Source organism: Neolamprologus multifasciatus, chromosome 18 (genome assembly GCF_963576455.1).
Source record: "Neolamprologus multifasciatus chromosome 18, fNeoMul1.2, whole genome shotgun sequence".
Classification (NCBI taxonomy): Eukaryota; Metazoa; Chordata; class Actinopteri; order Cichliformes; family Cichlidae; genus Neolamprologus; species Neolamprologus multifasciatus.
The window spans coordinates 12,056,700-12,345,057 of NC_140456.1; the positions used below are offsets into that span (position 1 = coordinate 12,056,700).

The following is a 288,358-nucleotide window of genomic DNA, read 5'->3' on the forward strand; positions in this document are numbered from 1 at the left end:
TCGGTAGGCGGGGATCAGCTGACCGAGGCCTCTGCTCCGGCCGCTCTGCACACATTGCACCCAATCCCTACGGCACCTCCTGCGGGTGGTGGGCCTGCAGGACGAAGGGCCCATGTCCCTTTTTCGGGCTGTGCCCGGCCAGGCCCCATGGAGTAAGGCCCAGCCACCAGACGCTCGCCCTTGGGCACCCTCCTCAGGCTTGGCTCCATGGTCTAGGGCCCTGGTAACCTTATCTGCCCAGGCAAAGAGCCCCAGTACAACATATCCCCTGGAATCCCTGGGACACACAATTCCCTGCACCAAAAAGGTAGCAATTCGCATTGCCCCTGGACAGGGGAACATTAACAACAATTATCAGCAACAATCAAAATTATGCAGTTTATGTTTAATTTATGTTTTTCCATGTGAAATTGTTATTAAAAGATAGTCAGTGGAAGTTATCTTTCTTACTATCTGTTTTTGTTATGTTTTGTTATGTTTGTATCCTGTTTTAACAGGTTTGCATTGGTATTAAAGGTTTTTTAATTTTCTGTTTTATTGTATTGTGATTATTCCTAGTTTTTACTTATATAGCTATATAGGGCTTTGCGACTTTGAAAAATTGTCTGTACAGTGTAAAATATATAGATAATTTTACTTGTCCCTCCCAAGTGGAATTATTTTCTGATTTGTGTATTACTAGTACCCCATTTATCCATGTTCCTGTCACACACTATGCTGAAAATACTCATGAAAGGTCCCAAAGGTTGCTTTTGAGTGACATTCAGAATATTTAAAGAAGCAAGACTAAGAGTCTACCGTTCTTCTATAGCAAGTCAAGCTGTACAACTTTAACAATACTAACAAGCTGCTGTTTAGCAATATTTATTGTGATACCATGTCCACATCTACTAATTGCTGTAGCTCTAAACATAAATTAGAAGTCTACACACTGAACAGAAACATTTTAATGACAGTATCCAATAGCTGTTTAGGCATTTTGGTCAAAACGTTATGTTAGCCCCAAATAAAAAGTCAATGAACAACCAGAGTCATTAGGACTTCTCTAAACAGCATGAATATTTGCCTAATTAAGACTAAAAACCAAAGGCTACAGAGACGGTTTTAAAAAACAAAAATGGTTGTTGAGTTGAGGAATTGTTTGGAAACCCACCAGCCAAAACCTCAGTTTAACGCCTCTGGACAATCACTAAAACCCAATGTCAATTGAGTACAGGCATTCTATGTTCAAACTGCAGTATGCGAAAAATAAAAGACACATTTAACAATATGAACATCGGACACACTTGATTTTTTTTTTTTTTTTACATTTCAGGCTGCATTTGCTGTTATTGTTAATACTTTCTCTTTGTCCAATAAGATATTCCCACTGGTCACTAAGCACTTATTCCAGACCAGCCACACTATTAAAATTAAATAAAACCTCAAAAGAAACTAATTTCCATTTGCTTTAACTGAGAGTGGAGACTGTACTCTATGCATTGTCTACAGGTTCACCATCGGCATGGATATAGTTCTTTTCATCTTTGATATTAATTTAAATTCCATTGTCTGTTTCAATTGCAAATTTTTTCAGGTCCATCATTTCCACTCTCCTCATTAATGCTCAAAAAGCAAAAAGAAGAATATGTAAGGAACTGGTTAAATAACCCATTAAGAAAAAAAATAATTACTTAATGCACAGAACACAGTTTGTAAGGCTGCTGTTGAACTGCATAGGTAATGCATGCTTTTGTTTGAAGTGAATCAAAGTCAAAATTAAAGAACGCTTTCAAATATTGGGAAATAAACTCACTTGTCAAGAGTGATGACTACTGTGGTATGCTAGGTATTCAAGCACTGTGCTTTTGGGTTCAGACATAGATGGAGCCCCGCACACCTTCCTAATATTCATACCATCTCCTCCCAGCCACTAACAGCCACTAACAGCTCATTACTACATTTTACAATTCTTCATAACTATTAAGCAAAATATACTGAGATTAGCAGCATTTTTAGTTCTGCAATAAGTGACCTGGTGTAAGGTTAAAGGGATAGTTCAGCATTTTAAAACTGTAAATCTTAATAGTAGTCCTGCCAGTTATTTGAGTAACTGGAGTGGATTCTGCTCCTTGTCAGTTATAGAGAAGCACAAACCAATCCTGTAACCAAGGCAGTCCACTACACATTTCTCTTGATGACTGCTCAGTAATGATTTAATATTATGCCCACGGACTGCAAGAGCAAACATCCACTGTGCATTAAATGAGGGATTTCAATTTGAAACACAAGGCTGTTTGTGTTAACATCGTGATTCAGTTAACCAGAACGCATCAAGTTTCGGAGTTCATCTCTCCTACGCTGATGTAGTCCAAGATCCATGTGTGAGACTTTCTTTCCAAGCTCCTTAGACGACTTTCTTGTTGTCAGTCCAGGCGGTGTGCAGGTCAGTCTGGTGGGCTGGGGCTATCCTAGCTACCATAGGGTGTCCGGCGAGGTATACACCCTGGACAGGTTGACAATCTGATGAAAGACTAACATAGAGAGACAAAAAACTATTCACTCTCACATTCACACCTATGGGCAATTTAGAAGCACCAGTTAACCTAACCCCACTAACTGCATGTCTTTAGACTGTGGGAGGAGGCCAGAGTACCCAGAGAGAATGGGGAGAACATGCAAACTCCACACAGAAAGGCCCCGGCCAGATGGTGGATTTGAACTCAGGCAACAGTGCTACATATATATATATCAAAAGATATAAACAAAGACCCATAACTATATTAGGAAGATGGCCACAATCAACCAAGTGCTTAGTGAATACTTCAGGCAGCAGAAACCTGAGAAAGAATTTAAAGCAAGAAGAGGAACCACCATGGAAGGACAGGCCCCCACAAGGCAAGTGCCATTGGCAGATAGAAGAAGTTGGTGACATAAAGAAATCCTATCAACGGCTGGACATAGCTGGGCTGAAAGTCAGCACCGAGACACTAATCATACTGTAAATTCTTTGTGTAAGAAGGCTCCAGTCAAGTGGTAATTCAGCATTGGCTTCCTTCTTTCTTTCTTTTATTTTGCTGAGTTGCCAAATGCGTTGCCACTTGTAGTAAAAGTGAATGTTTATATTACATAAAATGTCAGAATCCTCAACAAAACTGGAATTTTGTTTAATTATAGGCATGACAAATTAAAATTCCTGAACTATTTTAAAACAGCACCTGCTCAGAAATACTCTGCTCTACATGCTCTTACTTTGGTGTACTGACATATGATGGATTTTGCCAAAACCAAACATGGCCTGGAGCAGAGAGACCTGGGTGTCCAGGTGGAGTGGCATAGGAAAACAGATGAGCAGGAAAGGTTGAATAAATAGCCCGAGAGCATGGCAGACAAGAACAGTTGCTCTGGAGCTAGTAGACAGGAGAGAGACCTCAAGAGGTCACCAACTGAGGTGAATCCCCTCTGTAAGCTGGGCAGGGCAGGATTCTAGCTGAACTGACTCTTGAGCAGAAGCTGAAAGAGACCAAGGCCAGCCATGGGCCTGGAAGCATTAGAGGCCAGGGAACTGCAGTGGCAGCAGGGCCTCCAAAGCACTAGGGAACAGTGACCCTGGTACGGTGGCCCTGAGAGGCCAAAAGCGCTGCAAAAAGAAAAACACTTGCAAAAACAAAAAGCGCTGCAAAAAGAAAAACACTTGCAAAAACAAAAAGCGCTGCAAAAAGAAAAACACTTGCAAAAACAAAAAGCGCTGCAAAAAGAAAAACACTTGCAAAAACAAAAAGCGCTGCAAAAAGAAAAACACTTGCAAAAACAAAAACACTTGCAAAAACAAAAAGCGCTGCAAAAAGAAAAACACTTGCAAAAACAAAAAGCGCTGCAAAAAGAAAAACACTTGCAAAAAGAAAAGCGCTGCAAAAAGAAAAGCGCTGCAAAAGCACACACAACACAACGGAAATAGGAAAAAACACAACGGAAATGTTTCTGGGGAGACAATAACCGGACGGACCAGTTGACCAAAACATGCTAACAAGTGCACTGGGACTGGGAGACACTTCAACGAAGTGGAAGCAGAGCGGCCAAAGAGTAAACTTCCAAAAGTAAGTTCTGAATATTATGTCACTTATTTATGTGCAAATGTTTAATAACGAGGAACATTAAAACATTACTGTTGGCCACATGCCGGCAAAGTTATGTGACATTAGCGATGTTTGTACTTTCAGCGTTTACTTTGTTTTAAAGTCTTTACTTTATACTCCGTTAGATAGTCGACCTTAATCTTACAGAGAATGTGATGATTTTGTGGATAATTAAAGTCAGTCATATATCCACAAACACAACAGGCTGAAAGTCAGTGATGCTGCTTGGTTTGCAGTCCTGAATATCACGGCACAAGCAGGATTCACTGCACTGTTAATGTTAATTATGTTATATTGCTGCCTCTGTTCGGTGGTGTTGAGCCAAACGGACTTTAACGTGTGTTTGAACAGCTGACGGTTCACTCATTGTAGCGACTTCCACAGTCGCTAGAGCCCGGGAATGGAGCCCGCCTATTTGCCTGACACGCTGTCAACTTTAGCAATAATGCGAGAGGTGGAATTGTTTGCTTGTTTATTAAAGTGTTTACAGAGTAATGTCATCTCGAGATTTGGACTCTTACAACGTCACAGGCTCTAATGTAACAAGACGAAACATGTTGTGCAGCGGTCAACAAAAACTACGGCTACCCAGCCCTCCTCTCTGTCAAAATCAAAACCAGTGAATGACAGACTGACAACGCCCTCTTAATGTCGCCGCTAGCACCCACGTGACTCCCATTACACGTGGGTGCAACCAAACAAATGAAACCAAACAAATGAAAACCCAGTGATCATCAAAAAATTCAATACATTTAATTATGGTTCCTACACTCATTAAGCTGAAAGAAAGATGCTTTAATCACAGCAGTCACACATGTGTCCACTGTACCAGCTGGGAACTCTTCTTGTTCAGCACTCGTAATAACACTAAATCCTCCTGTTTGTAGCAGTGTGTACACCTGAGACTGTCACCTGTCTGTCTGTCCTGCACTCTGTCTCTGTTTCTTTCTCTCTGATTGTGGAATAAAAGTATGAACATGTATTTATAAGTTACACTTGTGTTTGAATCCTGCAGCTTATCACACATTTGATTTCCATGTGTGACGACTGCAAGTGTCCAGAGTGAGGACAGACTGAGGGACCCACTGCTGCACATCATCTGTGAGGCTTTGCACCCCCAATGATCCACCAGGAGAAACTCAGCAGTGTGTGAGGAAGAGGAGGAGGAAGAGCCAGCAGCAGCTGACAGATGGAGAGAATAGACAGACTGTTCCCTGTTTGTGAAGGACTGCTAGGAAAGTTTAACATAACTAACTGTCTGTCCTGAATCAGTCTTATTAGGTAATGTTCAAATAATGTTATCATCCAGTGTTTTCAGTGTGGGAGAAAGTACTCAGGGCCTTCAAGTTACACACTATGAAAGGCAGCAACAAGTTTAATATTCAGAAACCTAAAGTATGTATCAGCAGCTGAATGGAGCTAAAAATAATTGTTTGTTTCAGTTCTATGAAGCTTTGAGTATTTTGGATCAGTAGCACTGCTGTGTTTGTTGCATCATATCGCTGTAATTGTTTATATGCTTTATATATTCTGAGGTAAGTTGATCTATAGTGTTACATCATATTCTATAAGGATGTTATGTGTTTGTAGACTTTCTGCCCAGTTTGACCCATTTAGCAGAAGTCAGCCTTTTTAAGGCTCTGATATCTAGAGGCTAGACCGTCCCATTTCAGACCCTGAATTGGGAAACAGTCCCTGAATTGCTGTATCCCATTTCAGGGTCTGCAGCCTTAAAGTACGCAGCCTCAACCGTCCTCAAGGGCCGCGTACTCAAAGACCGCTAAGGCCGGAAGTGTGAGGCTTGTGAAATGGGACGGTCTAGCCTCCGTCGCGCTGCCCAGGTTGCCTAGCAACCATGATAGCGGGAAACGTGTGGTTGACAGAAATGAAGGAGAACATATTTTGTTCGTTTGTTTGTTTCTACACGAGCTTTGTGTGATTTAATAAGTATCTGAGGCTGAGACCACAGGACTGTAAAACATGATTGTTGGGCTTCATATCTGTACTGAACAGTCATATAAGATTAGCTAGTAAATAACAATTAGCTAATGTTGTTCATGAGACTAAAGTCAGTGTAAATATGAGATGGCCAATATTATAGTTATTATATTAATCATTATCAGTTATTACAGCAGTGAGTTTGAACTCTCAAATCAAATCACTTCTATTGTCACATCACATGTGCAGGTACACTGGTACAGCACATGTGAGTGAACTCTGTGTCAAACACTGAGCTTCAGTAAAGATTCAAGTTGCATTTATTTATATTTCCTATCACCTTAAATCTTCCCTTAAAGACACTCAAGTATCTGTGACAGTGTATATATAGATGTATTATATATAAGAGACGAATATTGTTCTTTTAATATGTTGGCATTATTACTAAATTTGGCTCAATGCTTACATATATGTGTGGAAGAAGCAAATGTACGAGCTGTGATAACTGTTTCTGATAGAATGAAGAGTAGACTGATATATTGAATATTCCTTTATTGGGTGAGAAAATCAGACCATGTCATAACTGCTTTAAGTCATACAGAATAGATATCAGAGCCTTAAAAAGGCTGACTTCTGCTAAATGGGTCAAACTGGGCAGAAAGTCTACAAACGGAGTATAAAGTAAAGACTTTAAAACAAAGTAAACGCTGAAAGTACAAACATCGCTAATGTCACATAACTTTGCCGGCATGTGGCCAACAGTAATGTTTTAATGTTCCTCGTTATTAAACATTTGCACATAAATAAGTGACATAATATTCAGAACTTACTTTTGGAAGTTTACTCTTTGGCCGCTCTGCTTCCACTTCGTTGAAGTGTCTCCCAGTCCCAGTGCACTTGTTAGCATGTTTTGGTCAACTGGTCCGTCCGGTTATTGTCTCCCCAGAAACATTTCCGTTGTGTTTTTTCCTATTTCCGTTGTGTTGTGTGTGCTTTTGCAGCGCTTTTCTTTTTGCAGCGCTTTTCTTTTTGCAAGTGTTTTTCTTTTTGCAGCGCTTTTTGTTTTTGCAAGTGTTTTTCTTTTTGCAGCGCTTTTTGTTTTTGCAAGTGTTTTTCTTTTTGCAGCGCTTTTTGTTTTTGCAAGTGTTTTTCTTTTTGCAGCGCTTTTTGTTTTTGCAGCGCTTTTTGTTTTTGCAAGTGTTTTTCTTTTTGCAGCGCTTTTTGTTTTTGCAGCGCTTTATGTTTTTGCAAGTGTTTTTCTTTTTGCAGCGCTTTTTGTTTTTGCAAGTGTTTTTCTTTTTGCAGCGCTTTTTCTTTTTGCAAGTGTTTTTCTTTTTGCAAGTGTTTTTCTTTTTGCAAGTGTTTTTCTTTTTGCAGCGCTTTTTGTTTTTGCAAGTGTTTTTCTTTTTGCAGCGCTTTTTGTTTTTGCAGCGCTTTTTGTTTTTGCAAGTGTTTTTCTTTTTGCAGCGCTTTTTGTTTTTGCAAGTGTTTTTCTTTTTGCAGCGCTTTGTTTTTGCAAGTGTTTTTCTTTTTGCAGCGCTTTTTGTTTTTGCAAGTGTTTTTCTTTTTGCAGCGCTTTTTGTTTTTGCAAGTGTTTTTCTTTTTGCAGCGCTTTTGGCCTCTCAGGGCCACCGTACCCTGGCATGCTGGGCAGCTGCGGATACAATGAACATAAATAGCTAAGAGAGGGGCCACATAGACTGTCAAAAATCTGGTTAAAAGTTATAGTTGTTTCATTCTATTAATATAACACAGGGGAAAAGACCCAAATGCATGACCATGAAGCATAATTAATAATGAGAAAGCAAGTTTTCAGTGTCTAAAACAAAAAAGCAAGAAATATTTAGCTCAATGAGCTACTTAAAACAAAACAGAATTCCAGTGTGAGTAGACACAACTCATACATTCAGGGCTGAACTGTTGTGTATGAGACAGACGGTCACAAAGGATGATACATAGCTAAAGCACCAGATATGCTTAAGAAGCTCAAAATAAAGCAAAGGGAGGACAGGGAAGCTAACACTGAGAGAAAACAATAAATGATAGACAATGACAAAGAGATACAGGAGGCACTGCAAAAATGTGAATAATTACTAATCGCTTAGAAATACAAGAAAACATGTCAGATAAATTAAAACAGGGAACAAATCTCAAACATAGACAGGAAAGCTAGACTAAGAAATTATCTAATTGAAATATAAAATGATCAAGTTTATGCGACGAGTCCATCAAATGCTCTGACATCTCAAAATTAAGTCTTTTAACTGCCAAACGGGGGGAGGGGGTGGACTAGGGAGGGTAATCTTTAGAGACAGGGTTGTAATTTTTCTAAGTGAGTCATCAAAGATAGCCATTTAATCCCACATCTGTCCCAGACAGGAACAGAGAACTCTTTTGATCAGGAAATGAGGCCAGCACTGGGCCTCCAGAAAAATACCCAAATTCCATTTGGGGGATTGAAGTCAATTCAAGGGATGAAAAGATCAACAAACCATCTATTTGTTACATGCAACGTGCATGTCATCTAATTAAGTAAAATGTACACAAATTAGACTACTGCTGTTTCGCGGCTCTTCTTACCCCCATATTTTAGATCAAATGAATGACCTGTCAGCTTGCTCTTAAAGGCTGTGGATACGAGGGATTCATTAGAGAGCAAAATATGTTATTTATTCTTCTATAACAGCCTATACATGCTGTAAAGGATGTAAATACATGTGTAATAATACACACCGTTGGATGTTTATGTTTTAAGCATTATTGTAAATATGCTTTATATCTTTCACTGTTATGCAATCACCACTCTCTTACACATAGACATATTACAGCTTCAACTGCTGCCCTCTATTATTGAACAGAAAGAGGAAAAATATTGCAGGTGGTTGGCATTTAATATTTAAGAGGTTTTGCTGGATTCAAGCACCTGACTTGCATGCTGAAGAAAAACTGAGGATTTCTCTGCAGACCTGGCCTGCAGACCCTGTGGCCTCCACACTGCCCTCCATCCCACAACACCCCCTACCCACTCTCCCATACACCCACCGCTACTCTCAAGCCATCCCTGTCTTGGACACAAAGCCCGGTCTGCACCCAAACACTTCGCCTTCATGCCTTATTCATTTTCCATAACATGAACATCGCAAGTAAGTTTCTGTCTGTCAGCCTCTCTCTGGATTCTTGGATTAATGTAAATCCCAGCAAACAAAGAAGATTCAGTAGTGGATGATAAAGAATAGCTGCTATTTGCATCGGAATGTGAATTTATTAGATCGGTCTATATCCTGGAGATGGCTGCCTATTTTCAGTGATGTGGTGTTTTGTTGTTTTTGGGGAAAATGATGCTTCCTCCGGATGAGGGGTGGAGATAGAAGTGTCCTTGTTCATCTGGGGAAATGTTTATCATGATTCCCACACATTTCTTTCTCTTCTGACAAATCAGCTGCAACACTTTTTACACCAACATTTGAAGTAGATATCCCAAGCGACCCCCTTTGGGACTTCCAATTCTGAAGACTCGTGTTTGTGTCCTCTCCGAGGCTCTCAGCAGGGAAGGATGCAATGTTCTATGTTTAAAATGAAAAGAGGTGTCATGAGGTGTCACTAAATGCAGCGGGACTGTTTGATTGCTTCACTCGGCTATGAGGGGCTGTTCTCGTGTCTGTTTGGTGCCTATCACTTGCTGCTGGTTTGCCTCATCATAAATAATGCAGTCTTCATCCTGCCCACCCAACAAACACCTAAATGAAGGCAGCCTGCATTGCAGATTCTCAGAATGGGAAAGGTTACTTCAAGGAGTACAGCAAAGCCGAACGAGAAAACAACAGGAAATGTTTGACGAGGACGCCTCTGTTTGAGGGCGCTGTTTACAAATATGTGTATTCTTGTTGGAATGATATGTGTGTGCTGGTGTCAGCGTACTTGTCTGCATATGTATCTATCTTGTGTGGGTGGAATAAATAAAAGTACCAACATATAAGGGGTAGTATAGAGAGAGAACAGAGAACACTATGGGCAAATTCATAAGCCTGCAAAATACAGTAGCTCTATTTCCCAAAATATCGTGTTTTGGGGGAAGATGAGATTGGCAGAAAAAAAATATGTGATGACAGTTATCTCCAACATAAAAGTATGCTCACGCAATGCTCCAGAAAACTTGTGGCTGAGACATTCCAACAATTGGAAATCTGCTCCCCCTCTACTTTTAATCACCTGAGTTTCTGATGAAATACTGAGCTGGAGGCATGTCAGTATCTGTTAATACTGGGAGCAAGACAAACCAGTTGTTGTCATTCTCCACTATATGTGTGAATGGGGATGAATGCATTAACAGATAATCTTATAAGCCTGGTCTAACCTCAGACTAACCTGGATTTGGTCTGAAAACTAACTTTTTCCAGAGTCCATCCCTGAGATTACAGACGCCACGCTGGGCAATTTGTGACTATTATATAAGGTGCAGTCGATAATGATTCTTTTTTATAACAACTATTTAGAAATAATAATATCTTGCCGTGTTTGGTGGCAAGAGACAAGCAAGTTAATAGTCTCTGAAACAGCAGTAAGCCAATTTCTGCACTATTCTAATTCGAAAGTGAAATGTGTGTAGTTTGGAGGAGCTAGTGGGAGCAGGTTTGTTATTCCTTCTGCTGGCTGGAGTTTTTGAAGATGTGATCTCTGCTCTCCTGATAGTAAAGAAGCTTATGCAACTGAGTTCAGTTTACGAGCAGCTAGAGTCAATAAAAAGTAGATTACGCATGGATTGGTGACTACTTAGTTCAGCATTTGCATATCGCATTTGCACACAGAAATCAAGACAGTGGACTCCTTTTTTTTCTCTTTTCTTTTTTTTAAACATTCCCATAATCTGGGAATCAATATTCTGAAACCACACATAGACATCAGAAGCAGTTTTTATGTGAAAATATGTTACCCTCAATCAAAAATAGATTAGGTAGAGATCACTGACTACCTTGTTGACTGCCAATGGTCCATGTTGAAAATAATGAACCGCTGAAAACATGACAGACGCAAATAGCGTGATATATGGGAGTAATAGACTGTGCAGGCTTAATTGATAGTCAGGTGGTAAATAAGGCAGAACACAAGAAAACTCCTATCAATTAATAGCGTTTGCAAGAAAACATGCCCATGACAATGCTTGTAAAACAGAGGGAAGCATTTGACTGTGAACAAGGATTAATGAATGACTGATCAGAAATTTAATTAATGACTGTTAAAACAGTGGTCTGTCCTAAAGTGTTTTAACATGTGCCTAGCATCAGCTGGTTAAACACGGTTTTGTCTCCAGAGTACCTCGACAAGCTATATTCAGAACTCTTGTTCTTTGTAATACAATCCAGTTTATAGATAATTGATTCTGGGTATATAGTCCAACTAAGTCAGCCTTCTGGGAAGTATGTTAGTGGTCACCCAATTACTGAAAAGCTTCTAGACATCCATGCCGAGCCAAGAAACAGCATCCCACCCTGAATCTAATGATTTTCTTTTTTTATTCTGCCTGAAAAAGTCAGGGGATTTAATAAACTTTACAATGTATAAGTGACACAGCAGTTTCTCTGGAATCTGGCATCATTAAACCCCACCAAATGTCATGCTGGCAAAGATAAAGCCAAACAGCAATTACGACCCAGCAAATAGGGTTACCAAAAATCTATTTAAAGTCTGTTTTAGAATCTGAAATTGTGAGTCACTGTGCTGTGGAATAGACTGTTAGCATTATGATCCACCAGAACTCTTGGAAGAAAACCTCAGTTTTCCTCTGCGCCACATAAAAAGTCAAAACCTTGTCAAGACACAGCAAAAGAACTTCAGGGAATACGGGACTTTTTGGCATGCCATACCTAATAAATGTCAAGAGGCTCACATGGGTTTGTAGACATGTGAATCCGATCTTAGAGCTATCAGAATCAATGCTTTTGTTTAAAAAAAAAAACAAAAGAAAAAAAACATGAAAGGCTCCTTCAGTCTATTACCAAGTCGAATGTTCTTTTTCACCTCCAAACCTTGAAGTGTTTTTATTTTCAAGCTTGTCCACTCACTTTCAGGCTTGTTTTGTGAAACCTCAAGCACTTTGATTCTATCATTATGAATACAATTTTTTTCAAGGTCATCTTTTCATGAAAATTTGAATAAGCCCATGGCGAGTATGAGCTACCTGCCGCGCATAAAGCCACAATTGAACACTCAATAGCATCATCTCATCTGTCTACTGAAGTAAAAGGGCAGGAAACAATCTGAACGTGTCAATTGGCCTATCGTTCAGATGGGAATCGTTCACAGTTATCACCTCATTAGAGGTTTTAAATTTTAGCCGTCGTCCTAAAAGAAAGCCTTTACCTCCTCTCAACTATTAACGAGCGCGCTTGATGAACTGATTTGTTGTTACGGTTAAAATTGACTTATGCCATCCATCATGTTGTAAAATGTAGAACAGCTCCCAGAGAGTTTGGCTTTTTGCCAGCAGCTCCCAAACCAAGCGATGCTGGGTTCCAGCTGCTTATGAGCCCTGGTTTTGGGGCCAGATCATAGCTGGCAAACAGTTTAGGTGTACTACCCAGTACCCACTCAACACAATATCTAGTCTAAAAATATTTATTTATAGTGATGTTTACAATGATGAGCCATCCCTATATGTAATGTAAGGTCCTTCCTGCGTTTTACACAAGACTATAGGAAACTACTGGGTTTATTCATAATGTGGTTTAAGCTCTGAGAAAGATTTCCACTACTAGTGTAAGCCTGACAATCAGTGAGTATCTCTGCTTCTTTTCACTTGCTTAGTCTGACATCGACTTTAGGTTTCTGTTTTTCAGGCATAGAGAACAATCCATAGTGGGGAACAAGAGACGGCAAGAGACGATGCTCACTCAAGCATATCCATGAATTGTTCAGGCAATAATTAGCATGATTTACCATGCAAGTCTTGCTGAGAAATTCCGATAAATTAAACTTTAATACAAAAAACTTTCAAATCATAAATCTAATGAGATTTGAAACTGCTGGCATTAAAGGAGAAGCGCCTTCATTAATTTTGTCCTCAACAACAACAACAATAACTCGACTGGCTAGGCTGCGAGTCCTTTACAAGGTGCGAGGCTCCACGAGGCCACCAGATTCAAACCCAGGACCTTAATGCTGTGAGGCAACAGCACTAATTAGTGTACCAATACTCTACCCAATTCCTGCTCAGTGGTGGGTCTGCTCTAATGAAAGGTGCAGACAGCAAATAGATTTATTTGTTGTTGGCAGTTCTGTTGTGTTGACACTTTTTTTTTTGTGCACTGGTAAATAAAAGAAATAAAGATTTTAAGATAGTGATGTAATCCACTAACTTTCATCTGTAACATCTCGCCAAAGAAGTAAATAAGGATGTTTACAAACTTAAGTGTCTCAAATGAGCAATACTCTTGCCTGAACACACATGTACTCAAACAAACAAACAAACAAACACATGCACACAAGGACACACTGCAAGTGCTTGAACTAATTCCAAAGAGTGTTTCCTGCTTCTCCCAGCTCCTTCCTTACCCTGATCACTTCCTGTTCTAAACTGCACCGCAGTGGCTTTGGCATACTCTCCAGAAAAGTGTCACATATTCCTTCTACACAGACACTTTTAAGTGTGGTAACAACCCACTCAAATTCACAACTATGTCTTGCCGGGTGAAAAGCTATACTGTCACATGCCAACACAGGGTTGCTCAGCTCATCACTTCAGAGGTGACGTTTCACTTCAATTGTGAGTAAGCTTCTAGTGATGCAATCAGCACGTGTAAACAGTTATAAGAACCTTTTCACCTAAATTCTGCAATAGCTGAGTGATGTTTGTCAGAGCATGTGAATTTTACTTTAATTATAGCCGGCAGGCCTCTGAGATCTTTATGTAAATCGCCAATACCTGAAAAAAACAGCTTTTGGGTTAACTTTCACAGGGACTTGGGAAGTTATCTAATATTTATACCCCCTCTAATTGCATGCCATAATTACAACCTTGGCCTTAAGAAAGGTTTCTGAATAAATTGAATTAATTTGGCAGCCATAAGTTGTGCCTGCATGCTGATTCACTTTGCCCCACCTCTAGAGAGAAATAAGATTAAATACACCAATAATACATTTAAATAGGATAGAAATGTGTCATGAGGAAAAAAGAAAGAAATCTTAAGCTAGGCAGAACAAAGAAAATGTTTGGAATTTGGAAAAGGTGCAGCTCACCAAAAACATCTTATCTATCTCATCTCTGCAGGTCCAAATGTTTCCTTATCATCTCTGCATGTCAGCCTCTCCTTCTTTTCCTCTTCCTCTTGACTGCTCACACACACTCTAAGTACGAGGCTGCTGATCCTGCTGTCCCACTGTGGTCTTCCAACATGCAGTGGGGTCACAGATGATTAAAGCAGTGGCAGGTGGACTCCACTTTGAAACTATCAATAGACCCCCGGGAACTGAATCAAACAGCAAGCGCTCCATCTCTGTCAGCCTAGGTTCTTGGTGGCACCAAGGGAAAGGGTGTGCAGAGGGTGAGAGGGCAGACTCCACCTCTGTATCCTCGTCAAACACTGTAGCACTCTGCTGAAAAACTGTGGAGCTGCTATGGTGGAATTCTAACTCTCTGATGTGATTTCAAGGAGGCTTTGTCTATTCACTGAGCTGACCCTGGAGCCTTTGACCAGGAAGGGCTGAAACTGGGGTTTGGAAGAGTAGCAGTCTGCATGTTTTTATATAGATCAACTTGAATAGCAGTCTGCCTAGATTAAAGATGCCAGTACTTCACCGACATTGTGCAATCAGAAATTACAACTATATCAAATTCACATGGTCAGTCTATCTACCTACCTACCTAAGTACCTATCTATCTATCTATGTATGTCTCAAATCAAAATGAAGCGGGGCAGTCATGTGACAGGGTGGTATAGTAGTATTTCCAGGAGGAATGATTTAATGGAAATGTCAAGAGCAGCAGTAGCTGGAAGCAAAGGCTGAACCCTCTGATACAGCGTGAGACACTTTACTCACTGGGGTTGAGAGACTTGTTGTCATGCAGCTCCAGTCCTAACCAAAATCTGCCTTTATCAGAACAGAAATGGCATTGTCACTTTTTAATGGGATTACAGGTCTTTCATTGCATATTAATTTGCAAGAAATCAATATGGGCTTAGGTGCTATTTGGGGGCATTTAAAACACATAACTGCTTAGCTTACATTCTACAAAACCAGGGACAAGCAGGGAAATGAAGGGTAGGAATAAGACTTCTATTCAGATTTCTGGGGGAAAAAAGAGGCGGGAGGAAAGGGAACAAAGAAGGAATGAAGGTCAAGTAGATGCCTTGAAAATACAAGAAAAAAATTGTAAATTAGATGGATGAATGGATGGTGAATATAAGAAGGGAAGAAAGGAAGGTCATCTGCATCCATAGATATGAGAAGGAAAGGACAGAAAACGCCAACAGACAATACTGGAAAGCCCTCGGATTTCAAAAACGCAATAATTATTACCTATTATTGCAAACAACTTCAACGCAGAGCTTTGAAACGTCACATATTTGAAAAATATTTTGCTCTTATTGAAAATCCACTTATACAGCCGGTCAGTTTGCCTAAAGGGCGCAAGAGCCGCCCAGAGTACTCAAGATTTATGCGAGTCGCAAAAACGGTGAAAATGTTTAATCGGAGAAAAGATTATCAGAGAAATATGAATATTTGCATTTCTTATTAAACTTACAACAGAAAAAAGACCGTTTTTCACTTCGTGCCTCTGAATCTGCATAGTAATTTTGCAGTTGGTAGAAATATGAACTAAGAATAAGCGCGAGACTTATTGATTCGGATTGCTTTAGAAGTTTTTAAACGGTTCCAGCGTCGATGTGAGATGCGGACTGCTCAATTACTGTGGTGACCTTCAGCTGGGCGCGGTTGTTCTTATCGTGCAATCGCCACCAGTTGGCATTACAACACAATTAAAATGCGTATTCAAAGCGACCTGTCACCGTGGTTGTTTGCCGTGCTGCTTGGCACCCTGGAGTGGAGCGGGTGACATCTGTGACTCCGCGCCAAGGGAGCCCGCCAGACGCACCTAACTGTAGTTATTCTTTTAGCTCTGCCCGCAAAATTCAACGAATTACAGCACGAACTCCGACCGGAGGAGTTTTTTTTTTTTTTCACTTATCTGTTTTACAAGCGCAGTTATTTCCCCACATTGTAACATGTACAGGTAAGATCTTTTTTCCCCTTTATTTATTTTCTGATCGCATTAAAACCCGAGGCGGTGTTGTTGTTGTAGCAATCAATGTGTCAGACAATCGGGCGATTATTGGTGAATAACCTATATTATATTTTTAGGGGGGGGTGGGAGGGGGTCCTTCACTTATTTCTTCCGAGCTTGTGTTGTCAAAACTCCGCAGGCTGTATTCTAATTGTGCTGTACTTTAAATTTTCGCCCCGAAGACTCGCAGCTGTCAAGTTTTTGGGGGTTTTACTCTTCACGTGCAGCCCTTCCTTTTCATGGGTCGTGCGATGTGATAATGAAACCGCAGTGAGTTTTGCTGATGGTGAGATCTGTGCGGCAATGGGGTTAGATTCAGAACTGTTATACATTAAATCTAGGTGGACATCATTATTGTGTGTGTGCGTGTGTGTGTGTCTGTGTGTGTTTGTATGTGTGCGCAGTGCAGCTGTGGTTTCGAAATATCATTAGCGCATTTACAGTTACAGCTGGCTTCAAATGAGTTGGAAGCTTATGTAGAAACCGATGTTGTCCGTTGCAAGAGATCATGGAGCAACTTTATGAATATTATTCAACTTCAAGACTACAGCAAGTTTGTCTACTTTGGAATAATTTAATGTAGATTAAAAATAATCAAATGCTCAAATATTCTAGCATTTTTGAAAAGCGCATGTTTTACTGTGCCTGCTCTGATTACATTTAATTTGCGCGTAAAGGGGAACTGGCTGTAATATTCTGGAAAAACAACGACTGAAGTTGAGATTTACCAACCAGTCAGTGTTATCTTTAGGACCCGGCGGAGCGCTCATATGTAACTGGACATAGTAGCTCCATTTGAGGAAGATTGCTTATCTCTTTCCTCCTCCGAGCACAACTCGGCTGGGCTGAGAAATCAGTCTAACCTATCCAAACGACCCGAGAGTTGTTCTTCATCGGGATGTATTTTAATACCCGTTGATGGACTTCATCGAATTTGGGACAACTGAGAATTACCTTAAAGGCTTCTGAAGTATTCTCGTGCGCCATTCGGATGAACGCTGCGCCAACCAGCGCTGCGTAAATCAAGGAGCCGCTTGTGTGGACATCCGTGAAGGCACAGTGGCGTTTGTAAAAGGGGGAAGAAAAGCTCTGGCGATCGGGTCCCCGTGTTCATTATTCGGATGCAAAAGTTTAAAGAAAGTTGGGAGCAAGAGAGAACATCGTAGTCTCCAGGTCAGTTCCCGCTTTCTGCGCACACATCATTTTTGTTGATCTATCTGGTGCAAAAAATAGAAGGAAATTAGAAACAAAAGAGCCAGTCAGAGACCAATAAACGTCTTTCTGCAACTACCGGTGGCCTCAAAATAACTTGTTGAATGAGCAGATTGTCCCAGGAGCGTATTTAAATATAAGTGTTATGTTTTGAGCATTCAGATGAGTTTGTACGTTTTCGTTATTTGTATACTGTTGCTTCTGTGACCGGGATCGTCGTTACTAAATGGGCCGCCGTAATAGGGTAATTGCAGTAGGCTGTTTGTGGGAACGGTAGCGTTTGTTAGGTGAGAAGTGGGTAACATGACCACGAGTTTTACATGAGATATATAAAAACCGTTGTGCATGTCCATAGTGTTTAATTGGCGTCCTTCTTCAAAGAGTTTAAATGTATTCAGAAGGTTTTCTTCGTTTAACAAGAAACTGAAATGTGTAGTCTGCACCTAAACCCAAACCCTTTCTTCAAGTCCGCCCCCAAAATTCTCGTTTAATAGTGGAAACAATGTCAGTTTAACCTGTTGCGCAGCAAGTCAGCAAAGTGAAATCTAGGTGTGCCATGTCTCTGCGCAAAACTGGATTCAGAACATAAAAGAGAACACAGCTTCTTTAAAATATGTAATTTTTTCAAGTTCTATCAGATATTTGCATGTTCCATTTTGAAATCATTTAAAGACCAGAAAAATACTTTTTTTTTTAATTTAAAAAGACTTTTGCTCGAGGCTCCACCTTTGAACATTACATGTGCTGAACAATAATTCCAAAAATTTGTTTTGATGCTGTGCGTTTTTGCATGTTAGTCGTCCCAGAGAAGAACTCTGAATAATACATGACAGCATGATTTCATATGTGATTGTAGTGAAGGCTGTCTGGCCGTGTCTGGGGGCCATCACACTGTAACTACATCAACCACATCCTAGAGTGAGTCCTTAAATAACAAGTGACCTAACGTGGCTCCAGTTGGAGAGGTTAAAGGTGCAGCCCTGGGGCAATAATTGTATGTTTTATGTCAAGTGTTCATATTGGGAGAAGCTAAGAGACACAGTTGCAAACAGAGAGAGAGACAGAAAGAGATGGTTGAAGGGAAATAACAATTGAATGAAGGATCAAGACGGAGAGGAATGACAGTCAGAAGATAAATGTGTTACAGTACAGACATGCTCCTGCTTGCCAGTCGATCCCACTGTGACTCATATTGGGGGGTTTGTTCTTGGCTGTAAGAAATTTGGAAGCATTAACCCGTTTATTGTTGCACTCATCAGCCAGAAACAAAGCATTAGTCTGCTCAAACTGGCTATGGATCATAAGCTATTGGTTGGAATTCAACAAAATCAATGAACACAATAGGAGGTATTGTATGTGTGCACATCCAAAAGCCTGACTGATGCCCAGTACAAAAAAAAAAAAAAAAAAAAAAAAAAAAAAAGGCAAGACGGTAAAATAGCAATTGTCAGTGGAAAAACCACAAAGCGCAAATCAGACTGTTATGTTAGGGTCTTTTTTTTATTTTAAAATCAATACGAGTGTTATTTTGCAATCATTGATGTCAGTTGGTGCAGAGTATTGGAGTAGATCTGAGGTCCTGCCTTTCAGCACCATGGACAGCTCTCTTTCACGTTGGTTATAAAATGAGAGCTAAGAGGGGATCAAAAAGCCACACTCAGAGACAGAGAGAAAAGCCACACTTAAGCGGGATTACTATAAAATGAATGGAATACATCCGTTATGGTTTTTAAGAGTCTGGCTGGGAGTTTGTAACCAATATAAGCCACGGGGCACGACTGCCTGCTGACTTTTAAAACACTCTGCTATGCTTGAGCTGCCCAGGGGATGGAATGCAAGTGGACACAAGGGGGTGTTTCAGAGGCTTCAAAAACAAGTGAAGGAAAAGAGATGAAGAGAGAGGACAAGGGAGAGAGAGAGAGTGTGAGAGAGAAGGAGTGTGTGTGTGTGTGTGTGGGGGGGGGGGGTGGTCATCCAAAGTTCTGAGCTCTTTCTCCCGGCATATGGAGGGCTACTCAAATATTAATAACTTCTAATATAGAATCTGACTCATATTTTTCTCAGTGAAATTATGACATTCACAGGTTTCTCCTTGCACTTTGAGTAGCACAGAATATGAGGTAGACATGTCATGACAGAAGAAACAAGTGTTCTTCTGCATTTAATTTTTTCAGTGTAATCATTTTGATGCAAAATATACAGTGCTGCCAATTATTGCAATGTGTTCCCATGTGCAGCCAAAGCAGCTCTGGTCCATCGGGGCATTGACATTTCTATGGTGTCAGGCTAGAGTACATTTTCAGCTGGTATTATGGTCCTCTATGGAGCTGCCTTGTTTTGGTACCTCCCATGGATGCTTAATCAGTTTGGGATCTGTGGAGACTGGAGGTCAACACACAGAACGCGTTTTCTTGAGAAATGTCCCAAGTGTTAAACAGGTTTTCATGTCAGTGGTTTTAATGTTGTAGCTGTATAACCCAATATGCAAACACTACAGCAGGGAGGCATATTATTAATGCAGTACAAATTGCTTGGTCATGTTTAATTGAAAAGCAGTTGAATTTACTTCATAAATTGTGTGGGAACGCTTACTCGGCGCACTAATTTTCTCTTTTAAAGGAGTAAAGATTTTTAAAAAATTGCAATTCCTTTTTCCTACCTTAGCACCAATGAGCATACCTGTCTATGTCGATTTACTGAGCTACCCGATACCTGCCTTTCATCTGGATATAATTTCATTGCTCTAGATGTCTGTGAATTAAATCCCGTATCCCATGGTCAGGCCTATTTGTTGTCCCTTATTAGCTTTGAATGTTCCTAGAGATAAGTGACCTACACCACCCTGCTGCTGCTACCTAATTTGACTGTCTTATGAAAGCCAACCTCAGCATTATGAAAGGGGGTGTGGGACTTTGCAGTATCACGGTGTGTGTGTTGGTTCGCATGTCAATCGTAAGTGCTCCATCCCATGACGCACCTCCGATCACATGCTGACATTTATATTTATGAAATCTTATACACACATCCTGCGAAAGAAATGACTTAATCAACAATTACACTTCCAGGCATGTTTTAAAGACACTTTGCCGACTGATACGAGTGCATTTAAGGAAAAAGAATTCTACCTTTTTGCCTTTATTTCCTCTACTTTCTTTCTTTTTTAAACAACCATTCATCCATACCTTCTGTCATGGCCCACTTTGAAGGGTCTGAAAAGCAGCTCAGTAATTTCTCCGGCTCAGATGAATAACTTTCATTACATTTGGAATGTATTCAAGCCCATAGTCATTTTGTAAAAGGGGCATTAGGTTAGAAAAAGGAATGCAGTATTTCTAAGGAAGTCTGAAATGTGGTCTTAACTCCTTCAAATTGGCACCATTTTCAGTCCAAGACAAGAGGACCAAATTAAAATATTGAATTCTAATACCTCCACATGCTAGCAGGCATTACGTAGTAAGTGTTCGTGAACAGAGACATCGCTCATTAAAATGAGTTTCTCTTGATAAATATTGTTAAATTGCTTAATTAATTAATTTGATTTAATAACCTCTCAAATATGGTAATACTTTGTGTTGACACACCAAATTATCTCACTTTTCTGAACATAAAACTCCCTCCACACTCTTCAAACCCCAGGTTACCTAAATAAATAAATAAATTTCAGCTGTAACTGTCAGTCACGGGGGGGTGGCTGTAGCCTGAAGGGTAGAGAGGAAAGCTGCTGACCGTAAAGTTACGGGTTCAACTTCATGTACTGTATCAGCTGGAGGAATCAGAGCAGAGAAATTCAATGAGTAATGGTTCTGCCTCAACAAGTACTGCTGAACTCCCCTTGCACAATGCGTTTAACCTGCACTTAAGAGGATAACCATGTGTGTTTCTTAACATTGTGACCTGTGTGGGCAAAGGTTAGATTGAAATGTATTTCTTCTGTACAGCTATTCACAGCAACAAATACTTTTCACCAAGGCAAAAGCTCTGGCAAATTGACAGTCAACAGTAGCTTAACTCTTATTTAAAGTAATACTCAGTTGGAGGTGCTAGTGTATATGCTTGCTTCATTTAGTCCCTGCTACTGCACACACGTTTTACCTGAGTCACTGAGATGGTGCAGGTCTCCGCTGACTGCTGCCAGGCACCATTACCTGATGAGTCGGGCCATCTGACTGATGGCTTGCGATTGCTTCGAGAAATGTACAATCCCTCAAATAGACTATTTCTGTCTTCCAATTTTACTTTAATATTTCCCAAATGTCTCTTAAGGCGCTGAGACAAATGCAACTCCACATTTGGCTACAAAGGAGCAAGAATCAGAAAAGGCAATAACTTAAATGTAGTGACTTGACACATGGAAATAAGTCTTTTTGCACAATGTATGAAAATCACATGGAGATTAGACTCTACAGAAGAAGCTCAATTTGAATTGTACACAGTGATTTTGAAAAGGTTATTATTGAGGGACCCATAAAAGCAGCAAAGCCATACATTACACTTGTGCACTTATTGCACATACGTGTGTCTTTGTGTCTGGGTTTGTGCATGTGTTGGAGTGGGTAGTAAGATGTAAGACTTCTACACCTAGCTCCCTGCAAGCCATGTTAAAACTCATTTAATACTTTAATGTCGCATTTCAAATGTTTTGTGAATGCATCCAATCTTTTTAATTCATTAAGCTATCCTTTTCTTCTGTCCTTTAGGATGCTGCTGGTGCCAAAAAGTATACTTGGGGATCAAGCTCAGACATCTGCTGATTTATGAGGAGTGTCACTCCTCTGCACATCACATCTGACCGTTAGTTCACCCTTTTATCAACTACTAACACTAGTGAAGACACCCCCTTGTTGACGCGCCTCATCAGCCTGGCAGAAGCGGTGGCAATCAAAGACAAAATAACTGAATGGGGGCTAATAGTTGCCTGAAGCTCCTCACACAAAACTAGCAAGATGCTGCCACAATTCCTAAATGCTCTATTGCCCCGTTCAAAGCTGCTGTTAAGTTAGAGTGCTATCGTCATTTCTGTGACTAAGCAAAAGACAAAAAAGAAAAAGAAAAGAAAAGAAGAATCCTACAGAAACCATACTGAATGAGATCAGCGATGTTCTTGCCCGTGTTGTTCGCTCTGCAAGTTTTGTGCACCAGTGTGGGCCACGCTATGCAACATTACCCTGCGGTCTGGGGACACTATGACGTGTGCAAGTCCCAGATCTACACAGAGGAAGGCCTGGCATGGGACTACATGGCCTGTCAGCCCGAAGCCACTGACATGACAGAGTACCTGCGAGTGACCCTCGACCCTCCCAATATCACGTGTGGAGATCCGCCAGAAACATACTGCGCTTTGGTGAGTCGTAACCTCGGTTGTCCCCTGATGGAGACAAATGAGGCTGTAGGCAGGATCGCACAGCATACTGGGTCAGGGATAGAGAGCGGCGCATGCAAGGCAATGAGCTGCCGCTGCAGCGGAGATTAATGTACATGTAGACCTGTGCATTAGGACAACAGCAGCAACACACACACACACACACACATGCTGTTGTGCAAATCTTGGAGATGAATTTGGAGAGACTGGTAAACGTAAAAACAGACAGATGCACAAAACAACATCTGGAAACAGTTACATGCACAAACAATCTGTAAATATGTCCTTGCACAACTGATGCACAGGCATACACAAATCTGTATGTGTACATTAGATGCACACAAATTTGGAGACATTTTTTTTCCATATTCTGTTGAAATTCTCTTGCAAATGTATTTTTTATTTAAGTTTTTGATGTCCTTCCAACTGTTGTCCTTTAGCGGTCATACAAAGGAAAGTTTTAGGATCGCTCTAATAAATATGTTTTAATATCAAATTATACTGGGGCAAAAATATAGTGAAAATGGATTTATTACTAAGTCTAAACAGACAAAGTACATGCAAATACATAAACAAACATCTATCTTTATAGCTGACTGAAGACTGACTGCATCTGTACAGATAACTGCAGACACACACACACAGGCACTGGCAGGGTAACTGCACTGGTGCTGGCACTGTTATTAAACAAAGAACAGTCACTGCAGCGTTCAGCCCCCTTATCAACCTTCATCAACAGTTCAACCCCAGGTTGCATTTGTTTAGAATCACATTCAAAGTAAGCTCTAAGAGCCCATAGGCTTTAAAGTGCTTCATTAGACGTTATGTTCATGCCTGCCAAGAGCTCGTGCGAGTAAATATTTACCAATTAAAATGGGCATCTTTAAAAGGAGGGCTTTTCTTCTCACAGCTCCAGATGGCATTGAGACATTTAATGCCACTGTAGGATGAAAAAGGAGCTAGTCTCCAGTCGGGTGTGACGTTCTGGTAAGCTTTTTTTGTTTTTTCTATCAAAACACAAACTGAAACCTTTATCAGACCAGTAGATTATCCTGAATGTTCAACATTTACATAACACGGGGCGCATAAAGAACAGAACAGAGACAAACAGAGTCAACGTGGTTGGAATATTTTGTATGTTTGTTTGATTTTTCTTGTCAATACAGAATTTGTTCATAGAAAAGACGTCTTATATTTCTTTGCGATGTCATTTTTTATGCATACTAAGCTTATGTATAATTTAGACACACTTGTGTTTTATATTTCTTTTGTTGTAATCTATTTTTCTTTTTATTATTTATTTATTTATTGATTTTTATTAAAATTTTAATAGCACATAAGTCTCTATCTATTTTGATGTTGGCAAAATACAGAACTAACAAAATATATTGTGGATCAGTTTTCTCCACAGACAAAGAAAAAACAATTTTAAGTAAAATAGTTTCAGTTCAATTTCATTCAGTTGCATTTATATATGGACAAATCGCCACAGCAGTTGCCTCGAGGCACTTTATATTGTAAGGCAAAGAGCCGACAACAATACAAAGACAACAGAGAAAACCCAGACAAACATATGATCCCCTATGAGCAAGCACCTTGGTGACAGTGGCAAGGAAAAACTCCCTTTTAACAGGAAGAAACCTCCGGTTGGGGGTGAAGGAGAAGAAGGCAGGACAAAGACATGCTGTGGAAAAGAGCCAGAGATTTTTTGAACAAGCATTCATAGTTCGCATATGATACCATAAAGATTTTGGTGGAATTTACATGTTTCACAGGACTTTTATAATATTTGGTTCTGACTTTGCTACAGAATTTCAGTTCTCCCTTGAGATGCTTTACATAATTTTTTCTATGCGGAACTCTTTATTTACAACAGATTACACTGCTAAACAAATGACATCAGCAACACTTGCTGTTTTGCTTAGGAAGTCCCTAAGAAAACATAATGTCATGTTGAAAATAATCAACCTTCGTGGATTTTCCTTCGCTGGATGATTGCATGTGCGTAAAGACACAAGTAGACTGTGTTCAGCCACCAAATGAAATAAATTAAAACGATTAGCTGAGGACAAACCATACTGATCTGTTGTGAGACTTTTCTGCCTCATTGGTAGGATAGAACAGTCCCATTAGTGTAAGTTCCAGCTGTATGGTAACTCTCAACTATTCTTGCTTCTGACTAGAATGCCTTTCACCTCTGACATGAATTTGGGGTCATGATTATCTAGATCATCAAGAACCCAGACTCCTTCTGGAAACACTTAAATGCCTGTTGTGTGTTTGATCTGTTTACATTCTCAGCTGGCACACATGCAGACTGACACCAGTGACCTTATCCACCAGTGCATCCTGAGACTTTGTTGAAGATGAGAGGAGCATGCAAATCAGCTCTTTCAGCCAATCACTAAGTTGCCTGTCGTTGTGAGCCGGATCTAATCAGTTTTTCCCACGAGTTGGTTTTCCTCATAGCGGATGGTCAAAGAATCCTCAATGTCTTGGCCCCCATCCCTTTCTCCATGTGTTTATGATTCCCATTTCCTATTTCGATTGCTGCTCAAAGAAGGTTTTATGCATATGAAAGGTTCATTAATCATTCAATTGTGTTGTGGTTTTGCTAAAATGACAAAGATACAACCTTTTGAATTAGAGACTCGATATTCAATAATGAGACTCCAGGATATACAGGGTGTAGGAGATGTGTTCTGCATCAAGGAGTTAGCCTTGTTTATATTTTTAGCTGCAGACCTTCAGGGGTTCTTCAGAATGTGTTGGTATTAAGCCTGTTCTCCTACGGTGTGCTATGGCGCTGTCACTCAGTAGCACTCAACACTGGTATTTTTTACTGTACAGGTTGTGTGAAAGGAAGGAAACAATAAAATTGTGATATTCTGTATTAATACAAATGATCCAATTAAATGTATTTAAAAAGTTGCTGGCCAAATGATAATTATACTATTGTACCACTTGGGCATTAATGAAAATTAGCTGTTAAAACAGAGAAACTAAATAAGTGTTTTTAATTACACAGCTTTTTTCTGTCTCTAAAGGCCATATTAGGCTGGCTTGTGGGGATCTGATAGTAATTCACTAAAGTAGCAAACCATTGGATCAAATGCAGCGAGAAATGAGGTTTAATGTTCAAGCATTTCATAGATAGACTTAATTTTTTGTAGTTCAAGTGCATGAGCATGGATATGTTTACTCCACAAAGCATAAATTAGCATTAGGAAGATGGATCTGGATATACTGGATAAATAAATTCTCTTTTGCTGAATAGACCACCCTGTCAAGCATTTCCCTCTGAAGCTGCCATAGTGTAGTAGTGTCTGGATTGTACCTTTCTGATTAGAGAACCCAGTGGTTTGGTGATTTGAAACATGGCAGAAGATGAGAGATACTCTGTGCTTCCACAACATCTAGGGATCTGGCAGTTAATCTAAACGAATGAATGTGAGCTCTGAGTTAGGTGTCATCTGCCCACATGCTCTACGCTATCTTGAGCCATGCTGGTTCAACCACATCAAGTTGGCAATTGTGTAAACATTTCTGAGAGTGATTCAGTAATCATGCTTATGCCAGCTACTCTGGGTCTAACTGGGTATATTCTTGTAATTCCTCTGAACTTTATTCAGCTCTCTCAGAATGGATGAAAGAAGTTGTGGCTGCCAGTTTGCCACACAGCCCCCTTTGGAGGCTTAGTAAGGAGAGACGAGACGAGAGCTCCGAGTAAGCTGCTTGGAGACTGCCACATTATTGACAGTCAATGCAGTAGACTTATCTTTGCTGGCAATGACAGCAGTCATTGTGAAATTTCAGTCTGTGTCTTACATGCACACAGAATTGGCGTAATAGACTTTAAAAAGACAACTAGATTATGGGGGAGAAAAGGGGACGTAACCTTTGATACGTACATTGGATGTGAGGCCAATGACAGATAGGGTGAATCTGCAAAATGGCTTTTTTTCTCATGGCATGTACGGGCCAGTTCTGTGGTTGCATGAATCAGTGAAGACCTATTCTATGAGAAAGTCAAACTACGTCTCACTCTGTGACTTTGGTAAATATTCCCCCTGATCTTGCCAGCTTCCAGTTATTTTCAATAGATCATGGTGTGCATTTATTAGATTAAACATCTTGCTTGTCAAGTTCAAGTTTTAAAATACAAAATACTCAGCTGTTAACAAAGCATATATCATGTGTGTTTTTAGGCCTGAGTTGGTGAAATATCTGGTTGTGCAGAGCTTGTAATTAGGGCTAAAACTTGGTAAAGTAAAAAGCATTAGGTCTTCAATGTCAAGTCTGCACTGATGTTTGGATTAATCTGTAACAAAAAGACCTGAAGCACACATCAGTGCAAGTCCAGTGATCCTTATTTTCAGCATCTTTCGTACTTTTGTTAGAGCAGCTTTCCAGCTACCTTCTTCATCAACACTTCACACTGTCAGGTCCCTACAACCTACTAAAACAGGGAAGGCTTGACCAGGTGATGAAGAACAGCGGTGTGGGTCAGCCTCCTATTCCACCACACCCTGAACCCACTGCTCCACCCCTCCCCTTCAGCTGAGCCACAAACCACACCCCACCACATAACCACGCTCACACTGTACCATCAACCTAGTACCAACTGCAAGGCAGAAAAGATTAGATTATATAAAATATGAGAATACATTGTAATTGGTAGCAAAATTTTAAAAGAGAATTAAAATCTGCGCTTATAGAGGCAAAAATTGACCTTACACTGCATAGCATTATTTACAACTGTATAGCTGCTGCAAATTAGTTACATAAAAATAATTTTTTTAAAGGATCGGGACAACTGATTTATCCCCATTTAAAAGAAAAGCAATAATCCAACAATTCCAACTAGTTCAAACATTTATGCTTATGGTTTTGACCAAAATCACTTTTTTACACTACTCCCGGTTATTCCTATTACAGTGAATAAAGAAGCAGCATTATTCATTTAATTATTTTGTATAGTTTGTGATCAGCTGTAATCTCTCACTAGTCCAATTTCCTGAGATAAAATGAGGGCCAGCAATAAGTGATGAACATGTCTGTGCAGAACCAGGTTAAGTAGTGGTATCAGGAGTTATGTGTCTATCTCCAGTTGTGGAACTAACCAAGCAGTTCAGAGGTCAAGCCAGAAACTGTCACTGGACCTCTCTGATCTCTATACCCCTCCTCCTCGGTGGGGAATTCACTCATCCATGTATTTGTTTGGAGACAGGGAACAGTTGGAGCATTTAACTTGCCGTCACCCCGATGCCCTTGACTCTGTTCTGAACTGGCCCTGCCCAGCACATCATCACCGCACCACTGCGTACCAAGACACCGAGATGACATGCAACATGTCCCCTGACTCCGAGAGAGGAGGAGAGTCATCATTTATTCTTTCACTCGCCTGCCACTTCTTTTGTCTCCTGGCTTTTTAATTTCCTTCTCTCTTGTTTTCTGTCAGCTGATGATGCATAATATCCATGTCTTGTTTGAACATGTGGAGGTTGGATGCTCCATATGAGGTGAGCACTTGACAGATAGAGATATGTCGGCATTATTGCCCCAGGATCTGTGACAGGTTAAATCTTAGAGGGTTGTAAATACAAAGACGGATGAATTATGCATGGAGATATAAAAGAAAATGATGGGCATTGTGGCTTAAATAGGCAGCGTATTCCTGGCTTAATATTCAAAGCATGTTTTCACTCTGATTTAGAGCACATACAGTATTATTGCTGTATATCGTAATTGCTTTATTCTGTTGTCGAGTACACAAAAGCCAGTTTTGACATTTTAATGTGTATATGAAAATACTGCTTCCTGAGCAAAAATGTTACTAATTGTGTTGCTATAATCTCAAAATACACCCCCATGATATTTGCTATCCATATAAAAGTGCATGCCTATTAAGATTATCTATTATCTATTACGAAACGGGAAAGCTTACCATTCTGATTCAGTGAAACAGATGGTTCAGTTCTTATTGTGGATTTGTGAGTTTTACACTCCACTACTTTCACCAGCATGTGATGGAACCAAGCTGGTTGGCACGGCAGATTGTCAGACCGTGATGTTTCTTGACATTATGTTTGCCAACTGCTTTTGAAATCAAGTAAAAATGTGACATACATTTCCACTTAACACGGCTGGGGTTAAGCACATGTAAGTCAGGAAATGCAGGGAGCTCTTTCAGCTGAATTACCAAAATGTATTTAAACTTCTATTGTTATAACATTGGCCAGCTGTTTCACAGACTTTTCTTTTTATATATGTCTGCAAATCCTAAGCCTTACATTTTTGCTACATATGTCAGCATAGACAGGTGAAAACAGGTGTTACCCTTTTTTGTGTTTTTTTTTATAATTTATCTGGATACCTCTTGATCCATTATCAAAGTGTATTTACTTTGCTGACTCGGAGGCTCTGTAATTGCTATTCATCAAATTGCTTTCTTGCCAAAGTAAGGTAAATATTATTTGTGACCCCAATTCTTTCATTGGAGCATGTTTAATTTGGATAGCTGGGGTTTTCATTTTCCACAGAGAAAGTTATTAAACCTATACTGGAAACATTTAGCAAATACAATAATTCAATGAAAAACACTCCCTTCCACAAACTGTATGTAAGAGAGATTATCGTGAGCTAAATACATCTCAGTACCTCATCATTCTCTGTGTCAACGTCAAAACATTTCATTATGAGTAGTGACACAAAGTTCCACGATTCTGTCAACGATAACCAAACATTATCCATAATTTAAATCTGCCCGATCCCCCCTTCAGAGTTGGTTCATGGAGAAGGTATGTATGCTTTCTAGTGCATTTGTATTGCTTTCATTTACTTTGAGAAAAAGGACAAAGTCAAAAGACAGAGACAAATCTGGCAAGTAAGGTGGGATGGTTAAGGGAGGGTTGTGTTGGCATGACAAAAATGTGGGAAAATTCTCAGAATAAAACCCTGTAAACAAGCATGCTTCTGGTCACATACCTGACATCATGTGCTGCCTTTGGGTTTGGAAGCTGCGTGCTTGTAGTCTGAGACCCGCCTTGCATCCATTGTGATGATTTTCAGCACAAAGTCATTTGATGTTTTCCATGCACTTTGAACTTCATGGTACAATGACAGATGCACAAGTACAGATGAACTCATCTGTATACCAAAGTATTCTAGACTCAAATGTGAGGCCATCTGTGTCATGCAGTAGGACAATGACGGCAAGCACATGAACAAAAAAAGAAAAGAATCAAGTGTTGCAATAGCCCAGTCAATGTCAGTAGTTCAGCCTGAATGAAATGCTGTGGCAGGACCTCAACAGAGCTGGACATTAATGATTTCTCACAAACCTCAATGAACTGAAGCCACATTGTCAAGAAGAACGGGCCAAAATTCATTCACAACAATGTGAGTCTTATAAAGTTATATAGAAAATGATTTCTTTGAGTTGTTGCTGCTAAAAGCAGAAAGCTACTGAGACATGGGTGTACTTAGTTTTTCACACAAATGCACAGTCCTGTGCAAAGTTTCTTTTTCACAAGACTGTAGTAGGAATATGTATCTCAAAATGATTCAAAGGAAATCCACTTACATCATCTATGACACATCTTTTTTCCCATAGTTTAGCCACATACAGTTAATTCGCTACACATGCAAATGCTAGCACGTCTCAAACTCAAGGCCTGTGGGCCAAATGTTGCCCACCAAGTCATTTTATGTGGCCCACGAGAGCTTGTGCACGATTGTCTTAAAATAAGTTTCGTGTACGCTGCCTAAAAGTGCACATTGGCCGTAAAGCGGCATGTATGAAACCACAATGCATTTCGGTTGTTTGAAACTCAGTGAGCCCTGGTACCAGGGACAAGAAGGAGAACAGCTAGTTTAACATGATGTACCGCCAGATCTGTTATTTAAATATAGTAATGTGGTAATGTGTGGTATCGACAGAAAGGTCAGAATCTCAGCTAAAAGTTTATAAAACCATTTCAATGACCACCAAAAAGCTAAAACAGCAAACAATTAAAGAGCAGGTAAACAGATTCCGCCAAAAGATGTAAACAGAAAGCCTGGATCCCACATACAGGACATTCCCATCGGGCGTGAAAAGCCAACATTTGACAGCTTCTCAAACTCCAGATTTGGTCACTCTCCAACCGAAATTCACTGAACCAGCTGCAAAAGAAGACCAGTAAACTACACTTCATATTTGAAAAACATTGTAATGAATCTCCACTTACTTTAGCTGTCTTGCTTCCACCACAATCAAATCACACTTCCTTCACAGCTTTACCTCAGTGTTCTTCAAGACTAGTTTCCCACCAAAAATCTTTATTTTCTGTCTTTTTTGCTTGCTTATTACGCGCCGGTCTGCCATTGTGCACAGTGTTGTCAACCGCTGGTTTTTTTCCCCAAAAAATGCCATCTGACAAGAAAGCCTACAGCACCAAAGACATTTCAGCTTTCACAATTTATGCAAAATGCTGAACTATATCTCTAATAAAACCTCTGTGACTTTGTTTCTGTTTTTCGCTTTCTACTATAGAAAAAAAACAACAAGTTAAAAAAACAACAACAACCACAAAAAATGGACAATCTGGGCAATGAGCTACCAGAACTACTTCTGTAATTTTATACATTTATTTCTTACAATTTAAGTCCAAAGAGTCATGCTGACCGATTTCTTTCTTTGTCACAGCAGCTTTTTCCTTAACAGGTAGAAAAAGTAAAATATGTGACTTTACACAGAAAGGGGAGTGTCATGTGTCCGGGCCTCCTAAGATCAAAGTGGGCTGTGTGTGGCCTGTAACTGTGCTAGCACATTCGTGGCACTCTACTGGCAAAGATATAATACAAACATGAGTAAATGAGCACTTAAGAAATAATTTGTCATTTCACTGGGCATGGTGCCTGTCACTACCAGTGAGACAGCTTAACTCTTCAAGAGAAGTTATAATTCAGAGCTGTTAATGAAGTGCTTTACCAGTGAAGATATTGTTGCAGTGACTTCCATGTGAGCATGTTTTGCTTTGCACACCTTGCCTCCTGTAGCTTTTCAGTAAAGACATAAAGGTGACTGGACACTGTCTGCTGCAATTTCAAAAATAAAAAGATATTCTTTCACTATTAAACTGCATTCTTTGTGCTTTCTCAGCCTTCAGTGCTTGTATATCTATTCAGCATCCTTCATGCTTGACAAGCTGAACTAAATTCTTATTAAGATATAGTAATTGAATTACTCAAAACCTTTTTGGCAGCACGGCTTTCTATTGGTGCCCCCTGAAAAAACTCCACTTGGTTCATCCATCTGTGAAAGTTTTTTTTTTCTAAGATGTGAAGTGCATGTGTGTGTGAAGGACTTCCAATCCCTCAAGACATTGCCTATAATTTTGCCTAGAATAAAGGGTTTCAAGCAATCAAGAAGTTCTCTCACAGGGGAGGAATGCTTTCAAAGCAGTAAACACAGAAGTCTTTGTTGGTGAGACGTTTAACAGGTTACCAGTTATTAGTGTTAAAAACACAGCAAATCTTTTAATTCAATAAAATGCAAAGTAATGTAAAGTATTAAAGTGTTCAATTTTTTTTTTTTATTCAAATGTTTTTGGAAAATAATGTTAGTGCTCTTTTGCCAATTTCCAGAAAAAAAATAGTTGAATTTCCAGAAAGGCATTCTTGTCAAATGTCTACTGTGCTGGATATGGAGGATTTAGGTTGATCAGAATGATCAATGATTATTGAGCTGATTAATAGATGAGAGTCAGTGTTAATTCATACAAGGAAATTAATCAGAGAGATTGAGCACATGCACTGAAACAAGCACAGTCTATCTACAGCACTGTGAAAAAGTGTTTCCCCCTTACCGATTGCTTTGCTTTGTTTTGTTTTTTGCATATTTGTCAAAAATCTTTTCGATCATCAAACAAATTTTAATATTAGAAAATTATTCATGAATGCTTCCATTTTCTATCACTTATCTGGGTTCGGGTCACAAGCTTGAGCAGAGATGCCCAGAATATCAGTCTATAGATATATAGAGATATATAGCTTGTATATAAAGATGTATAATTTTTTTTTAATTAAATCAGTGCCCGGATACGAGAAATGGTCCCTGGAGGAAGAGATTAAAAGTTTAACTTAGGTTTGTATAATGTGATTTTTTTTTTTTTTTTGTGGCTGGCAAGAATGTCCAAGAATTACAGTGGGGCAAAAAAGTATTTAGTCAGCCACCGATTGTGCAAGTTCCCCCACTTAAAATGATGACAGAGGTCAGTAATTTGCACCAGAGGTACACTTCAACTGTGAGAGACAGAATGTGAAAAAAATATCCATGAATTCACATGGTAGGATTTGTAAAGAATTTATTCGTAAATCAGGGTGGAAAATAAGTATTTGGTCACCTCAAACAAGGAAAATCCCTGGCTCTCACAGACCTGTAACGTCTTCTGTAAGAAGCTTTTCTGTCCCCCACTCGTTACCTGTATGAATGGCACCTGTTTGACCTCATCATCTGTATAAAAGACACCTGTCCACAGCCTCAACCAGTCAGACTCCAAACTCCGCCATGGCCAAGACCAAAGAGCTTTCGAAGGACACCAGGAAAAGAATTGTAGACCTGCACCAGACTGGGAAGAGTGAATCTACAATAGGCAAGCAGCTTGGTGTGAAAAAATCAACTGTGGGAGCAATCATCAGAAAATGGAAGACATACAAGACCACTGATAATCTCCCTCGATCTGGGGCTCCACGCAAGATCTCATCCCGTGGGGTCAAAATGATCATGAGAACGGTGAGCAAAGATCCCAGAACCACACGGGGGGACCTGGTGAATGACCTGCAGAGAGCTGGGACCAAAGTAACAAAGGTCACCATCAGTAACACACTACAACGGCAGGGAATCAAATCCCGCAGTGCCAGACATGTTCCGCTGCTGAAGCCAGTGCATGTCCAGGCCCGTCTGAAGTTTGCCAGAGAGCACATGGATGATACAGCAGAGGATTGGGAGAATGTCATGTGGTCAGATGAAACCAAAGTAGAACTTTTTGGTATAAACTCAACTCGTCGTGTTTGGAGGAAGAAGAATACTGAGTTGCATCCCAAGAACACCATACCTACTGTGAAGCATGGGGGTGGAAACATCATGCTATGGGGCTGTTTTTCTGCCAAGGGGACAGGACGACTGATCCGTGTTAAGGACAGAATGAATGGGGCCAAGTATCGTGAGATTTTGAGCCAAAACCTCCTTCCATCAGTGAGAACTTTGAAGATGAAACGAGGCTGGGTCTTCCAACATGACAATGATCCAAAACACACCGCCCGGGCAACAAAGGAGTGGCTCCGTAAGAAGCATTTGAAAGTCCTGGAGTGGCCTAGCCAGTCTCCAGACCTCAACCCCATAGAAAATCTGTGGCGGGAGTTGAAAGTCCGTGTTGCTCGGCGACAGCCCCAAAACATCACTGCTCTTGAGAAGATCTGCATGGAGGAATGGGCCAAAATACCAGCTACTGTGTGTGCAAACCTGGTAAAGACCTATAGTAAACGTTTGACCTCTGTTATTGCCAACAAAGGTTATGTTACAAAGTATTGAGTTGTATTTTTGTTATTGACCAAATACTTATTTTCCACCCTGATTTACGAATAAATTCTTTACAAATCCTACCATGTGAATTCATGGATTTTTTTTTTTCACATTCTGTCTCTCACAGTTGAAGTGTACCTCTGGTGCAAATTACTGACCTCTGTCATCATTTTAAGTGGGGGAACTTGCACAATCGGTGGCTGACTAAATACTTTTTTGCCCCACTGTACATGAGGTCGCATCTGGATATTGGCACCACCTTCATTTGAAGCTAAATGTTCAAAAAGTTGAGTTATAGACTATAGCTTCTACATTTTACTGCTTTACTGTTACAGTATCAGAAGATGAAAATATACATCTTCCTTAAGAAGTTATCCTATTTGCTATTTTTTATATTTAATGAAGCAAGTTAACTTTCCATCTTCAAGTCTTTAAGCTAAGCAGGCAAACGGCATATCAATTGTAGCTTCAAATTATCCACAAATATGACCAAAACAATTCTGCAGTTCTGTTAAGGTGATAATATTTATATTGCATCAGACTTGCCATATGTTGCCTTTAAAATCTCAAACAAGTCCAAATGAGAAAAATGAAATTTGAAAAGGTCAGCCCTTACTGAGCATTGTTTTATGTTTTTGTATTTTTTTTTAAAGAATCATGCACTGAGTAAAAGGGGTCAGACTTGAAAGACAGAAATGGTTAGGAGATGACAGGCAACTGTTGCAACCCACCTCCCCTTAGGAAACCCAGCCATCATGTTGTCAGGCCATATTGATCGCTGAGAAAGAGTGAAAGACACTGTGCTGTAAAGAGAGGGAGGAAGTGAGAGAGGAGAGGTAGAGATGTAAAGTACAGAGGGGAAGAGTGTTCATTTCCAAAAGTGGCTGGTGCGATTTTATCATGCTCAGTGAAATGGTGACATTTCAGTAATGCTTTATTCCTTACTTTGGCATTTCAAATTAATAAAAGCCTCTAATAACTATGCAGACTGAAAAGATGGAGGTTGAGTTGACACACTATGAGCTAACACACTGATGAACAATGCAGCAATTTCACTCTCACACTCCCCCATTCTTGCTTTCACTCTTTCAATTTCATCCCAGTTTCTACCAATTTCTTAGAGATGGCCCCTGCATCCCATTGTGAACAGCTAAGGACTGAGTAGGTGTCTGTTGATTTTCTTCTCATTTAGAGTGCACCTAGAACCAGTGATCGATTTCTATCTGATTCCAAGCTGCTTATATGAAACAAATGAGTCAAATCAATAAAATATTGATTTCACAGCAGCTTATCAATGTATACTTAGCCTGTCAGCATTCTGAGGCAAGAATTGGATTACACTTTAATTCTAATTTAGTTTCAAAATACTTGCAAACTGTAGGGCCAAATAGGACTGAAAGTGAGTGCACTGATGCAAACAGTTACCATTTTGTGGGTTTTATGTGGCAAATGCTAAACAGGACACAAGCCTCTTTACTCAGCAGAAGCAAGTTTACCTGGACTACAGAGTGAAAAATATATCAATTCCAGTGGAATAATTTGTTTATGAGGTCAAATTACTTGGTTTAATAAGTTTGACTTTGGTGAACATGAACTTACTGGGCTGAAAACATTTGAACATGACATTTAATGGCAAGAGGTAGATAAGGAGGCGTTACAGATTATACTCTATAGCTGGTATTAGTTCAGAATTATGCCTGAAACAATGGTTTATATGATCTCTTTAGGACTGTTTGGAGTCATTTACTTGCACTTTTGGATTAACTGATTAGATTTAGATCTAATATCAAGGTCACTGTGACCTTATCCTTTAGTTTGTGGACCACCATTCTGAACCCTGATATGATTGCTCATGTCTGGACAGGTAAATGTTGACTTCACTGACACAGGCATGCAAGTAAGACTTTGTATCATGTAAAAGCAAAATGGCATTTAGCCAAAATGAAAAAAATAATAATTCATGCAAATAAAAGTTTGCTAGAAGGTGTAAATAAATCACTTCCAATGTCCAAATGTAAACACAACCTTCTGTTTTGCATTGCTATGGAAACTTGAGCTGGGCTTCTATTATAAGCAAGTTCCATACTTAATATTTGTGCATAAGACATAAACACAAGATGTGCAAGATATCTGTGACTAAACTGGCAAACAAAGAGTATATGTGCTAAAAAGTATAATGTCAATATATGCAGTCACATAAGACAAAGGCTCAAAATGTAATTCTGTGGTTTTTCATGTCCTGCTGGGTTCTTACTATGGGTACAGAAAACAACTCTTCCAAAAATACTGTCAAAGTATTTGGACATTGATTTTTTTGTAATTGTGCCTCTGTACAACACCACGGTGCGTTTTAAATTGAATAGTCAAAACGAGGTTGGACTAATCTAGTGACTTTTAGCTTTAATTCAACTGATTTAAAAATATTGCACTAATTATGTAAGAAATGCAGGCAATTTTGTAAATAGTTCTCCATTTTTAGACGCTTAAAAATAACTGGACTTTCAAGCAGGTGTATGGCAAGTGAGGGCTGTTTTCTTCTTTCTTTCATGACAAATTAAGCAGATGAAAAATCTGGAGCTGATTCTTTCTCATGAACTTACATTTGGTAGCTGCCTATGGGAAATCTCAATATGCGGACCAAAGAGTTGCTGGTGCATTTGAAAGAGGTCCAATATTAAAATGAAGAAAAAAATAAATCTATCGGAGAGATGACAAAAACTTGCTAATAGTGGTTAGAGTAGCAATCTGGTTCATCGTTAAAGAAAGTGAATCTACAAGCCTGCTCAACAACACCAACAAGCCTGAAAGATCACAGAAGACATCTCGAGTGGATGATCACAGAGTTTTTCCCTTGATTAAGAGAAACCACATCTCAGTGTCTAGCCAAGTCAAAAATAGTCCTGAGGAGGCAGATGTATCATTGATGACATCTACAACAAACAGACACCTTCAGCAATAGAAATACAGACAGTTTAGAAAAGGTGTTAACCACTGCTTAAACTCTATAAATTTGCTATACCCTTTACAAAAAAGCCTTGTGTAGTAGAGTTAGTGGAACGAACTGATCAGCCGTCTTGTGATAAAACATACTTCCTCTTTATTGTGCGAGGGTGTAACCATCTTTGCATCTAGCCATGAACAGAAATTGCATTTTGTACAAATCCTCTCTTCCACATTTGTGTGATTTTTCTGACTGAGCCGTCGCAGCCGCAGATTTCTGCACCAGCTTTTCAGCATCCTTATATTTATCACCACAATATGTTTATGTGAGAAAATAAAAAATATTTCCTTCCTTGTTACTAAAGCTGATTCTGGAGTATGATTTCACTAACTCAGAGGGTATAGCATCTATGGCAGTTTGTCTTGAAGCAACAATTGTAAACAATATCTCAACTTTTATCTCAAAATGATTGATAGTATTTTTTTAATGTGCCCAAATACTCCTTTGTACTTGTACAAGAATGATGGCGAAAGTATGGATAAGGAAAGGAACAGCTCATAGTCTGAAGAATATTATCTATCAAACATAGTGGAGACAGTGTTAGATCATGGATCTGTATGGCTGCCAGTGAAACTACTACTATTTATTTATTATGTGAGTGCTAATATAAATAGGAGAATGATTTTTGAAGAGTACAGTGCTATACAGTCTGTTCAGATTCAGCCAGATGGAGTAGAACTGATCACTGATTACTTCACAGTGCAAGTGGATAATGACCCAGAATAAACTGCCAAAGAAAAATAAGTTTTTCAAGGCAAAGAAATTGGATGGTTTGATCTTAACCCAGCAGAGTCTGTTTTTAGTGCTGAACACAAAACTGAAGATAGGCACTCATAAACAAGCGGAAACTGAAGATGGTTGCAGTAAAAGCCCGGAGAAGCATCTCAAGGGAAGAAACCCAATATTCGGCGATGTCCATGATGTCCGCTATTTAAAATTATGTTAGTCTGTCCAACCTGTCCAATTTACTTTTGCATGCTTGCTTACTTTATACAGAATCAAAACCTTTTAAATTTGAGTGGTGTTTTTTTACACAGAAATATCTGATTGCATTAAGTGTTCTGTCTGACAGGTCTTGACAAGAGAAATATAAATTGTGCCATATAAGTAGGCAAAGAGATAGAAATCTACCAAAGAGAATTAAACATCTTCTATTAATAATCACTGAAACATCCACTCTTTATAGCATTGCTAAAGCTTTTTATTGAATTCTGACACAAGAGAGGATATATCCCACACAAAGCAGATACCTACAACCAAGCACACACAGCAATACACATGGGTGTATAAACATACACATCCACATATCCACATATCAGTCACACAAATACACAAGTACAAAACACTTTAATTCACTTCTCCATACATAAATGCACAATTTCATACACAGAATCAAGTGCTCACCTCCACCATCCCCCATGATAATAAGGCAGTGTTAAATATACCCCACTGGAACTCTGCCACATGGGATAGATAATGAGGCCAGGTGTTAATTAATGTGGAGTGCGTTTCTCCTAGTCTGTTGACACCCTGTGAATCCCAATCAAGACTGGGGCACTGGATCGTGGTGCGCTTGATTTGCCAAGCAGTGTACTTTAAAAGGCCAGACTGGCTGTGCTGCAACCCTCAAAGGGACTCCTTTGGCAAGAGCTGTGTTCCAAAGGGCGGAGTGTTTGGCATGTGGCAAATTGAAACACGAGCGCCGGGAGAAGTTTGTGTTTTCGTTTTGATCAAACGTCTGCACCAATAGCAAATTACAACACCCTCTGATATGTTGTTTGCATAACTATCTCATGCATAAGATTTTATCTGCAGTATGCGGTGTCATGCATGACACTCAGAGGAACATACTGGTGTATTTGCACAGTTTTCTCAAATAACCATTGAGTATATGTCTTATTTATTACCTTTGACGGGTATAAAAACTCTTGCTATTACATTTGTCATGGGGCCAATTTTTTTGTCATGAGTTTAAGGACTGGCTAATCTTAATTTCCTGTTTTATTTTGAAAATATTTCATATCTTGTGTTTTTGGTGTCTTTTGTTCTTATCTTTGTTTTCCTGCCTTTTGTAATGTCTGCCCTAATTGTTTTCACTTGTGTGACATTGTCAGTCTCCCCTGAGAATGCATATATAGCCTAAGATCTATATAGAAGGCCTTTATATAGCCTCTTTCTCAGATTTTATGTTTTCCATGTTCAGTTTTGTATATCAGTCTGTTTTTCCAACCTTGTGTCCTTGAGGGTTTTTTCCCCTACGTTATTTTTTTTTTCTTCTTTAGATTTAATATTTTTCTGCCATCTTTATGTAGCATCTTGAGTTCCTACCTTTTTGTAACTGGTAAATAGTAAATGGACTGGTTCTTATATAGTGCTGTGCTACTCTACCCGAGCACTCAAAGTGCTTTATACAACTTGCTTCATTCACCCATTTACACCCATTCATACAGGCATTCTTTCTTTGCTTTCTATGCAGTCAAGGGTTAAAGTGAGATTCAGAAGGTGGGGGGACCCTAATATCTGTGCAGTGGCTCAGCACAGGTGAAAAAAAAAAATCACAATAATTTCTGTTGTGAGCTTCAGTAGATTTTCTTAGTCTGCAGGATATAATCAGCTGATCTGCTGCTGATTGTGGATTTACACATCTGAATCAAGCAAGATGTACACAGTTTGAGAAGTTATCATGCCTGATGTCCATCCCTTTCACTGACACTATACTGTTTATACTCACAGTATAAAGTTGGAATTCAGTCAATTAATTTGAATTAATCAGCTTAATGCAAAATGATCTCTGCTACACTTGATGTAAACCTAAATCTGACCACGAGCACCACAGCCACTGTGAATTCTACTGCAAGCTAACCTGCTTATCCTGCACAAAACTATCCAGTATGTTCATGCAACATTTGAATAACACAGACATAGTATACTTAGTTTGTTTTGCAGGAGGTTTCACAATATGAAAATACATAATTTATCAAAACACATCTGTGACCAATATGTGATTAAAATTATGACATCAGATATAAGCTTTAAATTTGCAGTTTATCGAGTGTTACTGAGCAGTCCTTACCTTTAAATCTAACCTTTTTTCTTCCTCTCCTGTCCTGTCTGTCTTCCTACAGCTTCCTTAAATTACCTGACAAAAATCCTCCTCCCTTCACGTTTCCGTATCTTCTGTAGCGCTAGCCAGATGAAATGTAAGGAGTAGAAAGTAAAAAGTTGCTAGAAAAATAAATACTCAAGTAAAGTACAGATACCTGAAAATTCTATGTAAGTACTTTAATAAAGTATTTGTACTTCATTACTTCACACCTCTGAGGTTAAGTAATGGTTATATTAACTTTTTTTTTTTATCTCCTCTGTAAAGCTCCTGCAATTTATAATAAGTATAATTTTACTGTTAAAAATATTTAGTTTAAACTATCCTATTGTCTTGTGTATTAAATGTACATGTTCTATATATAATTTAACTTATGTGTCATCAGGTCAGTAACACCCATATCGCACCGACCTCAGAAATGATATGGTAGCCCGCCCACACACACACACACACACACATACACACACAGGTCAGATGTCCTTCATTCCTCTGAAGGTCAGAAGAATGAAAAGTCTGGCTCTGTTGTGAACCACTGCTGGCCCTGACTGCAGGTCATTAAAGCTCTATTGAGTTTCTGCCAAAGCTCTGACTCTACCAATATCTCACCATGGCTCATCTCAGCTGTCTTTTCTGTCCAATTTATACCAAGCTCTGAAAAGATCAACACCCAGCCTCTGTGCTCACTATACACATGTGCATTCCTGGATATCATCCTTTTGGCCTGTCGCCTGTGCATCATTACAAATGTATCATCCTCACTTAAAGCCAGGAACAGTATGAGTTCAGTTCAAAAAAGAGTTTTCCTGAGAGTTGACAATTTATTGTCGGGTCTCATGGGCATCTTCTGATTTTGTCGAGTGGTGCTTCAGCTCAAATTATTGCCATTTTGGTTTTCTTGGATCAACTACCTGAACACTGAATCGCAGCCGAGTTACATCTTCAAACTGTCATTTGTCAGGGTTTCTCCTCCTCTGGTGCACCCCATGAATGAGGATGGGCATCCAATCGTGTGATAAAGGGGGTTTGGGCCAGCGACAGGTCTGCAGGTGTCATGCGGCAAGTCAGGAGGTGCAAGGCCGAGCAGGATGATGGGCTGATTAATCCAGCAACACCTCAGGTCCAATGGGAGAGATTTTGCTGCCACAGAGGTGCTGAGTCAAATAAGTTACTGAAGTCTCAGCACAAACTAGCGAGGCACACACAGGTCACAGATTAATATTACCATAGGGTTCATATTGCACTTTTACTTCAATTTGTACATATAAACAAATACTGAAGCATCTTAAAAATTGTAGTTGCAGATTTCATGAATAAGAATGGAAACCACAGAATTATACTACAACAATCTCCAAAGTACCAAGAAGTCATGTTGTTGTGTATTTCAGGAAGCCCACAGGTTAGTCAGATTTACCAGGGAAGAAAAAGTGTGGGTGAGTGGGAAATTATCATAATATTATCATATATATTATCAAAATAATTATCAACCTCTATTACAATTATTCAAAATCTTGCTAATTTAAACTTTTCCATTTTAAGTCCACTGCTATTTTCTATAAACCTCCAAATAATGCGGTTTAGATAATCTAGATAAACTCTTGTTTTTTCCCTTACCCCCTCAGATTTTATCATGCAAATAGTGTTTCTGATTGTCACATTTACTTTGGCCGCCCAGACTGCAAGAAAAAAATGCTTGCTGCATTTTTATGCTTATTTTTGTTGCATTAAATCTGATAAAATTGCATTTTTGTTTTTTAACATAAAAGTTTACTGAATCATTGTCATCAAGTTGTCAGTTTTAGCTAGAACTGAAAATGGGGTTTCTCTCCTTTTTTATATAAATTTGTTCTCTACTCCATTTGTATAAGCATGCATGCAGAGTATCATTGTAGATATGTATTATTTTGTATACGTACAGTGGGGCAAAAAAGTATTTAGTCAGCCACCGATTGTGCAAGTTCCCCCACTTAAAATGATGACAGAGGTCAGTAATTTGCACCAGAGGTACACTTCAACTGTGAGAGACAGAATGTGAAAAAAAAATCCATGAATTCACATGGTAGGATTTGTAAAGAATTTATTCGTAAATCAGGGTGGAAAATAAGTATTTGGTCAATAACAAAAATACAACTCAATACTTTGTAACATAACCCTTGTTGGCAATAACAGAGGTCAAACGTTTACTATAGGTCTTTACCAGGTTTGCACACACAGTAGCTGGTATTTTGGCCCATTCCTCCATGCAGATCTTCTCAAGAGCAGTGATGTTTTGGGGCTGTCGCCGAGCAACACGGACTTTCAACTCCCGCCACAGATTTTCTATGGGGTTGAGGTCTGGAGACTGGCTAGGCCACTCCAGGACTTTCAAATGCTTCTTACAGAGCCACTCCTTTGTTGCCCGGGCGGTGTGTTTTGGATCATTGTCATGTTGGAAGACCCAGCCTCGTTTCATCTTCAAAGTTCTCACTGATGGAAGGAGGTTTTGGCTCAAAATCTCACGATACTTGGCCCCATTCATTCTGTCCTTAACACAGATCAGTCGTCCTGTCCCCTTGGCAGAAAAACAGCCCCATAGCATGATGTTTCCACCCCCATGCTTCACAGTAGGTATGGTGTTCTTGGGATGCAACTCAGTATTCTTCTTCCTCCAAACACGACGAGCTGAGTTTATACCAAAAAGTTCTACTTTGGTTTCATCTGACCACATGACATTCTCCCAATCCTCTGCTGTATCATCCATGTGCTCTCTGGCAAACTTCAGACGGGCCTGGACATGCACTGGCTTCAGCAGCGGAACACGTCTGGCACTGCGGGATTTGATTCCCTGCCGTTGTAGTGTGTTACTGATGGTGACCTTTGTTACTTTGGTCCCAGCTCTCTGCAGGTCATTCACCAGGTCCCCCCGTGTGGTTCTGGGATCTTTGCTCACCGTTCTCATGATCATTTTGACCCCACGGGATGAGATCTTGCGTGGAGCCCCAGATCGAGGGAGATTATCAGTGGTCTTGTATGTCTTCCATTTTCTGATGATTGCTCCCACAGTTGATTTTTTCACACCAAGCTGCTTGCCTATTGTAGATTCACTCTTCCCAGTCTGGTGCAGGTCTACAATTCTTTTCCTGGTGTCCTTCGAAAGCTCTTTGGTCTTGGCCATGGCGGAGTTTGGAGTCTGACTGGTTGAGGCTGTGGACAGGTGTCTTTTATACAGATGATGAGGTCAAACAGGTGCCATTCATACAGGTAACGAGTGGGGGACAGAAAAGCTTCTTACAGAAGACGTTACAGGTCTGTGAGAGCCAGGGATTTTCCTTGTTTGAGGTGACCAAATACTTATTTTCCACCCTGATTTACGAATAAATTCTTTACAAATCCTACCATGTGAATTCATGGATTTTTTTTTCACATTCTGTCTCTCACAGTTGAAGTGTACCTCTGGTGCAAATTACTGACCTCTGTCATCATTTTAAGTGGGGGAACTTGCACAATCGGTGGCTGACTAAATACTTTTTTGCCCCACTGTAGGTGCTAATGTGGGTTAACACTCCATATGAAAACCCAAAGAAGTTGTTTGATTTAGTCTGACTCTTAGTAATAACTTGAAAAATATGACTTTATAAATGTCATCATTATATCTTCCTTTTGTTTTTCTTAGTCATGGTAAACTTAAGTGCACAAATTGCATCTCTCTTCATATCCTCTGAGCCTCTTTTTGCACCTAAAATTGATCACATTTATCACAGGGTAGTGTGTAAATTTAAATGAGACATCACCATGAAAAAAGTGAAGCCTAATTTATTTAATACACATTTACTATGCAAAGTGATGTCTCCAAGCGATAGACAGACAAAGTAAACCAGCCAAAACATGTTAATGTTCAAATCACAAGTCTGAAATAATAAGTACGCCTTAAAGAAGATGACTGGAGTGCAAAACTATGCTGAGTTCAATATGTAATCTGTGCTTCAGGTCCAGAAATCTGTCAGCTAAACTGATTGGTTGGATTGCCTCTATCCGTTCTTCAGCAGTGGCTGTCACTGGCCACAGAATTTATCTTCCGAGCCACATCCTCTGTCAAACGGCACCTCAACAGGAGGTTGCACTTTGTCTATCTCACAGGCCATATGTCACTCATTTAAGCATCTGCCTCACACATTATGTGTGTGTGCATGTGTGTGTAAAATGTGGGTCTCCCTCATAAATGGCTGTACAGTATAGGCTCCAGAGATTAGGACATCATTTGCTGTTCAGGCCTCCTTTCACTCTTTCACTAAGGCAGTGCCCCCGGACGGATCATATAGCATCAATAGAAACTGTGCTCCGTTACACAGCAGCCATGAGGGTAACAGAGATGTCAGCAATGCCAGTGAATGATGACCCATTAGACGCTCTTGCAGTGTTGTATGTTCTGTAATGTCAGTGGGTGTGAGACACATAGGAAGGTCATCAATCTATAACATGAACCTATATGTACAATGCAAGATAAAAATTTAATGAGAAATTATAGTGATAGTATGGATTTGTACATCTGCATGAAGAAGACAATTTTCACATGACTCTAAGCAGTTTCTGTAAAACGCAAAGTACACTACCCCATGAGACAATGGTTTATAGAAACACTCTTAGCAGTGATACGTTGAAGTAATTATTTTCTGTATGAGTTTTTCGGTCTCTTACATCATTGTGGAGTTATTTTACAACATGTCTTTAGTTCATTGTGATTTGTGGACTTTGTTTAAGGACAGCTTTTTTTATTCTCTACCACCACATTTCAATCAAGTTGAGGTCTGGACTTTGACTTTGTCATTGCAACATTTTGATTCTTTTCTTTTTCTTTCTTCAACCATCAGCTGAATGCTCTAGACGAGCAAACTATCAAAACCTCTGTCTGCAGAAAGTTTCTTGGACTTCATGCAGTTAAAATCAGTCCTGACTCGCAGTCTTCATTATGGTCAATTACATCTGCAAAAATTTAAAAGGATCTTTTCACTTCGTCATTATGAGCTATTGATATATTCTTTTTACTGTTTTTTCCATCTACAAAACTGTCAGGTTTTCAGAAAGTACTGCAGAGTGGTTGATAGGTCTGAGTATTTTCAAAAGCCACAGAAAATTAAGCTAGCTAATTTAGGGCTTTTTAAAACGGATAATTAAACAGTTACAAGCTGTCACTGTCTTTTTGTAACAATCAGTCAGTTACAATCATCTGACTGTGAAACCACTGGCATCACTGTGTGTCTGCAATCATCCTGTGTGCAGAGACCTCTTTTATAGAAGTGCTCCCACTTATTGATAATTAATTTATTAGCTGCACTGTTTAGGAGAACCTGACTGCTATTTTTTAAATACTTATTTATCCAGGTAAAAAATCTCATTCAGATACAAATCTCATTTTTAAGAGAGACCTGGCAACTTAATTCCTGAAAGTAAGAATGTTTTTCACAAGTCTGCATAGAGTCCTTGGAAAACTTTGCTTTTCACGTGACCATAAGGACCGTGCAAACATGTTGGCTACTATAATTCTTCTAATTTGACAATTAGTTTTGTCTAAATGCTTTCTGTCTGTTAAATGTGAAATAAATCTTCTTGTCTACTAAAATAAGGTGATATTTTAAAAAAACATGCTGCTTTAGCAAAAATGTGTTTTTAGTATTTCAAACATGCAGTGGAATCGATTTTGTAGTCGAATCATATCATCACCATGAAACATTTTGGTTAGAAGTGGTGCCATTATTACTTCAATTATATTTTTGTGGCACCAGTTAATTTGTTTGGCCACATTTTTCATTTGATCAATATCTCATTTTAGTCCAAAACTCAGGTTTTTTCCCCAAAATCCTCTGCTGACTACTTGCCCCTATGATCACAGGTAAAGGATCAAGTTGAGAGGGTTTATTGTTTTTTAATAGCTTCCCCTCCGGCATAGTGCTGTAGCCTTGGTCTTGAATGACCACAGAAGGTATTGATCTTCATAAGGCACTGTTTTTGTTGTTAAATAACCACCACAGGAAATCCGATGGAAGGTCCTGACCTTTGTCTAAGTCTTTCATTTCACCTAAACTGGGCTATATGAAAGCAGTGAAGTATGGTGGGGTTTACTGGTAGAAACTAAACACTGTACATGTCACTTCACGTTCAACTGGAAAAGAGACTTTAGATTATTGTTTGTTATTAATGATGGACAGGGCTTTTGTGAAAGGTTTGTCCCCAGCCAGCTCCCAAATATGAATGGGCTGTTTGGTTAGAGTGATCACTTCCCCGAAGGCCTGAAAGTTGAGGCAGGCACTAAGAAAATGATTATGGATCAAATTTATGACTGCTTTCCACTGGTCTCCCAACACTTCTACTAGTGTGATGAAGCAAATTTCTCTCTTTTTAAAGCTGTTTACTCTGTTTCTCACTGTTCTGCTGGGAAATTGTTTTTCTCATTAGCTACCGACGCCGTGGTCGGAGTTCTTCATATCGACTGTGAATAAGGCTGCCATTTCGGAAGATGCAAAAACAGCCACCCCACTGCTCCCCGAACCAAACCATGACAACAAATAAATCAAATATAGGTGAAAATTCATGGTCTTGAATGACAACAGGCAAATCACTCTCTTACAATATATTTCTCTCCCTCCCTCTCTCTCTACGTAACATTAAGGTTTGAGCTCTGAGCAGACCTCCAAGGCTGTTCAAGCACAAGTAGGGAATATAAGGAGCCTTAGCACACATCACTGGTAAACAGTTGACTCAAGTACAATTTATTGTCCCTGTGGCAGAACTCAGGCAGCCACCAACCTGCCTATTACTGCGCAACTCTCTCCTTCAAATCTCTCTTTCTCTGTGTTTCTACAGCCCAGCCTTTCAAGCTTTTGTGTTAGCTTTGTATGTGTGTGGGTGTGCATGGGCGTGAGAGGAGAATACTTTTAGCAGCTGAAGTCTTGCTTTAAAAAAGGTTACATTCACTTTCCCTCCCACTCTCTCTTATTCTTACAATCTGTGGTGGCAGCATAACCCTTATTACCCTCCTAATTGGATCATGCAATGCTCCTTTGAGTCAGCTGAGCAGGCCTAGTGACCCACAATCTTTCAGTCTTGTCATCAAACAGTTATCACTTTTAGCTGACGAGTAAGGAACTGATAACATATCATAGTCTCACAGGAAATAATGTGGTCTCTGGAGAGCTATATCTAAAGCAGGGAAGTCATCCATACATTTCGTGTGAAGAAGATAAAGCATCACTTTTTTTTTTCCTCTTTGGGGAGGAGATATTTGACGCACTTACTCAAAAACAAAAAGCAGCTACTGGTCTTTTCAAATGAAATATAATAGCGTCTGCTTATCAGTATTCCTGGCAGTGATCTTCAGAGAAAGTGGCAGTCTGGGTTGAATGCACTACAATATTGGAGAGATAAGTGACTAATGTTGCAGATAGCACTTTTCTCACCTTTAGATAATTTTGCGTGTAGAGTGTTGGATGATTGCTGATTATCGAACCGCTTTACAGTTGATCTGAATCTCTTCAGCACTTAACCTCATTGTTCCTACAGCAGAGGTGAGAGGAATGTCAATTGGAGTGTGTCTTCTGCTCTCTGGGCCTGTTTCAGCTCTCTCTGTTGCTCTCTTTGCCATCCACACACACACACACACACATACAAATACATACACACACACAAACAAACACATTCAGAGCTCTCTATCCCTTTCACTCACAAACAAACACACAGACATCAAGAGCTCCTCTTTTCCTCTCACAAACATGCTCACTCAAACATCCAGACTCACTATGGTACAGAGCAGACACAGGCCTATGAAAAATGCATGTCCCTTTGCGTGTTTCATAAGAAACACTCATCAGGATTCCATTCCCATCTCACCTGAAATACAACACAGGAATATCAATTACGAAAGCAATTTGGGTGGCAGTTTAGGCAGGGAATTCGTGCAGCTAGAATATGGCATCCACAGTGTCATCTTAGTGAGAGGGTCACTGTCTCCTGGAGCAGATTATAAAATACACATTGGCCCTGAATGTGATAGAATGTTACCGAGTACAGCAGTGGGATCATGGGCCAACAAGGCTATGTAAAAGTAAATAACTTTTCAAGTTAAAGTACCTCAACCTGTGGGATATTTTTGGATGAGAATATTGCTCAATGTTGCCTTATAGCTGTTTTGTAAGTTGTGACATTTCTACTGAATACTTTATGAAAAACTAAATATTTACCTACCGTTTTGACAAGTCACTTGCCAAGCTTTCTTTTCTAAAACCACAAAGGGCAGCTTTTAAACTGTCAAGTACATAGTAGAAAATAATTTCTGTGCAAAGGTAAACTGGCATGTTAAAATCTTTCAGCATTCGCTTCATTTCTAATGTTTTACTGCTGCTTTGATCAGTTCTGATCAAATCCATGTGCTGTAGTATTGCCTGCCTGACTGTTTAGCTGAGGGAGTTGCTCTTGATAAATTGTACAGGTGTTAAAAGGGAAGCAGTGTATAAAGAAGTGCAGTTTCAACATACCTTGCACACTCTGAACGCTTGTCAGCGAATTGTGAAATCTTAATTCACTCTCACAAATAAGTCATGCAGTTTTAACTTTCTTTTGGTAAATTTGATGTTGCATTTCATTTCGTGTTTTTATGCTACAGTTGTCTTGTGCTTTTCACTAAAATTGTTACAGATACTGAAGTTTTCTTGTACTGGTTAAAGAGCTCACGTCATCGCTCAATGGGCATTTTTAAAGTAATACATTTTTAAGGATATACTTTTAAATACTGGATTGCATCACATACAGAATGGGGCAAAAACAAACATGTTAATCGATACTTATATATATCTTTTTTTGTTTTTTTTATAGGAGAATCCTTATATGTGCAACAATGAATGTGATGCTGCCACTGAGGAGCTGGCTCATCCTCCAGAGTTGATGTTTGACATTGAGGGTCGCAACCCGACAACTTTTTGGCAATCAACGTCATGGAAGAAATACCCAAAGCCTCTGCAGGTCAACATCACGCTGTCATGGAACAAGACAATTGAGCTGACTGATGACATTGTACTCACATTCGAGTCAGGCCGACCAGAACAGATGGTCCTGGAAAAATCACTCGACTACGGCCGGACCTGGACCCCTTACCAGTTTTACGCCACCGACTGCCTGGACGCTTTCACCATGGAGCCCAAGACAGCGAATGACCTCACCCAGCAGACCTTGCTGGACATCATTTGTACCGAGGACTACTCTAGAGGGTACGTGTGGAAGAATGACAAGACAGTACGTTTTGAGATAAAGGACCGCTTTGCATTGTTTGCTGGGCCTCGACTACACAACATGGCCTCACTATATGGCCAGTTGGATACCACCAAGAACCTGAGAGACTTCTTCACAATCACTGATCTAAGGATTAGGCTGCTGAAGCCAGCCACTGGAGCCACCATGGTAGATGAGAACAACCTATCTAGATACTTCTACGCAATCTCTGACATCAAAGTGCAGGGCAGGTAAGCTCTTTTACATATGTTAATGTTCAGTAGTAACAGTTTCCTCAGAAAGTATTCAGATTCTTATCATTTTGCACCGCTGTTTTTTTCCACGTTGAGCAGATTTTTACCTGCTTTATTAAGATGGACTTACAAAGATGAGCATTTTGGGGGTCAATATTTTACACCCAGTCTAAACAACTTAGCCACGATGAAGAAGTAGTAGTCTTTGGACTCTTTGATTTGTGGCTGATTTCATTCCCGTGTCACATCTGAGCATTTTCCCTGTCCTTGCTATTGAGGTTCACCACCATGTTTCACTGTAAAGGTATTTGCCTCTAGGCTGTTCAACAGACATAGTATTCAACAGCAGGGTTCAGAACAGTCTCTGTCTCATCAGGACATAGAATCTTTTCCTTTATATTTTACTTTAAATTCTGTTTGTCAACTCAGATGTGAGCTTTCATGTGTTTCTTGGTTCATTATATTTAGCATTTCTAGTATAAAGGTTTGACTGATGAACAACGGCAGAGTTGGTTGACAACCAACTCCATAAAAAGGTCTGGTCATTCCAAACCTCCCTTATTTCAGAATCACTGAGATGACAGATTTATGGAAACTGAAAATTTAGAAATGATTTTACACTGCTGATCCACACCGTGTCAGTTTTAACAAAAAGCTCTGCAGAGAGTTTCTTGGACCTTGTGTCAGTTAAAATCAGTCCTGACTGGCAGCGTCCATTATTGTCAATTACATCTGCAAAAATTTAAAATCATCTTTTCACGTCATCATGAGCTATTGATTTTTTTAAACTACGTAAATTTCCATCTACAAAACTGTCAGGTTTTCAGAAAGTACTGCAGAGTGGTTGATAGGTCTGAATATTTTTGAAAGCCACAGAAAAGATAGCTAATTTAGAGCTTTTTAAAATGGATAAGTAAACAGTTACAAGCAAATAAAAGTTGTTTCCCCCCCTAAATCATTCTGGTTGAACAAAAACTTACTTACTCAAAACTTAGCATGTACTTATCATATACATACATGCATACACACACACACACACTTCTTCCTTAATAGGTTGTTGTAGTTGCATATTTTTGTTTATGTTCAGTGCTACTGAATGAATGACAAATGATTTTGACTTGTAGCTCTAACAATATTACTGGCTTGTATTGTTGTTAATGTTCACTGTTTGTTACAATCAGTCAGTTACAATCACCTGACTGTGAAACCACTGGCATCACTGAGTGTCTGCAATCATCCTGTGTGCAGAAACCACTTGAAAATTTTTTTTGCCTGGAGACAGTACTTTACATTTTGTCCCCCACTGTCCAGATATGAAGTGAGATGAATGATTGAAAGCCTGGATTCATGTTGATAAGCAGGCTTCCTAATGAAAGAAATTGGTACAAAGATACACTGTTAGAAAAAACATAACAGTAATATTCTGGCAGCTGGGCGTCAAAATAATACCGTAAAATAACAGAAAATAACTCATAAAAATATGTTTTTTTCCAGTAATGAAAATACAATTTGTTGCCCTAATTTTACATGGGATTTTGCCTTTTTCAAGTGCTTTTAAACATTAAATTAGGAACAATTTAAGGTGATTAAACAATGAAATTACCTATAAACAAGGTCAATGAATGCGGCAATATGAATAATAATACTTAAATGTACAGAAATATACAGTTAACAGTTTGTTTAAATAATAATGGATTGCATTCATATCGCGCTTTTTGAGACCCTCAAAGAGCTTTACAATTCCACTTTATAATTCCCCTCTGGCCATCACCAGTAGGTGGTAGGTGAAGTGTCTTGCCCAAGGACACAACAACGGAGAGTGTCCGAGCTGGGGCTCGAACCGGCAACCTTCTGATTACAAGGTGAACTGCCAACTCTTGAGCCACGATCGCCGTAAATAGCAATAATAACAATAATTATTTGATGTAAAAAAAAAGTTTATTAGAATCATTTTATATATTTTTCCATAGCATTACATTTGAATTTAACAGTTTCATCTTTCAAATAACAGACAAATATTTGTGAAATCATGATACATTTGTGAATGTATTTTAACAATCTAAATATGCATATGTGCAGACAAATACATTAGAAAAACAATAAAATTATGTTTTATTACATTACAGTGATTTTACGTTAATTTATGTAGCAAGTAAAAGCCACCGAGTAACCGCTAAGGGCCTCTACACTACTCATGCAAACTTTCAGGCCCAAAGCTCTTACAGGGACGAGCCCAGAATAAACAGGACAAGAGGGTCAATATCAGTCAGATACGTTAAAATTTATTTAATTTTAAAAGAAAACACAAAGGGTTTGCAAAAGGTCTAAAACATCAAAATGGGAAAGGTCACTAACGACCACAATATAGTTTTATTGGTGCAACCTGCCAGCAATGCAACTATCACCTGAGGGCTTGCTCTACCCCAGTAGTCCCAGATGCTCGTTGCTTTAAAAGAAACAAATCCCGCCCAAATAAATACGAGCCCAACAGAAAACTTAACAGGCAATACAATATAAATGAGATTGTAGTGCATAAATATACTTTTTTTAAAATGTCAAATGTATTAAGTTAACATACCTCCAGCAGACAACTTTGTTTGCTGCACACCTAGCTTGTCTTCTAAAATCACTACTAGAAACATAAAATACAATAAACATCAAATACATTTCGACGAATTTAAAAAAGCACTGAAAGAAAAACAGCCTGTACCTCAAAAGGTTTAAAACAACCGTTTGTGTAGAAGACAATTAAAACTTCGCCGGCTCGTCACCTATTCACACAACCATTGTTCACAGCAGCTCATCAGTACAAATGAAAGGACGAGCACCTGCTGCTACTTCCTCTTTTATACCCTCCCTTGGGTCCCCTGGGTCCTAAAGCCTTCCCCATTGCATTTACATTTGAAATGTGAAATCACAGTCTACTGATGTAAATTTAATGATATTCTAGAAGAACAGTACAAAACTGTAAAATACACAGTAAAATACTTTTATATTAGGATCTGTTTTTTACAGTGTAATTCAGAAAGATAGGACGCTGAGTACCACTCTTATAGTCCCTTTTAAACTTTCACAAGTGTTTAGATTGCAAAGGTTAAGTTCAATGCAGCCTTTTTATTTAATTTGACCAGAATTTTGGGAGAAGGAGCAGACTGAGCTGATACTAAATTTCTTAATTATTTATCAAAAAAATAACTTGACGGATGAATGGCTGGAGGATTAAGAAACAATCATTGAGCCAAGCTGTAGATCAAGAGTTCAGTTAAGTGTTTGCTTTGAAAATCTTCTGGCCATGCAGTCAATAGCCAGTCAAGACCATTACTGTCAGAAAAATAAATGCATAAATTGGTGTTATAGCTATATTTAGTGCACACCTTGCTATCTGTCAGGTTGTACCTACAAAATATCCCAAGATGAGAAGAGCATAAACTCAATAATATTTGCTGTAACTTAGATGAAGTCATGACAGGGAGGAGCTGGGGAAGAGTTGGGTTGCAAAGCACCTTGCAGATGTGGAGCAATTGTAGAACACAATGTAACCATAAATATGGTGAGATCCATAAAAGGCTATCAGCTAATAGCCTTTTATCAGCTGTTCTCTGATGGCAATGAGAGCTACTGATATTTTTATCAGTAGAATTGTTTTCTGATTATGAACATCCATTATTTTTAGGTAATTGTCCAAAAGATCTGTTTAATTAATTTTGCCATTCTGTCCACTGGCACCTAAAAAGGCATTTGGTGCTGAGCTCTTTTTCAAGCCTATAACCATATTTGACATATTTTAATTTCAATACTCTTCAACAAGAGTCAATCCCTCTTTTTCCTATATTTTATATTTAAACAACCATGATTAGTTTAGTAAAATCAAGGGAACTTATGGTGCGCGTTTAATTTACATACCGTGTGATATTACAGAGAATAATAACGGGGTTTTTTTCAGTGAGTCATCAGAATGCCTCTGTGAGGAAAGGGAATGGAAACACTGTCATTTCATGATGCATGGAAATCACCCACATGATGATCATAAAGCCTCCACAGCTGCTCTCCAAATGGGACCTGTGCTGCTTTCTGCAGTGAGTTTATAGGAGGGTAACTAGGTTGGTAATGACCCATCAGATGGGCCCTAGGTGAATTAAAACAGTTAGTCCCTAATTAGAATTCAGTCAACTTCAATGGCAGATTAGAACCATTAGCACATTGGCTAATTGGTAGGAGACTAATCTTGTAATTAAGAGCATTTGCAGCTGATTAAATGGTAATCATCAGGGACACATCAGTGAAACGTGAATACATTTACAATTACCAGGCTGTTGTTCCATATTTAGCCTTGCCCTCTTTAATAACGAGTAGATTTATGTTGTGTCAATGAGGTTTCCTATTTGAGCGAGCAACACTTTTTGTTTCAGAAGTAACAGTTTCACAGGTCTCTAATATTCTTATTATTACACTGCACAAAAGATTAAAGGAACATTTTGAATACACATCTGATCTCACTTGGAAGAAAAACATGCTGGATATCTATACTAATATGGACTGTGTAATGTGTTAGAAAAGAAAGGATGCTACATCGTTTGATGGAATTGAAAACTATCAAACTACAGATGTTTGAATTAACAAACACCAAAACCTCACAGTAAAAAAATGGTTCTGCAGGCTTGTTCTTTTTTGGAAATTTCATTTTAGTTGCTCAAAATGTTACTCAGTAGTTTGTAAGGCCTCCACATGCTTGTATGTAAGCCTGACAATGTTGGGAAATGCTCCTAATGAGACGATGAATGCATCCTGTCAGGATCTCCTCCCAGATCTGGATCAGGGCATCAATTGAGCTTCTGGACAGTCTGAGGTGCAACCTGCCTATGTCAGTAGTATCAAATCCTTCATTCTCCAGGAACTGCCTGCATACTCTGACTACAATTACCACTCCCGGTCATGGTTATGAGCCAGAAGGAACCCATGACCCACTGCACCAACACTGAGTCTGACAGTAGGTCGCAGGATTTCATCTCAGTACCTAGATTGCAGTTCGGGCGCTGTTGCCGAGTCTGTAGAGGTCTGTGCATCCCTTCCCTTGCCGGTTGAGGTGGTGAGCACAAGGCCCACTAGCCCACCAATCGCCTCAAGACACCCTCATGATGTCTGTTTCTGATTGTTTGGTCAGATACATTCACACCAGTGGCCTGCTGGAGGCCATATTATGATGCTCTTGCACTCGGAGCTCTCCAAGAATAGTTACCTGTCTCCTGGAATCTCCTCCATGCTCTTGAGACTGTGCTGGGAGACGCAGCAAAACGTCTGCCAACAGCATCATGATCATGTGCCATCATGAATTTGGAATACCTGTGCAACCTCTGTAAGGTCAGGTGTCACCTCATGCTACCTGTAGTGACACTGAGCCAATACAAATGCAAGGAAAATTAAAAATATGAGGCAGGCATAAGACAGATATACAATACATTCACCGTGATCTTTGTGGAGTACATGATACTAGTACCAGTGAGACACCTTTTTAGCTTCAAAACATCTTTAACTTTTCATGACTTTCATTAAACAAGCTGCTGGAAATATTCCTCAGAGACTTTGGTCCTGAATTGTGGACACAAGGCAAGATAGATCCATGCTTTTATGTTTTTTACTCCAACGTCTGACCATAGCAACTGAAAATAAATATGAAGCTCTTCAGGCAACATTTTTCCATTCTTTGTGCAAATTGTAGTCTCAGATTACTGTTCTTATTTGGCAGGAGTGGCCTTCGCTGTGGTCTTCTACTGCTGTAACCCAACGGCTTCAAGACTGTGTTATGAGTTCAGAGATGCTCTTCCTCATACTTTGGCTGTAATGTGTGTATATTTGAGTTACTGTTTCTTGTGAACTTGAACAGTTTGGTTATTTTCCTCTGACCTCAGGCATCAAAAAAGTATTTTCATCCAGAGAACTGTCTCTCACTGGATAATGGACCATTCTCTGTTAACCCTTGATATGGTTGTGTGGGAAAAACCAAGTAGACCATCACTTTCTGAAATATTTGCACCAGCCCATTTGGAACAATACCCATGCCACATTCAAAGTCACTCCTATCACAGTTTTTTCTATTCTGATACCAAGTGTGAACTTCAGCAGGTCATCTTGATGTGTCTACATCCTAGATGACAAACAGGCGTACCTAACAAAGTGGCCAATGAATGTAGATATTTTGAGGTAAACATAGTCTTTCAATATTCATTCTTTTTTGTGTAAACATGAATTGATGAGTTTTAAATTGCAGTGATTGCTCCACAGCACAGAATAGCATCTCCCACAGATATCTTATTCTGCCATTCATTAGAAAGAGTAGCAAAAGGTTGAATGTGAGGAAAATAAGCTATTTTTCCCAATTTTCCACCTTGCCCCTGGGCATCAAATTCAATTTTTGACCAAAAGTTTGCACTGAGAAAGAAAAGAAAATAAACATACGATTTTTGTCCAGAGGTGGATCAGTAACTCACATGAAAGAGGGTGATGGAGGCAGGTGGGGAGAGACTGATTAGAGTTCCCACCAGCCTCAGCAGCCTTCTGGCTACAACCAAATGTGAAAGCCTTATCACAGAATGGCCATCCTGTCCAAGAATTCCCAGAATACTCCACAAACACTGATAAACTTTAACTGACGTATACACACAGTCTCTCTCTACCACGCACGCACACACACACACACACACACACCAGAATATTTAGTCTCAAGTTACATCCTGAAGTGTTTGTAAATGTGATGTTATTGCTCTGAACATAAATATTAAATTATTTTTTCACGGTGATCTATAAGTTAGGATTTGGATGTACATATTTTGCAGTGACACACTGTCTTTCAATATCCTTTTATTGTAAACACAAATTGTTGGTGTGGATTTATCCAAAAAATGTCATTTTCAAAACTCACAAACATAACATAGTAATGATAATTTTCCCTTTTTTTGTTTATTGCATGTTATGATAATTTGGGGCTTTTTACGATTTTTTTTTTTCGATAAAATATAGAGTGCGTATGTAACCCCTGAATCACTTTAAATGGTTTAGAACAGCCAAATGTACAGACCAGTGGCTAGATTCGACATGATTACAATAGGAACTGAGGTGGATGCGAAATGAAATGGCTGGAGACAGGAAATGAGTGACAAAAGGTTTTTTATTTTTTTACAGAAATGAAAATAAAATGAGACACAAATTCCACAATAACAGCAGTAATAGAAATAATAAGCCGGCATAACAAAAACAAAACAAACAAACAAACCCCAAAACAGTCGTATTGACCTCAGTATTTCAGTTTGTCTTTTTTGGTCATTAGTCTTTGTCATTGTAGTTGTTAGTCTAGTTCCTTTTTTGTTGTGGTTTTGTGGTTTGAGTGTTACCACTTTGATGCCTCTCTTGAGAGAGAAGAATGAGTTCTTCAACAACAGTTCAGTTCAGTCTGGACACAAGCTCACTGTCTCCATCCGGAGAGAATCCAGTTGAATTCATCCAAAGAAGTTCAGAATCAGAATCAGAAAGAGGTTTTATTGCCAAATGTTGAGCAGATTTACAACATTAGGAAACTGCTGCGTTACTTTGTGCGAGACATATGATAAGACAAACACTTAAATAAAAATAAAAAGTCCTAAGCAGATTGATATATACATCAATGCAGGTGATCCGATCAGGGTCAGCTGTGATTTGAGCTGCACGCCCCAGTGTCCTGAAGGTGTACAGGTCCTGCAGAGATGGGAGTCTGCAGCCAATCACCTTCTCAGCAGAGCAAACATAAGCTTGTTGTATCCATTCCAAAACCAGTTTTGATATGTGTTTGGAATCATTGTTCTGTTGGAACACCCAACTGTGTCCAAGTTTCAGCCATTTGCCTGTTGGTCTCTATGTGGACAGCTTCAAATTTCAGGCAAGCTTGATGCTGTCGATTTTGGAGATGGGCTCCTTTATTTGATCAGCAGCCTCTCCGTCCATGGTAATGTAAAACTCATTTTACTGTGTACAGTGATCCAGCAGTTTTCAGTTCATGGCAGTCTTGAACCTTGGTGGATCCTGTGTTGTTCCTAAACATCCTAATTAGTTTCTTCTAATCTAACAGTCACAGTTTGTTACACATCCAATTAACTTGCATTAGTTGTTAGAGCTGATGGTTGTGGAATCAGCATCGGTTTAGAAATGTCTTCCCAACTTGTCCTCCCAGTGCACTAGACAAGTGTCTCAACAACTCAGCACGCAACTAGAATGCCCCCCACCCCGCATTTAACAAACCATGTAAATCAATAATTATCCTTCTAAGATATCAATAAGTTACTTTCCCACTGTTTTCAGTATCGGTCAGTTCAATTATTGCTGTTAAGCAAATCCTTTTTATGCTGTCAAAGAGATCATTTGTAGTCAATCATGATTACTAACAAGAAGTTTATAGACATTCAAATATCATGTTTTGCCTAAACCGCTACACATCACATCTCTATCACTAAAATCTTATGATTTTTCACTGAATGTGCATTCATCCATACAGCTGTAGTAGCTATCACAAATAAACTGACAATGTGCTTTAAAAAAGAAAACGGCAGCTTTTACCTAAATGGTTCATTTATAAAAGGCATGCAGATGGCATACCTTAGCAGATTCACATTACAAAAGTGAGGAACCTTGAGTTTACCTCTTAGGGCAGCCAAGAAAATGAGTAGATTTCTCCTTTAATAATCTATGAGTTGTTTATAAAATGCCTCAACAGTGCTTTGATTCAAAATGTACCAATACTGTCACAAATCATCCCCTGTAATGATTTATTGTGACAGAAAGGAGATGGGTAAAAGGGAAAAGAATTGAAATGGAGTTCTCCTTTTCACCTTTTCTGAATAGAGAGTCAGAGAGTGCGGCACTGCTAGCTGTGCTATTGATTTCTAATGTTATTCCACATCAACAGAAAACAAAAACCTTGAACCATGCAAGCGGGCCCACCTTTCTCGTCTCCCTCTCCATCTTTCCTCACTTATTGATCAGATGTCTGCTTGTTAATTAAGACATGACCGCTACCGGCAGGTTGCGCGGTCACCGCTGCACATCTGCAGGGCTGCAGTGGGGCCTGGGAATGAGAGGCATCTAATCTATAAGTGCTAATGTGCTATTTCTCGTATTCTCCATGTCACTCTCTAGCTTTTTTCAGCTTTTCTCCTTTATTTCTTTCTTTGAGCGTCACTGTTTCGTTCTCTTTCATTTCCCATTTTACACAGAACGGTCTCAAAGTAACATTAAAATTAGCAACTGTCAACAACATGGCTACGGTTGCCTCATGATGGATACTGTGTAAGATCACTTCAGGATCACAGATTGCCAAACACAAGGTTCTTTTTAGGTGAGACAGAACGTAGAGAAAATCTGTGGTTTTTGCTCTGTTGTATGAACAAAATCACCTTAGTAGATAAAGCACCTTTAGATGCGTTTAGATGAACACTGTCCTGTGTATGAAAGGATTTAAACACCCCCTGTTATCTTGCAAGTGCAATTTTGTAAATAAAACATTGATTTGTCTTCCGCCAGCTATTCATTTATTGGTTTGTGTCAATTTATGTTAGTCTTTTCCTGTCACGGTCCAATGTTGGGAAGGCAGTGAGGACATCCCAAATGCACAGCAAAGCAAGTCAGGAAAAGTTGATTATGGGTTAATTGGGGGAAAAAAGGATCAAGCAAACAACACAGGAGGGTGTGAACAGAATAAAGACTGTAAGTAAGGCGAGAAATCTCAGAAGGCAATAAAGTAAACAGGACAAAACGAGGCTGGAATGCTTGATTGAACATCCAAAGACAACCTGGGAAGAGTACATTTGGAGAGACAGAGAATCTTGAATATATTGTACACTATGCCAGAGTGATGAATGCAAATAGGCAGGCTAATGCTATACTGGGAGCAAGGTGATGTGGGTGTGGCAGACATGAGACTAGGTGGAAGGGGTGAGGAAAAGCAGCACTGTCACATATCTAGTATTAAACCTTGATATCTTAGCCATGAAAGACTATAGCACTTTCTAAGTTGACTGTTGGTTGGGAATTGTACAATCATTATACTTGTGTTTAGTGTAGTTAGTGTAGCTGTGTTTAGTGTTAGCAAAGATGCAGATTTTCTTCTCTTGTGTGAGTATTTGTCTGAAATGTTCATTTAATCAAAGTAAAAGGTCTGAGGTCCATTTTACAGCCTTCTTACTGACAGAGACATTTCATGACACAACAAAGAAAAAAGCATTAAAAGAAGACGTTGTGCTTTTTCTTTGATTGATGTCAGTTGTGAATCTTTAGAATGACCATAGACTGTCTGAATATAGATCAACCAAGAGATATTGCTGAAATGCCACAATCATTTTCCAAGACATCGCAGTTGCTTGGTCATATGTTTTGTTAATGGTTGAATGTGATTGCTTTCAGAATGCACCTGTATTTTCATTTTATTTTCAATGCTGTGGTTTGACTGGTAGGTCTCACTGGGATGTATTTCCATTATGAATAGGTTTGATTAATTTGTAACAACTGGCCATTATGACATGTTGATAAAAATGAATATTTTACTTTGCCATCTGTAGTAGAGTAATGCTGTAGCTCCATCGGTTGGTTTAGTTAGATATGAAACCAACTGGCAGCTACTGCAAAAGCATGAATAGATTACAGTTGTTGTGGGTGAATACAAGATTGCAGATGGCATGCCTTGGCTAGGATTATGGGCTGTACTTGCGTAACTTTTGTGTAATAAGCCAGTTTTAAACTTAGAATAGACATGATATGCTAGTTTTTCTATCAACAGATCTAGTGCAGATCAGTGTAAAACACACACGCTTTGTAACACATAAGAGTTGTGTTGACATAACTGCAGGCTTTCAGAAATTAAAAAGAGATCCTTTATCCCCCACTGACTTTTTATGCTGACAAATTTTAAACCAAACCAAATTTTCAAAGACCAAAAATTATTTTATCCTGAACAGCTCCTCTGAGGTAGACATGGGAGTTATTCAAAGGCAATTTGAATAAAAAGAATAATAGGTTTAGATAAGGTATGAAACATTTTACTGTTATTTTACACTCCCAAATGTTCCCCTCAAGCCACAGAAAAACTTTACATCTCCCTCCCCTTGTGGGAATCCTGAGTGCATAAAAGTACTGTATCCCACATTTCGACTGTATCTTGCACTTAAAAGAAGACTAAATTTGTAGCTCTTCCCCAGTGCCATCACATGATGGGTACCACACCCCATTGAACCGCATAAAGAAGATCTAAACCCAGAGGATATCTATCAGTTTGTGTCTCAAAGAGCTGCACACAGGAATTGGGGGGAAAGCAGAGTAATGACATTATGCCACGTTATCTCCTGTATAATGTGCCTACACATTTCCCTCCCTCATTTAAACTAGAACTGACATTTGAATATCATTCTATGCAAAAGATAGCCTTTTTACTGTCTCTGCAGATCTTTCTTTCAAGTTTCTTAGTTTATATCAGTGTTTGTAGCACTATAGATTTTCTCCTTAAGCCTTCGTTTAATCCATCTCCTATATTCTACAATTGAAGCCTGTGCTGCTGACAAATGGCAGTAGTTTGACTTTGATTGGAGAATGTTTTGCAAGTCCATAACATCACCGTGTATCTGATTTGGGAAATGCTTAGCAGTTTTGCTCTGCAGTGTGGTATTTTGTGCTGATAATATTGTAGAGCTGCTAGTTGTGTTCTAGGATGTCACCCTTAACAGGACTGAGAACTGACTGATTTTAAAACTACTGCACAGAAAACCCATGCTCTGTGAATCAGCTTAGTCACTGGGTTCTTACCATGGCTTGTTCAATTTTATAATTTTTCGTCCTGAAGAATTTTTACATGGAAATTTTCCAGAAACCAAAATCACCTTCTTTGCATAATTTCTCTTTCCCTCCCTTGTAGGAGGTTGCCCTCAGAGTGTGTCAGACCTTGCTGCCATGGCCCAAGATTTAACTGTGCACTAATTGCATTTAAATGATACCCAACCTACAGGTATACACAGTACATAAAAATCTAAGTATAGCGGGTTAACGAGCTTGAGTGACCATTTATCATTATCAAGCTATAGAAAACATAAAAAGTCCTTATTAGTTGTTGTGTACAGTTACAGTACAGTGTATCTGAAAGAAATACTGATAGAGTTGTTACTTTTTAGGTTATTAATAAAGGGTGATTAATAAAAGGATTTTTGCTATTTGTTTTTTTTTAAAAAACAAAGTGAAAAGCTGGAAGGAGATATATTGTTCAAAGCACTGTGTCTCACTGTGACTTAAACACAGCTTTGTGTTTTGCAGTTTTTTCTTGTTAGTTTTTTTGTTACAGAATCTCTATTGCTGACACTGTAAATGCGAGCTTGCTCTTCACATAGCCACAGAAGCCAGCACAAACTGCAAACATGCTTGCACACAAAACAAGCACACCGACTTACTGGCTCTTATCCAGTCTTTTACATACAGTACACACATACACACACTCCCAATCCTCTAAGCCCATGCCCTGTGAACCATGACAGCTGTAGCCAGCTTGATTGACAGAGTTTGAAAGTCAGGTTCAAGTGCAGGTTCACACGACCCCAGCATTACTCTGCTTCCAATGTAAGGTTCTTCCCAGCTCTGCCAACGCCTGCTCACTTATCTTCCACCAGATGTCTGTCACATGCTGCGATGTTTTCTGCCAGTCATCTCCTAGTCTCCAGTGTTTAATTAGTGCTCATTAAGGCCTAGGTTTTCTTTGTAAATAATATATGGTAGATAGAGAAAGTAAATCAACAAAAGCAGTCTCCGGAGAGGCATCAGTCATTTTTCCAGTAAAATCATCACAAATTTTCTCTTGCTACATTTATTGTATGATATTGTACAATAAGGCTATACCAGAAGTGCTACAGACAAGGTTGCTTTGGCTTCTTGAGTGCTAATGCTATATGGGCATATAAAGGTTTATGTGGGTGTTTCCACTCTTAACGAATGCAGTGGCAAATTGTTTTCTCTCCTCTTCCTATGCTGTCAGATATACTGTAGAGCATGCAGCCAAACTCTGATTTTCATATTAATATAGCTTTCCCTTTCTGCTTCCTTCACTACTTCCTCCTTGTCTCAGCTGCTTAGATCACATCACGAATGATACAGCTCTCCACCATGAGGAGTGAGGTTGGATTAGGGGGATAGACATTACCATACTGTATTCCTACATCAAAGCACAACCTCAATAATAGGCCCTGTCATGTAAACAAATCACAGGCTTTCAGGGGCAGTGGCCCAAGCCATGCAAATTCAAATTTCATTTCGCTTCAGCAGAAAATTGGAGCAGGGGGAATTAACTTGTGATCCACTCCTAATATTTCTCCAGCGTTTTGCAGAGCCTTGGCGGTGCTACTCTATATTTCAATGGGGAACACAAACAATTTGCTTGATATGTATTGCATAAAACCCACGAAGAATGACAAAATTGGCCACAGCGTAGAGCGACAAAAACAAGCCTAATCGGACTCTTCAATTTCACAGTGACACAGCCTGCTGTAATGAGGTGACACTGCGACTCACTGGCCTTTTTGTGAAAAACTTCAATGCCATCTGAAATGTGAAGGAATTCAATGTAAAGAAACCCTGGCAAGCTCCCTGTGTTAGCTGGATTTGCTCTGTTCGTGCTGTAGAAAGACTTGTGTTTTCTTTTCATTGCATTTTGATGTTATGCCAGTTTATGAAAGGTAAAGGTGAGGCCTTCAAGCTTAAGAACACTGTACCAACTTTCAAGCATGGTGGTGGCAGCGTCATGTCTGGGGCTGTTTTGCTGTCTGTGATATTTATACATTGCAGAACATAGTACAATGAAGAGGACTGCCTCCAAATTCTTCAATTTGTCCTCAAATCAACAGCTAGCTGGTAACTAGGGCCAAAATTGTGTATTTTAACATGACGTTGATCCCAAACACAAATTAAACCTGGTTTTGGAATGGATTAAGCAGGCTAACTTTAAGTTTCTGGAAAGGCCCCAAACTCAAATTAGTTTTTTGGAAAACCTGGTCTGTGCCAGGAAACCAACCAATTTAAATGAACTCTACTCTGCCAAGAATTATGGTCAAATATCGGAATTATGCCACACACCTGTTAATGGCTACCACACGCACCTGGTCAAGGTGCAATTTATTAACCAAGTATATACACACACACACACATTTTTTTTTCAATAATAAATCAATACATAATAAATCAAATAATAAATCAATTCAAACGTGTGCACCCAATTGCTGTTTGAAGAAATGAAAGACATATGCCGTACAAACATTACACCCAGGAAAAACCAAACTTCAAAAAAATTACCATACTATTCATAGCCATTATGACTTCATGGCCACTTGTAATATCATTAAACCTTGACACTCACTGATATATATTTCCCCAATAACTGGTTTTAAGGTTATTCCAGAAATGTAAATATTGTCTTAGTCTAGACAATAATAATAGTCTAGTCTATTGTCTAAGCCCCACGCCCCCGGTACTGGGGGCAAAAAGGAGGAGATCACGTTTAATCGGTTATAACACGGGTTGAGAAATATAAGTCCCGACGTGTGGTATCCACAGAAACCTTTGAATCTCAGTTAAAATTGCTTACAAACAATTTCTACAACCACCAAACACAGCGAAAACAAGCCATGATTAAACGAGCAGTTACGTAAATGCGCACAAATCCGCAAAACAAACAAAACCAAACAAGAAATTCTCCAAACTTCATGTAACCGGCTAAAGACAGGCTGGTTATCTTCCAGAGCTATTACTGACTCCGAAAACCAAGTTTCACCACGCTCTGACCAGAATTCACTGAATGAGTCACAAAAGAAGACCACAAAAACACACAGCGGCGCAAATGCGCTGAGACAGAAATTGGCTTACCATCCTGATTTCCGTTATTTTCGCCGGTAGCCAGTAGCCACATGATTATCAGCAGTTACGACATCTAACTAGCTGCATCAGAGCCGTTTCGTCAACAACCTCCATTTTAGACCCACCTACAGACACGTGACTGGACAGACGCCACATGTAGTAAATTTGGGCCCACGTGGGATTTGGCCTTGCAACTTCTGATTGGTTGAAGTAACGTGAACATGACATCGTTATTGTGATCCTATTGGCTCAAACGAATAAAAAGAGGTGTCAATCATGCAAATTGACCAAAAGTTACAGCCCTCAGATTTTAAAGAGCAAGAGGCCAATTAAACTCTCCATGCGCATGGCAGAAAAGGCCCATTGCCATGTAAATGTGTGGTTAATTCCTCAAAAATATATTTGTAAAAAAAGCATTTTTAGGCCCGTTAATAAAATTAATTAATTTCTGCTCTTTAATACCTAAAAAATTCAACTGGCCTAGTGTCCAATGTGTACCAAAAATTGACATCTTTGTACATCTGGATATTCATGTATTGACAGTGTTGTAAATTTTTCACTATTTCACTGTAGAAACAAATCAAAATAAATCTTTGCACAGATGATGTTTATATGTTGGTTACTTAATTTCTGGAATGAAATGTGAACTGAAGCATATTTTTTAAATGGTTATATGCTGAAAAATAAATAAAAGAAATTAGGCGAGGTTAAAATCTACTTATTTTTTCTGTGTTCCAGTCTCAGTAACTTTTACACAGTAATATCTGCTGCAATCTTTACACCTCTGATGAAATTTCACAAGTGTTAGCTTTATTTTGATACCAAGATTGTAAGCACAGAGTTTGTAATTGCAGAGAAATAATCAATTAATTTTGGGCATTTCATTTTTGAGCACAAAGCTCAGAAACCCCTTTGGGGCTAAAGAGGTTAGATATTGTTTCAGGGGAAATAATTCTTTTTAAAATAAAACAAGGACTTTGGTGATTTTTTTCTTATTTTGGAGCCCTGTAACGTACTTGCACTGCAGTGTTCCTTCAAACAGCCACCATCTCTCTGTTAGGTGGTGGCCTTTTTTCTGTCTTTCCCAGCAACACATTGACATTCTAAAACTCTCACCAAGGCCAAAGTTTCCCTCAACAGCCTTGATCTCTCCATATCTGTCAAAGCTATCACTGGTCAGGATATGTGAGGCTTTGTACAGTGTCTTGTAGAGAAAAAGTGTCAGGAAACCTCAGTATGTATTTATACAGCATGGAGGCGCATTACGGACTCTGACCATGGGTGACTTGTGTGAGGAAACAGGTGAGATATGGAGCTGAGGGAGACTGGTTTGCTCAGTCTTATCAGTCAAAGTGTCGGCCATGGGTTAAATCTCGAATGAAAAAGGGAGAAAGGCTATCCATTCTAAGATACTGTGTGTCCATTTTAGAAAAAAAAAAATCTGAAAGTAGTACCAACATAAACATTTTCAGCTTTTTTAGACAATTTTCTTGCAGTGATGCTCTTTGACAACATAGGAATAATAATGAATAATAATAATAATAATAATTTAATAGTATTAATCTGTTGTATTTTTTAAGTGTAAGTTATATGGAGGTGTTCTTATTTTGCCTGTTTTCATAGCAGTGGACAACGCTCTAGCAGTTTATATCCTAACTATGTAGAAGTGTTAGTTTGCATGCAACCACAGTAAATTATATCATTTCAAGAATCCAAGTTGAACCAGCTACAACAAGGCACATCGCACATTAACACATTAACATGAAATAATATTTATAGCAGCAACAAATTAATTGAAGTGGTAAAAGAAAAAAAAGGGCTTCCAGCTTCCTCCTACAGTCCTGCTATTAAGTTAATTAGTGATTCAAAATTGGCTATAGGTGTGAATGTGACTGTAAATGGTCTGTCCCTTTGTGTTAGCACTGTGATGGAATGGGATCTATGGAGGGTATATCCTGTCTCTTGCCCTGTGACAGCCGTGATAGACTCATTAGATAAAGAACTAAGATGGATCGATGGACCTAAGATAAAAAAGTAAGATGTGAAATAAGTTAGAAACAGAGAGTTTGTAGCATTTAAGCTTTATGTAGTTTTTTGGTAGACATGGATTTGGTGATTTATTAATCTGCTAACAGTAAAATATTACTGGAACAAGTTGATATATATATATAAACTTGTTCCAGTAATATTTTACTGTTAGCAGCATTAAAGAAGATGTTGGTTATATATAACCAACATCTTTCTTTAATGTCAGTGGTCTGCACACATGTTCCTGCACACCAGCACACTTGATTGACTGGACCTATGTTCAGGCTAAAGTTAGCAGAGCTATCCTGGGAATTATAAAAGGTAAAGGCCAGACTCAGTGCACCAGCAGACCTTTTCAACATAGAAAATTAGTAGGAAAAGTATATATGTTACTAATAATATTGATTCTGTCCTAATAAAGTGCTTCAGAAAACATAAATTGCAGACAGGTTTCTCTTTCATCTTAACTGTATCTTGAAAGTGCCGTTAAACCAATGCAGAAAATGTAATCTCACAAAATGATTTTTTTAAGTCTGTTTCCATTGCACTTTGTCACTTCTTGCTTTTATTTGTTCACTAAGACATCAACTTTGCCTTTCACACAAACCTGAAAGATTTTTTGTATAAAGTGAATATAAAAAGAGCTAGATCAAGATGCACTTAGAGAGCCCGCAGTAACCAATGAGACCTTGAAACCATGACAGCTAAATTGAATTTTTCACCCATCAATTATATCATTCATACCGGTCCTTTAGCTTATATAGCTTGTCAAAAGGAAAAAAGAAGTATATATTTTTTCAGGTTCAGACCAGTGCAGAAGCAAAACATTATGTTCCTCGAGTGCCCACTTGAGGCTGGCTTCACAAGCCAACTGTGGTCACCTTGACCTCTTTAAAAAGTGGATATCTAGTCTTAGATCTAAAGTGACAATAATTTAAGGAACTAACTCAAGGAATTCAATCACTTGACCATGATTGTATTGCATTTTAAAGGGAATTATCTAATATGATTCTTTAAGGTAACGTTACTAACAGACTGTCCAAGAAGTCAATTTTGGGGGTGGAATTACATTTTTTTATTCATGTTAATAAGCACAAATTAGTAGGTACCTAGTATGATGCCTCTTTTCTCAACTAAGATTTGTTGTTATTAAAATGTTTGAAATGTTTTCTTAAATGAAATTGTAATAATAATATCATTTTATCAAAATAGTTTATTACAGTGGTTTATTAGTCAGTGCTGCTTCACAATAAAACAGGGTATACGTTTATATAACTGTGGAAAACAGCAGTAATTACAGGCATTTGTCTGAAGTAAAACTACACTCTAGTAGATAAATTAATGGTTTTTTTTCCATTTGGAAAATCAAATTTGACAGTTAGCAACAAAAATGTAATAAAGGGAAATGAAAAAAGAAAGAAAAACTATAATAAAAACAAAAAGAAAGTTTCTCTAACCTGCCAGTTCAGGCTCTCTATTTAACTTAAGTTCTGTACTTCTCTCTTGTCTTGAATCAGTGATGCTGGAAGCTGTCACAGGGAAGAAAAGCTGTGTTAGACATAGTGAGCCTGTCAACACAGTGCCAAGCAGCTAGGAGAAGCCAAGGTTAGGCAGCAGCCAGAGGAGAAGAAAAGGCACTTCTGCTGTCTACTCGAGAGTATCAACAGAAAATAAACCAAAAATCCATCTTGCTTAATAATTTGCTAATTGCATGAGCAGGCAGCAAATTTAGTTGGAATCAAGATCCGTATGTCTCTTTATTTTCCACATGTAGCAAAAATTAGCAGTATTATAATGTCTTCTTTTTTGCTTTGTTTTGTTTTGTTTTGTTTTGCTTTGTTGACAGCAGTAGGAGGATGAAACATCTATTCCACCCTGTTAAGTCTGCAGTGTTGCTCCTTTTAAATTACCACATTTTAAAATGTTTTCTTTCTTTGCACAGCAGCAGTCAGCTGTTTTGGCATTTGAAATAGAGTTCATTGTTACTTTGTTGCATAATTGACTGACAGGAAGATTTTAATATTTTAGTGCTAGCTACCTGTTTTTGTCATTTGTATTTATTGAAATGCTCATGTTGTAATAATCCCCTCATTGCAGACAAAACACGCCTATATCAGTACTGAACCAGCAATTATAAAATGTGTTTTTATAGTGTTTTGAGCTCAATAGGTTGGAATTACAGGGGACCGCTTTCCTCTTGTGGCCAAAACCATTTATAAAAAAATAAAATTCTCTGATTTCAATATGACAATGCCAGTGGCAAAAGTGTCACATCCCCAAGCTCCCCCGAGTCCACATCCTCTACTCTATCAGCCTGCTAGCTGCACCGGTTGGGCCTGATGATCCAGATTTTGCTGGTTTTTAATTAAGTGGAAGGTCAAATCTCATCGCTCTTGACTTCAGGGAGCTGATGCTGTCTGCATGGCAGAAGAGCTACACCCAGTCATTAATTTTATGAAGCGGGGACTTTAATTGATTAAAAAGTTAAGGACTATAGGGAATGCGTGGTAAGAGGCACTAGTATTTCATTGCTGTGATTGTCGTCCAATATTCATCGCAATTTATAATGGTTGCTAATGAGGAAAGATGATTTGTGTGCATGCATTTAGACATAGATAGATAGATAGATAGATAGATAGATTTTTTTCTTTTTCTATTCAATTCAGTTTTATCTATACACAGCCAAATCACAACAGTCAGTCACCTCGAGGCACTTGTAAATTGTAAGGTAAAGCCCCTGCAATAATACAAAAAGCCCCTGCAATAATACAAAGATGATCCCCTTTGAGCAAGCACTTTGGAGACAGTGGAAAGGCAAAACTCCCCTTTAACAGGAAGAATCCTCCAGCAGAAGCAGTCACAAGGATGTGACGACATCAATGTCACGATGTCACACAAGTCACGACGGTTTGGGGGAGAAGGAAGGGAGACAGGACAAAGACATGTGGAAGAGAACCAGAGATGAATAAAAACTACTAAAGTTGTGTATAAACGCAACATGAGTGAAAAGGTATGAGAGAAGGAGAAACACTCACGCATCATGGAAAGCCCCAGTAGCCCAAGTAATGTAGCATAACTAGGGTTGGATTCAGGGTCAGTTTATCCAATTGTCATTGTACATATTGTAAGTAAAAAAGGAAAGTCTAAATCCTAGTCTTAAAATAGTTCTGATATTATTGTGCTGATGGTTATTTAATGTCCTGTTTTTATCTAAATTCTACTATTATTTTATGTAAAGTACACTTTTGAACTTCTTTTGTTGGTATTGATTGAAGTAGGCCATGGCAGAAATAGTTTGAGAACCGCTCCTTTAAAGCTTATTCACTGACTCTCTAATGCTGTTTAACAGCAATACCAGACGGGGTCTAGTTTCCTTTGTTTCCCGCAGTTATCTATCATTAAAGTGAGATGTCACAGTAAGGCCAGAAAGTCAATTAGAACAGATGTATTTCAGATTGCTGCTGCTATTTCTTTGTCTCATGTTCAGCGGTGATTATAGGAAACAGATACCCAGATCCTGACTCTCAAATGAGAGAAATCTTCCCTCGGAAGCACATTGTAAAAACAAACATGGGCATGATGTGAAACCATGAGCTGACCAAACCTCTGGGGAGGTCTCCCGTGTCAGATTCACTCAATGGCCTGCATCCCAGCTGTTTCTGTATCAGTGCCCTCCTCCTTACAAGATCTGAGGTCACTAGCTGTAACCTTTTACCCTCATGGGACTGAAATCAAATAAAGGGAATTATATTTGGAACACTTAGTATATGAAACTGTATTATCTCATTTGGCGACAAAAACAGCTTGTTCTGCCTTGGGTAGAGCTCTTTCCTTGGAGTTAACACAAATGAAAAAAAGGTTATATTCTAAGTGCACGTAGTTTACTGTCTGCTCATTCAGGTTGTTTAGAAACACTCAGAGGAGACTCAAATTGCAAACAGCTTGTTCTTTTTCAGCAAGCATAGGCGCATGCTTCTTCCATGTGGTCAGAAGGGAGGTGGATTTGGAGTGCCTGAAAGCTATCCGCCCTTTTCTCTTCTCCTGTCAGGAAAATCTGTCAGCTCTGCCACAGTTCGGTCTAATAAACCAGCTTTGCCAACTGGTAGGGTTTCCTGCCTGAAAGCTCCCTTGCTAAATAACTTTGAAGAGAAAGAAAAAAGGAGTATTCTCTGGCTGCCCAGCTTCTCTTTATTGTATCATATCTCTATCAGATCCCTGCTTTGTGCGCAATTAGCGAATCTTACAGAGTGCCTTTCATTTAGAGCAAGAGTGGCAAAAGTGACCTTATTCGCATTGCTGTTCTCTCCGCAGGGGCAGTAACAAATGAGGCCTTGTTTTTTTTTAAAGGAGAGCATAATGAAGCTTTGTGGAGGAAAAATCCAAGTCAGATAACCCACCAGGATTTTAATTTACCACTGTCAAAAACTTTGAAAGCTGCAAAAAAAAAACATACCGAGGGCAGGGTATGCATATTCCCTCCAGAAGGTATTGATTCAATGGATGCAGTATGATGCCTATTCATGTCTCTGTCTTTTGTTGTTATTCTTGTGTCTCAGGTGCAAGTGTAACCTGCATGCCAACAGCTGTGTGTTTGACAAGGGGAAGCTGGGCTGTGAGTGTGAACACAACACCACAGGGCCAGACTGCAGCCGCTGTAAGAAGCACTACCATGGAAGAGCCTGGAGTGTGGGGTCCTACCTCCCTATACCCAAAGGAACTGCAAATATATGTAAGTACAGAAGCGCTTGTAATGCTATGTGGACAAGCACTGGCCATGCAGCTAATTTGCAAGTGGCTGGCAGCACATTGTTTCCACTCTTGCTGCTTGTTACCAATAAAGGGAGCCACAATGAAACATCTTTTTTCATTCTCTTTGAGATTATTCTGCCTCTTTATGATTTCAGCTCTTTGCCACTGCGCTGCATCTTTGCCAGATGCTGTTTGTAGCCTAGTTTTTTGACTATGTTTTCTAATGCATTGTAGATTTAACAAACTGCATACTGAGGACTTGCATGTCACTTCATATTTGACAATGATCAGAAGTATAACTTGTATTTTTGACATTTGAGGTGAAACTCATTAAAAGACCCATGTTTACATTGTGACAAGCTGACTGGTGAATAGCTGGGTATTCCAAGAGTGCACAGCCTTTCAACATAGTTTACTCAAATCATTTGTCAAGAGACAACATATTAGTTATAAACACAAAAACATTAAAATATGAATTTTTTTTTCATAAATAAAAAGGGTGAGCTTTCATTTATTCAATATTCATTTCATGTAAAGTCAAATAATTCAAGCTTTTTTGTGTTTTCACAAAAAAACAATCAAAACTCAATTGTCTCAATTTACTAGAATAAATGATGTACAGCTTTCAAAAAGTATGTCTATTTAAACATTCAGTAGATTACCAAGAATTGCTTGGTAAAGTGTGGTGTGGTTTGGAGCAGATCAGCTTTTGGTTTGAGGTGTTAATGAAGGCCAGGTTGCTTTAGAAGCGGTCTTTGGCTCATCTATATTTCTGAGTCATTTGTTTCTTATCTGTCTTGACAATACCTGGTTCAAGTCTGGCAAGTTGGCTGGTTAGTCAAGCACAGTAATCTGAAGGTCAGTAAACCATTTGGTAGTAGCTTTGGTGGTGTGGGTAGATGTTTGGTACTGCTGGGAAAGGAAATCAGCTTCAAGCTTGCCAGCAGATGGAATCATGAAGCTCACTAAAATATTCTATTAGATTGCTGCTTTGTAATTAAAACACATTTCCAGTGACATGGCACAGCAAATCACTTCAGAGTGTGGAAACATCACACTGGACTTCAAACAACTTGGATTTTGTGTCCCTCCACTCTTCATCCAGACTCTTTAATTTTAGGTGAAATTTACTTTCACCTAAAAAGACAAGTTTAGACCTTTTTCTCCTTATCTCAGGAATTGTCTCTGCTCAGAAGTGGTTTGATATTGGAAATACAATGAGCCCCTTTCCATCTGTCCATAGACCAGCCTCAGTCCACTACTTGTGAAACTCCTACATGTTCTTGACAATCCTCAAGGCTGTAGTCATCCCTGTGCACCTTTTCCTACAACACTTTTCCATTCTGATCAATCTTTCATTAATATGCCTTAATACAGCCCTCTGCAAACAGTAATTGTAATTTACTCAAACTCAAAATTAGGGATGGGTATCGAAAACCGGTTCTTGTTGAGAACCGGTTCCCACTGTTTCAATTCCTTGGAATCGTTTGCCATTTTTGCAAACGATTCCCTTATCGATTCCAGTCGCCCCGAATGACGTCACCACGTTGCGGAGCGTCATTTACCTGGCAGGAAACATGGCGGCTCAAACGCTAAAAAGTTTGGTTATACTTTACGGGAACGGATGACAACAGCACAACTTGCAATACTTGCAAAGTAGATATTTCATTTAAGGGAGGAAACACTACGAATATGCAAAAGCATTTGCTCACAAAACGTGCGATAACCTTAAATAAATGTCGTGTTTTTAATTCCGCTCCGGACTCGTGAATCTCAACCCAGCAGCAGCGGTAACGTTTGCACGTCCTCTCCCGTTAATACGGCAGGTAAATAATCAACTAACAGTGCATATTATGTTAGCGCGATCTGCCTCATTACAAAACCTGCCATTACTGTGCATTTAGGTGACCATGATGAGACAGACAGAGTCTGGCTCAGATGCTGGCAGTTCTCGCTGCAGTCTACCGGTAGCGTCTCCTTTCAGGCCAGGATAGACGAATGTCACCGAGCAGTGACTAAGTTTGTGGTAAAAGGCTTGCACCCATTTGCCACAGCAGATGCCCCCGATTTTCGGTAAGTGAATGTGTTTAATTGTAGGCAGGGACATTATTGGATATTCTTGTGTAATTGCTACAGAAGAATATTTATTTTATTATTTTACATTCACAATTTTTTTTTCCTGGGGACCCTGTGACACCCCATTGAAGAGCCGTAGGTTGGATCTGTTAAGATCTCACTGTTGGGTTTGTAAGGCCATGTTACTCCTAAATTTCTATCTTGTTCAAAGAGAAGATATAAAACAAAGATCTAAGCTAATCGACCTTAGTGTTCTCCTTTTTTTAAAAAAAAATAATCAATAAGAGAATCGATAAAGAATCGAATCGTTAAACAGAATCGAAAATGGAATCGGAATCGTGAAAATCTTATCAATACCCATCCCTACTCAAAATGAAACATTCTAATAATTTGAAATAGTGGATTTCTGAATGTCATAAACTGTAACCCATAATAATTCAAATTGAAACAAAAATTAAGCCAGAAATATTTCACTTTATGTGGAACATATATTGAATGTGTATATAAAATATGAAAATTTACCCTTTTGAATGAAATTTTCATGGTATTTGATTTCTTGATAATACTAGATGCACTAGTATTTGTTCTCGCTAATGATTTTTTTCAGATCCTATAATTTTCTTATTTGGATATTGTATTAAATTGCTACTTATAAATAATTTTAAAGTATTTCCAAGTAGTTAGCATAGAAAAAATATAGAAAAATACAGGGGAAAAAAACCCTGTTCACATTCATGTTTTGTCAGACAATAGCCAGATGGGCCACTCAGTCCAAACATGTGACATATGGATGTATGTGTATGTAAAGGATTCATCTGTGTCACATTTAAACATACTGAGTAAGTCTCCATTTTTCAGTGTGAAGGGTTAATGTTGGGAAGGGGAAAGCTCCTGAGCAGGTCACAGACAGCTTTCTCCTGTCTGACAAACGTAAGGCGTACTATAGCGAGCTTTAACAGAGAACTGTAATCTCTCTGTGTCTAATATTGCTGCAGCCAGCAAGTCAAGGCACTGACACCAAAGGACACCTTGTCCATATCTCTGCATCTGACGGAATAGAAGTATTTCGTGCCCTGGGATGCGAACGCAATGGGATCACTGACACAAATTCACTGTAACCTGTTAGTCTTAGGGTCTTTGCATCACTGGTAAGCTATTTTCTGTATTTCATTCATTTAGTATTCACTATTAAATAAGTGTCAATAGTCCTCCTACAGTAGTAACACTTTAACATTGAATTTATTATTGCTACCTCAACTCCATGACAAGTGTGAATTTGGTATCTCTGAGGCAGAAGGTGCTCTTTTGCATTATCCCCATTATAATCTTGGACTGGAGTTGAGTCACATTTATCAAATCCCATGCCTGAGGCAGGGGGCTCATTGCTTCAATAAATCTAATACAGCCACGCAGGGATATGGTGGTAGACGGCCAGGCAAGGCCAGATGGTGGAAGATCTAGCCCTCTGGTCCCCCATTCGCTCTGATTCAGCCTCCAGTCAGAAACACTCTCATAGCAGCCGTCTGCTGGGATTGACAGCAAGTTCTTCAGATGTTCAGTTTGATTGTCTCACTTGAATTCTCAGACATCGTGTTATGATTAGATTTGTACAGAGATATGGTATTGCTATCGATCCGCTGTGTTGGTAAATTTGTGCAGTAACACTAGTTTTCTTGCTCTTCTAAGGGAAATTTCTCATTGATGGATAGGATGATTATTCGTTCATTTGAATTTTTTTATCAGTCTCCTGTTTGCATGTATGCACACTAAGCTGTGTGCACGCACACGCGTGACATACACGCTTACGCACCACACTCGATTGTGTGTGGGAGTCTGTTTGTGGGAACATTTGTGAACTCTAAGGAGATATTGCTGGATTTACCCCTACACCTCCTCTGTGTTATGAATCTCCTGCTCACTGTCAGATTGACAGGGTGTTATTAAAAAATCCAACACTTGGCCGCATCTGCACTGAACTGATGAAACCAAGGTCTACCCATATCAAAAGCAATATTAGCAGTTGTTTGGAAGTGGCATAAAATGCAATAATGTTGCACATGGTAGTGACGTAACAATATTGGTCCCCCAGGTGTTGAACGAACACACTTTTGTCTTGAATGATTTTTATTTCTAAGCTTGGGTCCAATAATATGCCTTTACCTATTATGTGAAGCTCATTTTTCCCACGAGGATATTAAACATACAGCCCTTATATTACCACAAATATGTGGAACATGCGAAATTTAATTACGATTTAATAGCTTTCATCTGTCATCAAGTCTTCCTCTTTAATCTCGGAAGTCATTTATCTCACCGCTAGGAACAGGGCAGGGTCTATTACATATTCAAAACCACTGTACATGCAGATATATGGACATACGTGACCCTTCATCTAATAAATTTTAGCCCAAAATGGTGCACTGAGTTGCTAGGGGCCATAGCTGTCAGCAGCAGAAAGACTGAGAGTGATTCAAATCCATGATTCTCTGAAGTAAATAGCTCTGTGTGTGTGTGTGTGTAGGTGGTGGTGGTGGGGGAAAAGGGGTGTTGTCTGTAAGTTGCCTTCAGAGCAGAAGAGGAATCACTTCAAGAATTATGTTGACAGTTCACTTTGCAAAGAGCGTCAACTCATCTTGTGTTCCAAAGCAGGTTCAGAGGTTAAGGCAGGTTGGGTCTGAGAGTTTGATCAGAGTGTTGAATGTGCTTTGGCTTCAAAGGGCAATATTGTTTGCCCTCCATTTCTCACATAAAGCTATGAGTGAGAAATTGCAGCCTAAATGTGCTTTTTGCAAATTGGAGCTCAGAATCTCTGATTTTCCGGGTTTTTTTCAACAGTTGTTGTAACAGGTAATTTAGTGATGAATAGGCTGCAAACAATATTAAAACCCCCAGTGAAACATAATCACGTGACGCAAAGTGATAAAGCTTGTAAAAGGTATCCAAAATTGCACTAATCCTGGAGTCACATTTGCTTGGTGATAAATATCACACAAAGAGGGTGAATCCACAGCCAGATTGAAACACACATGGATTGTCAGGTTGTCATTGTTTGCAAATGTGTGTTTTGTTTTAAGACAGTTGAAGGTAATTTTTTGTTGTTCTTCTTCCCCAGTGTGTTTAATGAGCTTTTATCTCTCTTTTTTACATATTACAAAGTTCCACGAACCTGACAATGAGAGACAATTACAGCAACTAGCATTTGTAGATGACGTTTGATGTGGTGATTCATTTGTTCAAAGATGATATTGAAAAACGGTGAACATAAGCCAAAAGCAGATGAGAGAGAAAAACTCTGTTTATTGAAAACATGAATGAAACTGCTGATCACAAGACTTTTTCAATAGAGTTTTGATTCGGTTGACATTTTGTTGCCGGAAGGCCTGTTATTATCATCAGAAGAAGGCGGAGTGGTCAGGTTCTCTTTAGAGCAATACAGTAGCTGCTGCTAATCAGCGAATGCACTGGAGATCAATGTGATAAGTGCTGGTGTTTTGGTTTTTTTTGTTTTTTCAAAGTAAACAGCACCATCAACAATATTTTCTCTCACGAGTAAAAAGAAATGAGTCGATGCGTTAATGATACATTATTTCCTTGCTCTTTCCGCAGGTATTCCCAGTAATCACGGACCAGTGCGTAAGTTGATCAGGCTTTTTTATTGGCATGCTGACTAATATTTTCCTCCCTCAGTCATGGCTAACTCTTGTTTGACTGATGATGTTGTGTGAGAAATTGTGCTGTACGTTGCCATTACCATTGATCAGCATGTTTTCCACAGTGGGAAAAAAAATCCATCCTACCAGGGCACTCATGTAGAATTGAATCCTAATACCCTACATCTATAGAGGGGGTGAAACGATGCATGGCGTGAGGTTGAGTTTCTCCAGTGTAGTTCTAATAATGATCACTGACATAAAAGTAAGAGTGTTTGAAAACTTTAGAGTTTATCCTACTAATAAAAATTTTACATTTTAAATTATAATATTATAATATTATAATATATATTAAATTATAATATTTTTAACATTCCTCTAATTTATTTCAAACCTTTCCACTTCACATTCCAGCAGTTTTTCATATTTCATGCTGCCGGTTTTCATAGTTTGAAATTATTGTGTTTTTGCCATATTAAATGAAAAACAATGTGCATTAATTCCCATATGGCACTAAATCAGTTACACTTCTTTGAATTAAACTATGAAATTTCTGGGTTTTAATTATACCATAAGCCAGTCTGAATAATCTTTGAGGTTTAAAACAAATTCAGATCTTAAGATTTGCCATATTCATTACTTTAAGCTTTGCATAAATTGGATTGGTGGTTAGAAATATTATGTATATTTGGTAGCTATTATGTGAAAACTTGCAAAATAATGGCAACAACTGATACATCTTGGTACTGGCGAGTTTATAAAATACGGTGGAAGCCCTGTCTGGCCAGTGTATCAGAATGATTTTTTCTTTCCAAACTAGAATATTTGTTCTAAGCGCACAGACCGATATTTGCCCTAAAGAAAGGAAAACCTTTTTTTTTTATGAAGGTGTGGTTCCAGCCATGCTTCCCTCTGCATGTTGATGCCTGAAGGTGTCTCCACATACTGGATAACAAAAGCAGCTACCATGCATACACATTGCTATCTTTGTACTGTGGAAAATTCATTTAAGCTGCATGCACACTATTCTACATTAAGCCATTTACTACTTCAAATGTATGGCAGGAATCTTCTGGAAATTTGGACATATCTTTGGCCTGATAAAGGTCATTATTGTAAAAACCAGCAACTATGCATGCTGTCCCTGTGCTTTAACTAAATAACAACATGACTTATTTGACAGCCAGTGTAATACATAACCTTTCCCATTTTTACACAGATCGGGCAAATGCTTCATCTCTTGGTGTTGCAAATCGTAATCAAGGTAGGCTTATTGGCTTTGTAACTTCAGCATGACATTACCCATAGATAAAAAATTATCGACTGGTTATTGATTGACCGTTTGGAAAAAAAAACAAAAGTGTAATGTAGAATATGCAAATTCTTGTGTGCAGTAGGTTGTCTTCCCAAAGCCCTAATGCTTTCATCCTGCATGCAAACAAACACACGCTGGTCCTTACAAGGCAGACCTTTTGTTGTGAGAACACTGCAGGGAATGGACCACATGCCTCATGATCACCGAGTCCACAGCCTTCTAACCCCTATGATGATGCCCTTTTTTTAATTACCCAGTACGTTCTCTAGGGGTGCACCCTTTCTGCCACGTTCTGAAAGAAAAAAAATGAGGAAGAAGAAAAAACAGGGAGAAAAAAGAGGAGAAGGAGAAGGAAGGAGAGAATAGGCTCCAGGGGGGGTTTATGTAGATTGATCTCCAGCTATCTCCAGATAATCCTCAGGCCCAGATTTTCTGTGTAGTGTGTGTTAAGTCACATCTGCACCACTGCTCTCACAACCAGGAGAGAAAAAAATTAAAAGAAGACTTTGAGGATTTCTACAATTAAGACGGGGGGGTCCCTCTTTTTTTTCTTTTTCTGGATTTGCAAAACTGTGGATGAGATTAAACAATAATCCAATCCTTCTGCCGCCAAAAAATAATTAAATGAAATTGGCCATTAAAGAACAACTCCATCAAGAATTTTCTAAATCAAACGTGACATCTTTAAATGGATTATTTTACTCCACCAGTAGTTTGAAGCAGACAATGTTTTGAGTAATCATTTAGAAAATGATCTGTTAATTTTCTGTTGATTTGTGATATATAAAACTAAAACCTTAACCTGAACAGCCGCTGTTTTAATTGCTCTTAAGTGTAAATAGCATTTACAACAAACCAGTCTGGACTATAATAATGGGTATATAGTTGACCTAATATGCACTTCTGTTGTTTGCCAAGACCCAATAAAAACCAAAACACACAAAAAAAAATCAACTAACAAACTACATTAGCAGAGGTTTCTCCCGTGTTTCCCGTGTGCTAAGCTAAACTGGTAGCATGTTAGCTGTATTGAAGTATAGCATATCAACATAAAAGTGATAGCCTTGTCCTCATCATACTGTCGGCCCAGAAGTAACTAAGCACATATACTAAAATTTTCTTAAATGCAACTTTCAGATCTTGCAGTTTTGAGTTGACAAGCTGTAACAACTGCAACATTCGAGTAAAAGGAAAATCATGCACTTTCTGTCTTCAGATCCTCACCACCTTCAAGTGCTACTATACAACTGACAGTTTATATTGAACTTCAGAGCGCTGAATCACTGACTAATGATGAAGCCTTCATGCTAATACGATAACTGGGGATATGGCTGAATGAAAGTTTCAGCTTTCACTGACATCATGGCAAAAGATATTGACTGAGTGTAATTGAAACAACAGTATTCTGTCTCCAGGCAGATAATAAGATCCTGTATCTGACAACTGTCTCCAGGTAAAGTCAATTACCTGTACGGATCCATAGTTATAGAGACATTTTAAAAATATTAAATGCAGAACTGTGAATGAATATGTTTTAAACTTTAATTAAATACAGGGGCATTTTGTATCTGCAGGGTCGTCTGTTTAAAAAATTGGATCTTAAACTTTATGACTCACTTTCAGTTATCATGAGCAAACCTCATTCATGCAATATTCGATTGGCTGATACGGACAGATGTATGTAACAAGATTGGATGTTCAATAGAATAAACCTCCACTACATGACATATCTAGATCTTTCATTAAAAGAGTGACACTAGCTACAGTATGATCCAGCTTATCGATTTGTGCCTTTTAACTTATCGTGCTGTGATTTTCTGTATCTCAGACACTTCAGCTGCGGAGTATGTGAGGACATCAAGAGTTCACAGAGATGAGAGGATAAAAGAACTGTCTGAGTGTGCTTTCGGACAAACAGACTACAATCTCCTTTTATAAAACAGAAAAGAAGGATGACTAAGTCCAAAGTGTCACAACCACAATAGATTCAATGTATCCACAATAGTCTAATCCAGTTGTGGTGCAATGCAAGACAGATTTACATTTAATTGCTTTAAATTGTGTCACAATTGCAATTCCACAAACAGCAATGGGAAACATAATTCAGGTGTTTGTCCTTCCTGTCACTTCTGTGCTGTTGCTTTGGTAAATGTTCTCCATGTTGCTTCGTGCAGCACCAAAACCCCAGAGTGACTCTGTCATAACAGTTATACTGCTAAAATGTCACACATCTGACAGAGGTGTGAGGTGCACATATGTCTCCCGCAGAGTACGCCGGTCCTTGGGTAGGACTGGAATTGCTGTGTCTTCACTTGCTGCACAAGCCCAAGAGTGAGTGATGTCAGACAGGGTAAATTTGTAGACCCACTGCATTAAAACAAAAGGGGGGGATTTTTAATGTCCTCTGGAGGGAGCTTTACAAAGGCTGAAAAATAGCCCTTTAATGTTTTCATTAATTCCTCCGAGCCAGACTGAAGACTACAAATTTTAAGCTAAGAGCTGGTGTGGCATACAGTGAGGAATCTCTTCAGGGACGCTCCCCACAGTGTCCCGCGGTGTCCTTTCAGATTCCATTATTCTTACATGGGAAAGGCTCATCTTTGTAAATTGAAGATAGAAGGAGGACCGGCTCTGCCGAATTTCACACATTATTACTGTGCTGCCAGCATCCGCTCCATTGCCTATTGACTAAGAGATGCATTTGTGCCACTGGATGGGTTTGAAGCAGGAGGACAGTTTAACTTTCACTGCCAGTGCACTTATTTAATGTGTCACTTAAAAAAGTAAACTACATAACAATCTAGCTCAGGAAATTTAAACTACACATAATAACGAATTTTTCATTCACACCTTCCAATTCAAAAGACACTTTTCTCTCATGGAAGACGGTGTGATACCTAGTGTTAGTAAACCACATCTAATAGCAGGTCTTGAATAAATATGTATATTCATGTCAGGAATTATTTTAGATTATAGGATCTTGCTGCTTCAGATTGCAGGCCTGGAGAGACTGGGTGCATTTGTTGTCTTTATAGAGTATTTCCTGATATAATTTGACAACTATTATCACCACAGGGGAGAACTGAGTAACAGATTTACTCTGATGTTTTCCCAATAGTTTTAAAAATATATACGAAGACTTCATGATAAAAGCTGACCCAGTATTAGTCACTTCGGCGATAGCAGAAGTGCTGAGAAAATAAATAGGATTTATTCTTAAAAATAAAAAGGTAAGTAATTTAACAAACGTTCCACACCCCAGTTTTAAACCTAGGAAGCACTCTGGGTTGAGGGCTGGGGTGGATGTAAGCCAATCTGTTCTTTCTCTGTTGTCCATTCTGCACACTGTTATGTGAAATGTATTGCATCCAGGTAGTTTACTTTGTGGATGTTGTATTCTACCATGCATGGTTTGCTGTCCTTTGTTACTATAATACAACCAACTGAGAAAGTTTTCATTTCACTTTAGATAACAAAAAAAAATAATAATTTATAGCGTAAAGCATCTTTTGTCACGACAGCACAACAAAGACAGAACAGTCTTAAGCCTCTGCATAAGCAAACTAATTGGTTTTACAGATGCTTTTAGAGAGGTAATGGTCCTGAGGGTCTGCTGGAGGATACACAGATTATCCTTCGGCCACAGGCAACAATGTTAATGTGTTGACTAAACTACTGAGACTGTTTTCCAAAACACACTGAGCAGGTGTTTGCATTAGCTGTTAGAAATTTTTTATTTTTTATGTTTTTTTAACTGACTAGAAATCACTGATTGGGGAATTGCCAGAGGGCCATTAATGTTTGCGTCCACTCTGGATCCATAATTCATGAGTCCATTCCCGCCACACCTGGTTAAAATATCTCCCCAGTCATATTTGTCCCTTCTTTGAGAGCAACAACTACAACATTGTTCCCACGTGGTGGTCCAGTCAGTCAGTTTCACACAACAGAAAGACACGATTAATGCATTGACATTTGATTGACAACCTATTTAGTAATGAAAAGGTTGTAATCTGAAAGTCCCACAACATTCAAGCCATGTACAGAGACTGGATTTGCCACAGGCCCATTTTATTTTTAATTAGTTTAGTTTGTTTATTGCATTTACATATATCTACATGTAAATTATATTCCTGTCTCATGTGTTACTTAGCTTGTGTGTCATGCTTTGTTTTGCCCTGCCCTTGTCTCTATTTCAGTCAGTTTGATTGCTTTTCCCAACCCTGTTTTTTTTACTAACAGGGTTGTTGTAAAACTAACAGTTAGTTTTACTAACTTTTTATGTTTTTTAGTCAGCTGTTGCATGTGTGAGTTATTTTGTGTTACCTGCCCATTTTCACTTGCTTATTTCTTTCTCTTACTGTTTTATTTGGTGGGGTGGGTTGTTTCTTTGCTTTTTATTTTATGGGCTTATTGATATTACATGTCTTAACCCTCCAGCATCTTTTTGTCATTCATCTCTAGTAAATTTCATTAAATTTCACCTTTGTTTGCCTTCAGTGTTGGGAAGGTTACTTTTTAAATGTATTCCATTACAGATTACAAAATACATGCCCCAAAATGTATTCTGTAACGTATTCCGTTACGTTACTCAATGAGAGTAACGTATTCTGAATACTTTGGATTACTTAATATATCATCATGCTGTTTACAACTACATGAATGTACAATTGCTGTGATTTATTACTGTTACTGAAGGTCCGCGGCTCCGAACCGTAGTAAAGGGACCTCTGGCTAATACGGTGGGTTCTGTGTCGGCTCGTAGCCGAAAACTAGCTTTACTTTGTTGTCTGGGTCAACTTTGCTAGCGAGAGACAGAGAGAGGCGTTGAAAGGCTGCTCCAACGGAACTTATTGTTTTTGGAGGAAAACACGAACACGGTGTACAGTCGAGTCTTAATAGCTTACTTACAACTGGGCTCGTCAGGCACTCTTCTTGGCTGCAGTGGTTATTATTATATTTACATGCTTCCAGCTCCCGTTTTTGCTCGATGACAGCTCGTACTTTTCCTTTTTCTCCCTCCCTCGCTCACAGACACATAACGTGTATGGCAGTCCATTCTCCCTGCAGCACGGACTACACTGCCTATGATGCTACATTCTTTAGAGCTATACCGGTAGCATTCTGCCTATTAGCTTAGCACAACAACAACAAAAAGGCCTCTCTCACCCAGGAAACACGCAGAGAGAGAGCGTCACCCTGTAACCATGGCAACCGTAACACTGCCACCTGGAACAACAGAACGTAGCTGTCAAACAAAACCCAAACCCGGCCTGACCCGCCACAATATGAAACAGGGAAGTACCGCCGTGTAATCCATTTATTTCAACAAAGTAACTGTATTCTAAATACCACCTTTTTAAACGGTAACTGTAACGGAATATAGTTACTCATATTTTGTATTTTAAATATGTAACGGTGGTACATGTATTCCGCTACTCTCCAACACTGTTTGCCTTACACGCCCTTCTGCATTTGGGTCTTTTTTAGAGCTCTCCTTTCCAGACTCATTCTTTTAAACAGCTACACAAAGAAAAAAACTTTTGCATACAGTAACAAACTTGCAAGGCCCGCTGCTATTAAAATAAAGGGTTTGACTACCATATTTGCTCGTTTAGTGCCACTGTTATTGACGCTTTAAATAAAAGCACAGAAAGGCCATTAAACATAACAAGGCTAACACAAAACGAGTCTGGAGACTGTTCAAAGAAGATGTAGACATGTCAGGAAAAGCAGATCTACCAGAAGCATCATTTCCAACACTTCATCGCAAAGTTATTGAAAATCCTATATTAAAGATAAAACCCTGTGTCCACAGCTGGAATTTCCATTTAAAGTGCATAACAGCAGTGGTGTCTATGTGCAGTGGGTGGGAATATTATTAAGTTAAATGCAATACCAATGCCTTCTTAATCGGTTTTGGCATGAGCAATGATTATTTGTTGAGTTTATTCTGATGCATGAGCCACATTACTGAAAACCAAAAATGTGATTACTATTTATGCAAGGAGAGATATCCAATTACACTGAAATCTCTTGGCAAATATTACCTCTTCCAGGATTTCACCTCTGCAAGCAGAGAGGCTTCCTGGAATAATTGAGTTGTGAGTTTTTGTCTGGAAATGTGGATATTAACTTATGTAGTCCTAATCAGTCTACATCAAAACAAAGAAATGTTTGTTAGCCGGTAAAACTCCAGCCACTGATATTACATCCTTCTTCTGACAGTGTTGTATTGCTTGCTGTAAGGTTAACTACAGAGAAGAAAATAACAGCTACTGGTGAAATACCTGGAAATGCTCATTTGCATATGAAAGGTTGTGGTGATGTGATGGAGCCAGGTATCCATCCCGTGTCTTCTCCTCTTTCTGTTCTCTTCACCTCAGCACAGAGGGGCTGTTTCACAATACTCTGGCATCCTTTGATTCTCAAATAATTAAATTCACCTCATCAGAGCCATGGTTTGCTTGCTCTTTTGTTTTGCCAGAATTATTTGCTATAAAGTCCCTTTGGCGCTACTAAAAATATCCATGAATCCATACAATGTCTGTGTTCCTTTGTTAAGTATTTTCAGAGGCTGTTGGCAGCATTATATTCTTTTAATATGTACCCTTGCTGTCGGTGTCCTCTTCCTTTTTTTTGCACACTTTCTGAAGTCCTTGGCTTTACCCTCTCTAATGTGTGTCAGCTGTGCTCTAAGGACACAGAGCAGTACAGACAGGACAGGAAGAGGCAGCTTGTGCCCTGTGAACCTGCCTGTTGATGTTCTCTGCCGCCCTATCACTGAGTGATCTATTAATCACGCTTTCCTGTCTCCCCTGCCCTTTCTGCTTTGTCTGTGCAGCTCGGGTGTGTGACAACGCGATGCTGCGCTGTCAGAACGGCGGCACGTGCCACCACCATCAACGCTGCCATTGCTCCCCCGGCTTCACGGGCATCCTGTGCGAGAGAGCTCGCTGCCAGGGTCCAGGAGACTGCGATGACCAATTGTCTGGACAGGCCTCGCTCCATCATCGCCCCACAGGCCGCCACCACACTCTTACCCTTGTAGTGTTCCCGCTATTATTCGTTTCCCTTTGCTGAGGGACCTGAACCAAATCCTCAACCAAAACACGAAATGCTGAGAACGAACACTCAACCTTAAGGACATGAAGAACAAAGAATGTGTGGACAATGTGCTCAGCAGACAATATAAGCAACTCTTTTTTTGTATATCCAAGGCCACAGTGGTGGATGGCAGTGTTATTAGTGCAAATGGCTGTGCACTGATGTGTTATACTGAATGATAGAAGGATTTATGAAAGGTCTGGTGAAATCACTGCTGTCTTATAACTTCCCAGAGGAAACGGTCGGAGCCTTTGCTTTGTGATCTTGTCATTGGCTTATACTTCAATAAAGGCAGACTGGATACTCCACTCAGATAAAGATACCCACATCCTGAGAGCAAACTGTATAAAACTAGACACATGATTTCTAAGTATCATCTGAAGTTAAAAAAAAAAAAGTATATATATACATATATAATAGTGTGGACGGGACTAAAATCATGTTGCCTCACTGCCTCCTTCCTTACTTGCTACCATCTTCTCTCCTTTCCTCTTTTCCTTTACTCTGGCCTTTTCCCCTCACTTTCTCCTTCATGTGCTTTGGTGACCCTGGTGATTTTACTTTGCGGAAAGGCATCTGTTGTTTTGCCAAAAGCTGCCCATGCGTTTTCAATTCCCTAAAAGTACCAATCTAGTATGTTTTTTTGGTTTTTTTAAGAGGCTTTGTAGTCATGCTTGAACTCACCTGTATGGGGGGAAAAGGTGTAACATACTGTAACTGTATTTAATTTTGTATAAAACAGATATTTTCATGACTACGCAAAAAAAAAAAAAGATGTATTACTTGTTTTCTATTGCTGGCGACCTGTCATATAGTAGATGTGGACTATGAGTGCGTAAGGAGTTTTGGTTGTATTATTTCTTTGCTTGTGTGGCACATGGTTCTCTTCATGGTTTGAGAACTGCTGTCAAAACTATGTTTACATTCCCACTTACACAATACACTTCCACCAAAGCGAAAAAGCGAAACATGTCTTTGTGTTGTTGTTGAACAATGGTAACCTTATTAGTCAGTAACATTTGAAACAACATATGTAGAGTTACGGGTTTATTGTTTCTAGATAGGTGCAAACCAATGACAATAGATGAATGTCATTATAAAGGATTTTAAACTCAACAGCAGTTGCTGATAATAATATCAGTTAACGCGGAACTCCCTGGTTCTTTGTCCATGGCTGGTTATTTTACTGTGCTGTGACACGCTCTTGTTGTGCTCATGAAACATGGGAGAATGAAAAGAAACTCAAGACAAAATCCCATCAATTTTATGTAAATTTAACAAGAAGATTCAAAGAAAAGGAGATTGCTCCGCTGTCACAGAGGTTGTTCAGCTCAAGTCTGTAATCAGATCTAATCCTTGAATCAAATGGGAAGAGGGGACGTTTTTCTGAGCTAGTGCGACTGAAAGCCTACATCCTGCTGTGGCAGCCACCACAAAGCTACACGTTGAGGAAATGAGCTTTAATTCATGCAGGGTCAATGAATAGAAATTAAGATGCATCCCACTGGGTGACATATTGAGCACTGAGACCAATTTCATTTGAGAGATTAATTGTACTCCCAAAGGTTGTCATGAAACATCTAATTGTGCTAGAGTCTATTATAAGTGCCTCTCATTAAATTACTATCTATGACAAGAGTTGCACATGCCTTTTTTGACAGACTCTTGCTTATAAAGCGTCCTTTGAGAACCAACACAGGGTATTTGAAAAAGGCTAATTCGCTATAGGTAATCACTAGAAAGGTATGGATGTATTTTATTTAGCAAGGTTTAAAGTTTTGGAAGAGAAAAAACAAAATCTTTTGCTTAGAATTTCTGACGCAGAAAACACTAACAGACTTATCAGTTATTCAGAAAATGAGTCAGCAGCAACAGGTTTGGTCTACAGCCGACTGTATTAAAAAGGTTAAATCTATGTTTTCTAGTTGAGGTGTGATGAGCTATTCTGTTTACTTACAAAAAGAATACAGTGGAAGGCCAGATGTCCCAGTTTTCAACTAGGACTTGAATGCAGCTTACATTTGTGGATCTGTGTGAAAATCTGTCTCAAAACCCTACGTGGGCCTGCGACTCAGTGCCAAGCCCACTGAGATCAGCTGATCTCAGTGCCAAGCCACAGCAGCAGCAGCACAGAAGGGTATCAGCTGACCCATAAGGTGTCATCCCGATGGATCAGCAAAGAAAGAACAATCTCCAGGATCCTAGAGACTGTGATGACCAACTGTCTGCATAGGCGTCAGTCCATCATCACCCCACAGGCCACCACCACATTCTTACGACTCCTTGTTTTGATCTCAATATTATATTATTTGTTTACCTTTGCTCAGAAATTTGACCCAAATCCTCAACCAAAACGTGAAATGCTGAGAATTAACACAAAACCTTAAAGACATGAAGTACAAAAACACATGTGGACAATGTCCTCAGCAGACAATATAAGCAAGTGTTTTTGCTGGCAGTGTTATTAATGCAAACAGCTGAGCGCTCTTGCTCTCAACACGTATTATTTCCAGGTACAGTTAGATCTATATTGTGCATGACATGTAGCTTTAATGCAAGGGGTTTTACAAAACCCCTTGCTGTGATTTGGGAATCACAGCCATTTTCATACTTTCCCCATTTCAAAATTAATTGATAACTAACAGCTGGCTAACAACTGACTGACAATCATTTTCATGACCAGCTGAGGCCTGTTGATGAACGAAGCAGACATAATATCTGAAGCTCATTAAAAGGGTTGAATTTTACGTTAGGCATTGCTCTTTCAATTACGAGGCCCAGGGCCCAGTCCTTCCATATGCATATGGAAGGACTGGGCTCCAACAGTGCTATGCTGCCAAACTACTGCAGATGGAAATCACAGAAGGGAAATTACTTTTTTACTATAGTTGTCCCATCCTCTGTATATTAATAATGACGATAGCCAATGTGACATCACCCACTGGTTAATGGAGACGAGTCATGAAGCACTGAGCTGAGCATTTTTATCTTGACAACACAAGTCAAGGAAACAAGGGGATGATAATTCATGATGTGAGCATCATGTTGTGTTCAACCAGATTTAAAACTAACAAATTAGACCACGGTCGTAATGATATCCAAAAGCTACGTCTAACTTTGAAATACAGTCATCTGACTGAGAGGTTCTAACTGAACATTACGCTAAGGATAGCAAGCTAACTATTTACCAGCAACAGCAATAATTGAGCTGCTTTTAAAGCCAAGGGAAATTTCATATTTTGAAAGTCTCTACTCAGAGTAGTGCATATACTGTGGAGTATTTGTCTAATGTCTGTAGGTGCCAGATTTCTGCCACAAATTTTGTCCGACTTGTAGTTTATAGACTACTTGCAGTTCTGTGATGGATTCATGAAGGTTCACACACTACCAAATATCCAGCTCTGAGTTTATCACAGTTTTCACTAAAGGGGCTGTAATAATAATAAAAAAGAAACATACAGGGGGACAGACAAAAAATGTAAAAGCTACGTTTTCTATCTTGTTTATTCAGGTATCCTATGTAGCAAGCAAGTGCGTAAGCTAAGCTGCTCAGCTATAATTAGGCCTGTGATTTATTATACTTGTTTTATCTTAAAAAACAACAGCTTTTTTATTTGAATGTCTGAAATCATTAGCAGGTGATGCAGACTTTTCCCTGGGACATACAGCTTTAGCTTCAATTATTTCACATTATATTGCAGGCATCAGATTAATGGATACTTTCATCCTTTTTTTTTTTAAATGACCTGATCTAAAGCAGAAAGAAGTGAACCAGAAACAACACTAGCTAATAAAATCTATTTGGTAAAAGGTGCTATTATTATTAGCTAGAAATGACTATCCATTTTTCATCTGGAATGACTAATACATTTAATGGTAAAGTTGGCTCCATTGTTATATTCACCATGTGAGAACAGAAGGCTTCATATGTGTCTCTGCAGTAAGGGGATTGTGCTCAGCTCTTTAGGATGTGTGAGTAAATTGGCAAATAACTACACTGTTATCCTAAATACAGCAGCAACTTCATCTGTCCAGCATAATATCACCTTCAGTGATTTAATACTTTGCTTCAAGGTTCCTGTCTCCGAACTGGCTTTGGAGAATGTGAAGTGGTCCACTTGAGGCTGTGGTTATAGCCTCAAGTGGACCAGTCATCAGTTTAGGAAAAGAAGTTTTTAGAGCAGTGTGTGTGTGTAGAAAAGAAAATTACCTTTATGACATGTTAGTGCAATAAAACCAGTGCTTTATGACCCTTTCTCTTAGCTTTGGGCTGTATTTAGCTATTGCCACTAAAATATTTAAGGTTAAATCCAAGTCTCTTGCCCTTAAATACTGATGAATGACTGGATAGGGAGCATTGCTCCAACTCAAAAGCTGCTCCAACACTCTTGAGATTCACAAGGAAACAGTCTGCTTAGCACTGACATATTTTAAAGGTAATATCAATATGTTTTTCTCACTACCTTATCTGTCTTTGGAGAGAACAAAAATAAAGGTGGAAGGTAGATATTTTTATTCAAGAATTTTTACTAACTTATTGGTGGCAACAGTGGAAGTTGAATAACTGGGATGATTTTGTAAAGTATGATGATTTTTCAGTCACCAGAATTTAGACCACAGAGAGAAAGAGAGGTTTTTTCCTTCACTAGCTCTGTTCCCTACTGTTTTATGTCACAGCAACGCCTTGTCCTTTTTACTTTCACATCTAAGACTCAGGAGGGGGTATTAGGAGGACATTTTTAGACATGTGCAGGCCTTGTGTTCTGCCACTGTCAGCACTGGTGGCACCAACAGAAGGTTACATAACGTAAGACAAGGGGTATTCAATATCGAGGAAAGAAGCAGCTCAGCAACATGACTGGAGCACTGAGCAAACCAATATCCATATTCAGCTCTAAAATACCCAGCAATAGAACTGGTGCTGTTCCACCAGAAATCTCCACTTTTCTGTCAATCAGCATTAGAGATCGTATTAATGATCTGCATTTTGTTATCCATAAACCTATCAAATTTGTCTAAATATTTGAATATTGATAAACTCCATTCTGTTTGCAACATGAACTCGTCCTTGACCCTGTCGCTTAGCAAGCTTCAACTGCTGGTTCAGCTGTCGCTGTAACAAAAGAAAGGATGAGAGGATGACACCATATGGAGAGTTGCACTTTCCATAAAGATTGTCTTGTTCATGCGGCACTAAAGCAACTTTATCCATTGTGGTGAAAGTTGTTTCATTTATTCACTTACTAACTTATCGTTTCATTTATTGAGTTACACTTACTGACTTACTTACAATTGCGTTGTTCATAGTTTTATTTGTTTGTTTTGCAAATGCTAGCTCCCATTTGAAAAGAAAAAAGTTAAACGCGACTCTTCTTTAGACACATCAAATTAAAGGCATTTTTTGTACATTAAGTACAGTAATATTAAGTGTCAAATAGTGTCAGGTTTAACCATCAGTTAGTGAGCCTAGTAAATAAGGGACACCACATCTCTCATAACTGTCTTAAAATAATTCCTTCTGTAGTTCAGTAGACTAAAATTTTCCTTTTGGACTGTCTAGAGGAGCCAGTGTGCGGACAGTCTTGATCCTTTCAAGTAAATCTTTTCATTACAACAGTCCTGTTTAAAATGATTTTACTTCAAAATTGGGTGTGTCTAAATGCTACCATGAGGAATAAGACCTTGTAATAAAAATAATAATAATAAAAAGACGATGTAGGTGCAGAAAACCTCTGCAAGGAGATATCTGCTGTTTTAACACAGCTACTGTATTCACATATTAGCAGAGCACAAGTCAGGTGTTTTGAATAAAAAAATAAGAGCATTTATTAAACAGATAAATGGCAGTAATGTTGTTTTGGTGCCAGAATTGAGCAGCGTAATTTAGCACTTTTAGATATTTACTTTGCGATCCAGCATAAAGAGGTTTAACACCTTATGTGATAGCCTGAAAGAAGCATACTTGCAAACCTGCATCACCTGTGCGCTTATGTGTACACTGACTCACCAGCATCTATAGGACTTTCCACCCCCTCCATCCTGATCAATGTTTATCGACTTCATTTATGTGACACCACATCAGGAATGGCACTTATGGAGAGGTTAGAGCAGCATGCCATATGTGGCTTTATCAAACTGCTATTCACATTCCTGACATTGCAAGGACAGCAGGTGGGTCGTTTGCTGGCTTGGCAAAGAGAGCCAGAGTACGCTGGAATCAATAGACAGAACAAAGAGGAAGTTAAGCTGCCCCTGCTGAAGAATTCTTGAAATACCCATTTACTCTGTTCTTAAATATGGAAGTCCTTTTACTCTTTAACTATTTTGTGGAAGATGGGATTGATATTATTGTTCAAAATGTTTTGATATCAGTTACCGGTTTCATCTGAACCTGTCCTTGTGTTGTTGGACACTTGTGCTATAATAGTTGTCTAACTGAGGGGAAATAATTACAAAATATTTCTTATTTGCTTGAAAAGCATAGATAGATTTAAGCAGAGCAGTGTCATGTTGTAGAGATTAAAAGAAACCTTACAGAAAATTTTGCTTAAATCAAGCTGAAGTCCCCCTCACTTCGATACAATCTTTGCTACAGATTGCAATCTTTTTCAGTGTCAAACACGATCACAGCACTTCTACTGTTTTCTTCAGAGCCAGATCCAGCACTTCTGGCCTTCGGTGCCACACCTAAATTGCAAATCAGCCCCGTCTGGGATTGGCACCACAAGCACCCCAACACCCTGTCGAAGAAATTATTTATGTATCACACCAACACTGTCCATAAATAAAAGATACCTTTCACAGTCTGTTCCAGAGTTCCTGGAGCTTGGAAGAAATGGTTTATCCTCGTTTTTTCGCATGCTGGTAAGAATGTGTTTTTTTGTGTTGAACCCCTAGGTTGCATTACAAACACATCTGATGGGAAAAATAAAAATAACGCACCTGGAGAATGTGTGAAGATTGCCACCTGTTATTAAGTACAGTCTACACTGTGATATATAAACTGAGCTGCAGTTATAGGCTACATGTATATTAAGAAAATCTGAGTTGTTTTCTGGGTATAGGAAAAATATTTTTCCAAATGAGAGATTCAAATGATTGAAACTTAAAATTGAAGTTGCATTGATCCTTTTGGTCCTAAATTGCAGCTGTAGAAGGCCGACTACCAAGTCAGTCAGTCTCTGACTTCTCCAGTCCAAGTAACCTTGGGTAAGTTACTGTTCCTTGAGTACCCCCGATGCATCCGTTGGAGTATTAGAATATAGTGAATATTAGAACGTGCTTAGACACATATAAAACTGATGATTGTGGGACCGGGTGAATGAGACTTCTACGAGAACACACTTTGAGTGCTCAACTGAGTAGAAAGAGGCTATTTAAGTACCAGTCAGTTTACCATTGTGGACATACCTACATACTAAATACCTGAGAGATCCATCCAGCCCTTCAGCAGATCCATCGACTGTTCCCTGAAACCTGATTTCAGTGGAAAGGTGGCTGTCAAGAACCCGATCTTAAGAACAGAAACAGGGAGAAAAAAGGCTGAGGTGCTCCAAATTACACAAGAAATATACTTGTGAAGTGATGAATATATATTATGAGTTTATGCTATGAAGAAAGAAATAAAGCTGAAAATAATATAACTTTGTTTTTTTTTTCATGCACGAGTGTCTGCATTTGGGTCCACTTCCTGCCTGCCCCAGCCATACATGACACAAAAAAGACATGCAAGGTAACTTAATTACCTTTTTACTTTCATTTTCAACTATTTTTCCCAATTGTAAATTAGATTTAACAAAATAAGTACGTTACGATTAAGTTAAGCTCATTACACATCATCATTTTTTCATTACAGATCCCAAAGGTAAAATATATTTTTATAACCAACTAATAAGCAAAGGGCACAACAGCACAATTCCTCAATACATCTAAATCATTTAATTGCTGTAGAAAAAGAGCCCTAGAGAAAAATTAAAAATGAACATTGGATAGAGTGTGCTATTAGTTATGCTAAAATAAGGAGATATAAATAACAGAGCGCTCACTGTGAAATATTTGAACCGATCACTGCCTGTATTTTAAAACTGACCACACAGCTGGCTACAATAAAACAAAACATATATTTTAATAAATTACTGTAGAAAGGTTAAAGTTTATCACCTTTTCCACATCTGCCTGCAGCTTCCCCTGCCTGCCTCTCAGCACCATTCGCACCGCTCTGCCTCATTTTTGCAGCTTTTACATTCTCAGCTCTGCTTTTCAGGCTTGAAACCATCTGATTCTTCTGCTCTGCTCCAGATTTAAATCTTTATTTACTCGGATTAGTTCCCCTAGTTCTCCATGTGTCCACAATCCGCTACGCCACAGCTCAATATTCCATCCATAACCTTCAGTGAGCTAGGTGCTATGTGGATGATAATGGATGGCTAATGTGGGTGATTGCTAATAAACAGCTAACATTACCTTGTGCACAGACCAAGTTAACATTTTATTTAGTTAATACTTGATATTGCTGAAACAGGAGCTTTACTAAACTTTGAAATTCCTCCTAAAGTGATATGAAACTACTTAACTACTAATTACGATATTCATTTGCAACAGCATATTAATTCAATTTTAATGTTTAGTATGGATTCATGTGAGTATTGATTTTTTTTACAACTCTATTTCATTGTATATGTGCATGTTTCAATAAATCAGTGCACCTATTTTCATTTTTCTAGCAACATGTAAAAAAGTGAGCTGTGACTCAAGACTGCTACATATCACTTTTTTCACACGGTTGCATAATGTGAATACACTGACTGCTATAATGTTTTGCTTTTGGCAGGAATTACAGTCGGGCAAAAAAGTATTTAGTCAGCCACCGATTGTGCAAGTTCCCCCACTTAAAATGATGACAGAGGTCAGTAATTTGCACCAGAGGTACACTTCAACTGTGAGAGACAGAATGTGAAAAAAAAATCCATGAATTCACATGGTAGGATTTGTAAAGAATTTATTCGTAAATCAGGGTGGAAAATAAGTATTTGGTCAATAACAAAAATACAACTCAATACTTTGTAACATAACCTTTGTTGGCAATAACAGAGGTCAAACGTTTACTATAGGTCTTTACCAGGTTTGCACACACAGTAGCTGGTATTTTGGCCCATTCCTCCATGCAGATCTTCTCAAGAGCAGTGATGTTTTGGGGCTGTCGCCGAGCAACACGGACTTTCAACTCCCGCCACAGATTTTCTATGGGGTTGAGGTCTGGAGACTGGCTAGGCCACTCCAGGACTTTCAAATGCTTCTTACTGAGCCACTCCTTTGTTGCCCGGGCGGTGTGTTTTGGATCATTGTCATGTTGGAAGACCCATCCTCGTTTCATCTTCAAAGTTCTCAGTGATGGAAGGAGGTTTTGGCTCAAAATCTCACAATACTTGGCCCCATTCATTCTGTCCTTAACACGGATCAGTCGTCCTGTCCCCTTGGCAGAAAAACAGCCCCATAGCATGATGTTTCCACCCCCATGCTTCACAGTAGGTATGGTGTTCTTGGGATGCAACTCAGTATTCTTCTTCCTCCAAACACGACGAGTTGAGTTTATACCAAAAAGTTCTACTTTGGTTTCATCTGACCACATGACATTCTCCCAATCCTCTGCTGTATCATCCATGTGCTCTCTAGCAAACTTCAGACGGGCCTGGACATGCACTGGCTTCAGCAGCGGAACACGTCTGGCACTGCGGGATTTGATTCCCTGCCGTTGTAGTGTGTTACTGATGGTGACCTTTGTTACTTTGGTCCCAGCTCTCTGCAGGTCATTCACCAGGTCCCCCCGTGTGGTTCTGGGATCTTTGCTCACCGTTCTCATGATCATTTTGACCCCACGGGATGAGATCTTGCGTGGAGCCCCAGATCGAGGGAGATTATCAGTGGTCTTGTATGTCTTCCATTTTCTGATGATTGCTCCCACAGTTGATTTTTTCACACCAAGCTGCTTGCCTATTGTAGATTCACTCTTCCCAGTCTGGTGCAGGTCTACAATTCTTTTCCTGGTGTCCTTCGAAAGCTCTTTGGTCTTGGCCATGGCGGAGTTTGGAGTCTGACTGGTTGAGGCTGTGGACAGGTGTCTTTTATACAGATGATGAGGTCAAACAGGTGCCATTCATACAGGTAACGAGTGGGGGACAGAAAAGCTTCTTACAGAAGACGTTACAGGTCTGTGAGAGCCAGGGATTTTCCTTGTTTGAGGTGACCAAATACTTATTTTCCACCCTGATTTACGAATAAATTCTTTACAAATCCTACCATGTGAATTCATGGATTTTTTTTTCACATTCTGTCTCTCACAGTTGAAGTGTACCTCTGGTGCAAATTACTGACCTCTGTCATCATTTTAAGTGGGGGAACTTGCACAATCGGTGGCTGACTAAATACTTTTTTGCCCCACTGTAGCTACCTTCTTTATCATTTCCCTCCAATTAAAGCATATTTGGATCTTATTAATCTGTTCTTTACACCTGTAATTCATGTTCTGCAGCAGACATTTTTCACAGTCATAATCTTGACATGAAATAGTAGCATCCTCTTTTGTCACATCAACCATCTGCATTTCCTCCTTCACTAGATCCATGAATCTCTCTGTGGTCTTTCCCTTGCCCTCCTCCCTGGCAGCTCCTTCTCCAACATACTTTGTCTAATGTATTCACTATCCTTCCTTTGCACATGTCCAAGCCGTAACAGCCTCACCTCTCTAACTTTGTGTCTTTTACCCCCTCTGATATACTCATTTTTAAACTTCCATCCTGGTCAATCTCAATTAAAATCATGAGATCTTCAACTCTGCCACTTCCACGTCAGCACCATGTCTTTTTGTCCGTGCCATCATCTCCAAACCATACATTATAGTGGATCTCACTACCATCTTGTAAATCTTCCCTTTCACTCTTGCTTGGTGTCCTTCTGTAACAAATCACCCCTGACACTCCTCTCCACCCACTTCACCCTGCCTGCACTCTATTTTTCCTCTCTCTCGTGCAGTGTCCTTTGCTTTAGATAGCTGACCCAAGTTATTTAAACTCATCTACCTGCACTATCTCTACTCCTTAGACGTTCACAATTCAAACACATGTATTCTGCTGTGCTTCTACACACCTCCACTTCTCTCCAGAGCATACCATCATCTCTCCAGGCTCTCTTCCACCAGCTCGCTACTCTCACTACAGATCACAATATTATCTGCAAACATCACAGCCCACGGAGACTCCTGCCTTTCCTCATCTGTCAGCCTCATACATCACCATTGCCACACTTACATACTTCTCTGATCCAGCCACAAGGGGGTCACATGCCGGTCTACATCTAGTGCCGGTCCAAGCCTGGATAAACAGGGAGGATTGTAAAAAGCCAGAATACTTTTTCCTCTGTTTCTGTCTACTGCCCTCTCACAGACTTAACGTTATTTTATTAAGCATTTATTCGTGATTTATTACAAAGCGGTATTGACTTTGGCAGTTAGTGAATCAAAGGATTGCTATTACATGTATTAAAAGAAAGCAGGAGGTAGTGGCACAAATAATGGGGTCAAACAAGCAGAAGAATATAAACAGAGAATGACAAAAACAGAGTGGCAAAGACCGAAGTAACATGAAGATAGACAGCTTAGATGCAAACAAGGGGGACAAAAAAAACAAAAAAGGGAATCAAGTGGGAAGAAATAATAGCGGGAAGACCGAAACCTTCATCACAAAAGGCTGCCATGAAACAATGGTTCCCTGATGGAGGAGGCAGCTGTAAACATGAACACCCCCATTTGGCAGACCTGAAGGAAAGGGTTGGAGGAGAAGAGGTAGACATGAAGGGGGGTGGAGGGGTGAGCAGGTGGGGTTAGAGACAGACAGACCCTGCCAAAGCAAGCCCCCATGACAAGCACCACCACCTCGTTAAACCTGTCCCCGGGAGTCACAGGCAGATGCTCTGCTTTTCCTATGATAATGACCGACCTGCTAAGCAGCTACCAGCGTCACGCTCCTGTGAACAACTATTGACCTCAAAGCTGTCACTCGCTTTCACGCCACTGCTGCGTCCAACTCGCCACACTCAGAAGGGGCTTGTTGCATCATTCGTTTTAATGCAGGCCTGGACATTATAATACTGCCTGTTATCAAACATTGTATTAAATCTCTTCCTGCCGATGCGGTCCTCAGAGGTTTTGTGCACTGCATGTGGACATCAGATACAGCGGCTACAGATTCGTGATCGTCAATTATGTCTTAAGAGCTTTGAAAACATGCTCCCCAGCCTGTGCAAATTGACATTAAGGATATGAAAGCGTTACCCATTAATACACATTTATTCACCATTTTACATTTAGAAGACCCACCGCTGTCAAGCATCAAAGCGCAGTCAGCACATGGAGCCCATGAGTCAAGAGGAAGTAACTGGGGTGAGGGAGACACGGAGAGAGAGACAGACAGAGAGCAGCGGTTCTCTGAGGATTAGCTCATTTAGACTGCTTTGATCTGTGAGATCTTAATTGCTGGGTAGCACTGATAGAGTCCTCATGGAGACTTAGCAACACCATACAGGCGAGCAGGGAGGAGGGTGGCTGTGTTCTTACCTTCTCTTCTTCTCTTGTTTTACTGATTAACTCGTCTCAGTCGACAGACCATTCAGCAATGGTGGCCTATGGCATACTTAGCAATCACTGCGTGTGACTACAGCAAAAAGAATTAATGAGCATTTTCGACTTTGTCACAGATACTCACTAAGTCTTCTGTACAATTTCTTCTTTCCTCGATACCTTTCCTCATAATGACATTTTTGAAGCGTTAAAGTCAACCGCTCATACTTCTTCTACTCTCTTGTAGGCACAGAATTGATCATTTCCCTAGGGTTTTCGAATAGGTCATGTGACTCAGGGCCTTTCTCTTAGTGGGCCAAGTAACTGTAAGGACTTCCAAAAAACAAAAGCACTGTGGTCAAATTGAGTTATTTTTCTTAAGTTATTCATCTAGCATATAAATTAATGAATTAAGCAAAACTACCATTCATGTTTGCTCATGTTTCTAAATGAACAATCAATACAGTTTTTTGTTTTTTCTTATGAGGGCAGCTTCCCCATAAAATCCCAGTTAGAGCACTAAAAAGAAGAATAACACATTATTTTCAGATTTTAATCAGAATGTTTTGCATGTATGAGGTGGAGCTGCCATCAGATCATATATGTCATGTTATAACAATTCAATTCATCCGCCCATTTTCTTCCGCTTTTTCCAATTCAGGGTTGTGGGAGGTTGCTGGAGCCTGTTCCAGCTGCTATGGGGTGAAGGGCGGGGCACACCCTGGACAGGGCTAACACAGGGAGAGATTCACTCTCACATTTATATCTACAGCCAGTTTAGAACTGGCAGTTAACTGAACCCATTGCATGTCTTTGGACCGAAGCCAGAGTACACAGAGTGAACTCACACAAGCTCTACATATAAAGGCCAGCTGTACGACCCCAGCCGGCAGATTTAAACCCTTCTTGCTATGACGCAACAGCGCTAACCACTGTGCCATCATGCTGCACCCCTACCCATCCATTTCCGTTCACTTATCCAATTCAGGGTCAGGTTTGGGTTTTCTCATAAGATCTGATAACTTTTTCAAGCATTCCCTTTTCTCTTGTGAGACATTTTATATGCACCTTGCCTCAGTGAAGAAAAACATTTGCTGCAGTTTTAGTTTGTAAGAGGTTTCATGGTCAGAAGTCATCAGTTGAATGTAAATCATACTGTTAAACTCTCTCAGAGAGCCGAGCCCCTTTGAGGGGAAGTGAGAGCTCACTGTATTTGCAGTTTCAGCTTTTGCTAAACTCCCTTTTAGCCCCATATAGAGATCCAGAGGGACTGACAGGTGAAGACTGGGGTTAAGAAGATCATCCCAACAGATGAAGATGATGCAGGGCCTCCTTTGCTTTCTCTTTCTGCCTTTGTCCCTCTCTCATATCCATACACGCTATCGTGTTTCTACCTGTTCTTTATCTCACCATACTCCATGCAGGCTTGTACATCTATTTCTCTCTCTCTCTCTCTCTCTCTCTGACTGGTGTCCAACTTCTCTGTTGTCGCCTTTCATCTCCTTGGCTAAGACAAGAACAGAGAGATTAAGGAGAGGAAGAGTATTAGGGGAGCCATTTTTTCTGCCTCTTTTGTGATGGGAGGGTTACTGTTAGCTGAGCAGAACCCTCCCTCTGCTGGGTTTGGTCATTAGAGTGGCTGCAGAGCAGTGGGGGGAAAGAAAGCCTGAGGGAGTGTTTACATTACACAAATACTGATACTGTGAGGCTCCAGTGTGTAAATCAATCCATTGTTATATTTGATAGAGAATTTCATCTATGGTAATATATGATCAGACTGTATAAAACAGCAGGAAATGCACATTCAGTAATTAAGAGAACTAGCTTACTACATCACGGCATTAAAATACACAGAAACCAGTAAAATTAACACACCTATAGATAAAAGAGCAGCATCTCACTAGATGCAGTGTCATCAGGATCACAAGGGATTAACTGGAGCATTTGCTTAATCTGTTTGCTTAAAATACATAAATTTAGCTAATTGTAGCAAATTCTGACTTTTGAAGTCAGTGAATACAAGGTGGAAACAATAATGTGAACCATGTCATCTCTGTACCAGCAGTCCCTCGAGACTCCCTGATGTGCCCATCTGCACATCAATAAAGACCTTTCTGTTGATGTTGTGAAACTGTTTCTTTTAGATGGCATTTTGATGCAGTTGTTACCATCTCTGACTAACATGACACATAAGAGCTGCGAAGTATAGTAGTGTGTAGTGTCTACAGCTTAGTTCAGCAGTGAAATGCTATTATAGGCACCCCTGTTTTTGGTAATTCTAACAAAGACTTTCTTATTTTATTTATTTATTATTTATTTAGGTTTTGGTTTGCTATCATTATTTACTCAGTAGGACATTTTTCTGTAATGCTGACCTATCAGTCCCACAGTCCTATGACTGTTTTCTCTATAATAATTATATAATAATTAATCTATAATCCACCTCCTAGGCAATTATTCTAATGCCCACTTTGGGGTGCCTGCAGAAGCCCATCAATCCTGGCAGACTCCCATGTTTAATAACTTTAGCAAGACAAAATGCTAAAAAGACTTCGAAATGCAGGGTCAAAAACACTGTGTGACATCATACTGGCTATATCTATTTTTTTACACATACTATATGGTTACGACAAATACATGCATGTGACAAGTGTACAAAAAAATCCTTGCATTTGCAGATACTGGAAATCCTGCAGTCACATTCTTTTACTTTAATTGAGCCATTGCGCTCAAGTTATAACTAATTTAGGACATAGGATCAACAAATATAATTTCCAAGAGAGGAAATATGTTGCAAATTTTAGCCTGTACAATGCAAATTTGCTGAAAGTGGCACTATCTTGTGCCAAATTTCAGTGTGGCAAAGAAAAAAAAATACTGTTCTACATCTACATGTTCCTACATCATAACGGTTTTCAGTCGTCTTCCCTGTTCTGTTTGTTTGGACATTATTTGAGCACTGCCTGTTCTCCACTGCGCCTCCAAAAACCATATCAGACACAGCTGTGATTTGTGATGCAACCTCGCAGAGCCTTTGTTCCTGCAATGTAACATTTGTCCGAAGAGGGAATAATAGCCTATCCCATTTTAAAAGTGCAATTCAAAGAGCGTGCTTTTATTAAATATTTATGTCAAACACATGGTTAGTGGGGTATTAATGTTTGAAGGAAAACAGCATCGCTTAACGCCCTTGTGCTACCTTGCTCTACAGTGAACAGCAGTTACATCACCCTTGAATCATTCATACTGAAACCAAAAAAAAAAAAAAAAGAGAGAGAGAGTTGAGGTAAACACAAAATCCGTGGAATGCAAAAGGGCTCTCTGGTTTCCACAGTAAATGATCAAAAGATCAAGGAGCTCAAGTATAGACCTATCCACGCCACACATGTGCTTTTAAAATTTATTTGGCTTTGTAATTCCTTTTAAGCATACACTTTTTCTCTTTGATGTCTAAAAATGTATGAGAACTGGGCATTATATTTGCTCTAGTGTCATTAAATGGGAACACTGTGAAACCACCTTTCTCACTGTGACAAGTTGCCATATTCATTTGTAGTCTTGTAGGCCAGAAATAACCACGGCTGGAATAGGTTGATATTTTGGGAAATGCTTATAGAGTTTCTTGGTGAGTGTAACAGAGGACTGATAACTCTTGTGTCTTTCCACTAAATATGAACCTGCAGCCACAAGGAGGTTAGCTTAGCTTAGCATAAAGACTGGCTTCAGTAACCCAACTTGCTATGGAGATTTCCATACCCACCTACCAGCCCCTCTTAAGTTCTCTAACATCACTCGTCATCACTATGGGTTTGCCAGACAACCCACAGAGACATAAAAAAGTCCCCACTGACAAGAAAGTCCAACACATATACAAGTAAAACTGCACATTGAATGTTTTACAGTTTTGCTTTATTACAAATTGAACAAATGAATTCTAACCTCTCAATAAGTGAGCCTTTATGCCAATGACTGTTCCAAACTTTATATTAAACAGACTAAATTCAGACTGGTATTAACCTTCTCATCTAATTTTGCCAAGGGAGCAAATAAGTACATTTCTCAAAATGTCAAACTATAGCTTTTCAGGCTAAACACATTTTTAATGATTTTCATCAACTCAATGTTTATTGAAGGCTGCACTTAAAGTTGAGGTGATTATTTAAATAAAACAGTATTTAAAAGGACAGGAATCTAATTTGGGAGATGTAGCTTTATCAGTGGCGTCCTATGGCCACATAATCAGCTGTTTCTCTGCAGATGTGCATCACTTCAGTGTCCACAGGTCCACTGACAAATCAGTCCATCATGGTTCCATCCTTTTTTTTCCATGTTCCACCCCTTTTTAAAATTAGGGTCAAATTCAAAGTTTGGCAGTTACAGTTTTATCAAAGGTTTGTGTCCACGCAGTTAGGAATGCAAAAAACAAGATTAAAGGAAACTGAATGCAAATGTCGACAAAGCCAGGAGGGCTATAGTGTTCCAGGAAGAGTCAAAAACATCAACACTTTCACTTTAATTTGGTACCTGAGCAGGGCACTATCAGCAGGATCTGTGGTCCAGCTAGATGATTGAGCCTTGCTGACCTCGAAACATGACAACAACGAAAGGCAAGACTCATACCAGATGAAGGAGTAATCAATAATAAGAGAAGTTGAGTGGGAGAGGACGGGAAGGGGGAGGGTTATCTAGGCACAGCACATGTACTTCCCACTGGGCCGCGGGGGCAGACAGGACTGCGTAGGGGTAAGATATGGCATGACGCTCCTGGAATCTGTGATTTGACATTTCTGTGTGAGAGTCTGTCAGAGGACAGGAGAAGGTTTTTAAGGGCACTGCCACCTCCTCTTGTGTCCAAGTCTCTGGATTTTTATCAAAGAGAGATATGACTGTGGGCCCAGACAGTGGCAGAGCAGCATGGCGTTCACTGGAGGGTTTCAGCCTGAATGGGTGCTGAATACACGTTCCAACAAGCGAAGTCAGTCCTCTTCCTCCACATAAGTAGAGGGAAACCATCCCACCTAAGAAGAGAAAAGTAGCATCTAGATCAGCATTTCAAACTCAACCAGACCTCTGCTGATCTTGTGAAGAATTCTTCTCCTGTCACAATGTACAGACTGTCATATGTAGTTTTGATCAGGATGGGTCAATAATTCTGACAATTTGGAGGCGAGTACAAGAGATAATTCATTGTTAACTCTAGGATGAGTGGTAACTGTGACACTGTGCCTGCATGGCAGGGTTGGAGAAGTGTGTTCACAAGCAGTGCCATACTCAGATGTGAGCAAATTTAGTGGCGAGTCGTTGTGCATCGAATTGCGTAACAACTGATACTTTGGCTAAACAAACCTGGTAAAAAAAAAAAAAAAAAATTAACTGACGGACGTTTTGTTGTGCCAATGTGACATGTCCCATTAAAACTAAGGAGCTTTTTTCCATTTAACTATGGATGAAGTGGTTCACCCTTCATGACATGCTCACTCACAAGCTCCCCGCCAAACACAGACATTTACTCATTCACCCTTTTAAATTTCATTTTTAATACAAAATATTTGTGAAATATTTATTTGTTGTCCCACTTTGAAACGAGCAAAAAATCCTGCCAGCTGCAAAGAGCAAGTTTGTCAAAGACATACCCTGCCACCGACTACTCCCTTCCACCACCCATTGGGCATCTTGGTGTAGATAGTGATAACGTCTCCCTGTTGCAGAGAAAGCTCCCGTGTGTCTCTGGAGCAGAAGTCGTAGCGTGCAATTGCATAACCCACCACTCTAGGAGAAAAGACTGAAACAGAGAGAGATCTTATATTACTTTTGGACCCATTTACAAAATTTCACCTTATCTTAGACACTGTGAAAACATCTGCTGACACTGATCCAGCAAGAAATATCACACTTACAGATCAGAGTTACACTCCATACAAAAATGTAAGCTGAATTTAATATTTAAAGACAAAGTTTACAGATGTACTGCTGTTTTCAGGGTGAGATTAAACTTTCATGCTCACTTACTGTAAGAAAACTAACAAGGATCAAGAGAGAACTTGAGCCAAACTAAATTCAGTTTATCTAGCTTTCTTATACATGGCTATAAAATTATTATGGTTCATTGATTTTTTCTTTTTTTTAGTACAAAACATATTCCTCACAGGTATTAATCGTAGTAAACTGACTATGTCATTTTGTGAGAATGATAAGGCAGCGATTCTAAAAAGCCTTGACTCATGGGTTTGATTCATGTAAAAGCAAAACCGCAGAGACAGAAATGAGATAATGCTTAAGGTTTACGGGTGAGAGAGGAGAAATGTATCCGACAGCTCAGCTTGGTGTGTCCAAGCACGCAGCCGGGATGAGAGAACTTGGGTTATCATGGTCATGTGATCATCTTATTAAAAGTTAAAGGTGAATTCAAGCGATGCATCCAGCACTTATCAGGTTATCCAAGTTTGTTCCTACGCATGCAGGTCAGGGCTCATATCACACGTGAACACGGCTGTGCATAGGTTTGTTTACCTTATCTGTGAAAACACAGATGACACGACTGTGCAGATATGCTGGACGAAAGGAATACATCTATCCTCTCATGCACACAGACATCCAAAGTTAACCCACATCACAACAACTCAGGTGCTCACTTCCACACACACGCATGCTTAAAGGAAGCACAGAGAGAGATCATTTAATTCTTAAATATTCTTAATAAACTATAATTTTTGCATTCGTGTCTTGCTGGAAACACGAAAATGTGAAAAACCTCCAGTTATTCTGACTCGGGAGCCCTTACTCATTATTTCAAGAGTAATCACCACTGTTGGCCTTAAAGTCACAACTTTTAATGGATACTAAAGCTCAATTAACTGTTTTATTGTGTAACATATTTGTCACAGTTCATTAAGTGAAACCATACAAACAAAAGTGCATGTCATCTTTTTAATTAGCTGAATTGATAGTGTTATTGTTGGATGTAGTAAAATGTAAATGCCAGCAATGGTGGCTTTGCAGCTCTTTGCCAGTGGTTTGCTGACATTTCTGCAGTTATCTTGACCAAATGGGAGATATCATAGCCGGCAGAAATTCATAACATCTGTGATATTTAATTTCCAGAAGACTGATGTGAGGGTTTTTCCCCAAAGGGGTGACTTATACACTCTGTGTAATTACCAAGGGAAAAAAAATGCATTATTTAAAAGAGACAAGAAAACAAGACAGGTCATCTTTAGAAACGTGGAAATGTGGACATACAGCGGGGGGAATTCAGAGAGAGTAGAAAAGCTGTACCTGTACCTGACCAGAAAGGCGAGGAGGAGGGAGGAACAAAGCTGCAGCCGCCAGGAGAAACTACAGAGAAACGAAGCGAGTGATGGGAGGGGGTTCAGGCCGTAGTGGGAGCAAAGAGAGAACATAAGCAAAGTAAACACAAGTTTGACAGAAAGAGAGCGTGTTTGTGTGAGGGTAAAGGAGAGAGAAAGAGTAAAAGTTGTCAAAGTCAAAGTACAAGCAAAAAAGCAAATAAGGTTGGGGATACGCAGTGAGAGAGGAGGGCAAAACAGTGAAACCATCAGACAAATTGTTACTGCCCCGGGCACATGCACAAAATCTTACACAGCACAAACCGCAGTACGGTGGGTTAAGTGAGTGAGCCTATAATACGTTTTGATGCCTGAAAGTCAGTATAGATATGACTTTTTTTTTTAAAACACTTATATGTTGCTTTTTATGCCTCAGTACCAATTCAGCAAAATGTCAGTGGTAGGCAATGGACCAATATTTAAGACAATTGTATGCTTTTGACATAGCAGAAACAAGTCTGAGAAAGTATTATTCCTAATTCAGGATAAAAATGTGGAGACAGGAGCACTACAGTGTGGCAGTCCAATGCAGAACTGCCAAAACCACCACAGCCATATAAAGACGTTACAAGATATTTCACAAAATGCTGTATGAAGTCCTTTATTTGGTTACCACTTCTTCTCTAATTGTCGTCCAATCCTAAAAGAGAAAAACTTCAACAAAAATAATCAGAATATATAATTTAGTTTGCTTTAGCATACTAATATAGCAGGATAAAATGAATGATAATACGTTTTTCACCAAAGGACCTAACCCAGTGAAAATGAAAAATTGATGGGAGACACTTAATTTGGAGATGGTATGAGCAGGACTGCTGGTCTGAATACTAAAGACTATTTGGGTATACAGATGGATCTACTTGTTGTAGGAATTTCTGTAAAGAATCCCTTTGCCTATTAACGTCCATCATTTTTGGTTTACTATGCTGAATGATAAGTCTCGGGTGTAAACTTTTGGCTACATAGTGTGGCTTTCTTCAACTTTGTGCTGGTTACACTGCATAAAAATCAGCAATAGCAAAATTTTCAGCTTCAGACTAAAAAAGCAGTGGCAGCTTGTGTGTAAGTATACGTCTGAGCAGAAGCACGGTGCTGTGACAAGCCAGCGTCTGGGAATCCACACTGCAAAGCTAAGAGCTCCTGCTCCCATATGAAATCTCACCTGAGCCAGCAGACCCTCATGCTCAGAAAACAACTCCTGTCAGCACATCAGTATGGTTTCATGCCTTCTCTTTGTACCGTACAGGCGGAGACCAACATACGTCAAGTGTCTGACCAGAGTTTGCACAACTATTAACATACTAACATAGCATGAGTATTTATACTTTACATGAAAATATTTTTGATTCTTTTGCACAAGAACATATGTGCATGGAACGTGCACAGGGTGAAATAAAAGTTTCTATTATTTAAAATGTGCTATTTATATCAATGTGGGCCAGAGAAATGACCACAAAGCTACAACAACTGAATACTAGAAACCTTGTGAAAATGTATTGCAGGGCTGATGTATTAGATGTTTTCAGGTGAATGCACAAGTTGAGTATCTTAAAATTCTTTCAATAATTCTGTCATAAATATTTTCAGGACATTATATATCAATTTTAATGATATTGATATAAGATAACAGACTCCGGCGTCCCAGTAAAAGTTAGACTTAACTACAAAATGATCATCCTGACAGACAACACAAGATCATTGCATTGCTAATTAGTTCCCAACTCAAGCTTTCACACACACACACAGGGAAATGCACTCAGTCAGACTTAATTAAAAATTCTAGCTGGGGTTTTTTCAAGCAAATTACTCCAGAGTTTTGATGGCTTTACAGTAGTTCTGCATCTTGTGATTGTTTACTCAGCCTTGCATTCTATTTTCTTTGCTATGAGGTGTCTGTTTTGAGATTGTTGTTGTTTTGGCATGACATCTGTCTTTCCACAGAGGCTGTTTACCAGACAGAGAATACGGTGCCCACTCTAAGTCTGTCTATGGGGGTGGACGACTTAAGGCAATAATAATCTATCCCAGAATGCAATGAGGCAGCAGCAGGTCTGTCAAGAGTTTTTCAGAGACAGCGGTGCAGTGAATGGCAGCAATGCACAAACATGCCTCTTGCAGAGCTGCTTTGAAGCTTGATGCGCTAGGAGACCGATGCTGACAAAGGAGTGAGAGGGACAAGGATGTAGCAGAATTTTACATCCGAAAAGACACAAAGGGCTAACTTTGACTTTGTTCCTGTGTTCAGTTGCTTGCCTCTGCCACTCTTGCGGCAGCTATGGTTGTTTACACATACACCTTTCTTTAACTTAAGACAGTTTACCTCCAGCTGCTTCCTGCTCTTTTACATCAGATCATATTTGCAAACTTTTCCCACTTTTGCGGAAACAGTCACGGTCTCTCGGTTGGACCAGGGGTATCCCCCAGGTGTGTGTCAGCAGGCGGCTGTCACAGGTTTTTTTTTTTTCACGGCAAGCCCAAGTAAAATGTCATGTCCTGTCAGGAAAATTGTGAAGCCATCTCAGAGCTGAGCAGAGTGCGGAGTGTGACGTTTGGAGTAGCAGGCTCCTGGTGCTTGCCTCGGGCACTGGGCTCTAACTGGGACCTCGCTTTCCCAAGCCTAGTGAGCTGCAGAGGCTCTTTTATATTTCTCTCACTCGCTGTCTCCGACTCTCTTTTGTGTTTTCCTCTCCTATCTCTCTGACTCCACATCCCTTTGTACTCTTTGCATCTATTAAGACGCAGTAAGATGTATAGGATGAAAACATACACAGATTAACTTGACACACAAATGCACACAGAATAAATAACAATTAGAATAGAAGTAGATCACATATAGGTGGTCTGTTTTATCAGATCTCAGGTGGCCATGAATGTCACAAAATCAATGGATTTTAATGTTTTTTTCCAAATTAGTCATCTATAGCTGTGAGTCATTTACAATGAGGGTAAAATAAACATAACAAGAACAGCTATTAATAGCCAGCGTAAATCATCATCATTATCCAGATTACGTATCCGAATGCATGTTAATACAACGTATCATCTTTTGCACTGCATTCTCTGTCTCGCCTGTTCTCGCCTTCTGCTGCTGTTATTCTCCGTCTCCGGGCTTCCTCCAAATGTCTATCCACATTTTCTACTTCTATTTTCTACTTTCTACTTCTAGTGTATGCTTCCTTCTTCACTGAAGACAAACTGAACAAATAATTAGAACAGAATCAATTAATGAAGTCATGTTTTTTATATTCTTCATTTAAAACCTAGATTATACACCACCGCTGATACAGACAAGGACAGCTGGAGACCCAACTGCTGACTACTTCTTTGAAGTCCGCCACCTGGGGCACATGTGTAGTTGTTGTACTATAATGTAAATTCTCTACGGAGTAGTCTGTGCAGTCACAAAAAGCAGGCAGGCACACCGACGGTCACATGGACCCTCGTGCTCACTGTCTGATGACGAAATTTACGTCAATGGGACCCAAGCGGACCCTAACAGGCTTACTGAACATGTAATCGAAAAAGTTCATGCTGGTTTTTATAGAAAGGTGTCAGAATACAAAGTGCAATGCAGTTTGTTGTGTGCAATGCAGCATCTTGGTGCTACATACGACAACACACCTTGAGGGGTCTAGTGAAGTCGATACGTCAATGGGTCAGGGCTGTTTTGGCAGCAAAAGGTGGACCAATACAATATTAGGCAGGTGGTCATAATGGCATGCCTGATCGGTGTACTAATGTACACCGATCAGGCATGCCATTATGTAATCTTTAAAAAATACAATATCGCCTTCCACTGTTATGCGACGACATACAGATCTATTTTGAACTTACTGACGACCTTGCTGTGTCCCTGCACTACTTTCAAGAATGCATGCGGGAGGTCAAAGAATGGTTCCTGAGTAATTCTCTTGTTTTGAATGATAAGAAGACTGAGATTGTGGTGTTCAACAGTAAAATCTCTCGTGCCCAACTCTGTGCTGCCCTGGGTTCCTTTGCTAGCTCTTCCTGTGACTATGTCAGTAACTTGGGTGTACTGCTGGATAGCTCGCTCAAACTCAATAAGCAAGTGTCTGCTGTAGTGAGATCTAGCTTCCACCAACTGCGCCTTATCTCTAAGGCTAGGCATTATGTTCCACATGAGGACCTGGAGAAGCTTATTCACGCTTTTGTGACCTCCAGGTTGGATTATTGTAACTCTTTGTACTACGGTCTTCCCTCTTCTCTTCTTCTTAGACTGCAAACACTCCAAAATGCAGCAGCCCGCCTCTTGACTGGTACCAGGAAATTTTGCCATATTACTCCTGTTCTAGCTAGCTTGCATTGGCTGCCCATAAAGTACCGTATTCAATTTAAAATATTACTCCTTACATTCAAAACTATTAATAAATTAGCACCAAGTTATCTTAGTGAACTTCTCAAACCACATACTCCTGCTAGAACACTCAGATCTGCCACTCAACTACTTCTGACCCAACCCAGATCTCGGCTGGAGTCCCGGGGTGACCGTGTGTTTGCTCTGGCTGCCCCGGTACTGTGGAATACCCTTCCTCTCGACCTCCGCGCATCTGATTCCATTGCACTGTTCAAATCACGACTAAAAACCCACTTATTCAATCTTGCCTTTCCCTCTAGTTAATATTTCTTTTATGATTTTATATTATGCACTTTTATGCTCATTTAAATTCTTGTTTGCTCTGTACCTGTTGCTTTCCTATGTATCAGTGACAACTACCTGCTGGCATACTTAGCACTTGCTTTGGTCCTATTTCTATTATCCTCCTCCTATTCTCTATCTTACTTGTTAAGCACCTAGGCATACCCTTTGTTTTTAAGTGTGCTTTATAAATAAAGTTTATTATTATTATTACTATTAAATACACCGATCAGGCAGTTAAATCTTAAATGACATGAGAAGACTTAAATGACATGAGAAGACTTAGACACTTAAGTGTCTGATAATGAAACAACTGCTTTGTCAACATGTTTTTATTTATATATAAAGCAAGAGTGTATAGTACACTGACTTGACTGTAATGTAAGAAACTGTGTAGTAGGTGAGAAACTGATTCCAGCAAATGGTTTTGGGGTTTAGAGTGTTTTATTGTGTCTATGAGATGGCATGGGAAATATAGACCACTGACTATATCCATCATAAAGACAGGTCTAAACTTCCCAGGGAAAAAAAAAAATACTACTCGCCTTGCTTTATCTGACCTTGTCTGTTGTAGCAAAAGTCTGACCCTCTGGTCCTCCAAACAGGTCAAAACAAACGCTCAGAATATCTTTCAGCTACAACTGGATAAAGCTCTGATCTGAACTTGGAGCTTTTCAGCCTGTCATACAGATACCATCAGGAAAGGAACCTGAATGTTTGCAAAGCAGACTTACCACTCCCGACCTTGGTAATGGCCGTGGGCACGTTTCCATTGGGCTGTTCCCTGTAGGGGTGCTGTAGAGTGGTGTCGAGACTGCTGAAACCCTCCTTTAGAGAGTGCTGTTGGTAGTATTCCACTAAGTCCTGTGTCAACCACACAAGAAAACAAAATGTACCCTAAGCACCGCTAAGCCATAAAAATACAGACTGTATAGTGCACAAGTCTATAGAAGTGAATGCAAGGACAAGTTGAAAAGTTAGCTGCTCATTATTCTTGACAGTACAAGCAATGCAAATACAGACAGTATTACAGAGAAAGTGTCCATGGGGCAGCATACCACAATGTATTTTTTTTTACATCAATGTCAAGTGCAAGCACTGAATACATTTGAATATCAGCTGCTGCGATATAAAGCCACAGCTTTAAAGCATGTCCCTGTGGCTTTCTAAGTGGGTACAAACATGTCAAAATAAACCAGTGGAAGTTATATAATTTTAATTTTAAAAAGTACATTTTTACTTGTATGGAAATTGCATTTTTCTCAAGAGAGGTCTGCAAAAATAGTGGAAAGTCAAAATGATTATGCTTATTAATGCTATAGCAGATTGTAGGCTGCAAAAATCCATAGAAAGATAAAGCCATTACCAGCACAGTTTTGAACACCCGACTCTCGGCGATGTAAAAGCCTCCATCCTTGGTCAGAATCTTAATGTGCTTGACTTTATCATTGAACCTGTAGAGGATGAATAAGACATGGGTTGTTAATCAAGTAGACATGCTTCTGCATCAGTCCAGTCTCTATGATGAACTGTCACTGAGGTCTGTCTGTGCTGAGAGTTGGTTACTATGCTGAGCCAATTTCTATCTCTTACCAAAGCACCGTATAGTCAAAATTATGCTAGAATTAGACTGATCCTTTTATTATAATTCAAAAAAAATGTAGAAAAACTAAAAAATGAAGCCAGGGGCTTTGTTCGGTGTTCAGTGCTGCCAAAAATATGTTGCCTACCCCAGCTTTAAATACATTAGCTGACACAGTGTCACAACTGTGCTCAGGGTTAGACAACAGTAATTATTTTACTCATAAATTATACTCTATAACAGTTTCTAATCAGCCAGTCACAAACAGACAGAATAACAAGAGTGTCAGCTTTTGACAGCCACCATAATACCAAAGTACAGCGTGCCCTCTTTTTACTAAGGAATGTGAATTCTGCAATAGAGTTGCCTAATTACTGCTGCTGATTGTATGGACTTGGTGTGTTTGCCACACTGAAAGTTAGTACAATTGCATTACAACTAACTGTAAATATAGCAGCTGCAATTGAGTGATATTGTGGATTAAACAACTAAATCATCACTCAGTGCTGTGCAAAAGTCTTGAGCCATCTCTCATTTCTTTATATTTTTCAACAGTTGTCCAAGGTTCATTCATTCATTCATTCATTTATTCATTCATTTTCAGTGCAGTCTTTGAACCTGACCGCTTTCAGAGGAAAGCTTTTTGCTTTTATATTTTTTACTATGTCATATAACATTGAATCTTAGTCGAAGAGCAGCTGTTAAGAAGTGTTTCCTAATTAAAGGAAACAGGCTGAAGTATGGCAAATTACACAGGAACTGGACTGAAAAAAATCATTGGCCAGGTCTTATGGACTGATGAATCAAAACTTTACATTTTTGCTGCATAGTTATCATACAGTATGTACTGAAAAGAGTACGACAGAGGACAAATGCTACAGTCATGGCTTGGAGTTGCACTTAAGAATGATGAGTGATGAAATTATAAATGTAGAACTATTGTCAGATTTTGATTCGGTGTGTAATACCATCTGGAAAGTATCTGATTGATAAACTTCTAGCATGACAATAACCCCGAACACACTGTCAATGCAGCAAAAGAAGACCTGGATAGAAAAAACAAACAATTGAATGTGATCTGCCATGGATTGGGCTCCCCGGGGCTAGGACCTCAACATTAATGTGATGTAAAAAGAAGAAGAAGAGCTTTAAATGTCCTTCAAGAGGCATGGACAACTATTCCTGGAGACTACTTAAAGAATATACAAGAAAGCCTGCGTATGATAGTTCAGGCTTTGTTGAAGAATAAGTGTGGTCTCTAGCTTGTTAAAATTGGACAAACCTTTTGTTTTGCCTTGTAGACTGTATTCCCATGTATGTTTGCAAACGTTTCAATAAAACACTGCATCTATTTGAGATTATAATACTGTATATAGTTATATGTTTTAATGTAGGAGTGTTTGAGGCACCTTGAGGCGACTTTTGTTGTGATTTGGCGCTATATAAATAAAATTGAATTGAATTGAAATTGAATTGAATTGAAGTGGTAGTGAAAATAAGTTGGGAGTTTGAGCCATTTCCTGTACTGTGCTGTATCTAACATGTCCTTGATATATGAAGACAGACTGAAAATCTCTCAGTGCAGTGTATAACCAATGAAAAGAATATTTTCAAGTTGCATGTACGACTGTATGGATGTACTGAATGTATGACTTTACTGTAAGAAACATGTTGCTGATTTGCAGTCATAGGGTGCCTAACACACAGAGACAGATAACCCCTGTTTGGTGAAGACAAGATGTTTCCTTCCCTCGTAAAGGCTCCCAAGGTGTTACACACATGCAAACAGCATTCAGCACACACACAAACTGACCGCTTGCAGTGTTTGACACCAGACAGTTCCAGTTGATTAGTAGCAGCTCTGTGTAAAGCTCCATTATCTCAAATGGCCATCCTGATAATGATCTTAAGCATTGAGACAGGCAATTAGGATTGGAGTGTTCAGAAACCGGCCCTGTACATCAAAGCTTTGAATGAGGAACGGTATGAGTCCACCAAACCAAATGGGCTGGAATGGTGTGTCACAGTCTGAATAGTCTTAACATCCAAACACTATTTCAGAGTGCACCCTCACTTGTTATAATCTCTTGGAGCCATCATGGCAGGTCAGAGGGACTCGATAGTCCTTTCTTTTTTAACAGAGTGAACAAGCTTTGATGTGCCCTGAAACGTATTCACTAGTTAAATGGACAGGGCTGTATTTGAAAAGAGGAGTACGCAGGCACTCAGCTTGTAGATAAAGCAGTCATTTGTTGAGGCCTTAAGGGAAGTATGTTTTATCTACAACTCAAGTGTGTTTCTAGCCATCTTTTGAAATACACAGACTGATAACTGAAGAGCATCAAACAGTCTGATGCAACGCTATCAAGTTTTCGTTGAATATACGTCTGAGACAGATGGTGAAATAGACTATACGATTCCCCCTCTTTCCCATGCTATATTCAGTTGAATAACTGTCATACAATAACAAAAATGAACTTCTACAAACTTTAGGCATGATGTGCAAATGCCGGACAAGGTCTCCTTCACCAAAAAATGTTTTTTACTAAAACTAGAAAAGGAACATTGTTAATCTAACTCTATATTGTCACAATTACAGGCTTTAGAGAATCAGAGTACAAATACAAAATGCAGCTTTTCAATGATGATTTCATTCATTAAGGAGAAAAAGCCATACAAACCTACCTGGTTAAAAATGCAAAAAAGTAATTGCTCCCCTTGTTAAATAATGAAATAACTGTGATTAACCTGTTTTTTTGGAAATCTGAGTTCAATTTCATTAGCCACACCCAGGCCTGGTTACTCCCACACCTGCTGATTCACTTAAATAGAACCTGTCTGACAAAGTGAAGTAGGCTAACAGAGCTAAAAAAAAAAAAAAAAAAAAAGCAACACATCATGCCACAAACCTGAATAAACATCTGAGACACAAAGTCACTGGAAAAGAGTTACAAAGCTATTTCTAAGCTTATAATGAGAGCCATTATTCGACAAATGGAGAAAACCTGGAAAAATTGTGAACATTCCCAGGAGTGGCAGGCCTACCAAAATTAGTCCAAGAGCACATGGATGACTCATCGAGAAGGTCAGAAATAACAGCGTCTCAATAACTGCAAGCCTCGCTTGGCTCAGTTAAAGTAAGTTTTTGTGATTCAACAATAAGGAAAACGCTGGGGAAAATGACATTCATTGGAGAGATTCAAGGTAAAACCACTCCACCACGAACCAATATAAACATTAAGGTTCGACTCAAATTTGCTGAAAAACATCTTGATGAGCTACAAGACTTTTGGGAAAATATTCTATGGACTGATGAGACAAAAGTTTAACTTTGGAAAGTTTGGGTCCCATTACATGTGGTGTAACACTAATACAGCATTTATTAAAAACAATGTTATACCAATAGTCAAACATGGTGGTTATGTGATGGTCTATGGCTGCTTTGCTGCTTTAGGACTGACACAACTTGCTTTAATTACTTAAACCATGAATTCCGCTCTCTAACACAAAATCCTGAATGATAATGTCCGGCCATCAGTTTGTGCCTTGAAGCTCTGGCGCACTTGGGTTATGCAGCAGGACAATGATTCAAAACACACCAGCAAGTTGACCTTTGAATGGCAAAAAAAAAAAAAAGAATTGAGGTTTTGGAGTGGCCAGACTTAAATCAGATTGAAAGGCTTTGTTTTGATGTTAAACAGGCCGTTCATGTTCAAAAACTCTGCAGTGTGACTGAATTAAAACAAATGTGCAGAGAAGAGTGGGCCAAAATTCCTCCACAGTGATGTGAAAGACTCATTGCCAGATATCGCAAACACTTGATTCCAGATTGTGCCACCCTCGGCAAATTTAGTGGATAATTACTTTTTCACATACGGGCAGATAGATTTGGATGGCTTTATTCCGTTACAACATGAAATCATCATTTTGAAAGCTTTATTTGGTATTTACTCATTTATCTATCTCTAGTACTATATTTCTAAGTACTGCAAGTACTGTATTTCTAATTAATCTAATTAAGAGACCAGTAAGCTCTAACTGTCACGGTTCTGGGTCAGTTTGACCCAGTATTTTGAGTTATGTTTTGGTTTATTTTTGAATGATGGATTGTTCTTTATGTTTCTCTGGTGCTTTGTTGGGTTTTATGATGAATCTGCGTTTCAAGTTACTTTGGTGTGTTTGATTGTTTTCTTATTCTCTTAGTGCTTGTGATGATGATGATGATGATGATTATGATGATGTTCTATGTTCCAGCTTATTCTGGTTTATTTTTAGTTCTGCCCGTGTTAAGTCTGTGTTTCTTAGTCTGTGTCTTTGTGTCTTATTTCCTGTTTTATTGTGAAAGTCTATGTTTTATGTTAGTGTGTGCAGCTTTGCTCCCCCTGTCTCGTTAGTCCAATTTCTCCCAGCTGTGTCTCCCTCCTGTTGCCCATTCCCTGATTACCACCCTGTGTATATTAGCCCTGTGTTTTCCTGTGCTCAGTGTCGCGTCTTACCCTCAGAATTATGCCTGTGTGTTCAGTTCTCAGTGTCATTGTTCAGTTCATGTTTTTGTTTATCACCAGCAATAAAGCTAAGGTTCTCAGTTTCAATTCAGTCTCAGAGTCTCGCATTTGGATCCTCCTCTCCATCCGCCTGCACACAGAGCCCTGGCACTAACTTGACATAATTTTATTATATAACTTATAATTATATAACTAGAGAAGGGCCAAGTTTAATTAATTGTTGTCCTTATAGAAAAGTTGTAAAATAAACCACAACAATGGCAAATGCAGTTTAGCGTAACCTTGAATAATAACCGTTGCGTGAAATAAACTTAACTGATGAAATTTAACCCACAAACGCACCAAAGTGCAAAATTAAGTAACTGTGTAAAACCATAACAAGATGCATCCCTGGATCCATTTCAGCGAGAGACAGCGTTATAGAAAAATCCCCCAGGATGAAACTCCTCAGATTTTAACCAACAAAGCAACAACAGGATTTAATGAATTCAGTTTTATTTCTTCACGCCTGTAGAGCAAACGGCGGAACTTTTTGCTGGGTGAAGGATTTTTTTTTCACTGTGAAAATGAATTTTTAATTTGTTGGATGCTTGTGTCAAGAATAGTGAAATTTTTTCGTTGATAAGATGGTCTCTTAGGAAATTAGCTACCTCAGCAGTCAGCACTGATGCATTTACATACTAGGAGGGCTGGGAACAGTATGTTTTCTCCCAACTATTTTGTCAACATTTAGAAGCTTGTTAGAAAAGCAGACACTTCAAAAATTGGACCAAATAGGTTTATATTGCTAGAACAAACCCTAAGAAATGTTTCTTTTCTCATTTTAGACCTTTAGAAGCGACACTGCTTTTCCAAACATTTGCATTTCAGTATAAACTGTGACACATTAGACCAGACATGATTTTTTTTTTTTGTCAATCTTCAGTTACTAGATGTTGTTGATTGTATAGTCACTACAACTTCTTATTTTGCAGTGACGACTGGAACACAGCATGATCTCCTTCTGCTGCAGCCCATCCACTTCAACATTTGATGAATTGTTTGTTTTCTGAGTTATTTGCATGTGGGCATTTTGTTTGCTTGAATTATTCCCACCATCCGTCTCTCACAAGAAGGTGTTTTTGCCCACAAGACTGGTGCTGACTGCATGTGTTGTGTTTATTTCATTTTTATTTATTTATTTTTTGGTAAAAGAGTGGAAAATGTTGGAGAAAATAAATAGAAAGCAAGATGTCACTTACTTTATGCTGATTGCATATTCAGTGCACTCTTTACTCCTGTGCCGAATCAGATACGTGCTGTTTTCCCGGTCCAAGAGGGCGACCTCAGCTTGGCATCTTTCCATAGGCCCTGCAAACCTCAACATCCATAAACAGCTACTGTAATTACACTGATCCACTCACAATGCATTGTCATAGACAATGTATAGCCAACATTATCTATAATCTGGAGTAAGAATGAACTGTGGCCATCCTTAGACATTTATTTTTGCCACTTACCAGAGCTGGGCAGAATAATCGACAGGTTTTGGAACCTGGCATAGAAAAATAATTGTGGTTATTTTGAGTTTTGATTGAGTCAGATCAGAGGGTAGAGGTCATTTATGTGATATTCAAGGTATATCTAATAGCTAAAATCCATCTTCTACAGTGAGAAAACTGCAAAAAAAAGACCTACTTTCTTCTGCCAAAACATCAATACACTGAATGCATTGTAATGATAATAAATTTGTCTTATTGATTACAATAAACATGCACACTTACACACGGGCAAGGCCTCACAGCATCGCTTGGAAAGAAGCCAATCTTGCTTGTAGCCAGATTTTTGCCCTGCAAAGGCAACCGCTTGTTAATCGCATTATATTTGTCTGGGAGCAACTGCACCTCTCTCTCCTTCTCTTCCTTTTCTCTTCCCCTCCCACTCTTGCCTCAATAAATCCTCAGCAATTAGCACACAACAAGCACTGCATCTAATTTGTAGCCCGAGTTAATTATGGTTCAAACTCTGCCGGCAGTTAGATTTGTACTGCATCAAAACAAGAGCCTCGTTTAACACTAAATAATGGATCTTATTCTGGTCTTTGAATATCCAAACAGCGTGAGCTCTTGGGTTGGTGCTAAAGACTCACAATTGCATTTTAGCTAACCCGCCTGAAGCAACAGACTTTATGTGAAATCATTAATTCCTCCAGCAAACATGGAGTAACAGACTTTTCTTCTCCAGTTAAATAAACCAATTTGGTCAAACAAATTACTTGTTTTTTTTTTTTACATAGACTTGTCTCTACTTGGATTGTTCAGTTTATTGTATAACCTTGTTTCTCTATTATGTACATTGTCTGGCAGACAGTAATAAGAATATGCATCAGCATTAAGCTGAAGATAATCTGAGTTTCCAGTTCCAAGTTAGAGGTCAATTTGAAGTCCATTGAGCCAATCTGAGAAGACGTTGAGTGGTGAAGGCATGTGGAGCTCTTCATTCGCCTTCCTGCCCCATTTATGCTTTCCTACTCACTCCTCCTTATTAGAGTGTAAAATGCTTTTTGGGACCGTGCAAGCCCCGAAAGTAACTAGATTGGAAAGCAAATCTTTACCCATCTCTATGATTCATTCTGGGTAATAACATTTCATCAAAGGTTTTTTGAGAGCCCTTCTCTATTTGTTATGCTTTCGATAAGCGTATGATAAAGATTAAACTTATTACTCTGTTGGCATAAACAGGCAGGAGCCAAGGGATCAAATGAAATTACAGTGATTGATTGTATTGTTCTGCCAGTGGGATGGGGGATAATTGCCTTCTGGGTAACAGGGGATATGAATTCTCAATGTTTTGTAATTCCATCCTCTGGCGCCACTGGGGACACTGGAGATTAAAGATACCCTGTGGAGTTTTCATTGTAAGCAAACATGACTTTGTTAGGATTCAGGGTTTCTTTCCAAAATGTAGTGTGTGACCGTAAAACCTCACAAACTTACTGAAAACAAAACCTTCTATTCCTTCTTTTATTATAGGTATCACAGACATCTTCTTCAAATGTAAAAAGTAACAGAGGCAAAAATAAACATTTTGAGGCTATATAGTTAAGAATAACAAGAAGAAGAAGAAGAAGAAGAAGAGAATAAAAGGCAATACTCTTTAAACTGATCGACATAGTGTTGAAATGAATGAGCGTGGTTGAAAGTGAAATTGTTTTAAAATAAAAGATGATGTGAAATCAACTGATCCTTGCTGCATGCAGAATGCCAGTCAACCAGAATGGCCCAGAGGTCAAAGTTCATCCCATGGAAAACTAGGCCCACATCATTATTCAAAACAACCACCTTTAGCTGCAGTAACTCAAAATAATCATTTCTGTGTGACTGATCAGTTTCTCACATTGTTGTGAAAGAATTTTGGTCCATTCTTCTTTACAGTGTAGATTTTGTTCAAGCATTCATTTCATCTGCACTTCCTTATGTAGCAGGCTTGTCAGAGAAAAACTTTCTCCAAGTGTGACAATATGGTGCGTTTTTATGACCGAGCAACAGCCTCAGACATGAACTGGTTCATCCCAAGGACAGAACGCCCAAACACAGGGTAAAAAACAGTTTATGAGCTGAGTGCAGTGAGGAGTGTTTGGACGTCTACATAGCAGAAACCAAACAGGGACTGCACAAATGCATGGCACAACATAAGAAAGCCACCTTAACAGGACAAACTTCAGCTAGGGTGGCCGTAATTCAGGTGGAAGAGAGGTGACCTCAGAGTAAAGATGGACAAAGATGGACAAAGATGGCAGATGGGTTGAAAGAACAGTAAAAAAGGCCATCTACATCCACTGTGAATGATCAGCATTGAACACAGGTGATGGCTTACGACACCAACTATCAGCCACCTGCAACCCAGTTCTCAGATCCCTTCCCAAGTACGTCAACCCCTATTCACACTATGCCTAAGTGTTACATCCCCTAGGAGGATGTCTCTTCTCACTACTAACTCTTTGTTTTGTCCAGGCTCCACCTCCTCTGTCCTGATTGGATGCTGCGCAGAGTCCGGCTGATTGGTAATCAGCAGAGCACTATTTAAGGCCTGTGGAGCTGTGCTTCTGGGCCTCTGGCCATTTTGGTTGCCATACTTGAGCAGGCTTGCATGCCTTTGTAGCTGGTATGAGCATTGTTGTTGTCATGTCCAGACTGTTTGTAGGGGAGAGCTGCCTTTTGCTTTGACACCCTGTTTTTTCCTGTTTATGTGCTGTTAGGTAGGTTATGGTTATAGGTTGTATATTTTGTTTCTTTGGAGTTAGGTAAGTTTCTTTTCTTTCTACATCAGGGATGTTTTGTTTGTTATGTTGGCCTTGGCTCTCCCTGACGTTACACCTCAGTCTGGACTCAAATCCCATCTCCAATGTTAAATAAACCTGCTAAAATTACCATCTTGGCTCCTCCTTCTCTATCCCCCTTTATGTTCGTCCCTCCAACCCCCTAGACTAGCCAGGGGACGTAACATAAATTGGGGGCTCATCCGGGAGATCACCCTGTTTAATCCATTTTTTTTGGATGGTGAAGGTTTGGAGCTGTTTGTTTCCACTGGTTTACTTGGCAGAGGTAGTTAGTATGGCAACTGGTGTTTTCAATTTGAGTGCATTTTTGAGTAGTCCTTCTTGGGAGGAGCTGAACGTGTGTAGGAAACATGATTTGTTTGCTGTAGCAGCACACTTTCAGTTAAATGTATCAAGGCAATTGGTGAAAGAGGACTTGAAAATTGCTGTTTCAAACAAACTTGTGGAAGAAGGCCTGCTACCTGCTTCTAAACCACCTCGTTTACCAGTTTCTCTTGACAGGGCCCCTAACGAAGGAGTGAAGCCTGCTGTGTTAAAGGAGGAAGGACAAGACCCTGCTGCTGTGGAGCAACAAACGGTGGAAAAGTTAAGCACTAATGGCTCACCTTCTTTTGCTACTCCATCTTCTCCTCGTTCAAGACAAGAAGTGTTACTCAAGGTACGTTTGGCTAAGTTACAATTGGAGGCTCAGGATAAAGCCCAAGCTCGTCAGGCAGAGCTGGATCTTCGCAGGTTGGAGTTGGAAGCAGAGACAGAAAAGGTGTTAAAGCTGAAAAGGTTGGAGCTGGAGTTGCAGACTGAAAGGGAGGTCAGACTGCATCAGTTGGAGTTACAGGCACAGACTTCAAGAAGCACTACTACTCAACCTAGTTCTGCAAATTCATCTGTTGTTGAAACAACCTCCTCCCATGTAAACCCAGGTGGTTTTAATGTGAGTAAAAACATTGTGTTGGTACCTCCATTTCGTGAATCAGTTGATACATATTTCAATGTGTTTGAACGTGTTGCTGCCTCATTGCACTGGCCGAGAGAAGTTTGGCCATTGCTTCTCCAGTGCAAATTGGTAGGCAAAGCACAAGAAGTCTGTTCTGCTTTGTCTTTGGAAGAAAGTTTTAAATATGATGTAGTGAAGTCTGCTATCCTTGCTGCTTATGAACTGGTTCCCGAAGCATATAGGCAACGCTTTCGCAATCACAAAAGAACAGCAAATCAGACTTTTGTAGAGTTTGCTCGTGAAAAAGCTACTCTTTTTGATAGATGGATAACAGCAAGTAAAGTTCCTGACTACAACTCCTTACGTGAACTGATACTGCTGGAAGAGTTCAAAAATGGCCTGCCAGAACGCATTGTTGTACACCTTAATGAACAGAAGGTTTCCACTTTGAAAGAAGCAGCTGTGATAGCTGATGAATTTGTGTTGACTCATAAAACTGTTTTTGTGCAGAAACGTGAAGTTGCCACCAGAGAACCTCCCCCACGAAAGGATCCTTCAAGCCCACGACAGACTTTTGCTTCAAGGACTGAAAGGGAATGTTTCTATTGTCATAAACTTGGCCATGTTGTTGTTGAATGTCCTGCTTTGAAACGCAAGAACCAGTCACCAAAAGGAGTGGGTTTAATTAAAACCATTCATGCTGAGAGAGGGGACCAAAGTGAAGGAGTTGATCCCTGCTTCAAACCCTTCCTCTTAGATGGCACTGTGTCATTGACTGGGAAGCCTGAGGATGAAAAACCCATTCGAATACTCAGAGATACGGGAGGGTCACGATCTGTGATTTTATCTGATGTGTTACCCTTGAGTGACCTTTCCTCTTGTCATGGTAGCATTCTGATTCAAGGAGTTGAAATGGGCTATGTTGAAGCTCCTTTGCATTATGTACACATCAAGTCAAAGTTGGTTAATGGCATTTTCTCTGTGGCAGTACGCCCCTCACTTCCCATAAAAGGGGTGCAGTTCATTTTGGGAAATGATATTGCTGGTGGAAAAGTGCAATCTGTTCCCGAAGTAACAAACGATACAAAAAGGCTTCTTATTTCTTGGAAGATGGGGTCTTGATGCGCAAGTGGACTGCACACCCAATTTTAACAGTGGCCGTAGAGGGAAGCTGTTCTGATGACTGTGACTGGAGCACTACTTACCAGATTGTTGTGCCTCTTGAGTATCGTCACTACGTAGTCTCCCTTGCACATGAGCACCCCCTGTCTGGTCATTTGGGAGTTACAAAAACGTACAATAAGATACTCAACCATTTCTTTTGGCCAGGATTGAAGGCTGATGTAGTTGAGTTTTGCCGCACTTGTAAAACATGTCAGATTGCAGGAAAGCCAAACCAGACAGTTCCTATAGCTCCTCTTCATCCTATACCAGTACTCGGTGAACCTTTTGAACGTGTCATTGTGGACTGTGTTGGTCCATTGCCCAAGACGAAGAATGGTAATCAGTTTTTACTGACTGCAATGTGTACTTCGACTCGTTTTCCTGAAGCTGTCCCACTCAGAAGAATAACTGCACCTTTGGTGATTAAAGTTTTGACAAAGTTCTTTACTACTTTTGGTCTACCAAAAGTAGTCCAGACAGACCAAGGAACTAACTTTCTGTCTAAACTTTTCAAGCAGGTCATGCAGACGCTTGGGATTAAGCATGTTGTGTCAAGTGCGTACCACCCTGAGTCTCAAGGAGCTTCAGAGCGCTGGCATCAGACACTCAAGGCAACGTTGCAGAAATACTGCTTGGATACTGGAAAAGAGTGGGATGAGGGAGTACCCCTGATGGTGTTTGCTATGCGTGAAGCTAAGCAAGAATCCCTTGGGTTTAGCCCAAATGAACTAGTATTTGGTCACTCTGTTCGGGGACCTTTGAAGTTGTTGAAAGAACAGTTCTTGTCAACAGACCATGTTGTGAAAACTAATGTTCTGGATTATGTTTCACAGTTCAGGGAGCGCCTCCATAAGGCCAGGTTGGCAGCTGCAGAAGCCCTCTCCTCTGCTCAGGGGAAGATGAAGAGTTGGTATGATAAGAAAGCCGTTCCTCGATCTTTCAATCCAGGTGACAAGGTTTTGGTTCTTCTACCAACTGCTAGCTCTGCATTGTCTGCCCGCTTCTGTGGACCATACCAGGTGGATAAGAAAGTAAATGACACTGACTATGTGATTAAAACCCCAGACAGGAAGCGTAAAACGCGCCTGTGCCATCTCAATATGCTCAAACCTTTTCATTCTAGAGCTGATCCTCTCTGTGGTCCTGCAGATAAGTCTGTGGCATCTCCATCAGAGCAAATCTCATCTCCAGAAACTCTCTTGTTGAACTCTTCTTCAGGATTGAGGTCGAGTTCAGATGAGGACGGGCTCAAACTTTGTGATGCCAGCTACCAGAACGCCAGAATGCTTAATTCTGAGGTACTGTCCCAGTTGTCTATATATCTGTCTCACTTGACCCGTGAGCAACAGTTGGACATTGAAAGGCTCATCAACATTCATTTAAAACTCTTTGGGGACATGCCTTCCCGTACTACTGTAATAGAGCACGACATTGATGTTGGGAATGCAGTGCCTATTAAGCAGCATGCTTACCGTGTGAATATGGCAAAAAGGGAAATGATGAACAAAGAAGTAGACTACCTTCTGAAGCATGGATTGGCTATCCCAAGTTATAGTCCATGGAGCTCTCCGTGCCTGGTTACGCCAAAATCAGATGGAACACCTCGCTTTTGCACAGATTTCCGCAAGGTAAATGCAGTAACAGTACCTGATTCCTTCCCACAGCCCCGTATTGAGGACTGTATTGACAGCGTCGGATCTGCTGCTTATGTGAGTAAGCTTGACCTTCTTAAAGGTTATTGGCAAGTACCTTTGACAGAAAGAGCATCAGAAATCTCAGCTTTCGTAACACCTGATCACTTTTTACAATATACAGTCATGGCATTTGGAATGAGAAATGCTCCTGCTACCTTTCAGAGGTTAAAGTCAACTGTATTATCTGGTGTAGCAAACTGTAATGTTTATCTTGATGATGTGGTCATCTATTCTTCCAACTGGTCAGAGCATGTCGATACTTTAGCCACTGTGTTCAAGCGTTTAGCTGATGCTTCCTTGACCCTCAACTTGGCTAAATGCGAGTTTGGTAAGGCTACAGTGACCTACCTTGGAAAGGAAGTTGGGCAAGGCAAGGTTCGCCCTATCAGTGCAAAGGTTAATGCCATCCTCAACTTTCCTGTGCCAACAACACGCCGTGAGCTGCGCAGATTTCTAGGGATGGTTGGTTACTACAGGTGTTTCTGTAGGAATTTTTCTGAAGTCGTAACACCACTGACAAACCTGTGTAGCCCGAAGATACCATTCATTTGGAGTCCTGAGTGTCAACATGCTTTTGAATGTGCAAAAGGTCTTCTGTCGAGTTCACCTGTTCTTGTTGCTCCAGACTTTTCTAAACCTTTCAAGCTTGAAGTGGATGCCAGTGAGGCGGGGGCTGGAGCTGTTCTTCTTCAAGATGATGGACAAGGAGTGAGTCATCCTGTCTGCTTCTTTGGCAAGAAGTTCGATACTCATCAAAGACGGTACTCGACAATTGAAAAGGAGACTCTGGCCATGCTTCTGGCTCTTCAACATTTCGATGTGTATGTGGGATCTACTTCCCAACCTGTAGAGGTCTTCACTGATCACAATCCTCTCGTGTTCCTCTCTCGTATGTATAACAACAATCAACGATTGATGAGGTGGGCCTTAATTTCACAAAACTACAACATAGAAATAAAGCATAAGAGAGGATGTGAAAATATTGTGGCAGATGCCCTCTCAAGAATGTGATGGTGTAAGGTTGACAAACTTATACGTTTGTTTTTCTGGGTGGGGGTGTTACATCCCCTAGGAGGATGTCTCTTCTCACTACTAACTCTTTGTTTTGTCCAGGCTCCACCTCCTCTGTCCTGATTGGATGCTGCGCAGAGTCCGGCTGATTGGTAATCAGCAGAGCACTATTTAAGGCCTGTGGAGCTGTGCTTCTGGGCCTCTGGCCATTTTGGTTGCCATACTTGAGCAGGCTTGCATGCCTTTGTAGCTGGTATGAGCATTGTTGTTGTCATGTCCAGACTGTTTGTAGGGGAGAGCTGCCTTTTGCTTTGACACCCTGTTTTTTCCTGTTTATGTGCTGTTAGGTAGGTTATGGTTATAGGTTGTATATTTTGTTTCTTTGGAGTTAGGTAAGTTTCTTTTCTTTCTACATCAGGGATGTTTTGTTTGTTATGTTGGCCTTGGCTCTCCCTGACGTTACACCTCAGTCTGGACTCAAATCCCATCTCCAATGTTAAATAAACCTGCTAAAATTACCATCTTGGCTCCTCCTTCTCTATCCCCCTTTATGTTCGTCCCTCCAACCCCCTAGACTAGCCAGGGGACGTAACACTAAGGCAGTGGTTCCCAAACTTTTTTCGCTGGGCCCCCCTTTGTTTTACAGAAAAATGTTCGCGCCCCCCCTTGCGCGCGCGCACACGCACGCACTAACACATCCTCCAACCACACACACACATATTTTGCTCAATTGCGGTTTATTTCACACCTCAAACATTTAGTAAACAATTAAGCAAATACAAGTAATCTGCACTAAATTACAGGTAGTAAGAAAATAAACTACTAACTCTTTTACACTACGTCCACACTTTTGAAAACGCAGCTGTTTCGTCCACACGTAAACGGCGTTTGGAATCACCGAAAACAGATTTTTTTAAAACTCATTTTTTGCGTGTATGTGTGGACGAGGAATACAGATTTGTACAGTTCGTCAGGCAACGTCAAAGGTATGTGCCTTTTTTCACGTCACGCCGTGCGCACGTTATTGTTTACATGAGAGGAATTGCAGAATGGCAGATAGTCAGATTAACAGTATTTTGTCTCTATCTTCAGGTTTTACATGCTTACATATAAACAAGCAGTTACTGTCCCTCCATTTACAAAGTCAGAGGCGTCACGGCGTAATTATTTTACATGTAGTTGTTTTTTTCCTGTGTAATTATATTCAACATTTTTTTTAAAAATGCCTCTCTGTGCAAAATGGGTTTAAAGACATAAACAGCTGTGGGATACTGTTTGTCCGTGATTTGAACCGGGGAACAAATCGTGGCAGGATCCGCCTGATATTATTTGTATCCCACTGTAACTTTACTGTGTAAAGAGCAAACATCTCCAAAATTTCAGGAGTAGTAAGTCATTACAAGAAGTGTTGGTGAACTAAAAATCAAGAATGTGGGATCCTGTTTGTCCGTGATTTGCTCCCGACGCAGGGAAAACCAATTTTGCAGGGGAGACCTACCTCGGCACTTGTGCAGGTGAAGCCAAAGGAAGATATGCTTCACCATATTTTCTAGTCTTTGGCTTAGAATAAAGTTGGCATATTCAGCGATGCTTCATCTCCTGCTTTGCGTTTGTCTAGGCGCCCCGTGCTAGCAGTGTCCAAGCGTTGTTTTGTTTTTTCCCTTTTCATGCCGGGCCCCCCCTGCAATGGCTCTGCGCCCCCCCTAGGGGGCGGGCCCCACACTTTGGAAAGGTCTGGCCTAAGGTGACCTCAATAGCTCATGTGATGTTGGAGTGGGACAATGTCTTACAGTGGTTTCACCTGTCAGCCCCGGTGACAGGAATGACTCATGCATTTTTTCACACCTTGGCTCACAGAACACACCTCAGAACCTCAGAACAACCTCCAACTCCCACTAGGGGTTTTTAACCTGGGACTCTCCATCAGTTGTTTTGAGGAAACCTCTTGGATAAGAGGCAAAAAGCCCCTAAAGAAGTCCAGTTTCTTTCTTTTCAATTTCTGAAGGCTGCCAATACCAGGATGCCAATGAATCTACGCAGTCCTGATAGATGATAAACTTCCGTATAAGAATTTCTTGAAACATCCATTCACACCACTTGAAAACTTGTACAGTGGTATTACAATAAGGTTGATTACAATAAGGCGGGTCTTGATAAACCTGGAAACTGCTTGTGTAGCCACTTCTCCCTGCTTTCATAGAGTGCTTTAAAAAATTCTGTGTCGGTGCACGTGTGGAAACCAGCTTCATATTTACACCACTGGAAAAAATGATACAAACATAACAGGAATACACAAATGTGTTTTATCAGATAATTCCTGTGATTATCCTCTTCCAACATGCAGGGTTACCATGGTAGCAAACAATGCAGTGCCATCAGGTCTGTGGCATGACATTCTGGTCGCTGCTCTATCAGCTTACATGAAGTCTCATGGCATTCATGTCCTCACCCTCCACTATGTGCTCTGTCACAACAGAGAGAAACATGAAGCACAGGAAATCAGGCTAACTGCCTACTTCCAGCTGCGCTGTTGGCAAAGGCTGCAGTACGATTGGACCTGTACCAGAGGAGAAGGATGAGGCTTTAGCACCAAAATAAAGCAGAGTGAGAAAAAGCTAAGGAGGCTGCCGGAAGACCCCAGATAAATCGCCATCCCTTCAAAATAGAAAAGGTCAAATGCTCTCAACCGCTGGCTGACCTCGTGAGATGGTTGTTAATGTGCCGGTCCCCGAGGTTGCACACCACCATTAGAACGTCCTCCAGAGCCTGAGCTGTATGCTGTTTTATTGTTTCGCCGTGGCAGTCAATTAATCAAGTGGAGCCACTAATTGGTTAGATCATCTGATGTAGCCTCTAATTCAATCTAAAGAGTGAAAGAACAGCCAAATACCCCGTTTGTAATGTAACAGGGGTCCAGTGAAGCTCATACAAATCTTCAGCTGATATTTTTAATTGGAGCTGACCTCATCATACTGTCACATTTGCGGCTCACCTGACAGGACACCCGATGTGATGAACAACAACAATGCAATAAGTGATTTATAGCAAAACGGCGGCCAAAGAGAGATAAATTGTTGGAGTCACCACATTAATCTCTATTTTTGAAAGCTTTTCTGTCACCTAACGGAGTCATCCAGTATTAAAGGAAGATGTAACATACAGCACAGATTCAAAGTCATGACAGTGCAAAGACATTGCGTGCACCACACCAAACCCTAGTCAGCCATAACATGTTACTTTTTCATAGAGTCACAGATGTTGAGATAAAACAAGTTTGAGCTGAGTGACACGCACCTGCCACCAAGAGCTGTGCAAGTCGGCAAACATCAGTTCAATGATATCCCCCACGTGAATACTCAGTGGAGGCCCACACTGAGAAGAGGGGATGCCACTGTAGTCTCTGATCACAACCATCCTGGGCAAACCTAGCAGACAGGGAGCGTAAAGACATTAACACTCAAAATTAGAAACATTTATGTGTGACTTTTTTGAGCAACATAGAGAACTAATACATTGTGATCATTCATTTTATTTAAGGGATATAAATAGTGCAGCTACATGACCAAGAAATTTCATGAAAAAGGTGCTTTTGGTTGATTGCTCAACAAGCAGACCTGGGCTATGCAGTGATAGATATGAGAAAATACACCTTCTTTTGGGAAATTCAAGTGAACCACCCATTCCATCATTTTATCCACTTTCACCACTACTTACATGCCCAAAATAAATTTCCTGTATTCTTCTTACCCCGAAGGTTTAAGCACATTCTCTAACCTGATGTGTAACAGGTGCATAACTGCACAATTGATGACAGTGGATTCTGTCAATTTCGATAACAGCCTAAACCATCATACTGTCACTATTCTCAAAAGCAACAATTTGCCATTGCAGGAAATTCATCTCTTTGATTCCTGAATGGCTCAGTACCAATCATTCCACGGCATGGCAGACAAATACAGCCATGAGCACGGGGCTAAGGCTAAGACTAAATACCCCTGCCAACTTAAAAGACACAGCCACTTACTCTCTCCTGACTCACACATCTAGACTTCTCAGATGCATCTCCCTTCCAGCCACAACTGCCTTGCAAACCAGCCTGGGGAAACTATTAGCTGGCTGTGACCTCAGATGAATGGAATATCTCACATTCATGTTTTTAATAAGAACAATAAGCACAGATGTCTTTCTCATAAAGGCCCTTATGGAAATTGATTTATCACAAAGGCACAGCTCAGCAGTTGAGGCTGAGGCATATAGACCGCTGGAAGTGTTTTTCTGCCGACATTTCTCCTGCCATGGTTCTCGTAATGATTCCACCCACACCAATTCATCTCGGTGCTGTCTAGAGTTTAAGCATCACGGCATGAAGTGAGAAAGAGGTTTCTGTGGTCTGGTTAAGGATTTCTTCTGCATTCTATTATTCATTGGTTATTCTTAAGTATATTTGTCAAGAGGAAACTGTTGCTGTTCATTACCTCCCTTTAAACACTGCATGCATGTGAGCAAAAGAGATTTGAGTATTTGTGCAGAAGTGCATTTCTAAGGAAGAATCTTGAGGATTTTATGTGGCCAAAAAAAGAAGCATTTCAGTTGAGTAATATGTGATCAAAAACGAATCACAGCATTGAAGGGTTAGCTTTAAACCACCCTCTATCTGTTACAAAACTCACTCTGGCCTGTGACTAACCATCTCCTTTTCATCCTGTCTGCATTTCTGTTTTGCTACAGAAGTGAGATGAAAGAAGCTTAAGAGGTACCATGTAAAGCCCTTAGCAGGTTCACAAAAGTGGTCAAGCCATACTGACCTGGGTCCGCTGGTGTTGTGTTGTCCTGTGAATGGAAAGAGAAAGCGAGATGCAAGAGAGAGAAAACAGCATGAAACCAAGAAAGGAAGAAAGAAATATGGAGGAAGGAAAAGATTGATAAATATAGAGGTAGAGGTTTCTTACTCCCCGTGTAGGATCAGCCTGACCTGCACAGTGAGTCACATTCTTAATACATAATTCTGTGAGTGTTCTATTTTTAAGGTGGTTAGTTAAACAATATGAAAAGTTAAAGACGGAAATCAAGAGTAAATTGTTAAGGTTTCATCTTTTTAGTATAATAACCAAATAAAAACTTTAAAACACATAAATATTGTATTATTTTATCCTTGTTATGACTACAATAGATTGTCTGCAAATTATGTGAACACAATGTCTTTATTCTGCAATTGCAGTTGAAAAAGGAGAATGAAACTTGGCCATTAAAGGATATTTTGGAGGATTTTCTGCATAAACAGTTGGCTGTTACGTGCCACAGATTTAGCTATGGACTCCTATACTTTTTAATTGAGGCTCTGTTTCAAAGTTGACACATAAAGACTGCCATCTAAATAGTCAATAAAGACTAAACTGGCGAGATACACCAGCTGCTGTGATTGGACAGCTGTTACATGCTAGTGCTCTGCCTTGTATTTCATTCAAATTATAGGCGCTACACTCTGTACAAGTCTTTCAATTAAGGAGAGTCTTTAAATCAGTGTAATGTTGCAGCAAGACGAGGAACAATAAAATTACCACTTAAGCAAAGTTTTCAAAAGGGAGTTGACATTTGTACACCAACATCTTTTTTATCAACTTAACAAGTGCAAACTGTTCACTAGTATGACCAACTCACTGGAATATCAATGGTTTACATGGGCACAAAATCCTTTGTCACTTATATCTGTCCATAGATGAGAGTGCTTTTGTGTTCATCTGTCTCCATAATTATGTTAGCTTAAGTGTCTAAGTCACAGAAGAGAAACAGACCGGGTCTTACCTTGGGTCTCAACTTGACAGGCTCTGCAGTGAGGTGAAGAACAGCTATAGTGAGAGGAATACAATATGAGTGTGTGGTGGCTTTCTGACATGCAACCTCAACTGTCAACCTCTGCTAGCCCTCATCATGCCTCTGAATGCATAAAGACCACAGCACTTCTGTTAAGAAGGCTTGTCAAAGGCCTCAGCTAGCTTTAGCCAGCCTGTGCATTCAAGGAGAGTAAAGAACTCAAACTACAGCACCAGAATGGTGACACAGGCCCAAAACTAGACATAGGAATAAGATTCATCAAGTACTAAATGAAGCAAACAATTATATATGTAATATATATAATTATATGTAATATAAATATTTGTAATTTGCTACTTTGTTTGCTACTAATACAGAATTTAGATTTTCCTTCAGGGAGAAATAATACTATATGTACCTTTTCAGAGGAGTAACAGTGTGTGAAAAACTAAGTACATCGAATTAATCGGTAGCCTTTAGAGCTACCTTTAGCAGCAACAACTTTAAATGACTGTTTTATCTCACATCATTGTGGAGGATTTTTGGCTCCCTGTTGTTCACAGCATTATTTCAGTTCACTGAGATTGTGCATTTCAGTCAGGTTGAGGTCTGCACTTTGACTGGGCCAACTTCATTTCTTATTCAGCCATTCTATTGGAAATCTGCTCATGTTCTGGGGATCATTGTCCTCTTGGATGACCCAGTTTTGGTCATTTCATCATTTTCATCAGCATTATGGCCAAACATCTCCATCTTGTCTGTCCAAAGGATACCGCTCCAGAAGTCACAAACCTAAGCCATGCTGCCATGTTCTTTTTAGAGAAAAGGTGCTTTTTCTTGTCAACTCTCCCAAAGGAGCCATACTCATTTAGTCTTTTCCAATCGTAAAAAGGTGATGTGTCTCTGAGATGTGTCTCTTGGGGTTCTGTTTTGGGTTGGGTTTGTTTTTTCAAAATTTCTCTAGTGTATTAAACGGTCTGATCTTGACCTTGAATTTGCCACTCCTGAGAAGATTGTGGCATTGTGTTAAGACAAAGATGATGAGTTAATTAAATTCCTTTGATTAGCAGCAACTGGCTTCTACTTTCTCTCTTAATTCTTATAGCAGCAGTTTAGGTGTACTTAGATTTTTCACATGGCTGTATACTCTGTTGTGGACGTAATATATATATATATATATATATATATATATATATATATATATATATAAATAATCACAACTAATTTCATAGCAGAAATTTTCTATACAGTTGCAAATCTGCTACGAGTGTTTTATACCAGAAAAAGAACTCAAAAGAGTGACCAAACTATTAAAAGGACTTTATCTAAGGAGCATAAATGTGCTCAGTAGACTTCATGGATATTTGCCTTTTAGATCTTTATATTTTGTGTGTTTTTAATCAAAACTGTGGCATGATGGTGATGCTCAAACAAGGGTCACCCAAATTGTGGGATTGAGCAAAACAACTGGTTTGAGAGGTTTTTGTCTCACCTGTTCTCCCACAGACTCCCAGTCGACCCAGACACTCTTTATGAGCCCCCAGGCCACATTTTAGACAGAGATAACCCTGGTTAAAGATGCCCCTGGAGACAACACAGAATATATTTCATGTACAACAGCACCCTTATAAGAAACACACTGACATTTAGAATTTGCTCTGAACACCCTCAAGATAAGAGGAATGGTACAGGATGTACCATTCAGCTTTAAAACTGATGATTTCTGTCAAACACTGAGATTCAGTTCAGTATCATGCTCTTGATAAAATAATACTACTAACAATTAAACTAAGCTCGTTTCAAAATAACCTTCTTTTCCCCAGACGTGTCTGAGAAAAAGTGACTGAAAGCCAAAATATATAATGGGTCATTGTGTTCCTTCATGCATTCAATGGAAAAAAGATTTGAAAGTTATCTTAAGAGAGCTATCAGTGAAATAACACATGATGGTTTGCTATCTTTGAGCTATTCATGTAGTTTGAGTTCATGGCAACCCTGTTTCAGGTACACGAGTGTTCGAACTTCATCCCAAAAACATAATCATCTTAAAAAAACAAAACAAAAAGAGCTCCCTGACAATAAATCTTACCTAAGCAAAAGATGACAGAAGCTGCAAGAAGTGATCCTTTCAAACGTGTGCATCTTAAAATGGTGGGAGTTGTGGGTGGCCTTCTCTGGTCGGATATTTGATCTAAGACAAAGAAAAATGAGCAGAACGTTGCTTAAACACTAAAATGAACTAGCAGCTCTGCATGGTTGTGCTTAACCAGAGCACGTTAATGCTAACAAGCATGCACGTGAATATGGTTACGATCACAATGCTACCATATGCTTTGCGGCTTTCATGTTTACCACAACCTCTATTGTAAGCTGTTTCACACATGAGTGTTCTGAAAATGCCGTAACAATTAAGTTAGAGCTTGTCCAAAGTTGTCCTATCTCACATGTAGCACACAGTAGAAGCTAGCGCATGTCAGCCACATTATTACTGAAATATTCTGTTTTTTTAGCCAAGTACTGGCCAGTACTTGAATGCTGTGACCACAACATTGCCTGCACTACTGTGAAATTGAACACCTGACATACTTTGTTTGAAGAAGTCGACAGGTTAAACCACCTAAAATGGTTCCCATGCACCTTTCCATTTTCAGGTAGGCTTAAAAAAAATCCAGAGCTGCATTGAATATGCACAAACAGCTTTAGTTTAACGTGTGAGGATGCTAATATTTGCTAATTGTCTCTAAACACAAACTACAGCCCTAGAATCATGCTGCTCATATGGCTAAAAACATGTAAGGACTACGTTTGTATGAGTGGGCGTCTCAGTAGTGGGAACAATTTTCTTCCCGTTTACTCAAATACAATTCATTCTTAATAATTTCTTCATCAACTAAAACAGAGCAACTTTGTTGGGGAAGAACAATCTTTAGTTTAATCCTTCAGCTGATTGAAATAAAAGCAATTTTACCTACAGTGCATGCATCCGAATAAATGAAGAGGACTTGAATGAGGCCAGGCAAATCTAATTTTGATCTGCATGTGTTTTACCATGAGAGGTGGAAACATGAATAGCAGGAATAGGCAGCCTTTCTGGAACGTGAATAAACACACAAAACATTTTTGTATTAAACACGCCATCCAGAAGCCACTTAAACTGAGTGCTCCCATAAGTGACTCCTTCATCAAAAGCCCACATCCGCTTAGGTAGGTACAATTTTCACTTTTTGAATTGGCCCCTTCTGGTGTCATTACTCAATGCACAGAGGCACAAGTCGCTGTTTTCAGGTGCAAACCCTGCCCGTGTAGCAAAACAGTTTTAAACCTGGGGTGAAAATGGATACAGCCTTTTCTTTTAAGTTTTGGAAATTACACATTCAGTTTTTTGTGCCAGGGGCTTAATGGTAATGGAAGTGTAGAAATTTATACGTCACTGCATAAAGTTTAAGTTCAAGGAAAGACAGAGAAGTACTAAAACTGCACATTGTGTACTGTACAATTTGCATTGCTGGTACAGTAAACATATCAAGAATACTTTCACTGAGAAGTGTATTTAGAAAGGCCACAGCATACAGTTGGGTTTCAGATATATATACAACCCCAACAAAAAAACATTTGTTCAGTCAGAGTGTGATGTCAAAACAAGACAGCATTCTTCCAAATCAACATAAAATAGGATGCGGATGGGATATCTGCCCGCAAAAGCTTCCTACTGTTACAAAATAATATGAAAGATATATCTCCATAAAGCACTGATTTGAAAAACCATCGAGGCAGAGTGACTTCTTTGTAGTTCGGCAGCTCTCTGGAACAGTTTATGTTAACGTGCAGCAGTATATGTGTGTGTGAGTGTGTTATCTTACTGTTGTCAGCAGTGTGTGCTTGGTAACAGCTAAGACCTGATCAAACAGTGCACATGAAAGAGTCAACACCTCTTTTGGCCTTGGAATAACACACATGCAAACAAAGACAAATAAACACCGTACACACCCACACCCACGCATAAGACCAGTGTGATTACGTGTCTGCAGCACGGCTAACAAACTGTCACCGCTGTGGTGTTCATGTCTCTGTATACTTACATGGCCATTTCAAACTGATCCAGCCACTTCTTCTTCAGCTCTCTGGTCTTAAAAAAGAGTTCAAAGCCCGTGTGCCCCTGCTGGTGTGTCACATAGAAACCGTAGCACCACTGTGGGGTTCAAGAAGAAGGAAATAATCAAATTCACTGGTGTGTTTTGTTTTGTTTTTTCTTTCTGATGCATTTTGGGTACAGAAGTATTTATGTGTGGGGCTAAATGGCTAAATGTATACAGGAATAATTACCTCACAGAATCAACACTTTCGTGGCGAGGGACACAGTAGTTTGGTTGGTGAAAATCTTTCTTCACAGCAAGAACAAACTTTTCATCTATGTCATAAATCCCCAATACCATAACAGGTTGTTGCAATGTAGTTATCCGTTTAACTGTAAACAGTGCATCGTGCTCTGTAATTGGGATGGATGCATTGTCTGAAATACCAGAGAACGACTACTGAGCTACTGGATGTTAAAACAGCTGAATAAAAACGTTTAGGGAAAATAAAATACACCCAAGTAAACTCTGAGTAACTCCATCCGATGCTGTTGTTTTACTGGTTATCATATATTCCAGTTTGTATTTAAGTTAGGAATGCAGACGCCCACACGGTCTTTTGTCAAGCTGAAAATATTGTTACACATTCGATAATAATAAAATAGCGCTGCATTTTGGGAAAACATGTTTATAGGCCTTTTTTTCTTTTTTATGAAAAAAAACAGGACACTTTTTACATTATTAAATATGAAACTCAAGTCGAGAGACAGTCACCTTAGCTTCAGTTAGTCTACACTCATTTTTTAATTTAGACTATAATTAAATTCAATTTACTTATATGCCATCTGCTGCAACTATAGCTCTGACTATACATTCATACAGTACTTTAGAAACCAATGCAGGCATAGTGACACCGTCTGCACATTGACAGACCTCGGGGGTCCAAACCTGCCCAATAAAGTCCTTGGGGCCCCTCTGGTGAGACCAGTGACACTTGAGTTGTAAGTTACACAAACCCATACAAATTGGCAATGAAAAACTAAAGACTCATATTGCTGATAAGCTGCAGTGCGAGCTCAATCGATTCAGCTCCCAGTAGTTGCTTCTGAGTGAGGACGATGTGCAGGTCAGACTTTGAGAACTACCCCTTATCTCGCTTTAAAACTAAAAAGATGTCATTCATCAGCTTGTGAAGCTGTTTCACTCAAAAACTACAAATACGTTGGAAATGTGTTGAGGATACTGTGTGCTCACAGTCGTTGGTGATTTCCCTGATCCATTTCTGCACCTACAGAAAATGTCTCTTTTCTTTTTTCTATTTTGCCTCTGCAATCAAAGACAACTAAGTTTGCACTGTTACAGCTATAGCTACATTTATCTATGATTGTACTGTGTGTGTGGTTATGTGTGTGCCAGTGCAAGTACAAGTGGAATTTTTTTGTTTTCATGAAAAAGCAAAGTCACTTGAGCCAATTGCCCCCCCCCCCCCGTCAAAGTTGCCTGTCCAGTTCATGTGGTCTGTTGCCAAGCTTGCACATGCAAGGAAACCTCCTGCTGTGAAGTGACAGTGCTAACCACTGCAACCAGAAGTGCTACAGACACAGTGCTTCTAGTGTATGTGATGAGTCAATCGGAATTAACTTCATATCTACCGTACAGACATAAGAGTGGTGCCTGTACTGCAGTATAGGGGAAATAAACCCATTCACCAAAATGCCAAATTCTTCCTTTATTGTTCCATCAGACACGAGCCATGTCTAAAGAAAATAAGCACATTAAGAAATGGGTGCTATTTCCTCATCACCAGCATTTAGGCCTTGTATCTGATCAAGACAACTAAGGGCTTACTGAATCATGGTAATCTCAAAATATCTAAAATACAGTCTGGGTTTAATTTTATTTAGCATCATTTTGAACCACCCTGTAATTTGTAATCTTGCCAATCACACATTTCTTTTAGTTCAAACAATGACATGACAAGACAGACAAAAAGAGGAAGACCACAGAGAAAGGTTTAGAGAAGCAGTGACAAGAGGACAAGCAGATTGTTGGTGTGACAGAAGAGAAGAAGATGATGAAGGTGGAGAAGAAAAAGACAAAGAATGACAAGGCAAAAAGAAATGCAGACACCACCCTTCTAACATGAAGCCATAACGCTTTTATCAGTCTCCACTGACGTCTTTGTGCCAAGATGGCTGCCATCAGCATCACAGATCAGTGCATCAAGAGAGCAGCAGCAATAATATTTTAACACGCGCTTTGCACAGAGAGTACTGAATGACTTAAGCTGTGTTAACATTGAGACAGAGCGTTCTAATCCGTCTTAGAGAAACCAGAAAGCTTCGGAAAGTCCTAAATTTCAGAACATAACTTCTAGGCCAGAAACCAGCCAGCTCTACCAAATCTTGACCACATCTTCTGAATTTTAAACTGACAACTGTTTGCTTGTTGTCTTCAGAAGCATATTCAATTAACCATCTATCCTCAAATGCATTTTTTTTCAACCACTAGCTACTAAATAGCTCCACAGCAGCACTTTCAGTTTAAGTGCCTTGCCCATGGGTCCATTAAGGGACTTTTTAAATCATTTCCCAAACCTCTTGGCTTTTTCAAGTCTAATCTGCTTCAGCTGATTGTGTCATATTTAATAACAGGAAAAGTGGTTGGGCTTTACCTGTCTGTGACAGGCTGGCTCTGAGAAGTCCTGAGAGTTTCTGAGTGTTAAATCATTGATAACCGTGAGGGTGCTCGGTGGTCACAGCGCTCAATGAAATCTACCAAAAAATGGGCTGTAGCTTTAAATGGCCTCGGAGGATTGCGCACATCCTTCACCTGATATTAATATCGCTGTCTTGTGTGTTCATGGGGGTAGGTACAGAGTATCTCTTTCTCTGAATATTAGTTTTTGGGTGCAAGTCTTGCGACAAAGAAATTCTTACGCATGTGTCTGTGTCATTTTGTGCAGCATTAAATAAAGGTCGTATGTGATTGATGGAGCTTTAGGTTGAAAGCAGGATAAAAATGAAGGGTAGAAATGTATCCGACCGTGTTAAGAATCATTAAGGGGTTTATGTCACTGCATGTTTCAGATGAGATTTTTAATTCAGAAATATTGAATAATCCTATCTAAAATATACCAATCACTGTCAAACAGAAAATAGACAATAGAGTAAATGTGGATGATAATAGAGTCTCTTTGAGAAAAACCACAGAGCCATTTCATTCTGGCAAGCTGTCACTTTCACATTAGCAATCAGCAGCAGAGTGAGAAGACACCATCTGTGGGCATACATCAACAAGACATCAACAAGTCCACTCCACTACAATACGGCCTGCAAATGTTCCCACAAGCCGAAAGATAGCGTAGTGTGTAAACTGTATGCACCTTACGGGCTTCTACATCCGTGTTTGCCAAAAAACAAATAAACGCTACAGCCAAACTGAATGACAACATTCCTTAGTGTATTCACAGATAAAGATCCATTTCACAATAAAAGATGACGTAGAAAAATACTAATATAGTACACCGTGTCTGACCTTTTTACCCTCTCTGTCAGGCGTGGGGTTGTTTGTGATCTTGAAGTAGTTGAGGTCGAGTATGTCTTTCATCTCATAGTTGTCTCCTCTTCGCTTGCAAACAATGACTGCCACATCAAATAAAAAGATGTGCCTATGAAATAAGAAGACAGAGTGTTACATTGCTTCCTTATTAACATGAGTATATATGTCACGTACAGTTGTTGCAAAGTAGGTTTGCTTTTATTGTTGTTACTTTCTTGCCTTAGAGGTTAAGAAAGCTGACACCAGTTTTTGGCTTAACTCTGAAGGTAAATATATCAGATACCAAAGTTTTAGTCTGAGGTTTTCTTGGATGCCTGAAAGTGTTTGTATCCCACAACTTTTGTAAGTCGTTGCCAACAAAACAAGAACCCTATGACCCCAAGTCAGTAAACTCAATATTGCTGATTCTTTCTTTCTTTTTTATTTACAAAAATGAAACCAACTTATTTTCACTCCAAATTCCACATTTTTCCCAAAATTTGAAAACCATTACATTAAAATTAATTTAACATGCATTTGTTTCCTGTCTGCAATCCTAATTTTCCTTCCCAAACAATGAACTTGGAGGTACAACAACCTGTCCTGTTTCTTCTTGTCAACACTGGAGACTATGCGCACCTCTCCATCTCCCTTTGGCCGGCCGTAGGAGACTAGCGGCGTATTCTGCAAACAAAACACGAAGGAGGTAAAAACGCTAGACTGTACACTTTGGAGATCAAGCAACTCTTAAAATGTCAAGGCTCATCTTTCTCAAGGCTTGAAAAACATACAAGGATCATATCTGATTAAGTCAACATTTTGATGCAGAACTGGGACCTACCAACTGGATTCCAAGCGAAAGTTGAATTTAAAGAGTTAAAAAGAAGAGAAAAATAAATGAAGATATTTTGAGAAAGCAAAAGGTTTTAATCACACCTAACAGCTACTTCAGGAATGCAATATATATTCATAAAAGTACCTAAAAGTATACTAATATGAATCAAATCCCCATAAAATATTAACTTCTGCAAATAAATGTTCACATAATATTCACAATAAGACATCAGGTAAGTTTTTGGACATTCAACTGATTAGTATCAGTTGATTCCTGCCACCTGATTCACTGATTAAAGTTCATTCATGTGCAATCAGGTCAAGACAAGAATGAGGGTCTTTGTAATCTGACAAGCTCTCTTGTCTCTGCTGCTGGGTTTCACGACTCTCTGTAACCTTCCTGTTTTTTCTTTGACCAGCTTCTCTCGACTACTGAAACCTTCAGAAATGTAAAAACATAATTTACATTTTAATGTCAGCGGTAATGCTGAACAATAATACAAATATCTTTCAGTGGATGCAGCTAAATTGCATTAATTATCCATAATTATGCAGATTACTTTTAGATCATTCTTATCTAAAATGTTTTATTATCCCATCAGACATTTATTATGATTCTGTTTTTAATCACAGTTGAAACATCTACAAAAAAAAAAAAGAAAAATTCTTCACATCTTCACACCTAAGAAGAATGACTGAAATATTTAGTAAGCTATTACCCAATACATTTTCTGTGGATAGTCATCACTGCAGCTCTAAATGGTATTATCTTTCTCTAAATCTCTGATATCGTTTTAGGCGGGATTTTTAAGACCTCAAAGATACATAAAATACACTTTTTACCTCTATTATTAGCCGTTAAGTACATATTATAGTGGCATCTTTTATCATTGTGCATGTTTGAGCTGAATTCTGTTTCATGGTGGATTCCCTTAGACTACATTAAATTTAGACAAAGACTGGACTTTTTAAACACTTGTGAAAACTGAATGTCTTCTAAAAGAAAAAACGTGCTGCAGTGATATTTTACACTCTTACGTGGTCAATCCTAACAGCTGCTGCTAATTGTTGAAAAAATCTTTATTTTACCAGGTTTTCAATAGACCTCTGGTACTGGTCGATCTCCCTTAGAGTCTCATTATCTCTCTTCACCTCGTTGACGTACTGAGCCAGGTCCTGACAATACAGATCCCACACAGACACAAAAACACACATATTATGTTTTGTAAGTTCAGTCTGAAGGAATTTAAACATGTGAAACAAATCGTGTTGTAAAGATAGTATGATGTCTTTTGTGCTACATTTTGGGGAAATCGTCCATTTAAAATATGTGCATGTTTCAGTGCTGAGAATTAGATGGGGGGACAAAGTGAATGACAATATTCTCCACACCTTTACTTTAAATGGATAAGTGCGTGTTTGTATTGTAGTTTCTTTTTCTTGTTTGTTTCTTCAGTCAGAAAAGCCATCATGTCACGTTGTGTGTGTGCGTGTGTTTGAGTTTGCTTCCTATTTTTATTTAATAGGTATTGATAGCTGAATGGCACAGACCGTTTGGAATAATCTGCTGAATCAGCCTGCTTTTGCTAACAGTCTAAAAATCACTATGATTACGTACCATTTACCATAAGCACTGCACTTACTTTCATGGCATCAAGAGCGATCTTCAGGTTGCTCTTGTCAGCAGCATCCTGAGTGTGTTTGACTAGCTCCTGTTAGAGAGGAAAAGAAAATAAGTGGCAGACTACATCCACTAACAGAACTACAATTGCATAGGCAAGCACATTTAGCATCACTACATGGATTGATTTTATATTAAGGATCACTTTTAACTTGTATGAAAGACAAGATCCATCCTATACCAAATGGGTCCCTTCATATTCAGAGGACAGCTGTTAAAACATCAGGATAGCATCAGGTAATTAGATAATTATACTCTGAAATCAAAATTAAATGAATGAAGAAAGAAAGGGAGGGTTTTTTTTCTGCTTTGTTTAATTTTCAAAGTATATGAAAAAAAAAAGCTTCTCGGCAAAGGCTGGTGATGGGATTTATCAAAGTATAAATATAATTTGAAGCAAATGAAGTAGTTTAATTCTCCTCCATGATCTTTCAGAATGAACAATTAGAAATACAATACTGTGCAAATGTCTTGAGTCGTTCCTCATTACTTTATGTTTTACATGGAAAGTGGGATGGTGCAGTGATTCGCTGAAATGTGCAAATATTCATGGAAAGCATACAAAGCAAAACAGTTCTAATGAACATGAAATTTTATATTTGGTAAGATCAACTTTATTTTTCAACACAGCCTAAAATCTTGTAGGTAAGCTTCAGCTGCTGCTGCCTTTTGTTCCATTGTATATGAAGTTGAGTCCACACTGCTTCACTAATGTTGAGGTTTGGACTGTGAGGAAGCCTATAACTGACAATGTTTGTATGTTTTCGAATCCAGGTATGCTTTTACTGCACTGGTAGTGTGTTTGGGATCATTTTTATGCTGTTGCTAATCAGATGCTTTTCAAATGGTATTGCATAGGAGAACAAATTCTGAAAGTACGTTTCTCTGTTTATACTTTCATCAGTTTGACAAGACCCCAACACCATCCATCGTCTTTGCTTATCCAGTTCAGGGTCTTGACAGAGCCTCCACCATGTTTTAAAGATGGCTGTAAACACTCACTGTTGCTGTCCCAGCGTCCTCCTTAGTGGAGATTTGAACCAAAAATTTAAATTTTGGATTCGGGACTCAATAAGACCTGCTGCCACTTATTGTCAGTGCCAGTTTCAGTATGGCGCATAATTGATCTCAGTTTTTTTGTGCGGTTTCACATCCTCAAAAATCCTTCCGTGACAGCCACTCTTCCACCGAGACCATTTTTGACGAGGCTTCAGTGAGCAGCAGATGGATGAACTGAAGAGTCAGTGGCATCTCTCAGGTGTCGTGTCAGGTCTTTGTTGACTGTCAGATACTTTTCAACTACTAAAAATACTTTTTATGCCTAAACTTTGGCATTTTGGGGAAATTCAACTAGAAAAACGGGAAGAAATTATGAGACTAAGGCGTTTGGAAAGAAAAGCGTCTAGACTTCCAAGAAGCTTCTTCAGTTCTAAGGTCAAATTTTGGAGAGTCCCAGATTTAAGCCCTGTGGGAGTGTTCCCCCAAGAGGGACAATGGACCTCCTAGTGATCCTCTAACCTAATCACACGAACCAAGGTGTGAAAACGGGTGTAGGTCACAATCGCCAAGGTTTCGGGTGAACTCATTGTGAAACCTAGCCCCACGCTATCATTTGATTTCCTGAGGTCAGAAGGCCCAGGATGTGAGTGGGTGTTAAGGTGTCTGGGATCCTACACAGACAAGAAATCGCGTGCTTCTGCAACAAGCTGCAAGTAACAAAGTGCCTAAATACACTGTTTAAAATAGGTTCTTTGCTAAGTTGCCTGTTATGTGTAGACACAACATTGACTCATATCATGAGTTGGCCAAGAAAAATAAATAAATACATTTTTAAAATGGCCGGGTACAAGGACTGAATGGAAAATGAGTGAAAAAGCAGCCAATGTCCGAAGATAAATGAGGAAGGAAAATATAAAGACTTGAGGAGTGGCTCAAGACTTTTGCACACTATATAAATATCAGTAATGTAAAGGTAAAGATAATTAATTCCATAATATATTCATAAAATCCATTATATAGGTAAATTTGACAGTGTACATCCATCCATCCATTCATTCGCTTCCACTTATCCTTTTTCAGGGTCGCGGTGGAGGCGGGGAGGATGGGGGGAGCCCATCCCAGCTGTCTTAGGGCGAGAGGCAGGGTACACCCTGGACAGGTCACAAGTCTGTCACAGGTCGCAAGTCTAGCACATAGACACAGACACTTCTTCGCACTCACTCATAAAACAGTTTTAAATTTTAAAGTTCTTCTGTTCTTCAAGCTTGAAGTATAAAGATGAATACACACATGGTTTTTCTTTTCCTAGATGCAATAAACAAAACTCATATGAATACACTGCACTGCTGACATTCAAATACTATTGAATGTCAGCAGTTAAAGTGCAGGAAGAAAAAGGGATGTCACACACACACACACACACACAGAAACATCTATTTCTTTAATCACATGGAAGTTACTGTTGTGAGCGCAACCTGCACAGGGGAATCAATCTGTTGATGAAACCTGTCCACAATCTCCCATGGAAGACATTGGGTTCATTACCATCAAAACAACTGTTAAGCAATAACGAAAACATGAAACAATTCTAGACCACAGTGAATTGTTTCCACAGCAAATATGACGGCGTAGTTGAACAGAAAACGTGTTTGCTAGCATTGTGCTTCATTTTCTGCTGACGTTTTATTTTTAATTCTAGACAGATGCTGCTAGTTAAAAATACATGCTGCCGATACTCTGTTTGCTGTGTGTGTTCGATGTTCGTGGCAGAAAAACTGCGTTAGCAAGATTTAATCATTATTACAGCATTATGTATATTATATGTGCTTAATATTAAAAGTGGTAGAATGACTTTTGGTGTGACTAGCTCTGTGGTAACGTTACACAATAAGAGATTAACTATTGTTCAAACTGGTGTGTCTGCGCCGTGTATGGCACAATGCTCTTTCCTAACTGTGCTGTAACCTCTTTCACTTAATTTCCACCTCGCCACTTCTTTTCCCCTTTCATTCTTTTTTGTCCCTCCATCACACAGTTTCTCCTCAGGGGTGTCTGAGAACTCCCAGGATCAACACCATTCACCATGGAGGGCTTTACCTTCCACAACAATTTTTTTTAAAAGCTCTCTAGGCAAAGCCCTCATCTATCCTGCCAGCTGTAGTCTGACCTCTGATTCATACTGAGCTGGGGAGATGGTGTCATACAGTAAATCAGTATGCAGTGAAATCTGTGGGAATCTAACAAGCTTGAAGTCTGGAATCCAGTATGTGAATGAATACTTTATGTACAACTGTCCTGCAAAATGTGTAACAAATCTACATAAATTCTGAGAATGATTTAAAACAATCTTGGTTCGGTTAATTTTGGAGGAAAAAGGAGAATATATCAAAATGCACTAACATAATGAACTAAATAATAACCTAGACTTTTTTTGAGTGTGGATCTTCTGGGATATCAAAGGGAGAGAACAATGAATCAAATTTGTGGAGGATGTCGCCCTCAAGTGGTCACTGACATGCTACAAGGTAGTTGGAGCAACTAAAATAAAGTTGATAAAAGCCCTTTTCACTCTGAAGTGATTAAAACTTGCACCAAATGTAAAAAATATTTTTAGTATTAATTAAACATCAAACTTTTTATGGATTTTTCTAGGGCACACGTAGAAAAACCAAACAACATCTGGAAATTCTGGATGTTCATTCCTCCCATGGCAACAAGTAACAGTGCACCCCAGCAAGAAGCTGGGTTGCAACTGACAATTATTTTTATGACCAGTTGATGAATGCTTTAGTATTTAAAATATCTGCAAATGATGATAAAATTCTTTCAATAGCAGTATGTGTTCCGGTGTTTTTTTTTAGTGGGTTACCCATCTTTCAGTTTTTTTTAGCCAAATTAAAAATGTTTCCTTTATTATCCCAGAAGATTAAGGGGGGGAAAAAATCCCACCTATGAACCCGGAACAACCCAATTTTTTTCAATTTGACATTTTTGCTTTCTTTTCTGGGATCAAATCAACTAATCTTTCGCTACACATAAACATAAATTATTCCACTGAAATTGCTCAGTATAAATGTAGATATATATAAAGTGATAAGTGAGTCATAGATATTAAAATAATACCAAATAATTGTTAACCCAAAGTAAAAATAACAAAGCCACAAAGACTTTTCTGTCACATGTTATTTTTATGCTACTGCGTGAGTCAAACATCTCTACCTGCAAAAGGAGATGATACTTTAGGACTCTCTGCATTGGGACAACCAGCAGGTCCCTCAGTGTAAACTTCCCATTGTTGGCCCTTTTGGAGCACTCCTGGAACAAAAATGTAGTAACTGAACAGAACGACCTAGAATGCATCAAATACATTCACTTTAAGTGTCCTGCTGATGTAACTGACTGGCAGTAAGAATGACAACACATATATATATATATATATATATATATATATATATATATATATATATATATATATATATATATATATATATATATATATATATATATATATATATATATATATATATATATATATATATATATATATATATATATATATATTAAATTCTAGTATCATTGTTGTTAAGTCTGAAGCAAAGGAAGCGCATAATGCATTATCTAAAGATGTGTAAGTGTAGTGAAAACAGTATACACTAGAGGTCACTGAAAGCTTGATCTGTATATCGGTGGTCATTGCATGTTATAGACAGGCCCGCTTCTTCTAACGTCTCACCTCCAGCTTCAGACGAACATCCTCCTTCTCTTTGCAAATGAGGTCTAAAACGGCGATAGCAATTTCCACTCGACTGCAGTATATTCCATAAATGAGCAATCTATAAAAATTCAATGGAAATGAGGTCATGATGAGTGGTGACTAGCAGGAAGGGACATTGGGTGTGCACGGAGGGCCACACATGTTGTTAAGGATCATTTCTCAAACAGCTGTATATACATATATATATTTAGTTTTAATCTGAACCTTTCTGAAACACACCTGTACAAAGTTTAAGGACTTAAAATGTGTGGGCTTAAAGAATGATTTTTTTTACACAACACTGACAGCTTTATTATATATTTTGCAGATAGCAATCAATGAAAATTAAATTACTACAAAAGTCAGCACTTCTGTAGTTGCATACTTCCACAAGCGAAAGTTCAACTCAAATAACTCTGAGACTTTTCTTTTCTGTTACATGCAACATGTTCATAATTCCTCAGATACCTCTCTTTGTAGCTGATAAAAATCTGGTAGAGGTTTAAGGCATTTTTGTTTAAGATGGAATCCTGCACTTCAGCCATCAGGCTCTTGTGAAGTCTAACCAAGTCCTGCATCAGAGAAAGAAGCCGTCAGTATCTGAACAGAAAAGTGTATCTTTCAATTGTGTGTGGCAAGAGTGAGAACTAGCGCGACTTACTGGAATGTTTACAAAAACTTTGTCTATTTCAGCAGTAGAGAAGAATTTCTTCAGTGGGTTCAGGAAATACTGGAGACAGAAGCATTGAAAACCTAAATGAAACTGAATTCAGCTCCTCTTCTTAGGCCATTTTACTTATTTACTGTGCAGCTGGAAACTACAAACAGTGTGAAAGTGAATTTGTAAATAATTTATAACTCATACTGAAACCATTTACACACGTCACGTAGGATGTTTGACAGCAAACAAATTAGGGAATTGGCAACTGGGGATTTCCCCAAAATTCCCCATAAAAACCCCAATATTGTGCTCCGTGTGTTGTATAAAATTATAACAATTACAGCATTTACTGTCACTGAGATTAGATTTAGCATTATGATGCAGTAAATCCATCATTTGTTAGTTCAAAAGAGGAAAAACAAGAGTTCAGTACCTTCTCAATTGACTCGAGGGTTTCCGTGTATTTCTCCTCTGTCTGTTTAATCTCTGTAAGGCAGCAGTTTCGGATATCAACCTCTGCTTGCTTCTAGAAAGACAGATATCTTAGAAACTGTTGCTTGAATGTTTAAAAGGAAAAAAAAAAAGCCTTTATTTCTATCTGCAGACAGGAAAAGCAATGTTTTAACAGCCACCAAACAGAGAGTAAGGTGCAGCAGGTGGCAAGTGAATAGATGAACAGAACAGAATTAGGCCCCTTCAAACCAAAATTTACTAAAATACTTTTAAAACTATCAAGAAATCGGAAGAAAATGCCTTTGATATGCTTTAAATTTTAGGATTAGTTAGGAGGTTTTTTCAATTTGCAAGTATAACCCATATAAAATGTTTCAATAGTTAGATTTATTATATTCTTTATTCTAAGTAGTAGGATTTAAATAACAGACTAGTAAGGTATCTCACCTTATTTTATAATGTAAATTAGTCATTCATGTGTGTGTACATGTTTAGACATCTTTGTGAGGACAGAAAATTGTCATGCTACTATACTTGTGGGGCCCCACAGTCACTTATGGGGACAAAATGCCCATCCTCAAGAGTTCGAAGGCATTTTTGAGGCTCAAAATGTGGTTTCAGTGTCAGGGTTACAATTAGGTTGTGGTTAGTACTTATGGTTAGCAGGTTAGTACTAACCTAGTTTTTCACAGGACTTACAATCCCATGAAATTTTTCTACATGACTCTATAGAGATTAGGGGCTGCAGAGGGGCGTAAGACTTCTATAACATATATGTCTCTTAACTCAGTATATATTAGTATATGACTGGAACATTTTTTTACACTGTGGAAGTGTAAGTTATTTAAATTATGAGTCTTGCTCAGTAAAGATGTTGTAATGCTGAGTTTTAGAGGATTATCCTGCACCGGGTAAGAAGCTGCACTAAACTTTTAGTAATTAGGATCTTGTTTCCAACAACACTCACCAACTATTCGACATGCGAGTTAAAGGTATTCAGTGTTTTGTGTGGTGTTTGATAGGTGTGTGTGTGAGCGCTGACTAATTGTGGTACCAGTGGGGGAAGCTGCTCCGTTCTCATGAGGTCTTCATAGATCTCGCCACCAGCATAATCGTCTTCTAGGCCATAGACCGCTGCATACAAGTCGTCTTCGTCCTCAGGAACATTCTCACTATGACATACACAAAAAAAAATAAACACCACTGAAATCTGCTGATTATCAGTTAATTTTTGCATTCGCAAGAGATGCAAGAAGTAACCTTTGTTACACCGGTTGAGTAACTCAGCATTAAATAACAATCACTGCGTTTAACATTCAGGAATTATGTATTTCCAAAAGGAATGATTCACAGAAATGAAAATTGAGGAGATTATTAAAAGCCTTATTTGCCACAAGCATAATGCAAAAATTGCTCTATACACCTGTGATTACTCTTCTCTGTCGATCAATCACATTGTCAATAGCACCCATCCAGATCCCTGATGTGGGTGTGCAAGCACTCAGCAAAAACATGTAGAATTACTCATTCATTTCCTCTGACAGTAACATCGAAACGGAGCCAAGCCAGTTAACAAAACATGTGGGTGTCCAGACCCCAGGAGAGCATGGATGATGAGCAGAGCTGGTTCTGCTACTGAGTGAAATAATCACGTTCTATCAACACTAGTAATGGGCCCACAGAGAGAAGCTTCATACATACTCAATCATGTCTTCTAGATTGTTGTAAATGTCCTCGTTTTGTAGGCTCTCGTCCGTTGGAAATGGCCTGGAAGTGACAGTAAAGTAGTATAAGCTTCAGTATTTAACAGAATAAATGCTCTAGTCGGGGGGAAAAAAAGCACTGCTGAGTAACTTAGGACAAGAAAATAACTTTAGATAAATCAGCATGTATTTAGATATCAAGAGCAGTCTAATGGGTTTTTGTATAATAGAAAAAGATGGAAAACCAAGCGTACTTTGTTCAAAAGATGAAGACTTGCAATTGTTTAAAATATATTTTACACTAAAAAATGATTAATGATCACTTGTTAGAACTGCTGAACTGATTGTTGAGATCAACAGTATCTATTCTTAACTACTTTGCAGCCTGTGCTTCATTTCTGTTTTTGACATATTGATTTTGTATACTTACTCAACAATTATATCTTGTATTTTAATTTAATACCACTGCTGTTTGCACAGTCAAGTATAAATAGAAACATTTTTAATCATTAACTAAAACAGCTGTTAAAGATGGAAATTAGACATAGCTATAAATGTGCCTGCAGTGTGGGTAAGGTGAGAAGGAGGAGGAGATAAGATATAAGTGAAAGGAAAGTTCACATGGTTGGATGACCTTTTTTTCCTAGAAATAACACTTAATTTACTGAAAACTTGATGACTTACTTGAATCCTGCTTGCTGAGCAACTGTCATGTGAGAAAGCTTGGACAGAGTGTCCATAACCTGGAGAAACAAAATGTGAAATTACATGTGTTGGTTTGGTATACAGAGACAGAAAGAGAGGACTGACTGAAGAGAGAGAGAGATACATGTTTAATAATGCAAATATATGACACTTATTGTGATTCCCGGTTTCAGAATTAAATCGGATTCACTGAGTTAAGCTTTCAATTTAAGCTTTAATTATCATATGAAAGTCAGATTTAAAGCTCTGATAGATTTCCTGCTTAATAACAATACCAGCTTGCACGGTTAACAAGCCAAATCTAAACAAATATGGGTGCTTCACATCGTTCAAAACCAATTAATTACTTTTATCCAAATGCTCCAGCGTGGAAACAAGATGTATCAAGGTCTAATCGCAAGCAACACTGCGTACTTCAACCAAGACAGAGGAGCTGTCACAAAAACATACAATTAAATAACTAGCCTTCTTTTACTAAATTATGTATGGATGTGTTCCCATAGCAACATAAAGGGGCAAAATGTAGCTTTTAAGAAAACACTTGAGCCCATGCATTTCTTATATAACAAATATTAAGGACCCGTCCGGGTGAAGGAAGACTCACACACTAAGCTGAATGCACAACTTGAGGAGTTTGTCCCAAAGAAAAAAAATTGCCACTGTTTGGAAACATTTTTTGGCTTTAGTAAAGAAAACAAACAAAAGGAAGACAACAAAAAATGGTTTCTGCAATCGAAGGTAATACCACCATTTATTTATTTATTTATGAACAAAGCAGGACAGCAATACCACAAAGGTAATACCACTAACCTGTTACAACACTTGGAGCACAATTTTAATAGCTGATTATATTTATAGTACAAACCTAGTGAACTAAGAGTTTAGGTTATGTCGCCCTGGAGCTTACTCAGTCAATGTCTTGGGTGTGTCATTAATCACAATCTTTAATGAAGGAGCATTTTTGATGAGTTTTCCACTTGCAATTAATAAGCATACAAATCTATCCCATCCCTAAAATCTATCTTTTGACATGAACGCAGCAAAGACCAACGCACAAACAAAAAGAAAGAGGCCACATGGAATTGCACAACAGATCATGTTATGACCATGTGAACAAACCTCACTTGACCACAAGTAAAAGTTGACTCTAAAACCACCAGTAAATAGCTGTAAGCCAAACTCACTGACCACTTTTAATGATGTAATGGTGTGAAGCACTGAGCATCATTTAAACGCCACATCTGTCCATCGCTTTGTGTTTCTTGAACACAACAGTGAGTTGTCTGCACTCAAATAGCCTACAGTTACCAGCTCTCAGTGCAATAGGGCATCTTTGGGAACTGCGGTGGAACAGAAAATTCACATTATGGATGTACAGCTGACAAATGTGCAGCAACTCTGTGACGCTATCACGCCAAGGCTTTCCAAAATTTATGACGAATATTGAACATGTCATCAAGAATTAAGGCAGTTCCTAAGATAAAGTGAGACCCCACCACGTACTAGCAAGGCAGTCGTTAACGTATACGTGACAGTTGCAACAGTTTCCTTTACCAAAATAAAAGTTAGCTTCATTCAATTAGATTTTTTTATTTCAAGTCACACAATTATGTCGGGAAACTTCATAAAAGGTCCATGTTAGTCAATATTAAGAAAGAAAACCCAGAGTGAAAAAGCACTTGGTGAGAAGAGGTGGAAAAAGCTGCCTTGTGATAGGAATCAGTAAAATGATCAACTATTAGCCTCTTCTGTATGGCTGAAAGGAGAACAAACCCGCAAAAGTTAAGACTACTACCTAGTTAAACACCACATGATAGTAGCAAAATGTGTCAGCGCATGACACATGACAGATACACATGACACAGACGCAGCTGTTCCGAGCTGTCAGATTCACTGTTTCTTTGATTTTTATTTCTTTCTCAATTCCATCTTCTGTGGTTGTTAAATTACACATCAACTTATCTCACATCATAAAGTGAGAATTTTTTGTAACAGTTTACTCTCTAATAGCAGTCTCTGTGTACAGAAGCATTGCGCAAACTACTAGTTATTCTTTACCTATATTTTAAAATTTTGTGCTTTCCACTATAACTGTATTTATTTACTTACTTTATGTGTTTTAATGTGTATCGTAATAAAATTCAAATTACGAATGCAAAGAGGGAAAGGCAGACAGTGACTGGGAGATGAATTCTCTGGAAGGAACGTGAAACTCACACCATGTGTCACACTTTGTAATGTTCCATAAAATAGTCAAATGTGTGTCAAATTAGTACAAATGTTGTTACACTGACACCTCAAACAGTGCGCATCTGTAAGGGTGTATGCAGAATTGCATTAAATCACTTTTGAGTTATGTGTTAACTACAGAAATACATGATCACCCTGCACATGACAAGGACATAAATACAGGTAATTCGCAGCTGTTCATCCTTAACATAAAAATGTAAACTCCTAATAATATTAATGCATGTGCAACATTGTTATCAGAAAAGTATTTGTCATATTATTTCTTTCCACTGCGGTACTTGATCATTATGAGATAATTAATTTCTTAAACTTGCTGTAGTTAGTGTCAATATATAGTCTTTCCAAAGCTTACAGTGCTGTCAGAAGTCTCTACAGGTGAAACATTGCAATGTAATGTAATGCAATGTCCCAATTACGACAGAAAAGTAAAATAAATACCAGTTAACTCATTTACATCATAGTTTCTCTCTATGATAAATTATCCAGCGACAAAGCTGCAAAGTTCGCAAAGTTACTTTTTTGGATTTGCAGCTAAGATAGTTATTTGGGTTAGATATAACACCCTTTGAATCTTGAGTTTATCTCCCCTTCCTGTGTGAATAAGTCCTGTGGCTTTGGCTAAACCCAGGTGTGCTTATGACTTGAAAAGAGGCCCGTTTGTAAACTGTACCCAGCTTTAAAAGTGCAACATTGTGATGTTTGCAGCACTGTAAATGTTTTTTTGTTTGTTTGTTTGTTTGTTTCCCCTGCATCACTGTTTGCACTTAAAAAAATTAGATGCCATAGTGCAGCATAATGTTCCACAATGCAAACAAGTATATTGATCTCTGTGAAATTTCTGCGAAAATCTAAGACTACTGATGTAAATGTAACCCTGCTCCTGCACACTTTGTCCACATCACAGCTGGTTTACTTCTAGTGATAGTGATAGCTACTGAATACAAGATTGAAAATCTAAAGAAACATATTAAAGCCAAACTGTTTTTAGATGGATTCAGTGTAACTTGCACAAGAAAGGAGAAAGATCTCTTGCAAATACATGAAATGATCAATCTAACACTGGTTTAAATCACATTCATTTAGTGAAGTGTAAATCCTTCTAGGCTGTCTTTTTTTAAAAAAACAAGTTGTTCTCACACCTGACATGTCTGAAAGTCATTTGGCTGAAGCTACATGTGAGTTGAGAAGCAAAGCCACAAGCTAAGCTGAAGACCAACCGCCTTGGTTAGTGTGGCCTATTTACGATGTCTATCGTAAATCCCCGGAGCACTGTGAAAAAGACAGAGAGCTGTAACATCGGATAAGAAATCAAATGTTCATGTTTGCCACTCTGCAGGTGCAATGCAGTCACTTCTCTGTGAAACTTGTTCTAATTTTAGCAAGTACAAATAAATTCATCACACATTCTGCCCTGTGTTGTTTTTGAGTCCCCGAAATAAAATAGACGGTCCATTAAACGTCTGTAAATGCTCTCTTGTTTATGCAACTACACAAAGCAAAAAGATTGAAACTTCATAAAGGAGAAGCAACTTAGCAGTGGGGTGATTATTTGCCTCCTTACACTGGGTTTCAATCCATTTCAGGATCCGTTTAAAAACTGTATTTCTTGTTTTTAAGACTTTCGATGGATTAGCACCACCTTCTATTATAGATTTTTTGAAAATCCACATACCAGAGATCTATGAGCCAAATGCTCTTGATATCTTCCTAGATCCAGGCGTGAAAGCAGAAGTAACAGAGCCTTTTCAGCAGGGCCCTCTAATCTTTGGAACAACAGCTCCAAAGTGCAGCTGACAATGATCATTTTTCATTATTATTAACACAGAAATAACGGCACTAAATATAAAGGTGAAACTTTACATGGTGTGATGATACTAATGGACCATACAGTGATAATCTCTACATGACAGATTTTCAGCTTGGTTAAAGGAATAGATTGACATTTCAGGAAATACATATATTCAAAATAATCAAGGTTGGGCAAGAAGATTAATACCACTGTCTAGTTTGAATGCTGAATATTAGCTTGACCCAGAAATAGGGACAGGCAGTGTGACAGTGTAGCTCTATCCGAAGGAAAAGCGTGTTAAAAGACATGTTAATTTAATCGTTTTGGCAATATATATATGAAATTCATATTTCTTTTGTTTTGTGAAATTCTGTGCTGAGACAGACACCGAAGTTTAAAATGATAATTTTCCTGGTAGCTGATATTTTATTCTACTTCTTTCTTTTATTTTCCAAGTTATTTGTTCAATATTTAATAGAAGAGAAACAAATACATTTTTTTTGTATATTTGCAGATTATTCTGTGCAGAATTAACGTGTTAATTCATTAATTACTAATGGTCACTTTAACGGTCAATTTGTAAATATATTCTGTTTTTTTAAATAATAATCAAGCTGTTCACGTCTATCACACTGCACAAAATATACATTTTTTTTTTATTAGCTTCTCAAAACAAAATTAAAATCCATCAACTTTCTGAGAAAGCTCTGATATTTATTTAGCCACCCCAAGGATGATTCTACGAAGATACAGCCAGAAAGACAATGTAGTGTCGTTAACACAAATTATAATCAGGAACACATTATTGTTGAGAGTTTTTTGAGGCTTTTGGTAATTGTCAGACTTTATGGGTTATGCAAATGTAACGTTTCAGAAGGGGCTACTTCACACTCTTTGTTTAGTTTTTACCAACCTTAATGTGAGCTTTGCTGAGTTAAGCGTCAAAGCACACATTTAAAACGGTATTTTTGCATTCTTCAGTGTGTGATGGTACCAACTGATCACACACTGATAATCTGTGCATGAAGGTTGCATTTGGCAAGTTAAGGTAAGAAGACCGACAGTGCTCTTATTTCTAAACGCTAAATATTAGCTTAGCGCAGAACAGTGAAGCAGATCGCTTGATGTAACGTCCACCTACCTACACTTAATTAATTATGTGATTATATTTATTTAGGTAAATTAATAAATGTTTTTTTTTTTTAATTAAATTATGGACAGATATGGACATTTAAGTTTAAAACAACAATTCCCCGACAACAATTCCAGTTATCCATATGCTATCAGCATATTTCTTTCATATCAAAAACCTGAATGGTTTAAATAGTTTTCTGTTTTTCACATTTTTATCATACAATTTTCAAAAAATTTGCAATTGCAAAATTGATGTTTTGCAACAGATAAACACTGAAAACTGATATCGCTGAATATGATCCTGTTCGCCGATATGCCGATACCACTCAACAACACTGACACTGGCTAGAAATGAGACTGTTACACTTTAATTTCATTTCTACAAAGATTTGAATGTAAAATATATCTGTCAAAAAGCTCAAATAATAATGTATAGAATGCATACTAATGTATAGATACAGCAGTTCTGGGGTAGGCAGGTAAGGAATACACCATGCATAAATACGTAACATGATAATTATTTATATGGGTAGGGAATTTTACTGACGTCTTTCGATGTTTTTAGCTTAAGCCAAACTAACAGGTTGCTAATAATATTTTATGTGCTGACATGTGTTATCAATTTTCTTATTCTCAGGAAGAAAGCGTGAAGTTATTTCCCAAAAAGAAAAACTGCATGAACTTCGTACAAAAGTAATGTTGTTTTGTGAAAATATTAATAGTAGTTTATACTGAAGGAAGAAATAAACACACTTCTTGCCCCTCTGCTTTATCTCTCTAGCCTTCAGCCTTCTACGTGCCAAGTGTCAAGTTTGGCTCCCTGCAGTGAAGCCTGTAGTAACTCAGCTGAGAAATGTAGGTTACAGAGCTCTCATTAGATATTCAGTGGACTAATACTCAGTCCACAGGCAGAGCTGGCACAACTCGACCCCAAGTGGATTACACTGGTTGAGATTTGAGATGTTCCTTTTTTGGAGTTTTCTGTAAAAAAAAAAAAAAAAAGAAAAAAAAAGAAGAGATTGAGCATTTCTTCTTTAGACATACAGCCCTTCATGGAGCCAATCCAACCCAACTGCTTAACCTACAGTCACCCGTATTTCTAACTACCAATAAAAAAAAGCAATGATCTGGTGCAATCTTTATCCTCCAGAGGCTTGTTTGTTTGATGGACAACCCTTGAACATGGCTGAGATTATGCAGCCCGGCTTGGATGTAGTGTACATATTTGCAAGCCCTACCTCCCCTGTGGGATTATCAGCAGCCAGATTAACTAGAAGCTTCTTTAGAGCACAACACACTGAACTGAAAGAAAAGAGAGCTTGTATAAGAAACTACACACACAGCTTGGTATGCACTCTCATAGTTCACGTATGACCACTTCCATTCTACAGAGGGAGGTGAATTCACTATTGCAATCATATATAGTATGCCTAAGTTATGATGTATATAAGATATATGGTATTACTTTACCAAACTAAACTCATGAGATACCGTATACATTATTTAGACACGATAAGCATTCAGGCAAAACAACTAAATGTAAAAAAAATGTAAAAAGAGACAAACAAGCCTATTTAAGCTTCAATAGATTGGCGAACTGGCCCAGGTCTGCCCTGCCTCTTGCTCCATGTCATGTCAAATAGGCTCCGGCCTTTCTGGAACAGTGAAATGGATAATGAGTTAAGAAAACGCATGGATGGATAGCCCAATCTTATGTACTTCAGAGGTAAAAAAAAATCTCAGATAGAATACATTCAGCATAGATTAATACATATGCTCCAATAGTTTTATTTAAAAATATATATATATAATTTTCTTCAAGCCTCTCAGTGCTTAGACAACTCATAATGCCCCCAGGTAAAATGGTGTACTTAAATAAGGAAATGTTGGAATAAGGCTCCTCAGAGTAAGTGTGCTTTCCGTGGCCAAGTTAAATTAGGCTCCTGTGCTTTAAGCGACAGTCCGCTGAGTGGCTGCACAGAGCGCACTACAAACCCACTGACCTGGTAACGCTGTGTACACACACTGAAAACAGGTCCCACAATAACACAGCAATAAAAAGAAGTCAGCCAATCCCTTCAAAAAGCTCCATGAAAATGTAAAACCAGGCAGTGGGTAGGCAAACAGTGAACGCTTTCAGACTCACACACAGAGAAGAAGCACACGTACACTATGCTTCCATCATACCTCAGACTTGTATTTTAAAGAGTTGGCAGAATTTATAGATCAATTAGGACAGAAAACAGAGCAGGTGTGGCATCACTTACACCAAAAGACAGCTACGAAGACAATAATGCAGTGAAACATCACAAGCATATGCACTTAGGCTTGTTTTGAAAACGTTATCATCTGTTCAAGCTGTTTTGTAAAACACTGGAAAAATTATTTTGTTAATTAATTGTTCTTTGACTCATTCTTTAAAAAAAAAAAAAAAAAGAGGTCCGTTACAGAAAATTCTCTTTTTAGACTTTTTACATAATGATTTTCTTTTTTTAGATGGATAACGTCTGGACAAAATCTATCAAAATCTATCATAACACCTACTCTGAACTATTACTTATGTCTAATATCTGAGCAATGGAGAAAAACTGTAAACTCGTTAACTGGGACAGACAATCTGCACAGTTATTGTTACCAGTTCAAATGTAATAGTGCTGTGACATGTAATGTATTCACTCAAACTGATTTACAGACTTTTATAAATGATTCTAATAACTGTATGAAAGGAGAGAAGAATGTTATGATACATGAAATTACTGGACTGCTTCATAGTGCAATATTAGAAAATTATCATGACAGAAATGGGTGCTACCTTTCCAAAGTCTCGGACATCGAAGAGATCAAAGGCTTCAAATAAGTCACTCTTCTTCATCCCAAACACATCACAGCAAGAGGCCAGAAATGTCCGAATGTTTTTCAAGCACAGGAACTGCAAAGGGCAGAAACAGACTGTTATATAACATAAAAAGTTGTATGTAGATAGATTAAATTTTACATTGTTTACATTTTTTGTAACTAGTTTCTGTTTAAATACATATGTGCAAACATAAAAAGTTGTTTTTAAGGTTATCTCAACCCGAACTCAGTACAAATTACAGGTTTCAAGAGGGTTTTATCTCCACAAGATTTTTAACACTCATCATATCGAAAAACTAACACCAAAGTACAATAATCTGACTTTTTTTTTTAAATAAACAATTTTACTTGGAATTATTTTGAAGAAACAGATCTTATGTTCCGAAACTGCTGACAGCACTGTTTGCGGTTTTTCCTAGAACAACAGTCGTGCTGTTTCTAAAAATACCTGTCGCTGTTGAATTAATTACGTGGGATCTCATTTAATCTAGAGCTAGCAGACAAAAATTAAGTCAAATAAAAACTAAACTAACATGAGTAGATACCACAGTAACATTAAAAGTGTACTTTCCGTTGTTTGGAAAATAAAAACAAACTCTTTAACCTCCTTTGTAATGTAAATCAACTTTAATTGACAGCATAATTTAAAGCACCAAGAATTTAAAGTCCCTTTTCTAAACATAAAAGTAAACTACAGCCCCTACAAACTGAAAATGAAAAATGAAAGTTTTATACTGTGAAATGAAACCACCAACTATGTCCTCTGTTGGTGTCACTTCCTATTAGGATCTTTGTGTTAGTGGGAAGACGGCAGCCAACAGAAACATTGGACATAAAGTTCTGGTTTAGAGTTCAAGATACTGGTCTTTGTCTAGTTTGAGCCACTTCAGTTAAAAAGAAAACGTATACAGCACTGTTAGATCACCTCAGTTCATTTTTCCTGTCAAACACATTGCTGAGAAATGGCTGATTTAGAAACTGAATATGTAATAATTTAAGCAGTAGGTAAGAAAATTCTTGAGAACAGATAGGCTTCTTTTTATCACATCAGCTCATCATGGAGACGCCTGTAATCACCCCGCCGCCCCCAGGGGCCCTGTTTGTCTACGGAGGAAGTGCAAGAACATGATGGCTTTGCACCACCAACAGCCTCATACTTTTGAACACAGTCACAGCCCTGGTGCACATTCTTGTATTCACATTTAGAGTAACACCCAGAATCTCTGGCTGCACGATAATAAAAAAATACTTTTTTAAACACCTTTTAAGTTTATTATTTTTTATTTTCAGTTAATAGTGGTCTGTTTGTGATTTGTTTAGCTAAGTTTACTTCCTGTTATATATATATATATACTAGACTACTTTAAAAAGCTTTTACTTTGTATTACTTTGGAAGCAAATAAGAGAGGGAGTGGGCATTTGCGTATCCAATGCGTATTTGTTCATATTTGTTTATGACTGACATAGTCAAAATGGTTATGTGAATTGTTATTTGAATTTGTACCAAAACTCAGCATACAACACGGGTCTTGGGTAACCTTTCATCAGTGTACACTTTAGTCGTGTTCACCAGTGCCCTTGTTTCTTTTTTCGAAGATAGCCCATCAGTAGATGACAATGAAAGAGCCATTTAAAATATGGAGCCCACTGACACACATGCCTTTTGCAACCATTGCCAAGTGGCCTACAGCTACAGGCTATGTCAATCCATTGTTTGGCCTGTTATGCCCTGGGTTTGCTTTAACTCTCTTTTAAAAAATATTAAAGAAAAGCACATAGGCACTGGTGAAACAGATAGTGCAAAGCATAGCACATGTGCATAGTACAGTTTGTGAGACAGAGCCCAATCACTCATGCAGATCTATCACTACAAAAAACATATCATCATGATGATCATATCATGGTGACAGCTCATTTCAACCAAACTGTATATAATTTGCTTTTAGTGCCTATTTTATGTCAGCTAACAAATATAAAATGTATTTATGTTCTTTTGTGTGTGTGTGTGTGTGTGTGTGTGTGTGTGTGTGTATCACGTCACTGTCTTTTTATGGTGTATTATTAACGGTTTCTTTGACTTTAATCGTTCATTACTCTTTCAACTAGATGCAGAAAGATCTAATCACCTGCCTGAGTATGCTGCTGAACAGGAAGTGCTGCTGTTACAGTAACGTAGAAGCACAGAAAATGTATAAATATATTGGTAACCACGGCAGGCTTTAATTATGTTTGTAGGCACACCTGCAAATACATATATTACACCAAGGAAGGTGCTTTTAATTTAAAACATTAAATTGTTATGTTTTGTTTTATTTTATTTAACTGGCCAAGACAGTAATGCAAGAGATTTAAATAAAAAATTAGCTTAAAATTATTACACATGTCATATGCCATCAAACCAAATGGCAAGCCACTGCACAAAATGTAGTTTCCCAACTAATGGGTGGATCAAAGGCAGGATTTTATCAGATGCCTCCAGAGCCTTCAGCTCCTGAAGGGTTACTGCATGAGCAAGGAGAAGTCTATTTGGACGATTTCTTAGGATTTCACAAACCAGACAAGTTTCACACAAGCTAAAGAACTTTATCCAGAAAAAAAGACAAAGATCAAGACACCAGAACAGGACACAGAAAGTGAAACATCATCTTCACAATAAAAGAAAAGGGTGAAGATATCTGTCAGAGGCCACTCCACGGCTTTAGTGAAACTTATCTGTTGGACCCAAAACCAAATAAGACAGGACACAAATAAAACAGTGTGTAACAGATGGAAATAATCTAAAGCTTGCCTTAAACTGCAAATCTTTAGAATTTGCGGTTTTATTTTGAAAATATGGAATAACTTAAAGGGAAAATCTCACCTATGTCTGCATTAAACCTTCAATAAAACTGGAACAGGCTTCTGTACCCTAATTACTGTAGCTCCTTGCAGGCAGAACAACAAAATATAAAAGCCCTAATATAGCTTCCACCATTTCTCTTCCATGTATTTAGTAACCTTATTTAGAATTGCTATAGCCTGATCTTCTTAAGAAGGAGCTGCAAATATGTCTTTGTCCACTTTCACACATTTTTGATTAGGCGTCCTCTTCCACCAGCGGAACTACTTTGGTTTTTTACCAGTGGTTATTGGGCTAATAAACTTAACCCCGACTTTCCTGGACACCACTATAGGTTTAGCTTATGGCTTGCTAGTGAACGCATGAATTTGATTTCACAATATTTTTTACAAGTAATTCGTAAAGTAGCGCATAAAATGATGGATGTACCTGTGACATTTGTGGCCTGAGATTGATCTCCTTTAGGTTGATAGTGTGGGGTCTTAGGTTGTTGAGTAGCTGGCACAGCAGCACCCCGTCCCGCAGGGTTTGCGCCAGGTCGAACACCTGCGCCGTGTCCGCAGTTACCCGGTGGTTCGCAGGCAGCACGTTGCAGCTGATCAGCCACATCGCACATTGCCTCCAATACTCCATTTTGGCGAAGAGCGGAATAAACCGCAGGCCAATGCTAAATTTAAAAACTTTGTCCGCTTATGAAGTCTGTGCACGGCATGGGGAAGAAGCTGCGTCCTGAGCCATCCGCATGTCTCTTCAAACTCCAGCATCGCCTCTGGAGGACAGACGAGCCGCTACAACTTATGAAAGCTGCACAGATGGGGGTGGCTGTTCTGAAACCCCCTGTGTTTGAGTGAACTTCCTCTTCCTTATTTTGTAATCTTTCCGTTCCTAAGTCTCTTGTTTTGCTTGTTTGTTTGTTTTCTTAGTCATGTCCCCTTATTTATGAAACGAGTCATGTGCAGAATTTAACGAAAAAAGCTGTGGAAAATCAGGTCTTTGTAAGGCGTCTGTGCTTTTAACACATGGACAATTGTTTAATCATACGTCTGAAGCTGTGCAGAAATGTTCTCATGTTCGCCACATCTCTGTGAAAGAACACTGATTCACCTTTTTTTTAACTGTAATTTCTCTACTAAAGTTGCAGGCAACGGATAAAAAATATTCATATTTACTCATAGAGTTGCTGGTTTCTTTGTATTTGAGGCACTGTCAGTGATCATTCGCATGTTTCAATTAGAGCAAGGGGCAAATCACTTGAAACAGGTTTAGTTCTTCTGCCACCATAAACACCACTTAAAAAGTCAGACGACCGCAGTCAGTGCCCTATACTGGCCAGACGGCTATGCACTGATATAGGGAACAATATAAAAAGACGTGGCTTCCATTATGCATCAAAAGTATTGGTAGGAAATTCGTCAGAACTCAATAAGCATGCGTGCAGTTATCAAAGATCGCGATTTTTATGCCGCGATAACGCCAGAGCATTTTACCGCAACCTATAGGGGGCGCCAGAAACGTACAAACTTTCTTCAAAATCCTTGTGGATTACAGCCTACTCGACATAATTGTCATTTTATGACAGTTGTGTTATTTGTGAGCCCGGGCTTTGTGGACACATATACCTTGGCCTTATAGGTGAAAATAAAAAGTCCCAATCAGCCACATGCACTGAAGTTCCCCTACCCAGAAGACTTGGAAATTTAAGGCTACCATGATGGATTGAATCTAATTTACATTCTGTAGAAATGTGAATATGGATAAACTGAGCAACATACACTCAACAGTCGTTTCTTCGAGGTCTCCTCACAACAGGCATCTCTGTGAACTGTATAAATGAATAAATACGTTTGTGCTAGTAGTATCATCGTTAGACTGAACTTGGATCATTCCAGTCTTTGTTCTGTGCTCTAAAGAATCAGATGGTGTAACGGTGTTATTCTTGCTGTTTGCAATTGGTCTTGACCTTAATAACTTTTTTATTTTGTTCAATAGAAAAACATTTAAATGAAATTATTAAACATTTGCAATTTCTTTTCAGTGTTTTGCAAATTCTGCGTTTTGCTGATGTTCAATAAATGAGATGTTCACTTGAATTAAATATAAACTAATTTTAAGTATTATTGTGTTCTTATTTTTATTATCATCATCAATGTTGTTATTATTATTATTATTATTATTATTTATTATTATTATTATTATTATTATTATTATTATTATTATTATTATTATTATTATTACTGTTGCCAAGGAAAAGAAGCGTTGATATGAAATATAACTTGTTCTCATTCAATAGCTTGTATTGTATTCCTGGCTTTTTTTTTTAAAGATAATCTCACTTTGTGTGCTGTAGAAGAGATTCTGCCTGTTTCTTGTACTGTAATCAGTCAATATGACCCATCCCAGTGGTCTCAGCAACTACAGGACAAAGGTTTTTGCGCATATCGTCTTGTTCATATTATTATTATTATTATTATTATTATTATTATTATTATTATTATTATTATTATTATTATTATTATTATTATTATTATTATCGTTGTTGATGCCGATGGTTAATCTCTGCGTACCAAACTTCCGGTAGAAAAAAAACATGCGAGCACGAAACCGGAAATGTAACTAGAAAAAAAAGAAAAAAAGAAAAAGCTGAACCGTCAAAACATAAACAGAGCAGGCAATCCTATGTGAACGCAGCTAGCTCGCAATATAGTCTGCCTTTTCAAAAAAGCTTTATGCACGCATTCCTCATGTCGTGTGTTTTTCGTCATAGAGTTCCTAGTCAAGGCACTTAGCTCATTTGCTGAGTAGCGAGGTGGAGCAAATAAATCTGCAATAAAGATTAAGACTAAACTAAGAAGTACGCCTCGTCGGGCCTTCGACTACAGGTAACGCTAGCTGTGCTAGTTAGCGAGTATAAGCAATGCTAGCCGCTTGTTTGCATTTTGACCAGTAGCTGGTTAGTTGTGCAGCACAACTTAGAAAACTGTGTTTTAGTTTCGACATTTGTTAGCCTCGAGTTTGCTAGGTAGCATTAGCTTATGGTAATAACTGTCAGGCAGTCAAGCAGTTCTTTTATACAGGACAATACATAGTTAAATATCACAAAGCAAAACAGGCCCGTGATTCGGCTAACAAACGACTTAGTTTGTTTATATCTTTACATGCAGCGGTGTATAGCTTGTAAAATTAGCCAGACCGTTAGTTTGGAAGCTACGGGGCTAACAGGTAACTTGTACCCTATTGCAAATAGTGTCAAGTCGCTATTTGGCAAGAGCTTATCAAATGAAAGCCGTGGCGTCGCCTCGTTTATAGCACACAAACTGTCCAGTCTGATTTTGAGTAGTTGTCAGTGCACCATTAATTTTGTTTTTGTGTCCAACACGAGGTTGTACCTCGGGTCGACGCAGGACTTCACAGATACAATGGCTGAGGCTGACGGCAAATCCACGGTGCTTAACGGTAAAACAAGTCAGTTTATATACTAATGACAGCAGTGCATGGTGTCATACTCCGCAGCAGTCATCAGATATAATGTTTGGCTTCAATAGGTGGCTCTGAAGAAAAGGAGCCTGGAGAAGACCAACACAAAGAGGGGGATGCCTCTGGAAGCAAAGAGGGGCAAACACAGTCTTCCTCTCAAGATGGTAACTCTTATAGTTTTAGTATGGTGGAAAAATTTCATAATGAGTTTTTCCTACTATATATGACTAACCATCTACATATTTGTCTTTTTTTATGTATTTTATGAATCTCCCTATGTGACAGTGTTGCTTTAACCTTATATTGGGCTTTTCTATTTCCATAGCTCCCAAAGAAACAGCTGAAGCATCTGGAGACAAATCTATGCCAGATGTAGAAGGAGAGACAGGCACAACCAGGGAGGGAGAAGAGGATGAAGATACAGACAGCATGGACGGCAGCGGCCTCTACTCTTTAACTGAGGATGGTGAAAGGGAGAGCGAGGGAGGAAGGCGAGAGAAGGCCAAAGAAAAAGATGGTGGGAAAAGGGCAGCTAGAAAGAGAAACAGACCTGGCGGCGGCACTAACCACTCCTCAAGTTCAGATGATGATGACGACGATGATGATGATGATGAAGAAGAACAGAAAGATGATGACGACGACGACGATGATGATGAAGCTATGGAGGCATGGCTCGGGGCAGAGCTCCGTGACATGCGTGGTCCTGTGTGGCGGGCGGTACCCTCGCTGCGCTCCAGAGAGATCGGCAGGGACTCACACCAGTTTGTGAGGCGCGTGTGTGGGGCTCGTGGCCTCGTGCAAAGGCTGGAGCTCCAAGGCCGATTAGAGAGGCATACAGGTTGTGTCAACACATTGCACTTCAATCCATCAGGCACACGCCTGGCATCAGGCAGCGATGACCTGCGTGTGGTGATCTGGGACTGGGCCATCCGTCGTGCTGAACTGGAGTTTGACAGTGGACACAAGAGCAATGTCTTTCAGGTAAAACACAAAAATAGGACTACAGTAGAGGTTCATTATTAGTTAGTCCTTTAGTTATTTTTCCAAATAAATGTTAGTAATATAGTAATGTGTTAGAGTATTCTATACAGCAGAAGGAACAAGCTGCGGGTTTTTTAATGTTATAAAAACTTCAGTTTCCTTCAAGAGTTAATAAGATAATGTTTAAATTATTGAGTAGTTGTTTAATATTCTCTTCTTCTCTTATTTGATTGTTTCATCTGTTGAGACAAAATAAGTAGCTTTCTGGGACTTTTTCTTATAAGAAGCTATAATCATTATACCACAGAAACAGTGTTAAAGAAGTAGAATGTGGAAACAAAACTACATTAGAGACAAGCAGTAAATTTCTATTTGATGATTTATTTATTGTTTTTATTATTTTATAATAATCCGTTATTTAAAAAAAAAAAAACTTACAAGACAGATTAAAGTGACCAGGTGACCAAGTTAAATTGTGGTTATAAAATGCATGATTGGGCTACCCCTGGCTTTAATTTAGGCAAAGTTCCTGCCTCACAGTGGGGACTCCACCTTGGCCATGTGTGCTCGTGATGGTCAGATCAGAGTGGCTGAGCTTTCTGCCACACAGCGCTGCAAGAACACGAAACGGGTCGCACAGCATAAAGGCGCTGCACACAAGGTCTGTGAGAGGAAATCTTTGTCCAGTGGTGTTTAAGACTCTTAGAGACAGCTGAATTGGTATCATATCAATTTTTTGTTTTGTATTTTTTAGCTGGCCCTTGAGCCAGATTCACCTTGCTCCTTTCTGTCAGCTGGAGAGGATGCTGTTGTATTTGGTATTGACTTGCGTCTAGACCGCCCTGCCAAGTAAGAGTCAAGATTTTTTATTATCATTATGTATTCACATAACTGAATTCTGTGCAATGGCTCTCAGCTAAGTGATATTAAGTTCCACATTCAGCTAGTTTTGTCACAGTGAGTGTAGAGTGAGACTTGCTGTGGATTGACAAAACTGTCTTGCGCACCATGTGAGCAAAACACATAAACAGATAAAACATTTTTAGGTTGATCAGTGGTAATACTGGTGTTCTTTTGTGTCTCCTTGTATCTTTGTGGTAGTAAACTGGTGGTTGTAAAGGAGGGTGATAAAAAAGTGGGGCTGTACACCATCTTTGTGAACCCAGCAAAGACACACCACTTTGCTGTTGGCGGTAGAGATCAGTATGTGAGGTATGAACCAGGGAATAGTAAAAATGCTTTTTTCCCCACTCTAAAGAATCCATTATCATTGTGGTATGATACAATTTTGTCACTTAAATGTTATTCTTTGACTCTTTTTCTCTTCTCACAGTATTTTGCTTTCACTTTCTTTAGGATCTATGACCAGAGGAAGATTAATGAAAATGATAACAATGGTGTACTGAAAAAGTTTTGTCCCTCACATCTGGTATCCAGTGAGTCTAAAACCAACATAACCTGCCTTGTGTACAGTCACGATGGCACAGGTAAAATAAGTTTTCTCATTCTTTTCTTATTCTATTATGAACATTTTTAGAAATATTTCTTAAAAATAAGGACACAGACCCTTGATAATTCCTCGATCTAGTCTTTTTTTCTTTCCTTTTTTTTTTTTAAGTTCAAACCTCTTCCCTTCTTGTGTGATGTGATGCAACCACTGAGCAATCTCAGTGACATTGAAATAGAACTAGGAGTTAGCTCACTGACTAAAATTCTAGGATTTTTCTTCTTCTGAAATGTGTATCTTTTGTAGAAAACCAATAAGGTCAGATAAAGTGCCAATTACACCAATTTATCAACTTTTGGCTTGGCATATATAAATGATGTGTGTATAGTCAAAAGTTATGAAAGTCATGACTAGCTTCTGCCTTTATTGCATTAAAGGAAATTAAGCAAATGGCTGTTTGACATTTTCTGTATGTCCAGAGCTCCTGGCTAGTTACAATGATGAAGACATCTACTTGTTTGACTCCGACCACAGTGATGGGGCAGACTATCTCAGGAGATATAAGGGTCACCGCAATAATGCCACAGGTACTACTTTTTAAAATTATTTTAAATAAGCTGTATAAGGTATAGACAACTCTACAAAATAAAGCTGTCAGCAGGTCATTTTGAGTTTCTGGCATTGATATAATACCATCCTCTCTTTTCATTACCTCTTGCTCACAGTGAAGGGGGTAAATTTCTATGGGCCATGCAGTGAGTTTGTGGTCAGTGGCAGCGACTGTGGGCACATCTATCTATGGGACAAATACTCTGCTCGTATTGTCCAGTTTATGGAGGGAGACCGAGGAGGAGTGGTGAGTCAGAGTGGGAAAGTACCACAGATTCTTTTTGAATGAGACAACTTTGTAAGACCCTTTAGATGTTGAAGGGTTCACTCCAATAACTTGTTTTTAGTAGCAATTTGCAGCATCAGACTTATGTATTTATACTTTTAAGTTTTCATTTTTTTATATAAATTAGAACATCAATGTGTTATCTGCTGTACGTTTGACCTTTGAAAACCACAGGTGAACTGTTTGGAGCCACATCCACATCTGCCAGGTATGGCTACCAGTGGGCTGGATCATGACATCAAACTGTGGGCCCCCACAGCTGAAACCCCCACAGGACTCAAGGGTCTCAAAGAGGTATTGTGTCCTGTTTTATTGCGTGAATTCAGACAAATGAATGTTTTACAATGATGTAATTGCGATATTGCAGATACTCACACAGATTTTTAATGAATCCAGTTTAAGATTCTATCTAAACTACTGAAAGTGAAAACGGAAGTAAATGTGCACCAACACATTTGCCTGTTTGACTGTAAAACCTAATGTGTACAGACCTAATTTCATCTGTACAGTTGCTAGCATTAGAGGACCAACGTTGAAACATGGAAGCCTCACACCCAGAATGAAACAGATATGTTATAACTGTTTTATTTATTTATTTATTTATTAGTCACTGTGATAATTGAAAATTTTCATCATACAGTACCTTTAGACCTTCCTTCCGGGAAATCTGACTGCATTGTTAGGCCGCTGGGTTTTTTTGTTTTTGTTTGGTCTGGAAGAGGCGTTACACCAATTCTTTAGAAAGAGATCAGCAAATGACATTTAGTTGGTTCACAAATGGTAATGAAGGATTTAACCTACTGTAATGGGTAGATGAATGTTGGCTAAACAACCAGTAACAAAACAGCTACTCTTGGTCTTAAATTAATTTCAGTGGTAATATAATTGTATTAAATCTTACTTTATAACATATACTCTCTTTGCATCAAGGACATGGACATGTTAGCTAATATTACACGCTCTCTGTCCTCCATATTCACACTCGTTTTGTTTTGTTCGAAAAGGTAATGAAGAAAAACAAACGGGAGCGTGACGAGGACAGTGTGCGCCACGGCGATCAGTACGACACCCAGCTGTTGTGGTTCCTGATGAGACACATGAGAAACAGAAGACCTGCAAGGGTGAGATCTCAACAAGTCCAAAATTACTTTCTTTTTTGGGGGGTGGGGGTTGGACAGGGATTGACAGGGAAGAGTTAATATTTTTGAAAAAAAGTTATGAAAAGTGTCTTTAGGGAAGCAATTTTCTAATGCATCTATGTAATGTCTCTGCAAAAATAATTTATGTTGGACGAAAATCTGAAAAAGTACCAATCCAATATGTTGAAAATGTTTCAGTTTTCTGAAAAGAACAGATGGGATGTTTGCATGTGACTCATTTAACTTGCTCATTGTCACTTTTCTCTGGCTCAAATCCAGGCCCGCCGTGAGGGTGCAGATGCAGACACAGATGATTCTTGGAGTTCTCCAGATTCCTCAGATGAAGAGGACGGAGGTCCAGATCACGTCCAGTGCATGTCATCATGAGCCACATACATACATAAACACACACACACACATAAACACACACACATACATAAACACACTTTATTGCCCTTGAATTGATGCACATAGGCAAGCACTATTGACACACTGGCACATTCAAACACTGACGAGCCACAGACTTTTTTAACACACAAACACAGATAAACACACATTTACTTAAACATACTGTTGAAGCAGAGTGATAGTGACAGAGATGCTTAGCGCCAGGTTTCTCAGCAGTTACGAGTGTGCATATGGCAACTACAGACACACTTCCAGAATCCCTTTCTAGTTTTGTTTTTTTGAGACTTTTTCAAAGAGGTGAGGTTAGTAACTGCTTTTACACCCCTATGAACCATTTGGAGGTCCTTGGCTGTCCATACATCAATTAAATGCTCTGTCTAGGCCCAGAATGATGTACTGTGTGTATATGGCAACATGTACCTCCAGCTTTAGGCAACCTGTAGTAAGCTATACATCACCAGCACACAATCCCCTTTCTCTTAGTAACACACCTCTTGCTTTTGACCTTTCTGTGTTGAGGAGGGGTTTATACACTCAAGCCATCCCCTAAATGTGACTTCCTTTAAGATTTGAACTTTGAGGGAGAGCCCAGTGGCCCCCGCTCCCAGTATCATACTGATTCTTAGGCTGTTAGCTCAAACAGCTGATTGCATCTATCACTTGTTTGCTCCCAGAGAAGTACTAACTCTCTACGTGCTGCATTATCCTACATGCTGCCCTCAGCCACTCCCTCCTCTCCTCCTTCCATCATCTGCCCCCATCACTACTGAGTGCACTTTGAATCAGGGATGCTTTAGTTTGAGACACAGACAAAATGTGCACTGAGTGTGTGATAGGAAAATCCAGTTTAGGTTTTTTTTTTATGTTTGTTTTGTTTTTTTTCTGAGACGGGGGTGTTTTGCACTTAAGTGTTTCATGACTTGAGAAGAGGTGGTTTCCTTTGTTTTGACCAGCCTTTCCTCACCTCTTTCTTCCTCTTCCTCCCTCAGTCTCTATTTAGTTCGCCTCTCAGTGATCACAGAAATTGAGAGGTAGAAGGTGTTCAGCATATGTGTAGGATTACGGACTGATTTGGGGCTCTGTTGGGGAATTTGTCATTTTAAAGAGCCAGAAACTACCTGGATTAATTGCAGTTGAAACACTGCCTAAGAGCCAATAGAGATGGGAGTGATAAAGGGCTGCAGATGTTTATGTGGTTCCTTAAAGAAATTTGGACATTAACTTTCATTTTCTTGCCATGAATCTTGAACAAGGGAGAAATGGCTAGCCTGGTTCAGTCCACATAGCAGCACATTTGAATCTCTCCACTTATCACATTTTATGTTGTTTGTTTAAGCTGTATGACAATCTTAATTGTCACTGAGGTTGGTGGAGAGTAACCAGAAAGGAAGTTTTCTAGGCTTTGAGATTTGGCTTAAAGAATTGACATACAGTGTTATAACTTAGTGCTTATTAGTTGGTTTGGTTATCTCTGGACAGACCCAGCCTAGCCACATCCCTGGGTTGCATCCCCTTTGTATAAAACTATGCTAAGTACCTGATGGTGTTAGCTTCACATTTAGTATATTTAATAAGCCTGACCAATGTATCATCTAGCTTATGGCAAGAACAACAACAAAAGAAAAGGTTTAAAAATGAATTCCACCTGAGCCAGGTCGGGTGTTAGCAGCCAGCACATCACTCCTGTCTCTGTGCTGTGTTGACAGCAGCTCAAAGATGAGGATGGGGGGAGGAGCAGAGTCAATATGCTTGCCAGTCATTTGTTGTGTGAGAGCGATAAAAGTCCAGCTTTTCTCATTTTCTATGAGAACTGTAGTTAGTTGAATTTATATGTATATATATAAATATATATTAAAACTGTAAAAAAAACAAACAAACAAAAAAAAAAACGACTTTAGCAAATGCTGTTCGACTTCAGAAAAAAATGTCAGAACATTTGATTGGTAATGATCCAGAGGTTTATATTCTATATGAGGACAAAATACTTTTAAAATCCAGAGAAAAACATGTCTTGACATGACCATTTTGTTTTTTTCCCTCTTCTTATGACATCTCTGTTATAAACAGAACTGCTATCATTTCAAGTATTGACTTTTTTTCTTCCCAGAGAAACAAAAAGCAGTGTTTCCTTTCTAGATATCAATCCATGATTTGAGACAGTTCTATCCAGATGTTCCCACTGGCTATTTTGGGTATCTTGTATACATATTACAGCTTTTGATGAACAGTTTTTTTTTTCCCACCACTGCCTAATATTGCGTTCTACCAGTTCAGTTGGAAATAAGTACGATTCGTGCAATAAACAAAAACAGTGCTCTTGATGTTGTCATTTTATGGTCTCATTCTTTTGCATTTGTTAAAACACTTGCTTGCCCTATTGTGTGTGTTTAAAATGTTGTCATTGGATTTGCAGAGATCTTTCTTTTGTGTCTCGTGGTAGCAAACTGGTGGTTGTAAAGGAGGGTGATTAAAAAACAGTGGGGCTGTACACCAGCTTTGTGAAAGACACACAGAGACCTGTTTAGGTTTTGAATGTTTCAACCACTATTGCTCTTTTTAAACTGTCTCATTTAAATGTTCATTGCTAAGGTTTACTAGTTTCTAATGATGTACTCATCCACTTCATTGATGCTCGGTCAAATATGAAAATAACACAGACAATCTAAAATATCATCACTTTGACTCTCATATTCAGGTAAATTGGTCCATGGCTGCATAGATTTTAGAAGGGCATAAAACATGATTGTAGTACAATCATGAATATCATGCTGTTTATTAACAGATTGATTTTTAAATTGCCATTAATGTTGCTAAAATATGAAAAAATTTAACTTATAATGAATCTTAAACAGTTGGCAAAAAATAAGATGCACAGATGAGGACAGAGTTATACGCCTGCCTTTGAAAAAGTTATGTTAAACAGAGAATTTATTTTAAACACAACTTTTCCAAACATACTAGTTGTGTTTTTTTGTTGTAGGAAGACAAAGTGAGGACCTAGACCATATTTGCTGACTCCAAGATCTTTCAGAATCTTAAGATATCCTCTTTTCTTTATGATTTTTTCTACATTGATGAGATTCCCAGCTACAGACCCTCCAGAACTTTTTCATAGGGGTGGCCACTAAAAATATTGGGGTAGCACAGCAATAACAGAATTTCCAGTTTTCTTATGCTGTTGTCAAATATACTTAAAACATATAGCAAAAAGAGAGAGAAAGAAAATAATTCTATGCCTACTTAATTTCCTGTTATTAAAGTTGATATCACTGAAAATACATACATATGAAAACCAAATATAATTTTTTAATCCATAAAAACGTGTTTTCATAGATTGATTGTAGCGTGTCTCCCTCTCTTTTGTACTCAAGTTTATTGAAATTAGTACCAACATAGTGTTGCCTGCTGATTTCCATCTGTAATTGTAATCTGTTATTACATTTAGAAAATTGCTGAACTCCATTTAGCTGCTGCAGTCTCAGGTTTCATGCTGTTTAGGCTGTATTCTAAAAAAGCTCAGTTATTGTTTATAGGTTTCTCCTACAAAGAGAACTCACAATTCCTCCAGTTTAATTAATGGAATTGCATTTTTCTTCCATATGTAGCCAGTCTGCACAACAATCAAAGCCCTCTGCTGTCTAATGTATAATTTGGGATTCTGGTGTGAGGGTTCAGTACTGAGGGAAGTAGCCCTGAGCAGGAAGCATTGATTGAAGTCTCCACTCCTACACTTTTTGTTCATCATATATTTGACAACTTTGGCATGGTCTTTCCTTTCAATTACCTCCTCCGTCTTACGCCTGTGACAAGCACACATTTCTCCAAACCAGAGAAAGGATCTTCACGTGTTTTTATTTAAACAGTTTTTTGAGCAGAAACTTAAATTCTGGCAGTGACAACATTTATCCAGGCTTAAAACCTGCTGCACCAAACCTGTTCCTCTCACATGATAACCTCATTTATCATGAAAAAAAAAAAAAAATCATACAAACAGGTAACATGTACAAAAGCTGGTGTCTAATTTATAAATGTATTTTGCTGAGCTGATGCAGACAGATGATCAGTTCTTCTAGGCAGGTGATTAGACTCAAAACCGGATCTATGAAAATGCATGTTCAGAATCCATTTCAGACCCGTGAAGCCAAAAAAAAAAAAAAGCTCATTACAAAACAAAGACAGCTTCTTCGTTAGCACTCATGCCATCTCTTTTCAACACCAAAAATATTACTCAAGAGGACAGCAGCTGAAATATGAAATCCAAAGATGATGATGCACACAGAGCCCTTTGTAACTCATCCCAATCAACAAACGTCGTATATGAATTTCTCACGTTTCCTTGTGAGGAAACAATTTTATTTATTTATTTTGAGCCTCTTACACTGTAGGGTAGATTAATATCTCCTAAACACAAGAGATAACAGTCCTTCCACCCGTTTCAGTTGGTCTGTTTGGCTTCCTGCATGTGAGAGATGTGATCTCAACCATCAAATATAATCCCACGGTATAGTGCAGACATAAATATTAAAAGAGGCACTATCATGGCCTTTCATTTGTTGACATCTTTATGCACAAAAATCACACCGATAAGAATCTCAAGGCACGGCCAGCATCAAATACATTACTCCTTGTACTCCAGAAACTGCTGCAATCTTTTCCGATGCTCTGCAGACAGCTGAACAGCACTGAGGATCAAACAAAAACACCAAGGGTTATAATACTCAGCATGCAGTTTTCTTTCTAATCACACAAAATACTACTCAGATTTTAAATTGTAAGCAGCCTTACTTTAAGTGATCACCAAATGTGGTTGTTATCCTGTAGATGGCAGTCTTTAGTGTGGCCCTGAGAGCAAAGCGCAGCGTTTTGTATGTCGAGTCTCCCATGCTGCTGGTCGACCTGACAGGCTTACTGGAGGCATGGGGCAGCTTGAAGTGTCGATCGACAGCCTGCAGACGAGAAGGACAACTGTCCTGTACATGTACTACTTAAAATGGTCATTGTGCTCAACCTGCGTTATAGTAAACTGAGCCCTATTAAAAATGGTCTCCTTTTCCTAATGGAAAAGCCATTAGGACAGTTGTTTCTACTGTTCTTCTGTTTCTACTTTAAGGGAGCACAAGAAAATCTCCAGCAAGTATATCCAGTATAGGTAAAATAATATACTGTAATTTACCTCTTGTAAGACCAGCATGCAGCTGAGGATGCTGGGTAATGTAGTCTGCACAACCCCAAACTGATCTTCAGAGAATGAGGCTTGAACAAGGTAAGACAGCCCTGTAATGGAGGGAAATCAAAGAAAATAAATGAATATGCGGGATGGAAATTGAATTCAAATCAAATGTAAGTATTCACAGTTTCTTCCTACCTTCTAAAGCCCAGATGTGGGCCTGACTGTCAGCAAAGAGAGCCCGACTCGAGGCTTCTGGGAGCTGCAACACACAATGTTAGCTAGCAGGATTTTTTTTTTCCCTTTAAATTAACAGATGCAGACTCAGAATGCTAAATTAGGAAGTTGTTAGTGGGGCACACTTAGTGTTACTACACTACAGCACTACAGCATGCAAGTGTGATTAAAAGAAATATACATAAACCTCAGAAAGTAGACTAACCACACTAGTTTCTATACAGAGGAAGCAGGGAAATGCAAGTCGTGAGATTTTTCTCTGATAATCTCACTGTGTGATCAGAAAAAGGAAATCTCTAAGCATATACTCCAAGCACTACGACTGATTGTCACATGACCCCTTAATTCAAGCTCTAAAGGTAATTAGTATGCTCACTGTAAGAGCAAGATGGATAGAAAAGAGATGCATTAGTAATGCCTCCACCATTAGGTCCAGAACCAGGAGATAAATTAGTAATGGCTAATGGCTAAACGCTAGGTTTGTAAAAAAAAAAAAAAAAGAAGACAAAAATCTACCAAGCCAGATAAGAGCATGCCAGAGCCCCCCAGTGTGGAGAAGTTTAAGGGAGACAGCATGCACATGCCACACGTTCTTACCTTGTTAAACAAATACACTATCAGCACTCGCTTTGCCAAGAAATTTTTAACCTAAATGAGACAATTAAATGTAGAAGTGTTTTGGTGATAAAGTTTAAAAAAAGAAAAAAAAGACAGAGACTAACACAAATACTAGCTTTTCACACTTAACTCTGGGTCGAGACCCTGACTTAAAGGAAAAGCACACTTCTAACAATATCCATAAACAGGCTCCCGATTTGACACATTTCCCAGAACCTTACGTCTGAATTTGTGATATCCCTGTTAATTTTCACATCTGTCCACCCCTGACTGTAGGCTTTTGGAAAACTAGAAAAGCTGGATGAAGTAGACCACAGCACTTGACTCCTGTTATATTATTCCTGAATTAATAAGTGTGAAAAGCCTTACGTCAGAAGCACAGAGCAGGACCAAAAACACATTATCATTTGGCTTTGAGACAAGGTTTTAGTACCTGTTCTCTTCTGTTCTGGAGGAACTGAGCCAGAAAACTTGGTTTGGAGGGTTCCTGCTTGTCACTGGGAACTGAAGCTGGTGATGGCGGGGGACTGCCATTAATCTGGGAATCTGTATCAACAGAAGCTTAAAGCTTATAATGTACCCAAAAATGGATAAACCTATCAGACCAACCAAAGTAAAAAAGTATCACTTCATTGCGCCCAAAAATGCCATCATTAAAAAAAAAGAAGAAAGGGAACTGTACCAGTCAACACATTCTCTCTTTTGTCTAACATTGCATTTTATTGCAGTTGTACGATCTGAATGACCTGACGGCTCCCATTATTCCCTACTCACCTGTGGATGTGGACCAGAGTTTGGGCACTCGCCTCATGATGTGGGGGCTCTGCACTGTGCCGTACCAAGGTGAGCCTTGCTCCACAGGAGCAGCAAGACGCCGCAGTGCAGGAGACATAAAAGGGCTGTCCAGATCAGGGGTGAACGGGGCTGTTAGAGGGCTCTGCTGGCCTCCAGCAATGGACCGAGCGAAGACTGAAGCTGGAGTTTTCATAAAAGCGGTAGGCCTTGGACTCATGAAATCTTCTGTACCTGAGGTTAGGATTACAAAAAAATTTAAATATACATACATGCCATAAACACACTCACACTATGTTAATATACTGTTATACAGTTGGCTGACATGGATAGCCACTTCTGTGATACTAATGTACCTGATGTTTCAGAAGAGGTCTTCCTTTCACTCCCACTTGACAGTGATTTGGCCCTGCCATTGGTTGCTACAGTGTCATGATAGGCTACAAGTCTCTGGGTAAGATCAGCCAGCAGAGAGAGGCACTCTTTACTGATAGCATTCCAGTTATGAGGATGTCCACCTGGGAATAAATAAATGAGGAATACATCCTGAGCTAGATAAAAGCACAATCTGAATATCTGACATGCATCAAGATTTATTCTAACAAAAGAACTATGGCTCCTGCCTTGCATGTTTGATGTTTGTGATTGATTTAACTTATCTGTTGGACGTGAGGTCAGAAGGAGCTCGACAGTTGACTACCAAAATCTACATATTATATGCTTGATGTCACAATCAGAAGAATGGGCTATACAGCTATAGAAATAATAAAAACTTCTTTTGTGCAAAGAAACTGTGATCAGACCTGGTTGACTCAGACTGAAGACTTCACAGCGTCGTAATGGAGAATGCTGAGACAACAGAGCCAAGTCCTGCAAAGCTAGGAACTGAAATTTGGGAAAAGAGAGCACCAGAATTTGGTGATCAGTGGGGTTTAACCTAAAATGGATATGCTTGCAAGAATATAAATGTGTTTTGTACCTACTTTTAATAGCATTGGCTGCTTTTCAGTCAGTACTTTAGGAAGGCAATGGTCTGCATCCTCAGTAAAAGATGACTGCACAGGAAAACTGTACCCCTACAGAAGAAATGTATTATGTTTAATTTCATTTTATTATTTATTTATTTATTTATTTATTATCATCTTTCATTAGAAACTGTAGTCAAGATGCTTTTCAGTCCTTAGAAACCCATTGCATTGACACTGCTGCCCCCTAGTGTTTCCAAGTTATTAAAAATATAAATAGAAGTTGTGTAGATTTGATTATGGATGTTATTGTGGTTACTATGTACTGTTTTCCACTGACCAAAATCATTTTGAAATGGTCAGCAGAACCTGTATATGAATGAAGGATATATAACATGACACACACACACACACCTAAATTGACAACTTAAAAAAAACAGCACAATTGGTTTTAAAATGTTTAGAGATCTAAATTTTGCCTTTAACTGATACATACCTCAGTGAGAAAAATCCTAAAGAGCAGCAGCATGATGTACCAAGTGAAGAGGAGAAAGGTGGCACTGATCCAGAGGTGGTAGAGGAGGGAGAGGTCCAGCAATCCAGCTATGCTGTCAAGAGGGTGGGCAGAGCTGGAAGGGTAGATCACACGTAACTATGATAATGCAGTGTTTTGCACGAGGCCAGCTGCTGATCAGGCAAAAAGCATTGCTAAGTATTTTCAATAACACTAACCTGCCCGAGTGAAGATTCAGTGTTTTACAGATCCATGTTCTTGGAATGTACCCTGTTGATATTAAATTTAAATAATGAACACTTCCAGTATGTTGTGCAGAGAAAGCCAAAATCCAGACTATCTATAGTGGGGTGTGTGTAATTATTCAGCCCCCGGAGTCAATACTTTGTAGAACCACTTTTTGCTGCAATTACAGCTGCCAGTCTTTTAGGGTATGTGTCTACCAGCTTTGTACAGCTAGCAACTGAAATCCTTGCCCATTCTTCTTTGCAAAACAGCTCCAGCTCAGACAGATTAGATGGACAGCGTTTGTGAACAGCAGTTTTCAAACGCTGTCCATCTAATCTGACTGAGCTGGAGCTGTTTTGCAAAAAAGAATGGGCAAGAATTTCAGTCTCTAGATGTGCAAAGCTGGTAGAGACAGACCCTAAAAGACTGGCAGCTGTAATTGCAGCAAAAGGTGGTTCTACAAAGTATTGACTCAGGGGGGCTGAATAATTACGCACATCCCACTTTTCAGTTATTTGTAAAAAATGTTTGGAATCGTGTATGATTTTTGTTCCACTTCTCACGTGTACACCACTTTGTATTGGTCTTTCACGTGGAATTCCAATAAAATTGATTCATGTTTGTGGCTGTAATGTGACAAAATGTGGAAAAGTTCAAGGGGGCTGAATACTTTTGCAAGCCACTGTATATAGATATATATAGAGCTAGATATAGAGCTAGAGAGATAGAGAGAGAGATAGAGAGAGAGATAGAGAGAGAGATAGAGAGAGAGATAGAGAGAGAGATAGAGAGAGAGAGAGAGAGAGAGAGATAGGGATAGAGAGAGAGATAGAGAGAGAGAGCGCAATGGTGAAGTTTCATTAATGGCATTTTAATTAATAAGGAAGTTACTTACCCAAAAAGTAATAAACAACGATGAAGTTCCTGACAGAGTAAAGTGCCTGAGTGGCACTGCACCTAACCACCAAAGGAAGAGATCCCTTGAAGCGAAGGTATTTGTATTGCTGGGGAAATAATATGTGAACATGAACAACAAATATTAACTCACACTAGACAGCTTCAACTTTTTTTATTTATTTATTTTGAAGGGGGGGGGGGTGATTTAATGGTAAATAGACTGATTCTTATATAGCGCTTTTCTACTCTCCAGGAGTACGCAAAGCGCTCTATACAACGTGCCACATTCACCCAGTCACACCCATTCTCACAAGCACTGACCCTAAACTGAGTGCTATCTAACCACATTCATTCTCCGATGGATGCATCGGAGAGCAACTTGGGGTTAGTATCTTGCCCAAGGATACTTGGCATGCAGACTGGAGGAGCCAGGGATCGAACCTCCAACCTTACGATCAGTAGGTGACCAGCTCTGAGCTACAGCCACCTCATTTACTTGTTTTGTCTCAGACAAATATGTTGGAGCTATTTGCAGTCAGGATACTAATTTTGATTCACTTTCACATGTGAGGCAGAATCTCAGATAAACAAAGAACATTTTAAAGTCCACCATTTACCTGAACAGTATGGAAGGAGACATAGTTCATGTTGTGGATCACACCCAGCAGACTGTGAGAGAATCCAACAAAAGCTCCACCCAGCAGAAGGATGAGATGGTATTCATTCAGACACATCTGATGATAACTGTCAGGGTTGCAAATAAATGATGGCAGTTAAACTGTGGAAGAAACGTTTAAAGCTCACCACCAAAGCTTAGTGTGGTAGTCACTTACCCATCGGTCTGTGCACACGGGTGGCCAAGAGTTTCGTATCTAAATCCAATGGTAACAGCAGAACACCAAGCCACGATCATTCCCATGATGCAGTGGACCAGGGAGTTGACAAGCTGTCGAGGGTGGAGAAGCTGACCAAAGAGTGCGATTTTCGAGCATGCAATAGTTGGAATGACTGAAAGAAAAAACAGTAACAACAAAGAAGTTACATAACAGACAATTTTTTAGTGGAGTACCCATTATATTATCTTATCATTTAAAACCTGAGTAAAGCTTATTAAAGTAATAGCTGGCCCCATGGATGTGTTGAACCAGTACTAAACGATCAGGTATTTTAGTTGTCCTGAAAAGAAAGTAAAACTTAACTCATTTTACTTTCATTTTGTTTTATTATATAACTTAAAGAAAAACATAACACTCATCTTACTCACAATCAAATTATTTAATTCTGTTAAACTAATGATAGCATTTTATTTATTATAAGCTCTACCATAACACTGAACTGGTGACATTAATTCCAGCTTCACTAATGAAAATGTACATATGATCTATCCACGTAACATGTTAGTAGTTAAGAAAATCTTTAGGAAAGTTTTGCAGTGCTCTGTGACTCACCTGTGTAATACTCAAAGTTCAAGAAACCAACCATGATGATCACTCCACACAGCAGGATGAAAGAGAAGATGGCAGTTGCACTTGTTAGCATGGAGAAGCATTCTGGAATTTAAAAAAAAAGTGTAAGGTAAGCTTCATACACAGCTCTGAGTAATCTTAAAATGTAGTGTGGTGACTCACCTGATATGGTCTGGATGGGGTGGAGAACACTGAACTTGCTGAGGAACACAAAAATTGCTGTGCTGGGTGGCAACAACAGTACAGCCCAAGCAATACTGGCTGCAGCTCTCCAACAAATTACCTGAACAGAGCAATCATTATTACATTATAGACATTATATAGTCCATCCTTGTCCATAGTCTTATTACATCTCATATTGATTATGGCAATTCCCTCTTATTTGGTCTCCCTAAAAGGTCCCTTCATCAACTCCAACTTCTTCAAAATTCTGCAGCTCGGGTCATAACTCGTACTCCGTCAAGAGCTCATATTACCCCAGTTCTTCAGCAGCTTCACTGGTTGGCCATAGAAGCCAGGATAAACTTTAAAATCTTACTTCTCACATACAAGTGTATCCATAAATCTGCTCCCTCCTATTTGTGTGACCCGCTTCACATCACCACTTTCCCACCCTCTCAGATCCTCATCTGCTATTCATCTTACTGTTCCGTCTTATGGGGAACAGAGCCTTCAGTGGCATTGTTCCTTGGCTCTGGGACTCTCTTCCTCCAACCATAAGAAATATAGACTCTCTTCCTGCATTTAAGTCACAGCTCAAAACACATCTGTTCAAACTGGCTTATTCGCTTTAGTGCTGATTTTATCTGTTGTCAAGTTCTGTTTTGCAATTTTAACTTATTTTATGTATTTTTATGACTATTGCTCCTTTTATTAATTTTTCTCTTTTGTAAGGTGACCTTGGGTTTCTGAAAGGTGGCCTCAAATAAAATGTATTATTACTATTATTATTATTATTGATCACCACGTATTGGGAAAGAATAACCACTTGATTCAACGCTATAAAAAAGAAATTTGAATCCATGTGAAAAGGTCTTTTTTTTTTTTAAATTGTCTTGCTTAAATTTCACATTCATGTACAGAACGTGTTCTGTGCTAATCAGGTTGTAAAGGAAATCTCCAGAGAGCATGTAATTTAAAACAATATCTTCTGGGGTGTAAAATTCTGAAACTAAGATGCAAACATTCCCAATATTGCATTGCAATTCAATTTTCTCATAGAGTAATACCCATGTGGAACTGTTAAGGCCTTGTTAAAGGTGTTATGTTCAAAATTTAGTTTTTGCCTTGCTAATAATGCAGTGAAGTGGCTTCTGTTGAATATAGGTAGCTGGTTTGTTTTTGTTTGTTTGTTTTTCCCTTTAGGCTTGTTTTATAGGAAAAGGTAGGTATGAACTTAAAAGTGGTTTTGAATGACTGTTACGTTAGTGGTAAAAGTGATTGCTGGTAACTTCCAAAAAAAAGGTTACTCATATTTAATAATGGATTGCATTTATATAGTGCTTTTCAATCAGAATCAGAATACTTTATTGATCCCTAGGGGAAATTATTTTTCGTTACAGTGCTCCATTATAAACAAGGCACCCAAAGCGCTTTAAACTGTAGTAGATGACTTATTGTCCAATAATCTGTCAGACATATCTTGCATGAAAGACATCAAATCAGTTTGAATAGGAAACAATATTCCTACCACAAGATAGAAGCTGCAGTCATTTTTTTAGGCAAAGTCACTTTATATATTCTTTATTTTCCCCAGCTAAAAAGGCAGATCTGATCAAGAGGGGGCGGATAAATGCAACAAACGTAACATAACAGCTCTATAAATATATTTAGGTGGCAAAAAAACTGGATTGATTATAATCTAGAACATATTGTAGGTACAATAAGTCAGAGTCATTAGGATACATGAAAAACAGGTAATTTCTCTATCATATATATAACGACTTCATAAATCCTATTGAGTACAGCCTATTTGCCAAAAAAAGCCCATCAGACATTACAATAAATAAATAAATAAATTTAAAAGAAAAAAAGAAAGAGAAACATCATTAGTCAATTTTTGGCACGACATCTTCACTTCATTCAGTGTAACATAAATTTAAAATAAGTGAAAACATTTCAATTCAACATCAACAATTCTTTTTCTGTCATTGTTTGGTAGAAACTACGGAGGCCTATATACTTTCAGTGTGAGCCCCCAGATGCCTATCGTTAATGTTTACAACATGCGTGAATCAAATATTGTCATATTTCAGTCAAATAATACAAATAATCACTAAGTTAATCTTCCTTAGTGTTTTTGCTACCAGAAAACACGCAATACTCAAGTTGCTATTTAACTGTCGGGTTTAACGTGTGAAATTTACATATCTGTATAGTTGTTACTAACTTCATATTTGTAAAGACACTTTTTTCCCCTTTTACTTTGCTCGCGTTTCTTTATTTTATTTGAATAGCCTCCATTCGCACCTCGGTTTCTCAACTTTCTGTAAACACTTTTAAAGTTAATTTTAAATATATAAAATCTGAAGACGTTCATTAGCTGCATTCAAAGAAGCTAGCATAAACAGACCTAAGTTTAGCAAGCGAGGAGACACGAAAAATCACTTTCTAAATAGCCATCTGGTGTCAGATGAAAAACACTCACCTTGCGGATAAACCAGCAACTCTGCTCTGCAGAAAACATGTTGTTTAGATAAATGTATGCCTCTCTTTGAGAAGAAAACGACAATCAAAACTATTTACGCCTCAGTTTCCCATATCGCGCCACATGCATTCAAAGGACCTCTGAAGGACCCCGATTAAAAGCTGTCCATCTTCCTGCCTGCTGCCAGCGTTTCATATTCATTCAGTATATGGATTTAACTCTGGGTCTTGAACTAAAGATTGTACATATAAATTCTCACTGACTGGCACACGTACACTACGTTAAATTTCATCATTACATTAAGCTCAGCTTACAAATGTTTTCCTGAAAGGTCGACTTTCACCGATCCTAAAAATCAGGTTACGTTTAAATTATGCAAATGCTATTAAAACAACATTGTCACAAGATGGAATTACACAAGAACATAAATCAGCTTTAAAATTGTGTCTCATTTTACTCTCAGTCATTATGTATCATTAGTCCAGTAATTAGTTGCCATCTCAAGTGCAGAGAGTCAGTAGCTGTCAGTGAAGTCAGTTCTGTATTCCTTTAGCTTCATCATGCACGAAAGCTTTCTTTCCGTGACTATAGCCGTTTCCGTAAGATGGGAAACTGTGTTTATCCAAAACAGTATTTTTGTCACTGTCCCGTGAAAATGGCTTTATCTCAAAAGCATTGGCTGGAAGCTTTTGGGTGGAACTGATGGACATGTCGGTTTGAACTGCTTTATGGACGGGTGGCTTCAGTCCAGGTTTCTGTATTATTGCAGGGAGGGCAAGCTGTTCCCTATGGGACTTCTTGTCTTCCCACAACTTAAGCAGACGACGCTGGTTATTTGTCATATCCTTGAGATTTTGCTGTAACGACTGTACTTGATCCTCTAAAAGTGTTTTAGAGGTGACTGTATTTGCCAACTCTGAGGTCAAGCCATCAATGGTCAGACTCAGTTTTCCAGCCTTTTCCACCAGGGAGTTGCACTCACGTTCTTTTTCATGCAAGTCATTGATTATGTCCTTGGTGGTCTTTCCATTGAACTTAGGGCTGCACTCAAGTCCTATTTCAGTACGAAGAGCCTTCACCTGTTTCCTCAGCTCCCTGTTGTCCAGAGCCAGAGTCTTCAGTTTCTGTTTCATAGCCTCTGTTGAACGCATCCTTGACTCATACTGCCTGAGCTTCTCTCTGAGAACGCTTTCTTTGTGCATGGCATCGTCCCTTTCTTTCCTGCATTTCTCCAAAAGTTTCAGCGTCTCAAATTTGTTCAATTTTTCACCTTTGCCATTTGAAGTGGCCATCCTATGGAAAGATCTTCAAGTCACAATATATATGTCTATAGCTATAAAAATAACTAAAAGGCATTCCCCAAAAATGAGAACAAATAGCAAATCAAGTCCTCCTGTGTTGTGCTGATAAATCTACAAGTATGTGCAGCTGTCTAGACTTCTGAGACTGAGGCAGGTGACATTCCTCCAACAGGGTTACCTGTTTGACAGGCAGCTCCTGTGTAACTCAAAGCTGGGGCTAGAATGACCATTAATTAGGACGCCACCATCCCTTTGACAAAGGTTCAAGTGACACTTTTTTCTGTTTTGTTAATTAATCAAAAAAAAAAAAGTAGCTCTACTTAATTAGTGGAAATATTAAGCATAGTCTTTACGTAGGTTCACTGAATGTAAAGTGCTGACCACACACCGTGTGCCTGCATGTGGTCAGCTTTGGATATATACTGTGAGATTTTCCACTGCGGGTGATCTGCGAATCCAAACGGTGATACGATAGATTCTATCGGTTTGCTCGACCACGTGACAGTTTAGATGGATGAGCTGGAAAACGGTAGCAGCAGCTCACTTTTAAAGTTAATCTCTTTGAAATGTTCATCTTATACCTATTAGTTACAGTCTCTTCTTTAAATATTTAAAATGTCCAATTGTTGACGTGTATTGGCAAACAAAGTAGTTAGAAACCCAAAGAAATGAGTCACGTTGCACATGGACGTGAAAACCGGGGTGACTCAAGGCTGCCTAAAATGAAGAATCACATGAAGTATCTTAAGCATTCGTCCAATGCAACCACCCAGAGTTCAGAGTATGACTGTTAGATAGAAAGCACTTAGACATACAAAAAAGTGCTTGTATGAATGGGTGAATGGGTGAATTAGACATGTTGCAAGAAACAATTAGGCAACTACTTATTTTATATAATATAAGGAAACTTGTCTCAGTTTGTGTTAAAGATCTGCAATGAACTAGAAATATAAAACAATGACATTCAAATACAGCATTTCCCACAATAACCATGTTTTATTTTTCTCCATGAATCAATAAATTCTGCACTTCCGATCAAAAACATTACAAAATTAATTCTAGAAACACTTACATGACCATTTAAAAGTTTAGATCAGGTCTTTGGCAAGAGTTGGGTGGACTTGTAGAAACTTAAGAGTAATGTACAACAGCTCCAAGTGTAATAACGCTAATCCTTGGTTAACACACCATATGTATAATTGTTTACACAGAAAATTCTGTTTACAAATGATTAATTTCCCATTATAGGAATATAAAAATACATGCCATCGATGCTGTCACCAGTTATGAAATGTGTTGTTATAGAAATATTTAAAAATGTAACTTAAGTATAAAGGTTATACTAAAATATACCTTTTTTGTCGTTTTAAACCATACTCCATTTATATCCATAAAGTTTAGAATCCAGCACCCGTAAAAAGAAAACAAAACCCACACGCTTGCTATTATTGTGCATTTTCAGATGTCACACAGCTGATCCAAACACGCACTCAGGATACAGGGGTTAAGGTGTTAAGACCGGATGTACGAGTTCAGGTGAAATTCAGACGTTGCATGACTTCATCAGCACAGCAACTTGATTCTCCCTAATAAGGCAACACGAGAGCCTGCAAATTCAAAGAAAAAAAAAAAGAAAAAGACAAAAAAGGGGATAACACTTGCTTTGGCACGGCAAAATCATGTACAGGAAGTCCTGTGTCAGATTTAGTAGGTCAAAATGACACACATGTGAGCCAAAACTCCAAAAATGGGTCAATAATGTATTAAAGTCCTCCTTTGTGACACTACTGAGTGTAAATATGCAAACAACAAATGAAATAAACACAATGTAGATACAGATAATAAATACATATCAGATTTTCAGTGTATATGCAAAAGCTTAAAAAGCTTAGGTGTCACTATTGGTACCTCGAGACAATGCAAGTCTTTCATGTCGTCGAATTTGTTGGCTTTACCGTCTTGTTCCCTGGAATAGTAAAAAAGTAGGTCTGCAAAAGAAAACCCAAATGAGTAAAGTGTCAAAGAACTTGTGCAAAGGAGTACTGGCAGGGCATGTTATGAGAAATTGGTAAGCACGAAATCCAAACTGTGAATAAGTGTGAAGCAAATGTTCAGGGGTAGAGAAAAGAATACAGGATTTCTGGAAGCCATTCATCTTGTTAAGCGTTCAGACATGGCTTAGTTTGTAGCCTAATTACTTCAATGGGGTGGGACATATGATATCCCTGAGGACCGGACAGTATTCATGATAGGAATTTTACTAGCAGCCCTTTCTCACACCATGTAGTAATGTAGTCATAGTTTCCGCTGAAACGCATCTCCCCAGAGGGATTCAACTTGACACTATAAAGTATATTTGTTTCCCAAAAACCCACAGAGGAGTCAAATGCCAAAATATCAGTGTAAGTGATCGGATCTGCGAATGGCGAATTGAGAGGTGGGTTCAAAACTAGGCCATACTGACATCACAGAGGATAGATTAGAAAGAGTCAATTATTGTTATCTAAATCCAGATGGATAAGCGTTATGAAATAGATGGATTAGCACAAATACTATTTTGTCATTAAATATCAAAAGTAGCCACATTTACCTTACAACCAACAGCCAGCAGGATGTTGAGCAACACAATCACCGACAGGAATGCTATCATAACTCTGGGGTGGTCATCTCTGACTGCAGGCCAGAAAGTCAAAACCAGTACTGAGCCAGAGAGGCAGAGTGCCACCACAATGGTGCACCAACTCAGCCAATTAAATGGGAGAATCCACAGAACCTTGATTAAGAAAATAAAGTTAAAAAACTAGAAACCAGCGATAATGTAATTAAATATGCATCTGCTTTTAGGGAGGTTATATAAATGCCTAAAATTTAGTATAGTGCTTCATTTGTTACTACTACTTTAAAATGAATAAACAAAACACAAGACAAAACAAAAAAACAAAATTTCTTACCACTGCAGGTATATATATTGAAAGAGAATAGCCGTATACACAGACGATCTCCATAAAGGCATATGACACCAAGTTCCCCATTTTATTGTTTCTCCATAGCAGAAAACCCCAGACGGCAAGAGGCACTAACCAAGCATAGCTGAAGATTATTGTTGCAGCAATGGTTACTGGAAAACATAAAGAATCAAAACTCAGTGTGAAATGGCTGTTTCCCTCCCATATTTAATGTAATTAAATGAGAGTAGGGCTGTTCGATATAACGATATATATCGGATGACGATATAGAAAAACGTCTATCGTTTCATTTTACGCTATCGTTTGTTTTGTGGTGTCGCAAAATAAACTGTTTACGGCAATATTTTTTCATCGTTTTGATGGTCACTGTAGTGGCTATATTAATTTCTTAATTTCTCTCTTTCTCTCTCATATTTAATATAACCACACTACTGACAGGCCTGTTTTTATGCGTTGTCGTTAGCAACAATGATGATAAAACCATCGCTTGTCCGCTCTTTTATTTTCCACATACACCTTTCACAATAAAGCTCAAGATCCTGTTGAGACTTTTCAAAATAAACTGAATCACGTGGAGTCAGGAGTCAGGCGCTAAAAAAATAAACCATAGACTCAAACATTAGAACACGTCGTGTAATAAATACTCACAAATAAAACGGCGGCCGTTACAACTTATGTCTAAAAATTTATCGTTTCGTGCATTGGTTAAAACACTCGACTCCGGGTAAAGGATGCCCAGCTGGAAACACTTCACGCAAGTCGAGCTCCCCAAGATTCACAGAATTTTCATAAAATGTAAAATTTTTGTGATTTATATTGAGACGATAAATGTCTTATTTTGGGATATGAGATTTTGGTCATATTGCAAAGAGAGTGAAGAGGAGCAAACCTTTTCGAAACTCTGGGGTATATTTGTAGTCCTGATCGCCTTGGTGGGCCAAAAAGTTGGATATGTTTCCACTTATGGCGGTGGCAAACACAAGAGTGGTACAAATCCAGAATGGTCCTGAAAGCAGTTGTTACACACATGTAAGTTGTTTCCTTATTGGGGGTTTCCATGAAAATGACATTTACCAATAGAATACAACATCAAAGAACAATACACCTAGTGTCATACAAAAAAAATCTGATTGAGACATATCTGTTAAAACTATGAAGAGCTAACCATAGAGATCAGGATTTCTACGGAGGTAGACATTAATAAAGTTCTTTCTGGGCCATGGCATCATTGATCCAATTATCCTTTCCTTTACCTGAAAGAAATATTAGAAACCACTAAATATGGAATCTGATGAGATCTAGCAAAAATGGTGCCAAAAAGTCAGTGGATACATTAGAAAAAAACTTACATGATGGGTCTCGATGTCAAAGAACCTTTGGTAGTACTCAAAAGACCAAAAAGAGGGACTTTTCTTTTGCCCCGAGAGAAGCTTAAATTCAAGGAGTTGGTGAAAAATTAAATTAAATCTTAAAAGTTAATAAAATATATTAAATTCAAAGGCTTGTCCTAACCTCTGCCTGGTCATCATTGGCAAGTGGATCCTCGGTATCAGCTTCAGTAGAGAAACCAGTCGCAGTGCTTTGCTTCTTAGGCTTCACATCTTCATCATCGATGCTGATGGTAGTTGCATCTCTGTTGGCTTCCAACAGATCGCCAGCTTCGTCAAATTCTAGTTAGTTCACATGGATTAATGCAAAATGTCAACGATCGCTTCTTGTGAGTTTAAAGTTTTCACAATAATAAACAACTACATTTACATAACACAGTGGAGGATTGACACTCACCCTGAAATTGAAACGGATCATTTTTCGACGCCATTTATAAATATTCGAAGAGCGAAGTCCGTCTCAAACGCACTGAAAATTAATTGTCACACAAGGGCAACAACTTAACCTCAGGAAGCTATGGAGACTGATTAAGACTTCGCACACTATAACCAATAAAGGGAACAGACGCTATGAGTTAGCTGAGTTAGCTACCAAGTTCTCACTTAGCAGATCATCAACTTTGACATTAACTATGTAAAATCTGATTAAGACAGAAAAACAACCATTAAAAGTATCAGTCTTTTTAAAATATGTTTAGCTATCATCTTTGGAAAATCAATTACCAAATTATCCTTCCAAATCCATAAAAATCACTTAACTTCTGTCGTATACGTTGGCACTTCCGGGAGCAGGCTAGATCAAGGATGTAAACAGGACTTCTTCCTAAACATTTTCAAAATAAGGGTTTGGATTTTTTTTTTAAATTTAAACTACTGCTTGGTGAGATCCTGAGAGGTTCACGTTCATGTACACGTTTTTTCATATTACATTCTTGTTACTTATAATACGCAATTTGGTAAGAAGTTCCTAAAAAAACAAGCATTCGTTATTAACCATCTTTTACTTTGAAGTGAGCAGGCACAGCTGCCAGTAACTTGCTTGCACTGTAGGAACCGCGGCTACCGTAGGAAACCCGGAATATTTGTCATAATACATGCAAGTAGTAAAGCAAATGCCGTAAAATGTGAAATATTTGGAGCAAAAAAGTAGTAAAAGAGTTTAACTGCATGGTTTGGGTGTCCTTTTATACTAATTTTAGTCAAGGACATGATACTATTTAATAGCTAGCTTGTGAGCTACTTCGAGTTTTTGCTGACTTAACGTGCAGCCCTTAATAGTGCGACCTTACTATGGACAATAGCACCATTTATGTGCGAGAAAGAGGCAGTCTTCGTCGTGTCAGTGACATAGTCCTGGCACAGCCAAAGCCAGCGTTATCGTGCAGAAGGACAAATCCGTTTGTGCCCAGAAAAGAGCATTTTATATTCACCTACAATGAAGAGGGAAGTCTGCGATATACCACAAAATCTCTCTTTGACATCACTTTGTTGTTTGTAGTTGACAATATCCATCATGTAGACTCTCTGATTGGCTTCCCTGAGCAAATAGGTGATAAACTTTTTGTAGCAGCTGAGGAAAATCGTGTATTCTTAAACCCAGAAATTTCTTCAAAAGCCCTGCAGTTATTCAGTGATGCATATGGAGGCATGGTGCTTGAATCACTGTGTTTACGAAACAGGTGAGTCGGGCTGTCACCAAAAAACTGCGAGGTTCCTTTTCTTCTTTACCACAGACAGCTAGCATTTGTTGTTCCTCTTTTATTTCTGCAGGTTTCCACTTCTGCACGAGCGAATGGATGAAATAAAAACATTTCATAATTTGAAGTCTCTGGATTTGTTTGGCTGCAAACTGGGTGACAATCATGAGCTTTTTCAACATCTAACATCCACCTCACTGGCAAGGTATTGCATTCCTAAAGAAATTACATGAAAGATTTAATAAAAGCTGTTGCTAACATTTTTTTCCCACTTTAGGAGCCTGATTCAACTTTTCATCGGTAGTAACAGCCTGTCAGATGCTGGCCTCCAACGACTGACCGCACCTATCCGTATGATGCACAAGGGACTGGACTGTCTTCAGCTTCTGGATATTTCCTGTTGGTTACCAAACTATTAGTTGATTTCATGGTGATGGCACAAATACCATCCCCTCCAGATTTGAAGTATTCAAAACTCACATCATTATAAAATTGTTGATCAGCTATATTCTGTCTTTTCCAGACAACAATATCTCAGAGAGGGCTCTTGGATACCTCACATGTCTCCCAAAACTTGCAAATCTTGATGTATCTGGAACCAGTTTGAAGGTATAACATCAACAGTTGTGTGTAACACTTATCTGTGGCTCATTGTTATACTGACATCTAAATGTAATATATACCTCTAGCTTGGCACAGGATTGAAGACAACAATGTCAAACCTGTTAGGACTAATTTATTCTGAGAAACCACTGGATACCTTTGATCACTCAAGATGCAAGACAGAAGGTTGGGCTGAGCAGGTAAGTATGTTTAAATGCAGATTTGACATTGATAGAAGTAGTGGTCAGATGTTTACATAGACTCATTATGGGTATGATAATGGTAAACTATTTCCCCCCAAGGTGGAATCACTGTATTGTACACATCTTTAATAACTTTAAAAAACATGTACATGTTTGAATTTATTCTGGAATTTCTGTATTCCACTCATACATACAGCCTCACCAACATTTGGTTAAATGTCCCTTAGCAAGTTGCACCTCAACAAAACCAATTTTGATTTGTGTTTGGGAACATTGTCCTGTTGGAACACATAATTGTTTGCAAGCTTTAACTGTCTAGCTGTTGATTTGAGGTGGACTTTTGGAGGTAGTGCTCCTTCATTATTTAAATCACTTTGTGCAGTGTACTAGTACCACTGGCAGCAAACAGACTCAAAGCATAATGCTACCACTGCCATGCTTTAGAGTTGATACAGTGTTCACCTGTATCACCTTTATTTTTCCAAACATACCTCCTGTCATTGTGGCTAAATAGTTCAATCTTTGTGTTGTCTGAACATAAAAAAATTCTCCAGATGGCATTTGGTTTTGTCCATGTAGGGAGCAGCAAAATTCAGTCCTCCTTCTTTCTTAGTCAGCACCCTCTTGGTCCATAGCCATTTAAAACTTCCTTCAGTGTGGACCGTGATGCTGGTGTTACAGTCGTTTCCAGTTCAAGGCATGCTTGGGTATTGGTAGTTTCTGGGTTGTTCCTGAATATCTTAACAAATTTAATTTCATCTGGGAGCGACAGTTTGATCAAAGTACCATTGTTTCAACTGATAATCTTGGAATCTGCAGTTCTTTATTAATGGCTCCAAGAACCCTTGGAAACTTTTGTAAATCCACAATTCTTCTTCTTATATCTTCATTGACTTCCCCATTGTTCTGCTGATGGTCAAGTCAATGAGTGCTATAAAAACATATTCTGTTTTACAGCTCAAATAAATAATTAAAAGCTCAGAATAACTATGAAATTCATGCCATGATGAATGTATTTAAACTTCTGATCACAACTGGGTTTTTTTTTGGTTTTTTTTAAATAAGAAGTGTCAAGAAGTAATGTTTGGCATGTTTTCAGGTTGTAAACCAGTGGGAAATGAATAGCTCACAAATGCCAAAACAGAAAAAAGTTGAAGAATCAAGAACATCAGCACTTCGTTTTTGTAAGTTCATCATATTTACACAGTGATGGCCTATTTTTAAATAAATAATTGGACACTTTTAAAAAATTTTTCTGTAGTTGGCAGGCAGAAGTTTGTCAGAACGGTACTGAATGCAACACCTCTGACTCATAAGAGCACGGAAGAGGATAAGAGTGAGAGACTCCATTTCTACAGACCGGCGAACAATGACGTAAGAGAAAAACAGGTTCCCTCCAGGGCAAATGACTTCGAGAATCCCTGCCATGATCTCAGAAAAAGGAGGCTTCAGTCGGAAATGTGTGACACTTCAAATGAAAGCCCTCCAGGAAAATGTTCGTCCTCACCAACTCTTACTGCAGAGGACATTGACTTGTTGAACAGCTATTAAGGCAAGTGTCCAAACTAGAACGCAGGTTGAAGAGCTACTTGAACATGTCAATGAATAGGTTGCCTTTAGACTCAAGAGAAGGAAGATGGTTTCCATTGGTTATAATACAAAAATGTCTTTTGGGATTAAATTAATACGGTTTGTATATTTTTTAACAATAAAGTATTGTTTTTTCATTCGTCTTCTTTATTATCCATTTTATTGTGCAACAGTAACTTTAAACAGGACAAGGTGGATTATTGTTCTGGGCCTAATCTTGGGGATGTGTTTGGAAGAAACTTTTGCTCATGGGTCCTAGCAAGAACTTTACTTTTCTGGACTTTACACAGTGCAACTCAACTCAAAGGTTCCGGTTTGTTATGGCAGTAGGGGGTGATGACTTCAGGCTTTAAGCAGAGATGATGAGAAGGCTTCACCGGTCTGGGAAACCCACTTCTTTCAAATTAAGCAACCCTAGATTCTTCTTTCATTTTCAAACTTGGAAGTCCATGCCCGACTAGTGCTGATTCAACTTAAATCACTTCAGGCGATTTATATTGATGTTGCACACATCTCTCTAATGCCACAAAAGGTTTTGTCCAACTTTTTTCACGTAACTGCAGATGTACTGCCCCAGACGTGTAAACAGACTTTGATGTGCCAAGTCTGTGCAGTTCCCCCCTAAAATCAAATTATCACACAGAAAACCTGGAGGCACGGTCGTTTTTCAATGTAGAAAAATGGTACATGTTCCACAGAGAGGGAGCAGCAGATAAATTTGGTCATGATTTTCCCCCTTATATTCACCACGCAATTATCTCTTGAGATGTCTTCTAGGACATTTTATTGACAGGTCTTTCTATAATGTTTATAACATCAGGTAGCTAGAAAATTGCTTTGGGAGGCCAATGGTAAAGTAGTCATACAAGCAAATGTTCAAATAAACTTGGTATCTGTTTTTTTTTTCCCCTCTGCAGTTGTAAAGCTGTGTGAAGGCTCATTACTTTACACGCAGCCCATCATACAATTTTTAACCTCATAGCAGAGATCGAAGATAAACACTAACACAGGAAGTGTTAGCTACTCTCAGTTTTGCCTCAAAAAGTTTTTATAGAGCTATTCTGGAAAACAGTGAGGTGTAGCAATAAGCGATCAAAAGAAAGTTTTGCATGTCTTGCACTACATAAAAAGGCAACATTGTGCCCACTACAATGTACTGTCAGAGATGCAAATTAGACCACTGCAGTAAAACGTAATCTACTGTGGTAAAATAAAAAGTAAAATCTACCTGTGTAGTTATGTGAAGGCATTGAGCAAGAGTTCTACGACTCCTTTTGCAAACTATTATCTATTGCAATAGGAGTCATACGTTGGCATTTTAAACTTCAAAAACAAAAAACAGACATTAGATTCACTCTGTATTTAATTTGACTTATGATAAGAAGAGACAACAGTTAAGCAGGAAGGACTTACTGTTTGTACCATCACTATCAATTTATATAAAGAGCAGAGAATTTTGCTGTAAAATTCAATATCGTTATCACCCCAGTAGAAACATAAAAGCAAACAGGGTAAGTCTGCAGTACCACCACAACCTATTTTATCAAAAGTTAACGGTTTGGAAGAAACTTGCATCACTTCAAGTCACAAAGAGTTAATTTAAACATTCAATAAAGTAAGCACACCAATAGAGAGCTAATGCACACCAAAATTGCAATAAACCCCCCCAAAACCTAGTTGACTTGTACTGCTGTCACTGTGCTATAATGCCTCAATTATGCCAATATACAGAAAAACTATCACTCCAACTTTAAAAGCTACGATTGACAGGAGGCAAAAAGAGAAAAAATAAAAAAATAAAATAATAATAATAATAATAGGGGTGGAAAAAAAGTTCTGCAAGTAGTGAGACTCTGAAAGTAGTGACTTAAGACTACAATCAAGACAGGTCTTAAGCCAAAGGATAAAAATTAACTTGAGATTATACATAAAAGAGAATATCCCCTCTGTTGTACAGCTTTGGGCTCTAGATGTTAGACTGCCCTAGGTTCACTTTGGAAGGGAGTGGTCCAGCCTCCTCCTCTGATCCATTGGAGGTGATGATCAGCAGGGAGGATGCTGGATATGGAATCAGTTTCTGTTCTTTAATGTATTCACTGTCTCCATAGATGCTTAATTTCTGAAAGAAAAAAAAAAAGGAAAAGCTTTTTTTAAACATTGTTTTGACGATTGATTTTTTTTCTGTCAACACAAACCTCATTATTCAAGGAATTCTTTAAAAAACATTTTTGCCAGCCATGATCTCTAAAGCTTCCAGCTTCCATCTTGTTTGGTCTATATATAAACCAGAAGTGTCAAAATGACTGTTCAGGAAATAACTTCAGCCCAAATGCACACACCAAGCCCACCCGCTATTTGTAAGGTGCCCTTTGTCTGATATTTTTGCTGGTATTCCGTTTATTCAGTCACTTTTTTGCCCGTGTTAGTCTAGTAAGGTGGCTATTACATTTCTTGAGACCAGTCTTTGGTGATACAGAGTGAAGCATTTTGAGTATGCGACCAATGCAGACACGCTTGCATGCACTTCTCTAAAACACACAATGATGGTACGCACAGGCAGAATACTGACTGGCTGAAACGTCTGCTTGAAGGGAGCAACAGTGGCATTTGGCACAAAATGGAAGAAGTGTATATACACTGTATGAAAAAGTATGCATAAGAAACTGAATTAAGCAGAAGTGGATATCATATTTTCTTGTTTTTAAACAGTGTTTCTCTTCACTGTAAAGAAGCCATTTGTCTGTTATGATTTCTGTGTTCTCTGCAGCAGGGTCTGTGCTTAAGGACCAACCACTGCACAAACATGAAGAGCCCACCAGCTGTCGTTGGAGACAAAATATTTTAATGCTGCCCCCTGGTGACAGTACACTGCTATAACATGAGGATAAAGGTCCACGTAGCTCCTTGAAGACTCCACAAAGGACTGGCACACATATATAGCATAAAGAAGAGTTGGAAACAAAGAAATAGTCCTTTGGTGTCATTCTGTGCTGCCACATTATAATGGGATTTATTACATATGAATGACGTGTAGATTTGTGCAATTACTCTGCAGAGGGCATAATTTGAGAATCCTCGTTTTAGAAATACTGGTCGGGTGATTTTGGACAAGACTGGCATTTCCAGCCTTTGTGCCAAGATATGCTAGTCACCTCGGAGCTGTAGCTTCATAATTACTATGCAGATGCGAAAGTGGAACCAAGTTTCTTATTTAACTTTGCAACAGCACATTAAGCAATTATCCATTTAAAAATAATTTATACGGAATATAAAAACAGAACTACAGCAACTGAATTCACACATAGCAGATATGCCCAGATTAAGCTTGTATGCTAAACAAACTGCTGTAAACCACTTAAACAAACAAGAATAGATATCATACCTCAGCAGGTACATACTGATCCACAGCAGTTGCCACAGTGGCACAGCAGATCCAGATCAGGACAAAAACAGACAGGACCAGAGTTGTGGTAAGGATCCACCCTGGTAGCCAAGGATTCCTGAGGAGTAAAGGATAAGTATCAAGGTTATGTAGCTGCACAAATGCAAGATCCTCAATACCATTAATATCCTGTTCAAGGTAACAGCACCTCTTGGACAATGTAGACAGAAATGTGCTAACCAACCTTGAGAAAGAGCTGAAAAGATTGTATTCGTCATTATAGGTGTGGTCCCCAGTCATGTCTCTGTCCCTCTCCTGGATTAAAGTGCGTTCGTAGTCCTTAAATACAGGGCTGCTCAGTCCAGGAACTTGAAAACAAGAAACCAAACTCAGAAAGATATTCAGTGATGTCTGCCTTAACCTAACACATTATTTGAGATCAAAACTACTTTTGTCCTTAACTAATTACTTTATTTATTTTTTTAAGAGGATGAATGAAAGGTCTTACAGCTCTTCTGAGGTTCCTCTTTAACATATTTTTCCAGTTCAACCTGAACTGGAAAGAACTTGATTTCAGGTACAACCTGTTAAATATAGGGCAGATTTTTATTTATTTATTTTTCCTAGTCATTTTGCTCCATTACATTTGCACATTACCAGGGTGAAGTGTGTTGTTTTGCATCTGGTAGATTAGGGGGTTAGTTTTCTTTTACTTACCTGGCAAATGATGACTTTGGCATCATCAGCCTGGAGGTAAAAAGTCCATGTGGAAGTGATGAAGCTGTGGGCCTGACTCATTACATCATCCCAGAAACCTTGGACCAAAGTCAATGGGTACAGAAGGTGAATCTTAGGCATCATGCTCTCCAACTGGGGGAAAAAACAAACAAAACAAATAAACAAACAAACATATTGAACAAAGAATTATTTTAAAAGTGGGAGCTGAAGTGCAACAAATACAGAATCAAGAGAGATCAAACAGCTGACCTAAATGAAAGCTGCATGCTCCAGTACCAAAGCCATCCCTACAGTAAAGTTGCAAAAGCAATTTCAAGTCTCTGCATTTAAACTTTAGTTAAATGTATTTACTGAATCTGAATTAACTATGAAAAAAAACTACTAATACTGCAGATGTTTCTGTGGAAGCCACTGCCTGAATGCGTTATACACAGTCATACCTGCTTATTTCGCTGCTCAGCAAAGGGGAGCTGATTCTGACAGCCCAGGTTGCATGCGTACTGCTCATCAGACTGGGTGTAGGCTTCGTGACAGGCTGCAGAAGTTTGAAAGAGGTGAGCGGTAATAGATGATAGAGCTAACAGATCCAACTGGATTGTGGATACAGAACAAAGAGTCTCTAGAGCAAGCTTACACCATGGAACTGGATGTATCAAAACGGAAGCAGATTGTAAGAAATACTTTATTGTTACGAACATAGCACGTAATTAGTTAGCAAACCTCTTCGACAGCACAGCTGTGAATTAACTGGGTCAGTGCATAGCTTACTTGATTCACACTCGGATTTGGTCTGATTTAAATCTTCGCTGTCACGGACAAACTGACAAATGGAGAACAGGCGGCAGCCTCTCTGACAGGCATATAGTTCTTCCTCCTGTACAATAAAAAACAAATGGGAGGACCAGTTGAATGACTCGACAAACAAGGATATCCAGCTGAAAGATGACGCACTTTCAAAACTTGTCCTTCACAAACAATATTCGCTAAAGAAAAATGCATTGCAAAAAGGAAAAAAAAAAAACACACGCTTGTCCACTTATCAAACGCAAAAGCTAGCTAATGGTAGCAGCAGTCGCTTTCCTTTTCAATATGACAACTTACCCGAGGATAGGTATGCAAACTGTATGTCATTTCACATGATTTATGGCAGGACGCAGTGTTTCCCAAGACGCTGTCAAATACATCTGAAGATACTAAGGTGCCTGCGAACAGGACGGCGAGTCCCAAAGTGCAGACAATTGAGGAAAGAGACCCCATTTCGCCTGCCAAAACCTAAACAAATAACACGATCCTCTTCCTCGATCTCCTTATCGGGTTGTGTTCTCGCGGGAACTTTCCCTCGCGCGAGACTTTTTTCATAGTTTGCTAAATTTAAGGTTTGCTAAGTTTAAAAACCCTAAAATCTTGTTTGGAAAACAATGTTCCAACATGAGAAGTTCTGTTTTGTATTCATTGTAAACAGTTTGTGTTTTCCGTCTTCTTTTTTTCTTTGTAAACTATATCCACAAATACTCAACAATAATATTTTGACTTTAAAAAAAAACCCTAAAATCCTAACAGTAACAATAATCAAACAATAAATAGTGGAAAAATCTATATGTTCATTTGTATTGTTTTCCGAAGCAAGAATAATAAATAAATAAAGACTGATATCCGAAAAGGCAGAGAGGAAGATAAGGCCAAATTATTCAAAATACATTTTACTGAGAATACTAACAATGATACTAATATAATAATAGTATTATATTACTTTTAAATTAATATTCATATTATATAAAACGTTAGTCATTTATTTACTGAAATTTTGTACATGAGGGCTTCGACATCTTTCTAATCTGCTGAAGAGATTCATTGTTTCCGAGTGTACGTAAAGGCAACATTGCCACTACCATTATTTACCATAGCCATCCAGCTACTGTTAGCTCTATCAAAGAGATTATTTATCGCAGTTGTAGCAATAATATGGAGTTATCCTTTACTAGACTATAGCGGAATTACATAATTAACACTGGCAAAGCATTTATTCAGTTAAATTTGGCTTGAGTTAGACAACGTTACCCGAAAGGCAGAAAGTAGCTGTTAGCTGAACCACGTAGGAAATCGGCTTCTTTTTAGTCAAACTGTTGTATTAAAATTTGTCAATCTCATTCTTTCTGCAAAGGAGCTTCCTGGCTTGCCTTTGAACATGGACAAGTTTGTAGTGCGGCTTCCTAAGGGAGACGCACCTAAAAAATCGAAGACAGACGAAAAGGTGTACAAACAGACTACAATTGAATCTCTACGGGTAAGACATTAGGCACGCATGTATTGTGTGTTAACGCATTTATGTAGTAATTGCTTGCCTTTTGTGTTTCGTAAAGCGAGTGGTTGTTATTGAGGACATCATGCGTTACAAATCAATGCTGGAGCTGCCAGAACAGAGCAAAGACAACCTTCTGACTGCCCTGAAAGAGCTGAGTAAGAAGGTCCCTTCCAAGGAGGTGCTCAAGTCCACGAAAATAGGTAAACACAATTTTTTAATAACTCTTTATACAGATGGGCTGTCGTTAGAAAGTCAATTAAGTTTCCATTTTAGTTCAAAGATTGCACAACCAACCTTTATAACAGAATAACAGCTCACATGTAGGTGTGAGCTGAGTTTGCTTTTACTCTCTTATTACATGAGAATTATAACTCTGAAGAGCAAACCACTCATTAAAACAGTGTTCTCCTCATAAATGCCAGGCCAGTCAAATTCACAATATTCACATACGTAATCAAAACATCACTCTGCTAAGGTCACACTGTCAACAAAATGCGAAAGCATCTGGATCCCGAAGTAAGTTCAATGGCAGCAAAGGTTTACACGGACTGGAGGACGTTCATCGAGGAGAATTCCAATAAGCCATCCATTGAAGTGCACTCAGACAAACAGTCTGAAGGACTCAGGAGCAACGCTAGAAGGCTCATGTCTGAAGCACTAGAGGTCAAGGTAAGATGGAGAATCTCAGGGCAATCGTGAAACATGGCTTTAGAAAGATTTTGTTTTTAATTATTTTCATTTCTTCCCGTTTCCTTCCTTATCTTGTTACATGTTGAATGTAAGCCTGAAAATCAGCATATATGATTTATTGATCGCTGTTTATTTTAACTTGTGTATTTTAACTTATGCACATTTATTAATTTAAAATATTCCATTCCCAGCACTGGCATGTTTTTTATAAGAAGTATCTGAATGCTTGTTCATCTTACAGCTACTTGTTCTCTGTCTGACTCATACCTGAAATATTTCTGTTCATCTTTCACCTACAGGAAGATTCTGGTCTTATAGACAACATTGAGAGGGAAGTGTTTCACCAGAGCTCCCGACTGGTCAGCACTTCATACAGACGGACTGTTAGAGCACTTGTGTTTGCCTTCAAACACAACCCTGAGGTCAGAACTCAGGTGAAGAACAGCACAATAGCAGTCAACAAGCTGGTCTCTAAATACAAAAAATAACAGAATAATAAACTATGTAGAGCCAGCTGTATATGGAAAATAGTTTTAATACAATTGGAGAAGGATTTTATGCACACATTTTTTTACCTTTTATTTTTATTGTTTTCTTGATTTTCTGTAAAGAAGTTTAAAAAAAATCTTTTTGTGGCACATCAGTAGCCTTGCACTTTTTGCAACTGCCCATGAATCATTGTAAAGAATACTGGAGGTGATGATATTAATGCTATTCCTTTTGTAATGTAATAATGTAGCCATTTTTTTCAACAGGTGCATTGTTTTTTTGTCTTGTAAATGAACATTTTTATACGAAACATGATTTAAAGCATGACAACTTAAACGCTGGAGTCCTGTCTTTGATGAAGAAGAGCTAATATAATCACATATGTATGTATATATATATATATATATATATATATATATATATATATATATATATGACGGCCGTAGTGATCGATGTAGCGGTTCCGAATGACAGCAATATCAGGGAGAAGGAACACGGGAAGCTGGAGAAATACCAAGGGCTCAGAGAAGAGCTCGAGAGGATGTGGAGGGTGAAGGTAACGGTGGTCCCCGTGGTAATCGGAGCACTAGGTGCGGTGACTCCCAAGCTAGGCGAGTGGCTCCCGCAGATCCAGGGAATAACATCGGAGATCTCTGTCCAGAAGAGCGCAGTCCTGGGAACAGCTAAGATACTGCGCAGGACCGTCAAGCTCCCAGGCCTCTGGTAGAGGACCCGAGCTTGAAGGATAAACCGCCCGCAGGGGCGTGCTGGGTGTTATATAGCTAGCTAAAGAAGCACTAGCCAAACAATAGCTATAACCATGAGAATAACAGCCAGAACACAAATGCTGATAAAGACAATATCACTAAAATCATGAGGCTCAGCTTCTGGATCCCCTTCACTGCCACTGCTACCATTGTCAGTTTGCTGGGCCTGCTCCTCCAGACGACGCTCCTCTGCAGAAATGATGGACACTGATGCTATTTTCCGCAGGGCATCGCACTGCAATTTATATTCTTGTACATTTTCCTGCTTCCCATCAGAGAAATCAATGTAGAGTTTGTTTACAAGCATGGTGATGTTCTGATGTTTCTGTAAGGGATCATTAGATACAGTATTAATAGAAGCAAGTTGCAAGTGTCTGCAACAAATGTTTAGCAGTTTAAATAGGGCAAATTGCTGCCTATTATAGTGTGCCAGTAAATGAGAACATGTTAGTCACCTGGCTGGCAGTACCACAGTCGACAAACTGAGCCACTATCTTGTATGAAGTGGTCGTTAACTGCGCTGTACAGGTCGGGTTTCCTAAGTAGATGCTCTCACGGTCCAGCTGAGGTAAGGACTGCTGGGGTATCACAATGGTGAATTCTGATCTTGTGCAGCTAACATTTACAGGCACCACTTGGATTGAGGGAAAAAAAATCACACTTTTTAAGAGCAGCATAAGAATGATATGGAAAAAGTTAACAAAAAGATATTTTAGAAGTTAATCATACGCCTGTACAAGGAATATTTACCTCCCTGATAAGAAGCGGTGAATCCTCTGTGTGCTTCATTTCTGTCTGTGCTGAGCACGACCAGCAATTTGTTGCCCTTTGAGACGAGAGAAGAAGGATGCTCCCTGCCACACCAGCGTCCCATCAGAGTGTCTGTCTGGCTATTCCCATCATAAACTGCGACAGAGTCATAGTCGCACTCATCTGATAAACTGTTGCGGTCCTCCAAGTCCATTAAGGGGAAGAAGAGTTTGATGCGGTAGCCTGCAGCTAGAATGATGCTCCAGTGGCAGTTAATGTTGTTTGGGTAGATGTTGGGGAAATTTGGGCTGCTAAAGTTGCCACTCACATGAGACAGCACCTGCTGGCACTCACCTATTAAAGTACAGCAGTTCAGATAGTCATTTGGATTGCAGATGTTAGCTTGCTGCACTGCGTTCATTTTATGATTGGCTTTTTTTGTACTTCATCCTCTCCATGCAGCCTCATGTAAGTCTCGGACTAAAAGTTTATGTTTAAGATCCTGGTCACTGTGTCTGGCAAATACATTTTAAATGGGCAAATGACATTACCAGAGCCTCCTCCAGATGTTCTGTTTAACTCCCACAGACCAAAGACATGTTTATATGACTGATTTAATCAGTGATTGTAAGTTGGCTGCGTGTGTGAATATTAGATTGTGTGGTTGTCTGCCTCTCTGTGTTAGATCTGTGATGGACTGGGGTTATATATGGCATTTATACAGGTGTCTCTTCAAGTTGTTTTTTTTTTTTTTATCCTTTTTGCCAGCTGGCTTATGCTCAACAAGGTCAAATGGGCACAGTCTGTGAGCAGCTTTCTAAAAGTTACTCTGCAGTTTCGACTGAACTCGAGTGTCCCTAGACCAGTCAAGGACCTTTACATTTGTGTTTATGATAGTGGTGTTTACCAAGTTTCTATGAAAGAGGATTTTTTCTTTGCAACTGAAATGCTTCTATTTGATCAGATTGTTAGGGTATATTGTTTCATGCTCTGGATATCTCCTGTGGCTTGTTTCAGTCGAGCTGCAATACCTTTAGCCAATAATAAAATCCATTGTTCTCTATTTTTTAAAATCCAACAAAATCCATTCTCACAAAATGTTCCCTGTTGATCTTTAGCTTTTTGAAATAGATTTTTTGTGGGTTTCAAGATAGATTTTCTGTTCTGTGAGTGAACAGGTATTTTTTAAACATAATTTGCTTTAGGTCGAATGTCAAATTGTTGATAATTGAAAAAAAAAAATTACCTTTAGGTTTCTGCATTTACACCAAAAACATGAACACTCAGGGAGAAAAAATACAAAAGCACTTTGCATATTGATGTGAGAAAGCTGAAATCAAATTCACCTACCTGAATAATAGTAGGCCTTGAACCCACGTCCCCCAATGTTGAAGTCAGACTTGAAGACTACGAGAAGTTGGTTGGAAGTAGTGATGATGTTGGGGGGTTTATCTGTCCCACAGTATTTACCCAGATGCCGGTGGGTGACTGTTGGGCCGTCAAACAGGGCTACAAAGTCAAAGTTGCATCCTTCATTGTTTTCCAGCTGGAAGTCCAAAAACACCAAGGTGACCACACTTGTGTTAGACACATGGATGGCCCAAGAGCAGTCGGCATTGTTGCTATACTCCTGGGGGTAGCCAGGGCTAGAGATTACTCCAGATAGACCAGTCAGGACTCCACCACACATATCTAGAGAAGAAAAAATGCAGATTTAGATTTGCATTGGAATCCACATGCACACTTTCTATTCAGTGTGCTGCATTTTTATAGGTAACTGTTAGGCCAAAGTTTAGGCAACAATTCAGACATTTATAGTCATGCTAATAGTTCTGCAACTTTTAGAAAATAAAACAGTAACTAAATTGTAAACACGATAATATGTTCATTGTGAGCATTATGGTTTTGTGAAATTTGCCTCACCTACGCAGCCACTAGCATCCGTATGAGCTCTAATTGAATATAATATACAATATTTAAGTGAGGTCAAAGCCAAGAAATTTCACCTACAAGACATGACTTAAACTGTCTAAATATGGCCGGACAAAATCAACTCAAGTTTTGGCCAACTATCCCTGTCACATTGCATTAAGTGTAACAAGCTACCTTTTCTGTAGCCAACAGTGAAGCCCCTGTAGGCCACATGGCGGTCTGAATGGAAGATGATGGACATGACATTCCAAGAAGAGGTGAATTGAGGTGGAGAGATGTCACCACAAAATGTCCCGAGGAGGTTCCCTTCATCCTCAGATATGCCATTGTATATTTTAATGTAATCATAAGCACAGCTTGCATGGTACTCCAGCTCAAAGTAGTGGAAAGTGAGGAGGACAGAGGAGCCCTCTGCTACCACAATTAGCCAGGAACAGTGTGTGTTGTAGGGGTATAGGCCTGGGAAGTTTGGGCTGGAGAAATTGCCAGATGGAGCAGAGAGGATTCCTCCACATTTGACTCCTTATAATGACAAAAAATAAACAAAACAAAACAGAAAAAACATTTCATTTCAGTTCAGAGAAAGAAGTCATGGTTCACTGTGAAAGTGTATTACAAGCTGACATTGAACAATTGGATCTCACCATTCTCTCTATATACAGTACCTGCAAGATAAAGCACTCCCATGAAATTTAAGCTTGCTCCATCAAGATAAAGAATGGCAACTCACCTTTTTTAGAATCAGCCTTGTCAAAGAGCAGTACTAAATGAATCAGTATAGTCACCCTGAGAGTCATGTTGTTATTGTTGATTTGGCTTTTGTCACACCCCGGCTACAATAACGGCAGAAACGCACAACGGCAATGTCAGAGCGCACAGCCTTGAGACATCAGCAGCGGTGCCTGTAGAGGTAAGAGGACTTTGAAAAATTCATCCGTAGCCTGAATGAGTAACCTGATAGCTGCCTAGGCCATGCTTTGCCTTTCCGCTAAATTTTAATGACTGATATCCAATGAGCATGAGTGGCTTGTCAGGACACTGTTTGGAGAGATGTTATACATTTTTAATGACACACACACACACACACACATACACCAGTACACTAAACACCAGCTGCGAATGGAGTTAATAAAGAGGTAAGAAGAAGGAGAGAAGGATGATCGTATTTGTCACTAATATAAATGGCTTCATTAATGTGACGTGAAAGAAAAGATCCCACAGTCACAAAGTAATAAGGGCACTGTGCAGGCTTTGTGTTTGTTAAAGCAGCTTAAGCATGCATTTGCATTTTAATGCACTTGAGTATATATAATGAGGTGAAGCGCAGAAATAGTGTTTATTGTTTCTGTTACTACTGAGGTTCACAACTGCAGCTTCTGTTTGAATAGTCTCATTGTACCAGATGAGCTAAGCACAATTTTTAAAACAATGGGTTTCAGGAGGACGAGAACTTTATCATATCAAATATTTTATTCTCAACAAATGCTTCCTAACTGCTTTGTGGCAGTTCTGTTCGTATAAGTTAAAGAGCTCATTTTCTGTGTAATAATGTGCTTGTTTTAAATTCAAACAAACACAGACCGTGCCACTGCATTGTATCTGATGAGTAAGGTAATTTTCCTCAGAAAATGCAAACCTTTTTAATGCAAATTCAGTTTATACTCTAATTTCTGTTTATGGGAAGAGTAATGCGGCGACTCTCAGACAGAGATTTTGTGGTATTTGCCAAACGCCAATCATATTCCATGAGTCATTCCGTCTGTTTTCGCAGCCTTATAGCCGAGCGGTGGAGACACATGTAGACAGTAATCCTGAGTCAATGTGATTGCACAGCAGACAGGGAGAAAAAGTACTCTTAGTAAAAGCCTATTCTGCAAATAAATGTTTACTATTCCAGCAGTGCCGTAAAGGCAAGGCTTTTAGATTGAGCACGTCTAATAGCTTCAGTGAGCAACACTAATTCCTAAAGAAACCTGCTAGATGGTGCTGTTACACTGTGAAAATAAAGTGAAAATCACCACTGGGTTTTAAAAAGTCATGTCAAGCTCTAAGCTGAAATAAATAAGAATGTGATTAAAATCAGTCAAGTGTTTTTGCACAGGGGTTCCTGGAACTAAAATGAACCGCCTTGCCTTTGAATTTTAATTCTGTCCTCTCTGAAAGCTTGTCATTGTTCAAGGATGTGGGTGCTGGGCAGTAGTGAAATGTGTTTCTGAAAGATACCGAGTGTTTAGAGCAATTAAATCACCTATTAGCAAGTAAATACTATAAAAAACAAAAAGGTTGAAACTGAATTCCCGCAGAATAAAAATGAACTTCAGTCGCACAATAGCAGACGTTTGACTGAAGAGTTTAATTCAATGATTTAGTTCCAGAAATGCATGAAAGGAGTATTAAAATGATATTCAGGAACATTAAAAAAAAGAAAGAAGCAATTTTAGTAAATATCAGAAGTGGGTGGTTATTTAGACATTTGGCAGTTGTGAAGAGTGGATGCTGTTGTTGATGGGCACACTCCACAGTCTGTCTAGCATCTTTTAATTGAAACCACACAATGGCAAATGCTATATTTGTGTGTGTTTTAAAAAAAATCTGTTTACTAAACATGTTTTTCCAAATGAAGACTGTCAAACTCAGCTGCAAGACTATGGTGGTAACTGCTATTTGTGATGAATGGTTTTTATAGTTTACATAATCTAATTTATATAAGCAGGTGAAAAATTAAAGGGAAAAAACTAACAATCATTGTGGGAATCAGGTGTTTCTGTTATGCTGCCGTGGGGCATTTGATGATTGGAGTCCAGCCTTTTCTTTAAAGGGAAGAGTAATTCCAAAGTTATTCTAAGTGATCATTGCATAATGAAACATCTCTATCCTACTTAAAGTGGTCTCTTACAGGATGGCAATGCCACCATATTTGATGGGTATAAAAATGCTGTAACTCACATGCTATGGCCTTTAAAGTCATCAACTCTGTACTCAGTATGAGATCTTGACAGGAGTTAGATTGCAGAGACTATCTTGTGGAAAAATTGAATTTCTGCATGTGACACTACATGAAACAGTTAATCACCACAGTTTTATGATATGTACAACTGTATCCAGTGACTTCTTGGCATAATGTGTCTTTTAATGTCATTTAATGCATGGTATATTTGTAGAGATAAGATCTAATGATAACTTTTGGTGAAACAGTGAGATCAAGGTGCATTAATAATATTTAAATCTTAGAGCTTTACCTCTTGACTTAATGAATATTTTAGATAAAGCAGTGGTGATCAAGCAAAATTAAACAGGGACTTAAACAGGAACACTCCACTACAGCCCTGTACCCTGTAGTCCTGTCCAGTGTTACCTTACAGCCAGAAATAGTTTTTTTTCTCCATTGCAATGATTTTGTTAACATCTCCACCTTCTCTATACCAAGGACAATACTGATTTGTCATTGCGCCGCCAATTGGGAGAACTCTCAGACTGGATTACGGCCAATAATGAGCTAAGCCTCCCTCTATAGTTATGAGGGCAATGAAATCCGTTATTCGGGTTATGAAACAGAAAGGAGAAGGGATTAACATTCTCCTGGCAATTGTGGCTATACTATCATTACTTAACTGCACCAGATGAGATGAGATTTGACTTGCTAGTGATAGTTTTTGATATAAAATTAAAGAGTAGAAAAACGCAGCAGAGAATTTACACAGAAAATATGATATATATGATGTCATATATATATATATATATATACAGTGGGGCAAAAAAGTATTTAGTCAGCCACCGATTGTGCAAGTTCCCCCACTTAAAATGATGACAGAGGTCAGTAATTTGCACCAGAGGTACACTTCAACTGTGAGAGACAGAATGTGAAAAAAAAAAATCCATGAATTCACATGGTAGGATTTGTAAAGAATTTATTCGTAAATCAGGGTGGAAAATAAGTATTTGGTCAATAACAAAAATACAACTCAATACTTTGTAACATAACCTTTGTTGGCAATAACAGAGGTCAAACGTTTACTATAGGTCTTTACCAGGTTTGCACACACAGTAGCTGGTATTTTGGCCCATTCCTCCATGCAGATCTTCTCAAGAGCAGTGATGTTTTGGGGCTGTCGCCGAGCAACATGGACTTTCAACTCCCGCCACAGATTTTCTATGGGGTTGAGGTCTGGAGACTGGCTAGGCCACTCCAGGACTTTCAAATGCTTCTTACGGAGCCACTCCTTTGTTGCCCGGGCGGTGTGTTTTGGATCATTGTCATGTTGGAAGACCCAGCCTCGTTTCATCTTCAAAGTTCTCACTGATGGAAGGAAGTTTTGGCTCAAAATCTCACGATACTTGGCCCCATTCATTCTGTCCTTAACACGGATCAGTCGTCCTGTCCCCTTGGCAGAAAAACAGCCCCATAGCATGATGTTTCCACCCCCATGCTTCACAGTAGGTATGGTGTTCTTGGGATGCAACTCAGTATTCTTCTTCCTCCAAACACGACGAGTTGAGTTTATACCAAAAAGTTCTACTTTGGTTTCATCTGACCACATGACATTCTCCCAATCCTCTGCTGTATCATCCATGTGCTCTCTGGCAAACTTCAGACGGGCCTGGACATGCACTGGCTTCAGCAGCGGAACACGTCTGGCACTGCGGGATTTGATTCCCTGCCGTTGTAGTGTGTTACTGATGGTGACCTTTGTTACTTTGGTCCCAGCTCTCTGCAGGTCATTCACCAGGTCCCCCCGTGTGGTTCTGGGATCTTTGCTCACCGTTCTCATGATCATTTTGACCCCACGGGATGAGATCTTGCGTGGAGCCCCAGATCGAGGGAGATTATCAGTGGTCTTGTATGTCTTCCATTTTCTGATGATTGCTCCCACAGTTGATTTTTTCACACCAAGCTGCTTGCCTATTGTAGATTCACTCTTCCCAGTCTGGTGCAGGTCTACAATTCTTTTCCTGGTGTCCTTCGAAAGCTCTTTGGTCTTGGCCATGGCGGAGTTTGGAGTCTGACTGGTTGAGGCTGTGGACAGGTGTCTTTTATACAGATGATGAGGTCAAACAGGTGCCATTCATACAGGTAACGAGTGGGGGACAGAAAAGCTTCTTACAGAAGACGTTACAGGTCTGTGAGAGCCAGGGATTTTCCTTGTTTGAGGTGACCAAATACTTATTTTCCACCCTGATTTACGAATAAATTCTTTACAAATCCTACCATGTGAATTCATGGATTTTTTTTTCACATTCTGTCTCTCACAGTTGAAGTGTACCTCTGGTGCAAATTACTGACCTCTGTCATCATTTTAAGTGGGGGAACTTGCACAATCGGTGGCTGACTAAATACTTTTTTGCCCCACTGTATATATATATATATATATATATATATATATATATATATACCTTGTATGTCAGTATGATTAAAATAAGAACACTAAACCACTGATGAGATGTTTTTAAACAAATAGAAATAAAAGTTATTGTTAATAGTTACATATTTCAAATTTACCTTAACCTCCACTCCAAACGACAGCCCTGAAATTATATACTATTAGTCTGTCAAAGTAAATCAAATGTTATGCCAGCTGAAAAAAAATGATAATAACAAAAATAAAAAAAAATGTTTAGAGAGGAATGTTGGCAAAAGTGCTGACAGAAATTTGAGTCAACATGTTGACTTAAAGCACAAAACATGTCTCATCTTTCACAATGACCTTATTATTACACTGCACAAAAATAATGAATGAGGTGATTTGTGGTTTGAAGCCTCTACTTGTGAGTAGAATGGGTGCAGTCAGTGAAACCTAAGTTCCTGGTTAAATACCAAATTTGGTTAATAAGCTGTATCCCTGGCCAAGGGTGCGTCTTACAAAGAGTAAATAACATTTAAGTTAAATCCTAGAATTTCACTCACCTAAAACATAAACACATATCTCCTATAAAGGTTGGCAGATGGTTGCATCAAACCAAAAAGCACAATCCAGTTTAGTGACTCATATTAGCTGAGGTGATGCCTAGCAAACAATTAAAGGGTTAAGCATCCGCCTCGTGGGTATATCTCTTGTTCTGAATATTCTCTTATTCCTCGACTGGCACACAAAGCAAAATAAAGGAGGCGGGACTGTACTGAGAGCCTAGAGTGTCAGGTGTGATTGGGTGGTAATGGCAAATGGTTTACATGGCTTGAGGCTCAGACAGAAGGGCCCATTACCAGAATTTTGCTTAAGCATAATTGCTTAAGGGCTAGTGAGGTGAGTATGAGCTCTGTTTGAGTTGATGGCATGCTATAATGTCACTGTGTGAATATAAACATCTAAAGTGCCTCGAGTTGCATCTTGAGCTAAAGTCTGTGTAACACTTGTGATTTTAACTGTTACTCTCCCACATATGCACTTGTTTGCAATGTCACGGTGTCTGCACTTTGCAAGTTCTTGGTAACTGGTAATTTTCGCCTCATTTTGTGTTATTTTTGTTTGTCGTGTAAATTATAAGGTCATAAGGTGAAGAATGGATTGGATACCGTGTTACCCTTTAGGTCGTTACCATGCTTAGTGGGTCTCATTGGCTTATGCTGTCATTGTCCACTTGGGTCTCAATTAGAGATAAAGATTGTGTTATTGTAAGGATGATTGTTCTCATCCATGCAGCCTCTTCGCATAATTATTTCCCTGTGGTATGTGCCTCAAGAGAAGAAAAACATTGCTTTTAGAATCAACATAACGGATGTGTTCGAGACAACAGATGTTCATTTGAAGTCATGTCAGATGTCACACCACAGAACGATTTATAGTGCTATGTAAAGTAATCATTTCATTTTCTCTTTTTGTTGGAATGTAAAGCAAAGAGCAGGACTGAACAATAAATATGTGTCACATTCACTGCCGATGGGGGAAAACTGCAATGAAAGAAGCAATCCTTTAAGTTTTTTATTCTTCCATTACAATAGAGTAATGATGATGGTATCTATTTCACGTGGTAGTAATCTATTTTTTGTGAATATTGAAATTATTCTTGACATTATGTTACAAATTGAATTCCATACTACAATATCTGTCAGAGAAATCATAATTATGCGTTTCCCTAAAAGGTTTTTGGCTTTTAGTAATCGGTTGAAATCTCATTCCCACTTCAAAATGATCTGCCAGGAAACTGTTCTTGCTTGTATTTGATGGCCAGTGAGTTGTCAAATGAGCCAAGTTCAAGTTTTTGTGTGTCTCTGTCGTTTACGAGACCCTTCCATATCCAAGCAAGCATTAACCTTCTGGACTGAAAACTGAAGCCAGAGCAGAAGTGCTGAAAGATTAGTTTTTGGAATTACTGCTCAAGGCTGGCATCAATAGTAATTCAGTGTCCACAGACTGCCATATTAAAATGTACAACTTTAGAGTGGGAATAAATATGTTTTTTTGGCAGGTGGTGCCAGTGCAGGTATCTGAAGTCTTGTCTTCTAGGCTTAACAATGAAGACACTGAACTTGAACTCTTCACCATTTTTATGGTGCTGGTACATTTTGAAGTAGTTTTAATTTTGTTTACTGACAAACACAATTGTTTGTTGTGCTCTTAATTGTACAAGTAAAACTATAATATCTGTGTTTAGACATTGGACCAATATAACATATGAATACACTTTGTTAACCGAGCTCTGTAGCATCAGCTGTCCACTTTCTGTATGGTGATTATGTTATAACTGTAAGATCAGAGGTACAAGGTATAATGTTAAAGGTTCAGGTTTCTCACTCACTGTTGATAAAGAGATGTCTATTTTTTAAATGTATGGAATGTCTATAATTGTGATATCTGTTCTGTTGTGGTTTTAACTGGCAGTTGCCAGAGACACAAACAAAATGGCAAAAAGAACAAAAAATGAAAATAACAAATATGGTCAATATATTACTAATAAAAGCTTCAAAATTTATGTTCACAACCCAGTGGATGACATTTTATTGGCTACATCTGCAATTTGTATACAGTGCCTATAATATACTGCCATTTTTTGCTATTTTCTATTTGCTCTCTTAACACCATGTTTCGAAGAATGTATTGTTCAGTTAGCTCTGTCAGTTTTTAAGTCAATTTCATCATCTCTGTTGTAGTAAATTTGTAATCCAAGCTTGTTGGGGTAAAACAGGTCACATCTTCAGTGCCAAATACAAAAAACCCCACTTTTTAAATATTTAAATAAATAAAAATCAAAGGAATAAGCTGTTACATCAATCAAAAATACATTCTCCTATAGCACTGTCTGTAGTAAACAGCATGGCAATGTCTCTACCAAAATGCAAGTTTGGAAGTCTTTTGAACTGATTAATAACCCCTAAAACACAAACCATTCAATATTAGTTTTACTAAAAAAACAAATTATTTTGAAAGGCACCATTTATGATGCACTCTCGTCAGTGATAAGTGAAATTTCTGTTTAATGTACTTAAAAATATCACAGCAAACACATCAGTGTATGACATCAAAAGCAGAGCTCTGCATATCAGTTCCAACTGAGCTTTCTAAACGGCTGTGTTGTTTTGGACAAAAGGCAAAAGCCTTTTAATTCATCATTCAAATAGTGATACTGCCATGTAAATGCTTCAGATAATAGGAATTCATAGGAGGAGAGGAGCACCCAGGCACACAAACAGACTTAAATCTTGGCCCTCAGCAAAAACACTTGATTAAGCTGTTTTAGTGCCCTTTATTCACTGGGTACTAAATATCTGACTCATAATGCATCAGTTATATCAGAAGATAAAACAGCTCTCGCTACGATCTGGCATTGATATTTAAAAAAGTAATCGAACAAATGGAATGATGATGTGGATGTGCAAGGGAATAAATGACACAAAAAGCTTAGATACTTGATGACAAATGTAAGAGCATTGACGTTATCTGAATTATTAAATCGCTTATGACACATTTTTAATCTTTTGAGTTGAATGATGTTGTATTCATTCAGATGTGTGTACTGTATTGATGCTGTCCTAAAAACGCAAGCATAAAATGCCCGGAAATGACTAAGCCAAGTGACAAAACCTGTTGTATTCATAGTGATTACAAATACTTGGAAACCTGAATAAATGAGTGAAAACAACAAATGGAGATGCTTCCACAGAGGTGCACTGAATATTAACATTATGGAATTAACTTCCAGTAATTTTATTGAGTAATTTTATTTATAGACATGCTGAATTTGTATCAAGACCAGAAGAGGAAAAGATCCAAACAGGGGTGAGACTCACAAAATAACAATTCTGTTAAGCTGGCCTCAACAATGACTAGCTCATGACAATCATCTACCGTTGTGTGACCCAAAACTATGTGGCACACACCAAAAGAAGAGTACAAGGAGAGGATTTTTTGTAGTTGTAGCGACCACTGTGCATATGGTTTTTGTCCATTTGCTTGGTAACTGCAAATCAACACAAAATTGCTCTTCGTGATTGTCTTTATTTTTCGATTAAACATCTCCATTCGGATTAGGGTGGTGCATTTCAAGATATCAGAGGCCCACTGTGCCACTCTGAATGGTCTGATAAGTATGAACGCATAAGTACTTATTAAACACCTATCTGAGATTTTGGACTGCTGTGTGAGCCACAACTCTACTGCTGTGACCAAAATACCAAATACACCCAGAGATATGTGGAATCAATACCAAGGTACAGGAGCAAAGGGAACAAAGGAGAAAAACCACAAAGTCCCTACTAACAGTCGTTATTTGAAACCATGACCACCAGTTCTAATGAGCTTGAAAGTCAGTATTTGGTAAGATCATTTGAACCCTCTTAGACACGCTTTCTTGCAATTTCTTTATAAGTAGTCTTCTGGAATATTTTTCCAGGTTTCTTGAAGGACATTCAAAGCTTGACATTCAAAGATTTTGTTCTGCCATTATGGGTCATCAGAGTCTAATCGCCAAGTGCATTAATGTCAGATTTTTTTAAGGACACACTGTACTCCCTGAGATATACTGAGATGAAGTTTTCAGCAATAGCTGTTTGGGAATTACTTTGTTGCCACATAAATGCTATTTTGTCTGTCAGACGGATTCAATTAAAGAAGCTGGAATAAATTACGTGTTTTGTGACAGCCTGCTGATAAGAAAGGACCAAAAGATAGTTCATCCCTTGAGTTAAGTCATTCTTGAATGATTCATAGGTCAGTGTTAAGAGGTGTAACAAACAAACACCATTCCTCTAAAAATAAGACATGACAGGACTGACGATGAGTGGAAAAAGCAGCCAATGTCCAAAGGAAAACTTTGAAAGACCTTCAGAAAGACTCTAGAATTGTTGTTTAAGGAGTTTAAGATTAAGTTCCCATTCCTCCAGAGAGGCCAGGCACAACAAAATGCATTGATCTGTCTTTAGAACTAGTGGCTCAAAATGTGCTATAATTGCGATTTTGATAGTAATTTCAGAGGGATTTGCCTTATTTACCAAGTAGTTTAGGTTTGTTACAAACACACACACACACAAACCCATGCATAAGGTTATTTATTATTCTGAGCAGAATAACGACCTGTCTTTGGCCACATTTTTACTCCATATCACCGCTGACCCTTTTTGGCCTTGGTGGCTTTTTGGATCTGAATCTGCCCTTTACTTCCTGACAGATGGTCAAGTGCTACCAGTCACGTCCTAGTCTGTGGGGGGCACCAGCTGTATGTACAGACTGAGCACATGCAGAATACCCTCAATGTACCTTTTCTTCAACATTCCCACCATATTTATTTGCAAATAATGTCAAGTCTTACATTGGTCAACAATATGAAAACCAAATTTACCAGTTATAGTACTTGTAAAAGGCCAAGCTGGCAGTGCTCCACCTGAACAGTTTGCAAAACAGTGCAGTACAGCACAAGCAATGTGGTCAAAAATATTGCAATGTACGACATAGCAGTACAAACTGTAAGTGTTTATCTAAGAAACCAATTCATACTCTTAAGGAATAATACGCCTTGCGTGAACAGTTGGAAATGATCGACTCTTTATTGGGAACCAATGAAAATTCTTCCCTGGTGTCATTTGGAAATGAGGCCCAACAGTATATTAATAGTTTGGGGGACAACAGCAGTGATAGAGACAGAAGGTTAACAGCTATTGGCCAGTTACACTCCTGGGATGCAGAATGACCAATTACTTTGATTAATAGGGGTCTAATTAAATCACCTCTCTCCCAGCCATTGCCAGTAATGTTTTCAGTGTGATAAAACTGTAAGTAGACATTACTTGTTCTTTCTCGTATTTTTATTACTCCTATGTTGTCCATGTTTGTGAATCTGTGCTGTGGGCTGATTGGCAGTGCTTCTCATAAGACATTATTATTCTTTGCATTCAGACTGATGGGAGTGCGCTTGTGTATTTCTGCGTGTGCATGGGGTTGTTTGTGCCATGTTCCCTCATCTATCAGTAGGCTGCCCTTCTCCGATGACCACTGAAGCTCCATTAGAACCCACAGTCCTGATTGATGTTGCACAGTACTGTGTTGGAAGGCTAGGAGTGTTTTTCTGAACCAGCGACATGCTTATTACAACACCTTTCTACCGCAGAAAATGGAAATTGCTATACTGATGTTGTGAGGCTCAGATTTGAATTGATGGTGAAATCAACAAATGCCTCAAATGACTTGCTTTTTATATATAATATATAGAGAGATATTTTAAATATGACTGCTTAGGCAATGGACTACTTTAGGAATTCATTAAACAACAAGTTCTTTCATGCACAATGGCTCTGGACTGTGTCTGGTAAACTGTACAAGCTCCCTTAATTCAGGTGATTCAGGTGAGAGCAGCCAAGTGGTTACAACCTGTCAATATCTGCTTGTTTGGAAGGATTTAAGTAGTTGTTTTGGGGGTTGTGTCAGAGAAAGTCCAGCCCTCTGATGGATCATTTTATGAGCTGGTTGAGACATCATAAAACTGGATGGCTTCTCTCTTCTTCTTTTTTTCCCCGTATGAAATGAAACCAAGTAACCTGAAACCCTCCTGATCTGACAGAATCAAACAGCTGTGTCTAACATCCTTGATCAAATAAAGATGACATAGTTGGCTATTATAATGAAATGCCATAAAAGGCAAAAATGGTTTGTTTATGAGATCAATTGCTGATAAGATTTCGCTGATAAAAACATACTTTTTCCATGTTTTCTTTCACCTGCTCTTCTGGGTGTTTTCACTCTCTCAGGTCTTGTCTGTGTCAGCAAAACGGCATGTCTAGAAAAGTGAATGCTTCAGTTATGTCGCTACATCTCAACATGGCCTTTGAATTCTTGTCTGCATTTTTTAGTGGAAAGCAATGACACCATGAGTACAAGGGCCAGCTGCCAAAATATCCATGCCGCGAGACAATGAGGGAGATCGGGGGCTCTGTAGCCTGCTGATGAGTACACAGTCTCTTTGATTTTCCATTTGAAACAGAGATGTGGTGCTTGTAGCCCGCTGGACTGTCAAAATGAAGCCTAGCAGAATCACTCAAGTTTAGATTTATTTGTGCTAACTTTGCTTTTCTTCCTTCCACAGTGGCTCTCTGTTGTCATCATCAAGGTCATAAATGAGTCATTGGTAGGAAATGAAAATAGTTATCTTGTTGTTTTCCCTATGTAACTGAAAAGTTTTTCATTCGTGTTTAAGGATTAGTTGCCTAAAGTGTAGGTTGTTGTTGATGATTCAAATTATGTTTGAAATTATTTTTCTAAACAGAGATGTAGGAAATATGAGGGAGAGCTGATGACATGCAGTAAAGGCTGAGTCAGATTGAAACTGACAGCCTCAACCAGCAGAGCTTCCCACGCACAAATTATTTTTTATTGTTAAATTCGTGCTGTTTGGCAGATGGTGTACATTTTTTCCATCATTTTTTTTTTGCCAGCAGTTTATGCATACCATTGCTTTATGTACAATGACATGTGACAAAGTGCAATGATTGCTTTGCTGCATATTGAACATACCATTTTAGTATTCCGATGCTGCACGTTATTACATCCGTTTCCACACATTAACCTTTTCCAAGCTCTTTCCTTACTGTTGTGCTCATATGTGCCTAGACTATGATTAATATGCCTTTATTCTCATGTGATAAAATCTTGCCAGTCTCCCTTCCTGCCTACCGACAACTCCAGTCACCTTATTATTTTCAAAAGGTTGTATGGTCACTGAGTTTAGATTATTCCATTCCCTGCTCTACATCTTATGCCCCACATGTCCCTTCCTCATTCAAATCAGTTTTGTCTCCAGGAATTGGAATATAGAAATAGGTTTAAGCTTTTGTGCAGATGTGTTTCACTACTGTATAACCATTTCATCAACTTCCCACTAGGAAAGCTTGTGTGAGTTTCCTTGCTTTGGCTGTGTTTTCTCAGCTGGTCCTTTGTGGCAAAAAGTGTGCATTCTGACTCAAATAGGGAAATGGGCCAAACACCACAGTATTGAAAAGAGAAAATAAGGATGTCATTAGTATTTTTCACAACCCCTTTTTTTTTATGATTTTTCCTAGCATAAGATTGTGCATATATACATAATCCCACAGGATTTTTGTCCTGTTTGTTTGGGTTTTATGTGCTTGGGTTGGTGCACGCAGATCCTTTAAATAATATCTCTAGGATTTCTCTCTGTCATTAAATGAAAGCAAATCCAGTAAAAAGAGTTAACTCAATAAAGCCTTATCTTGTTTATCAATATTTTTTTAGCTTTCTATCCTGGTTTGTTACCCTCAGCTCCAAGTCCAGCTAGTGTGAAGCACTATAGCGATCCAGGAAAATTCCAAGAGTGTAGCATTTGGTCTGCGTAGGGTGTTGTATTTTATATTTTGAAAATTAAAGGAAAGCTCTATGCCCTTCCCATCTCTGCCTTCCTGCTCTCAAACAATACACCCTGCACATATATTTAGTGTTGCTGAGAGCTGTTTTAGGGACACATTGGCACGTGTGATTCCTGAACTTTTGGGGGTTATCTCTGCCGGCTCAATTATCATTGCAATCAGTAGCATTTTGAAAACTAACCAGGCAGGCTAATATTGCCTCAAGTAGCATAAGCTTTTCTAACTGCCTGTGACTAAGTATAATGATATGAAATGGGGTGATTACTCTAAAATAATCAACTTTTCCATTTTGGTGTTGACTGCAAGCTGCAACTGCACTTCCTGAAATCTCTCATAATACACAATTTGATTGGTCAGTGCCTGTTCTGGAACATTTGACTGGCTGGTGCTTGTACTACAGAAAATCATCTTTCTCAGCTCTTCACTGCAAATGTGAATCCTGTCTTATATCGTTTTCAGTGGCCACAATCAAATTGTCTCAGCTCTCGGTTCTGCCTGAACAGACAACTAATCAGGTTCATATTGTATAAAAGACTTTTTGATGCCACCAAACTCTGTGTAGCAACAACTGTATAATTACCTAATGTTGCATTTATACAGTTTTTACACCTTAACAGAGACCACTCCACAATATCTTTGCTATGTTATACAGCTGTCAGTATACAGTCTGTCAAAACTGTGCAGTGAGATACAAACAAATACACAACACTGATGTAAGTGTCAGGCGTTGTGTGGAGGCGAGGAAGAAGGAACCCAAACGCAGGACTCACAGGTAGGTGAAGACTGGTGAAGGTTTATTATAAGGAGTGGAGGAACAGAGGGTGAACGGACACTGACTGGAACACTGAATGGCTGACTGAACGGAGAGAACACGGGGAGGACAACATCACACGAACATCAATGACACGACAAAGAACGAGTAGAAACAGAAGACTTAAATACACAGACTGATGAGGATGATAATGAGAGACCGGTGAGTACACAGCTGAACATAATCTGGCTAATGGCACAAGACGAGGTGACATAGGAACAAACAGGAAATGAAACAGGCAGTGGCAAAATAAACTGAACATGAACAAAACGGAAAGCACTGGGTCACCGACCCAGGAACCCTGACAGTACCCCCCCCCCCGTCAAAGGACGGCACCCGACGGCCAAAAGAGAAAAAGACCAGAACAGGGCGGGCGGAGGGGGCCCAGGACGGAGGGACGGAGTCCACAGAGAGACAAACAGTTCAGGCGGGCGGCCGCGTGGCCGGCGGCCGAGACGAAACAGTTCAGGCGGGCGGCCGCGTGGCCGGCGGCCGAGACGAGACAGTTCAGGCGGGCGGCCGCGAGGAAGGCGGCGGCGGCCGCTGAGCTGGTCCGGTGGGCGGCCGCTGAGCCGGTCCGGTGGGCGGCCGCGAGGAAGGCGGCGGCGGCTGCTGAGCCGGTCCGGTGGGCGGCCGCACCGGCGATGACGTCCAGAACGTGGCTGGGGCGACGGTGCGGCAGCCGCAGGACCAGGCAAAGCAGAGGCTGACGCCGAGGCCGAGTCTGAGGCTGAGTCTGAGGCTGGCCCAGGCGAAGCAGACGCTGAGGCTGAGTCTGAGGCTGGCCCAGGCGAAGCAGACGCTGAGGCTGAGTCTGAGGCTGGCCCAGGCGAAGCAGACGCTGAAGCTGAGTCTGAGGCTGGCCCAGGCGAAGCAGACGCTGAAGCTGAGTCTGAGGCTGGCCCAGGCGAAGCAGACGCTGAAGCTGAGTCTGAGGCTGGCCCAGGCGAAGCAGACGCTGAAGCTGAGTCTGAGGCTGGCCCAGGCGACGGCACGGGAGCCGGGGGTGACGGAGCCACAGCTTTAGGGCCAGCGGGCGCGGAAGCCCCTGGCTGGAGACAGGCCGGGCCAGCGGGCGCGGAGGCCCCTGGCTGGAGACAGGCCGGGCCAGCGGGCGCGGAGGCCCCTGGCTGGCAAGCAGGAGGGCTCACAGCTGGCTCTGGGTGCTGTGGCTGCAGGTCCGGGGACTGAACTGACTGGACGGGAGGCGACTGGACAGACTGGAGTGGAAGCTGAACAGCAGGTGAGGGGACAGACTGGAGTGGAAGCTGAACAGCAGGTGAGGGAACTGACTGGAGTGGAAGCTGAACAGCAGGTGAGGGAACTGACTGGAGTGGAAGCTGAACAGCAGGTGAGGGAACTGACTGGAGTGGAAGCTGAACAGCAGGTGAGGGAACTGACTGGAGTGGAAGCTGAACAGCAGGTGAGGGAACTGACTGGAGTGGAAGCTGAACAGCAGGTGAGGGAACTGACTGGAGTGGGGAAGCTAAGGGATGAACAGAGGTTGGCGATGCTAATGGCTGAGCTAATGACAGAGTTACCGAGGGGGATAAGATTGCAGCCTGGGCTAATAAGGCTGGTGCCTGAGCAGGGGACACCTCAGCTAGCCTAACCAGGGACAGTGCGAGGGCGTGAAAGACTGGATCAGGAGGAGGATGAAGAGGTGAAGTAGTAGGTGAACCAGTTAGCTCTTCCAAGCCTCTAGGGTGGCCAGGCTGGATTGAGGCTGCCCTCAGCCTGGGTGCTGGGACAGGCACGGGAGGTGGCTGGACACCAGTCACCCCCACCCGGGAAACAAGAGCGGATGTGGAGGTAGGCTGCGTCGCAGCTGCCCTCCTCCTGGGAGCTGGTACTGGTGTGGGTGTAGGCCGGGCCCTAGTCATCTGAGGTGATGAAATGGCTGAGGAGGAAGGCCGAATCTGGGCTGCCGTGCTGGTGGGAAATGGCTGAGTGACGGGTGTGGAAATAGTGACCGGGTGTGTGATACTGGCAGGTTTATCCGGGATTAGTCTGTTTCTTCTGCCACCACGATTTACAGTCTTTGCGGGAGCACAGCAGAAAAAATCTTCCCAGTCTACATCATCCAGGAGGGAATCTCCCCATGAATCGGAGATGAGTCCCTTAGTTAATCTGGGTGAAGTGTCAAATGAGGAGGGTGGAAAACAGTTACCGGAACTCACCACCGGGAGTTGTTGACAATAGTCCGTGTTATGGCGGCGTGTGCGCCGCTTTCTCCGGGAAGAGGAAGCGGCCGGGGTAAACAGCTGAGCCTCTGGCGCGGTAGCCTCCATTGAGCCGAGGTGGGAGGCGTAGCCGCGGTGCCGTGGCGAAGGTGGAGGTCCGGCGAATGAGGCGGCGGGTGTGTGAACGAGGAGCGGAGCGGCGAGAGGGGGAGCGGCCGAAACGCGGCATGAAACGTCCGCTCTCCGCGGCAAATGCTCCGGGGCAGGTGAGGCAGCAGGTGGGGGAACGCGGCGTCTCCGAGGCCCGCCCAGAGCCAAGCGAGTCCCCTCGAAGACGTGCTCTCTCTCCGCGAAGAGCCGCTGTTTTCCCCTGACCACCTCTGCCCAACGGGAAAGCGCTGCCACCTGCCGCTCGTAGAGGTCCGAGTCCGCTGGGTCCCAATCGTGTCTTCGTGGCACGGGTCGTGTCATTCTGTCAGGCGTTGTGTGGAGGCGAGGAAGAAGGAACCCAAACGCAGGACTCACAGGTAGGTGAAGACTGGTGAAGGTTTATTATAAGGAGTGGAGGAACAGAGGGTGAACGGACACTGACTGGCTGGAACACTGAATGGCTGACTGAACGGAGAGAACACGGGGAGGACAACATCACACGAACATCAATGACACGACAAAGAACGAGTAGAAACAGAAGACTTAAATACACAGACTGATGAGGATGATAATGAGAGACCGGTGAGTACACAGCTGAACATAATCTGGCTAATGGCACGAGACGAGGTGACACAGGAACAAACAGGAAATGAAACAGGCAGTGGCAAAATAAACTGAACATGAACAAAACGGAAAGCACTGGGTCACCGACCCAGGAACCCTGACAGTAAGTGCTTTTAACAATCAGAATCATATGACTCAAAAGTGGTGGTATAAAACTAACTGGACAGTGAGAGACATGTCAATCAACTGCTGTTTGTACACTTCCATGCAGCCCTGAAGCTGCAGTCATACTTACCCTGTAGAATTGCCAAAAGCAGCTGTAATGGAAAATTGAATGGAAAGGTTAAAAATAGGGTTTAAAGTCGGATTTGTCCACTGTAGGAACCATAAGTGTTGGTGTAGCAGTGCAGCAGGTGGAAAAGACTCACTTAGAAATAAGTTACACAATAATTCTGTTATGGCAACAGTAGATTGTTCTTTGTCCACAGGTTGGGATCAGCTGACCTGTGTTACTCTGAGGTTTACTGGTCTTTATAGATTTATCCAACCACATGTAGTCTGAGGTATCATATCTGCCTGCCACCCCTATCCAGTATAAAGACAGAATGAAGGTGCAGTTTTACAAACTAAATCACATCATCATCTTAAATGAAAATTTATGACCAATACTGAGACAAAAGGGTTGATCGGCTGTCTATTTCATGTGAGTATTGGATCAGAACAGCCAAAGGATTGTTTTGGCTCTAAAATGGAAAGAGCTAGATCTGCACATTGCTAATGAACTGCACAGACTGCCTACACTAGTCCAACACAGTCAGTTACTGTAAACTGTACCATAATATGGCAAACAGACCAGTTAAACTATCAAGTATTCTCATACAACTGTTGAATAGAACAAGACTTCATAATATTAAATATTAAATATAATATATTCTTCATTAAGACATGATGTTCAGATCCAATTTCACATTAAATAAATCTACAATTAATAAGAACATTTCATTTAAGCTCTAAGTTTCCAATTTTCCAGATTTCACTTGCTGCACAGACCTTACATTTGAAAATAGTCTGTCATCTATCTCCCCCGTCCTCTCCTTCTTACATCTTCCTCCATTTCTGAGAGTGAAGTTATTCACACTTTACTGTTTCCACCCCCCCAGGACATATAGCAACTGTAGCATTAGCCAGCAGACAGATTGCATGCTTGTGTGCCAAACAATGTACTGTATGTGTTTGCAGTTTGAAAAGCTGTATTTGAAATTAAATGCCACAAAGTGTATGTCTGTTAATGCTCGCTCTAGTTCTCTAATACATGCTTGATGGTGAAGATGACAAAATTTTATTTGTGCTAAAAGCATTGCACTTCTGGAATAAACTATTAAGGTAGTGTAATGCACAAATAATCTGTTAGGCATGACAGTATATTTTACTTATTCCCTTTGGTGTTTTTGTACATGATAGGAAAAAATGTAACTCTTGCTTACTGGTTTCAGTTATCATATTGCAGACTATGTCTTACAGATTTGAATAAAAAAGAAAAAAAAATCTAAAATAAAAAGGTTAAAAAGAACAAACTCTGACATCCATTAAAAAAAGGGTAAAATCCTTATTCCAAAATGTATTATCTCCTTTGGGAATGTTGTAAGAAAGTGAAATAGCTATTACTATTTTTCCTTTCCAGGGAGAGCCATTACTGCCCAACTCCCCTTGTGTCACTGACTATCTTTTGACTGTAGCATACGCGCAGACAAAAATCTTGATGCATTAGCTGCAGTTAAAAGCCAAGCCTGACCAAACGGACTACTTTGCACACAGATTCTGTTTCAATTAGCTCAGAGACAGCGATCAAAAGACATTACAGTCCATAGCAGGTCTTTGATTGTGAAAGTGAAGTTTTAGATGGGAAGAAGAAGAAGATAAAGGGGTTACTGTGGTTACTCTGAGCAAACCATTTTGTTCTTTAGTGCAAACTTCTACAGCGTCTCTTTCTGAGCTTTCAGCATTTGACATTTCTTCAAAGAATACTGTTAATTTTCCCAGTGAGAACCCTCTTTCCGGTGTGCTATTGCTGCACAATTCCTGTAGAAACAGGAATAGCGCCACTCTGTGCTACCTTAATTCATTAGAACAAATAAAAACAAAAAAGGATGTCAGACAATAAAACCGGATATTTAGGTAAACCTCCCATTATAACATACCACCGAACATATTTACACAAGAGCTGGCAGAGGATATAAAAATGATAACCTGAGCACCCCTCACAGCTCATGTTACGAACCTTGTGGCTAACTTAACAATCATTTGTAGCAGTTTAAAGATATCATAACAGACTCTGGACTGCTTAACATGTTGGAGTTATTTATTTTTTAATGCAATGTGAAAGAAATTACAGTTTAGAAGAAGGTTATAGTTTTAAATCGATTTGTAACTCTTAGACATAAGTCTTATTTGTGCGCATTGTTTTCTGGAACACACTGTACTTTTATTATTAACCGTCCTCCTTTCTGGGAAGGGCACCTTGTCTTCTTAAATTATCCATGTATTGTGTGTGTGTTTGTTCATATTTATGTGTTCGTGTGTGTGTGTGTGTGCTTAGATCAGAAAGAAAATCTGTATCTTACCGTGTGTGTAGCCACTCAAAAGTGGGTAAATTTGCGTGTCTCTATTGCAAGTCTGATCTGGGTGGAGGCTATTAAAAGATGTACATGCTGTGCAAGTGCCCTTTCCATCATGGCAGGATCTCCACCTAATGTCACCTTTGTCACACTGACTGACAGCATCGAGGGAAGCAAGGGGGCATCACCTGCTTTCCTATACACGACCACCTGTCAGAGCCAGCAGGCTCACAACTGATGATGCTTAAGATCAAGCTGAGGGCAGCAGACTTCACTTCAAGGATATCCTGTATGCTCCATAAACTCCATTGTGGTGCATTCATTAGCTCTATTAACCCTAAACTTTTAAAGGGTAAGCATGTAATTGACCTGAATAGAGCGATTTCTGTTGGAATCATCATTCACTTAATGTCCTCATGTCTCCCGTCTTTCCTCTTGGGTCCTACTAGTCAACTTTCTTTTCAGCTGACGGTTCTTATTTGCTTTAGGTCAGTGTCCCAAATTCCCCACTGTGAAATCACTGTTTCTGCGTGTCTTATATGTGTCACATTATTACACTCATGGTATCACTATGTATGGGAATTTCCCAAGGATAGGTGGCCCCCCGCTACCACGGGATATTCAGTGATGCAGGAAATTGAAAAACGTGGAGGACCAGATTTATAGCCCATCGTCTTTATTAAGCCTTGTTTGCAGACAGAAAAGTGAGTGTGTTTATTTTAAGCTCAAAGTTTAAAGTGTCAGCTGTGCCCACTTTCTACTTATCTCGAAATGAGGAGTCAAGATCGATCTGCTGTTTTTGTCACGAGAGTTTTAACAGATGGGACACATCACAGAACATTATCCCAGCATGCTTAGCTGTTGATGTATAATGTATTTGCACATGTGCAATCAGCAAAACCAGAGAGAAATATATGTGGATTTACCAGTTAAAAGTTGCTCTTAGATAAAGTAATATATTAGCAACATATTATTATTATAGTAGTAGTGATAGCATTACTAGAAATACTAGTAGTAATATTTAATTTTATTTATAAAAATAAAAAGGGACCTCCAGTCGAAGGATTTACTTTAAAACAAAGCGGTTGTATTACATTTGCACTGAACGTTTGCATTTGGTTGCTATGGCATTCCTCACTTATCATTTAAATTTAAAATCAAATGACCAGTTTTCCCTGGAGTGAGCCCAGCAGACTCAGCAAGCAGTCCAAAAAAAACCCACGACACGTAAACGAGAACGCAAGTCCTGAGAGGATGTGTTTAGGAATGTGCGTACACATTCTGAACTGTGGCACCGAGGAAAAGCCGCGGCTGCTTGAGACAAAAGTGGGTCATGCAAGAACATCTTAAGGGACTGCTGTGAAATTCTAAAAAGTCATTTGCTGGGAATTGAATTTCTAATGACACTAAATGAAAATGGAGCTGTGAAAGTGTTCCTCTCCTGTGCGAGCCCCAGTTTCTACAACCCCACTGAGACCTCGAGGCGCCACGGGAGGGTAGTAAAGACAGGACTTATGGAAATGAATGGCACCATGTGAAAATCACATTTCATTGGGCTTTATTAAACTTTATATTTGTTTGATGAGGCCCACGGCTCTCAGATATGAATGTGATTAGTTTACAGTGTTGGGGGATGTTTTAGTTCTTCATTTTCATATATTGTAAACATTTAACCGAGTAAGACTACAGTATCAGCCTGGGGGAAGTTGTTGCAGAAAGTTTAGCTATTAAAATTACACGTTCCAAAAATCCCAGCACTCCTGCTTACTCGGCGGCTTACTCTTCAACAGTGAAGAGTAAGCCGCTTCACTGTTGCAGCATGGTGTATATGTAGCTGTTACCTAGAAATCAAAATAGAAACTGAACTAACTTAACCTTTGTTGATGATCCCTCTTTTCATTTAATGGTTGATGATTTAGTCCATAAAATGTCAGACAGGGCAAAAAGTTTAACAAAAATAGAGAGCAAAAGCTTGTTTTGTCCCCATACTCACAAATACTCCACTGCAATATTATAAAATGGAATAATATTAATAAAAGTACACCAAGTTCTCATATTTTCTAAGGTAGAAAAGATGAACATGTGGCATTAATGTTTTTTACGTCACCAAAATCAAATCTTTTCCACAATGTTTTTATGCTGTTGATGGGACAATCAATAGCTACTGTAAAAATCAGGAGGTAATGTTGATCGTGGAGTAAATGTTGGCCACTGCTCCCTTTTTATCATCCTCATCCTTCCGTACCCTGAAAAAACAGCTCTGTGTCTCAGGTCTGTCTTGTGATTGTGGTTGTAATGATCACTTGGCAGTGGAAGTACATTGATTATCGGCTTCTGCCCATATCTATTACCTTGTCTAGACTTTTGTCTGTGTTTGCCTTTTCTGCTTGTTCCCCTTTGCTCCCATTTCATATCTATATATATCTATATCTATCTATCTATCTATCTATCTATCTATCTATCTATCTATCTATCTATCTATCTATCTATCTATCTATCTATCTATCTATCTATCTATCTATCTATCTATCTATATATATATATATATATATATATATATATATATATATATATATATATATATATATATATATATATATATATATATATATATGTGTGTGTGTGTGTGTGTGTGTGTGTCCATTATGTGTCCATATCTTTTAAGGACACATCTTTTATGTGTGTCCTTATGCATCTTGCAGCTGTTGCCCTTTACAAACACCCTGGTCTATGTTACATAAACATATGAAATGCTCTTGACGTGAAAAAAATAAATAACAAAAAGTGTAATAGAAGCGTAGTAATTGTGACTCACTCCAACACTGGTGAACACTTGAAGAGTTTTCTAATTTGTTTGATTATCTTTGAAGTGACAGTCATGCATAGTAATCTCTATTTATGCTAATATGCTGTTCCCCTTCTTAAACTGCGGTTGAAGATATTGGCATCTGTTGGTTTCGACGTGTGTGTGTGAGTCTGTGACAAGTGAGGGTCTGAAATATAAACTGAAAATGAAGCAGTGTGATCTGTTGTGCTGAGTGCATAAACGCTGAGCCATGGCTGCTCCTCGTTGGCCTAATGGTAGAGAGGCTAATTAACAGCAAAAGCCAGCTCGTTTGGTTGCCAACGCCAACAGAAGGTCATGTTCCAGATGCCAGCTGGTATCTAGAGGGTGGCTGCTTTTAAATTAATGGAGAGCACATCATAGAGGGGATGCTAAAGGTACATTTTTGTGGGCTCGGTGACAACCACAGCACCACCTCCATTAAGAAACGGTTTATTTTAAACAGATTAATTACAGTGAAATCAAAGCAGTGTTCAAACCCAGGCTTTGTGCACACATTAACTGTGTTTCAAATTATTATCATTATTATCCCTCAGTCTACACGTAATAAGCAATTTTACTAAGAAGAAAAAAATATATGTATTTTACATTCAGCTTGTACTGATGGATCCATAGCTGTTATGAACACAGAAAACTCCTGTCATGTTTTGATCCACCATGCAATACCTTGGGAAAGCATCTGATTGATAACAACTTCATCTTTGCATATGACAATGATTCCAAACACCCTGACAACGCAATAAAAGCATACACGGACAATGGAACACTATCATCCCTGAATCCTCCCTTAGTTATGCTGCAATAGGTGTAAGCTGCTGGGGGGATTCCCATGATGCATTGGGTATTTCTTCTCCAGTCACCTTTCTCACTCACTATGTGTTAATAGACCTCTCTGCACTGAATCATACTTGTTATTAATCTCTGGCTGTCTTTTGTCTTGTCTTTTTTCTCTCAACCCAACTGATCGTTCCAGATGGCCCCGCCCCTCCCTGAGCCTGGCTCTGCTGGAGGTTTCTTCCTGTTAAAAGGGAGATTTTCCTTCCCACTGTCGCCAAAGTGCTTGCTCGTAGGGGGTCATATGATTGTTGGGTTTCATTAATACGCGATATGAGACTCTTCATCTTTGCAGGTAGGGCCAGTTACCATTCTGAAATGAAGGCTGATTAAAATGAGTGAGTATTAGTAAACTCTGGCACATTTACATTTCAGTGTTGATTACTGTGGAGTGTCCATGACATATAAATAAAATTAAATAGATTACATCCTTTTCAGCTATTTTGTGTGAAAAGCTGTTATGTTGCTGATGAAGTAATATTAAAGCCTCGATAAATGAGTCATCTTTGCTCAGTTCACATCTCCTGTAAATTGTGTATGTTAATACTGAACTTAATTCTCTACTGAATACCTCTGCTGAACTGTGGGAGTGTAAAAGCCACTTTGATGACAGGAGTTCATTTCATATTGTGTCAACTAAAAGCAAAAGAGTGGCCATTTGATATGGTTAGCTTTGCCTTGTTCAATTTTCAATGTATAATGCCCAGATTTAATTTATTTTTTCAAACTGAATTTTATATTCCCACGCACCAGAACATTATGATGCTCTCTGTTGCAAAACTCAGTTTAAATTTTCTTGTGATGTGCACAATGCAGACATTTTATCAGCAATAAAAAAGGGGAGATAATGTAAATAACTGTGTGTGTACTCCTCAGTCCCTCTAAGCACGACTGAACCACAAATAAGGTGTGTTTTTCTTGTATTTCAAATTTCTCATGTTCAGAATAATTCATTCAATCATTTTCTGCAAATAAACCCTTTTTTTTAGTATAGGTTCTAACACTGCTGGAGAAATTTACCATGACTCGCAGTGAGAAACCTACTTAAACACTGACTTGCGAGAATTCTCAAACTGCAGCATCTGTGTATGCTTTCAGATGTCAGTCAAGAGGCTTTGCTCTTCAATTCAAGGTAATATTTGCAAACAGAGAATAGAAAAAGGGGATTTGATTTCAAGTACAAACTCATGGCAGGAATTCAATCTTTGCAGACAAATGCCCTGGTCCAGCTCATATTTACATGCTTGCCTACATACATCACACGATGTTCATCCGAATGAAATGGAGCTTCAATTATATCAGTCACCGCAAACCCCAGGTAAGAGCATGATTAGCATCTTTCTGATGCTTGAACACGTGACTGCTTTCTCATTCCTGCAAAGTATTATGTTTAGTTTTGGAAGAAGGTGGCATGAGTAAGAACTGATCACATTGGTGATGGCAAACACCTCCTCACATTCATTAGTAGTCTGCCTGTGTAAGTCTGTGGTTCTCCTGTCTAGCCACCCCATGGCTTGTTTGAGAAGAGAACTACACCTGATATGATGCTGAGCACTGTGCTTTTCCTTCTGGCGTTACAGAGATAATGATTGCTTCTGATTATATTAACAAACCAAACCATCATTTTCAGTAAAAAACAAGAGTAAAAAGTAAAAAGACTGAGAAATTTCAAAGGCATTTTATACAACTTGTCTACAAATATTAACATTTTTTCCCTACTTTTGTGCTTCTTGTCTAGCTAATGGTGACAGCTCTGCCAACAAAGAAAGGGCACAACTCTCAGGTGGTCCACGATCGATCAGCTGAAGGCGGCTTATATTCTATCTTTGTCAGTGAAGCAGGCATTTGTAACAGCATGTAGAGAAACCTATGGGTGTACTAGAGCACATAAACTGTAGTGCTTTAGTTTTAATTCCTTAAGCTTAATATAAGTTTATGTTGTTTAAGCACAGACGTTTATCTCCCGAAAGTGAGAACAGTATCTCAAGCATTATGTTTATGCACAAGACAAGCAATATAGGAACATCTCTGTGCAGAACTGCAGCTGTACAGACTGTCTACATACACATATTTGTACATTTTTACATCTTTCACAGAAAAAGGAGAAAAAAGAATAACTGCAGTTAGTGGTGACATAAATTATAATATAATGGCGTATTTATATTATGAGTTGTTTTAAAAACTATCATAGAAAGTTTTAGTTTAACTGATACTTTTACTATATTGTGTGTACGTCTCATTCCTTAGACATTGTCATTCTTTTTATTGTTACCTCTGTAAAGCAGATTGTGACTGTTTTCTTGCTTTTTTTTGCATTATATGAATACATGTTTCTTACTTACTTACTTTATATCGGTTTAAGTCATAACTTCAGCCCCAGCATTTATGATTATATCCTGCCCTTTTTGGTCTTTTAAGACTTTTATGTCTTCATTTTTGTAAATAATAGATGTTAAATTAAAAAATTCATCTAAATCATTTAAATTTAATAGATAATTTTGCCAATAAGAACATATAGTAGAATTTAGTAGTCAAATATGTCACATCAATCACTATTTATCAGTCACTATTTATATCAAAATAATTTTTATTTAAACATTTTAGTAGACTCAAATACATTTTGCAGTTTGGGAACCTTTGATATATTCATCTAGCCCCAAGATCTATATTAGTATATAGCTGGCTGGGGTGTAACCGTTTACATGGCTCTGTACAGAAGTAGTCATTGCTGAAGATGCCTGGGGCATGCCTCTGTTTACAATCCCGCTGATATTCATCTGTAATCAGCTGGGCCACAGTTGGATTAGCATGCTACATGTAGAAGCTGTGTCAAACATTAACATGTTCCCCTTTAGTGGTGGAGAGGAGATGTAGGGGAGAGAAGATAAGGCCAGCAGTTAAATATTATCACTAGCTATGGGAGAGACGCCTGAATTTGGTGAAGGACGGCAGGGAGGTAGCTGCTGTGCTAAAATGCTTCATAAATGCCAATCAATGAGCGCTAGCCAGTGGCTTCTAAGAACCATGGCACTGAGCAATACTTAAAAAAGAGGAAAAAATAACGAGCAGGAATCAGGATAATGAGTAGTTAATGATCATATGTATCAGTCACAGATTTACCTCCATCCACGCCAAATTATACCGGGGCTGTAAGTGTGTGATTTGTCAATGACGTCCTACACTGGAGAGATTACATCAGAGATTTTCTTCTTATTGACCTGTAATAAGAATGTAATCGGTCACTGTAACATCTAAAGTGCTGAACCAAAGCTGGTACACATTTAAACATCACTGTTCATACTGGACCATGTTCCTTTTTCAATCATCAGGGACCTCTTTTCCATCTTGTTCACACTTCCATCACAGGGTAAAGCCTATAGTCTATTTCCTAAGTCTGAATCACGTTCAGTAGATCCCTCTAATAAGCACAGGTCAAATAGCCTCCATAAATCATAAAATACAGCACTTTTCCTCTGGTTTCACTGCAGCTCTGCAGTAATGCTACAAGGAGCCAAGATAAATTGTTATTACTGCTCCTATAGTAGGAACCACTGGTAGAAAAAAATCAATTGTATAATCACTTTTGGAGGAGAGGAGGAAAGGGCGACATTGAAGTGTTCCTCCATTTCAGGTTATTCCTCTCATGGAGGCTTAGAGCTGCTCGCAACTCAGGTAAGGGGCAAAAGAGAGACAACACTGAGAAAAATGATTCATACTCAACAGCTCTCATCCAACTCGATCACCCAGCTGTAAGGCATAAGGCAGGTATGCTGCTCTTTGTCGCTGGCATTTACAGTTCATTTGTTTTCCCAGGAAGTAATTTTCATTAAGAAAACCAATTTCCCCTCAAGTCCTCAACATGAATAATAAACACAAACTCTTGCAGGGAGAGGGTGAGAAACAGCGATTCAGATCAAACTCTTCTAAGCAGCGCTCTAAAATATTTCGGGATGCTCTTTTTTGTTTGGGCTCCGAGGTAAGAGGTGTCATAGTTTGCAGAGCATGTCGTAATCACTCGCCTTAGGAGAATACTGCTAGAGAGCTAATCATTACCACTCTGCCAGCTTGTAGAAGCGGGGCACATTTCTTCTGCACAACTTTGGGCTGTTTTTGTCTGTGTGGCTGCTGCCTGTCAAACAAGCCACCACTGGTTGAAACAGCAAGTTTACATCAAAGCCGCTCAAGTTCATTTTGAAGCTGCAATGAAAGATTCAATGCTCTCTGCCTTTAATCAGAGCACAACAGCACTTTTTGCTGCATAGCTTGTTTACCTGAAAACAAGCTGCATTTCGCTAATAGATTTTTTTATTTCATGTATGTGAGTTTGTGCATACGCCCTCTACCTAATGTAATATTAGGAGGAATTAACATTATATTCTATATTTATGCTTAAATATGTACAGGTATGGTCAGAGGTTTACATGGACTCATCTTGAGCATGAATGTCATGGTAATGTTCGGCTTTTGATGATTTTAAAAAACTTTTCTTTTTCCTGGGTGGAATGATTGCACAGCATATATCTTTAATGAACCGGGTGTACAAGTTTGAATTTAATTAGGATTTTCTCTAATCCACACAAGGTCAGAATATACATAGAGGCTCAACAGTATACATACACTCAAATTAGTGGCCTTGACGGTTCTACGGTGTCAATTAATCTCACAAACCCAAGACCTATTAACTCGTCATTAGTGATCATGATTGACTAGAACTGCTAGTTTCTCTGTGACAGCTCTCAATCAATATTGGATCAACCAATACTCAGAACAATGGAAAAGACTGAGATTTACACAAACAGCGAAGATCTATTGGAGCTAAAAAAACAAAAACAAAAAACAATTATACACAGGTAAATGGTCTTCAACTTATATAAGGCTTCATGCAATTCACTGTGCTAATGCCGTGGCTCTAGGCCTGGCGATGACGGTCTGTAGTTGGTTAGTAAGTTACCGATATTTGACTGAACAACAACATTTAGATGAATTATTATAAAATTTAGTGTAGCAAACAGATGGTCGCCGCCACTCAGGCTTTTCCAGTTATGATTATTCTCGTCTCAACGCTCAGGTGAGCACTCTCCCCAAATATTCACTTAGCAACAGTTAGCAAACAAGTATTGTTTGCTAACTGTTAACTGTTGCTAACTGAAATCATTGTTCACAAACTGAATTTGTAGTCACACATGTATACATCATCATAACATGACAGTGTTCCCACTGGGGCGTCCCGCTGACAGCTGTAATCAACTATCTTCTTTTATTAGAAAATTGTTGCTACATAATTATTCTGTTGTCCAGTCATCTAAGAGTGTATTTTGTGATTTATTCATTTATTTCTTTGTTGATGATCAAGAATCTATCTGTATTTTTACTGTGCTTAAATACAGATGTTACAGAAATGCATGTCTGCTGCACAGTTTGCTGGTAAAGAGGGTAGTGACCTAAAGTAGGCCAGCATTTGATTACTTCTGATCAAATGCTGATAGCTCATCTTTAACATTCACAGCAGCGCTCGGTCCACCCCCTGGAGCGACTAGATCAAATTCTCAATTAGTCTTGTTGTAAGTGTGCCATTGACCTTGAGAAGGGCTCTTTTTTTAAGCATAGTTCCTGGTTTGAATGTTAAGCTTTTCAAGTCACTTGAGGATAAATAGTTTGTGAAGCATACACAGCAAGTGAAGAAATGTGGAGATGCAAGAAGACAGATATTATACATAACTAACATATGATAATTGAGCTGCATGTTACTGTGTCTGTTTCTTTTAAAAAAATTATACTGCTAATGCAAATATTTTATGCTAAGTCGCTCTCAGTAGCCTTATCGCTTGTTTATAAACAAATGATTTACAACAGATGCGTTCACGCACACAAACACACAACTGATTCATGGCTTCTAATTGGCCTTTAATGGAACCAGTGTGTGTTAATAAAAAATCAGCTGCTCGTATCTTTTTAGGAGTGGTGAACCGTGGGAGGAAGGGATTAAACTGGTTATTAAACAGGTAAGATGCTGGAACCCTGGGGTGATTAATTCCCCAGGGACCACCTTTCACAGTGAAAGTAATTGTAACAATTCCCAGCCTGAGCTTGTCTCTCTCCACCCCAATTCACTGTCCCTGGTGCAGAATTACTGCGCAAAGCTAGAGACAGAAATACTGTAGCTCTGCTAAGCGGAAAAAGGAAGCTGGAGTTGCTGAAGTTAGAATTCTTAAAATGTATTAAACTCAAGTCCACAGAGCTGAAATGGCAGTTTCAGACAAGAATGATCAGGGCATTTATTGAACAAAATGTTGGCTGTTGATGTCTCAAGGCATCAAGGACTCCTTTGTAACAAATAATTAATGCATGCCTTTCAGAATACAAAGTCTTTTGTTTTTTTTTTTGCTGATTTCTACCAAGTAGCATCATTCACACAAACTATTAGTTTGTGTGAATGATTAGTTTGGTCAACATCTGGGTGTGTGTACAGCGGATTGTGTATCAGTGTTTAGCTTGTTTTTGATTATGTTTTTGTTTTTATAACAGTACTAGGGTTAATTCAGTAAATTTACTAGTGCTCAATCTCACTTGCCACGTTATTACTGTTCACTAACCCAAATTTCTAATCAGCCAATCCCATGACGGCAGCTCTGTGCATTTAGTTATATAGACATGCTCAAGACAACCTGGTCAAGTTAAAACAAAATATAAGTTGTTCTGTAGTGTGGTGGTTTACACATTCCCCTAACAGCTGAAATTTCTCTGGTTTTAGGAGGCAAAAATCCCCCTTGTGTTAGTCAAAGCTAGAAGCTGTCTACTGGGATGACCTAAAGGAGCAGCTGAAAGCTATAATCGATGAACTGGGACTGAGAGAAAAGGAGAAATTTATGAAGCAACAGTTTGGATGGTCACTGGTCACAGAATCATATTTACTTTTGTATTTTAGAATTTTTGTGTCTAAGCTAATGTAAAACTTTTGTTTTACATTAGCTTAGATCAAATTGTTGTTTTGCACTCATTTAGCAAAAACAAAATAAGAATATATTTAAAATGGCATTTTCTTTTGTGCGTTTTGTGGAATGTGTTTTCATATTGATAGATTTAACAGAAAAAATTACAGCCAAAAGCACAACATCAACAAATTCAAAAAATTATGTTTTGAACACATGTTTGTGTTATGTGCTATGGCTCCAGTACAATACTCTGGGCAAATGCTATGCTATGCTATCTATCTAATAAATGTACCATCCGAGGTTTATAGCAAAAGCAGCCTTTCTGTCAAACATGCTTGCATGGATCAACTAAGAGGAGCTGCTACTGAATAAAATGAGAGCTGTATGAGGTCTGTAGGTAGCACATCAAAGACTCATATACTGTATTTTTATATTTGAAAAGAAACGTCCTACAATACTTTGCCCTCTGATTTGTCTAAATCACACTTGATGACTTTTTAAAGTGTTTGTAGCACTTCACAGTCTGAGGCCTATCATGGGATTGTAGCCTAGACAGAAAAATTGAAATGAACGAATTGAAAAACTGATAACAGCTGGCGGAGAGGATTGGGAATTATGAAGAATATTCAGGCGTTCCTGAAAAATGAAGTTTTCTCTGCAATACCTCAGGAATCCCCCGGATAGTTTTCAAAGTTTTCAAGCGTTTCTCTGTAAAAACCTGAATGCGGGGAGAAATGCGACTGATGTACTTGTCTCATAGTGTTAAGAAAGTAGTCACTGCCTTGTCTGTGTTTCCTCATCACCCTCAGTGTGGGGTGCCACAAAAACGCCAGCACAGTGCGTGAGGTTGAAGGCGCATTTTCCGAGATAGCTGTTTTATCTCAAGAACCTTAGGTGTGCAGTGATGGTGGTATCACCTTGCGATATAAACCATAAGCACCATCGTTTAGTAGCTGAAACAACTCGGTGCCTAGTCAAATATTTTCAGTAGTGACACCATTTACTCTTATCCAAGTTTCTAGGAATTTTCCTTTAGTTTTCTGATACAACAGAAAATGCTTTGAATTCTGATTGAATGCAGTATTGTGCTTGTGATTGTGGCTACTTTTTCCATTGGGAGGTGTCCCCAGCCTGTTATTCATCTTTCAGATTCTTTGAGTTGTTTTTTTTTTTCATTTGTTACTAAGGGACCAGATAATGGCAGACTGGAATCGTGTAATTGCTTCAAAGCCGTCTGCGTATTTTTAGGTGAGTTCAGCGAAGCGTAACAGAATGAATGTCTTCTTTTGTGTTAATAGAGTGACTCTGCATTTCTCTGTGGCCCACTCTTGTAAGATTAATGATGGGGGCCAAGCCCTCCTTAAGGCTCATTCATTACCATGGGCTCATCTCCCTTCAGACAAATATAACACCATGAATCACTATTCTCCTGTGCCATGTAGGTCTGTGGACATCACTGGATCAGTTTGCTGTCTGCAATTTCCTATTCAGAAGCACTGAAAAAAGAGATAATTGTGTGTGCCTTTGTGGCTTTGAGGATATTAAAAATTTCAGTGTGTTCTACATGTCCTTACAGGATGGGTTTTTATATCAACCTGGCAAGTAAGAAAAAGGATCTGTTGTAGGGCTCTCTCGCCATCCCATGTTTTGCTTTGTTAAACAAACATGACATTGGGCATGGGGCAGCATGGTGGCACGGTGGTTAGCAATGTTACCTCATAGCAACTGAGTTCAATTCCACCATCAGGCCGGGGTCTTTCTGTGTGGAGTTTGCATGTTCTCCCCGTGTTGCGTGGGTTCTCCCTGGGTACTCTTCCCAGTCCAAAGACATGCCCTTTGTATGGATAGGTTAATTGAATTAATCTAAATTGCCCATAGCTGTGGATGCGGGAGTGAATGTGAGTGCGAATAGTTGTCTGGCCCTGCGACAGACTGGCGACCTGTCCAGGGTGTACCCCGCCTCTCGCCCTATGACAGCTGCGACCCTGAAAAGGATAAGTGCAAGCGAATGGATGGATGGACATTGGTCTTCTGCAATCATGTGTTAATATATAGAGAAACCTACAAGATTAAAACTACTTGTTTACTGTTGGGTAGGTTCCTCTCATGACGCCAAGGCAGCTCTAACCCTGCAAAGTATCAACATGATACCTCTGGGAGTGCTCTGTAATCTCCGAGTGTTCTCAGAAATCCCCTAAGTGTGATTGTGGAATACTTTTCCCATTGGTGGTGTGCTTGGTTTGCAACAGTGTTTGGGTAGATGGTATGTCCCATAAATCCAAGGGCCCAAGATTTCCTGGCAGAACATTGTATCACAATGATAATGATAAGCAAGGTTGCTCACCGTTCAGTGGTTTTAATGTTGTGGCTGATCAGCATTTATGAAGAGCACTGGAACAGAATCGAGTAAGATTCTTGCACACAATTCCCTATATCATGTTCAGTCTACTGATATACTGAGAAGAAGAAGGAAGTATCACAATATAACGAATGTTCTTCATAGGATGTTTCCAACAGTGTCCAGTGAGAATGTTGTTGCTTAGGGTCTTCAGATATGAATGTAATGCTGTAAAGCTTTTACTTTGTTAGTCCAATTCCATGCATTCATGTTATAAAGCATAAATATTTGTAGATTCAATGGACCAAGAGTAAATTCAATGTTTCAAAGTATGCAGGTAAGTAGGTAGGTAAAGATGAAATAAATACAATTATTGAACAAAGCATCGCTTCAGCAACAACAAGTTGCTTCCCCCAATAACAGAAAGTAATGGGCTTCAATCAGTAATATTCTCTCCACTTCTTTTTCACGAAATGAGCTTCAACCATCAGATCATGAAAGATTTAATAACCTATAATAAATCTTACAAAAGTATAGATGTGCTTCAAAAGATCTTCAAGTCTTTGCAGATTTTTCTTCTTTGAAACATAGGTTTTGAGTTCAAATAGAAGGGTGACTTATTGACTCAAGCATCATCAAACTGCAACCTATATTACACCCAAAGTGCTTGCAAACTTTTGGCAAGAGATTACAGTGTGATATGTTTCTGTACCGGGTTGTGATTGAATCACAGCTGTAGTCCAGTTGGCAACAATGATATTGTTACTTTTCAGTATTGGCTGGCTGCACAAGTTGGAAAAAGGGAGTGAGTTAGAGATGGGATCGAGGTATAATGGAGTTCTTCACAGGTCAGCGCAGAACTATTGACCTCTCAGTGGGTTCTCTCTGTCCTCCGCTCATCCGCCACAACATGCACCTCTCATCAGCAGTCCATCAGACCAGGGTTTCCAGGAAGAGATCGGAATTTCGAATTGTACTTTCATCCAGCTGCTGTCCCGTTTTACAATTTCAATTTCTCCTTCCCTCAACAGTCACTGTAAACTGTGGCCAGCAGTGCTCTCATGCATCAATCAAAATAGCAAATGGTTGTGTAATGAGATGAGATGGCTGCATACAAAATAACTGGCCGGCTTCCAAGCCCATTAGTCTCTGTTACAATTTTCTCCTAATCAGCAATTTCCCCTGCTTATCGTGCTCCATTTATTATTCTCTTTTACATTTGCATTTTACATTTCGGATATAGGAGGAAACACTGAATTAGAGGTTATCCCTACCAACCCACACAAATTGAATTGTTTTTACCCCTCCGTGCATATTTTCACAGCAGATGATTTGTATCCACTAGAGGTGTTTTACCCAGTGGTGAGCTCATGTTGTAATTCCAGACAGGATGACTGTTATGTTTTGCAGGCTCCATGTTTTTCTCTGGTTCTGTGCTGCTAGATTGCTCTTGATGCATTTGTAGAAAGTAACAATCACAACACATTTTTAGGTGTACTGGAGCTATATGCGTGTGTCTCTATGTGTGTGTGTTATGAAAGTGTCTGTATGGGTGTGGGTGTAGTTTAAAGGACAGCAGGAAAAGCTGTTGCAATGTCAGCATCTTTCCCAGAGGAATTTAAAAGGTGACTTTATCGGTGATTAAATACTTTTAAAGCCTGGGAGATAATCATAGATAAAGTTTGTGCAGTGCGTGTGCAAAAAGTGATAAGCTTAGTGTTATTCTACATTTTACTGTCAACAAACCTCATGTAAAAAAACCAAACTAGCTGTGTGTTAATCCACACCAGAGCTTGACGACTACTCTACCTTGGTTGTTGCACTTAACCACAAGTTCTTCGCTTCTTACTGAAGATGGAAAAACTGTATAGATGAATTACAAAAGTTGTAGCGAGTTTGAGTTTTCAGCTGTGGATCTTTACTCACTAAAGCCTTCTGCCCTGTCTGAAGGTCTTACGTTTTCTACTGTAGCTGCAGACAAATTTAATGATGCCTTCCTCAATTGGGTCTATCCCTAATGTAGCACTTCTACAAAATCCAGATGAACTATTAGCCTTTTTCAAAATTGAGCGTCTTTCCATTCTTCCAAGAAAACCAGAAAGTTTAAATTGAACACCCCCCTCTGGGGTGCACTGGGGTGCGAGTGTTCACTCGCACCCCAGTGCGAGTGAAATCCTGCAAAGTCTTTAACTATACTATGCAGAATAAGGATCAAATGAAAACATTCAAGAAGGCAGAGAAAAGGGTGCAAGATGATAAATTACCATTGCTCAGTAAGACTCATTTTAGTGAGTTTAGTGAGTTATATCTGTTGTCTGTGGATGATCCAGTACTGATCCTGGGCCTGGTAGTGACTGAATAACTGTTTTGAACTTAATAAAAGCAAAAGCTCTCTTTAAAGACAACAACTGGTACAGAATATCACTTGGTAATTTTTAATTTTTACTACAAAACTTTACTCATGTGTTTACCTACTTGATGCTTACCATGCCAATTGTTCAGATCCCTGTGTCATCAAAATCTATTTTTATCAAATTTTTTAACAGGAAAGCTTTGATTAACATGTGTCCAACCGCGTGTCCTTCATTAGGCTGTGGAACACTGTCTTACCTCAGCAGAGTGTTGTTTGAATGTATCCTGTTTAAAGTTTCAGAGCCCTATTTGTAGCTGTAATATTAAAATATAAATTCTTTATTAATCTGATTGGATTAGGGAGCACTCAATCAAAAACTTTTGTGCAGATCAACAGTCAAATGACATTTCAAATTCCCCTTTTTACGTGAGTGCACGCAGACCCTGAAGCAGTCCACGTTAATGAAAGCTAATGAAAGTTAATAACCAATACGCAGAAACAAGTCATTTTTCTTATGTTGAACTTGTTTAGTAGTACAGCCCTCATAATGTCTATGCACAGATTTTGTCAACAAAATAGTGCCACTGCCATACAATGTGACCATAATGGCTACATCTCACTTTTATAAAGGTAAAGATAAAGAACAAGATCAGAGACGGATGTGGTATAAAAACCTTTTGGCAGAGCGAGTGGTGTCAGGTCACTGGAAGATGGTCTTTAGTTGGAAACTATTTTTAGTTTTCTGTAAATCCACCCTGTTAGTGTGTGCAGAGCTGTAGCCGAGAAAGACATTTAGCTGTGTTACTTGGTCATAACATTAGTAATGTATCTAAACAAGGTAGAATTCATAGTTTTCACAGAATTTAATCATGGACAAATTAGCATTGATGATCCAGGGATATTTTATGTTTTTTGTTTGTTTGTTTTTAATCTCTGAGGATAACATAAAATTAACATTTGGTTTTAGATGAAATATATTAACTTGTCAGTGGCACAGTGGTTCTGTGGTTAGTAGTGTGACCTCACAACAAGAAGGTCCTGGGTTTAAATCCACCAGCTGGGTGAAGCCTTCTTGCACGGAGATTACATATTCTCCTTATGGCAGCATGGACTTGGTCAGGTTACTCAAGCTTCATCCCACAATCAGATTAAGTTAATTTGCTGCAAATGGGAATAAATGTCTGTATGCGCCCTGTGACACACTTGCAACCTGTCTGGGGTGTACCTCGCATCTCGCCCTGTAACAGCCGTAATAAGCTCTTGCAACCATGAATTGGTTAAGCGTAATAAAATTGATGGATTGATATTAACTGATCTTTATTGAATGAATGTCCATGAAACTTGGCATGGGCACACATTCCTCCCTCAAGATGAATTGTTAAATGTGTTCATTTTAATCAAATTAGGTGTTTTCTCTGCTGACAATCGAACACCACCAGCACTGGTAGTGATGCATATTGTAAAATATAAGCTTTCCTTAGAGAAGCCTGCGCTTGTGTGCCTTGAATAATGGCAGCAACAGCTGGTGAACAGAATTTTTCACAGAACTGTTTCACGAAACTATTTTATGCTAAATATCTGTATCTTACTGAGCCAACATGTATCGAGCACAAAAAGGTTAATTTGCTCTGCCGTGGCTGGTGTTTGACAGTCATTTTAGAGACAAATGCAAGGTGGCTTGTTGAGTGAATAGGGGACATACAAGTGAGGTTGGTCTCCATTTACTGTGCAAGAGAATGGATGCTCAAAGACCTTGACTACTCAGAAGAGCACCAGCCGAATATTGAGAGGGTAAGAGATAGACTCATGTAGTAATTTGTAGTATTCATGCTACATTACACAAGCAGTTGTTGAGTTAAAGCACTCTAAAGAAGCAGATGAAATTGTAACCGCTGTCCTGGCTTAGAACATATCTGCCAGTAAAGGGTATTGTGAAATATTTTTTTCTTACTTAGATCCTTTTTTATTTCAACGAGTGGATTTAAGTTAGAGCTTCAATGTGTCGTTAATGTCCCTGGAAAGGGTTTTTGTGTTTTGTCAGTGTACCCTCAAAGAAAAACCAGCGCTAGCAAGTGCTCCCAGAACCTTGTGATTCCAATTACTGTCTGTGTGGCTCTTTTCAATATAGAAAGAGAAATGTTCCTGTGATCACAACATTCTTGTAATGACAGAGTGAACCCATCAACAGGGTGGCGGCAGAGCCAGCCGGCATTAATGAATCTTCAACGTGAGACACAGAGCAATTACATGTGATGTTACTATGGCTTATTCTTTTCTTGTGGAGAACCATCCAATTATCAGTTGATCCGAGAGTTTCCAGGGAATCACAACAATTGTCACTTGTAATTTTGTTGTCGCTCACATGATGAGAAATGTAACTTAGCAACAAAATGGATGGGTTTACAGGACTGTGCCACACCAGGGCAGTTTGTTGTTGCACTCTAATTAGATCTGACAAGCGTGTCAGCATTCACAATTTCCTGCCATTTCTTCTTGCTTCTTTAAAAACAAAAATGCACTTTTCGTACGCTTAATAAAAAACAGAGAAACAGTAAACAGTAATTGTCACATTATTATCAAATACCAGAAATATTATCATAAGTGTTGGGCTGACAAATTGCTGGTCCCTTTCTTTTCAATTTTTCTTTTGTTTCAAAGTTTAGTTTAAAACATCTGCCATCTCTTTTTGATTGTGCATGCTGTGTTTTAATTTTTAGGATTATATCTGAATTAATTCTTTGAAGATTTTCATAAGTCTTTTGACTTCCTGAGCCTCCTGTAAATCAAAGTGACTCTGAGGAAAATCTAATCAGAAAGCCCAGGTTGGAGAGCACTTATCTATTTGTGCTTTTTGTCTGATATCACAGGAGTAGGAATAGATTTCATTTTTTCCTTCAATAAACTATTGTTAGAATTTCATAAAGAAATCAGTCAGCACGAGCCACGGTGGCTTCTCGGCCTTTGGATGATTCTGCACAGCAGCTTTTGGAAGTGAGTCAACCTTGGTGTGTGGTTGGCACGATACCTGAACAGCCGCACATACGACGCAGAAGGAGAAAATGTTCTACAGTGAATGTTTATGTTGTGCTGTTTTCCATTTTTGAATATGCAAGCATGTTTTGTGTTTCTACAAAGGTACCTTGTGCTCCGTTCTGAAACTATATGCCAGATTCTGACTATGTTGGATATTTTAAGTTGAGTGGATAATGCATACGTTACGTCTGTATTTCAACCTGTCACTCAACTTCAGCTCCTTCACTTCTCCCTGTTTTTGACAAGCAGGACACTAGGGGGCACTATGTGACCTGCTGTCTCCTTTTTTATTGTGGACTGGTTTCCATTGCAAACTGGTAGGCTCCAGTCCTGTGCACGGACACTGCGCTGTGTGACCAGTGTTCCCAGAACCACATTATATAAGTGGGAGAATTGCAGACATACTCCCGGAGGCAATGCTGCATTTCATACACGGAGGACTTTGAACACTTGCACTGCAAGTCATCAGATCCACCCACACAATCAGAACTAAATGAGTGAAATGATTCTTTTTCTGCATTCACTGTTTTTAATTCAAACCTGACCCAGCCTTAATACATAGGAGAACTGAGGGGAAGCGTATTCATTTCTTTTCTCTTTTCAATACGCTTGCATTTTGTGAAAAACAGTGTTGTAATATAAGCCTAGATGATTTTATCATCAGAAATTTTAAACTGTTCAATAGGTCAAGGAATAACTTTCCACAAATTAATCTTTAAATTATATAGTTTATATTCACTGACATGATTTTATATAAGCGATGAATATTTATTTTAGATAAGTCTCTTTTAAAAAGCTCTGCTCTTGAACCAGTGGATTCTCTCGCCTCATTTAACGCACTGGTTTTATAAGCCGTCTGATGTAATAGCAGAATTACTCCTGTACTGCGTGTTTTCAGCCGGACACCTACCCTTTCTATACATAAATGCACTGCTTTAGATGCTCTCACGCAAGTGGGCTGTTCTAACTACAAAAAAAAATAAAAAAAAATAATAAATGGTGAGCTTTGCATGAAATGCTCTTATACATTGTCTTCTAACGGTCATAATTGTACTGATATGCGGGTCCTGGCTGATCCGTTCATGAAAAAAGATAGGCATGTGGAGGCATGCAAACCTGTGTGGATGCAGAGTACATTCTGTCAGCTACAACACAACTATACATACTGTCACACTTAAGCACCTCTGTGCTTATCCAGCTGAACGGAAGAATGTCTGGTATGGGAAGCTATATGATATTGTCCTGGCACACGAACACAGAATTTCTTCTTTCTTCCTTCTTTCTTTTTTCTTTAAGTTGATTTATTCATCAACCATATAGCATCTGCATAGATGATGCATGTTGCAGTTCATGCTTATAGTAAAAAAAAAGAAGAAGAAGAAGCTATTTAGTTTAGCATTAATGTGAAACCTTCTATCATGTAAAGTTTTATGGTTTACATGAGTGTCTGTCCAGCTCTATTCTCATTTTCCTGTTCTCAGTCTTGTGTTAAAGCCTTTAATATGCAATGAAATCTTTGCTGTCTTGGTGGCAAACCTACTTAATAAATTGGCCATAAAACACGGCAGTTGTTGGTTTTTGATTTTGACTTTATAGCACAGCCGTTATGCTTTTAGTCGTACTAGAGAAGATAAATGCAAGAACGTAGTATGCATGAATGGATTGTCACATAACATAAACAACGCATCCTTCCTTTGGTTATCTTTTAAAACAAGTCATATAATGAGCAAGATATTTTTGCAATGGAAGAATAAAACAGCAAGTCTGTCTGCTCTCCTTCAAATCAATTCTTTATTTTAGCGAGGGAGGGTCAGTACAAAGAAGAGCAGCTTGCTGTTGTCGCTTTCTGTTATCTTTCACTTTCTCTTACCATTTGCAGTGACTTCTGCATAATCTGTGCTGTGACTTAGGTGTCAGTTTCACTATGTAACACAACGGGAAGTTGGGAATCAATAATCTGCCAGTGAGTGTGTGAGAGAAAGAAAGACAGAGACTTTGCATATATCCAGCAGAGTGAAGAGAGTAATTTCCTTTCTTTGGAACAAAGCACTGATCCCTAGAACACAGCTCAGTGTTTAGACAGAAAGCACAAAACATTTCACACTCCATAGCCTCCACATTGGGGACCACTAGCCAGCACAAAAAAATACATTCTTAAAGTCATTGATTCAGCCAAGTTCTGAAAACACTGCTCATCCTGGTCTACTTCAACTTTATTCTTGTAAATCCACTTTTTGTGCTTTTCCAAAAGTATAATTCTCTTTTAAAATACAGACACTGTTCTGCATATGAATTCACTGTAACTATAGGACATAATATACTGAGTGACATGTTACATTTTCTGTTGGATGGATGCATTTCAAAACTAGAACGACTTAATGGTAGCAAGAAGTGTTCTTTTGTTGATATTCACATATCTATACTAGCAGCTACATGTGTCTTGTCTTTGGTGGCTTTGCATGTAGAGTACAACGGCTTTTTAGAGTGTTTTCATTGAAAACAGGTCCCTGCTGTGGCTAAAAACAATGCTGCAAGAGTCAACCCTAACAATAAAGTTGGCTGTAACTAATGTAGTCGTATTAATAATTAATCTTACATTTTTATGCCTCCATGCAGGCGACAGCCTTCATCATCTTGTAAAACTTGACAGCCAACAGTGGGAAAAGTTGAATTTTCAATGTACAACACGCTTCCAAATTCCTCTTTTTTGACGATAGTCATGTTTGCTTGTTGCTCGTGTTGAGTCGGATTTTTGACAGTCTGGCAAGGCTGCTGACACTGAAGTTCCAGATGTCCAGAGCTTTGCACCAACATATAAAACCAAAGCTATAGAAACAAAGAAATGTCTGTTCTTTCTGCATCTTCCTTCTGTTTCAAGTCCACAAGACCAGATTGTGATGTGACTGGATTCTAAATTAGTTTACTAACTTGCTTCAGATCTGGTGGGCATATGGATTCATGTTGCGACTCCACTGACCCTGCTATCAACATTGCATATTTACTACAAACACTGAGCCTCTTCCTGTTGTTCAGTTGTGAAGTCATACTGCACATGTGCACAATGCACCCTCCATGCTTGCCTCTCTTTACACCTTTCTCTCACAAAGACTGGACCAATGGATAACGTGGGAACAATTGCATATTACGAATCTGTTGTTTGTGTAGGCGTAAACATAATGAACAAAGCAATAACACAAATACAGTCCTGGTAAAACATAAGTACATTCTCTTTGAACAATAAGGTTTTACGTATCAGACCATGATAAGAGCAATCTGATTAATAGAAGGTCTTGAAATTGAGTAAATACAATCTTAGATGATGAACAACACATACCACATTACATCATTTTTTTAAATTAAACAGAATTTAGTCGAAATGCAGAAACAGCGTGTGAAAAACTAAGTACAACCTAACTGTTCCCATATAAACTAATAAGGTAGGCAGCCAGGTGCTAATAGTCAAATACATTTGATTACCTGATCATCAGAAAGTGTGAGTACATATAAAAGCAGAAGCTTTGGCAGTTTTCTAGTCTGTAGTATTTAGGTGTGTTAACATGGTGCCAAGAAGGAAAGACATCAGTAATGACTTTAGAGAAGCAATAGCTGTTGCCCATTAATCTAAGAAGGGTTATAAGGCGATTTCCAAACAATCTTATTCAGTGAACAAGATTATTCACAAGTAGAGAACATTCACAATAGTTACCAATCTTCCCAGAAGTGAATGCGTCAGCAAATTCCCTCCGAGGTCAGACCTTGAAATACTCTGAGAAAGTGCAAAAAAAACCAAGAGCTACTTCTCAGACTCTGCAGGCCTCAGTTAGCATTTTAAAGTTTAAAGTTCAATTAGAAAAAGGCTGAAGAAGTATATCTTACTTAGAAAGGTTGCCAGGAACTGTCTTGTCTCTAAAAAGAACACGGCAGCACAGCTTGGGTTTGCAAAGTTGCATCTGAATAAACTCAAAGAATTTTGGACCAATGTCTTTTGGACAGACAAGACCAAAGTGGAGATGTACAGTGCCACATTTGGTGAAAACCAGAGCATATCAGCACAAACTGCGCAGCACTGGAGGTGATGGTTTGGGGTTGTTTTTCAGCCACAGGACCTGGCCACTTTGCAGCTAGTGGGTCAACCATAAGGTCCTCTATATACCAAAGTTTTCTGGAGGTGCACTTTGACTTCATTTTTGTGAAATAAATGATGATATGTAATATGTCATGTGTTCCTGTTCATGTGAATTTATACTTCAATAATTTCAAATTATTTAAGGACCAAATGAGTTTTTATCCTGACGTCCAAAACCTTAGAACTGACTGAGAGAGGATGCACTTTCTTTCACAGTGACTGTATATCTCATCCCATTATTAGACAGTGCCAAAATAGCACCTGTTCAGTTTTCTATGACAATCGGCAAATAAACTCGAAATAGTGGAGCAGTTTGGGTGAGAGTAGTTTTTCATACTGCTGCCTGAGACACAGTCACCACCATACTTATCTGTTTCAGTAATTTAATGTCATCTCCCAGAATGGGTTCAAAACAGCATGAAATGACACGCGAAAAGCAGAAAATTAGTTAACATGACACTTCAGATGTACTCAAAAGTGGCATGTTAACATTTAAAAAGCGTGTTTGGTGTTGCTGCAAATGACTTTTTGGTTCATCACATTTGCACCAACATGAATAATAGATTCATAGTCTTTTACAAATTGCCATGAGGTAGGCTTGTGTATATTCCTGTGTGACTAACCTGGACTCATGCATTTCTTCCCTCGTCTGTAATCAGCAAGCCATTTTAGCCCTCAGCGCTGCCACTGAGGAGAACGATGGCAAACCTTCTTGCATATCCAGAGAGAAGACATTTCTGTCCACTTACAATTGTTTCTGCATTGCTTGAATTGGATCATCAGCCATCATAAAAACATTCAAGGTCACTTGAAGCACACATCTCATTGCTCCTAACATTTACTTGAACAATAACTAAACATTTTATCTCTGTATTATTTGTACTTAAGCTTTCTTTCCCCCAGTGTGTATCAACATCAAGGTGTGCCAGAAAGAGTTGTGTTTATGTGTGCGTGCACTTATAAAGCGTGAGTCCTCTTGTTGTATCCTCAGGGGTTGATGGCTGAGCTCCTTGGGAGGGGTGCTGCAGTATTTACCACCTGCTATGAAACAAGCCTTCTGTGCAACTGTGATAGTGTCATATGAAGTGAAATGAAAGTGATGCCTCTCCATATCAATGCGTCCCGTTTTTAGAATAATCTTTCCGTGGCATTCCTACTTTTATTAGATTGTGTACAAGTGGTGAGCAGGGAGGCAAAGCAAGGAGACAGAGCGGGGATGACAGGGAGCAATTGTCACGTTCATTTCTGTATGACAAGCTGTTGGCTCCTTGGATTATTTCCATCGACTTAACAAGTGAACTCAGCTAACATTCATATTTCAATATCACTTTGTTTACAAAATCTCCGCTTTTCTTTTCTTTCAAATTTTCATCTTGTATACATATAAAAAAATAACAAGACCAGAAGAGCAGAGACAAGATTTGTTTGGTAAATATCATTTCACCTTCTTCTTGTCTAATTCTATTCCTTCTTTTATTTGTCTGCTGGCCGCAGTACATCACCAACACTAACTGGACCGGTTTCTTATTTAGATTTGTCTTTGCCTCTCTGACATTTTTGCACTACCCTGGTTTTATCTCTTTGACATTTGTGTGCTGAGTAGATCTCGACCTGTTGTTGATCTAAAATTATTAGTTTTGTAGTATTAATTTGAGTGGGAATTCTTTGTTTTTTGACTACAACTGTGGAAAAGTGTTGACCTACGTCCAAAGAACTTGACTTTCTTGAGATTTTTTTCAGTGGTCTCGAGCAGTAGTTGTCAAGGATTTCAGACGGTCATTCAAAGTTTTACTTTTACTGGACATTGGCTGCTTTTTCAGTCAGTTTCAGTCGAGTCCTTGATCATTTTCAGAGGAATGTTTATTTGTTTGTGAAGCCTCTGAACAATGACCTAATAATTTTTGCACAAAAAGGCACCTCACCCTAAAGGATAAACCAGAGCAGTGTTCATATATAACAGACAACTTTTTAAAGAACCATTTTAAAATATTACAAAATGTTACAACACATAATTTGTTCAAGCTCTTTAGCTAAATGTATAAAAATGCCAAAGATAACACAGTTTGACAGGCATAAAATGGAGTAACAAGGTGATTCCCAAAGGTGAGAATGTCGTAGTTTAAAAAACTTGACATATCTATTATCACGTGCAGTGTGTCCTTAAGGGAAAAAAGGACACTCAATGAGTGGAGAGAAAAAACAAGTTGTATCTACATCAGATAAGACTTATCTGAAATGAATAAATCTATTTTTTTAATCGAGCAAAACCTGACGCAGGACCTGAGAGCTGTATCTGGCCCTCGATACATTGTTTACTCAAGCCTCATCAGAAAGAAAGATGGCTGTCAAGAAACCATTATAAGGAAGGGAAACAGGGGGGAAAGGTTGATTTATGCCAAATTACACAAGAATTGGACCTAAAATCAGTGGCAGCGGACCTTATTGAAGTCTTCTATTGAGGTCTGATATGAATCCAAATTGAAATTATTGGTTGTCATTGGTATATGCTGGACAGTGGTCAGGAGAGAGGCACAACAGGCTCATCCTGACATAGAACAGAACAAAAAGCAGCCAACATCCAAAGAAGAGCTTTCAACATACATCAAGAAACTATTCCTGAAAACTACTTAAAGAAATTTCAAGAAAGCTTGAAAGAGAGTTCAAGTTCTGTATATCCATGTATGTTTGGGCATGTTTGAATATATTTCTGCACCAGGTCCTCATTTTTCCAGCAAAATACAAAGAAATGAAGGATGGCTCAAAACGCGTATATTTCATATAGTCAACCAATTTTTATTACCCAAGTGCACCATGGTCTGAAAAACATTCGTGTAGAATGTTTTTCTCCTTGTTTTTACATGAAGGGGGATTACTCTTCCTCAAACATGAGTTCCCTTGTCAAATTTCGCATAGTCTGCACTATTCTGGGCCAAATCCCTCTCTTCTCAGTTGAATAAATTTATAAAAAGTCTACGCTCTTTAAAAATGTCCCACAGTGCAGCTAAGAAACACTGTGACCCTGTTAACATACACACAGAAGTGTTCTACTGTCTTTCTAGCGCGTGCATGCACTGTTGTATTGTTGCATCAGCTGCTGCTGACATCAGGACAAATCCTGGAACAGGCTTCATACTTCTGATTTAATTCTGGTTACTGTCCATCCCATTATGTGTCTGTCATACCACCAGTTCACTACTGCTGACATATAGCTTTACTGACGTCAGCAGTCCTTTCTGGACACATCTAGGAAAAATATGAAAGATTATTGGAATTAAGAGACTTTGGTGTCTTGGATGCTTCAAATCTCTTGTAAAGATGCTCATGCAAGGACACAGGGAGTGGATTAGATTCCAGCTAAACATTGAGAACTGGAGGAAAATGCAGTAAAGCTGACAGGGAACAAGCTGTAAGTTTGGTGGTGAGTGTGATTCATTGGACTGTTGACCTTCCTTTAAGGGAGATGATGAACAACCTGGTACCAGACCCCAGGCATCAGGCCCTGCTCTCTCTCTCTCAGCCGTCTGCAGCTTCACCTTCAGCTCACATTTAATCACTCTGGCAGCCATCGGCTGATAAATACCCGCCATATGGCTACCTTCCTCACCTCTTGCTCCATCCTGCAAAACAAACAACAAAATGTCAGTGCTATGGCAATGGTGCCACCTAGACCTTCCATAAGCCCAGTATCTCTTCCCATTTGCACTGCACATACTACCCACTCAAAATAGCCAGCATCGTTGCTGACAACGAATAGAGGAGATGAGAGAAAAATAAGTGCACTGCTGCCCTTGAAATATTATAGGCATTGCACCTTCTTAATTAAATAAGCTTTTTGAAATAAAACTTTTAACAGGCTGCTGCTAGCTTTTTTTCTTTTTTTTTAAAAAATCAATTAAAAATTCATGTTTGATAAGAAAGACTTTGTAATCAACTTCTCAAACCCAGTCTAGGGTCAAGCGTCACTGCTTTCTTATCAAGACATGACGAAGAGCGCCCCAGGAGCTCACATTTAATACGGTCCTCTGGTGGCAGATTGAGAAAACATATACATGATATAACTATTAAAAGTCATAGACCATTTCTGACTTCTGCTTAGCTCTGGGATGTTGCCTGGATAGGAGTTAGCTTGAGGGTCCTCTACAGAATACCTCAAGTTCCAAATGAAAGATGAGCCCGTCTGGTGAAAACCCATGACAAGAGGTTCACAGAAAACCGAGAAATGTTAGTTCTTTAAAGATAAAAGGATCATTTATAACTTTTACTTTTTGATTGTGTTCTTACTATCCAACATTAATTAATTGCTCTCGGTTTCTACATTCGGGTCAACCATTTTTATGCGGAGAGTTATTTTGCTGCTATAATGAGACCACCCTGTGAGCAATTAGGTTTCTTAGGTTTCCTTGGAAACACCCATTAATTATGATGCCTTAATATGAATGAGGACATTATTCTGCAATACTATGTAACATTTTAATGTTGCTATTTAAATGCAAATTTTGACTTAATGACCCCAATTGATTTGCAATGAATAAGTTCAATTTCAATGTTTGTATGCCTTTTATGTGCATTGAAAACACTGAAATTGTTTCAGCGTTGCATCATGGTCACTCATTTTAGTGCACAAAATAGTATCTCTGTGTATTATGGAGTCATGCAAAGTAGCTGACTGTTATAAATACAGCTACGTCTTTGGTGAATTAATTTTCAAATGAATTCTGTGTAGTTAGTGTCAAAATAATGGTGTTGTTAAATGGTCCCCACATAGTACTATCAATAATTAAATGCAGCATGAAGGAAAAAAAGAGTAAAACTGTAGAAAAGCTCCACTCTCAAAGAAATTCAAAATCTCTTCCATGCCCAGCGTCATGGTGGGCCCCATCACATGCTGATGAGCACATGCCTCAGCTGTAACCTTGGCCAATCCTCCAGTCCCTGCAGGGCCCGTGCTGGTCAGAATGGGGTGTAATACGACTAATCAGACACTTTAACTTTTATGTAAATCGCCCTGGCTTATGAATCTTTAAAGAGGTGATGTCAAAGACAAAAAGGGGCGGGGTGGGGTTAGGTGAGTGAACAGAACTGTCAGAGATGTGAGCTCTAAATCTTATTACCCAGCGCTGCTTTGAAAAGATGCACTAATGAAGTCATACAATTAGTCTAATTATGATGCTGCTGTCAAACCGGCCAGAGATATACTCTTTCTGTGAAGTGTCTGCTTTAAATTGTCCTCTAATGTGACAGGCTTCTGTCATAGCTGTGTCACCGACATCAGGATGAATCTCAGTGTTAAAATGTTTTTCAAGGCTAAATATCTAGAAATATACATTCGTCCTGTCGTGCTTAATGACCCACTTTGAAGTTAGAGGAAAAGAGTAATTGTTGTGCCTTTAGGTGTGATAAAGCTGCATCCATATATAGACAGCAACAGATTAACAGTGTTGCTCAACTGAGCTAACCGTAATTACTGACCTGCATTCCGTGCTACCCAAGGCTAACACATACACACCCACATGGGCACACACACACACACACACACACTGTTGTTGCTGCAGCAGAATGATTTCACGATTCAGGTCAACAAGAGGCCTCGGGCACATAAACCCAACTCTTCCTTTCTTTCACAACTTAATTTGTGAGGAATAATGGTTTAGATGTACAAGCAGGGCATAGAGCTTCACCAGTTTAGGCAAAATATATTAGCCTCAAGAACAGCACTCCCTCACTAAATAATTAGTATCAGTGTGACTATTTGTCAAATACGATACGTTATGACATTGGTCCGAAAATAAACAAGAAACTTAAACGGTCACATAATACATATGGTCACATTAAGGTTGACTAAATCCAAGGTAAGTATAAATGTGCATTTATGGGATATATTTAATATAGTTAAGTTATATTTAAGCATCACTATGTGACTGGAAACATTCAATGAAACAAATGTTTTATTGAAAATTTATTAGGAAAAAAAAAGTATTTTAATTTTAATTTCTTTTTTGTCTCATGCATGTAGACTCTGCTGTTAATAAAGAAGATATATTAATGTAATGATTAATGCAAAACTCATTTATTCAACTAAAAGAAGAAGAAGCTACAAATATATACAGTTACAATATCTCTATATTAGTATAATTATAAAATAGTATACTACTCTGCCTCTTAGGCTCTGTGAAATGATGGCTGTAATAACAGCGGCAGTGAATCTGTATTGAGGCAGGGAGAAAACTGCATCAGTGGGGCCGAACAGAGCAGTGGAGATGTGGCACTGCATTACTCGTTACTAAGGTATTTTGGTTTTACGGTACAGAAAGTCACATGTTAACAGTCTTTGTGTACAGTAAACACTCTGAATCAAAAAAGGTACATTCATATCCATCCTGCCAATGCAGAATGTTCATATAGAACATAAATTTGTTTAATTCTAAATATACGTGTTTTATGATTTAATGTTAGGTGCATTTTATGATTATGGTGTAATTTGGCTATGATACACTTTTTCATATTTTGGAACACAGACTAAGAAAGAAAACTTTTATTTGACCAAAACTCTAAATCCAGTAGATATGTTGTGTTTAATAATTGTATTTGCTTGAAATTCTTCTGAATTACAGATTATAAAAATAACTTCACTGAGGTCTTGTAAATCTCACTTTTAACTTGACAGTTTTTTTTCCTTAGTCTTACTCACCTAATCAAAAGATCAAAAGTCTAATGCAAAAACATTTGGAGCTAAATGAGTCTGTGTTGAGAGTGAGACAATATTATGACATTAGATGATATTTGCTAAAAAATCTTGAGAATTAATTGTACAACATCCACAAAAATAAGCACTTATTTATGTTTGTTTCTGTCGTGGTCGAAGCAGAAACAAGCACTAAAGCCAAATTTAATTAAGACAACATTTTCCGTGACTGAGGCATGGCGCCTGTCATGTCCCATTAAAAAACAACTTTTTCAGTCAAGGAATCCTCTATAAAGTAAATATGACGTGTCTTTTACAAAATGAAATCATAGTAATTAGGAGTTAATGGTTTAGATCTGCAGTTAAGAAAACAACATTATAAAGCAGTAAATGGTTTCTCCGTCCCTGGAGAAAGAGCTGTGTTTTCCATCAGGGGTATTCATAGCCATCAGGGAATTCAAACAATGTTACAGGATTCAGTTTATTCTACAATGTGATGATTAACTGGTCCTTGGATTTAGGAGCCTGTAGGAAAATATCTTCATGCCTTCCTTTCTTTCTTGTGGTTAGATTACTTTGGCTAATTCTTCCCTTATTAAATTTTCTTGGGCTGACTCCTTGGTTTCTTTTATAAATACACAAAAACATAGGGCATAAACTCATCTGTCAAAAATGGCCCCAGAAAGCCGTGTTCACATTTAGAGTGTCCGTCTTCTGTCTTTGCCTGACTTCATCTTGGGTTTTTGTAATTGGGACATGATTGGATTAAGAGAGGAAATGATGGGGACATGTTGCACTGCTGCATGTAATCCACTTTTAGGCCTCCTGCTTCTGGAGTGTCTCTGATCTTTGGAAATTTGTTTTGCATTAAAAGTCCTTGTCTAATGACAACTAGACAGAGTAAATTAATTGTTTCCGCCTCTGGCATGAAGGGTGTCGGTGTGTTGTTGTTTTTTTAATTTTTTTTTATCCATGCTTATAATTATTCTGTCAGTTATGCGATATTTATGTATTTCATTTTCAGTGCTGTCCAATTTTTAATCTATATATATTTAATAAAGTGATATTTAGTGTTATTTTGTCAATTAATTGCTTAGCTATTGATGTTTTTATGTTTTAGTTTGTGTAATCAGTATCTTGGTGATGTGCTGATGCTGCATCATTATAGCAATTAGTATTTTTTCCCCCCAACAACCGTTCCTGTTGTTAATAAATTAAACCCCAATTCTTAAGTTACATTACACAGTTTTTGCACTATTTTTTTCTATAAATCTTTATTGTTATTGAGAAAGAGTGAGGTGGAAACAAGAGAGAAGTGGGAAACAATGAGATGAAAGTTTATCCGTTTGTTTCAAAGAGACTGTCTCTCTTTGCTGGAGACATTCTGACTGATCTCACAGAACAAAGCCAGTATGAAAATAACCATGCTTCTGGTGCCACACTTCAGTCTAACTTATTTCTATAAATCAGCAGAACATAGAGGCCAGTGTAAGTCTGCTGCACAATGCAGTTATAGTCTATATCAAAACAAAATGTGAGGTCAGATGTTTTGCAGTTCGCTCTTTGATTGTTTTCCTTATTGCATTATTGCACAGCTAGGATACCGCTGACACCGGCTGGTGAAATAGGCCCCTGTCAAAACCCATTCACTCACTGCAAATTAATTCCTATCTCTTTCCTCCTCATTCCTTCTGAATGAAAGGTTGACGCAAAATGAAGCACTTTCTAGTTCAGACTGCTTTCTTTGTGCAAAGGGAGGTCATTTGTATGAAAATGAATATCCAAGCGGACTGTCTGATTTAACACACTCCTAGGGATGCATATAGCCCGAACAAATGTAGTGATCTACAAGCTAACTTAATTGGACGTAATAAGAAAATGCCCAACAAGGCTTTATGCTCCAGGGGAAATACATAGTTATCGTGGAAGGGTTCCTTACCCCAACTGTGAGGTTGAAAATAAATATCTAAATATATACACTAAATAATAACTATGCTATGACTGAATGAATGCTAAATAAGAGCTGATTTATGTAGTGCCACGAAAAACAATTTTCTGTACTGCTGCCCACAATATTCAAAGGTAATTTTAAATATTCTCTTCTGTGCCTGCAGCAAACAGGTTAGTTGAGAATGCAAATATACCCTTAATGGAGAAATAACTCATCTTTGGACTTTATTCCAAGTATAAAAAATATAAATCCATTTAGCCACAGTGTGACATTCATATATTTTATGTAAAATTAAGATTTCTGAGTCAGAGTTTTTGCAGGACTTAATTTTCTTAACCTGCTTCCTCTTGTTCAATTGAAGAGTTACTACATTTCCCAGTAACCCCTCTGGCAGCCCTAGAAATCAAGTTTAAATGTTGAATTTAGATCAGATTTTCAAGTGTAAGTGCAACACTGATGGTATTCACATTCACAGCCCTTTCTCGTGTTTTGCTGTTGATATTGTTGCATTTTGTAATATTCCATGATTATTCACTGTCAGTACAAAATGGAAAATCTCTTCTATAAAAAGCTGCTCATCTTTCAGATATCTGAATAAAGTTCTGTTATTCAAACTCGCTGCCTGGTTAAAAAAAAAATACCGGCCTCTATTTTGAACTTGAAACATATAAATTTTTTATCTGCAGCATGAAATGTTGGTTCATAACTTTGCTCATAAGGCAGTAGGGTATATATATATGGTAGAAACAAGCTGAAAATATGGAGGTAATTAAAAATAATGAGCCGTGGCAGCTTGTCCAGCTATAGGTTAAGATAATGATCCTTAATAACAATATTTCACATCAACACAGTTTACAGGTCACAAGATTCTTGTTGACTAGTCCAACAGCCTGGGGCCATTCTGTTTACATGTAAAGTCCTTGTGGAATGACTAATACATTTATTTGCTATTAATCAGCAACAGCACATACACTCAGCAGACACTTAATTGGGTACACCTTGCTAGACCGTGCTCAGCTGCACGTCTATGATGTGAATCACCTGTTTCACAACATCCCAAAGGTGCTCTGTTGGATTGTGGACACCTTGTGAGCACAGAGAACCTGGTATGTTATCCTGCTGGATTCAGCCATCACAAGATGGGTACTCTCTGTATTTCAGATCACTTGAGGAGCCCAAAGAAAATATTACAGCACCAGCAGCAGTCTGCACCACTGATACAAGGTAGGACAGATCCATGTTTTTGTGTTGTGTTGTTTGCAATTTTCTCAGTTCATTTCAATTCCATTCATTTATATAGTGACAAATAGAAGCAATTGTAGCTCGAAGGTGCTTTATATTGTAAGGTAAAGACCAGTGTTGGAGAGTAACGGAATACATGTACCGCCGTTACGTATTTAAAACACAAAATATGAGTAACTGTATTCCGTTACAGTTACCGTTTAAAAAGGTGGTATTTAGAATACAGTTACTTTGTTGAAATAAATGGATTACACGGCGGTACTTCCCTGTTTCATATTGTGGCGGGTCAGGCCGGGTTTGGGTTTTGTTTGACAGCTATGTTCTGTTGTTCCAGGTGGCAGCGTTATGGTTGCCATGGTTACAGGGTGACGCTCTCTCTCTCTGCGTGTTTCCTGGGTGAGAGAGGCCTTTTTGTTGTTGTTATGCTAAGCTAATAGGGTATAGCTCTAAAGAATGTAGCATCATAGGCAGTGTAGTCCGTGCTGCAGGGAGAATGGACTGCCATACACGTTATGTGTCTGTGAGCGAGGGAGGGAGAAAAAGGAAAAGTACGAGCTGTCATCGAGCAAAAACGGGAGTTGGAAGCATGTAATTATAATAATAACCACTGCAGCCAAGAAGAGTGCCTGACGAGCCCAGTTGTAAGTAAGCTATTAAGACTCGACTGTACACCGTGTTCGTGTTTTCCTCCAAAAACAATAAGTTCTGTTGGAGCAGCCTTTCAACGCCTCTCTCTGTCTCTCGCTAGCAAAGTTGACCCAGACAACAAAGTAAAGCTAGTTTTCGGCTACGAGCCCGACACAGAACCCACCGTATTAGCCAGAGGTCCCTTTACTACGGTTTGGAGCCGCGGACCTTCAGTAACAGTAATAAATCACAGCAATTGTACAATCATGTAGTTGTAAACAGCATGATAATATATTAAGTAATCCAAAGTATTCAGAATACGTTACTCTCATTGAGTAACGTAACAGAATACGTTACAGAATACATTTTGGGGCACGTATTCTGTATTCTGTAATGGAATACATTTAAAAAGTAACCTTCCCAACACTGGTAAAGACCCTATCATAATACAGAGAAAAGCCCAACAATCAGATGACCCCATATGAGCAAGCACTTGTGGGAAGTGGCACAGTGGGAAGAAAAATCTCCCTTTTAACAGGAAGAAACCTCCAGCGGAATCAGGCTCAGTGAAGGGGAGTCATCTGCTGCAACTTCATGAGGGGACGAAGACAGAACAACAAAGTGAGCCAGCGATTTATAATAGCTAATGATTAAATGCAAAATCGTGTATAAACACATGGAGAATGAAAAGAGGCGAGTGAAGAAGAAACATGTATCATGGGAAGGCACCAGCAGCTCCAGCAGTCTAGACCTATTGCAACATAACATGTCCAGAAACCTGAAGGTCTTGCCTCACATTCTACTTTTAAAACCCCAGGAACCACAAGTAAGCCTAAAGTCTGAGAACAAAGTGCTTTTTTTGGGTGATTCGGTACTATGAGGTGTTTAAGATAAGATTGGCTCCATCAATCAGGGGGCTAATGTGAAGTATACAATGTGAAACACTTACATCACACGTCAAACCTGTAGAAGCATCTGATGTAACATTTCCTCCTTTAACTTGGCAGTTATTGTTGTCACTTGTGTGCTAGACTCAAAAGTGACAACATCTTGTGTCTTGTATTCGGTTGTTAATGTTAATTTTGCATTGTAGTAAAAAATATCAAGGTGGAAAAGTTGCTGACAGGTTGTGTGAGGAAACAAACACTCTAATTATGCACTTTCTTTTTTTCTGGTAGCCACTTTGTCTTTGTTTTTCTGGTTCAGGTGCCATTATGTTCTTACATTTGCCCAAGTTAAAGAATTGCAAGGGATGTCTTTATTGTAATGCAATGAAAAGGCCACTTTCAAATATGTTTATATCTTTATATATTTACAGCAGATGGTGTTCTTTTGATTAAGTAGACCTAAAGCATACCATCAGTAATTAGTATTTAGCTAGATGTTTCTTTGTACCTCTGGTCACGTGATGATTGGGTAATTCAGTTTGATTTATCCATTTAGCCCCACTGAGACTGTTCTGACCCCATAACAGTTATTTGATAAATCTTAGCACAGTTTTTCTTCTACTTGTATTGAGCACTGGTGCTCAGGGGTATTATGTTTTTAGTTTTCTTTTAGTTCCATGCCTGTCCTGGTTTTTGTCTCATGAGTCTTACACTTTTCTATTGTTTGATAAAGCAGTGCCTCTAAGCAGGAAATATGCACTTGAGTTTGTTTTAGTTCAGATTAATTACATATTACACTCTTCTGCTCTTCTGCTATTGTTTTTTGTTTGTTTGTTTTGTTTTTTTGTTAAGTTTCTGCTACACGGAACAGAAACAAAAAGGCCTTCTTCTCCTTGCTTCACTACTTTAGTAATGGTTAAACTTTGCCTGGCATCAATACTAATGGATTATTGAGGTAGTCACGGTTGGCTTAATTGATTAATTAATCAATAAGCAATTTAAAATGCTGTCTGAAATGTTAAAATGGATGTTTCAGACATAAGCCAGGTGTTACTTTTAACAAAAAACAGTGAGCAGTTGCATGAGAAATTTCCAGATTCAATACTGTCAGAAGGTTAGTGTAGACTGATGTCTTGGTCATGACATTGTTCTAATATTACTTTCTTTCTGCTGTGCACAAAACACATACATCTTTTTGTCCAGCAGTGAGAGATTTTCCATCAAACTGGGAGGAGTGCAAACCATGAGAAGTGAAAACATCTTATTGTCTTCCGTTTCTTTATTTGTGTTTCCATTAATTTGACTAAGAAACGATCATATTTCATCTGTGGATTTCTGAACTTTTTGCTCATATTTTGATCTCAATTATTTTTTTTTTTTTTTTTTTTTTTTTTTTTTTTTTTTTTTTTTTTTTTGCCTGTCCCGTTTGGTTCTTTTGCCATCAGAATTATTGTCTAAAGGCGAAGAAAGATGCCCAACGGATTTTCTTTACCAAATTGACCATCCCAGCTTTGCCGTAATGGTCCATTTGATTCACCTTTTATTCTTTATTTTATTTTCACTTGCTGAATACGGGACAGACTTGACTGGGGGAAAGAAAAGGGAGAAAGAAAGAGGGGAAGAAAAACAGTTGAGAAGAGGGACGGGGGAGAAGGGCAAAAAACAAAAACCAACAGAATAAGCAGAAGAAAAAAAAAAAAAAAAAAAAAAAAAAAAAAAAAAAATACATATATCGATCACCTGGATCACCTGTTGAGAAAGAAAAAAGAAAACAAGCAGAAGAAAACGAGAGTAATACAATAAACCACATCACAATGATATATGGGAATATGACAGTAAATACTAAATATTAAACATTATTGTGCAGCACGTAAGATCGACAGCACAGTGTGTATTGAGGTAGGAGCCAAAAAGGGTGTAGTTTGTGTGTGTGATCACCCGTGTGTACACCTGTGAGCATGGACGCGCTTGTTTTCTTAAAAGGTTCCCTCATGTAATGATCTGCTAGAGGGTGTGGGGGGCCACTGCCCCGTCCTCCAGGGCTATTGAGGTAGTCACGGTTGGCTTAATTGATTAATTAATCAATAAGCAATTTAAAATGCTGTCTGAAATGTTAAAATGGATGTTTCAGACATAAGCCAGGTGTTACTTTTAACAAAAAACAGTGAGCAGTTGCATGAGAAATTTCCAGATTCAATACTGTCAGAAGGTTAGTGTAGACTGATGTCTTGGTCATGACATTGTTCTAATATTACTTTCTTTCTGCTGTGCACAAAACACATACATCTTTTTGTCCAGCAGTGAGAGATTTTCCATCAAACTGGGAGGAGTGCAAACCATGAGAAGTGAAAACATCTTATTGTCTTCCGTTTCTTTATTTGTGTTTCCATTAATTTGACTAAGAAACGATCATATTTCATCTGTGGATTTCTGAACTTTTTGCTCATATTTTGATCTCAATTATTGGTACAGATGAGAGGTGCACATCTCATGTCAGTCTTATCAAACAGAAATGTTTATTTATGTTATTTTTAAAATACTTTTTTTTTTTTAAAGTAGTTTGCAGAGTGCTCATGCCTGAAGTGCTGAATTTAATTGGGTGTATAGAATATAGAACTGAAGAAGGACATTAATGATGAACTACAATAATCATGTTTTATGCTCAACACGTTGCTTGTTATGATTCTGCATCAGTAGAGCAGCCTGTATTGAGTGATGACTTCTTCTTACTAATTAGATGTGGAATGCTGATGATGTGCGCTGGTAAAGTTATGGAATATATAATACAAAATTTGATCTTCTCACATAAAAAATCATAAACTGTACCCAGATGCTGATTTAATAAAAAAAAAAACAGACATTAAAAAATAAAATTAATGTGATAAATCAGTTACGGACAGTAGTGCAGTGACTGACAGTCAGAGCATTGCTGTTGTCCTCTGGGATATGTTTCACTGGCAAACGCCTGATGTGTGTGAGGGAGACTTATACCCACTCTGAACACTGATTAGTTGGCTCTCAGCTTATGCTGTATGAATAATGCTCTTTGCGTCAGTGGATCTTTCTGGAGAGTAATGACTTTGCCAGCTCAGCAGTAATATAGTTCAAAGGTCAAAAGTTTACTTATGTTTGCTTAGAATCTTCCCATATAGTTATTCATACCTCTAAGTATGAACACGTAGATCATACCAAGGTGTAAAAGATGTCACACTGAGAGAATCTATATGATAGTAATACTAAGTTTAAAAAAAATACAACCTCATTCCAAAAAAAGTTGGATTTGCAGTGATTTGCAAATTCCATAAACTCAAATATGGGTTTATGGGATTAACTGAACAGAAATATTTTAAATGTTTACATTGTGAAAATGTATCATTTAAAAAAAAAAAAAAAGTTAAATTTGATAGAAGTAACATGTTTAAAAAAAACAAAACTGGGACAGTGCCATATTAACCACTATGTAGCTTCCTCTCTTCTCATAACAACATCATGGAACTGAGGAGACCAGTAGATGGATTTTGAGGGATGAATGTGTTCCCATTCTTTTCTGATCTAGCTGCTCAACATTCCCAGGTCTTTTTTTTGTATTTTCCGCAATATGCTAAATGTTTTCAGCTGGAAAAAGGTCTGGACTGTTCAGTCTGCTCAGCACCTGGACTCTTCTACTACAATCCAATGCTGTTGCAAGGAATGCAGTATGTGGTTTAGCATTGTCTTGATGAAATATACCAGGCTTTCCCTGAAAAATATGTCAAATTATGTTGCTTTAAAGCCTGTAAAAACCTTTCCGCACTGATGGCGTCTTTTGAGATATGAAAAGTTCCACAGGCATTATTGCACCCTCAGAACAGAACAGTTTTCCACTTTGCCCAAAGACCATAATGTTGATTGTCATTTGCGCACAGAGATTTCTCCAGATTCTTTGAATGTTTTGATGATATTATGTTCTGTAGATGTTGAGATATTATTAAGTCTTCCTAATTTTATATTGAGAAACATTATTCTGAAAGTGCTCCACAATTTGCAGACACAGTTTTTTGTAGATTTGTGAAACTCTATCTCTGAAGTTATCTTTTTATACTCGTTCATGTTACTGACCTGTGGCCACTTAACTTTATATTTTTCTTTATTAAATGCTCCTCTGGATTTTTTTTCACTTCCAAATTCAGAATATTCAGAATTCAAAATATGAGCTAATATTTTTCATGAAATAGTGAAATGTCTCAGTTTTAACAGTTCCAACTTTTTTGTAATTGGGGTTTTATTATATGCAACATTCATTTAGGTTTCTGCTCATTGTAAGCATGTCTGTTTGAGGTCCTAACTCACTTACTTAATGTTTTTAGCAAGCTATAGGTAATTCATTATCATTTAATATATATGCCCCGTTATATCTAATATAACAGGACGTAATGCAACATCTCGGTAAAACTCTGAAATACTGGCTTTTCTGACAGGTCACAATGAAGAAACATAAACCTGTCAGTGTCAGTGAATACTTCTCCTGACATCTATTGTGGGATTTGGGAGGCTGGTAGTAGTTGTTATAGCCTTGGGAATAGGTTCTATGTACAATGGGTAACATAGTTGAGATTACAGCTATCCTCAGCAGATAGTGGAAGATAAAGAAAACACAGTTTGCCTTAGGAAAAAAAACCCAGAGAAGGTGATACTAACTTGTTCTACACAGCCAGTTTTAAAGAGCTGTAGCTGCTGAGCAATATTTCTGTATAAAGAGAAAATTGCTCTCAAACAATAGGCCCCTTGAGTAGAAAAAAAATATATAGAGCATGCATTTAACAGTAGCTCTTTTTAATCCTGCAGAGCTCTCAATTTTAGCTTTCTTCCCTCCTCTTCTTTGTATGGCAGCAAAAAAAAAAGGGAAAAAAAGAAAAAAGAGAATTTTTTACAGTTGCCACATCCAGGAATTTTAATACTTTTATGACTTTTCTTTAACAGATGGAACGTCTTTTTAAAAAAATGGAAGAATTAATTTTCTTCATTTTTCTGTCACTATGGAGAGGACATGGTATTCAATGGAAAAGTTTTGATATGACACAAATCAAATTATGCGCAGACGTGTCAAGCAATCTGCTTGCATTCTTAGAATATTCACAACAAAGCAAAGCATACATATGTATTTTAATAAGCAATGCACATGGATTACTGTTTTCTATTTTTATCTTCTAATGCGGACAGAATAATGTTATTGTTGTGCCTGTATTAAAGACAGTGCGCTTGGAAGAACTACATTAAGAGCTGGCAAAATCCAATAGATGGAAGCTGTTGCAAAACCTTATCAAATCTGAGTTGTTGAAAAGCCCCTCGCTCACATGTGCACATATAGATACTCCACCGACACAATTGAGAGAAGCAATCCACTTAACATGGAAATTGTCCTTTCATCTTTTAGGAGGGAATCACTCTGAGGAAGAAAAGAGGCAACTAATCAACAATAAAGGAGATAGTTCGGCTGTGGCATCGACTTTGGGAAATATTTTCCCTCTGTACGCTGCGAACCCAAGCCATGTAATTTCCTGCATGTGATATTAGCTTCAAATGAGATATTAAGATCAGATTGAATTTGGTTAAATATCTATATTCATCAGCCCCTTTATTATTTATGTTCTCTGTGAAACTGTAAGTCTCGCCATAATTCCCTGTAACAATGAGTCTTTGTGGTACAGATTGCCAAAAAAAGATTTCATTTCTGCTCTGTTATGTGACGAATGCAGTGTGCGTTTCACCGCCGCTTAGGGCCACTGGGTTGGAGCTAAGCTATTCTCCCCACGTGTGATAACTTACAAGCTCTGTGTGGTGGAATGGTGTGTGAAATATGGACACCTCCCCTGCCACGTTTCGACTCAGCAGCTAGTCAATTGACCTCAAAGGCCACTTAAGATTTGAGTGTGTAATATTTTATCTGATCGAATTTGCATTAAAACACCATTTTTTCTGCCCACCTCTTCATTTATTTGAGTTAAACCAACAGTACAAGACTCATGACTTTGTCTCTTGCTCCAGCTGGACCAAATCTTGAGTAATAACTCTGATTTAAACCTTTTTGTCCTAATTCAAGCCATTGAATTTCTGCCTCTACCCAGACAGTTTGGTCCAGCATAGAAAATCAGGCAGAAAAAATACTGATAGCGACACTTGAGGTTGATCTTTATGAATTTTTATTAAGATGTGCAAATGGTTTTGCATTTTAGAGCTCTTCTTTGGACCAGAGATTTGTGAACATTCACTGTAAACTGAATAAGATGTTGAAGACTGTATCTTTACTGGGAGGGTTTTATTCTTGCCTATTTGAGAACCACTTTCATTCCACATGAAGTAAAATGAAACGAAACACGCATTAAATGATATGCAGAGTTTAGACTCTTGCCCGGGACATCCGAGAGCCCATTGGCTGAACAAAATCCAGTTAGGTTTGGAGAAAACGACATTATTGTCTCATTATTGTTAATTGACCTCTCGGAGACCTGTTACTGGAACACTGGAGAGGATCCCTGTATACAGACAAAAACATTAAATGGGCACGTTAAGAAGACTGTGAGAAAGTGAATGGAAAGCACATTTCAATACACATATGTTGATCCTAAGGAGGATCCTTGCTCTTTCTAAGTTTGAATTGCGACCTTTAAAGATTTGGTCAAGCAGCTTATAAATATACTGAGAAACTTGTTTTCCTCAACACTTTCAGATCTTGATGAAAAGACAAGTTTGGTACAAAAACAATCCAACTGCACTTACAGTTCGCAGTTGCAAGGAAATGTGGTATGACACTATCTCCTTTCTTTTTTTAAATGTTGATAGAATACAGCCTATGCTACAGCAGATAAGTAAGGAAGCTCTGAAGTTCTTTTTTCTTATCATTTAGACATTACAACCGTTCTTACGTTCTTATCTTAGCTGCTAATTCCAGGTCATTTTATCCAGTTAGGAACCATTCTAAGCCTAAAAACTAAATAACTAAAAGTGTTAGACCGTAACCTTACAGTGGGGTGTCCATATATCAAAGGGTAGCTGAAGAAGCTAATTTTTCTTTGCTTCAGATGTATGTTGCCTGAGGCATGCCTTTGAATCAAGCTCGCTTTTCAACTAAAGATGAATCAGGGGATTTTGCTTAGGTGCAGTGGTGTTCTCTGACATAGATTCTTTTAGGTTATTGTTATCTGTGGCATGGTCTTTTAGGTCAAATGATGGGCTTGAAGCAGTTGAAGTAGGGGTCACAGAAAGAGAGCAATCCTTTTGAAAACAAATAATAAAATGCTACTTGGAATGCATGCACTATTCCGAATCTCATATAAAGGTATCAAACTTATAGCGGCAAAGAAAGAGGAATCCCCTTCTCTCATTTCACATCAATAGGTGTCCATAGCTTCAGGCTCACTCCCATCTTGCCTCATTAAATTCTAATACAGCCTTCATCAAAACACATCTTTCATCTAGACACGCTGTTGGTGCTGCATAGAGACTGGACTGCACTACTACCAATAAGATTTCGTTCCACGGTGTGCATGCTATGGGCGGACTCTTGCTGGTAGCACAGTGGGATAAGCAGTTTGTTTTTGTTTTCTCTTCACAAACAAAAAGGATCCTTGAAGATGTATAGAACTCTTGAAGTTAATCTTTTAGCAACAGCTGGTGCCAGTGTGAGCATTCACCGAAGTATTAGCTCTGCACGAATTAAAGTTGAAATATATGTGATTTTCCGGCAGATATTTGCTTTGAGTGCAACATTGAGTGCTAGCACTGTTGGGATAGTGGCAGGCAAAGGAAAGGCCTAGTATACTTACATTATCTTGTCTTTTCCTTAGAACTCTTAGGACAGCTACTCCAGAGCTGCTTCTCCTGGACCAACTGTAAATTAACACAACAGCACAATGAACATTGCTACTTGCATTGCCGGTGCTTGAACAAGCCGCTGACACCAATGAAAAGTAAGCTACAAAAAACCTACTACTGAGTTTTTTCTATAAAGCCTTTTATGGCTTTATAAAATGCAACAGTAAGAAGTTATATTGCCAGATATTACAGATTAATAAAAACAGAGGAAAAGGGTTAGGGTGTTTGACATTGGATGTTGATGCTGGTGGCCACTGTTAAACTCAAGTGTTTGATACATTCCATAAATCACGTAGTTGTTTTAACTACAAACTACAATGTTTTTCTAAAGAAGAGATCACTTGGGGAGCAATTTGCTTGTTGCAAAGGCTCCAAGGTAACCCTCCAATTTCATACCTTGTCACATGTCAGTTAACTATAGCCTGAAATCTCATTTGCAGTCACTTCAATCAATCACCTCGGGGTTGAGAATAGTCTAGCTTGGCACCCACCTGTTTCACATTTTATATGTTCTCCCTGTCTGTCTTGGTCCTTTGGTACTGCGGCTTCCTCCCACAGTCCACAGATATGCATGTCAGGTTAGCTGGAGATTCTAATGGAATTTAGATTTTAAGTAAGTATTATAAAAGAATCCTGAATCTAAAGTCTTACATTAAATATGTTAAAGAATTTACATCAATATGTAAAATACCAACCCTAATTTAACCTTGGTGATTGAATTACTTTCTTATGTGCTTACATCAATGGTTTTTGACAGTTGTATGGCTAAAATTGGTATGCAGAAAAAATTTGACTTTATTAATATTTATTTGAATATGTTGCTGTCGTGGTGTTGTACCTTGAAGTGGGAGAGTCCATTAAAATGTTATCATTGCTTAAATGTCCGTAAAAGTATCTCTTTGTCTGTCTGTCGGTCTGACCTAATCTGTGTTTCATCCAGCAGATCATTGGGGGTTTATTGTTATTCTGTGTTCTTATCAGTCATCAGTCAAGCAATCTGAAATTAATCAACCTGCATTAAAGGTGATATACAAATACAGTTAGGTCCGTGGGTTTAAGAGCAATATCATAACACCGCCGCTGTAGATCTTTTCATTGCAGATTTAATTCACAGGCTTTAACAACAAGGTTTTGTATTAAATGTTACAGCCATTTCTATTCATAGTCCACCATTTTTGGAGAAAGAAAAGTTTAAAAAAAATTAATGGCAAGGAGTGGCCTGTTTAACTGCCATTCCCTGACACATGCAAAGGTACATCACAGCGTGCAGTGGTCAAAGTTCAACTAGGACAAACTTGTGTTTGTGTGTCTGTGGTGTTACGGATTCAAATATTGGGGATGGATACAAGAGGAAAACCAAAAATAACCACACTGGTCCGGCCGGGTCAAGTCAAACGATGATTTAATGAACACACGCGTGGGAGATGGACACCATACAGCAGACAGCATCAGATCTCAAAATGGTGGAGCCTTGATCAAACTCTTATAGCCTCTAGTGGCCCACATCTAATCATAAAAGCCTAAACATTCACATTCTTTCTCACACAGCGCCTAAGCTACGACCTTGGCTCCCTGTTTATCTGCTCCTGGTGAGATGGGGCAGAAAACCTCTCCAGTATGCTCTGTTCTCTTCTAACCAGACAAATAAGACGATGACGTTCTGCAAACAGTATTTCTTATAACTCACAGTATAATGCATCATAAAACAATATCATTCATTCACAATAAATCAGCAGTCTAATGTAATGCAAATCAGTTTACCAAATGTAATAGTTATCACCTTCTTCTAATTCAGGAGAATAATGCAAACTAAAACTACATAATAATTCACAATCTTTAGTTAGGGTCTGACATGGCATAAAATAATATTATAATCCGACAGTGGGTAGAGACTTTGCCCGGGTTCCTACCTTCTAGTTCTCCACACCTGTTGGCAATCACACACCTGTCTGGAAATGGCTGAGCTTCCGTCTTTACTAGTTAATTGATTTTTAGCAGCTAATGTAACCCAGATCCTTGCCTTGGTGAGTGTTTTCCCTTGTGTGTGTTTTACCTGCTTTTCCTTGTGCTCAGGTTTTGCCTAGATAGTCTGCTGTTTCGGAGTGGTGAGGGGGGTTAACACGTGGACTGGAAGTTGTTTGTAATGTGTGGAAAGCCCGAGGGGAGACTGGGACTGTCACAACTGATCTTTTACAAATTGTTATGTTTCACAGTAAAAAAAAAAAAAAAAAAAAATGCACTGCATTTTCACTCAGAGTCCTGAGTCCATTTGAGTCCTGCTTGCACCTAGAGTCTTGACAATTATGTAAATTGTAAATAAAGTGCAAATCCACTGATTACACCCAGAGTAGACTTTGCCAGAAAACATCTAAAATAGCGAGTACAGTTCAGTCTTTGGATGTATGAAACCAAGAATAACTGGAATCATTAACAAGAATAAGGAAAGGACCAGCTCCAAAGCATGATGATCCAAAGCATACCGCATTATCTGTCAAACATGGTGGATGTAATGTTATGGTATAGGCATGTATGGCTGCCAATGTAACATTTCTACTAGTATTTATGGTTCCATACACTCAGCTCAAGTTCAGCCAAATGCTGAAAAACTGACGGTGCTTCCCACTACAAAAAGATAAAGCAAAGTATACTGCAAAAACAACCCAAGAGTTTCTTAATGCCAAGAAATGGGATATTCTTCAGTGGCCAAGTCAGTCAGGTGATCTCAACCCAACAGAGCATGCTTCTCTGTTACTGAAGACAAAGGTGAGCATATAAAGAGACCCACAGAGGCACCTGCAGTAAAGCCATAGCTCTGTCATTTCATAAGGGGAAAGGCAGGATTTCACAATGTCGACTAATAATACATTTATAGAGTTTCATCCAAGCATAAAAAATGCTTTTTACACTTAAAATTGCATGAGTTTCTCCAGTTATATTTGAACCCCTAAAAATGGTATACTCTGTATAAAAATGTCTGTAATTCGTAAATGCTGAAATCAATGCTTTTGTTAAACTGCTTAAATTAAAGCTGAGCATCTGCACTTCAATCACATCTTGATTGTTTTGATGAAAATCCATCAAGTTGGTGTACAAAGGAAAATGTGTAATTGTTCCAACAGATATGGGCCTAACTGTGAGTAAAACACTGGGATTGTAAGTCTCCCTGTTGTTTTTCTTTGACTGACACATTGATGGCAGGTGTTATTGTTTTAAATGTAGTGAATGTACCCATATCAGGTGGTTTGGAGAAGTATTGCTGTTTTGATGTATGATTTATGTCGTTGTACCAGTCAAAGCAATGTGACTTTGTATGTGATCTTCCCCTTCCAGACACACATTTAAAGCATTCTGTGTATATTTTTGTGCCTCCGTGTGTGCTGTGTATATATAACAGTTTTATTTTGATGCATTATTTCTTTATGTGGTTTCACACTTTCTTAAAAGGGTGTTGGATTTCCAAGTTTTTTTTTTTATTTTCCTTTTTTCACAATGACTTTGATATTTCACTTGTGTCAGAGAGAGAGAGAGAGAGATTCTGGCTTCATCTACAGCATTTCTGACTAAACTTGTGTCAACTGTTGTTGGCTAGTCTAGCAGACACACACTTACGGGTCAGCTGACTGTGGCCCCTGTCAAGGAGCACTAGGGCGATATGCTGCGATTACATACTAACATACTTTTTAAGACCGTAATGGAAAAACAAACCTTTTCACATCAGAGGAGTCTGAAAATTGTTTAGTATGAACACTGACCCTGAAGAGTTTTTAAAACTCTGCTTCCGGTGTTTTGCTTTAAAACTTGGAGCAAAATAAAGAGCTTTTAAAGAGTCCTGCCTTTGCATAACAATAGCATTTATTTCCATCACAAGTTTCACAAGTCTGAATTCTCTAGCTTTTTGTAATTTCTCAAATTGTTTTTAGAAGTAGTTCTCCAGGCTTCTTGAAGGACATCCAAAGCTCTTCTTTAGATGTTGTCTGCCTTTTGTTGCATCCTGTCAGGGTAATTCCACACTGCTTTAGTAATGCTGAGCTCTGATGAGGACAATTCAGAACTGATAGTGTACCAATATGTATGTTTGTTTTTAATACAGGCCTGCTTTACTGCCTTGGTGGAGTGTGTTGGGTCATTGTAATGCTAATAAATGAAGCAGTTACAAATCCTACACTTTCAAGGCAGTGTTGCATAATTCAAATTTGATTAGTTAAGTTCTGACAGTATTTTTCTGCGTTCATAATTCAGACAATTTTAACAAGGTCCACAACATGACTGGCTGAGATGCAGACCCATATCAGAGCTTTGTTTAATAGATGGCTTTAGGCACGCACTGCTGTACACCTCTCCTGATCTCATCTGTACACGAATGAATTTCAAAACAAAAATTCCACGTTCCTCTCTTTCCTTCCTTAACAATGGCTTCTTCACAGCCACCCTTCTACTGAGACTATTTTGGATGAGGTTTCAGCGAACACCTGAAGGTGCACGTTTTTTTGCACATTGTGCCAAGATTGATCAAGTTTACAGTTAACAGTTATTTGGCCAGTCAAACTGTCAGCTAATGAAACTGGAACAAAATGTGTTTTTGTGACAGACTGCTGGTAACAAAGCACCTAAAGATTAAATTGAATTTAAAATTAGGATAATGCTAAGTTGTCTTTAATGTGTAGACATAACACTGGTTCACTAGTTAGTCCCAATAGTTAGCGTTAAGTGGTTTAAACAACAACAAAGACAACAACAAGAAATTATTTCTCTAAAAAGGCTCAGATACAAGGAGCATACTGAAAATGTAGCCCAATGTTCAACGAAACACTTGGAGTCTGGAGAACTAATGCTTTTGCTCCGGACAGTACATCAGCACATTTATTTAAGAGCAGTTTTTAAAGCTCTTTTTATCCCTTTATATTTGGATACAATATCTCTGTCAAGAACTAAGCAGGTGAGATGAAGAGATCTCAGTATAGATCAATAAACATTGTTTTACCCTACTTTGCCCTTGCAGAAGATTATATGATGTGAGTTCCAATATGAAACACGTGCTATGTGCCAAGCTCGCATGGATACAAAATGCCACTAAAGCTGCTGCTGTTATTATTCACGACATAATGAAAAGAGCTTGAAGTTTCTAAATGATTTGCATAGTTATTCTGATCCAGTTGGCTCATCTTAAAAGAGTCTCCATCTTTTTTTTTCAATGATCAGTTAAGCTGAAAGACTGGAATAAAACTTGTTGTTGTCCTTAATTGCTATTTACATTACTTAAACAACACGTGGTAGAAAATGTGTTTTTCATGTTATAAGAGATTTCTTTTATTGCATTTAAGGTCAAGTATGACTGCTCTTCCTTAGATGCAATTTAAATGGTTATAATTACTTATGGTATCATTTAGAAAAGGCTGTGTTTGGCTTAAAATGATTCATCATCCAAACACTTATCTAATAGTTGTTCTGCCAATAAAAGATACAAAGGAGCCCATAGTTGCAATTTGCTAAGAACAAATTTGGTCAGCCTAACATGTAATATGTTGTACTAGGTAATCGTAATGTGTGATTTCAATTCCTGAATATTCATGTTGCTATGTGATTAAAGCATCTGTGGCAAAATGAGAATGTTTAAAGTCCCGATAAGCTAACAGAGTTTTGCAAGCATAAACACCAACACTAACAGATGCCACGTTCAACAACAGCACTTAATTTCACACTGTGATGGTCCTTAACAAAGGCTGATCTGCCGTCATTCCACCTTTGTGTCTGCTAAATAGACCCACACTGCACTGTTCCATTTACAAAAAAAAAAAGAAAAGTCAGTGGCCTTAGGCGAAGAAGACGTGTGATATTCAGGCAGGCGTGTGCCTAGAGTGATTTTAGATAAGTAATGCATCTTGAAACAAAGTGATATAAATATAATTTTACCACTCTACTTTGACACTCAGTGTCTTATGGCAGACATGTAAGACCTTTCTTTTCCTCCCAAGTCTCCTCCAATAAAAGCATCTTCACTGTGAAACCCTAATGGATATCCACAATGGGTATTTTATAAGCTTGACAGTGGCAATTGCACCATCTTTTTTTTAATCAGCTCAAGAAGAATACAAGGCTTGTTTTTCTTTCTGTTTTTTTGGTCAGAGAGCGTGATGAGGAAAAGTGTTTTTTCTGTCACTCTGTTTTTCTGAGTCTGTATCATACTGATTTTAATCTATAGTGTGCTAGAGGAAGTCTAAATTGCATTTGGCTGGTCACATACACGGGCATGAATCTTAATTGCAGATGAATTCTAACATCTAGTAAGTACAGTGACTTATTAATTCAGTTTTATGTAATTGGCTGTCTAGGTCTCATTAGCCTTTACAGTGTATGGAGCTCTTTAATGTTACTGGGCCTTAAATAGAGTACAAATATCAGTCCAATTTCTTTAAGTGCCGCTCTAATGTTCACAAAGCTCTTACAGAAGAAATCTAACGAAGGCTTCATGATAGTCTTACAAATAACAAATTCAGTGGCTTTTAAAGTAGTAATCTCATAGTCGTGGCTTTTTTGTGACACCTGTGGTGTTAATAGATGCCCTTTTATACCGCAGCTTTCAGAATTCTGGAAGAAGCAAAACTAACTATTTTTATTTCAACAAAGAATTCAGGGATTAATTGGCTTTTTTATCATTCAGTGAGCAACCGTGATCAGAGTTTATGCTGCAGACAGCATGAGTTTGGGAACAGCAGGGCACAGTTAAAGAAGTTGGTTACCTCACTGAGAAGTTGGAGATGTGAAGTCTGTCGCCTGCAGCTCTTTATCTGACTGCTAAATATGGCTTTGCTTTCTTGTTCCAATCCTCCATGCAATTTCTGCAAATGTGCAGAAAGCCACTATAGCAAACAGTTAAATGTAACACTGCTATATAGCGTACAGTATAATACCTCATTGCACAATTGTTTATAACTACTTATATATACACACATACATACACAGATTGGCAGAGTCAGTAGAATTGTAGTCGCAATATTGGTTGGATTATTACTACAAATCAGATATTTCTGGGACATTTTTTGTGTATGTTGCATTTTTTTATTTGTCAGCATTGTGCTTTTTAAATGGTTTTGAATTAGCATGTCACACTACTTCTATATGTTGATGATCTGTAGCTTCACGTTGAGCTCTGTAGACAGAAAGAGTACTCTGTGCAGGGGAATGAACAAACACATTCAGGCTTCAAGCTGTTACAGGCAGTAAAAAATAAATCCAATTCATTCAAATAAATGCAACTTTTGTTTACAAACTTTTTTTTTGCAATAATTTCTTTAACAAACCACAGCATGAATTCCAAAAAGCAAAAACATCTTTAAAGAAACTAATGTGCACTTTGGTGAATCTAGAAAAAGTAGATTTTTCTGCATTTCTCTGACTGACTTTTGTATTAAGCGTAAAGATATTTTCAAATGGAGTGATTTCACTTTTTAATTTGTATCTCATCTATACACAAGGCGAGGGAATTATTGCCGTAATAGCCACCTTCAGAATCAGAAGAGATCGATAATATTTCTTGAAAACCATTCTGGTTGCGTATTCCCCTGGGGAATCTCCTATGGTCGAGAAAATAGAAGTAACAGCATGATGGCACTGAATGATCACTAATCACTAAGCAGATAGTGAAAAGCAAGATCTTGTTTCTTTTCTATGCCAGTCGTTCTTTCTGTGCTACTTACACGATTAAAATAAAGCTAGCAGTAATGAATTCCTGGCATTTAATGTTTAGCATTTCAAAATTCCATCAGTTAAGAGGGCCTGTTATTTCTGGACACAGAATGAGCTGCAACTGGGCACATGCAGTACTTCAGGCTTCACAGTTTGTAAGGAAGCAATCAAATGCTACTTATCTTCATCCTCATTAACATATACAGAAATCACAGTCGCATGTGGTTCTAGTAGACAATAGCCACAGATGGATGATGAGTTGAAGTATTTTGAAGACCATGCCGTTCTTCCATCGATTCATATGGAGCTAAAGCCCCCAGTGAAAAGATTTTTAATCATAGACCCTTCAAGGCTGGAATGCAACAGCAAATGACGTTATCTTTGTACAAGCCCACTTTTACAGAAATAGCAATGCATCTAAAACATTCCATTTAAAACACTTCACCACTTGACTATCCTTTTTTCTGCTTTAGTTCATCATTGCCTTCATGTGCTATATGCTTCAAAGATGCTGTAAAGGTGTCTTTAGGTTTTAGGGCCCATTACCTTAAATATAGCTGGCTGTGTTCTTAATGAATCACTTGCCCCAAAAGCATAGCTTCCATGCTATTGAAGTACAAAGATGGCTATTGCAGCGATCATAAAATGCTGTTTAAAAGAGCTTTTCTAGTCTGTTTTAATGGCTGTGTGACTCGTTGGATGATTAGCCCTAGCTGTGATGGAAAGCAAGCATTAATCATACATTCTGATCTGCTAAGAGAACCTCAGCACTCTGCTCGGAGAAGCCCTGTGGAGGTCATTAATTGAAGTGGTTTGGTGTCCCACAGAAAGAGTCATCTGCTAACCTGGATCCAAGAGATGTGTTGATGAGTCCAGAATTATACCTTTCTGCAATGTATCTGAGCATGCACGTGTACTGCTAATGCACGTGTAACGCTACCAGGCTGTGGCAGAAAGAGCTGTCAAATCAGAGCAGAATGAAACATTTTCAAGCCAAAACAGACCGAAATCTTTTTTGAGGTGGTTTTAAATGTTCTATCAAGGGCAATAAGCAAAGTGTAGTGTGGGAAGATTTATTATCACATAAAGACAATCAACTAGTGATGGCGAGTGCAAGTAAATCCATCTAAATTAATGTTCCTCAACTAATGTAAGTGCAAAATTAACAGCGTCCTATCATTAGGGAGACTTTGGAGAATAAGAGAGCTGATATGCAGTCCTCCTTGTCCGCCTTGTTGCTAGGTTTTTCTCATTGAAATCTTCAAGTATTTCACTCTGTCTCCTCTTTTCATTCTAGCCTTGGCTTGTAGACCTCCTTGGAAACTAGACAGAGTAGGCTATGTACACACAGATAATAATACAGAGGTACATAGATGGAGATTTGAAATACATTTTTTAAAAATAATCTTTAAAAAAAAAGGAGGGTGATTATCCTTAAATACCAAGGACTCAAGTCTATATTTTATAATTTAATATGTGTTGTGTTTTATGGTCCGGTGCCAACATTCTGTACAGAACTTAGTGTTCACTGTATATAGAACATATTGCAGAAAGTGACATTGACCATGTAGTTTGTCTGACATTAACGCAGAAGACAAACTTGTGTCTTAGCCTTTGTAGAACTGCAGAAAGTATTGATTGTTGTCTTTAGGAGAGGTGGCTATGACTAAGATTTGTGGCCAGTGTCATCCACTAACTTCCCTGACTTTAAAGGAGGATGCAGTAACTTTAAACCCAATGAATATGGAGCATTTCATATGGCAGGTGACCCACCAGGTCTCTGGTCTGTGTCTTTTTGCTGGTTTCTATTCATTTCTTCTTCTTTTTCTTGCGTTTGTGCTCTGGAATATTAGATGAGATACACCTTCATGATGTTCAGTTACTAATGAATGGGTTAAATAAGAATATGGCTATGATACTTATTAGCTCGATCATGTGTTGTAATTTATGACTTTACCATATATATACTTACCATAAAGTACTTTTAATAATCTACTACTTAAATAGCAATTGTTATTTACCATAACAACAACAATATTGTCTTAACTTCATCATGGTTGGATGGTTGTTTGGTTGGCCACACTATTTTTTATCCTAAAATATGTCTTATTAATTATATAGACAAAAATTTGATCACTTTTAAATTTGATGCCTTGTTGTTTTCTTATCCAGCTGATAATGTTTTATTATTGGAGAACTGTACAGTACAGCAATACTGTTTATTGGGCACTTTACTGCATGTAGCTGTTACCCGTCAAATGTGTTACTGCATGTGTATGATATTGGTAATAATAATAAGGATGTCAGTTTAACTGCAAAATAGCAACCTTGTTTTTATATAGGTATATAACAAGAATACAACAAGTTCGCAACCAGTTGAGTTGAGTCCCAGATTGTAAAGAGTTGCATCACAGACAAGTTGCACTCACTGGTGCAGACTGACCACAGCGGCAATCTATCTACCTGATACTGTCAGTGTGAGCTGGGTTTGTTGAGAGCTCCCCCCCCCCCCCCCCCCCCACCATCAGGAGACCTATGCCACTGCTTGCATTCAAAAGTGGGCACCCAGAGGATTAGAGCATTACCCACTCAACCTCTAGGTGACCAGTTGGTTGTTTGTGTACTTGCAATGGGTCTCCAAATGTGAAAAAAATTTAATATAATCACCTCTACTGATTTACAACAACTTACTTGCAACTTTCTGTAAATTTGTGGTATTTTAGTTTTGTTGAGCCATAAACATAGTCAAAGATCTTCTGTCAGCTTTAGTGAGGGGAATTTAATTGAACAGGCAGTTCAAACGATGAAAGCAGTTGGGAGCATTGCATATCCCTGGAAGATAGTGCCCTTGACAAACCCTCGTATAGGTCTTCACTATGAAATAGGTGAAAAGTGATTAATTCTAAAATGCCAATGAAATTAGGAATTAACTGTATTTCTTGCCTAGACTGATTATCATTGAGTTCTTGATCTCCTGATTGGTCTCAACAGCTCGACAATAAACGAGTATCATCTAGTTCACTGGCAAATAATTAAGGATTATCCAGAAAGACTGTGTTAATTATGTCTACAACAACAACTGGAACAGCATGATGAGGGGTTCAGCCATATTTAAATAATGGCCTGTGGCGTTTGACTTTATAGGGAGTGAAAGGACTTTTATGTCCAATATGAGCATATTGTATATATCTGACATTTGACGCCTACATATTGTGATGCATCATTATTTGTGTATGATTTGATGCATACAGTACATAAATTTAGGCTTTGCATATCTGAAATGATAAGCATGAGCGGTTGTCGTGACTCACAAATAAACATACACCCAAATGTCCTCCCACTGTGAGCTATATCTATTGAACTGCTCTGAGAATTAGCATTATTTAAAAACCCTGACTTTTTATTGCTGTTGTTAAGTATATTGAAGATTGAAAATCCACTATTATTGAGTGCACTTTGTAAAGTTCAACATATTTACTTGCATTTTTCATGTAATTGACTGGATTAACAGATGTCGAATCTATTCTGGTAAAATCATGCCATGCTCCCACTACACAGAGTCCGTTACTAAGGGACCTCTACACGTGTTTTGTTGGAAGCTGTCAGAATGAAGTGAAGCACTTTTCTCCTATTTCAGCCACAATTTCAAGAGAAAGCTATTGTCTTGTAACGGGGGCTGGAGAGAAAGTGAGTGAAATGAATAATTGATGTTGTGAGATGGATAGGTTCCCCTCTGTGGGAAGCTGGTCACATTGTGTGTTGCATTACTTGGAATGAGGGGTCCACTGTGCATTATCTGCAATCCCATCATACTGTTTTTTTCTCCACTTTTGCTCACCATCTTCAATTGTTTTCTCTTTTTGCCCAGTTTATTCTCTTTCCATTGGTTTAACGTTAACCATGTGATGTCTGCAATACATTTTTTGAAATATCTGTTTGTCAAGGAACTGATTATGGCGGTGTATTTATTCTGTTTTTCCACAGAATATTTTGTAAATGTAGAACTTGTGTAGCCCTTGAAGAACTGCCTCTTTATCAAGATGGAGATATTTGCTTATCCCGGTGATCCTTGCTGCTGTATTGTTAGGGGTAATAGCCCTTGGTAAGTCTCCCAAAACAAATTGGTCAAAGAATGATTTATTGTCCTGATGAATTTGCTAAAAGTGCCTGCGACATGGCCCAGAAAAGGGAAAGCCTTGTCCCATGGGGCTTAACCAGGCACAAAGACATTCCTTTGATCCACAACCCAGAGGGGTCTGCATCAGGGCTGGATGTATTGCAGCTCGACAGCAGGCAAATGGTCCAGGGATACTGAAAATCATGGGAGGTAAATTAATGCTAAGTAACAGTCAGGCTTACTTGTATGCCTTTGTGCAGAGCACAACTTTCATAATTGTATCTCCTGGAAAGGAGGTTTACTCCATACTCATGGTTGGTAGGTGCCAGAGAGGTGAGGAAATAGGCACACGCCTAACTGTGTTTGAATTTCTCCCCAAAGGAAAAAAAAGTGTTGCCACAGTGTGACCATGATCTTTTTAGGTGGAAGATCTGACCGTGTGTGCCTGTATGGGGGGGGGGGAAAGGAGCTCAGATAATCCAGCCATTTCTGGGTTTACATTAATGCAGACTGTGCAATACAGTAACTGAAAAAAATGAATTAGGAGTATATGGAAGAAAGACTTTATCTAGATAGACATGACTTTTTTTCTCTAAACAGATGAGCTGAATGAAACAAAATTCTTCCACAAACATAAGCCTGTTGCTTTGCCTGTTTGCTCTGTAGTTGAGAACAAAAAAATCACTGAGGAAATTCAACACACTCATTAATTCCTTCCTTCATCATTTAGCATTCATTTATTAATGGTTATGATAATCAGTTAACACATACAGCATGAACCGTTGAATTTATATTTTATAGTATGGCTATACATTAATTTTTCATGAGCTACTACAAATACTGAAAGTCCTAAAACTATTAATAGGCTTAAATTTTACATGTATAGATGAGAGTGAATGATGATGTGATCTGTTGAACATATATCACTGATCTCAGTAAGGCTCCTCAGTCTGTTTGAAGATTTTGGAACAGTGAAATTACTTAATGCCATAAAACAAGTGTTTCAGAGTGAAGCATCTCTGTTTATATGATCTGTGTTCGAGTTTGCACATCAGCTTACATGAATGTCAGGCTATTTTGAGAGAATCAGGTCAAAATGTTTTTCTGAGCTGGGGGGGCAGGAGGCAGCCCACATGACATCTAATTGATACGAGTGAATGTATCAGACTATCAGCTATGCTAGTCAAACATCTTCACAATCCTTCACAAGACTTCACACTGACTTTTTAATAAGGAGCTGCCAGGTTAAAGTCCAGATGCACATTTGCACCTCTGTTGGATGATGTCTAGAAAAGTTCCTGGCTTTATGTGTGAAAACAGCTTTACATCTTTAAATATTCTACATGTATAATGTATTTCGAGTAAGTGCAGGTCACACCAACATAATATCCTGATATAAAATTTAAATAAAACTGTTTGCATAATTATTCTTTGAAAATAAAGCTTGTTATTAGCTCAGTAGGACAACCGTGTTGTTATGTTTGTAATATTTTAACAATATTGTATGATTAGCCCAGTGCCAATATCCATCAGAGAAATAAATTGAATGGATTGTGGGTTTTTTCATTGTTTTTTTTAACTTCATATTTTCACTAACTATCTCTTTGTGGGATTAAATGGAATCTAGCAGACTACTTTAGATAATGGTTAAAAATGTGAACTCTAAAATCAGTGTTTGGTGCATTTGTTTTGGGCCTGTGTAGACATGTTGGCGCAGTTGTAGTTATAAGGGCTTGTACTGAATAAACACCCCTAAATTCTACTACACTACTTGATTAATTTTTATCAAGAAGATTAAACTTGGTGAAACTTGTTTTTTTTATGGTATCTATGTGGCTAATTGATGGATTCTAGCACAGACAGCATTCTGGCAAGCAAAAAAAAAGGTGACAATTTATTGACACAAGAGTGAAACCACAGTGATTTGTATATACAGTGAGTGGGGCAGAGGTCCAGGGCGCCGACTGCTCCGTGCTGCAGCGTTAGATAGGCAAGGGGACGCCAGCTGATCAGCAACAGGTGTTGTAATCACCTCGACTGCATGGGCCAAGAGCGAGAGCCCACAATGAGCTCTGCCCAGGCAAGCAAGAGAGAAAATAGAACAAACCTGTGGCCAACATGAGCCAGCCGGACAGGCAAAGGGACCATGACACTAGCAGACACTCATTGGCTATTTTATTAGGAATACCTTGTCAACGGATGCAGATTATTGTAGGGTGTACCTTACAATATAAAGCATCTTGAGGCGAAAGTTGTTGTGATTTGGCGCTATATAAATAAAATTGAATTGAATTGAACTGATATCTTATCAACCAATTGTGTCCATGGTTATCCCGTTTTCCTTCTGTCACCCCAACCGGTCGCAGCAGATGGCCCCGCCCCTCCCTGAGCCTGGTTCTGCCGGAGGTTTCTTCCTGTTAAAAGGGAGTTTTTCCTTCCCACTTCCTTCCCAAAGTGCTTGCTCATAGTGGGTCATATGACTGTTGGGTTTTTCTCTGTATCAGTTATTGTACTCCTGTTAGCTGCAAACGGGAAACTACAATTCACACACAAGATTGGGAGATTGAAAATTATTGCCTGGTCTATTTGTCTGAGTTTATTTGTGCTGCAACATTCAAATGTCAGGGTCAAAATTTGGCGTAAACAATATGAAAACATTCATCCCTCCTTGTATCAATCTTTCAGCCTACTGATATCACTGCAGTGGTGTGATAGATATTTTCTTGCCCCGTGATTGGAAGGTCGGGGGTTTCAAATCCACTGAACGGCTACACTGAGCAAGGAACCGTCCCACACACTGCTCCCCGGGTGCTGCATTGGTGGCTGCCTACTGCTTCACTGGGTGACTGGGTTAAATGCAGAGAAGTAATTAACATACACATTATTATTAGCAGCTAAGCATCGTTAAAACCCCACAGCCTGACTGAATATTGCTGACCATCTATATTCCTTTATAGACACAGTGCACCCATATTCTGATATAACACACCATGTGACGAAAGCCCAAATCATCTGAGACTGACTCCCAATGAATGATGAAATAACTCCCAAAGTCACCAGATCACAATCCAATAGAGCACCTTTGCAATAGGATAGAACAGGAGACTCACAGCATGCATGTGCAGCTGAAAAATCTGGAGCAACTGATGATCCTGTTATGTCCATATGGACCAAAATCTCTGAGGAATGCTTCCAGCACCTGGTTGAATCTGTGCTACAAAGAATTAAGGCAGTTGTGAATGCAAAGAAAGGGTACAACCCAGTACTGGCAAGTTGTACAGTAACTAATGAAGTGAATAATGACACTACTCTTTCCATGCCGTATATTTAGTTTGGACATATCTTTAATAATGTCGCAATAACGGTTAGTGCTAAGTCCCCGAAGTGATGTATTGTAAGTGTGCTGCAAATGGCAGACAATATAAATAACAGGGACAGGTATAACAACACTGTTAAGTCAACACAGTTAAGCCAGGAATGACATAAGACAGACTATCAGATACACCCATTCAAAGTTGCATGGCAATATAATGATTAAATGTAGGGTTGATGATGATAGAGGGATATTACCTTCTCAAGCAGTGAAATGACTCCTTTAGTAGTATGGGTAGACAAGCACTCAGTTGACACAACAATAACTCTTGAGGTGAGCGGCTTTGCTTTGTATTGGCTTTGCTTTGTGCCTCCACAGTCCGGGGCTGCACAGTGGTTGCACAGTGGCTGCACAGTGGCTCAGTAAACAGAACAATGTTTTCCTGTGACCTGTTGGCTTGTCCATTTGCTGGGAGGTGGATGAACTTTACTATGACATTGAGACAGGGTGTGAACATTTAAGTGGCATCCGACACCTTCAGCGATATGTCACATCGCAGATTTTTCACTTCTAACACAGCATGTGCCACAGCTATTTCAGAGGAGACAGATGAGCTCAGGTCATTGAGAGGTGAGAGAATGAGCACAATTGTGTGAAAACTGGTGAGGAGCAGTCATTTTACAGTTTTATAACCGCCGTGAATAATGAATGAAAGGCGAATTCAAAACTGTCGGGAGCACAGCACTTCATTCCCAGCATGATGTTGACTGACTTTCGAAGCAAAGGAAACACTGAGGATTTTTCTCTAATTTTTTTTTCTTTTGTCTTTTGAAACCAGCAGAAGCCTTTTGGTCAGCAAAACAACTTATTTACCCATTTTTCTTTCTGAACATTGTCACTTTCTTTATTACACTGGGCATACCACAGTAAGAGAGCCGCTGCTGTAGAAAAGAATTGCTGAGGTCGGTAATCTCATTGGATTCTCCCTTTTGAACTTAAGCACTGGTATGAAATCTAACCACCCACTGCAAGATTAATTGCCCAGTGAGAAAGTCTTTTATGGCCAAGGTTTATCACAAGGGAGAGGTCCAACTTGTGATTCTTTTATTTCACTGCAAGGTATTATTGGTAGAGAGAGACCATTGATCAAATTCCCCACCACTTATCCAATCAAGGACGAAGCAAGAGAAGATCTCAGAAGTCCAATGGAAACCGTAGATAGTTATCAGTTATCTCGACCTCACAGGATGCAGGCACGCTGTTTGATGTTGTCTGCTTGGATGTCAACTGGGAATGTCAGATTATTCACAAAGCTGGCGTCAGTTTTTGTATTTAGGTTGCCATCTGCAATGGGGTGATGAATGCAAGGTTTAATAAAAGTATGGTGCTAGGCTGCAACAGTTACCCAGAAGATTACGTTGTTTTTGATGCGTGACATTTACAGAGTAATGCATTTTTATTTAAAAGTTTAATCTGTATAGATATCTTCAATAAGTTGAATGGAAATTGTCAGCTGTAAAATATGGTTCTGTTTAATTTTAATAACTATGTGTTCCCTATGTCATCAGTTTTATTGTCAACCCATAAAATTTTCCCTGCAGTTCAAATATTTATATCTGTAGCTGTCTCAACAATCCGGTGCTGGTAAAATGATAGTTGCTATGCATTTAATCAGCTTTTTATTCAGGCACTCCACTCTAATATGTGAGCTGTGTACTGTTGTCTCAAATTTTTAATTACTGCATCGAATCCAGAAGTAGGGAAAGTGAGATACGGCTCTTTCGCGACAAGTTAAATGAGCTTTTCTCTTGTATTTCTGTGGTACACACTAGAAATATTCAATTGGACACCATTTTATCCCAGCTGAAAGCTGAGAGGTTAACAATGATGATGCTAATCATACCCCTGGACTGATAATTGCCCAGTATTATCGTATTACGTGCCCCCATTAGATAGATATTGATTCTCCTGGCCAGAAGGATACCAGTGGTTCAGATATCCAGTGAAAATATCACTCTGCCTGTAGCTGCATAGCTGAAGTCATTTAAAGTCTTACGGAAGTTTAAACTCGGAAATATTTAATTAAAAATCATCCATTAACATATGGCCCATGGCTCTAGAAAATGGTATTCAAGGAACAAATGGCAAAGCCGTAATTCAATCTTAAAAAGGGAGCTCTGTCAAAAGGCATCAGGTAAGGTCAGGCACATCCTGTCTCCACTTGTGTCTTCCAGCTGAGTTATGATCTCTCAATTATATTACAACATAAAAATTTTGCCCAGGATGGGTATGTAATTGAGTTGAATTGACGGAAGGGACAAAAAGGATTCATATTACAGTTTAATTCTCTCACACAACATGGGGGTCGGGTATGGAGATATGGCCCGTGAGCTGGAGACAGCAGAGATTCCTTAAAGCTAAAACTCCCAGATTTGCAATCTGAATGCAGACCAGGGTTAAGATACCCATGAGATGGTATATACACAGCTCACTATCACCGAGTTAGGATGTCTAAGACCTCTGAAAACAAGCCAGCTATTTACTCATAATGAACATGTGTCACACTGGCGGTTGTCATTTCATGTAGGTGTGACCTTTACATTAATTGACAAGGTTTTTATGTATTGTATTTTACAATATACTGAGTTGGCATGGCCTTACTGATATTACTGTGTCAAAGTTACTGAGACTGGAACACAGAAAAAGTAACTAGATTTTATCCTCGCCTAATTTTTTTATGTATTTTTTTAGCATATAAAACTTATAAACTCATAAAAATATGCTTCAGTTCAAATTGCATTCCAGAAATTCAGTAACCAACATATAAACATCATCTGTGCAAAGATTTATGTTTCTAAAGTGAAACAGTTAAAAATTACAGCACTGTCAATACATGAATATCCACTGTATCCATTGTACAAAAATGTCCAATTTTGGCACACATTGGACACCATGCCAGTTGGATTTTTTTAGGTATTAAAGAGCAGAAATTAATTAATTTTATTAACAGGCCTAAAAATGCTTTTTTAAAAATATGTTTTTGAGGAATTAACTACACATTTACATGGCAATGGGCCTTTTCTGCATGGAGCATTTAATTGGCCTCTGGCCCTTTAAAATCTGAGGGGCTGTAACTTTGGTTTGTTTTGGTCAATTTGCATGATTGACACCTCTTTTTAAATGTTTGAGCCAATAGGATCGCAGTAACCATGCCATGTTCACATCACTTCAACCAATCAGAAGTTGCAAGGCCAAAACCCACATCGGCCCAAATTTACTGCATGTGGCGTCTGTCCAGTCACATGTCTGTAGGTGGGTCTAAAATGGAGTTTGCTGACAGAAATGGCTCTGATGCAGCTAGTTAGGTGTGTTAACTGCTGATAATCACGTGGGAGCCGGCTACCGACGAAAATAACGGAGGAAATCAGGACAGTAAGCCAATTTCGGTCTTAGCGCATTTACACCGCTGTGTGTTTTCGTGGTCTTCTTTTGCTGCTCATTCAGTGAATTTTGGTCAGAGCGTGGTGAAACTTGATGTTTGGAATTGGTGATAGCTCTGGAAGATAACCAGCCTTTCTTTAGCCGGTTACAGTTCTTCTGGAAATTCCTAGAAGAAGAATGATGTTCCATTTAAGGGGATGGTGAGCCACAGCCCATATGGAACTGAATCTTGTAGTCTGGTTGCCAGAATTGTGGTAGGAAAAACTGTGCAAACCATACATCAATCGTGGACTGAACTCATAGCAATAAACTGCTCAGGTCACCTAACAGGCCCGGGTCTGACATTCTTTTCTTTTATTTTGGTATCTGTGCACCCACACAATTTTGGTTATTGTTGTTAAATACAATACAGTGCACAAATTTTAATACAACTGAACCATTGCTTGATTGTGTGTGGCTGTGTTTTCATTGTGGTTACCCATCCTCTAGGCAGCTGCTGTTCCTGAAGTCTTCTGATTTGGCCATTGTTTATGTATTTTGTTACAACCTGTTACATAATGTATTGCTGAAGCAGGAATAAACAGGAATGCAATGAGCATCGCTTTACCATGAGGCTACTGATGAGGAGGTTGTGCGACTACACAGGATAATACAGTGTTCACAAGCTGCACTCTACATAACACAGGAGGCATCAAATGTCAGATGTAAGAATTCCTGTGTTTGTTATATGTAGGTGACCTTGATTTTTTTTTTCTAAACCTCACTGAACACGTCTATCAAATACTACACCACACTTCTTCAAAAAAGCTCCTGCAAAGAAGATTTCTTTTTGTTTTTGTTTCACTACTTTTACTCCTCTTTCAATTAATTAGCAGCTAAGTTTTTTTTTCGGATGCATGAATCAAATATCAGAACTCTGGCTTGCGTAACATCTAAATAGCCTTTTTGTTTCAAGTTTTGTTTCCCAGTGAATAAGAATCCCTTTGCTATTTTCTTTTATGTTCCCACCCCCCAAGGAGAATGTAAATGTATTCTAATTTAAAACAAACATAATCAGACATCCAGGTTCAATCTGTGGTTATAAGAGTGTTTGTTTTAAATTTGACGAGGGACGATTCACTCAATAGACAAAGAAGGAGAAAGCAGCATCTTTAAATCCAACAAAAGGGGATTATTACATTCCATCAGAGGTCAGCATATGAAAATCTGGATCTCAAAGCATATGTGTTGTAAATTCTGTTTTGTGAAAAAGAAAGGCTATGCATTCTTTGCAAAATGACTACCCACAAAGACATGTACTTAACGGGTTATATAAACTGATGTTGCATAACTGTTGTACTTTTTTACACTCAAAAAACATTTTCCTCCTCAACAATGTTTGAAAAGTACTTCTTGTGTTAACTTTTTAATTCCTTACAGCTCCAAACACTGTAACACCTTGTACAGGACTGAATATTAAACACATGTGACGCCTAGACTTGATACTCATTTCATTTCATCTCCATGTTAATGAATTACATTGTTTCTGTTTTCCTTGTTTAGTTCACGGTGAACTAATCAAGATGGAAATTTCAGAACAAAATTCTGTTCACTCGTGATAAACTAGAATGAATATTCATGGCTTTCTCGGTTGATGAATACTGCCAGTGGATTAAGGAGTTATATTTGATTCAATAAAATAAATATTTATGCACTCCCACATAAAACATAGGCTTTCACAGGTGCTATGAAGATTATTTTCCAATTTTTCATTTGTCTCTCACATTCACAGCACAGTTCATTGTCTGATGGAAATTAATCATTTATAATGATGCTTGTCATGTTTCCTATTGGCAACAATTAAGGACAGCGCAAACAAGAAAATGACAGCACTGTGTTTTTTCAGTGCTTGAGAGATTATTTATGTGTATTTTATGTTTTCATATGTAGATTGCAGATTATTCCTTTCTTCAGAAGAAATAAAATTTTGTTCTTCTTTGAGATTTAATTTTTCAATATCAACACACTTCAGGGCTGGACTGGTAATCTGGAATACCGGGAATTTTCTTGGTGGGCCAAAAAAGGGGCCAAAAAATGCCCCGAGCAATTTTTTGTCTAAGTCCAGCCCTGCACGCTGCTATTTAATTCAATTCAATTTTTTTTATATAGCGCCAAATCAAAACAACAGTCGCCTCAAGGCCCTATATATTGTAAGGTAGATCCTACAATAATACATACAGAGAAAAAACCCAGAGAATATTTTAACAATCATATGACCCCCCTATGAACAAGCACTTTGGCAACAGTGGGAAGGACAAACTCCCTTTTAACAGGAAGAAACTTCCGGCAGAACCAGGCTCAGGGAGGGGCGGGGCCATCTGCTGTGACCAGTTGGGGTGAGAGAAGGAAAAAGACATGCTGGGTTAGGGCTAATAACAGGTATGATTCAGCAGGGAGGGTTATTAACACATAGTGAGTGAGAAAGGTGACTGGAAAGGAAATGCTCAATGCATCATGGGAATCCCCCAGCAGTCTACACCTGTTGCAGCATAACTAAGGGAGGATTCAGGGTCACCTGGTCCAGTCCTAACTATATGCTTTAGCAAAAAGGAAAGTTTTAAGCCTAATCTTAAAATTAGAGATAGTGTCTCCCTGCTACAGGTTTTATATTAAAAAGGCAACATGCTATTATTCAAGAAGAATTCAAAAGCAAACAGAAACTAAGACGTTGTGTATAGAATAAATGATAACCTCGTTGCAGTTTGTTACACAGCCTGGTACTTGATGCAGTTTAGTCGGCAGATAAAGGACTTAAAAATACATCCAGTCAGTGAATATACTCTATACTTCTATATCAACAACCCCCACCCCCCTTTTTTGTTTCTTTTTTTGAATTGATGTTTTATTTCATGAAACTGTAGATATCTGTCAGAGTAGAGTCTCTGTAGACACACAGAAACGGACAGCCTCTGTGTGCCACAATGTATTTGATATGGTTTTTCATGCATTTTGTGTTTAGGTGTCTTTACTGGTTCATTTTTGGGTGGCTTTAAATGTTTAGAAGTGTGAAAACCTCTATCCAAGAATTAACAACTGTCACATAACAGTGAAGCTGAGTTTAGACTGTACCAGGAAAAAAAGTGGCTTGTCAGGATAAAACGTGTCACTTATATAGCAAAACCTTAAAAATTCTAGCCATTTCATTATACAGTAAGTAACACATGTTTTGACTTGTTGTCCCTACAGTGAACAGAAAACATATTCAGCGACTGGCACAGAGTCACAAATAATCCCTTTCAAGTAAGGACTATATCTTTTAAAAGTGACTGCTGAAGCAAACCCCTCTGCACAACTAATTCCAAGGCTTTAGCCTTTGGGATGCCACAGTTGATCCATAGACCTGAACAATACACTGTTAGCATGTGTGTACTTGTTTGAGCCCTTTGATCTTCTCCCTGGGAATCGTGTCCATCATTTCTGGGAGAGCTACCCCTGCAACAAACAGGCATTCAGAGAAAATGACTGCACAACTGAAGAGACTCAATAAACCTAGTCTCCCATTGCGAACGCCTGACCGAGAGTCCGTTGACTAGTGAGAGGCCTTTCTTTCACTCTCAGCCACCCTTGAAATATTTATCACCACAACTTATCGCCCATTGATCAATTATACAGCTGCCACGGGCTTGCGATAAATTATTAACATGCTCCTGATGAGTATCTCACCCATTGATTTTTGTCACTCCTTTGAGATGGATATACTGGATGGGATTTTCTCTCGCTTTCTCTTGACATTTGTCCAATCACCGAGGGGAGCAAACTTGAGCTGACATTTCTCTGACTTAAACAGCCGCTCCTCATATGAGCAAGGCCAGCAGTGACTTTAGTCCACTGGAATTTTTGCAGCAACTATTTTATTTAGTATTATAAATACAAAACCACTTCCATAAACTTTGTGAAAAATGTAAGCAATAACCACAAATATGTAAGTGGCACAAAAAAAGAAATAGCCAGAGAAAGATTTTGAAAATAGTTGTGTTAATTGGCAATAGGTCAGTAACATGATTGGTATAAAAAAAGAATCATAGAGAGGCAGAGCTTGTCAGAAGTGAAGAAGTGCAGGGGTTCACCATTCTGAAAATTTCTGAATAATATTCCTTAATTTAAAATTGTGAGGATGTTAAATATCTTATCATCTATAGTACATAATATCATCATTGCATTAAGTCAGGATAATCATGTCCATAAGTCATGGAAATAACTGCATGGGCTTAGGAACAATTCCAGAAATTACTATCTGTGAACAAACTTAACTGTGTCATCCACACATCCATGATAAAGCTCTACCGGCTAAGAAGAAGACAATGTGCGCATAAGTCTGGCTGTTGAACTGGCCTGCCTGCAGTCCAGACCTTTCACTTACTGAAAACATTTGGTAAATAATGAAATGAAAATTGTGACAAAGAAGTTCCAGAATGTTAAGTAGAATCGTATGTCAGACAAAAATATGCCAACATTCCTCTCCAGAAAGTGCATAAAAATTGAA

At 38.9% G+C, this 288,358-nt stretch overlaps 10 protein-coding genes across 17 annotated transcripts; 4 read left to right on the forward strand and 6 right to left on the reverse strand.

The window, feature by feature from the left end:
• Positions 1–15,944: 15,944 nt before the first annotated feature.
• On the forward strand, positions 15,945–86,843 carry LOC146497437 (netrin-G1-like). Of its 3 annotated transcripts, none has more exons than XM_085140509.1 (7): positions 15,945–16,281; positions 22,242–22,885; positions 49,412–50,055; positions 71,541–71,713; positions 77,416–77,442; positions 78,679–78,723; positions 85,619–86,843. In XM_085140509.1, the coding sequence occupies exons 2-7, from the start codon at positions 22,628–22,630 to the stop codon at positions 85,855–85,857; spliced, it is 1,386 nt and encodes a 461-aa protein (XP_084996635.1). In that variant the 5' UTR covers positions 15,945–16,281; positions 22,242–22,627; the 3' UTR covers positions 85,858–86,843. The 3 variants fall into 3 exon arrangements, with proteins under 3 accessions (XP_084996635.1, XP_084996634.1, XP_084996636.1); XM_085140508.1 differs by lacking the exon at positions 15,945–16,281 and adding an exon at positions 16,419–17,505; XM_085140510.1 differs by lacking the exons at positions 15,945–16,281; positions 78,679–78,723 and adding an exon at positions 16,420–17,505.
• Positions 86,844–97,502: 10,659 nt separating this feature from the next.
• On the reverse strand, positions 97,503–161,632 carry LOC146497438 (guanine nucleotide exchange factor VAV3-like). Of its 3 annotated transcripts, none has more exons than XM_085140506.1 (28): positions 161,214–161,632; positions 157,902–158,018; positions 149,896–149,954; positions 149,210–149,275; positions 148,563–148,680; positions 147,489–147,578; positions 147,056–147,124; positions 146,863–146,966; positions 146,374–146,473; positions 145,860–145,955; positions 141,604–141,672; positions 141,050–141,136; positions 139,725–139,810; positions 139,124–139,256; positions 135,593–135,702; positions 133,603–133,704; positions 133,006–133,097; positions 131,505–131,548; positions 130,508–130,532; positions 128,997–129,127; positions 118,345–118,410; positions 118,081–118,115; positions 117,823–117,939; positions 111,861–111,948; positions 111,229–111,358; positions 105,773–105,826; positions 104,125–104,273; positions 97,503–103,509 (listed from the first exon to the last, which is right to left on the reverse strand). In XM_085140506.1, the coding sequence occupies exons 1-28, from the start codon at positions 161,415–161,417 to the stop codon at positions 103,468–103,470; spliced, it is 2,583 nt and encodes an 860-aa protein (XP_084996632.1). In that variant the 5' UTR covers positions 161,418–161,632; the 3' UTR covers positions 97,503–103,467. The 3 variants fall into 3 exon arrangements, with proteins under 3 accessions (XP_084996632.1, XP_084996631.1, XP_084996633.1); XM_085140505.1 differs by having other exon boundaries at positions 97,504–103,509; positions 147,489–147,581; positions 161,214–161,631; XM_085140507.1 differs by lacking the exon at positions 105,773–105,826 and having other exon boundaries at positions 97,505–103,509; positions 147,489–147,581; positions 161,214–161,628.
• A 1,769-nt stretch (positions 161,633–163,401) lies between these two features.
• On the forward strand, positions 163,402–171,449 carry dcaf8 (DDB1 and CUL4 associated factor 8). The gene is made up of 13 exons (XM_085140438.1): positions 163,402–163,663; positions 164,164–164,237; positions 164,327–164,422; positions 164,584–165,239; positions 165,760–165,900; positions 165,994–166,088; positions 166,341–166,451; positions 166,596–166,726; positions 167,166–167,273; positions 167,412–167,542; positions 167,756–167,875; positions 168,586–168,702; positions 169,000–171,449. The coding sequence occupies exons 2-13, from the start codon at positions 164,201–164,203 to the stop codon at positions 169,105–169,107; spliced, it is 1,851 nt and encodes a 616-aa protein (XP_084996564.1). The 5' UTR covers positions 163,402–163,663; positions 164,164–164,200; the 3' UTR covers positions 169,108–171,449.
• ndc1 (NDC1 transmembrane nucleoporin) lies at positions 169,998–182,793 on the reverse strand. 2 transcript variants are annotated; one of them, XM_085140435.1, is made up of 18 exons: positions 182,660–182,793; positions 180,175–180,295; positions 179,995–180,096; positions 179,380–179,554; positions 179,164–179,290; positions 178,545–178,653; positions 177,640–177,691; positions 177,404–177,536; positions 176,926–177,018; positions 176,746–176,827; positions 176,299–176,460; positions 175,925–176,176; positions 175,584–175,696; positions 175,130–175,180; positions 174,494–174,557; positions 174,302–174,402; positions 173,914–174,074; positions 169,998–173,810 (listed from the first exon to the last, which is right to left on the reverse strand). In XM_085140435.1, exons 1-18 carry the CDS (start codon positions 182,696–182,698, stop codon positions 173,747–173,749), a joined length of 2,001 nt encoding a protein of 666 aa, XP_084996561.1. In that variant the 5' UTR covers positions 182,699–182,793; the 3' UTR covers positions 169,998–173,746. The 2 variants fall into 2 exon arrangements, with proteins under 2 accessions (XP_084996561.1, XP_084996563.1); XM_085140437.1 differs by lacking the exon at positions 175,130–175,180.
• Positions 182,794–183,112: 319 nt separating this feature from the next.
• LOC146497441 (uncharacterized) lies at positions 183,113–184,828 on the reverse strand. The gene has a single exon (XM_085140444.1). The coding sequence runs from the start codon at positions 183,949–183,951 to the stop codon at positions 183,193–183,195; it is 759 nt and encodes a 252-aa protein (XP_084996570.1). The 5' UTR covers positions 183,952–184,828; the 3' UTR covers positions 183,113–183,192.
• Positions 184,829–184,936: 108 nt separating this feature from the next.
• Positions 184,937–189,134, reverse strand: yipf1 (Yip1 domain family, member 1). Of its 3 annotated transcripts, none has more exons than XM_085140443.1 (10): positions 189,038–189,134; positions 188,712–188,783; positions 188,439–188,596; positions 188,276–188,356; positions 188,092–188,179; positions 187,816–187,932; positions 186,912–187,078; positions 186,551–186,733; positions 185,869–185,948; positions 184,937–185,567 (listed from the first exon to the last, which is right to left on the reverse strand). In XM_085140443.1, the coding sequence occupies exons 2-9, from the start codon at positions 188,743–188,745 to the stop codon at positions 185,889–185,891; spliced, it is 888 nt and encodes a 295-aa protein (XP_084996569.1). In that variant the 5' UTR covers positions 188,746–188,783; positions 189,038–189,134; the 3' UTR covers positions 184,937–185,567; positions 185,869–185,888. The 3 variants fall into 3 exon arrangements, with proteins under 3 accessions (XP_084996569.1, XP_084996568.1, XP_084996567.1); XM_085140442.1 differs by having other exon boundaries at positions 188,712–188,857; positions 189,038–189,106; XM_085140441.1 differs by lacking the exon at positions 189,038–189,134 and having other exon boundaries at positions 188,712–189,029.
• A 188-nt stretch (positions 189,135–189,322) lies between these two features.
• Positions 189,323–194,224, forward strand: lrrc42 (leucine rich repeat containing 42). Its single transcript, XM_085140439.1, has 7 exons — positions 189,323–189,993; positions 190,085–190,216; positions 190,289–190,410; positions 190,535–190,620; positions 190,701–190,814; positions 191,917–192,001; positions 192,079–194,224. The coding sequence occupies exons 1-7, from the start codon at positions 189,605–189,607 to the stop codon at positions 192,366–192,368; spliced, it is 1,218 nt and encodes a 405-aa protein (XP_084996565.1). The 5' UTR covers positions 189,323–189,604; the 3' UTR covers positions 192,369–194,224.
• Positions 193,753–197,858, reverse strand: tmem59 (transmembrane protein 59). The gene is made up of 8 exons (XM_085140440.1): positions 197,629–197,858; positions 197,296–197,401; positions 196,968–197,062; positions 196,507–196,659; positions 196,298–196,373; positions 196,034–196,157; positions 195,790–195,907; positions 193,753–194,526 (listed from the first exon to the last, which is right to left on the reverse strand). Exons 1-8 carry the CDS (start codon positions 197,782–197,784, stop codon positions 194,374–194,376), a joined length of 981 nt encoding a protein of 326 aa, XP_084996566.1. The 5' UTR covers positions 197,785–197,858; the 3' UTR covers positions 193,753–194,373.
• Positions 197,859–198,381: 523 nt separating this feature from the next.
• Positions 198,382–202,070, forward strand: tceanc2 (transcription elongation factor A (SII) N-terminal and central domain containing 2). The gene is made up of 4 exons (XM_085140445.1): positions 198,382–198,811; positions 198,888–199,029; positions 199,305–199,498; positions 199,819–202,070. Exons 1-4 carry the CDS (start codon positions 198,713–198,715, stop codon positions 200,005–200,007), a joined length of 624 nt encoding a protein of 207 aa, XP_084996571.1. The 5' UTR covers positions 198,382–198,712; the 3' UTR covers positions 200,008–202,070.
• Positions 200,795–204,898, reverse strand: cdcp2 (CUB domain containing protein 2). The gene is made up of 6 exons (XM_085140446.1): positions 204,188–204,898; positions 203,632–203,979; positions 202,876–203,217; positions 201,526–201,879; positions 201,231–201,409; positions 200,795–201,100 (listed from the first exon to the last, which is right to left on the reverse strand). The coding sequence occupies exons 1-6, from the start codon at positions 204,252–204,254 to the stop codon at positions 200,795–200,797; spliced, it is 1,596 nt and encodes a 531-aa protein (XP_084996572.1). The 5' UTR covers positions 204,255–204,898.
• Between the last annotated feature and the right edge of the window lie 83,460 nt (positions 204,899–288,358).

Excerpts from the sequence above, each read along its gene's own strand:
- LOC146497437 (XM_085140509.1), top strand. The coding sequence starts at position 22,628 with ATGAGATCAGCGATGTTCTTGCCCGTGTTGTTCGCTCTGCAAGTTTTG. Across the intron at positions 22,886-49,411 it reads CAGAAACATACTGCGCTTTG|GAGAATCCTTATATGTGCAA; the intron begins GTGAGTCGTAAC and ends TTTTTTTTATAG. Across the intron at positions 50,056-71,540 it reads GACATCAAAGTGCAGGGCAG|GTGCAAGTGTAACCTGCATG; the intron begins GTAAGCTCTTTT and ends CTTGTGTCTCAG.
- LOC146497438 (XM_085140505.1), bottom strand. The coding sequence starts at position 161,417 with ATGGAGTATTGGAGGCAATGTGCGATGTGGCTGATCAGCTGCAACGTG. Across the intron at positions 149,276-149,895 it reads GCTCAGCAAGCAGGATTCAA|GCCATTTCCAACGGACGAGA; the intron begins GTAAGTCATCAA and ends TGTCACTTCCAG. Across the intron at positions 129,128-130,507 it reads CACAACACCAGCGGACCCAG|GTTTGCCCAGGATGGTTGTG; the intron begins GTCAGTATGGCT and ends CCTGTCTGCTAG.
- dcaf8 (XM_085140438.1), top strand. The coding sequence starts at position 164,201 with ATGGCTGAGGCTGACGGCAAATCCACGGTGCTTAACG. Across the intron at positions 164,238-164,326 it reads CAAATCCACGGTGCTTAACG|GTGGCTCTGAAGAAAAGGAG; the intron begins GTAAAACAAGTC and ends TGGCTTCAATAG. Across the intron at positions 167,876-168,585 it reads GACTCAAGGGTCTCAAAGAG|GTAATGAAGAAAAACAAACG; the intron begins GTATTGTGTCCT and ends TTGTTCGAAAAG.
- ndc1 (XM_085140435.1), bottom strand. The coding sequence starts at position 182,698 with ATGTTTTCTGCAGAGCAGAGTTGCTGGTTTATCCGCAAG. Across the intron at positions 180,296-182,659 it reads GTTGCTGGTTTATCCGCAAG|GTAATTTGTTGGAGAGCTGC; the intron begins GTGAGTGTTTTT and ends TGCTCTGTTCAG. Across the intron at positions 176,828-176,925 it reads AGCAGCCAATGCTATTAAAA|TTCCTAGCTTTGCAGGACTT; the intron begins GTAGGTACAAAA and ends CCCAAATTTCAG.
- LOC146497441 (XM_085140444.1), bottom strand. The coding sequence starts at position 183,951 with ATGGCCACTTCAAATGGCAAAGGTGAAAAATTGAACAAATTTGAGACG.
- yipf1 (XM_085140443.1), bottom strand. The coding sequence starts at position 188,745 with ATGGCGTCGAAAAATGATCCGTTTCAATTTCAGG. Across the intron at positions 187,933-188,091 it reads TAGAAATCCTGATCTCTATG|GACCATTCTGGATTTGTACC; the intron begins GTTAGCTCTTCA and ends AACTGCTTTCAG. Across the intron at positions 185,949-186,550 it reads TGCTGGCTGTTGGTTGTAAG|ACCTACTTTTTTACTATTCC; the intron begins GTAAATGTGGCT and ends TTTCTTTTGCAG.
- lrrc42 (XM_085140439.1), top strand. The coding sequence starts at position 189,605 with ATGGACAATAGCACCATTTATGTGCGAGAAAGAGGCAGTCTTCGTCGT. Across the intron at positions 189,994-190,084 it reads TCACTGTGTTTACGAAACAG|GTTTCCACTTCTGCACGAGC; the intron begins GTGAGTCGGGCT and ends TTATTTCTGCAG. Across the intron at positions 192,002-192,078 it reads AACATCAGCACTTCGTTTTT|TTGGCAGGCAGAAGTTTGTC; the intron begins GTAAGTTCATCA and ends ATTTTTCTGTAG.
- tmem59 (XM_085140440.1), bottom strand. The coding sequence starts at position 197,784 with ATGGGGTCTCTTTCCTCAATTGTCTGCACTTTGGGACTCGCCGTCCTG. Across the intron at positions 197,402-197,628 it reads GTTTGCATACCTATCCTCGG|GAGGAAGAACTATATGCCTG; the intron begins GTAAGTTGTCAT and ends TTTATTGTACAG. Across the intron at positions 196,660-196,967 it reads CTGAGCAGCGAAATAAGCAG|TTGGAGAGCATGATGCCTAA; the intron begins GTATGACTGTGT and ends TTTTTCCCCCAG.
- tceanc2 (XM_085140445.1), top strand. The coding sequence starts at position 198,713 with ATGGACAAGTTTGTAGTGCGGCTTCCTAAGGGAGACGCACCTAAAAAA. Across the intron at positions 198,812-198,887 it reads CTACAATTGAATCTCTACGG|CGAGTGGTTGTTATTGAGGA; the intron begins GTAAGACATTAG and ends TGTTTCGTAAAG. Across the intron at positions 199,499-199,818 it reads CTGAAGCACTAGAGGTCAAG|GAAGATTCTGGTCTTATAGA; the intron begins GTAAGATGGAGA and ends TTTCACCTACAG.
- cdcp2 (XM_085140446.1), bottom strand. The coding sequence starts at position 204,254 with ATGACTCTCAGGGTGACTATACTGATTCATTTAGTACTGCTCTTTGAC. Across the intron at positions 201,880-202,875 it reads CAAGGCCTACTATTATTCAG|GTGAGTGCCAGCAGGTGCTG; the intron begins GTAGGTGAATTT and ends GTACTTTAATAG. Across the intron at positions 201,410-201,525 it reads CACCGCTTCTTATCAGGGAG|TGGTGCCTGTAAATGTTAGC; the intron begins GTAAATATTCCT and ends CCTCAATCCAAG.